We start from the raw sequence: 243,793 nt of genomic DNA on the forward strand, positions 1-243,793 counted from the left end.
CACAGCATAATGGATGTAATATAGCTAGCTGTTAGTACAGCCTTTGATATAGTGCCCCATCATATCTGACTTGAAAAATAAGTCTGTTTAGTTTGGATATGGGCATTCAAAATGGTCAGAAAGACTGTGTGAGGGTAGAGGCTAAATAAATATCCATGGGGGAACAGATGTCTGTCCAGCCTCAGCACAGCACTTGCTTCATTTTAAGCAAACGAGTGGTCTCCTTGGCTTCTTCAAATTAAGTACAAGTTTCAGTATTTTGCAGGATCATAGCCATAGGTGTTAAGTCCAGTTTTATTGAACACCTTTACTGGTGATCCAGAAGATGTGCTAAACAGCACATTAGTTACATTCACTGGTGATGTGAAATTAGGAAGTTCATTCTGCTTCTCTGCCAATGAAGTTTCATTGTTACTGTATTATAGGTACAACTAGTAGTTCTGACTATTCCTAAGGTTGTCTGACACTGCCCATTATGAGAACCTGTTTTCGGTTTCTTATAACTGCCAAATTTTGTCTGCTTGGGCTATTATTTTCCAAGCCTGGTGTCTGCCTCAGGCTGAATAGTTCTGGAAAATTTTAGTTAAATCAATGTTGCCATTTCTGAGAAAAAGGCAAGGGAAAACCACATTGTTTTGCCCTTACTAAAAAAATCTGGTGATCTTTCTTTGAGAAGCTCTGTTATCCCCTTGATTTGGAATGGGAATTTGAAATTTGGCAGAAGGATGGTCTTTATGTCAGGGACGTGCCCGTTCCCATCCCTGTGAAAATCTGCCCAACCTTGGACACGTTACATGCCTTTGAAAAATCAGTTTGTACATGCTCAGTAGAGACTTATTGGGCATTAGCAGTGAAATTCCCTGAATGTTTCATTCCCACTGGGCATGCTCCAGTGCCCAGGGCTGAGCAGAACTTTCCCTGTGTTTGTAGCTCTGGGCTGCAATGGCCTGGGCTGGGTACCTGAACTGAGAGCAAGAAGATGCTCTGTCCTGTACTCTCAATGATACCCCTGCTGAGCCTAGACAACAAGGAGAAAGAAGCTACCTGATCTGAACGCAGAGAACAAAACTGAACCTGCAGGGATGGGAGAGGAGAGGGAGTGAGGACAAAAGATTGGAACAAGGGTTGGGGTAGAGGAGGGAGGGTGAGAGACGGGGACAGGAAGCTAGCTGTGCAGGAGAAGGAAATAGGGACTTGGGGAGGTAGGATACTGAACATGGGAGCTGGGAGAAAGAGTAAGATGGGCTGGCCAAAGAGACTGTGACTGACAGCCAGGCGGAGACTGGGAATGGCTGGCCAAGGAGACTGGGGTTAAGAACGAGTGGATGGAGAAAAAGAAATGAGAGGGGAGATGGATATCACACGGAGCTGAACTGCGAGGGTAGAACTGGGAGTGGCTGGGCAAAGAGTCTGGGACAGGGATCCAGAGGGATACTGAGCTTGTATGAGGAGCAGAGGAAGGGATATTGGGACTGAGAGGCAATGGAGAGGAGGAATTTGGGTAGTGGAAGTGTGGGGTGACTGGAAGTCAGGGTGTGTGAGAGACACAGACAGATCAGATGAGCAGCCAGGAGGCGGGGAACTGAAATTGGCAGGACAAGGAGACTAGGGACAAAGAGCAAGGAGGAGGATTGTGAACGGTTGGGCAAGAAGACTGGGACTGGTAGTGCAGAGGGGTGAGCCTAGCATTTACAGAGTAAAGAGATTGGGACTGGGACGAGAGGCCTGATAAAAATGGGACTGGGCCAAAGAACCGAGGTTGGGACAAGAACAGGTCCGAGGAGTCAGATCAGATGGAGTCATACGTGGTAAGCAAGGACAGAAGAGTCTGTTCTCCTTGGAACACAGTCCGTTCCCCTGCCTGGAACGGAACCCTTTATTCCTTAGTCTCAACATTCCTTTGCTGTAAGTGAGTCTCTGTGAAACCTACTGGCAAAGTGTGTGTCCTATACCCCTCTAGTGCTTGTCCACAGAGATGGCAAAGGTTATGTTCACAGCATACACACAGAGAAATTAGAGAAAAACATAAAAGGTTGCAGTTGAACGTTATTTTATTTCTTAGAATTCAGAAAAATAACACACAAGAGCCCAAAACAGAGAAAGAGAAAGCAGGCTGCTCTCTAAGGCAGTCAGGCATGACTCACCCAGACTTACTCTGATTGCACGCTCTGCTTCCCATCCCCTCAGCTTGCCAGCAGAACCAGGAAACCCCTCTGCTTTTAAAGTTCCAACACAGTCCTCAATACTCTACAACAACCTACTATTCCTACCAGTCATTCCATTAGCTCAGAGGTCTGTGCGAAGGCTCTAAAATGTTCCTACCCCGCTGACTGTCAATATGATGCCACATAATGGAAGTTCTGTTTTTTCGGTTTGCTTTTTATTAAACTCTAGGAAAACACACACAGAGTTAGAACACGATTAAGGTTGAAAAGTCCAACCCTCAAAACTTAGGAAATACTAGTCATTTAGGGCCTGACCCTCTTCCCACTGAAGACAAGAAGGGTTTTGCCATTGACTTCTGCCAGAATAGGATCAGGCTCTTCCACCTGTTCAGCATAATTTGGTAGCATTTTCTACACCTGTACATGGCTGTACAGGTGGTAAGGCAGAGAGAATTCTGCTCCAGTCGAGTTACGCCATGGGTTAATGTGGCCCAGATTACTTGCTAAGGTTAGGGTGGTACCCTTCTATCATCGTACTTTGCAGTATATGTTTATTACGCTGACCCCTTTTAACTAAAGGGAACACGAGGAAAATGTAATATTAAGATCCAAGGTTTTCAGAATTTGCCGACATCTCAATAGAATCTATGCAAGTTTTTCGCCTGAAGCAATGTACTCCCGTAAGAGTAAATAAATATGTTGAAGATCTATGAATATTAATTGAACTCTAAACTTGCTATTTTCCCCACAGGGAAGATCGGTTTGCGTGGGTAATTACCCTCCATTTTCAGGAGGTTAGAACTTTGCTTTTTAAAGAATCAAGAGTGTGAATTGGTGTGAGATTGCCAGAAATGTAAAGAAGCCCATGAAGGAGTCAACGGGGAACTAGAAAGGTTAAGGGGAGGGTAAACAAAGTGGGGGAAGGCGCAGTGGAACTTGGTTTCTTTGCGGGAATGAATTTTGTTCAGAGGTTCCCAGGGGCGCTGCCTGATGATCCTGGAACAGAACCCGCCAGGCCTGGGCCCAAGATTCCAGCATCAACAGCGGGCACGTGTTTCCTCGCCCCTTTGCTAGCGCCGCAGAATGGCAGACCAGTTTCCTACTCTGGGAAGTACTGGGGACACCTGCGAGGGAAGATTTTGCTATTTTCGCTTGCCACAGGTAACACCTATAAGTGTCCTGGCGCGGGAGCTTCTTCCTGTTAAACAAAGGCAGTGGCTTGCAGTCCCCATCGCCCTTCCTTGCCGTGAGCTCGTGCAAAGGTGGCAGACCCCCCGGGATGGTGGCGGGAAGGTGTTAATGTCGCTCATTAATAGTGGCTCTCACCTCTGCCGGCATTCCCTATGGCTGTGCTCCTATGGCTTTCTCACTGATTCCTTCCGCCCGGCGCCCGCTGTAAGCTCGAGAGCGGGACGGGGGAAGGGAGTCACGGAGCTGGTCGCATGGGGCTGCAGGAGGAGCTATTTGGCTGGAACCTGTTTGTGAGGGTTGTAAACCGAGGAGGAACTAAGGGAAAAAAAAGGGGGGGGGGGTGAGAAAGCCTGGATTTGTGCTGGACATGGCCCACCTTGATTACCATGCACATTGTAGGGAGAGTGGTCACTTTGGATGAGCTATTACCAGCAAGAGAGTGAGTTTGTGGGTGGGGGGGGTGGGGGGGTGAGAAAGCCTGGATTTGTGCTGGACATGGCCCACCTTGATTATCATGCACATTGTGTAGAGAGTTGTCACGTTGGATGGGCTGTTACCAGCAGGAGAGTGAATTTGTGTGGGCGGGTGGAGGGTGAGAAAACCTGGATTTGTGCTGGAAATGGCCCAACTTGATGATCACTTTAGATAAGCTATTACCAGCAGGACAGTGGGGCGGGAGGAGGTATTGTTTCATATTCTCTGTGTGTATATAAAGTCTGCTGCAGTTTCCACGTATGCATCTGATGAAGTGAGCTGTAGCTCAGGAAAGCTCATGCTCAAATAAATTGGTTAGTCTCTAAGGTGCCACAAGTACTCCTTTTCTTTTTGCGAATACAGACTAACAAGGCTGTTACTCTGAAACCTGAGGAAGAAAAGTAATTGCAGACAGATTCCTGGGAGCAGCCTTTCCCCGGGCCAGTGTCAGGGCCAATACTGCCATCTGCTGGCCACTTCCCAACAGCGCCAGGCTTTGAAAATGACCAACCCAGGACAAAGAAACGTACCTCTAACTAGTCACTAATTCTAGTAACAGCGAGTTCCTGCAAACAACCGGAAGAGTTTTGGCTTCATAGAAACTTGCAGGTTTCTTACGTCCCTTGGCGGGAAGATCACAGCTTTAACAAACGAATAACTCCTCACCCCTGTGACTGCGGAAAGAAAGCGCTTGCAGTTGCAGGTTAAATCCTTCGAAGAAAGCTGAAGAGCACAAGCTAAGCAGTAGCAAGCCTTTCGGAACTGGTCTAAATAAGAAATGTATTCCATGCACAGGCTTATTTGTTATAAGCCAGTGTAGCACTGTCAAAAGAAAGGCATAGGTTCAAGGTCTATGAATATTAATTAAATATATATTTTTGTTAGTACAGTTAGCACAATGGGGTCATGGTCCATAACTAGGGCTCCTAGGCGCTGCATAATGTATTAATTATTAATTATTATTGCCGTTGTGCTAAGTACAGCTACAAAGTACACTTTGGTGTCAACTAAGTCAAACTAAATCCAGAGAAAATGTAAAGGGGAAATATCTAGATCCTACCAGACCGAGAGGAAAAAGCTCCTGATTCTGCTTGTTCTATGCATTTTATTACTATTAATTGTCCTCCTAGTATCTAAAGTATGTGATTAGTCTATTGTTCTGAAGTGGGAAGTCAGCGTTAGAGTTTACTTTTGGTCCATACAGGCGACCTCTATTGCCTGGTTCTCAAAACCAGTAAGCCCAAATGAACCCAAAAGTTGCATGACATTGAGAATATTTTCACCTCCAAGCCCTACAATACTTTAGCACGTCTGCAAAAAGTTCATAATTGTACATTGTTGGAGAAAGTAATAAATGTGCTAAAAGACACCGAGGAATAAAAGATGGAGAGAAAAGCTGAAGATGCACTCATTAATACTGCCCTGGCACAGGGAGACATATCGCCTGCTCCTCTCGAGGCAAACTCTGATCCTAGCTCACCTTTGATAACCCCATTCCGGATTTACACTGGTGTAACTGAAGGCCATCTCTTGTCACCAGTTTTTCAGTAGAAGTTCCCACGGCATTGACTATAATGGGGACTTCTGCTCGAAAATTCATGGCGTAATATGGCCATGCGATCACAATGTGCGACCCCCAATATTTAGAAGAAAGAACGTGAAGATTCGTGTGATCTCGGCGGAAGGGGGGGGGGGAACGAGAGGGCAAATGTGGGTAACCAGATTGAAAAGCTTGTCTGTAATGGGATAATGGTGCGACGTGGGACAGGATTGTGAGTTCTTGGTGTTTGAGGTGTTTTGCACGTAACAGACACGTGCTTGTAATCATCACACGGGGCTGTGGTGGTCATTTACAGGCGTACTCACAGATTGGTCTGAGTTGGACGATTGTTTCCGTACTAAGCCATAGCATTGTAGCTCGGAGGGAAAACGCTGCTTTAGTTTGTAGGTCTCCTCCAGTCCAGTAACTCGGATGCATCTCTTGTTAGCTCGTTTTATCGTTATTTCAGCACAAAGTCTGCCCGCTTCGTCGTGGTTTCCTCGTATTTACAAAGTGTGAGAAAGGGGGGGAACCCAGGTGGGGCCAGATAGACTGGAGAATGAAAGGAGGGCATGAGACGCCGGGTATGATATTATTAATCGTGACATGTGGTTACCGCAACGAGGAAGATGATCCCATTTCCTGCCTGGAAACCATGGGAAACAAAAAACTAGCTGATAAAAGAGAGCTGCTTTCGGTTCTGAATCACACCGATACCGACTGAAGTCAGCGAGAGTCTGTCATTGCATGAAGTCCTCTGTCAGTAATGGCCTTCAGAGCCGCCGACTCCCATTGACTTCAGCTGGCATTGGCTGCGACCTTTAAACAGCGTGAAATGTGTTTCTGGAAATTAGCAAATAATATAAGCATATGTTGCATTTCATACACTTGTTAGTAGAAACATTTCTTCTATTAGTGTAATCCCAGAGTCCTAAAGCAGTCGATGTGCTTTTAAAGTAGAGTCATTAGTTCTCCCCTATAGCTAATTGGGGCTGATTTTTAAAACCACAGCAAGAATGAATGTAAATTCCCTGTTTTAATCTTCAATTCTGTAAATTAAAAAACCCTAGATTGTAGGGGCTTTTAAACCCATAAAGCAATAATGCGTTGACAACTAGCAGCGAATATTATCAACAAAGCTAACTCCTGAGGCTGTTTTACGTATTTTATGGTAGTGAAATGTGACTTTATAAATAACTGAAGGCAACTTTTAGAGCATGTAAACCAACAGAGCTGCGGTATGCAAATATATCTCAGGTGGAGGATGATTTGGTGTGTCATCAGACGGCCACTCATAACAGTCTTGAAATGAAATTGTGGGAGAGGTATCTAAACAAGGCTAATGATATTTAGCCATCATATAGCTATTTTCCAACTGTGTGCAAACATGAGTTACTCCTGATAACCCCTGGCGGAAGGAGGTAAAATTGTCCAATTTTTACAAAGAGGGACTCTTAAGTGACTTGCCTATTTGCAGAACGAGTTAGTGATACTGGCAGGATTAGACCTCGAGAGGTTTGGTTTTGGCTTCTAGAGCTGCGAACTAACAACTAAACTACTTCGGCTCTAGAAAGTGTTATTTTCTAGAGTCCCATAATTAAAGGAAGGCTACGTTCCTTACAGAATTCGGAGTTCTGTCGCAAACAGTTTAAAGTTCCACAATGCACAGAGGGCGGGCGGAGGCAATGGGACAAGCAAAAGAAACGGGATTTAGCCCCAAGGCAAAGCTACAAGAGTTTACAGTGGGCTCTGACATCAAAGAACACTTGGATGACTAAGGGCGTTAACAACGAGGAGACCGCTGACAGATTTATTTGGGCATAAGCTTTTAGGGGTAAAAAACCCCACTTCTTCAGATGCATAGAGTGAAAACTACAGATGCAGGCATAAATATACTGACATATAAATATACTGTACCTCTCTTCTCTTCACGTGTCAGTATATTTATGCCCCTATCTGTAATTTTCACTTCATGCATCTGAAGAAGTGGGTTTTTTACCTATGAAAGCTTATGCCCAAATAAATCGGTTAGTCTTTAAGGTGCCACCGGCCTCCTCCTTGTTTTTGTGGATACAGACTAACAGGACTACCCCTCTGATAAGGGCGTTAGAGCGCTTACCATGGAAAGGGTCTCTGGGCTTGAGTCTCCTGTCTCTGCAACAGTATTTGCGGCTGTACTGTTGTCTGTTTGGTTTGTTCTCCTTTCTTTCCCTGCAATAACGCAGGCTGTGTATTACTTCGTGCCCTGTCTTTTGTACTTTGGTAAAGGAACGTTTGCCTTTGGATCTGGCTGTGCCACTCCTTTTGATCATATCCGCATCGCCCCTATCTCTTGTACTTTGCATTTTCTGTCTGCCTCCGGTCCTTTCCTTATCGATGTATTCCTCAGCATACGCTGGCTAGATAGTGCCTGCCCCCGGGTTCATTTTGTGCCTGACTTCTTAGCTGCTCAGGCTTCAGCTTCGGCTTGCAGCCGATACAAACATCCAGCTGTGAGAACTGCTCTAGATCAATACATGGAGCTCCCTTTAATAGCTGTCATTATCACACGTGAACTCAGGACGATATATGGCCCTTTGGCATTACATTTGATCGTAAAGCATTGGTTGGGTACAGCAATTTAGGTATCAATGACACTTCAGTAGGCCATAGAGAGCTCACTTCCTTTTCTATATCCCCCATTGACGTACGTGTGGATGGAGATATCTTTCAGCTCTTTGGTTCTTGTATCTGAGGCCTTGTCCTGCTCCACTCGAAGTCCGTAGCAAAACGCCCATCGATTTCCATAGGGCAGGATCTGGCTTCTAACCCACGGTTGAGATACTTGTTTCTAGCAATTAATTCAGGTAATCATCGATGCGTGGAAATAAGGTAGCCACAGCAAGGCGATTGTATGTTTATAAAGCAGAAGGGATAGTTTTGTCATTGTTTTCCCTTGTTTGCTTTATTTGTCCTGGAGTGGGATTTCTCAACTACCATTTGTGTGAAGACTGTTATTTCCCTCCTTCGGGTTTAAAGTGCTGAGATAACAGGCCGACGACACAAACCACGTTGATATAGAACATGCTCGCAGTTAGAGAAACGTGGCGTTTATTTAGCCAGGGAGAGGCTGGAAACTCGAGCAACAAAAGGGCGATGACTTATAGAAGTGTTGGGTGTCCGCCCTGCTCGGGAAGTGATTGCTCGAATTCGGATTCCAGCTACATGCGGCGAGCTTGGTGGTATCATTCCCATTTTCCTCGCTGGGAGTTACTGCTAGGGAAAATAGCACTGGGGAGGACCTAGGTGAAGGAAGTGGGGGCAGAAGGACGTCCCTCGGCCTATCCCTGCAAAAGTGAGCAGAGGGCGGCCTCCGGATTCAGACACAGGGCTTGGAGCTCTGGGGTTTATACCCTGTTCTGTTTCCTGAGCAATTCACCTAAACTCCTTGTGTCTCCTTTTCTCCACCCGGACCAGGGAGAGGTAATTGTGCTGCCATACCGCACAGGGGTGCTGTGAGGATACATTCATTAGTGCTTATCATGGGCTTTGAGAACCTTATCTGGTAGGTGCCATATAAGCAGAAATATTTATTTGCCACCTATCACCAGAATCCTAGAATCTTCAGAGTAAAAAATGGGGAGAAAAATTCTGTTAAAATAATAATCCAGCTCCCAGGGACAAATGAGGGAAGCTCATGCTGCAGCGTATCTGCCAGGGTTTTGTGTTGACTAGTTTCAAAAGTCACCTGAAATGAACAAAACAAAACAAACAAACAAAGCACGTGCCTTCTTGTACTCCTTTATGATGCATAGGGACCAGGAAGATCTGAAAGATTTTTTCCCCCAACTACAAATATTTTAAATTGGGGTGGAAAGGTTAGTACTTTTTTTTTTTTTTGCTTTGTTTTATTTGGCAAGTTGAGACTTCGAAGATTCCCTGACAACTAGTGACATGATGCTGTACCAAGAGTAGAGAAAGCCAGCGCTGAGTAATCAAGAAGGAAACAGATTTGTAGTCAGGCTGTTTAAAACTCCGGCTTTGTCTCCACATATTGGAATATAACGTTTAATTATGTTGTAGAAACGAATTCTTTTTTAAAGATTAAACGCCCCCACCCCTTCAGTGAAGAGGAGGTAGGTAACCATTTTCTGATTGCTCCAACAAGTCCTCCAGGAAACACAAGAAGAGCTGATATTCCTGATATTTCTAAGATAAAACCAAACAGAAAAACCAACTTCAAAAAGGACACCAGCCCAGCTGTTTTAACAATCATTTGCAGACCACAGTTAAATGTGGCAAAAAATGAGGCTCCCAGCGTTTTCCTTGGGAGACTATATTCAACAGATTCCACTAGAGCGAAGCTTTCCTAATTGCCACCCTACTTATAATTATTTCATTTCCTTCCCTGGCCTCTAGCAACGGGAACCCCACGGCTTTGCCAGCCCTGCAAGCAGAGACGCCCCAGCCTAGCTCCTGCAGAATGGAAAAATGCCAGCAAAACCACAGTAAAGGGCGCGTATTGCACCCATAGATCCGTTGTGTTTAATTTCCTTATTGATGGCCTTTCATAACTCAGTGGTCATCTTTCTTGCTCTGCCATTAATTATTCCTGGAAGCAAATAAATGTGCCCAGAGTCAAGACACTGACATGCCTCCCCCCGCCCCTGCAGCCAGTGTTCCTGAGGGAGAAAGAACTTGGGATCGTTCGCAGTAGGACAATGCCGACTTTTGAACCTCTAACCACTGAGCAAACAAACCTTGCGCTCTGCTCCACAATCCAAACACGGTTTATTGACAGCCGTTTCACAGCAACGCATAGCAACGGAGGCAGCAGCTCCAGCCGCCAGCTCCAGCCCGGCGGAGCAAGAGGATCAATGGCGTGCGGGCGCGGCCCCTGGCGCACCAGAGGGCAGCCGAAGGCTGCGCCCTTGGAGCCAGAGGGGGCAGAGTCGTTTCCCCCCCGCGCCCCGCCAGGGCTGGACACAGGCCTTCCAGGCCAGCCCGCACCCTGCTGCCAGAATGGGGCTGGGGCAGGGAGAGAAAGGCTGGCTTTGGTTTTAACTGGATCCTGCAGTTCCAGGCACAACTCTTGTCTGGCAGGGATGAAGAAGCGCTGCAGGCAGGAGTGGGGTTTTTTAGTGTTGGGGGTGAGACGGTCCTGATTGCTCAGGATGATCCAGCGTTGCCGGGCTGACCGGGTCCCAAGGCCTGCACCCGGGCCGGTTGGGAACACACAGGCCAGACTTTCCCCCTGCTTGTTTCTTTTAACAGCACAAAGAGAGAATCCTAGCAGACACATCTCCCCACTGACTCCCCTCTCCCAGCTCCAGGGTCTAGCGGCTAGGCCCGGGGGAGCTGGCCTTTGACAGGCTTCCGGGCGATGCCTTTTAGTGGGTATAAAAATGAGGCTTTCAGTGGATAGGACCAGCTCCCTATTCCAACCAGGCTGCCAGATCTTCAAATATCGCAGATGCTGCTCACAGCTTTACAAAAACCGCATCCTACCTAACAGCCACCCACACCTATTCTGTCACACACACGCTCATTCGCATACATCTGCAGGGGCGCATACTGTTAGCAGCCAGATTTCGGTGCACGCTGCCTTTCAAAATACACCAGGACACGAGATCTGCAACAGAGACAACAAACAAACAAACAAACAAAAACCCAAACCCAAACCTCTGCTCATCAGATTATATTGGAAGCAACTAACAAAAGAGACTCTGGCTTTAAAACCACTGCAGAGCCCGGGGGAAGCCCAATGTTGATTTCACATGCTTGGCACATGACGTCAGCTTCTCTGCCTTCGGGCATGAGCCTGCATGCAGCACTAGACTCCCCTCTTTGGAGGAACCTTAATTTCTAACACATCTTCAACCCCCCACTGCGTGGAATCACACCGCAGCTACACAAACACTTACACAGCCTCTCCGTTGTCAGCAGACGTCTGCCCTAGCCCTAATACGTAGTTAAAAACAAGGTCGGTAATAAAAGAGCCCCCCCTCATTTTATTAATAGCCTTTCTAAAATTACAAGTGGAAATCAGTGTATTTAAAACTGCACCAGCATGGAAAGGTTATAAATAAAAATAGCAGGAAGCATTTAATAGACTATTTCCCCCCTTGATTATTGCTGTTGACCAGATTCCCAGAAGGGATGATGGAGTAAAAATTGCACCATGAACAAGTCCTCACCAATGCTGTCTTTGGCCATAGTTTATTGGCCAACGATGTTGGGGATGGGGAGCCAGGAGCTCAAGCGTTACCATAGGCAATAACAGGTCTGAAATGTCGAATACATTTCACCCTCATAGCCACACTGTTAACTGGAAATCCCGGGCAAAGTATATTGCAAATGCCCCGCTGAGTACAGACTGGCTGGTTGTCCCTATCGGATGGCAGGTGCAATGAGTACATGCAGTTTCCGACCTGGTTGGAAAGACTTGGCGTGTGTGTGTTTCAAAGACTAATTTTCCAAATTTTGGATAAGGAGTTGAGTAAATACTACAATAAAACGACGAAAACCAAACTGAAGCTTGACCAGGGACTGCAGAGATTTTTCCCCCTGCTGTCATCAGTGTCCAGATCTGGCGAAAGAACCCATATTTTGGTCTTTCTCCCCCATTTAATAAAAAGATTGAAACCTGCCAACCCCCAAATGTCTGTGTTCCAGGCAGCTTTGTTGAAGAACCTTCTTACCGCTCAGAGGGTCCCCTGGGGTCTTTCTTTTCAATTTCCGCCCTATTATAAAGCTTGGATAAAGCCTGGAAAACCAGGAAGGCTCGTGTGTTTATGAAGCTGTTCGGTTAGGGAGAAAAGAAATCGCATAATTTAAACAACAGAACATGCCACTGGGTGCATTTCTTAACTCTCTCCTCCCAACCCCCGTGGGAACAATATCACACCCGCAGGGATCCTTACGCTTGCCAGTGTAGCTGGTTGCAGTTTCCACTGGAGAGCTCACCTCTTAATTTCTCCGCTAATAAACCCGGCGGGGTGACTATCGGCGCCAGATTGATGAGCTCTTTTACAGGTGGCTAACATTAAGCAATTCACTTCTGAACATTTAAGCAGTGTTGTTTTTGTTTTTGTTTTATCTTACCTTCCCCCCGCTGTAAGGCAAGATGGTCATTTTGAAGGTGTATGGTTAGGGAAGGCAAATGTGCTCTACATTTTGCTATTAAGATTCCTCACTAGCCCAGCCTGTGTAATGAAAACATGCACACCGATCCCGAGTTTGAGAACTTACAGGCTATTTCGGTTCAGCTCTCGGCTATATTGGTATTTTCTGCATTGCAAACGCCGGTGTAAAAATACAAAAGAGCATGAATATCCCCGCACAAGGAAACAGACACACTGTACACTTTGTACAAAAAGGAAATGGCTGGAGTGTGGTTGAGGAAGGTCAATGCGGCCATTGCAGTGCACAGAGGGGAAAAGCCTTGGCTCTGTCCATGTCTTTGGGTGACCAGGGACCTTTTCCACGATGGGTTCTGTGAATGTCGGGCTCCTGTTCACCAAGGAGGGCAGAAGCCCCCCCGCCCCCGACTCAGTCTCTGGCTGCGGTCACTGGGTCACTGATGGCGCTAAGACCCCAGCGGCTCCCAGGACGCCCCCAGCTGGGCCAGGACCCGTTGATCCCTGGAGGGAGGAGACCGGGCTCAGCGCTTGCGAGCCGCTGTGCACCGCGCCGGGCTGCGATTGCTGCAATTTCTTCTTGTTGATCTTTCTTTCTTTCGCTCGCCTGTTCTGGAACCAGATTTTTACCTGGCGGGGATACAAGAGCGAGAGAAAGGGATGGTCAAATCAGAGAGCGGAGCGGCTCCAGAATGACCAGGCGAGCGGGGCTGCGCAGCTGGAGAGGGCACCTCGGGGGGTTGCTCCGCCGTCAGCCCCGCCACCTCCGCCCGGCTGTGCCGCAACACGCAGGGAATAGCCCCGTGTAATGCCAGCCAGAGTCCCGCCGGGCGCATTCTCCTGCAGAGCCTTTCAGGGGGGAGTGGGGCCCGATCCCCAGCTCCTGACGCAGGCCACAGCCAAGCGCAGCGTCTCCGGAGTAAGGACTTTCTAAGGTGCGGCTGACACGGACATCTCGGCCGCCGCTCGGAGCACGCTGAGCGCCAACAGGCGCCCGGGTGGGCTGACCACCGCAGGCTCCTAGCTGTATGGGCCACTTGGGTGTTTGTCGGGTCGGAAAGCTCCCTGTCTGCCGGTCTGTGTCTCTGTCGCACACACCGGTATTGAAGGCGTGAGAGAAGTTGCAGACACGGCCACATACCCCATTACCTAGGAAAACACCCACGCTCCTGGCAAGAGCAGACAGCGCCTCGGTATGTATCGCCCTTCCTAGGCCTTCCCGGCCGATTGGGGCCAGCCATTCTGCGACTGTGCCCGCGGGGGGCCCGATCCCACCGGCCACGTTTGCGTTATCTCTGGGGCCAGCGGCGCCGTGACAAGGGGCGTGGGGAGGGGGACTAAAGAGCATTTGGGTACTTCAGAAATAAAGAGAAGGGAACGCTCAAAGGACAGACCTGTCTCTCCGACAATCCCAGCGTAGCGGCCAGTTCTGCTTTCCTCCTGATCGTTATATACCGGCTGTAATGAAACTCCTTCTCCAGCTCCAGCCGCTGGTGGTCCGTGTACACCACGCGGTACTTATCTTTTGTCCTGGTTTTAACTAGAGAGGAGAAATCCATGACAACTCATCAGGCACATTTAACGGCAAACCTTTCCCCCGATCCATTCTTTCCATCTCCTCCTCGCCTGATCTGGGACTGGAGTGGCGCTACTCCTCACCCAGGCCAACCCCTTCAATGGGCCAGGAGTCCAGGATCGGGACCCCTTTAATGATTGCATTTCCCTAAGCGTGGACTTAATAAAGAGCGTGGCCGGGCTCGAGAAAGAAGATGTGCAGAGAACCAATTTTTTCAGGCCGTGGGGAAATAATGCAAAAACTGCATGAATGTCATTTGGAACCAAACGCATGCACGACATTCCCCAGACTGGGGCAGCTCAGATGTCAATGATTTTGAAATGTACCTTAACTGTCCATTTCTCCAAGGAACATCGTTCTGAAATGCAGCTGTTCCCGTTCATCCCTTATGGTAATAACCCCTGATTAATGTAGACACGCGTTGTCTGGGGTTATTTGCTCACAGTGGAAGAACTCTTAAGAGTCTCACAAGTAAACTTGTTGGGCATTGCTCAGATTTCCCCCCTGATTTTTGAGGTCCCTCAGCAAACGATGGTAGCGCAGACAATCTGCGATTGGTGCGTTGAATCCGCACCTTTACTCGGATTCATTTATTTCTGAAGACGAGAACTGACAAGCCTAACACTAGAATGGAGGCAGAAAATATCAGTGCTCAAAATGCCAAGTTTGACGCATCTGGTTTTTTTATGCGGAGCATGTATGTACATTGCTAAATCAATTGATCTCCCTTGCTTCTGATTGTTTCTTGTTTAACTGGTTATATCCCCAGCTTTCTTGTTCATCAGAAAGATCTGAGGAGTGGGGAGGCTCTGCCTCTAGGTATGTAATGCCCGGCAGGCTGACTTTGTTCAGGTAAACTCTCTGCAAACTACAACAAAAGCGCCCTGCAAAGATACAAGTCTGATCAGAGAAAACTCCCCAGAGCCGCTGAATGGGGAACACAATCGCAAACAATGCCGGACAAGGAGATCTTATCAAAGAAAGACCTTCTCAATGCCTTAATAACAGCCCCATTCTGTTTGAATTACCACTACTGAGCAAATGGCGGCGGGCGCTTTCATCCCCTGGCTGAGCAGATTAACATAAACACTGGCTCCAAAGGCAGCATTTGAATGGAGACATCCCCCTCAAGTGACCAGCCACCCTTTCCAAAAGGAAAACGGTGGGAACAGGACGGAATTGTGGGAAAATCCGACAACTTCCATTCCTGGATGGCTGGCCACTGGGGAGGGTGCTCAGCGGCCTGCAGATTCCCTCACATTAAAGTTGGTCGTTTGCTTTTCCATGTAGTCCGCTGACTCGATGCCCTTTGGTTTGGGGGAAATGGTCAACCCCGATCGCCCCCCACGTTGTCTGGGGAAGCCGGGGGATGAGAGAGGAATGCCAGAATTCATTATTTACTGCGAAAGTTGCCACCCTCTTTCCGGCCAGTAAAAGGGACAATAGCGTGGAAGGTGTATATCAAAGCCAGATGTGTTTAAAGGCCCATGACAGATGAGGGTCTGCAGAGAACAGGAGCTCCTGGCTAGTCTCCAGGCACCCGGGGGACATTAACATCACAACTGAGAACGGCGCCTGGCCACCTCCTTGGCACCTTAGTGCAGGACATCACGGACCGTTCTCAGCTGACATTCAGCCCCATCTACCGCAGCTCCTCTCCAAGCCTCCTTTCCCCCAGGAGACGGGAGGAAGGGGGCAACTTTTAAAATCGGGCTTGAGACACCCGGCCCCACCCTTAACACCTTCCGATCCGCGCCCCTCTCCCGAAGGCGAGGAGGAAAAGACACACAGATCAGTTTCGCCTTCCCGGAGGAAACCTGCCCCCCAGGATAAGTTGCAGCCCCAGCTCGATGGGATGGGAATTCAGGAGCCAGCCCGAACCCTGACAATCCCAGGACTCAGAACCGCCTTCGCCCATTTCCCAGCGAGGGAGCAGCAGGTCGGTGTGAGGACCTAAAGCTCACCAAGACGTTAATAAAGGTATGCGCCCAATGACTCAGAAACGAATGCAAAGCGACACCGGCCAATGATTTATATGGCTGTAATTGGTTATAAAAATCTTTTAAGTGCCTATAACCAGGGCTACTCGGACTGAAGGCCTGGGAGGACCAGCAAGCACTCCATTGGGATGAAATTTAACTTAACTCGTCGGGAAATCGGTCAGCTTCCTCAGCAGAAACAGGCTCTCCCGGCCCCTGCCAAACTTGGCTTGTCTAGGAAAAGCCCTTTCCCCCCCACCCCCAAGACTGCCCCACTGCTCATCGATTCAAAAGACACCTTGAAATAGGGGTTCCAAAGCTCAGTGGGGTCGGGGCTGCCAACCCCCAGTGCGTTAACATCGTACGGCAACAACCCTCCCCGCGGCCCCCAGCAGGGCTCTGTCTTTGCTGCCTACGTTTTTCGTGTTAAGCTAATTTCTCACAAAAGGAAGGCAAAGGTCCACATTTCTCTCTGTACCTGCAGCTCGGGAACAAGAGTCCCAAGCCCCAAAGCGACTCTACTGGTTGTTACAAACTCTCCCCGCAAGGATCTAGAATTCAAGTGTCGTCCAGACTAAGACCAGTTATTTGACGAATTTTTCTACCCGCTTCAGTATTTTTTGTTCAATGTAAAACAACCGCAGGGAAAATAGATTTTTTTTTCCTTCTGAGGAAGAGCCTCATTTTTGAGCTGCTGCTTCCTTATTTTCTTTTTTAAAATAAATAAATGGGAAGCGAGGCTATTCCAATGAAACGTCTGGGCCCGCATCGCTGAGGCGGGCTCCAGAACGAGTGAGCTTCTTGGCATTATCCAGTGCCCCTGCAAATCACGTCCAGGCGTGTCTGCCACAAACATCTCTCGAGCAGCACCCAGGCTGCTCCGATCCTGAACGAGAGCCAGTGGCTCCAGACTGAAAGAGGACTCAGCAGGGGGTGGGGTGGCGGGGGGGGGGGGCTTTCCCTCCTGCTACTGGAAACTCTGGGCACTGGTTCCCACAGGGTTTTCCTGGAGGAGGTTCCCTGCGCTCCCCGAACCGAAAAGCAGTCCGGCTGAGAAACCACGAGCGAAACAACCGCCGGGTGTTAACCTTCGCAGCCCCCACCCGTGCAGCCCGAGCTGTGCGCCGCGCGGGTCAGTCCCCGGAGGGTTACGGTTTCCTGGGCGGCTCTGGGTCCCAGCAGGGCCCAGGCTGGTTACAAGGGTCCTCGAGCTCTGCTGCTTCCCAGACTGCCCTGGGCTGGGCTCCCAGGCCGAGCTCCGGTGCGCAGGGCCCCAGGCCTGCAGGGCTCAGCTGCAATGCGGGACCCCCCGAGCTGGGCTACGGTCCAGGGCCCTGGTGGGCAGCGTGCTCTGGGTCCCAGCGCTCTGCCCGGCTGCTCTCCCGGGCCTCAGTCCTTTGCTCGCCCAGGCCCCCGGCGCTCCGCCGCTTACCCTGGCCGCCCAGGGCGGGCTGTGTCGGCTTCCTCATCCACTCGCACAGATTCCGCCGCTGGCCGCCAGGGGAGAGCTGTTCTGCGGCCGGGGCGCCCGGGTTGAGCTGCTGCATGCCCCCGGAGGAGGCGTGGGGCGCCGGGCCCGGGGGGTGGTGGTGGTGGTGGTGGTGATAGTCAGCCGGGCTGTACGCCAGGGCCGCGGCGGGGGCGCCGCCGTTCAGCCCGTGCACCGCGCTGGCCGCCGCAGTGGCCGGGCCCCCCTGCCCGTAGCCGTTCCAGTCATCCCGCAGCGGAGCGCCGTAGGGAGAGGGCCACGAGGGGCCCGGGGACTGGGCGCTGTCCAGGTTCACCCCGGCCGCGGCCACATGGTATCCTCCGTAGTCCGGGTATTGCGGGGCGCTGACAAAGTTCTGCGCCGCCAGATTGAGCCCCCCCGAGTGGCGCACGGAGCTGGAGTACATGGGCACCTCCTTATCCAATAGGTAGCTCACGTACATGATGGCGAGAGCCGGGCAGCAGCTCTCCACATGCTGCTTGGGGCTCTGGAGCGGCTCTTCTCTTCCTTGGAGATGGGCTCCCCTTCTGGTGGGGGGGCCGGCGGGGGGCGGCTGTCCCCCTGGTTGCCTCTGCAGAGCCGTCTCTCTCCCACTAGCGATCCGAACCCATTGGCCGGCAGCACTTACATGATTAACGATTGTTTACAAGGCTCTATTAGTAATGGCCCAGACACACCAAAGGCAGGTGACGTGGAGAGGCGCTGGGTATATAGCTACTACCCCTAAAAGAAGATTTGCATTTAAAAAGATAAGGAGAGGGCAGCGACCTGATCACAGCTAAATATTCAAGCCTTTATTGTTTAAGAGCTTCCTCCTTCCATTGCAACCTGGTGCACTTTAACCTCCAATCACAGGTTCAAAGAACTAAAAGAAGAGACTTGCAAAAGAGAGAGAGAGAGAGAGAGAGAGTTCTGAGAGGCAGGGTGGGAATATGGGAATCGTGTATCATGGACTATCTATAGGCATCACGTTACAGAGCAGCCCGTGTTTAGGTTTTTGCTTTTGTTTTAAATGTTATAAAGGCAGCACGTATAAGGAGATATACAGGTAGAGACGTTTCGCTTTTTAGAGCTGTTAGTTTAGAATAACTTTTCCTTAGACTGCTGGATGAGGAACAGAGGAGAAGTGAAATCGACAAGACAAGGGTTATTTTAATGTATGTGTGTGTAAGTGTACAGAATTTTCAATCCAAAGGGAAGGCACTTGCGTCTCCTTCACTTCCTACCGACCAAGTAAAGTTTTGTTTCCCCTAAATTTTGATAAGTGGCTCCTTTTTCGTTTTGCTGAATCGTGTTTTAGTTCTACTTCATATATAACAATATTACTGCGTTGTGTAGACTTTCCTGAAAACGTTTTCAGAATCATAGAAACGGTGAATTTTCGGATACGCATGCCGAATAGCCTCAAGAAAGAGAGGTCGCATAAAATCAAGAGAATTGTCTTCACAAATATTAATCTAATTGCTCGATATTATTGTTGGGAAAGAAATATAATCAATGATGAACAGTGAAGACAAAAATAAGCCCGCTGCTGATCTGATAGAATGTATCTTTTAGCCCCTATTTGATAGTTTAGATTGAAGGGAGAGAAAATATTGTAGTCGAGGGAGAGTCTGATATGAAATACGACTTAAACGCAAACTTCAAGCTAAATCTTTGTTATTCCTATTTCAGTTATGACTCTAGAAAACCGGTGGATGAATTTAGTTTATTTCATCCCTTTTGATTAATTCCTTTTCCCTTTTGATTAATTCCTTTTGATCGATTGCAACTAAGTTCAAGCGAAGTAGTGCCTCGCAATGACACCATAGATGCAAGGATAAACATGAGAATGGTTTTGGTGATTTGCAGCGCTCACCAAATTATTTTTTCACCCGGTGAACTGACATTTTAAAGCGCCTTGCAAACCCGATCAAACTCCTCGCGCCTACTAAGCAGCTATGAACATGTTACTTAGCTATGAGAATTCTTCATTCTTCTCACAACACATCTCCTATACAATTCGCTCTTTGAAGAGGCGCCATCCATTCAGTGCTTTTATGCTTTAACTTGTCACCTTGAGCGGGAACAATGCAGAAAATGCTGAATATTTGCATCTCTTTATATACACAGCAACGAAGTCTTTTACTCACACAGATAACTGCATAAGATGGAAACTTTTCCTTTTCCACCCTGTTTCACAGAACTTTGACAACTCAGCACTGACCCTTCTCAAAATCCACTTCACAAGCCACCTTCAGTCATTCTGGGCGGCCCCAGGGGAGAATCAGTGATCGCGGCAGAAACATCTTATGATCAGAACCCGATATCACAGTGCTGAGAATTATGCGAATCATCGCTTGACATTTCATGTCATGTAGACCGCGCAGGGAAATTCCATTCGCATTTAATATTTCTAGTTCTTAAGGGCCGGATCCTGCGGCCCTCAGTAAGGCAAAACTCTCCTGGATTTCAGCAATGAAAACTGAAGGGTGGACCCCATTATTAGTTATAGAAATTATTTTTCCCAGGGCCAACTGTTCAGGACTAGCTAGATCAGAAAGGCTTGTCACTAAAGCCCTGGCAGTCTGTGGTGCATTGTAAAGTATCTGACGAAGAGGTTTGGATCATTTTAGCTCTCATATATTCCCCATGGAATTTCCTCCTTCGGCACGCAAAAGCGTTGTTCAACAACTGGATTCATTTGTAATCATTTTCTTTAATGAAGGAGTGACGCCAGTAGGGTGACCAGATGTCCCGATTTTATAGGGACAGTCCCAATATTTGGGGCTTTTTCTTACATATGCTCCTGTTACCCCCCACCCCCTGTCCCAATTTTTCACACTTGCTGTCTGGTCACCCAAGACGCCAGGGACCTGTGAACAGTGGAGTTCAGATGTGATGCACCCCTTGTTCGAGATCTTTTTTATGAGCTGGAATATATCCCCTTCACTAGCGAGCGAGCTTGGTGGACATATTTGGACTCTGTCCCCATGCAGTGTCTCTATGCATTTTCTGTAGCTAGCGCGGACACAGGCTGTACGTGGAAACCGTCCATATAACACAGTTTAAAATACTGCTGGCATTTTATATGCAGCAACATTGTACAGCTGTAATATGAACGTGCGGAGCACAAGAAATCCACTGGCTCGGGGGCTGATTTGTTTCCCTGGTGTCAGTTTGATGGCGCAGTGCCAACATGAAAGAGAGAAAAGGGGGTTGGAGAATTCTTTAAAAGCCCAGCGCTCCTAATGCCAAAGGCTTAAACACACCTCTGAAAAAGGCTGCATCCTTCAGCGTAATCTCCTGCCCCGATAAGCACTAACAAAGCACATCGAAGAGTATGCGAATTTGATGAAGCAATAAACCGAAAACAGGGTCATTAAACTGACAAAGCTCTGAACATATTGGATCCAAAACGCACAACAGCCCCTGGCCCTCGAGCTCTGCGGGAACGCACGCCGTCTCCACGGCGAGCAGATTTCATCCCCCAAAGCGCCGACAACACGCGCGTTCCTGGAGGACTGGTACTTTGGATCCAGTTTGTGCCTCGACTTTGGGGGACAGGGGCGGGTAGAACTGTGCTCAGCCAAAAGAGGGGAAGGCAGCGATCTCCACGCCGGCTCAGGAGGGATAGGGGAATAATACTCTCTGCCTTGCTATAAAGCGGGACAGGTAATACCAAGCCACTGAGGATGGGAGAGGGTGGAAAAACCTCGTGGCCTCCTCGAGGAAAACGCACACACCGTGACGTTTAAAATAAAGCCCAGGGTATGACTTTACTCAGTACAATCAAAGGTATGGACTAGTTATGAGGGATCAATGTGCTGAATCCAGCCAGCACCTGGGTTTAGGGGGCGAACAGCTGTTAGCCCGACAGGGCGAGCTAGGATACCTTTACAATTTCTTGCTCTTGGGGGAATTTCATAGTCAGGTTATTCAAAGGCATTTTGGTGTGGGTTTATTTTATCTTGCGTTTGACTCTCAGAATGAAATCCAGGGTGTAAAATCCAGAATAAAATCCTCGCTGAGCTATTCCTTTAATCCACACATCACCTCCAACAACAGCATTCAACAGCTCCAGAGGACTAGCCCGTCAATCGCAATCGTTAGGGACCCGTAAGCCACCAAGCTAGAGTCGTCTATTGTGTGAATGGGTCAAAAACGAGACAATGTATAGGGCGGAGGAACAGGAAGTGGGGGTACCCAGAACTCTTGCGAGAAGTAATTCACTGGCCAAGAACTGTAGTCAATGGTCGCATTGTAGCTATTTTGGGTTTATGGTTTTATTAATGGTTGCATTGCATCGGAATAGCTGCAAACGTGGTATTCAACCCTTGCCAAAGCAAGGGATTCCTTCTGAGGCTAGCAGCCCCCTTAACTTTGTGGGGGGCAACTTGCGTGAGTAGGGATTACGCGAACGAATAAGGGTTTGCAGGCTCAGATCCGTTCTCGTTAAACCCCCTGCATTTGCCAAGTCCTGCAGCAGGTTTGACCAAGGTACAAAGAAGTCATGTTAGTGCCTCAAGGTGACAGGGAGTCAGTGTCCCATCTTGTCTCAGGACCCGAGGTCTTCTCGGCTCACTGGATCATGTGGCCTCAGTCAGGCGCAAACGTGTTACTGATCTATTTTAACCACTTACCCCTCTTCCAGGAACTGGGGTTCTTAATGGAGATGCTGCATAGCGAATGGAGCCATAATAGCCCGATACCAAAAATGAAACCGGAGACAAAGGGACTGAAAAGATTTCTGTAGCTAAATTCGGTTACACAGCCTGGGCCAAATCCAGCCCTGGTGTAAATCAGTGCAGGGCTGAATGCGATCTCTCACTAGCACTCACGGGGACGCAATGGCACTGGGGGGAGCAGGCGACCCTCAGTCCTGTGTGGTGATCTCCCTCATCTCCCAGGACTCTCTGCAACATCTTTCAGGATCGGGCCCGCACCTGCTTCTTCCCCCCCCCCCCCGGTCACCCTTCTGCTTTTACCTTTGGCTCTTCCCTTACCCTGACGTGGACACCTTTCCAGTGGACAAGCGTTAAACAAACACACACGTGTCTCTCTAACACGAGCGAGTAAATTTGCAGCTGCCCAGCTCCTCTCAGCAAGTAGCGTTTCGGCGCTTCCTGCCTATTTGGTCCCGTCTGATGTTATTTGCTCGATCTCTGAAAACATCGAGGGGAGAAATAAAGGATCCCTGGCTGCCAGGGGCCGCCCAACCCCGGCCTCTCAGGTTAGCCTGCTCTGGGCTTTAATCAACATCATTCCAGGGCAGAAATGAAGCAGAATCCGCTGCGTGATCTTGCTGGAGTTGCCTGGGATGCCCCAGTCACCCGAGCCAGAATGAGAGCGCCCCACTGAAAACAAACCCCAGGTGTGCCGAGGGCCCCGCGGTTGCTATCTATGGGACATTCCGATTGGGAAGGTGCGGCATCAGAGCTACATAATCGGAGGGGTCGCTTGCACATCTCTTCTGATACCCCACCATTACAATGAATTGTATTTATTTTTGTTGGGAGGCAAATCAGGAACGGGTTTTAACACTCGTGTAATAGACCTACAGTTTGTATGCCTGCAAATTGGAAATAAATGCAATCGAGAACGAATCCCCCCACCCCTTTCCCCTGTGGGCTTCCCAAAGCAACACCATGGTACAACAAATAGACATGAAGGTGGGCAGGGGAATTCGTATGTATTTTAATACAAAGTTTTCCTTGTCAAATCCTGGCCATGTTGTTAATTGTATAAATAAGGTTATTTATTACTGGACCGCTCCTAGTTTGCTAGGCGATCTTGCTATATGCTTCAACACAAGACACTCGGGAGTACAACCAGAGACATGTCTTGGGGTCTTTACCGCAAATAACCTAAACTGTACCCCAGTGAGTACCATGATGTGGGATTTGTGTCGGCTTATAACTCCCAGTTATCAGTGCGCATTCTCCCTGTCTCTCTCTTTGCGCACATCACCATTGTGAGCAAGCTGCACAACCCACACACACCAATACACACATCACAAAGACCCTCCTTTCAAACTTTTCGCGCCCGTCAAAGAGACATTCCCGTTTGGTTTCAATGCCGCGTTCCCCAGGGACAAAATTGAAGCATTATTAATTAACGCCTGATTATTTATTACGATTCCCCCCCGCCCCCCCAGGCTGAGCAAGTCCCGAGTTTATTAATGACTAGATCGAGCGAGGTGCCGAGCTCCGAAGCCGCATCGCAGAACTCGGGGAGCCCAACGTGCTCAGGATCGGGCCCAAGTGCAAAGCCTTTTTCTCTTCGGAGCCTTTCACGTGCGAGGCTGGACAAACAGTTTGACCGAAAAGTTGCAAAACGCTGATTGCGGGTGGAACGAAATCCTCGTTTGCTTCTCTTGGTTGTGCCGCGTCTTCAGACTTCTTGCTATATTTCCTACTCAGGGCAAAGTTGATCCCACTGGAATCAACTGGAATTTCACCCTAAAGGTCTGTGGTTATAAGATGTGACAACTGATCTTTGCACGGCTCAGCCAAGGGGTTCAGATCAAAAATACAGGATTTGGTAAAAGTAAGAAGGATTCATTTAACCCGCAGCCTGACACCGGCGTGAACTGACTGGACCAACAAGCCGCTGTCTTCTCTCCTGCATTGATAAGTAAAACAAAATGTTATTAGCAAATCCTGCTCTGCGCCTCGGGCTAACGAGCACAGAATACAAAAGCAGACTTTGGCTCCGATTGTGTTCGGAAAATTAGATCTGTGTTCACGCTGGAGAACTAGCTGAACGGAGCCTGACATTACCAAATAGCTCTGCCCCGCAGGAGTCAAACAAACCACTTTCGCCAGGCTGAACTGCGGCTGTGGGGAGCCAGGGGGCTATGTTAGCGATGGAATAGCGGACGGTGTGGGAGGCTCGCCTTGCCTCTGTCCCCTGCAGTGCGCGGGACCAGGGCTTGCCACCTCCCCAGAGCTATTGGGAGTAGATCCCAGGGGCCTGCTCTGAAATTCTGGGCCAGATCCTGGGCTAATTCTTCAGCCCGCAGGGGGAATTTCCACTGATGAGCTGGGGTGTGATCTCGGCCAAGGGGAGACTGGTTGACGGAGGAAGGGCTGCAGCGCCGAGCCCCCTCACCTCAAGGGAGGATCCGGCTCTCGCCCCTCATTCTGGCGGAGGGGATGGAGGGGAAGCAGAATTGAGCTGCCTGCCAGAAGTGCAGCCGGGTCAGCCTTGGGCTTGGGGAGCTGCTCTGGTTGGGACTCCCACTCCCCAGCCCCTCCAAGCCAGGGGGTCGTCTCAAGACCCTCTCCTTACCTGCAACACCCCACTGCCGGTGCCTGTGATCCCTGGGTGTGAAACCCGGCAGGCTGCTCCCGGGTTAGCTAGTGATCTAGGCTGCTGGCCATTACCACGCGCTTCGATAGCTGGATTCCTGGGCTGTGGAATCATGTATTCATTGCCACGAATGGGACTGGTGGGGGCAGGGGACCCACCCCTGGGACTCTCTCGGAGATGCTCCGTTCTGCCCCCCCCTCCCCCGCCCCCTAGGCTTTGTTTGCAAGGTAAAAATAACTGTTTTAAAGCCCTCGGTGGTCAAGCCGGAGAAGAAAAGGAGGAACCGTGGGTTAGCCGGCCCTGTGGAATTTATGGCTCCCCCTCAAGCACAGACACGATAAGGAGTTAAAATAACATCTTGGAGCTTTTCAAGCTGGCTGCCCCCGGGGCTTTGATGTAGATTAAGTTGCAGAATAAGCCAATACTTTTATCCTTGGGTTTAGGGTTGTTTAAATACACGCCGCTAGGAGCGGAGCAGAAGGCGAGCGTTTGCTCGCAGTGGGCTCGGTTGCAAATGTGTGCACACGAAATACTTAATGAGAATGTGGCTGAGTTTCACTTCGCTAAAATCGCGCAGAGTGGCAGGCAGCATAAGCTCCGACATCAGCTTTTCATTGTCCTTACAGAGAAGTACATACGTCCCCGCTCCCCTTTTCTTCAGTCAGCCCAAATGCCAGTGTTTTGCTCGCTCGGCCCTACAGTAAAACTTGGGGTTACTTGAGATGCCCGCCGTCTCTGGAGGGAATTTGCCAGGCTATGCATTAAATAACTTCTCTTTCCACGGGGGTGGCCAAGGGGCCGCTTGCTCGGTGGAGATGAAAGGTGTGTTCTCTAGACTCTCTGTGAGTGCATAGGAAGCAAAAACATCAGTCACAGGGGTTGCTCCCAAATAAGAAGGCACTGCCCATGAATTTAGTCCTAAAGCCAGACTGTCGTCCCCTTTAATCAGCCCTCCACTGCACGTTTGGCTTAATAAGGCGTCGTGCTCTGCTCCAGTTTGCACCCTAAGTCGATCGACTTCAGTGGAATCCCTTCGGATTTACACCAGGATTCGGAGGCCCGCTCCCATTGAAATCATTGGCACAAACCCCACTGATTCCGCTGGTGCAGAGCCCGGCTCCAACCTGGCCGAAGCGGGCTCTTGCTCTGGGCTGAGAGTGTGGTCTGGTGAAACTGCCGGGAGCGGGTGAGAATGAAACGAGCGAACCTGCTCTTCCCTGTGGCAGTTTGAAGAAAGCCGGTCAGTTTCACACCCCGAAAGAGGGACTCGTGAAATGCAGGACAAGTTGGGCCCCCAAACAACTCTCTCTAGGGATTGCTAAAGCAATTCACGACAGCAGTGACTAGCCCCCAGGATCGCCCACCCGCCTGTCGTCCGCAGACCTGTGCCTACAGCCCAAGGCCCGCTGCCCAGACCGTCTTCACCTCCATGCAAAGGGCCACTCCACCCTCCTTCCGCGCCGGCTGCCCGGGGCCCGATCCGGCAGGACTGGGGTCAAAGGGAAGCCATGGCTTCCTATGTTAGCACAGCACCCAAGTCAGGGGACCCGAACCCCCGGACTCCGGGAACGACACAGTGTTCAGTATTACCATGGTGCTGTTCATCCCTATGGCACGGCTTTACAAAGGTGTCGAGAACGTTTTCACCCCCCTTTTGCCCATGGGGAAACCGAGGCACGGAGAGACGATATAACTCGTAGGGCATCGCTAGCGGTAGGGCTGACAGTACAGCTCCTAATGAAGCCCCACTCCGCGGCGAACGGGAAGTGCAGGGGCTCTCTGGTGACTGGCGCGCAGGGTACTTTTGCTAGTGGCTTTATATTGACTCCATTCCTCAGGAAAAAGTGAAATTCCAGCTCTAAAATGGTTTGTAAGCACCTAGAGCACTATCCTCTGCAAACTGCCAGGGTAGCCTTCTCTCGGACGAATTGAATCATTGTGACTCAATTAATTAACTGTTGTCTTTAGTATGCATTCGATGAAGTGAGCTGTAGCTCAGGAAAGCTTATGCTCAAATGAACTGGTTAGTCTCTAAGGTGCCACAAGTACTCCTTTTCTATTTTCTACACTGTCTTCCATAGCAAGAGACTTTGCAATGCCTTCTCTGCAACCGCATCTTGCTTGACAGCATCTCCCGCTATGTCCAGCTAAAGACCAGAGGTGCTGGAACTAGGGGTGTTGCAGCACCCCCCTGGCTTGAAGTGGTTACCATCATATACAGGGTTCATAGTCTGGTTCAATGGGGCCACTGTACAAATTGTTCCAGCATCCCTGCTAAAGACCCAATTCTACAACTCCTTACTCTAAGGGAAGGAATAAACCTACTCCCATGAGTATGGATTGTGGGCTTGAGTAAAGGTTTGTAGGACTGGGGCTTGTATAAGACCGTGATTTTATTTGTCATTTAAACACCATTGCACTGCCCAGGTACTGTACGAATAATAATTAGAACCACTATTAGTACCAGAAATTATTCCTATTAAGACAGTATCCTAATTCTTATGTGACTTTAATGGGAATAGGCTCAGGCTCACTAAGAATTATAGCAGTAGCTAACAGTGGATGCTATAGCCAAAGTAGTAACATGTTTAAATTACAACCTCTTGATTTAACTGGCTCATAATTATCCAGAATCATCTTCCAGGATGAAATTTTCCATGCTTCCTCTCTCCTCCCAAATCTTTCTTTCTTTCTTTCTTTCTTTCTTTCTTTCTTTCTTTCTTTCTTTCTTTCTTTCTTTGCTACATGAAGATAAAAATAAACAAAATCAAACCCTTCTTATGGGGCCCAAACCTGCTCTCACTGGAACCAAAGGAAACTTTCCCATTGACTTCAGTGGGAGCAGGGTCAGATCTCTGTTTCCTTTTCTAAACACGGGATTTCCAGGCAGTTCTGTCATCTGAGGTAATGTGCCCATCTAGGCAGGAGCACACCTGTGAGGTAGGTAAAGCAGTTATTTCTCCCTTTTACACATCTGGAGAACTGAGACAGAGACTCTTATCCAAGGCCCCAGAAAGAGTGAGGGGCACAACTAACCTTAGAATTCAGATGTATTGAATCCAAGGGGCCGGTTCTGTCTCTGGCCCATGCTGCCCCCTGGCTTGAAGTGGTTGCCATCATATACAGGGTTCATAGTCTGGTTCAATGGGGCCACTGTACAAATTGTTCCAGCATCCCTGCTAAAGACCCAATTCTACAACTCCTTACTCTAAGGGAAGGAATAAACCTACTCCCATGAGTATGGATTGCGGGCTTGAGTAAAGGTTTGTAGGACTGGGGCTTGTATAAGACCGTGATTTTATTTGTCATTTAAACACCATTGCACTGCCCAGGTACTGTACGAATAATAATTAGAACCACTATTAGTAACAGAAATTATTCCTATTAAGACAGTATCCTAATTCTTATGTGACTTTAATGGGAACAGGCTCAGGCTCACTAAGAATTATAGCAGTAGCTAACAGTGGATGCTATAGCCAAAGTAGTAACATGTTTAAATTACAACCTCTTGATTTAACTGGCTCATAATTATCCAGAATCATCTTCCAGGATGAAATTTTCCATGCTTCCTCTCTCCTCCCAAGTCTTTCTTTCTTTCTTTCTTTCTTTCTTTGCTACATGAAGATGAAAATAAACAAAATCAAACCCTTCTTATGGGGCCCAAACCTGCTCTCACTGGAACCAAAGGAAACTTTCCCATTGACTTCAGTGGGAGCAGGGTCAGACCTCTGTTTCCTTTTCTAAACACGGGATTTCCAGGCAGTTCTGTCATCTGAGGTAATGTGCCCATCTAGGCAGGAGCACACCTGTGAGGTAGGTAAAGCAGTTATTTCTCCCTTTTACACATCTGGAGAACTGAGACAGAGACTCTTATCCAAGGCCCCAGAAAGAGTGAGGGGCACAACTAACCTTAGAATTCAGATGTATTGAATCCAAGGGGCCGGTTCTGTCTCTGGCCCATGCTGCCCTCCTCAGGCTAAGTTGGCTGAACTCTACATTCAGACAAAGCAGGGCCTCAGCCCTCAGTAAAATATGGTTTTAGATCCCAGAGTATGACAATTTGAAAATGCCGTTTGGAGAGTCCTGGGCTCGATCCTGCACTTTGTGTGCATCTAACTCCAATAAGAGTTACTTATATCCTGTAAGGGGAGAGTAAGGCCCTGGCAAATCAAGTAAGAAAGAATTCCCAGCCCTTATTTAGCCTGTGGAAAAACTGGGAAAACAGATTTTGCAAGAGACGTGCTCAAGTTCTCACAGTGGCAGAGCAAAAAACCCCAGACCCAGGGAGTTCCAGTCCCCCAGTCCACTGTCCATACCACTGAGACAAGGCTGGTTCTATGCAGAAAACTCAGCTGAATAATCACAGAATCATAGAATATCAGGGTTGGAAGAGACCTCAGGAGATCATCTAGTTCAACCCCCTGCTCAAAGTAGGACCAATCCCCAACTAAATCATCCCAGCCAGGGCTTTGCCAAGCCTGACCTTAATAAACCTATAGAGCCAAATACTGTCCAGAGTTACCCTCGAGATAGGTATAAGTGGGACTGAGGGCAGAATTTGTCCCATATCAATTAATCATAGCAAAGAGAGTGAAGCAAATGGGCCATCTTGACTATCACTTTAAGTAGCCATGTTGAATTTGGACAAAAAGCCCCAAGGCAGAGCTATTTAAAATCGTTCTTTTTTCTTTTATTGCATTCAGTTACAGGATTTTAAAATGCTAATATTGATTATTGAGGCCAATGGACCTTACCTGGGTAGGGATAGGGGAGCAGGATGCCAGGTTTTTGTGAGGATTAACTGTTAAGTCTGTACAAAACTTTAGATATGCAAAATGCTGTATAAACCATATATACATGACTACAACTATACCGTTTTGCAGGGCTATCCCGGGACAGAAAAACTAAAAAAGTGATCTTAGGGCGCCACCTACTGTCCAACATTAAAACAATGCCTGGGGGGTGCCCTGGCTTTTCCTCTGCTTTAACGCTAGCATAGAATAAAAGCGTAACTGTAATTAACTGCGACTCCTCATGGACATTTCATGTCGTTTGACAGTATTTTAACATTCACAAGCTATGAATTTAGCCCATCATTTTAGGCTTGATGTAGATTCTGAAATGCCTTGCCTCTGGTATAGATGCCATGACTTTTTTCTTCATGGCTATGTCAAAAAGGGAGGTATATCCATTTGGGGGGTGAGTGGACCCTCTCTTGTGGATGATGATTTTACAACTGTCTACAAAAGTAGGCAAAAGTCTGGCTAATTTGACCAGGGTCACTTGGTACTGCCCCCTAGCAGAAAAATAAAAACAAATCAATTGGATCACAGCAGCACCTAGGAGCCTCAGTCATGAAGGTTGGGGGTAGTGTTGAGTGTATCTTGCACTTCAGTTTAGTTTGTTATCGTATTTTCTATTTTGTTCTCTGCTTCATAATGGTTTTTTAAACCTTGGGGGGAACATATGATGTTTTTTATGGTAGCAGATCCAATTAATTTTTAAGCCTTTGTTATCATTCTTTTGGCTGCGGCAGGATCACTGCTGTTCAAATGCTTTCTTAGTTTAATGGTTCTTCTAAAGTTTTCAGTGCGCTCTCTCTCATCTTTCTAGCAGGGACTTTCACTAGAACGATGGTTCCATATGCTTTATTGGTGTCCCATAATCCTCTGGGCAGCTCCACTGATCCTTATTTAAAGATATAAAGCCCATTCTGTATAAAACTTAGCCATTTCAGGTACTTATATGACCCTCTTCACATCAGTAGCCGAGAGCCTCACAATCCTTAATGTATTCATCCTCATAACAACCTTGTGATGTAGGGAAGTGATATCCTTATTTAACACATGGGGAACTGAGGCACAGAGGGGTTACAACCAACTAGCTCCAGGTCACACAGGAAAGCTGTGGAAGAGCAAGAAAGTGAACCGTGATCTCCTAAGTGCTAGGCTAGTGTCCTAATTATTGGACCAGTTTACCTCTCATCCCTGGCATTTTATTTTGTTTTCCCTTATTAAGGAGAAATTTCTTTGCCATTCTATTATCTTCTGAGGTGAAATGCAGGAAAAATGCACGAGAAACAAAATCATATATTACTCCCTCCTCATCCCAGAAGCCCCCAGAGGCATTAGGAATTATTCCACTAACATTTTAGCTGCACACAGTACCTGTCTCCGTATCAGATTTCAGTGTTTTGGCACTCATGTAATGAATCTTCTCTGGTCAATGCTGTGCACCTCCATGTCGCTGTATAACACCCAACATGTTTAACACCAAGGTTAACATTATTTTGAGAGAGAGAGAGAATTGTAAAACAGCCATTTAAAAGGGGCTATATTGTGGTTTTGCACAAGCCTGTGAATGGGCTGGCATTTTGCTGTGCTGAACCAGGAACATCCAGGGAAGGAATTCTGACTCTAAGAGCCATTATTCCCTTTCGAAGCCCCCTTACTCCAGCTCTGCTCCTCTCCAGCCATTCCTCACATCTGGAGGTGGGAATAGCAAATACACAACACCAACTTACTTCTGTGTGCCCAGATCTCAGATTCAGGTAGCCCAAGATTTGTAAGGGAGGTTCTAAATTGCCCTATTTTCAGTGGAGGACAGAATCTTACCCGGTATCTTTGTACACACACATGTGTGCTGTATGCTGCAGGCAACATGAATGGCATGCGCGACATGTACAGTTCATCCATAGAGCTCTAAAACTCAGAATGGTCAAAAACCCTGTCCAAATGGCCCCTCTCTCTGTGGAAGGCTCACAACCCTTTCTTTTCATCTGCTTTTAAGATGTGTGTTCAACCATGCTAAACAGTGCCGTCCCTTTTCTGAGTATTTTGAAATTATTCATATTTCCATATACTGGGTAAAAAAGCCCGTTTGAAAGACACCAAGCATGTTTGTTTTTTCCAGAAACAAAAGAAAAATATACTTGAAGAAATTTTATTGCTACATTTGCATTTCAAAGGTAGGATTTTATATCTGGTATACAACATTGCCATCTGATAATTCAGTAATAAATGTTAACCAAGATATGTAATGCATTATTGCTGTACAAGAACAGATTTATTAATCATTGTCAGGAGTTTGTTAGTAAATAGCAGCTTAATTTATGGGATACCATTTAATCAAAATAATGATACACCTACTGAAGTTACCAAAGAAAGTGCTGAATGTGGTTAGCAACTCCTGTAGGGCAGAAAGAGAAAAATGGTTAAAAAAGCATATTCTCCTCTTGATTCACTGGGAGTTATGCACACATCTCTGGTTAGCATTCCTAGAAGTTGCGCCAACACATCCCATATCATCAACAGGAAAATAATATATCTCCAAATCTATATGAAGAACAATCACCTCAGGAATTTTTTTCATAGCAAATCTGGAAAGGAGATAGAGAGGTATATTCTCATCTCAGTGTAGTGGGATTTGTACATGTAACTCTCATTAAAACTCCTGGGAGTTGAATGGTTGCTGAATCACAGAGATGAGATTATGCCCCTAAAATAGCCTCATTAAAAATGAAGTGTGTCCATCTGGCCGAGGTATAAGAACTCAAGCTGTACGTCTAACAGGAAATGTAAAGGAATGAAAAGATTCAAAATTAAATGATCCGAAATACTCAAAACCATATTAGGTTCTTGGCAATAACGACCAACATTTTCCAACACAGGTGCTTAAAGTTAGATCTTTAAATCAAGTGGCCTGATTGGCAAAGGTGCTGTGTACTCTCAATCCTCATTAACTTCAGTGGGAGCTGTGTGTGAGAAACACTGCTGAAAAACCAGAGCGCTAGGATTTAGATGCCTGACTTTAAAGCACGCAAGTTTGAAAATGCCTTAAGATTTTCATGTTTGCTTACAATGCAGCATATAGTAGTTTGAATGCAATGCCTTGATTAAACATAGCTTCCATAAAGCTGTTACTGGAAGGTTTTCAGTTGTAGATGCGTCAAAAAGTCATGGATCAAAAATACATACTGCTTCTGGCTTGTGGTAAATGCATTTTCTGGATTTAAAATGATGAATTTGAATAAAGGTTCCCTTCACGGTATGAGATGATGGAATTGCCTGTAAGAAATGCTAATATAGCAGCAGCTAATAATATGTTTACTTATAGTGGTGACATAAAACATTAATCATATACAGAGCTTATATGAATTTCTAGGTAAAGTCCAGAAACTGGATTATTTTTTGAACTGAGAATCTTCATCCTGGGATGGATCAGTGGATGGAAGGCATTCATTTTCCCTGCTCACAGGTGGTCTGGTTTTGGAATTGGAAGGGCGTGTAAAAATATTGCTCTCCATATTTTGATAGACCTATATATTAGGAAGGGAAAGTAAGTTATATAAGTTATTGGTTGCTCTAAACACAACAGAGTACATTAGCATCCGGTTTTCCCTCATAATACTGAATTTGCATATCTAAATTCAGTTTAACAATATTGGCAAAATAGCAAGTACTACGGTACTGAATACCAGCTGTAAAGTTGAATGCACTGCAGCCACAGTACAGGAGAGTAAAGCTTTGCTAAGCACTCTCTTGTAAAGTTAATAACCATCTAAGACCATATTTTTAAAACTAGTTGTCTACGTTGTGCCTGCCAAATGTGTGCAACTGCATTTATTAATTTACTGCAGTTACTAAGGGACTAGTTATAATAAAGCCACATGTGAATTTTGTGCATGAAAATGGATGCGTGCTCATGTTTGAGCAGATGCAGCTTAGCTGCCAGCATCTTGAACATTTTGCTCTCAATAACGTTAAATTGTTTGGGGGAAAAAACCCCATTTTCCAAACCATGAGGTCAAATTCAAATCCTGCGGAGAAAGTGATCTGACCCCCATCTGACAAACAGGTGCATTTAGCCCCAAATTCAGCAAAACACCGAAGCATGTACTTAAGGATGTCCTTAAGTCCTATTGACATGAGAAACTTGAAGAAAATCAATCTCTGGGTATGCAGAGATCTAGTAATACAATTAAATATTTCAAGGGGCTGTGCGTAAGAGCTGGGTTTGGGTATTCCCTTGCACAAACACATTGGCCTCTGTGACCATGATCCATTACATACCTTCCTGACTTTTGTTTTGGAGGTCAGGCAGAATAGATTCTCCATGACCGTTTAGCAGAGCTAGGCCTGGACTGGAGATCTGCCATGCCCCATATTAAAGGTTCAATCCCACAAGGTGCTGAGGACTTTGGCCTCAGTGCAGAAAACCACTTCAGCATGTGATTAATTTTAAGCACCTGAATAGTCCCATTGGCTTCAACAGGACTAGTTACATGCTTAAAGTTAAGCATGTGCTGATGTATTTTGCTGGATCAGAGCTAGAATGCTCAACTCCGGATTGAGTTGCAGGATTGATCCCTACTACATGCTTTCCCTTCAGATTTTCCAATGAGGCCATAGGAATAGGACAGAACTTGGCCTCATAGTTGTACACAATAAACAGGTCAAGCATACGCAGTGTTGTTGTAGCCATGTTGGCCCCAGGATATCAGAGAGAGAAGCTTGAAAGCTGGTCTCTCTCACCAACGGAAGCTGGTCTAATAAAATATATTTCCTCGCCCATCTTGTCTCATGGGCCAGGTGTACATTTATTTGATATTACTGGCTTTTCTTTACCTTTGACCCTGGCACCTGTGAAGACTGAGGCCAGATCTACTCTCACAGCACCTCCTGCATCTCTGGAGGGGTGAAGTCAGCCCACAAGTGGTCTTCCAAAAACCCCTGCTTTCAATGGAGGAGGACTGGGTCATGACTGACCTCTCACCCCGCATCCCCACTGCTCTGGTGGAAGGCAGAAGGGGGTTGCCCTTTGAATCACCTCCTCCTTAACTTCACCCAACACACAGAGGAGAGGATCCCTGCTGCAACCGTGCTAGTAGCACGCATTACCTTATAAGATGAGTGCACTGGTGATTCACATGGTGTGAACACTGAAAATGATTAGTGATTACATGTAATTCTCGAGGTTTAATCTCTAGTAATGGTCATTTATAACAGTGTTACCTATTGCACACAGTTTCCTAGCAATCAGTATCACACAGGTTATCTATAATTCTATTCAAGTTCTTATAGTACCCTCATCGCTGCAGAATCTGAGCACCTTCCAGAAGTGCCGTAAGTGACACGAGTAGCATTTGTCACATGTATAAGACAACAAACACATCAAGAAAATACTGGGGAAGCCACAACGCATTGAGGGCTTGCTCATAACAGCCAGAAAATATGCTAGATGGTCTGTAACAGTTTTGAACCTTGCTGCCATCTGAATTCAGCCTGTGAGAGCGCATCCAGGCTATTTTTCAGCAAAAATGTGGAATAGGAGAATAAACATTCAGCCCCTGTGGGAAATTCTTCCCCAGAAGGAAAAATATCTCAGCTGATAAAAGGTGTGAGGGCAAAAAATGTCTTTTTTAGTTCAACAGTGGATTTTTGTCTCTGGACTTCAATGCAACCCTCCTTCAAAAGCTCACGTGCAACATACAAACCCCAGCCCCTTTGTACAGTTCATCCCCATTTGGAAGCTGGCCCTCAGTGATGACAGTATGCGCACTCTACTGAGCATGCTCAGTGAGTCTACTGAGAACTACAAAAGGAGAAGGGACACTATTGGGTTAAATTAACGACTACTGTCAGCCTACTGCTCCAGGAAGGCTTAAGGCAGAAGCAGCAAGGTTAATTTATAATCAGTATAAAGCTTATCAAGGACATGTCATCCTTGAAATTTGTTTGGCCTGCTAAGTGCAGGAAGCCAGCTGGGAACCTATGGCTTTGAAAGGCGTTAGTTCATCTTTTCACTGGGATAACTTTTTTGGTAGGGAAAATAAGCTCCACTAGGATCCTCCATATTCCTATTTGTCAGCATCAGGATGACACATCTCCATCTAAGGAGGGTGGACTATTGCTCCATCCAGACCCTGTCAACATTAGTTCTACTGGCAGAGGGGGGTCATTTGAGAATGACATAAGGCTCTCCCTCCTCCAGGACTTTAAGCATGTTGCACCCACAACACTCCTAGCCCCTGACAGACCCTGCAATATGTCCCAACTCAGATCCCCACATAGAGCAGCCATCAGCATCACCAGTAGACCACAAAGCCAGCTGCATTAGCTTTTACAAAAGGGGAACTAGTTTCTGTGGGCACAGAGAGACAGTTAGTGACCTTCCTGCACTGAACTGGAGAAACAGGCAGGAAAGAGGAAGTCCCTATGCCCCAGGCGGGCACACAAAATGTCCCTGTGTCCCAGAGCAACACACAAAAAATTCTGCAAAACGGATTCCTCCTACATCTCAGCTCAGCCCTCTGTGAATGGCTCAGATAAAGGAAGAAACCAGCTCCATGACATGATGGGGTGTCCCTGGGGATCATTTCTAATTAAGTGGGTCAGCAATAGGAGCCATCATTTCCAAACACCTTATTATGGACGCTAAAGATACATTTAAAATTCAGAGCTGCAAAACAGAGCATTTTCTGTGTTTGCATGATTGCATACCGCTCCTTCTGCATCAGCCAGCTGCCGTGCTAAAAGGGAACGCAGCTGTGAAAAGGAAGGTCTTTTTCTAGCATCTAGAGCCCAGCAGGACTGCATTACAAAGTATCTGCAGGAACAAAAGAAGAAATATGTGACAGTTTCCAAAGAAAATGTATCAATGGTTAAATACTATGATAATTGACGTTACAGAAATGCCAAAGATCAACAGACTGTATTATGGAGTATCAGAAAGACATTGATAAAGAATTAAGGCTTGATTTATTTGTTCAGAAAGATAAATAAAAAGAATGAGAGTGCACACATTAAACTCTGTAGTTCACCCCTTGAAGTCAATGTCAAATCTCCTGGTGGACTTCACGGGGGCCAGGATTTCACCCTGGGTTGTTAGTTACTTATCATGTTACATATCACTTATCATGTGAGATCTTAGCAATGTTAACATGATTCAATAGGTCTACCCTCCACATTGGGAATAGCAGGAGAACATTTCCCCCCTAAGAAATGGTGGACAGTGCCTATGGGGCTGATCCTGCCCCCACTTTAAGTGAATGTCATAGTCATATAATCTCCATAGGGATCTTTACGGAGCATAACCGTGCAAAAGTCTTTGTGGAATTTATATGAAATCCACACAGAGTCTTCACAGGAGTCCATGAAGTGTTTATAATCTCTGCAGAAGTCCTTTGAGAATTTATAAGGTCAACATAAATCCTTGTGGGGCTTACAAGTTCCACAGAAATCCCTGCTGGGCTCATAAACATTGTAATGTATATATGCAACTTCCCAGGCATTACAATATCTACAGGCAGAGCCTGAAGACATTGCAATGCCCGTAGCTTTGCAATACGTGTACCTGGCCTCATGGATATCAACATGTCTACAGGCTTTTCCTGGTAAATGTCAAAAGGTCTGCAACGGGGTGCCCAGAGAAACCAAAATCCTTCCCTTTCTTTCTGCTCAATGTCTTGCAGCCCCTCTGCCTTCTCCCCTCTCTCCATTTTTGTCCCCTAGGACTCCTCCCCTTTGGCAGAGCACACAGACACAGGTATTTGCAGGGTGTAATCTCCATGGAATTTGAATATCCACACCAGACTCCATGTTGATTGTAATGCTCACACTGAGAAGCACAAGAGTTACAATGCCCCTGCATCTCCTGTCTCCTGCTCCCACCCAAACCCTTTTGTGTTATCACTCGCCTCTTCTAAAGGCACCAGCATCTCCCTGGAATTGAATTGGACACAGCTGGGTTCAGTAAAAAAAAAGAAGAGAAAGTTCATGAGATCTTTATTTAGTATCTAACATGGATTTTGTGTAACCCTTCATATAGAAAATAAACCCTCCTGCATGAATGGAGCTGAAGATGCTGAAATACCAACCCAAGGGAAGTTTTATGAGAATGTAAGGACCAAATGAAAACAGGTAGTAAACTGGTCTTTTCAAACAAGTGCAATGTTCACTGCTGATCATGATACTATAATAATTTCTGCTTCTGGACAAACGCTACATTAACAAATATCCTGCACCAGAGTTAGAGAAAGATGTGGTTTTGCCTGGAATACCTCTGTTAGGCAGGGTAGAGGGCAAAGGAGTGGAATAAATATAAATATAGCATTAAGAAAAATAACTACTTGATTAACAATTAATCCCCACCCTACACAGTACCTAGAACATACACTTACATTTCTTCTGTAGCATAAAATGGCTGGTCCATTTTAAATCCACTTTGAATGAGTTTGTAGAAGTTTGAATCAACCTGAATTCCAGGATAAGGATTCACACCTATGAAAAATATTGCGGAAATATTAGCATACAGGAGGCTAGGGAAAAGTGGTGCTCTTCTGTTGTGATATAGAACATACCGAGAGAGAATATTTCCCACAGTAATATTCCATAAGACCAGACATCACTCTTAATTGTGTATATCCTGTCAAATAAGCTTTCAGGAGCCATCCATTTGACTGGTAACCGAGCCTGTACAAAGAGATGGAAAAGGAGCTTGATTATTATTTTCTACACACAGTATGGCCGACTCCTTAGAGCGCTCACTGCCCACGTACAATCAAAGTCAGACTGTAGACAGAAAAATAAGAGACTCATTTTAAATAGCTGCTGCAAACAACTCATCGAGCTGTAGGTGAGGCTTCTGTATGACAGGTTCTAAGATTGTTTGCCTTCCATGGGCTACATTGTCAGAGTCCTTACTTTGCTATGCAGGAGATTAAGGCCCCCTCTTACTCCTCTTCTTGGTCTTGCTTACTGTGATGCTGGCCATGAAGAGGAGAGATGGGGCTACTCACTATGAGCAAGCTGAAAGATGGGGAGTGGAGAAGGCAGGAAGTGAGCTCTGGTTTGACAGACTACTCACTGACCTGAGTAGCCAGTGGGGCACACATATGGACTGGGGTGAAGTAACTTGCTCCAGCCCCAGAACAATGGGGAATCAGGAGGGGAGCTGTGAGTCTGTGACACAGTTTGTTCCCTGGCCTGCTCCTGGGCTAGTGCAGCTGTGTGCTGCCCCTCACTCAGGGCAGGTTGTAAGGTTACAATCTAGCTCCATATAAATAGAAAGCTGATCAACAAAGTCCAGTGAGTGGTTTGCTTGGCATCCTCCATGCCTGGTGTCACGGGGTCATCGGGTCAATGCTCTGGAACTACTCCACACGAAGCCAGTCAGGACTCTGGGGGAGCATGCCTCTTCTCTTTGAGCATATTGTCACCAGGGCAAGAAGCTTACACAGCTTCGACCTTCCAGGATCTGACCTCGGAGCATTCACCATCCCCTTTCTCCCCGTGTGCTTCCCGCAGCGAGTCTGCCCAGGTGGGGCTCCTAGGGAAGCCAGAAGGCCCTGCACCCCAACTCCGCAGTCAGCAGTGACTCTCAGCCACCATGTAGAACAGAATGGTTTATTAGTTGAAAGGAGCACAGTGTAGAACAGAACTTGCTATCAAAGAAATCAATGACTTTCAGCCAAGTCCATCTTGGGGAGTCCTGGGCCAGATGCCCTGTACTCCCCCTCTTCCATTCCTCCAAGCAGACTGCCCAGCTTCCAGTGATCCGACCTCTGACACCCCCGTTGCTCCTCCTCCTCTTTGTTCTGCTTCCCAGGCAAAAGGTGTCACCTGGTCACACACCCTCCTGGGTCTGAGGTTACGAAGGGCACTGCCATAGCATATGTGCAGACCGCTGAGCAGCCTCACCTGCCCTGAGGGCCTCTGCAAAAATCACACACCCAATTCCCACCACCGAAGCATTGGTGCAGTACACAGGGAAATGGAGGTACACACCGTATCAGTATAGGACAGTAAGACTCACATGCAACGTAACAAGATGACTAAAACCCCACTCATCACACCTGGCAAACCTCATCCAAGTCCTCCTTCTCACACAGATCAAAGGAATCACCCTGGGTGCCCCTACGAATTCTTAAGTGTGGCCTCAGAACTTTTGTTTTCTACCCTTACTCATCCCTGTCCCCAAAAGCCTCCCCAAGCCTTTACATTAGTCTAAAATAATACATTCATTAACAGAGCAGGCTCTAATTATCCCCCCCACTCCCCAAAAATTCCTACTTCGGAGCTCATGCTGAAATCAACGGTAACACAGCCTGAATTCTGTTCTAAGATCTTGCTTCCTTCACCCTTCTTCTCTAGTATATGAAACTGAATGGGTTTTATAAAGTGCTGGTTATGCCACAGTGACTTAGATACAGTGACTTCCCTGGAGCTATTCTGTTTCGCACCAGCCGAGGATCTGCCCCACAGTGTCATATTCTTAAATTAACTAAAAAGAAAAGGAGTACTTGTGGCACCTTAGAGACTAACCAATTTATTTGAGCATAAGCTTTCATGAGCTACAGCTCACTTCATCGGATGCATACTGTGGAAAGTATAGAAGATCTTTTTATACACACAAAGCATGAAAAAATGGATGTTTACCACTACAAAAGGTTTTCTCTCCCCCCACCCCACTCTTCTGCTGGTAATAGCTTATCTAAAGTGATCACTCTCCTTACAATGTGTATGATAATCAAGGTGGGCCATTTCCAGCACAAATCCAGGGTTTAACAAGAGCGTCTGGGGGGGGGAGGGGGAGGAAAAAACAAGGGGAAATAGGTTACCTTGCATAATGACTTAGCCACTCCCAGTCTCTATTCAAGCCTAAGTTAATTGTATCCAATTTGCAAATGAATTCCAATTCAGCAGTCTCTCGCTGGAGTCTGGTTTTGAAGTTTTTTTGTTGTAATATCGCAACATTTATGTCTGTAATCGCGTGACCAGAGAGATTGAAGTGTTCTCTGACTGGTTTATGAATGTTATAATTCTTGACATCTGATTTGTGTCCATTTATTCTTTTACGTAGAGACTGTCCAGTTTGACCAATGTACATGGCAGAGGGGCATTGCTGGCACATGAAGGCATATATCACATTGGTGGATGTGCAGGTGAACGAGCCTCTGATAGTGTGGCTGATGTTATTAGGCCCTGTGATGGTGTCCCCTGAATAGATATGTGGGCACAGTTGGCAACGGGCTTTGTTGCAGGGATAGGTTCCTGGGTTAGTGGTTCTGTTGTGTGGTATGTGGTTGTTGGTGAGTATTTGCTTCAGGTTGGGGGGCTGTCTGTAGGCAAGGACTGGCCTGTCTCCCAAGATTTGTGAGAGTGTTGGGTCATCCTTCAGGATAGGTTGTAGATCCTTAATAATGCGTTGGAGGGGTTTTAGTTGGGGGCTGAAGGTGATGGCTAGTGGCGTTCTGTTATTTTCTTTGTTAGGCCTGTCCTGTAGTAGGTGACTTCTGGGAACTCTTCTGGCTCTATCAATCTGTTTCTTCACTTCCGCAGGTGGGTATTGTAGTTGTAAGAATGCTTGATAGAGATCTTGTAGGTGTTTGTCTCTGTCTGAGGGATTAACCTATCCTGAAGGATGACCCAACACTCTCACAAATCTTGGGAGACAGGCCAGTCCTTGCCTACAGACAGCCCCCCAACCTGAAGCAAATACTCACCAGCAACCACATACCACACAACAGAACCACTAACCCAGGAACCTATCCTTGCAACAAAGCCCGTTGCCAACTGTGCCCACATATCTATTCAGGGGACACCATCACAGGGCCTAATAACATCAGCCACACTATCAGAGGCTCGTTCACCTGCACATCCACCAATGTGATATATGCCATCATGTGCCAGCAATGCCCCTCTGCCATGTACGTTGGTCAAACTGGACAGTCTCTACGTAAAAGAATAAATGGACACAAATCAGATGTCAAGAATTATAACATTCATAAACCAGTCAGAGAACACTTCAATCTCTCTGGTCACGCAATTACAGACATGAAAGTTGCGATATTACAACAAAAAAACTTCAAAACCAGACTCCAGCGAGAAACTGTTGAATTGGAATTCATTTGCAAACTGGATACAATTAACTTAGGCTTGAATAGAGACTGGGAGTGGCTAAGTCATTATGCAAGGTAACCTATTTCCCTTTGTTTTTTCCTACAAACCCACCCCCACAGACGCTCTTGTTAAACCCTGGATTTGTGCTGGAAATGGCCCACCTTGATTATCATACACATTGTAAGGAGAGTGATCACTTTAGATAAGCTATTACCAGCAGAAGAGTGGGGTGGGGGGAGAGAAAACCTTTTGTAGTGGTAAACATCCATTTTTTCATGCTTTGTGTGTATAAAAAGATCTTCTATACTTTCCACAGTATGCATCCGACGAAGTGAGCTGTAGCTCATGAAAGCTTATGCTCAAATAAATTGGTTAGTCTCTAAGGTGCCACAAGTACTCCTTTTCTTTTTGCGAATACAGACTAACACGGCTGTTACTCTGAAACCTTAAATTAACTAATGTTTAGATTACGATACAAACATTTGCAGGGTCCAGCCCAAATCTGAGTAGGCTAATACCAAATCTACTATCTTCATTTGCCAAGGCTAGAAAACTCTTTCAGTGACACAGTGAGGTTACACTCCTGTTCGTCCAGCTACATGTATAACTACCAGCTAGTACAACGATCCCGCTGTATATGCATTTATCAGCTCAGCAGTTCCGTATAGTTTTTACAATTATGTGAAAAACGTAAAGTAGGCGTGAGCTTACGTTGCCTCTGATGACGTAGTTAGAATCATTCATTATATCTCTAGCTAGGCCAAAGTCACATATTTTCACTACTTTTCCACAGGTCACTAATACATTTCTGGCAGCCAGGTCTCTGTGAATGCACTGTAAAAAAAGAACCGGTTAGTGCCGTGCATTGTTTTACAACAGATGGAAGTTGTTATTCATTGTTTTTGGCTTCATCTGCAAAATCTTGCACCTTTCCCTGCTCAAACAACTTTATCTGCATTCATGGAAAAGTGAAATAACTTGGTTTTGCAAGGCTAATATGTGTAGTGGAAGACAGGATGTCAGAACTAACGTCATAGTTACTAGCTGTTTATGGAATAATATTACTTGTTTATTATGAGGAATAGGAGAAGGCTGAGATTAGACTGAATGGCTTATTTGGATCTCTCCCTAGCAACTATCATTTCAGAGGGAAAAAAAACAACAGCAGAAATACAGTTTGCTTATACACTGGATAAACCTAAACCTTCAAAGGGCACCAGAATGCTAATACATAGCTTGAGCCACAGACATTTTCTGTTTGATAGCTAGAGCCCACCCCCCACTCCTCTTCACTTCTGCAAACAGAAGAAACTGTAGCCTATATATCTGGGCTGGGAGTGGGAGAGGGGACTGTGGTAAGGGGTGAGCATTGGAAACTAGCTATTCTCCACGGCATAATCCACTACTCCCCACAGACCCAATATGTAGTAGTGTGGATAGGTTCATTCTCTATGCTGCGGAGACACAGACACAACCTGAGGTTTGGTTTTATAGTCAGAAGTATAACATGGCAACATGGCTTCTATAGAAGTGGTCAGGCTGAAGTCTGCAAGGTGCCCTAGTGGCTGGGGAACAACGAGTAGGCTTAGGTCCTCACAACAAAGGTCTTTGTTGCTCCAGCAGATCTCCCAGGATATCTGTATGGTTCATCAAGAATTCATGGGTTTGAGAAGCTGAACCCCTGACCCCTTCCACTGATGCAAACTTTGCCCTGTGACAGGAGAATGAGGCATTTCCAATCTCCCTTAGGAAGGAGGACACAGCCCTTTAAACTCTACTTAATCTTATTGGAGATTAGTAGTGGATTAATGTACAGGCCTATGGGGCCCGTGCCCAGGGTCCCCAGGCAATTTGGGGCCCTCTGCAGGAGTGGGAGAACCTGTGTAGAAGTGGGGGTGCACCAGTGCCAGAACTGTGTCCCCGCCCCCTGCTCCTCCTCTTTCCCCATGTCCCCACCCTCTGGCCAGGCCAGAAGCCAGAGCCAGGTGGGAGGCTGGGGTGCCCAAGAGCGGCCCCTGGCCTGTGTCCCCACCCTCTGGGGTGCACTAATCAGGACTGGAGGAGGATCTGGGGCTCCCCACAGTGGCCCAAAGCTCCCTGGGCGGCTTTTACCATAGCCTGGCTCTGGCTTCTGGCCTAGCCAGGGGGTGGGGCCTCAGGGGGAAGAGGAGGAGCAGGGGTCAGGGCCCCATGATGAGGAGGCTCTGGGGGCAAATTTTCTTTGTGCCCAGGATCCAGTAAATCTTAATTCACCTCTACTGGAGATGGATCATGCCCAGAGTACAGGGGTGCTGGAACAATTTGTATAGTGGGGGGTGCTGAAAGCCACTGGACCAAACCATTAACCCTGCATATGATGGAAACCACTTCAAGCCAGGGGGTGCAGCAGGACCCCCAGCACCCCTAGTTCAAGCACCTATGCCAGAGTCTGCTATCTAGTTTCTTAGAGAGGAGAGATTGAACTGCAGTAAGTAGAGAGAGGGTGTGTTTAATGACAGAGAGCAACGTATTGCTATTCAGGACCTATTCTATATCCTGAGATCAAGGGGATTTCATTGAAAACACAGCAAAAGCATCAAACCTCATTCTTACAATGAAGATCCTCCTTGGAGTTTACTGAACTGGAGGTGGGGGCAGTACAAATGACAATTTAAACAGTTTATTTGCTTATATCCCTAAATCAGGCACTTTTGAACCAATGTTAAAAGGCAGAGGAAATTTGGAACTATAGTTCTAAATGATCTGTTGATGTAAATTGGTGCCTCTCCAGATTTCAGTGGAGCCACACTGGCCTACATCAGCACAGAACTAGGCCCACAGTTTGCTACCTCAAATTGAATTATATTTACTGAGGGTCCAGTTCTGCCATATTTATTCACACTGAGTAGTACCTTATTTCTCAAGTATTCCCATTGGTCATTGAATTTAAGTGATCATGCTCTCCTAGATGAGACCAACAGGTTTACTCAAGGATTAAGACTACTCCTTGTGAGATGAATTGGGCCCTAATTGTTTTTTTTCTTAAAATACAGAACTCAGAGATTCAAGAAATGATTTTCAATTGACTTTAATTTGGCCAAAAAGGAGAGGTGGCTGGGATTGCCTAATCTGAATTTGTAAATTAAGAGCTAAAGTGGAAGATTATAGTTGTGTATAGGTTGATTATACTGATTGCAAAAACAAAAGCAGATAGACACAGTGAGTGAGATCCTGCACTGGCCAAAGAAATATACACACTGAGCAAGTGGCAACACCCTTGCCTACCGCTGGCTGCCTGTGGGGAGTATCTTCTGTTATTCCTACAAGCATGCAGATGTAGTTACATTTAGACTTTGAATTCTAGGAGACATGTCATGGCTACCTCCACCCTCCTCCCATGGCTACCTCCGCCCTTCCCTCTTACTCCCATACAAGGCATGGCCAAACCTTGAGGGACAGAGAGGGTGGGTTGAGCACGTGTGTTTCGCGTTAGCACGGACAGGATACAGACTGATATTTCTGCACCTGCAATAGCACCTTGTGTCCTGGGAGAAGAGGGGCAGAGGGCAAGAAAATCTTGCATTGTCCTGAGGGAAGCAGAAGAAGGGAGAAGAAAGGCGTTGTGCAGTACAGTGCTAAAGAGACTGCAGGTGCGAAACCAGCAGTGTGCATCCAGCGCAAATCGCTGCAGGGTGGGCAAATATCTGTTCACCCCACCTTGTGAAATGGTGAACAAGCGGCAAAAGGGGCCATGGTGTGAGCAGAGAGTGAATGTTACAACTTCTTTTAATCAGATTCCAGACCCCAACCTCAAGTGCACAATTGCCATCTTGTTAATTAACAGTTAACTCCTCCAATCTCAGGCACCACTGGGAACGTGTCTTAAATTGGCGATATTGATGAATAGGATAGAGAACAGACCTAACACTTGTTTAGGGGCATATTTCTTTTCCTTCTGCGAATGCTCATCTTCCTCTCCATTTAACCAGAGCAAAGATTTAGCTCCTGGGGTGAGTGACAAACTACGTTCACACCTGCTTTTGCTCCATGTGGAATGATGCAGGACGGGCCCCAAAAGGGAGCTGTGAAGCCATAATTGTTCCTGGGAGAGGGAGGAGTGATTCTCGTTTCCATACTTTCCCTTGACTGATTAGCTTACATAGCTATATATTGCTACTGTATAGTGTAGGACTTATAATTTGCTACTTTAAGTAGGGCTAGATTGTGCCCTTAGACAACGTGCTCATGGAGGTGAATAAGGAGGAGTAAGAACTCCCTTTTATGCCCCTATATGGCCTTCTCTGACCTGGGGTCCAGATGCACAGGACCGTGGGTGCTGTATGTCAGCTATTGCCCTCCCAAAGCAGGTGGGCAGGGAGTAGGTGGAGAGTAGGCAGAGCCCTGGCTCTGCCCCATAACACACCAGCCATGCAGCTGAACCCCTAACACACAGCTGAGGATATTATAATCTGCTGCCAGTACAGATCAGCAGCAAATCAATACTCCTCCAGAGCAAGGGGGAAGCAAGGAGAAATTGTGCCTCAGGAGGGTATCTCTGGGTCACAACGTACTCCTGGGCTACCCCTGAGGAAGTGTCACATACTGTGGCACATTAGATACTGGGCCAATGGGGCCCGTGCCCAGGGGCCCTGGCCAACTAGGGGCCCCCTGAAAAATGGACGCTCCTGTGCCCCAACCCACTCGCCTCACTCCCCAGCAGAAGCGCCAGGCGGGCGGAGTGGGGCAAGCCCCCACTCCCCAGAAAGAGTGGTGGGAGGGAGGGCTGGGGGGACTGCAGGCAGAAGGAGTGCGGAGGGGCCCCCATTTGCTCTGGTCCAGGGCCCCACAAAACAGTAATCTGCCTCTAATCACACATGCATCAGCCCTGGCTCACACACAGTCAAGCCTTAAGGCATAATCTAGGAGTATTTTATTTTGGTTATTTAAAAACCTGTAATAAAGATATGGTTTAAACCTCTCACTTCACAGCTCTCTATCTCAGACAGCCTGCTGCTAATTTGATCTGTCTTTCTATTCTTTACACTCTAAACATTGTTCACAGGTTAAACATACCGATTTTGACTCAAGAAACTCCATTCCTTTGGCAACTTGATACGAGAAGCAGAGAAGATCCTCAAAGGTGAGCATATTGAAGTCCTCCTCTTCATACACTTCATACACCCTTCCATTGATATATTTAATTTCTTCTGTAAAACATAAGCAGACCTTGGGCTTGTGACTACCTGGGGACACTCGGGAAAGTGAAGATGAATTAACTGAAGGTGTGACGCTAAAGTGCAGGAGTTCAAGTGCAGTAAACCTCTGGGTGGACACATTCATTCAGAAGTAAAGTAAGGCAAAGTTTCTGTAGCTTAATCCCCTTCTCCATTTATCTCAATAAATCATTACAATTGGCTTGTCTGATACAGTATCAAGAAGCATAATCAGTGCATTGTGCACTTATTCTTCTCACACAGATTAGGGGAAAGAGTCACGTGTAGATGTCTTCAAAGTCCAGTACCACTTTTATTGCTATTATTTCTATAACTGCTAATAAATACATAAAATAATTGTAAGCAAAATCCTGAGATCCTTACTAAACATTGGCTTAGTCCTTATACTAGCAAATTCCTATTGACTTCGATAAGAGCAGATCAAGAGCTAAGGCTTCAGTCAAAACTACAGCTAAACTAATGCATGTAAAATACAATTTGTGACTTTACTTTTATTGTTACTGGCAAAATTATGAGCTCCTCTCTCTTTCTCACTCTCATGCACATATGCACACACACACTTACATTTACAGAGGTGATACTGGTGTGATAGATGTGCAGCTTATGTGATAAAATGCATTTTTCTTACATCTATTACCATCTTACCTGTTCTCTGCCAACTAGTCCATCTCTGCTGGAACTATAGGCCTTGTCTATAGGAGAAGGCTGCACTCGATTAAATTAAGTAATTTTTTAAACCAATTTAGTTAAGCCAGTGCAATACCCTGGGTGGACTCTCTTCATTTGGTTAAAGTATGGCTTACTTCTGATTAGTTTAAACTGATTCCTAATCAATTTAAAAATAAACTCAAATAAGAGTGGCAACCCAGTCTTTTGCAGCAGTTTATGTAATGTTCCTGCAGAAAAGAACCTGGGGATTACAGAGGACGAGAAGCTGGATATGAGTCAGCAGTGTGCCCTTGTTGCCAAGAAGGCTAATGGCATATAGGGCTGCTTTAATAGGAGCATTACCAGCAGATCAAGGGAAGTGATTATTCCCCTCTATTCTGCACTGGTGAGGTCACATTCAGAATATTGCGTCCAGTTTTAGTCCCCCCACTACAGAAGGGATGTGGACAAATTGGAGAGAGTCCAGCAGAGGGCAACGAAAATTATTAGGGGGCTGGGGCACATGACTTATGAGGAGAGGCTGAGGGAACTGGGGTTATTTAGTCTGCAGAAGAGAAGAGTGAGGGGGGATTTGATAGCAGCCTTCAACTACCTGAAGGGGGGTTCCAAAGAGGATGGAGCTAGGCTGTTCTCAGTGGTGGCAGATGACAGAACAAGGAGCAATGGTCTCAAGTTGCAGTGGGAGAGGTCTAGGTTGGATATTAGGAAACACTATTTCACTAGGAGGGTGGTGAAGCACTGCAATGGGTTACCTAGGGAGGTGGTGAAATCTCCATCCTTAGAGGTTTCTAAGGCCTGCCTTGACAAAGCCCTGGCTGGGATGATTTAGTTGGTGTTGGTCCTGCTTCGAGCAGGGGATTGGACAAGATGACCTCCTGAGGTCTCTTCCAACCCTGATATTCTATGATTCTAAGTCAGTTTTCACACCTTTAGTTAAACCTATGCAACTTTCTCACATTCATGAGGCCAAATTCCAATATTCCAAATCTCTGAAACAGGCCTTTAAAAAAAAATCAATCTGCCATAAAAATGTTTCCGTCTTTCCAACCATGTATGGAATTGCTGTTCCCACTCCAAAAATAAAGTAAAATAAAATAAAATAAAATAAAAATCTGTCCCTACATTTTTACTATAATCTAGATCTATTGATTTCTCTCTATTTATATACACATCTCTAATACAAGGAAAGCAACTTTGCTTTTTTACAATTGTTACTCAGAAGAAAATGCTTAATTTCTCACCTTCCTCTGAATATAATGTAATCCTGTTTGATCCAGAGGTCAAATCTGAGTCTTGCCTCAGTTGCATTCCTCCAAAGTCATTCATTCTACATAATGAAATATATGATCCATTTGTTAATGTAGTCCCCTGTCTGGAGTAGGGGGCATATTTAAAAAAATTGCATACTTCAAATAAAATAATAATCTAAATGTGAACTGCTTTGAAATGAAAAGGGCATCAGTTACTACCATTACAACCTTTGGCACGGAATCATTACTTATTGTACATCTAGCATGACCCTTTAAAATGCCAAAATCCACAGAAGGGGTTTCATGATGCTTGCAGTGCAATCAGAAGACCTGCAGCAGAAAGAGGACCATTTTTTAGCCAATTCCCAGTGGGTTTCTTCCTGCAGAGAACCAAAGATTGGCGTGTGATGAGCCTAGAACTCACTGGTGTTTTTTGTTCAAGGACACTCCTCAATTCACTCCTTAAGCGAGATTTGTTTTGTTTACATACTGGCCCCCATCCATAGCTCTTCAAAGGAATTACGTCAGTTTACAGCAGTTGAGGATCAGGCTCAACATTTCGCTTTGCAAAGCATTCCGGGACACGAGCTTGCAGGGTGTTGTATCAGTGCACACGCTTAACTGATAATAGGTTACTTATCATTCAAACTGTTACTGAACATTTTACCTGGGGTTTCGATCCAAGTGGAAATTGTGGTAAAAGCTGAAATTGTGCTGTTTGAAGATATCTGTCCACGTCCGGTGAAATATTTCTCTTTTGTTCCTTAAGTAGTTCAGCAGGTCACCATAGCAACAGTATTCAAAAATCAAGTAAACTGGTCCTGAGATAGTTTATAGAATGAATATCTATTACTGTCCAGGTACTGGATGTACTGAAGCAATCTTTCTGGGGGGAAGGAGCACCTCTATATCCCTGATGAAGCCCTAAGGAACCCACATTTTCTCCCAATGTATGGTCTATATTAAATGCCTGAACCTTCTACAGTTTCCATATAAATAATGGATACTGATGGATATGAGGCAAACATCTCAGAAAATTTGCCTGGCTGACATTGCCAGATGTGTATCATCAAAGGTGGACTGGGGAGCACTGAAGGGGAACAAAGATCGTTCCCAAAAATGTTACCAGAGGAGCACTAGCACTAGTGACTAAAGGCCAGATTTTTAAAGGTATGTAGGCACCTAGTGGGATTTTCAAAGGCACGTGGGCACCTAACACCCATTGAAATCAATGAGTTTTAGGCACCTCAGTTTTAGGCATCAATGAATTTTAGGCATCTTTAAAAATCTGTCCCTTAGTGTACAGGACTGGAAGGTGCCATCCATGAAGCTTATCATCCACACAAGGCGGAGTAGGCACAAAAGATAAGGTAGAGTCCATCTGTTTTTGGGAAATGACATAATGGATTTTGGGGGGATGGCAAAGAACCTGGTTTTCCCCTAAAGCCCAGACCCCTTCCTCTGAGAGTTTGAGAGACTTCCTGGGACTTTGGACATATACACTTCTCCCTCAAACTGCCTGCTGGAGAGAAAAGAGAAAAATCTGCAGCTTTTCATATTACTTTACCCACACGTTTGGGGCCCTGCTTAACAGTATTTTTTGTTTTGGCAACCTGAGTTACTGTTGTTTGATTTAAGCCGTTTTCATTCATAGTATTTTATTATTTTGTCCGTACACTCTAGTAATCAACTCTGTTCTAAGACAATCTAGAACCAAGGTGCCAACATATGTGGGCATACTCATTGGTGGGGCATTTAGAGTATATTTACACAGCACTTGGGAGCAAGCCTCTTGACCTGGGTTGACAGACTTGGGCTAGCAGGGCTTGCTCTCAAAATAGCTGTGTAGACAGTGCTTTGAAGTTGCAGCTCGGGCTGGACTCAGGCTCTGAATCCCCCCTATCCTCCCAGGCTCAGTCTCAAAGCTAATCGCAATGATCTATTTAACTGCCCTCCTTTTCTTTTCACGACGGAATTATTGTTCCTATGAGCTGGGGAAATTAAATTTCATTGTTATTATTATTATTTCTGCCTTAAAATACCACCCATGGCTCAAATCTTTCCTATTTTTCAGTGTGATGGATGTAACAAATCAATTACAAATACAAACACCAGGTAGAATCTTGGCCCTGCTCACACTATATAGCTTCCTTATCCTCTCTGTGTTCACTAGTACGACTATATTACTTAAATTGTAAGCTATCTGGAGGCAGGGATCATCTTTTGATTCTGTGTTTGTACAACAGCTAGCACAATGGGATCCTGGTCTATGACTGGAGCTCCTGGGCACCACCACAATACAAACAATAAAGAACAACAGTAAACCACAATCTCTGCCCTCTTATTTTTTCCATCCTCACTCTTTTCTTCTGTTCACTCCCCTCTTTACTTTTTCTTTCTCTTCCCTTCTCTGTTTCACTCACTCCTCATCCTTCATTCCACTCTCTTATTTTCATTTCATTTTTTTACCCCCTCCACTTTCTTTCCTTTCCTGTCAGTCCATCAGGCTACCTAGTCTTCTTTGCCTCTTAGTGTTGGTCTTCAAACAGTTTTTGTACCAATGTAACTATTTTGGTGATTTTCTACTGCAAAAAATAAATAGGTACAACCCCCCAGTGTGGACATAGTTATATTGATATAAAGGTGCCTTATGCCATATTTGCTTCTTCCCCTTTCCTCACAGGAATTAACTGTTCCAGTATAAACACATTCATCCCAGTATAACTGCATCCACAGGAGGTGGGCTGTGCTATTTTAATTATACCAACTGTACCGGTATAGTTAAAGTAGTACAATTTTTGCGTGTAGACAAGCCCTTAGATTCTCTTTCGTTTTACCCTCACTTTATTTTCTGCATCTGGGCCACTGCATAGCACAACACTGGAAATAACAAACTAACCATGGGATTTGGGATTTATCAGTGTTCACAGATGCTTCATATTGCTGCTAATGGCCGATTTTTGAGGTATTTGTATTCCATTCAGAAGTCTTCTTTACATTGATTTAGGTTAGTATATTTCAATGTGGTGTTTATTACCTGACGTGGTGCAAGCCCCTAATAGATTCACAATGTTTTCATGGCTTCCAATATGAGTCATCATTTTGAGCTCTGACATTAGAGCATCTTCTTCAGAAGGGTCAGATTTTTCTGTAAATACAACAGCAACACAAACTTAGAAAAATATTTACAGGCTAGACTTTGAAACCTAAAAAGTTTAGGTTCTGTGCGGCATAGAAAGCTTTCCTTTTAGATTAATTCCCATTGATATAAAGCTGTGACTGTGTAGAAAATTGTTCTAAAGAGTAATACTTTAAGATAAATAGATATTCTATCTGCTATCTATCACAGCTGGAACTCTCTCTCTCTCTCTCTCTCTGTGTTTGTGTTCTAGCTACAAGCTTTGTGAGATGATTTTGTGGTCTTGAAAAACAGATATTATGAAAGTGATAAAATAAAGAACGGTTGGCAGGTTCTGAGAAGTAGCCAGAATTTGCTTTAAATATGAGACAGGGAGACAGATATAGAACCAAATTCCTTTCTAAGTTTATATTGCTATAACATTGAAACACGTTCAGTAGGGGTACTTTGGATTTAAACAGTTGTAACTGTGAGCAGAATTTGGCCCATAATTTTTCCATATTGTCTCTCCTGATTCAAAACTGGATCATGCAATTTCGAGGAAACCATAGCTTACAACTTAAACTGATATGGAATTGTCTCAGTTACAATATAGAGAAGCAGTACAACTACTGACTCATAACTTATTTCTCATTTATGCAATTCCCTGCACTCAGATTGGGTGAGGGAGTCTGTGTCTATGATTTCTCATCCACCATAAAGTGTACCAATAATTGCATTCCGATTCCAATAATTGTTAGCCAATTAGTGTACAATCATTTCAATAATGACTTTATGTCTGTTTTTCAATAAATGTAGAATCATTATGCAAACTCACCTCACCTAACTCTAGATAATAAATAAAATTTAATTTATTAATTTAATTACTCTTAGTTGGAGAGAGAGGAACTAATAACTCCTCATTATGCAAGAGAAGGGGAGGTATTGGATGGGTAAGAAACTGAGGCAGACATGTCTGTTTTGAAGGCAGTAGTCCGTGGAGATGAGGGAACCATAGTAGCCAATCAGAGAGTAAGGGTGAGAAAATGGAAAGTATATTTCAGTGTAACAACAAAATGAAGGTGTTTTCTGTTCACTCAGTAAAAATGGTACCCTGTGCTGATAAACATCTCCTTTGCATCAGAGTTCATTTAGCCCAAAATAATGTCCCATTACCTCATGAACAGGAAGCACTCTCTCTATATCAATCAAATATAGAAAGAACTTTAAAAAAGTTACTAGAGCTAAAACTTTGCCCTACCACAGCATGAAGGGGGATGAATTGCATGGCAGAGCTGGTTTCTCCAGTGGGAGAGCCCTCCTAGAATTCAAAGGTGAGAAGCGCTCTCAGGACTGGCCTTGTGGGAAGCCCTCTCAGGGCTGACACTACCTGTCAGTTAAGCCCTGCCTTCTTTTCTGGATGGAGTACATGGTTCCACCTCTGAATGCCATATATGGCAGTTGGGGTACTGGGTGACCATATCACAGGAGGCAGGACCTCACTACATCCCACTGGTTTGATGGGGGCAAGTTCTTTACAGCTGTGGAACAGCTGAGAAACTAAATGGCCTGCAGAGCAGGGAAGACAAGACCCAGCTGGGTAATGCAGACTAAGACAGCATCTGTGAGTAGCAGGTCCAAAACAGAGCTGTTAACTAAGCTGCCTCCAAATCCCCAAGTCACCAGAGCTGGCCAGCCGCATTGGGAAGAGAAGGATGTAACCTATGAAAGGATGCTGCAGCAGGTATGCAACCTTTGCCATGTGGGAGGCCCAGGAGTCCTTCCCTGGAGGGTGAATGCCTCCCAGTGCCCCCCTGGAGTGGCAGAGTTCTACCCTTTCCCATACTATTGGTTGTGCCTTAGAGACACACTCTAGAACTTAGTTAATACATGGAATAAACTACAAAATGCAGCAATAAGAATATGCAAAAGGAATAATTTTTAGAGCTAAGTAAGTATTGAAGTATAGAAGGATTTAAGGGAATTGATTTAGAGGGGCTTCTGGCGCTGTTTCTACTTTAAAACACAAACAGTAAATCACTGCTTGTGAGAGTAGTATCTTTCTTTTGGTTTACTGTACCTTTTAGCATTTTGACTGCAACTTGGACTGAAACTCCAGTTTTACTAATTCCATAAGCCGTAGCATTCACCACTTTTCCAAAGGCACCAGAGCCAAGTGCCTGCCCTACAAGACACAATTAGTTAAGGTGATTTCTAGTTTAGTGCAATGCAAACTAATACGGTGATTTCATGGTTTACATAGCAGATTGCTCACCAAATTCCAGATTTTCCCTTGGAAACTCCCACTTGAGATCATATTCAAATTCACTGAAATCAATGTAGATGTACTCATTATCTGAAGGACCAACTATCTGTATCATTTGCATTTGGCTTTCATATCTAAATTGCTTCAGAAATGGAAAAATTGTATTAGTCCAACAGAGAAATAGATTTCCAAGAGAGGGGAGTGGAGAGCATTCATTTAAGTTTTTTGCTTTTACCTTTCTGTATTTATGAAAAATAAATATAAGCAAAACAGTTATAAATGGAAGGCAAAATCCAGTAGTTGCATAGAATGAAACATTATCTTGGAGGGAAAAAACAGCTCCTGTAATTTAAAAAGATACATGTTATTAAACAGTGAATCAGAACTGGAATGTAATGTCAAGTTACGAGGAACAGAGTGAAATCTGTCGTGTGTGTATTATCTCCACTATTTTCCATTCCCTTTTGGCCTGAGAATTGCCAATGGGAATTACAGGTGGTCAACATCTCTCAGGGAGCCAGATCATGCCCTTCAAACCTCGGTACATGAGTAAGATCCTCTGTATGTGGATCGACCAACTCCCATATGAAGCAGGGTTCAGTTGCCTCTGCAATAGAGGTGACCCAAGGTGCAAAGATGTATGCAGAGGGAGGGGCAGGGTCTAGGTGGCCCAGAACTGGGTGAGGGTGGAGCTGGGAGAATACACATTCTTCCCCCTTTCCACCACACAGCTTATCATGTCTGTGATGGGAAGATACTTTTAATGAGGCCCCAGGGACAGCTGCAGCCTGGGGAGTCCCTGGTAATGTCGCTATGCTGCCAGGTAGCAAAGAAAATGCTGGGGACTAGGAGCCAGAGTGAAGGCAAAAGATCTCCACATAGATGCACCTGATCTCCTTTGGATCCCTGGTCGGCACCATGATCCATTCCACATGGGACAGACTGACAGCCCAAAGTGGAATGAACTGGGAGGAAGCCCTAAGAGGATAGTCATAAATATTTCTTCCCCTGAGCCCCCTCTTGTTGATTCTACTGCAGGAAGAGGTGTTTAATGGAAGTACCCCCATTGACTTCAACTGTCTTTGGGTCAGGCCTCAATTGGCACTGTAAATGAGTTGTATTCTTAACAAAACAAGATGGGCAATACTTATAAACTGGATAAGTCTGAAACTTATTTTCATTCAAAAAGTGAATGTTATATGACTCTTTAACCCCTTGGGCATCATTGTTCAACCAGATGCCATCATGGCATGTTGCCCAGATCCCTGTGAATCTAAAGACAAGCAGCCAAACAAATAAGAAGTCATTCCAAGGTTCACTGCATAACCCCTGCCTCAATGCAGATATAATAGAGCCACCAGTTAACTGAGGACCAATTACACCAAACCTGCTTAGAGTATTGCTCTGCTATTGCCCAGTTAACAACATAATGCCAAAATGACCAGGTCTAAGTTTTTCATCATACAGATAAATACATCCTTGCCCATTCAAAAAATTAACACCAGCATACAGTGTGTGCCATCCATACAGTATACTCCAGTGTAAACTAGTTATGTTTGACACATGCTTACATAAATTCATTGTTCATTAAATTCAAAATATTAGACCTTAGAAGACTGAATTCATAATCCTTAAATGTATTCTACACATGTTCTCATAGACAGTCCAGCCTATGTACGCCACTAATCAGTGCAGATGTTATCACTACCAGGCTGGGTGTCACAAAGACAAATTAAAATGACTCAGTAACTAATGGTATTAAAATCGGAATTCCCTGCCTTTTCCTTGTTATATTTTTATGGTTTTAAGACACTCAAGGTGAAAGTATGTGACCTTCTCTCACAAAAGCAGGCTGACTCTGCTACCTTCTACTCTTTCTTCTATGTCTACTTCCTTTTTTACTATAGCTGCAAAATGTCTTCTGAAGGTCAAAATTGAGCAACTTTAATATCCTTTATGACACTATGTAGTGTGTATGTGAAATGGTACCAGGTAATATCTATCACTCATGGTCAATACATGTACTGAATTAAGACAATATCTTGTCTCTTCAAGTCAAAGGAAATCTTTATGTTCAAACTGAATAAATTAAAAATTTGCCCTCTTCCTAAATAACACTGCATGTTATTTTCTGTAGCTCAAATATTTTTCCTTATGCAATACCTCTGGGCTGTAAATCTTTAGTCTCAGAGAAGACATCTGAACAGAACATGACCTGATAGCCACATTGCTTCTTCTTTGAAATCATACATAAAAGGAGGATCTCATATATTTCCATAAGCAAAAGGGACTGCACATCAATTTGTAACTTAATTTCCCGGTATAGCTTACTCATAGGAATAAAAAGCAGGCCTCTAGATTCACAGGGCGTGATTCTGCAGCTGACTTTAATGGAGGAGTAGTCTGCTTTGGGACTGCTAGATTTGATCCCAAACGTTATATCACTGAACTTAAGAAAAAGATCATGCCAGAAGAGACACAAATTTTACCCACAATTCCACTCACAGCCTGTGTGGAATCCTATATTTTATTTGCAAAGAATGTTCAGATATGAACCAAAAATATAGACGATGACACAGTTTTCTCTTTGTAGTCTTTAATTAACTTGAGATGGCCTGCACTGTCTCAGTAGCGGTACAGTACCTTGTTGGTTAATGAATCTCTTTGCACAGGATGAGCCAACAGAATTGTTTGCACAGCACTCAACAGAAAAGCCTATCACTTTGTCCTGTATAACTAAAATGCTGCTGGAATGCCAGGACCCGAAGGTTTCCCTCTCATGTGTGTCACTCCAAATCCCTTCTGTGATTTCTTCTGTACAACTAAAAAGAAATGAGGTCCAGTTATGATTGTTACAACTTGCACAGGGTTTTGGGGAGGCCAAATCATGAGAGGTGGCTGATGTTCGTGCTAGAGAGGAGAGTATTGCTCGGCTTGATTTTCACTATATTATTATACATGATGATATATACAGCTACATACATTATACATGTGTACATTAGATAGCTAGCTAGCTAGCTAGCTAGATAGATAGATAAAGTCCAATGCATACTGCGAAGAGTTACAAAGTGATCTCACTAAACTGGGTGACTAGGCAACAAAATGGCAGATGAAATTCAATGTCAATCAATGCAAAGTAATGCACCTTGGAAAACATAATCCCAACTATACATATAAAATGATGGGTCTAAATTAGCTGTTACAACTCAAGAAAGAGATCTTGGAGTCATTGTGGATAGTTCCCTGAAAACATCCACTCAGTGTCCAGCGGCAGTCAAAAAAGCCAACAGAATGTTGGGAATCATAAGGAAAGGGATTGCTAATAAGACAGAAAATATCATATTGCCGCTATATAAATCCACAGTACGCCCACATCTTGAATACTGGGTGCAGATCTGGTCGCCCCATATCAAAAAAGATCTATTGGAACTAGAAAAGGTACAAAAAGGGCAACAAAAATGATTGGGGTATGGAACAACTTCCATATGAGGAGAGATTAATAAGAGTGTAGTAGTACATACACAACTTTCTTCCTGGGTATCTACCAGTCACTTTAACATCTGAGAGTTAGCAATTCTTGGATCGGCAGAGGGCTAGTCAGATCACAAAACAAAATTTATAATGGGACTTTGATGTTTTCCCTGGCAAATCCACTGCTCCTGATACTTTGATTCATTAGGATCACTAAATGCACCAAGGGAAGCTTATATGGAATCCAGTATTCATACTGGGACAATGTGCAATTAAATTAATGTCTAACTATTGCTATAGACACATCTGTGTTTATTTCAATATAAAGAGCTTCAGATACACATGCTTATGGGCCTGATGTTGCTTCTATTAAAATCGAGGAAAAACTCTAATTTAGTCTGATTCATCCCTGTACTAGACTATTATTTTACATGTAGCCAGTGGTGAGCTGGAGCCAGTTCACACCGGTTCACTAGAACCGGTTGTTAAATTTAGAAGCCCTTTTAGAACCGGTTGTTCAGTGAGGGACAAAAGTGGCGCCTTAGGCACTGACTCCATGGGTGCTCCAGGGCTGGAGAAGCCAAGGGGAAAATTTGGTGGGTGTAGAGCACCCACCTGCAGCTCCCCGCCCCACCCCTGGCCCCAGATCACCTCCGCTCCGCCTCCGCCTCCTCCCCTGAACGCGCCGCCCCGCTCTGCTTCTCCGCCCCCCCCCCAGGCTTCCCGTGAATCGGCTGTTCGTGCGGGAAGCTGGGGCGGGTTGAGAAGCAAGCAGCGGCTTCACACTCGGGCCCAGGGAGGCAGAGGCGGAGCGGAGGTGAGCTGGGGCAGGGGGTGCGAGGAGGGCTGCTCGCGCTGCAGCAGGTAACCCGGGGGGGGGCTGTGCAGGGGAATCGCTCCCTGCCCCAGCTCACCTCCGCCTCCTTGGGCCTGAGCGCGAAGCCGCCACCTGCTTCTCAGCCCTCCCCGGCTTCCTGCCGAACAGCTGATTCACGGGAAGCTGGTGGGGGGGGCAGAGAAGCAGAGCGGGGCGGTGTGTTTAGGGGCGGAGGTGGAGCGGAGGTGAGCTGGGGCCAGGCGCGGGGTGGGGAGCTGCCGGTGGGTGCTCTGCACCCACCAAATTTTCCCCGTGGGTGCTCCAGCCCCAGAGCGCCCACGGAATCAGCACCTACAGCGCCACTTTTGATGTGATCAGTAGGGGGAGCTACGCTCCCCCACCCCTAGGAGCCAGAGGGACCTGCCAGATGCTTCCTGGGAGCTGCCCCAGGTAAGCACAGCCGGGACTTCCCACCTCGCCCCCCGGCAGGTCCCTCTGGCTCTTAGGGGTGGGGTGGGTACCCACTACGGTGGCCCACAAGACCCTCCCGCCCGGTTCTGGGGGCAGTCAGGGGACAGGGGAGAGGGTGGATGGGGCAGGGGTCCTGGGGGGGGCATCAAGGAACACGGGCGGTTGGATGGGGCAGGAGTCCCGGGGTGGCTGGGGTGGGCCATGACCCCCTCGTGGGGTGAAGAGGGAACCGGTTGTTAAGATTTTGGCAGCTCATCACTGCATGTACCTCAAAGTTCATCTTACAGTATCCTAGTCACTGGCTAGTTTTTATTTAGGCAAAGAAACATCACAGATAAGATAATAGAAATTTTTAAAAAGGTCAGAAAATGTCTGTATTTACTTAGAAGAATCGGGTCCTAGACATTTCCTCCAGGTCCAAGATGGTGCAGGGTAACTATCACAGAAGCAAGAAATATCTTTTGATGTTGACTGTATTGTTACTTCAGGTCTCCCTGTAACAAACATAGCACAATACTTTAGTCAATAATACAGTTATGTCTATAGGGTTACAACCAGGGGGGCTGGAACAATTTGTATAGTGGGGCTGCTGAGAGCCACTGAACCAAACTCTAAACCCTGTATATGATGGAAACCACTTCAAGCCAGGCAGTCCAGCAGCGCCCCCAACGCCCCTACTTCCAACACCTATGGTTACACCACACCCAAAATGATTAAAATCCACTTCGGTATTTATAAAGCATCCCATCACCGGGGGCCACGTTTATCTCCACAGCACCCCTGTGAGGTAGGTGAGTACTGTTATTTCCTTTGTATGTATAACGGAATGGAGACAGAGGTGTTGAAGTAATTGACCCAAGGTCTCACAGTGAATCAGTGGTAGAGCCAGGATTAAAACTCAGAACTTCCTGACTGCCAACCCCAACACGATCATTCCTCCAAACTATGCTACACATGAAAAGGCAAATTCTGATTGCCTGGCTCCCAGTGAAGAGCATTTCTTTTGTTGACAATTAATGTAAAGCACTGACATGACATTACTAACACGTAGCAAAGCTGAGATGACTGAGAATGTTCAGCAAAAAATACTGGAAGCGGCACATAACTCATGACAGTGCAGCACTGACAGGTACTAAATGTTCATGGGTTTGTGATGGTCAGCGCTTGTTGGAAGTGTCACGGGATAAGTCCCTTCTTAATGCAGAGGGGGGCGGGGTAGGGGAGCCCAGGCCCTGTCACTCCACTGGGATCTGGCACCCAAGAGCACCTTAACACTGCCTTCCTTGGGCCACTTCTTACCCTTTACTCTACTGGCCAAGTTTTGCAGTCTGTAGCAAATAGGTATTGGAAAAATGGTACTAACTGCCCCTCCTGTCTGTCTGGGTGCAACCAGTAGGCACCCCTTTTTCAAGAATGGCTTTTGCAGCATCCTGTCTCAGGAGCTCCCTGCCTTGTTAGTCCCCTTCTAAGCTGTCTGACTTTCTTTTAAGCTCCACCTCCATCTGGAGCATGCTCTGCAGGTGAGGCTGGGCCGGGGCCATCTGGACCCAGAGTTGCTCTTTAACATCTTTAGTTCTAGGGCAGGGTTATATACCCCATCACAGGGTTCTGGGATGAATTTTGTGAACTCGTGAATTGCATAAAGAAGCCACAAGCGGGGCATCTAACAGCCAAGGCTGGCATTAAGGGCTATTCACACCCCCATAGTCCAAACTGCGAGGCAATGTCGACATATCAGAAGCACATGATAGCAGCTGCTACATAGAATCATAGAATATCAGGGTTGGAAGGGACCTCAGGAGGTCATCTAGTCCAACCCCCTGCTCAAAGCAGGACCAATCCCCAATTTTTGCCCCAGATCCCTAAATGGCCCCCTCAAGGATTGAACTCACAACCCTGGGTTTAGCAGGCCAATGATCAAACCACTGAGCTATCCCTCCCCCCATAATGGCGAGTGTGAAAAAATTCTGACAAGAGTTTATGTTATTTTACCCCTCCCACTTTTTTAAACCTTTCCCATTTTGGTTACCTCTATCATTGCAGTAATATTTTCAGGACAGGTAGCAAGTTTTCAGTATTTCACTGGGACTCAAACTATCTGAGGGTAGGTCTACACTGCAATCTGAGGTGCGTATGCAGCTCAAGTAGGCCTACCCATGCGAGCTTTGATCTAGCTAGCCTGACAAAAAATTGTAGTGAAGAGCCGGGGTCCGTGACACTGTGTCTTCATTGTTCTTTTTAGCCGCGCTGGCTAGCACAGGTATGCCCACCTGAGCTGTATTCACACCTCCAATTGCAATGTAGATGTACCCTTACTGTACTCCAAAATCTGCAATATGCAAGTAAAAAAAAAATCTCCCAAATAGGTGGTAGAAAGAAAAACAGGCTTGTTTATGAGATGCACAAATAAAAACAGTTACATGGGAGACATTAGGAAACAGAAGACATTAGCAAGCCGCCTTACTATTGGTTAAATCTCAAAATTCCCACTTACCCACCCTTTTTCCCCGCTTAAAAAAGTTTGCTTTTTTGTATTGTCTAATGTATTTGACATCTAGTTATAGTTCACTCTTACTATCTGAAAAATTCCTGATCTACAAGGTGATAAATTGTAACTTTTTTTTTTAGGAGGATGAAAGAGGGGTGGGAAAGAAACAACATATTGCGTGAATTCCTGGCCCCATTGAAGTTAATGGCAAAAATTCAACTGATTGATTTCAAAGGGGTCAGGATTTCTCACCCATAGATTTAATCAAACGTGTGCATTTTTTACTTACGTTTCACATACAACATCATTGTTTTATTCACATACGTATCATCATTTTCTGCATAGAATACATATTCCCCAGACTGATACTTATGATCACAGAACCTTGAAGAAATGCTGTTGAGAAAAGGAGGTAAAATGCTTAAGCACATTTACAGATTAAATGTAGTCAAGATTCAAATATTTTTTTAAAAATCAAGTTGTTAACAAAGAATCCAAAATAAAAATTTTCTGAATAAAGAAATGTAAAACCAGTCTCCAGACATAATTATATTCACTATGTGCTGTAATGAAAGGAAATGGGAGTGATTCCCAAATCTGTTCATTTGATTGTTTTATTTTTGTCTGGATTGTTGCCAGATTTGAGAGGGAACTTTTGCTGGTTCATCAGTGTTAGAAGAGTACTTAAGGGAGATGCTCCTTGCATATAATTACTGGAGCTCTAGGGCAGTGGTTCTCAACCAGGGGTCTGGGGCCCCCTGTGGGGCCGTGAGCAGGTTTCAGGGGATCTAGCAAGCAGGGCCAGTATTAGACTTGCTGGGGCCCAGGGCAGAAAGCTGAAGTCTCACTGCATGGGGGTGAAGCCTGGGGCCCTGGGCCCCACCACCTGGGGCTGAAGCAGAAGCCTGAGCAACTTAGCTTCATGGTGCCCCCTGTGGCATGGGGCCCTAGGCAACTGCCCTGCTTGCTACCCCTTAACGCCAGCCTTGGCTTTTAGATGCAGAAAATCAGTTATTGTGGCACAGGTGGGCCATGTAGTTTTTATAGCATGTTTGGGAGGCCTCAGAAAGGAAAAGGTTGAGAACCCCTGCTTTAGGGTACAGATGTCCTGACTTAAGGGAATAAGGTTTGTTGGCTAGAAGAGTTTCAATCAGTGAATAGGGGTAAAGAGGGCAGGCATATGAGGAAAATCTGCAACAGTCAGAAGAGAAGAAACAGCCAGAATCAGCAGGTAGGTGTACAGGAGAAAGAGACAGTCAGCCCTGAAAAAGAAACCTAGAGAGGGGGAAAAAACTAAGTAGCTTTTATTAGACAAGACACATAACACAGAGTTATGAAGCCAGCCCATCTATATGTGGTTCTAAAGCAAGAAAATTCACACTGAAGAGAAGTGTCATTTTGCCTGCTTACTGAGACCAAGATTTCCAGTAGTGATTATTGATTTTGAGTGCCTCAGTTGTAGAGTGCTCAACTGGGACACCTTCAAGACCTTATAGGTGGTAGAAAGAAAAACAGATTTGTTTATGAGATGTCTAGGTGCTCAGCACTTTCTAAAAATCAAGCCCTCTTTAGAGTGTCTCCAGTTGGGCACCCAAACATCGATGCATCAAGAATCACTAGTCACTGGAAAGAAAGAAGAAGAGCCTTTTAAGAGTCATTTCTTTGGTGTCCGCATATAAGTACAAGGAAAGGTAAGAGAACGAGATGTACATGAGAGCATTTGCCTTCATGGAATTGATTCACCCATAGTAAGGAAGTGAAAAGCAGCAGTGTGCTAAGCACAGAGATATGGTTTGTTTTATAAAGAGAGAACAGAAAATGGAAAGTCTGAAAGAACCTGTTGTTGCTCTTAGCACTTAGAGGAACTAAAGATGGTGCCAAATTTTTTATAGCTTGAAATTAAATGTTAAGGAGCAAAGTTCATAGTACAAATTTACTATAAAATGCAATAAGGAGGAACAACTTGAAAAGGAAATAACAGAAATCAAAAAAGGAAATAAAATCAATAAAAAGGATATGAAAGGAGCAAAGTAGAAGTGATGGGAGAGATGATTACTCAACCATAAACCAAAACATGCAAAGCTGAAAAAAGAAATCAAACAGGGTGCTATAGAAGGTGAGTGCATATTTATTTTTTAATATATTTACTTTTCTGTCCATTGAACCCATCTGCAAAATGGGTACAATAATAATACTTAACTACCTGCCTTCCTACAGGGGCATTGTGTTGGCTGAAATCTGTACAGTGCTTTGAAAATCTAAAGCACTAAGTATAACTATCTGGGACACTGTAAATGAAAACTTTTTAAAAACACATTTAAACAAAACTGATTCCCTGGGTTCTGTGCATGGAGCACCTGGGCAGCTATGTCCTGTAATTGATGAAGCTTGACTAGGACTCAGTTACAAGAATCTTGCCTGAGGTGACTACGGGGTGAACAAGCAAAGACAGGCCTGCAAAAGACAGAAAAGGGTGGGCTTTTCACAGAATTTGGAGATGGTGGTCACCACTCTGGATTATGATAGCAACATGCATTTCCATGCTGAAAAAGCAATCTAGAGTGACTTCTATATTCCTGAGATTAAGTGGTGACTTCACCCTCCTGTATATCGGAGTTACCCAAACCATCTCACAGTTCCTCAAAAATCCTATTTTTGGCCCTTTACTCTTATCTGGGTTGAACCAACTGTCTGTCCTCCAAACACAACAGTCTGCCAGACAATCCGACAGCTAGGAGACAGTCTGCAATAGCTGGAAAGTAAATAAGCTGAGTATCATCAGCATGTAAGTGGTATCTCTTGGACAAGGATGAGTAAATGCTCATGACTACCTTTAGCAAGCTCATCTCCAGAAATTATCTTAACCACTGATCAGATCAGATCAGAAGAACAGATCAGCCTACTCACACCAGGGACTGCAGATTAGTCACCAAGACCCAGTAAACAACTCTACCAAAGTCTGCTGACAAAATGAACGCTATCAACAAAAACAGATCTCTTGCCTCCATTGCCAGGACAAGATCATTTACCAGGCTGATCTGTGCTGTCTCTGCACCATATGAAGGTCTGACTCCAAATAACCAACCTGATTCAGATGAATAGCCAAGTCTGTTACAAAATAGGACCAAAAAGGCTTAAGACTAAAGTGAAGTGTAACAAAACGATAAAGAAAGCAAAGCTAAAAAGTGAAAGCAAGATTGCAACAGAGTTTTAAGCAAGAAATTAAATGTTTTAAGAATATGAGGAACAAGAAATCAGCACAGGAGCATTATGTCCTCAGACTTGGCAGAGGCCATGCATAGACAAGAGTAGTTAACATTGCTAAAACGTTAACTTTTTGCCTGACTTTTCACAAAGTTAGAGGTTAGACTGCTGTATGACTTTAGTTTGCAACATTGAAAGGAAACACAGAAGGAAATTAGATAATGATATCAAGAAATTACCCTGGAGAATGGATACATCGTTAGGCCTAGACAGAATCCATGCCAGAACTTTATTATAGGAAGTAGCAGAAAAAATAGTTAACAAATTTTTTTCAAAACCTCTTTTGTAACATGGGAAAAATCTGTGAATTGGACAGCTAGTAAAATGTCTGTAATGTAGACAAGACCTAAGGGATCTATTAATGGTCTAGGAAATTACATGCCAATAAGCTTGGCTTTAGCTGCCTGAAAGATACTGGGAACACGAGCTAAGAATGGAATAAGACTAAGGGAACACCTTAAAGGTTATAATTTAGTCATGGATGATTGGAATGGGTTCATAAAAAGAGAATTATGTCTAAGATCAAGAAACTGAGTTTTCCGTGGATATAACAAAATAATTGAAAGAGGTATGTTATGTGCATAATTTAGGAAAGGATTTGTTATAACACACAAGACTAATCAAATGGATAACACTAGATATTTACCCGAGTTGCTCTTGAAGACTCAAGTAATATTCCAGAACACTTTGGTAACACTGCTTTACCACTATATCGGTCTATTTATATTTAAAATATAACAGTTAACTTAAAAACAAAAACTACACTCTACACGTTAAAAGAAAAAAAATGAACAAATACTTCTGTTTAAGAGACAAAAAATAAAATAAGTATTTGTACAAATTATAACAGACAAATATTCAGAATAGTTAAGTACCTGTATCCATCCGCATTGTATCTTTGCTCACAAGGAAATGATTTTTGGGAAAAAATCCATATACATCTAATTGGTGGGTATGCTTTCAGTTTAATTTCAAAACAAAACTTTTCCAACAGATCAATCTCAAAATCTTCTCTTGAGTCAGTCACATTTATAAATCCCTTTTCTGTAAACAAAATATTAAAATTCTACTATAAAAGCTGCCATCTAATGAAGGAATTTTGAAAATGTGCACAATTTTATTCTCATTTATTATTGCAAATTATAAATGCATTGGTCATAAAATCACTCTGTTTATCTACAAAAAGATTAGGTGTGATACTGGGTGATAACATGCAGGTTTTGTCCTGATGTTCCACTCCAGTCTATGTGTAAATGCTCTGTCTTTGAATGAACCAATCTGATCGGCTTGGTTAATAAAAGACTCAAAGACCTTTAAAAATACAGGAACTCATCCATCTTTCTGCCTCGCACCTCATTTTGAATCAATTACAGTGATCATCCCATGTAAATTTCTTTCACTCAATTGCAAATACTTATTCCAAATGTTAATAACTTAAGATTTATAAAATATAAAGTAATACATCACTGCTAGTTTAAGCATCTCTTGATGGCTGCTGTCATTTCTTACCTGCAGAGGGTTGACTTTGAAAAGATAAAACAAAATATATATCTACTTCTTTGTTTGTTCATTAATACAGTATATATATAAAATGAAAAATAGAAAAGGAACCTTAAAATGTATTAAAATAATCAATTTTAAAAAAAAATCTACATCTCACAGGGCCTGCTCCAAAGTTCACAGAAATCAATGGAAGCCTTTCTAGTGACATCAGTGGGCTTAGGATCAGGTCCATAAAGATTAAAAAAAACCGTGAATTGTAGTAAATAGTGCTGGTTTGGGCTTTTCTTTTTAAATAGTTTTCTTCTGGCCAAATCCACATGCTCTGTAAAGCACAGTTTTCTCTAGATGAAGTCCTCATTTAGCAAATAATATGGTGGAAATTCCCACATAAACCATAAAAATGGACAATGCTTTAAAACAAGAAATGCTTCCTTTTGTGTGAATTCTCCAATTTTTGCGAGCTATACACATCTTGGCTGTACAAATGGGACCAATCTTTTCAGGTGGAAAGTCATTTAAAGTTATTTGTGAGCACCATTCAAAGAGATTGGGTCTAACGGCTAATTCCATACTGTCCACAAGTACCTTGAAATAAAGTGATGCCATTTCTCTACAAAAAGAAAAGGAGTACTTGTGGCACCTTAGAGACTAACCAATTTATTTGAGCATGAGCTTTCGTGAGCTACAGCTCACTTCATCGGATGCATACCGTGGAAACTGCAGCAGACTTTATATATACACAGAGAATATGAAACAATACCTCCTCCCACCCCACTGTCCTGCTGGTAATAGCTTATCTAAAGTGATCATCAGGTTAGGCCATTTCCAGCACAAATCCAGGTATTGTTTCATATTCTCTGTGTATATATAAAGTCTGCTGCAGTTTCCACGGTATGCATCCGATGAAGTGAGCTGTAGCTCACGAAAGCTCATGCTCAAATAAATTGGTTAGTCTCTAAGGTGCCACAAGTACTCCTTTTCTTTTTGCGAATACAGACTAACACGGCTGTTACTCTGAAACTTCTCTACAAAAGAACATAAACAAAACAGTTTTTCCTATTACAGCTGAAAGAAAGGAGTGCAAGAGTGAGTGATCTGATCTTCACAGCAGGTTTTGGATTTCTATTCAAAATGTATTAAGAGTAATTATATTATTTAGGGGCCGTGGGAATCAAGTTGAAACTCCTAAGTCTGAATCTGATTTTTTTCTTGTTTCTGTAATTATTTTTCCTTTGAACCTGGTATTCAGCAGCTAGAACCATTTATTTGAAAATAGCTCCTCTCTCCTGGTACAAAGACTGGATAATGCGCAGAATTCTTTATCCAATGCCAATAAAACAAAATGGCATCAGTGTCAGGTAAAATCCAGAAACTGGATGTGAGAATAACAGACATGAAGAACTCTGTGGCTGTGGTGAATGGCCTGGTTTCTGCTGTGTTTAAAAACCCCTCTACCACACTTGACAATCTGAGAATAAGGATAAAATTAAAAGTGAGATTAGCAGGCGTACTTGAAAAGGAGCAGAGAGATGGCAATTTATGCTGTTTGGCTGAAGTATTTTCTTCTTACAATAATACTGCACATATCTACTTTGAGACTACCAGGAAGGAAATCTATCCACCTCATTCGTTTACAAATTGAATCAGTCAGGGATGAGACTCTCCAGTGTGAAGAATGGGAACATTACATTTAAACAAGCTCCATAGTTTAAATTTGGGCTCCAAGGATGCAGTCTTTCTAGGCTATCCCCCAGCCTTGAAGAAGACGAAGAGAGACTTATCTCATCTGAAAGCAGCAGCTTCAGAAGCTGGGTTTGAATTTTGACTTCCTTTACTCAGAAACTTTGTGTACAACAAGGTGGCCAGTCTATTGTATTTAGTTACCATGATATAGGAAAATGTTCTGCTCAGTAAAAGACTGAAGCTGAATGTGAGCATTTCGGAAATTGAGAACTTCCATTTCAATGACTCCTTATTTCTCATCTCAGGATCATAGGCTTGTTTCATTTGTTATAGTATCTCCCTTTTGGGGGAAAGGATTGCTGATGATGGCATTTGGGATTAATTGCTAACTTTTGAAATTACTAATTTTGAAATGATTATGGTTTTTTCATCGGCCTGAAGGCATGCAAGCCTCGTTGGAAGCCACACAAACTGAACGGGCTGATGTGCCTTTGCTTTGCCTTGGATTTTCTTTTCTTTCTTTTTTTTTATTGTCAAGTTTTATGTGCAATTTTATATGATATTCCCCTATAATACCCTGAAGGTGGGAGTTAACTAGCCCAAGCAATAACCTAGCAGTTAGAGCTGGGCAAATGATGGATTTTTTTTTTTTGATTCACTGGCAATTTCAAAGAATAAGAAATAAAATAAATTTCAAATTGAACCATGAATAACATTTTTCAATAGTTTTGGTAAATTGAAATGGAAAAAAAAATTGTTTTAGGTCAAGCAACACATTTTTCCTTCCCAAACCAAAACATTCTGTTTCAATTTTAAGCATTTTTTTCTACATTTTAAATTAAAAAAAAAATAAAATTAAAGAAAATTTGAAAACAAGTCATTTCCAATAGGAAAATACACACATTTCATTTTGAAAACCTCAAACTGAAACATTTCAGGTTTTCCTGACTTTGATTTGATTTATTTATTTTACTTTTATTTTCGTTGCTTGAAACAATTTGACAGAATCAATAGGAACCCACAACATGTTTCAGTGTTGCCAAATCTGCATTTTTCTGCTGAAAAAAAGTTTTGGTCAAAAAAATATCATCCAGTTCTACTAGCAGCATCTAGCTACTACCGTAGGGTTTTCCATGGTGTCCATTACTGTAGTATCTAAGGGTATTTCTGCACTGCAAAGAAAAACCTGCAGCAGTGAGTTTCAGAGCTCAATTGATTTGGGCTTGTGGGCCTCAGGCTACGGGGCTAAAAATTGTCATGTAGACATTCCCACTTGGCTTGGATCCCATGCTCCAAGGCTTCCCCCCTCACCAGGTTTCAGAGCCCTGGGCTCCATCCCCAGTGGACATGTTTACACTGCTAGTTTTAGCCCTTTAGCCCAAGCCCTTCAAGCCCAAGTCAATTGAGCAGGGCTCTGAAACTCAGTGCTGAAGGTTTTTCTTTGCAGTGGAGACATGCCCTAAGCCCCCTTGGTCACTTTGGCCAGTTATATCATGGCTAGCTAGTCATAATCACATTGTAGTTAATTTAATAAGAAGAAAATTTGGATTTTACCTGAAAGTTAGTATTTGTTTTCTGTGACATAACTGGGGCATGTTTATTAAACTATAAAGAAGAAGGTTCAATTCTTTCCCAGATTTACTCTTTCACAAATCATTTTACCCACCATTTTACTCATAATTTTCATTCGGTAGTCAGTCCCTTCAAGCAGGGCTCTGTGAGGGAAAGCCGTCAACCTCATGCCTTGGTTAATGGGTTCTGTGAGAGAGTCCACCACTGTATGTTTGTAATAACTGGATTCCTGTGCATGTAGATTATACTTGGTACGGATTCGAGTAAACTAAGTTATGTAGTAGGGCAACTAGTATGTAAAATAAATGATAACTGGCTAGTGCTCTGGAGCAGGACGTAAGGGGATATGAGGGCTCCTGAGCTGGCTATCTGCATCATGAGTAGCAGTGTGGGAGGGAGAGCAGGCTCCACATACATGATATGTCCCTCCCTTGCATGGGGGAGCAAAAAGGGACAGGCAGTGGGTGGTAAAGGCCCAGCTCACTTTACTCCCTCCCCAAAGCAACAGGGACTCACTCTCTCTGGATCACAGTCTCGCCCTGGGCTTCTCCAGAGTGAGCACAACAATGCACTGCTCCTTACTGTGGACTCATGGGAAAGCCACCATTCATCCCAATAAAATGACCTGATGTTTGAAGAGCATCACTTAAAAGCACTTTATAATGTTTACGAACTATGGGCAAAATGTTGTATATTATGTATATTTGCTAGCACAAATTATTACATATTAAGCTACATATTTAACAAGAAAAACAGGAATAAAATATTGCATAAATACAATGTGACCAAGTTACTGTTGCTTTAGAAACCTTAACTTTTGCATATTCTGGCTTTTTAAATTTTAACTGGACAACCTGAATTTTAATTTAAAATTTATCTCCTGTATTTGTTAGAAGGTCAACAGCATAATTCCAAAGGATGGTTGGCCAAATGTACACAGAAAGCTTTATTTACAGGAAACTTTGGGTATCTAGAAACCCTCTGGATATGTCCAATATTTTACATCCCCAGCCTCCCTTTGAAATGGTTGCAGTTGCCATCTTGAATTATTTTGTTTCTGGAAATACTATTGCAAGGATGACAACACTGTGTAGGCTAGACTTCAAATTAATGTTATGGTGGTGTCACTCCCAGAAGTACTGGCCTTGAGAAGTAATGCAAATAACCTGGGAGCAGGTGTGATTGTGGGGTACCTGCAGGGATATGGATAAAATCTCCATTTTCAACTTTAACTTCAAGTAGAAACAGGATTTTTCATAATAACTGTAAACATACTGTATACACATGCAAGCAAACAACTGAATGACTAAAAGAAAAATATGGCACAAAGTTAACAACATGAATCTGAATTACCTAAGACTGTAACCAAAGTTGTTTTATTTGGATGTTCTGTGGAGGAACAGGTGTAATGTCCACTATCACTTCTTCCCATTGATGAGGCAAATGCATAGACAATCCGTACCATAGAGGAGTCTTCTTGATAGTCTGTTTCTTCAAACCAGTGCCCCTAGTTTTTAATAAAGTTTGTATTTAATATTGTGTGGCACTGTCCATTATGACTTATGTGAAAATAATTGTGTTCTATTACCTGCTGTAATTCTCTGTTTTCAAAATGCCATTTCAATCTGAAACTATAGATTTTATAAAAAGCTCTACATCTTATCAGAAATGGTTCCCCAACTTTAAGAAGGAGTTCTTGTGAAGATCCTCCAAGTTTTTCATTTAGATCTGCAAAATGAAAACACACCAGTGAAACAACAAATGAAATAATTTTCCCCAGAGTAAACGGTAATTTATTTCAACTTTTCCTTCCCTCCCACACCCCATTTTCACATTTGTAAGCATCCATAGTTTTTGCATCTATTATTGTATTTGTAATGATAACAGACTGTTTTTCCAGATTTATAACTAACATTCAAATGAATTATAATAGTCTAACATTTAAATAAATAAAACCAAATTCTGTCCTGACTTTCAAATCCAGCAATAAGCCGGTATTCACACAGGGTGCAATTCAGCACAGAATTAAGCCAATCAAAGTAAGTTTATTAAAAAACCCCTGAATATCAGTATTACAAAAAAAAATTAAAATGATTTTTTATTAAAAGTAGATGTTAAAGATTTGTGTGAAAAAATAGCAGTTACTGATGAAATGTAAAATAACACAACAATTTGTTTTTAAATGTACTATGAATAGGGCCCTACCAAATTCACAGCCATGACAAACACGTCATGGGCTGTGAAATCTGGTCTCCCCCTGTGAAATCTGTATAGTATAGGGTAAAAGCACACAAAAGACCAGATTTCACAGGAGAGACCAGCGTTTCTCAAACTGGGGGTCCTGACCCAAAAGGGAATTGCAAGGGGGTTGCAAGGTTATTTTAGGGGCCTGGGTAGAGGGTGGAGTCCCTCTTCAGGGAGGCTAGCCCCCAGCTCCACCCCTTCTGCCCCCGACCCCCCGCAGCTGGAGCCCCAAGACCCCCAAGACCCTCCCCCATGGCCGGAGCTACAAGCCACACCTCCACCTGCCTGGAAGAGCCCCGAGGTCCCCACTGCCCGGATGAGGCCCGAGTCCTTCCCCTTTCCCCGCTTGCCTGGAGAAGACCCGGGCAAGCCACAGCCACACATCCCCTCTCCTCCCCAGGCCCCAAGCCACCCAGGAAAAACCACAGCATCTCTTCCCAAAGAAGAACCTGTGCTTTCATTACGCCCCATGCAGGTTCCGGGATGGCTGAAGAGGAGGTATCTGCTACTTAGCTTCCTGGCTTCATCAGTAATCTCTCTGGTGTCCAGGAAGATTACTGATGAACCTGGGAAGCTGAATAGCACATACTGCCTCCTTAGCCACCCCAGAACCTGCATGGGGCATACTAAAGCAAAAACGTCACCCGCCAAACCTGCAATCGGGTGTCCGGCGGCAGCATCCCCTGGTCTATTATACCTGCTGCCCATCTTGAGGGAGGTTGTGGTATTGCCACCCTTACTTCTGTGCTGCTTTTAGAGCTGGGTGGCCAGAGAACAGTGACTGCTGGCCAGGTTCCCAGCTCTGAAGGCAGCGCCCTGCCAGCAGCGGCGTAGAAGTAAGGGTGGCAATACCAGACCATACCCTCCTTACTTCTGCATGGCTGCTGGCGGTGGCTCTGCCTTCAGAGCTGGGCTTCCTGCCAGCAGCCGCCGACCTCCAGCTGCCCAGCTCTGAAGGCAGAGCCACCACCAGCAGCCATGCAGAAGTAAGGAGGGTATGGTCTGGTATTGCCACCCTTACTTCTACGCCGCTGCCCAGCAGCAGCACAGAAGTAAAGGCAGCAGCACCGCAACCCCCCTGACAATAACCTTGCGACCCCCCAACTCCTTTTTGGGTCAGGACCCCTACAATTACAACACTGTGAAATCTGAGATTTAAATAGCTGGAATCATGAAATTTATTATTTTTAAAATCCCATGACCATGAAATTGACCAAAATGGACTGTGAATTTGCTAGGGCCCCAACTATAAATAAGCATTAGAATTTAGGAGATAAATATGAGACAGAAATATAGCAGCATTACATTAGTTTTGCCCAGTAATGTACCTCTAAACATATTTATTCCAATGGTGACAAATTTACAGCCCAGTCTTGCAAACCTTACTGAAGTGAATAGTGCAATTAACATCAATGGCAGGATTAGGCCCCTATTTAAATAAATCTTACAGTTATGTTACCTATTGTATACAGCTTGGTGCATTCTCTGCCCAGCTCATTAGTTGCGCAGCACTGTATGTCTGTTTGAAATAACGTATTTGCTGAAAATCCGCGTGGCACCTCCTGTACTCCATATACTTCCCCACTTCTTTTACTGTCTTTATGATTTGTACTGGTGCAACTGTAATTACACATACATTTATTTACTGAATCATTTGGTTAATCTCAAACAGATATCCAAGTCGTAAGAAAATGTGAACAATAGTAGGGAAACTGGCATATTCTGTAGTTGAATAAAAGGAACTAGAAAATGTGGAGATTATAAACCAAACACAAGGGCAATGGAACTAGGGAAATTATAAGCAGAATGAGCTGATATTACCTAAATACCCTATTCGTGCTTATACTGGTAGATGTAAACATTTGTAATTTTCTGAGTGAAATTCTGGCTCCTTTGAAGTTAATGGCAAAACTCAATGAGCCCAGGATTTCACCCTACATCTCTGGAACTGCACTGAACCCAGAATGTTGGACTATGAGCAGGGCCGGCCCACAACATTTTGGTACCTGAAGCAGGGAGCTTAAATGATGCCCCCTTGCCCCCTCGCTTGGACAAAACTTTGAAAGGTCTCAGTTTTGCCTTCTTCCTGTTCTACTCCTCTCATGGTACTGCTCTGCTACCTACCCCAATAAAGGAGAACTAACAACTTAAAATGCCTTGTTCAAAAATTTTAAGTAACATTTAACTTTCAAACACCTGAACAGCAAATGTAACTTTTCTTGTCTGCATAGTAAACTCTGGTTTCAGAGTAACAGCCGTGTTAGTCTGTATTCGCAAAAAGAAAAGGAGTACTTGTGGCACCTTAGAGACTAACCAGTTTATTTGAGCATGAGCTTTTGTGAGCTACAGCTCACTTCATCAGATACAGATATCTGATGAAGTGAGCTGTAGCTCACAAAAGCTCATGCTCAAATAAACTGGTTAGTCTCTAAGGTGCCACAAGTACTCCTTTTCTTTTTATAGTAAACTCTGGCATTTTTATCTGTTTGAATAATCAAAGTGGTGCTTTCCCTGCCTTCTTGATTGCAAAGATTTGAACTGCTTCCTGAAGGTCCACAGTCTGGGCCAGCTCATGCTCTATTGAGATGGTTGCAAGGCCAACCAGCCTCTCCTGTGTCATTGTGGAGCATAGATGTGTTTTTATTAACTTCAGCATGGAGAATCTGTGTTCTCCACTGGCAACTGTTCCAGGAAGTGTGAGAAGTATGCGCAGAGCAACAAAAGCATTTGGAAAGAGGGTGGTCATCTTATTTGTGCACATATATTCCAGAACAGCCTTTGGAGTTGATCCTGCTGAAATGTATCTTGAAAGGGCTTTCAGTTCATCACCTAATCACTCGCATCAATATAGCGCATGTCATCATGTGTCAACACTGTCTCTAGTGCCCTGCATTGCTGGTATGGGTCTTCAGGTATAGTGAGGAGTTTTGGAATATCATACAACATCCCAAATATACTGCTGTGTTCTTTGAGCTGCATGAAACGTTCTTCAACTGACTGTATTGCACAATCTAGCATCTGGTTAAAGAATTCAACTTTGAATTGTTGTTTGGGGTCTCTTATGGGATTATCCCGAGCCAAGTAATCAAAATGTCTTCTTCTTCGGTGACTCTTGTACTCTTGAATGGGTGGGAAAATAGCTTCAGTGTGAAGTTCCTCTGCCAACTTCTGTGCACTCTTCAGAACGTTTTGAAATCCCTCATCTGACCAGTAAGACTGTAGGTATGACTTTGCTTTGTCCAGTTGTTCCATTGCTCCAGATATATCAAGGTCAACACCTTGGAGTCTCTTGCTCACAACATTTATTTCAAACAGTATGCCATGCCAGAACACTAAGCCACAGAAATTTGAAGTTATCTATGTTTCTGGTGATTCCATTTCCCTCTGTCACTGTTCTCCCATGAACAGTTCCTGTCATAGCATTATCCTCCATAATGGCAACTATGGCATCATCTATCTTCCCAATTTGGTATTTGATAGGCTTCATCGCCTCCACTCGACTTTCCCATCATGTGGCACTCAGTGGTTTCAGTGTCAGAGAGGATATTCTCAGATGTTGCTTCAAAATTTGCCATCAATGAGTTGATGCAGAGAAAAATACATAGATGCTTTGAATTACATTAAAAAATTCAGCAGCCTCACTAGAAGCTGATGCTGCATCACTGACCACCAAGTTCAATGAATGAGAACTGAATGGGACAAAAAAAGCTCGAGGGTTTAACTCTCGTATCCGTGTCTGCACTCCTTTGTTCTTTCTTCTCATGTTGGCACTTGTATCTTAGCCCTGACCTCTCATGTCAGCTATCGCAATTCCCGTATCTTCCAGCTTTTTAAGAAGCACGTTTGTCATATCAGTTCCTGTAGTATCACCAATGTCAATAAATTCTAGAAAATGCTCTCTGACAGTCACCATTGCAGGGACATTTTCACGAGGTTCTGTTGTTGTTACAAAACCCACCATTAAAATCATTTGTTCCGTATGGATGATGTCAGGTGTGCAGTCCAAAATAACAGAGTAATATCTTGCTGACTTCAGATCTGCCACAATCTTGTTTGACTTTTGTTGCCAGTGATGGTATGATCTCATTTTGAATTGTTTTTCCAAGGTAGTGTTATGTGTACATTTCTTGGGTGGCGACTCTTCTTAGATGCTCCTGGAGTACAGCATCAAATTCAGCCATCAGCTCCACAATTTTAAGGAAGCTTCCATTGTTTGGCACATACAGCTGATCTGAAGTGCCACGCAGTGCTAGGTTTTGGGTAGCAAGCATTCTCACAATGGCAATGAGCCTTTTCAGAACATTTTGCCAGTAAAGAGATTCTGATGCAATCTTCTCTTGATGCTGATCATCTATGGTGGCCTTTAATCTTAGTCTCATCTCAAGCTCTTTCCACCCGTGGAATGCTCTCTGGTGATTTGCTGCCTTCTCATGACATACCAGATTTCTAGCCAGATTTTTCCAGTCCTTTGTTCCTGTAGAACTCAATGTGGCTGGAACATTAGACTCGAAGAGTTTGCAACAAAAACAGTATGCAGCATTCTGGGGCTTTGAGTACATAAGCCATGGCCTCTCGTCACCATTGAGGATTTCACGCCAGTAATGTGTTGAATGGAAACTTCTATTTTCATGGTCTTTGGGGAACATGAAGTTTTTCACTTGCTGTGGCCCATGCAGTACAAGGAAGTCCGTCAGGCTACTGCTCAAGTGGGCCCACAGTCCTGGATCATCTAGACTTAAGGAACTAAACTCAGCAGCAGCTGTTTCTTGTGCCTCCACCACACTCTTCTCTGATCTACACTTTTCTTCAGGAATGTGCATGGTTCCATCCATTTGAGATGGAGATATGGACACTGCAGTAGCTGCCAGGTCACCTGCACTCTGACTAACTGGAAGATCAGGCATCTCCTCACCACTCACATCCTCACTGGGGTTGGAAGGCTCACTGTGAACATTTGTGTCTATGTATCTCAGGAGAGCTCCTTCCTGCTTAGATAGAAAAGCTTCCTTTGCTTTCTTTCTTTTTCTGAATGCTGCCCCAGAGGGGCGTTTTCTTCTTTCGCTCATGACGGCTGTTATGTGCCAGCTATAGTGGCTCTCAACACTCAATTAAAGGAGAGAAATAAGCAGGCTGGTATGCGGGCCTGAGTGAGGGAAGATATCAGCACCTTAAGGGCCTAACTGGCTCCTACTACTTCAGTTGACTGCCTGTTCTTCTCAAGTGGGTTCAGGGAAGCAGCAGGAAACAGGAAGCTCCCTGAGAAGCTGGTGTTAATCAGTCCAGGCTCCTGCGGGTGCTAGAGAGGTACATAAGAGGCTCCTCCTCCTCCTCTCTCTCCCTGCAGCTCCTGCTGCTTTCTGTTATTCCCTCTCACCTTTTCTCCTGCCTGCCTGCCATGTCTCTTGTGCCCTCCTTCCTCCAGCACAGCACTCCACCCTCTCTGTGCATCTAGAGCAGAGAGAATACATATGCACCAACAGCAGACACAATTTTCTACACTCTGGGTCCTAGTGGCACGCCCCACAGTCTGGCATCTGAGGCGGCCTCCTCAGTTCGCCTCATGGTAAAGCCAGCCCTGACTATGAGCCTCCACGACTTGAGCTAGAAGACACAGTCCTGGTAGTCTGAAGGCTGCTGAAGACTCATAAATCCCTGTGTGGTTCAGGCACTCGAGAGGGAGAGAAATCCACACTATCACACGTGCACTCTGTATGAAAACATACTGAATGTTGAATTTACTTATGCATGACCTGATATGTTTCTTGGAACATATTCATGTTGCCAGTAGAACCATGTATCATACATAAAACTTAAAGCTACAAGGAAAGGCAAACTTAGATATAAAATTTCTAATTACACTCTTCCCACCTTCAACCCCCATTCATTCTCAAAATAGCTAGGTTTTAGCGAAATGGAAAATAGAGGGCTATGGGGTATAAATATATTTAACTCATTAGCTATGTCAAGTGAAAATGCTTAGATTTGGGCCAAAATTTTCCAACTAGGGTGCCTAAAGTTTCGAAAAGTATACATTGGCCCAATTTTCCAAGAATACACCGCAACTCATACAAAAATGTGAATTCACCTGTTGCACTCATATGCACTTAGTTTTTGCATGTAGTTTTTTAAGGACACTGTGTGCGTGTGAAATTTTATGGGAGCATCCACTACATTCTCTTTTGAAAATCTGACTCCACAATTCTCCTTCAGTTGTTCAGGTTCAATCACAGCAAAAATAAATACATCATGCTGTATAAAGCCTATTGGCTTAGGAAGACATCAAGACTTACACCTTAAAATTCAGTAAACAAAAAAAAAGGTAGCATTATATGCACGATACCTGTCATCAGGTGTTCTGCAAAATAACCATTCAATATCTGATTTAGGGTAGCTTTCGGATATGCAGTTTATAATGGTCAAGTTTTCACTTTTTATGAAATAGGGCTTCCTTGGTTTACCTATTAAAAGTAATGCAAATATTTTCAGACATGCTGCAATATTTTGGAAACATCATTACCCATCTTTCTAATGTGTAGGACACTTTGAACACTTGTGAACTGGGAGGCTATATGCTTTGTGTCTGAGTTATAGATTTATAAAACAAACCAGTCTGTCACTTTAAATAATCTTGACAGACTTCCTGACATAAGAATCCAACACTGATTTAGACATATATGTAAGCAGTAGCCAGTCAACTTTTCTTGTTAGGAGCAGAAAAATGACAGCAGGTGTCAGACTGAGATGGCTGATCAGTCCATATTACGCATAAACAAAGTACAAGAAGAAACCAGAAGGCAAAAAATCTACCCTCGGATACCTATACTTCCAACAACAGCAATAACTTCAATGAGAGCAATGCGCAGGCATTCAAGAACAAAATTTGGTCTTTGGATATTTGAGCTTTGCCACACCACATATTTAGGCTGTTAACAACATTAGGCCAAATTGTTTTGCTCAGTTCATAATATATTACGTCACTTTGTTTGTTATAATATTTTTCAAGTGGTTTTAATGCTTGAGGAAAGTAAAGAACTGTTTGTCTAAGGTCCTCGTTTGTATAAGCTCTTCAACCTTGACCTGGTAAACGTGTCACCTCCCTGACTTCAAGGAATTGCCTGTAGGAATCAGAGAGTAATCTGGGGCCTGATTTTCAGAGGTGTTGAACACCTTTAGCTTTCATTCACTTCATCTGGAGTTATGAGTCCTCGTACCTCTGAAAATCAGCTCCAAATAAATGAGTCTATTTTCCTGAAACCCTTGAAGAATCGACTGAGACTGCACGGAGGAGTGCCACTTCTCACCAACTCATTTCATATACACAGTGGAAAAGCAATAAATGATAATGACTTTCAGTCATTAATGACTTCACCACCATAAATCTGTAACCTAGAAGTGTAAAGTTCCATAAACCATTACCAATCCCCTGAGCCCACCAGCTTCCCAATTTGGACTATGCTTGAAAGTTTATTGCACCAAAACTGATACTGACTTCACTTAAAACTGAAAACACTGATTTTGTTTTAAATTCAACTGTGATTATGAAGTTAACTTTTCTGATGAGAAGACTGACTGTTGCTCCTGATTCGTACTTTAGGTATCTTAAAGGCAACGTGCAAAGGGAAAAATTGGGCTCATGCATTTTGTTGTTGTTCGCTTGTGTCTTTATAATCTGTACAGAAGGCCTGGATGGTTTTTTAGCTGCATGATTTTAATATTAGAAAGGTAGGTTCTGTTTAGCGTGGAAAACTCTGACGACTGGAGAACAAGTGAAATTACAACAAAAGTCTGACAACAAAACTAGGGAAGAATGGAGTTGATATTCCTGCTATTTCTATGACAAAAAAGCAAGCAGAAAAAAAATCTTAAAAACAACAGCAAAACCTGTTAGATCCTCTTTCTTGTAGAGAGAGCTGTTAGTGCCACCTATTATAAAGGTTGCCTGACACTACCGATTATAAGATCCTGTTGCTTGTAAGGCTATGTCTACACTACTGCCTATGCTGGCAAAGTGTATGTCACTCAGGGCTGGGAATATTCCACCCTTCTGAGCAACGTGAATTACGCAGACATAAACGCTAGTGCGCACAACGCTACGTTGGCGGGAGAGCTTTTTACGTCGATGGGAGAATTCTGCCCCAGGCTGATTTTTTTTATTTCAGCCCGAACAGTTTGGTCATTTCTAAGAACGAGGCCAGGGAACTCTACACTGGGGGTTTGTCCATTTTTGTTAAAAAGTGACTTTTTAAAAAAAAGCTTTAATGCCCCGACGCCTGGGAGCCTGGACTTGAAATTTGGTGGGTGTGCCAGGGGTCTGCCTTTTGCCACTCCTGTGAAAATCTACCTATATTTGGCCAAGTTATAATCCTATGAAAAATCCCAGTTCACACAAGCTGAGTGGAGACTACAGTTTACAGTTAAAATCTCTGAAGATTCTGTCTTCACTGAGCACACTTCAGCCTCTCACAGTTCCTTGCGAGTGCACATGGACCATCCTCACAGAGTGACTGAGCATGCTGCAGGCCAGGGTTACAGGGGTGAAGCCAGTCTTTCCCTATAATGGCTCCTGCCAGGGGCTGAGAGTACTGAAAATGAGAGCCGGGAACTTGTCTCTCTAGTTCTCTTAGTGACCCCTCTGCTGCACCCAGGAAACACAGAGTAGGAAAGAATCTGACCTGAATATAAAGGGGGCCAAGAGCCCACCCAGGGAGTAGGGAAAGGAGTAGATTGAGACAAGGAGCCTGGTGAGACTGGGGCAAGTCATTTAAACCAAACTTTTCACAGGTGGTCACTAAACTGTGTGTTTCTGGGTGCCCATCTGTTGGATCATATTAAAGAAGTTCTGTATTAAAATCACAAATGAGTTTGATTCCCCACAGTTTAAATTCCAGGGTATTACTAATTAAGAGGTCTCTTGGGTTTTGGTACTGTTTCTCTCCCTCTATGTGTGAAACTTGCAAGCTGCTAATTGTGTTAGTACATCCTAGGATAGAGTCCGTTCTCAAAGCAATTCTTTGTAACCACAACTACTCACACAGAGAGAGACTCAAAGCAATACTCTGTAACAACAGAAACAGCACCCAGAGACTCCCCGCCCTTTTGTTATATTCATCTCACTTTGTAAACAATTGTGATTAAAATAGAGATCGAGGATCTATGTGGATGGATGCTTGGTGTGGATAATAACTGAATGATCAGGGAGGTGCCAGCCTAAGAATCCAGTGTCCATCGGCTGAAGAAGGTGTCAAGTGGAAATAACCAGAGGACCCCCAGAGGGCAGACTGGAATCCACCCAACAGCCTCAAGAATGGGAGAACCAAAGAACGAGATAACATCTGGCAGCACGGAGCTATCAGGAATGTGCCATCTGCTGATTGATTCAGCAACAGCATGATGAAGCAATTCCCAAAGACTGGCATAGGAAGAAATTCCTACAAAAATGTATTCTAGAAAGTGAGAACTTTGGGGTCTGATTCTGCAAATCAACTTCCAGGAGCATCAGATGTGCATCTGACAAGGCCCTGATCCCTCCTCATGTCCAGGCCACCTGGCCAGTGGCTTGGCATGAGCAACTCTAAGGCTGGTAACTATGATAACAACCTTGCAGAACCTGTGTGTGTATGAATGAATGTGTGAATAAATATGAGATTGAATGGAATGTTATAGCTATAACTAACTGCTTACTATGATTCTTTCTGTATTCACAATAAATGTGCCTTTTCCCCTTTAATAAGATCCTGCTGGCTTTTATTTTTTTATTTTATTGGTATAACACATCTTGAGAGCCTGGGATCTGACTTGCAGAAGTGTGGAGCACTCACAGTTGCAAATGAAATCAGTGGGAGCTATATTTTGAACATGTAAAGCACCATGTAATGTTGAGAACCCTGAAAAATCAGGTTGTAAATTTCTCAAATTAGGCACCCAAAATTAGTGGATGCTTTTGATCTTGATCTTTCTGTGCCTCTGTTCCCCATCTGTGAAATGCGGATAATACTCCCCCAACTCACAGGGGTGTTGTGAAAATAAATTAACATTTGTTACTCACTCAGATACTATAGTGAAGACAGAAAAGCCCATGCGGAAATTAGTAATTCTATATTCAGAGCAGCATTTGAATAGTATAAATAAAGCCTGGGGCCACTTTTACAATGAGAATAACAAATACTGAATGGCTGTTCATTAAGTGAGCACTATCCATCTTGGGTACTGAATGAGGAAGGGGACCTACAGAAAAATAGGGGATCATGTAATTAAGGACTGTACCATAGTGCATTTGCACAGGGGGGGCAAATTAAGGTTATACAGGCAACTTTCAAACTGGCATTTCCTAACTTTTGAGTGCTTGATTTTGCAATCTTAATAATGTTCTTTTAATATAGTTTGTTTGTTTGGGGTTTGTGTGTGTGGGTGTGTGAGCGTGCGCATGTGCGTAATACATAACAAAGAATGAGAAATGAGCACAAGCCCCATTTAAAAATAATCTTTTGCATGTCATCTTTAACAACACGTAGTGACTCAGAACCGTTTTAACCTTCACAATGAACCAAGGGAAACAAGGCAGCCATACATGAAATAAGTGACAAGAAAAATAGCCCACAATACAAGAACTGAAAGAGAGGGAGGAGAGGCAATTGAGGAAGGGAGAAGTCTCATGGAGTGTAGAATTGACAGAATTTCACTGCTTAAAGAGGGTTTGGTCATATACAGGCTTCAGCCTCCCCCTTCTCACGCTATGGATAGACTGATTCCCTTGGTTTGACACATACTTACTTCTTATGAGAACTGTAAACATTATTGTGCAGTTATTGTTTTCACTATGCACTGCAAGGGTGTATTTTCCAGCTTGAGTTTCTTTTATTTTTGAAAAGGCCAGCGAAACAACATATCTGTAAAACAGAAAATACATTAGAGAACATTCATGTCAGATGGAGCAGCAGCTCTCAGCCAGGGGTCCAAGGCCCCCTGGGGGGCTTTGAGCAAGTTTCAGGGAGTCCGCCAAGTAGGGCTGGTATTAGATTCATTGGGGTCCAGGGCAGAAAGCCAAAGCCACACTGCCCTAAGCCCCGCCACCCAGGGCTAAAGCTGAAGCCTGAGCAGCTTAGCTTTGGGGGGCCCCTCTGGGACATGGGGCCCCGTGCAATTGCTTTGCTTGCTATCCCCTAATGCAGGCCCTGGCTTTTATAAGCAGAAAAACAACTATTGTGGCACAGGTGGGCTGTGGAGTTTTTATAGCATGTTGGGGTGGGGCTCAGAAAGGAAAAGGTTGAGAACCCCTGAAATAGAGGGGAGTGGGCTGAAGAATACACTGGCATTACGCTTAACCCATACAACCAGAATTCTAGGCTCATGGTACTTAACACACATGCAGTACATTCAATCTCCAAAGTGCTTTCATAGACAATGGCCCTGATTCATGTAATCATCCCTATTCAGGACTGCACTTAAGCACTCGTCCCAAGTGGGATTCAAAGTTCTGCTTAAGTACTGTCCTGAATAGGATAGACTAGTGTGTGCTCAAGTACTTTCCTGAATCGGGGCCCACGCAACAGGATTCCCATGGAGATTTCCTCACCAAGAGGCCATCCCATGGGTTTCACCCTGCAGGGGAATCATCTACACTAGGCCTCTGGTCCTACCCCAGCTATTCTCAACTCTCTGGGTGGAAGTATGGACTTGTGGCTAGAACACAGTCAAGAGAATTAGGGTGGTATTCTGGCTCTGATGATGATCTGCAGTGTAACCTTGGGCAAGGCATTGCATTAACCTTTTTATGCCTTGGTTTCTTTGACTTGAGCACTGTGATGCTTGAACTGATGAATGTTTGTAAAGTCTGTTGTGATCCTCAGATGTAACGTGCTATACAAATGCAAAGAATCACTATATTGTAAACTATAAAGCCAGAGTTCATTGCTTTCCTCGTGCATATTTGTATAAACAGCTATAATTAACATGCAGTTTAGTGATGATGATAATAATTAAGATAGATAGGTTTAGGAATATAACAAGTAATGTGAAAAGAAATGATAAATAAGCTCTCTCATATGGAAAATATCCCATTTGCATGCTCTAATGGAAGTATCCCATTTAGGTTTTTTGATTCAGTACAGCCCTTTACCTACCGGTTTTCTGAATCCAGTGAGGGTTTGCAGTCAGCTTGGTTCTCTTTGAAGACCCAAAGGCATGAAATGGTCTCTGAAATATTCATGATCACTTTTAATTCAATGTCTCCAAACACGTCAACTTCCACACTTTTTGCTGTTTCATAGACATTCTCTGTGCTTTGAGAACTCAAATCACAACCAAGATCTTCCGAAATACTAGGCATCTGCATTGCAATAAAACAGATTTCTATGTCTAATGGTGGTAACTGGGTTTTTCAGATCTAAACATTTAAAAGGACGCTCACCTATTAAAAAACACTTCACTCTATTAAAAATATGCCTACACCTATTGATAACACATACCTATGCATAGTAATTATAAACAAAAGTAATCTTAATACTATACTTTCATTCTTGTTTCCCTCTTCAATTTAGCTCTGATACCTAGTCCTCAAATATGTTTAATTCTGCCGAAAGAACAAATGCAGGAAGATCTGTGCTATACTAACAAGTTTTACTTTCTGGGCTGACAGCATAGTTAGTAGCAGTTCAATCAGTAATGTGCTACTTTCTCCTAATGATTAAGGCCATGTCTACACTACAAGCTTTGGTTGACACAAGTCACATTGGCATAAAGCTGCCAGAGCTTATCAGTCATGTGTGCGCACACTTGGATCCTTGTATAATGCTGGGCACGTTCACCAGGAGTGCTTGTGTTGATGCACAGTGCAGTGCGCCATGGGCAGGTACCCCAGTGTGCAAACTGCCACCAACCAGTGCACTCTTTTGGGGTATTTTGGCAATGCACGGTGGGGCAGAAATGAGTTGTGCAGGGCTAACTGCGAGCAAAGGGTCAACTTCCCAGCATGCAACTGTCTGTATCACATCATGTCATCTATAGCCCATAAGTTTTGTGTCTTTTTTTAAAAGTCCGATGAACCCGCATAACCCTCCTCGCTGTCCTTCATCTCTGATGGAAGCATGGAGCCTGCACAGCATTGCAGTATTGTCATAAGCATTGAAAGCACAAGATGCATGATCCTTCAGTATTTGCAGAGCCGTAAAAGGAACGGAATCAGCGTGGAACCTGACGATTTCTTGGAGGACACAGAGCGAGAGCCAATTCAAGGTTATTGGTGGTGTTCATGAAGCAGCTGTAGATTGTGGAATCTTGGGCTTCTGGGCCCAAGAAATGAGCACTGACTAGTGGGATCGCATTGTGATGCAGGTTTCGGATGATGAGCAGTGGCTGCAGAACTTCCGGATGTGCAAGGCTACGTTCCCAGACCTGTGTGCCAAGCTCGCCCCAGCCTTCCAGCGCATGAACACCTGAATGAGAGCTGCACTGACAGTGGAGAAGCAAGTGGTGATCATACTGTGGAAACTTGCAGTGCCAGATTGCTACTGGTCAGTGAGAAATCATTTTGAGTTGGAAAATCCACTATGGGGGCCATTGTCATGCAAGTGCGGAGGTTCATTCAATCTTCTACTGCTATGCAGGACTGTAACTCTTGACAATGTTCAAAACATAGTGGATGGATTTGTAGTAATGGGGTTTCCAAACTGTAATGGAGCAATAGGCAACACATATTTTTTGCACCAGACCACCTTGCCACAGAATACATCAACAGAAAGGGCTACTTTTCTATGGTTATGCAAGCACTGGTGGATCACCAAGGATGCTTCACTGACATCAGTGTTGGCTGGTCAGAGATGGTGCATGATGCTTGCATCTTTAAGAATACAGGACTATTTAGAAAGCTACAAGCAGAAACTTTCTTTCCCGACCAACAGATTACAACTGGCAATATTGAAATGCAAATAGTGATCTTGGGGAATCCAGCCTGCACCTCTGTCCCCTGGTACAATGGCCACCTTGACAGCACCAAAGAACAATTCAACTTCCAGCTCAGCAGGTGCAGAATGACAATTGAATGAGCTTTTGGTAGACCGAAGGGACACAGTGTTGTTTACTCACAAGATAGGATCTCAGGGAAAAAAACATCCCAATGGTTATAGCTGCCTGATGTGACCTGCATAATATTTATGAAGCAAAGGGGGAAAAGTTGCCACCAGAGTGGAGGGCAGAGGTGGAACAGCTGTCTGCTGAGTTTGAACAGAAAGACGCGAGGGCTATTAGAAGAGCTCAACGCGGAGCTATATAGATCAGGGCGGCTTTGAAAGACCAGTTTAACAGTGAGCCACAGTAATACATTGTGGTGTATTGTGCACTACCTGGCCCTTATGGTTTGGGGCCTGTTAAGAACTGTGTGGTGCTTGATGTACATCTGTGAATATAACACTGACAATGCACCCATTAATTTGACAGTACACTGATTAGTATACTGTGTTTATCACTGATCCTATGAGTTGGGTCACACTGTACAGTAACAAGGAAGTGGGTGCTTTCAGAACTGCTGGGTGCTCAGCAGCATACGTTGAGCACTAATAAAGATAAATTATTTTCCAGATAATATAATTTTATTCAGTAACAAAACCAGGGCAAAGCAAAATCTGTGCAATGTAAAAGCAAATACATTAAAAACTTAATAAAATAATGGAACAGAACTTAAAAAGGGAATGAACATTCATGTCCATTTTACCTACACATACAGCAACTGTGGCTTTCACAGGTCAGTGTATGTGAAGCGGTGGTTGTCCTTCATGTCCCGCTGGAAGGCATGCTAGGGGTAGGGCAGCAGCCCGTGAAGCCACATGGAAAGTTGAGGGGGCTGTAGGGAGGTGCTGTAATGGAGTTTTTCATGGGCTGTGAAGGGAGTCGAGCCTGTGATTTTTGAACCTGTAGGTCCACAAGAGCCTGCAGCATCTGTCTTTGCTGCTGGAGAAGCCCCATTATGTCCTGGTGCATCTCCCTCTCCTTTTCACGCTGGGACTCCTGGGCCTTTCTCCTGTCCACACTTTCCTTCCTCAGGCTGTCTGCCATGTTCACCCTCCAGGCCTTTTGCTCACAGTCTGATGCAGCATTGGCTTGCAGGATCTCACTGAACATGTCATCCCAAGTCCCCTTCTTTCTCCTTATCTGGCTCAGTCATTCTGCGGATGAGTGTGGGGAATTCCTCAAGGCCACAATGGCAGCAGCTGCAGATAAAAGAGGTACCACTGTCAGTACAGTCACAATGTAAATTGAAAGTTAAGATTCAGAACTCCCTTCCCTTGCTCCCCTAAAGCTTTAAACAAGACAGGCTTATTGACTTTTCTGCTTGGGATTGCTTGTGCACAGCACCACGCACAGCACCACCCAAGGTGACTGTGGTCCACCAAGGGTGAGGGAAATGAAGAGGGAATTGCTTGATTGAGTGAAACTATGAGTACAGGGCACTGGCACTGAATACTGCTGCCATTTTCCACAGGCGGTGGTGATTTTAGCTGATATCTCACCCCTGAGGGTAACAAAGGCACAGAGAGGACAGCTGCTGCCCATTTTCCGCTAGCCTGTGTATTGCAATGGTGCCTGCTGAGGTTATTGCTGACTGGTGTAGGAAAGTGTCCTATCGGGGAGGAAGAAATAAGGCTGCCATCCCTGGAAACCTTTGGCAGAGGGCTGCAGAGTACCTCCATGAAAGTTTCATCGAGATCTCTCAGGAGAATGCAAGGGACACCTCTCTGTTCCTAAACAAACTGCTCCACACGCACACACACCGCCCCCCGGCTTAACTCTGGAGGGGAATAAAAAGCAGATAACATGGTACCCATGAGTGGTGGGTATAGAGGCTTGGAAGAAATGCCGGTATAAGAAGCACCCCCTTTGGAGGTGCATCAGCCTGCCACCTTTGGAGTGCTGCTAGAAATTCCTGAGAACTGGAGGGCCACAGGCATCTGGACTGTGGCCCATCCTGCACTCTGCCCCGAGGCCCCGCTCCCACTCAGCCTCTTCCCCCATGGCCCCTCCCAAGCTGCGCCTCTTCCCCTCGAGGCCTCACCCACCCTCCGCCTCTTCCCACCCTTGCTTTGCCTCTCTCCCTGTCACTTGCCCTTAAGGCAAGAGAGGGCAAAAAGAAACAAGCAGCAGGCGGCTCTAGGAGGGGCCGGAGAGAAGTGAGCAGCAGGTAGGGGAAGGGGACCTCGAGGGAAGAGGCAGAGTGGGGGTGGGGCCCTGAGGGAAGAGGCGGAATGGGGGCAGGAAGAGGCCAAGCAGGAGCAGGGCCTCAGAGCAAAGCGAGGATGGAGTGTGAGCGGGGTCTCGGGGTGGAGTGGTGAGTGGGGCCAATCCCACCTCTAGGGAGCTTCTGGCACTTGTGCCCCCCTTCCCCAAATGTAAGAGTCACGCGCTGCCTCTCTCAGTTTGTACTGCTACCTCTCCTAGTACACGTAAATTCATGAAAAGTTGATAGCTGTGTCCTGTTAAGTTGTGGGTACCATCACCGTAATGGGAAATAAATGTACACACCTACCCGAGGATCTGCCTTTGCATCAGGCTTGCCCAAGCTCGACTGCTAGGACTGACTGGACTGCGGTACAGAGTCTCAAACAGGTCCTGGCTCGCAGCATAGCTGGACTCGCCGGTTGCACATCCCCCATACTCCTCTTCCTCCTCCACCTCCTCCTTGTCCTCACTGTTCATGCCAGGGGCCTGTGACTTGGGCTCCTTGGAAGTATTCATGGTGGTGTGTGGGACAGTAGTGGGGGTCTCTGCCAAGTACAGCATACAGCTCTTTGTAAAAGTGGTAGGTCTGTGTCTCGGCATCAGATTGACTGTTGGTCTCCCTGGACTTCTGATATGCCTGACACAGTTCCTTGGCTTTCACGTGGCACTGCTGCTGATCCCTGTCATACCCCTTCTCCAGCATCCCCTGTGCAATCTGCTCAGACCTGTCCATGTTTCTGTAGCTGTGCTTGCAAAGCCTCTTTTCCCCACAGGCCTAGGAGATCCAATATCTCCTGTCTACTCTAGGCAAGAGCACGTCTGACATGTGTAGCCAGCATGGCCAGCTGGGCAGTTGCGCACAACAATGAAGAGCTACTAGGTGTGCTTGCCATGCTGGACCACCAGGAGAAAGCATTTAAAAAAATTCACAGAGTTTTAAAGGGATGGGGGCCTTATGGTCTCCGTGACCCCGGGGCAGTAAAGTTCACAATTGTGGCTGGAGCGGTCAGCGTCGGGCAGTGTGGGAAAGCTACCGAGGACGGTTAGGATCCACACAGGTAACACAGTGTCTACATTCGTTCTGCGCCATCCTCAGTACATCAACCATGGCTCAGTGCTTCTGGAGAAGGTGGTGTTACTGCATTGCTGTAACGTGGCACTTACATCGGTGGGAGACAAATTGAAGTGTAGACACATGCACAACAACTAGGTCAACACAAGGTGGCTTACTTCGACCTTACTTTGTAGTGTAGCCCAGGGCTAAGATCACACATCACTCAAGCTTTCACTCCAGATTTCACCTACCTTTAGGTATTTCCATGGATAAAAGCACTGCACGACCATCCTTTTCCTTCAGGCCTCTACTGCAAACCCAAGGCAAGGAAATCTCTTAGCACCATGCTGTGTGTCATTCTGTATATTGCTGGAGTTCTGTTCCACGCTTTGTACCGTACCAAGGAACAGACTATACACTATGACCTTCCTTATCATGCATTTACTCACTTTTGTCTATCGGGAAAGGTGCCAGGGCTCAAGCAATTTTTTTACATTCATAACTGACGCAGCAAGCCCAGAGGTGCCGGGGCTACAAACTGCCAAGCCTGGAGGTGCTGGAGCTCAGTCTTGGCAAGCCCCAGCACAAATTAAGCCCTGACTAAAGGAGTACCTCAAATGGAAAAACAAATATTCTACACTGGTTCAGAAAGCCAGTGAAGAATAGTTGAGCCTTTAGGCTCAGCCTGAGTAAAAGGGTGGCATGTAACTACTCCATTCTAAGAGCATCCCTAAGATTTCTTTCTGCTTGGGGTGGGGTGGGGTGGAGTGTGTGTGAAAGTAAATAACTCACTGCAGCACATCGAAGGGTGCATGTTATGTCCTTCCATTGTGCCTGACCAATTATTGTTCCCAGTGAGGGATGGAGGGGAACAGGGGGCGAAGCCAAGTTTCCATCCAAATGCCTGTCCATCTCTTCCACTTCCCTGCCCATTTGCCAGTGGGGAGTAGCTAGAGAAACCTCCTTATTCTGCTCAGCAAAATAAAATGGCACAGTCTAGCCCTACAAGACTTGAATTTACTAAATGGGATTATCACATTAACAATTAGCTGACTGATATGGAAAAGTATGTGAGATAAGCAGCAGAACATGAATACCGATGGGATATTGTAGAAAGCACCATGTATACAGTTGAGAACATACAATTACAGAAATTGGATTACCATCCCAGAGAAACCCTTGGTAATCTTCATAAAAATGTATGCTATCTGATTTCCTTGTGGCAGGAGGAGGTGGACATTCTTCATGTTCTCGCATTCAGAAGGACATGTTGCTGCAATTTTGAGTGTTACGTTTTTGGTACCCAGCACTGGAAAATCATGGACCTTCTTGTTTGTGTACTTCTGGGTGTGGCAGAACTATCCATTTATTTGTCCAAGAATTAAAAGAGTGTATAGGATTGTCTCTGTAATTAAGTCTCTAAAAGAAATAATAGGTTTCAGTTGCACAGGGTCTGTTGTTGACCTTCAAGCCCTCCAATAACTCAGCACTGGAAGGGAAAATTGAGCTTTGATTCATACATCGACCTTTGATGCCGTAGTCCCTGTCCAAATTATTTGTCTTTCTAACTGTACACTTCCTTTTCTTTATACATTTCAAAATATACTCAGAGGTGAATAATTTAGGCCAAATTATGTGAGACAATCTCATAGTAATGATCAAAAGTTACATTTTAGATATTTATCTTATTTCTAGTTCAAAAATATTAAACTCAGCATGGATTTCAAAGCTTCTTTCTCTACTAATATTTTTCCTAATCTCGGATAAGGAATTTTTATTTTATTTTATTTTATTTTTTGTGGTTAGCTATTCATTCACTGTTAGCTTACCTCCGGAAATTCTGATGACTCCAGTGTTCTTGAATCGTTACTCTGCTGGTTGATTAACATGCACGTAATCTCCGATATATGTTGTCTTGTGGCAGAAGTGAAAGTCGTTGCTGTAATAGCAAGAACTGCAAAACCAAAATGGAAAACAAATACTGTCATCTACATGGGGATAATCGTGATTTTAATGAAAACAGGATGCAACAAAACCTACAGAGAGAGGCAAAAGTCCATGTACTTACCTGCACTTGCACAATCTGATTTTATACTTGCGAACTGGGTGGCTGCCTGACGCCCCCTATGGATCATGAGCCACATCTTCTAGTTCTCTTATGTGTCAGAATCTCTTAAAGGGTCGTGCTGTCTATGCCTCAGCAGCATCAGGTCAGAATCTCCCAGCTGCCAGCTAATGTTCCACCGTGCCTGTTGTCACCAAGATGCTTTGTCTGTCACCCAGGAACCCGGGGTGCTCCTGCTCAGAGCAGCAGCAAAGTGCAGCCCCATACATGTCCTCATCCCACTCCCAGCTCACCCATAGAATCCTGCCCAGCAATTCTCATTCTTGCTGCACTAGCCAGGGCAGTACTTAGCCCTACATAGAAAGTGAGGAATTCCTTACTCTTTATGACTTACATTTCTACTTATAATCTTAAAGATAGGATAAAATGATCATAAGCCACATTATGTCCCAGTCTGTGAGCAACCCCTGGGCAGCCATGCCAAGGCAGAGGGGAGAGCAAGAAGCTTCCCCTACTTACACAGCCTCTCCCAGTAGCTGTCCCTGTGCTCCCTGCATTCTGGGGAGTAAAGGGACCATTGCTTCTGCTTTTCCTGGGTTCCGGATGCTGGAAAGGGGGCAGGGAATGGCGAGAAGGAGGTAAGGCCCTGGTTTTCCCCTCCCCAACCTCACAGTGGCCCATAGAGTCTGGCAATGGCACTAAGGGTTAACATCCTGATTCATTCCAATGGATCGAGCAAATTATACTCTCCATGTGCCCAAGGAGTAGCATGGGAAAGATTCTGCTTGCTGTGAGGTATAATCTCTTTCGTGCTCTTGCTGGTGTGGTGTGGCTCCGCACTCGCCCCATGCCCGGTCATGGCTTTAAAAAACCACAATCTAGCCCTATAGGTGTAATACAGTAACCCAAGACCTAAGCATGCACAGAAACAAGAAAAAGAGAAGTAAAAATAAGGAACTAACTCAGAGGAGTGATCTGTGTGTGATTTTGATAAGCTCCTCAAGTCAGCCTTCAACTGTATAAATAAGAATGGGATCCCAAAATAACATCATAGAGCTGTTCTTTCAAAATACTTAAAAAGCTTCGGCCACATTGTTTACATTGATTCTTAAGGTGGTGGGACTTGAAGCAAGAGTCTAAAGATAAAGAAGGAAAAAATTAGGCTCGATATTAGGAAAATGCAGTCAGAGTAAGAATAACTGAGCAGCGAAACAGAAAATCAAGGCAGGTGATGGAGGCACCAAAATTGCAGATAGTCCAAGACAGATTAGATCAGTGGTTCTCAATCTTTCCAGACTATGTACCCCTTTCAGGAGCCTGATTTGCCTTGGATACCCCAATTTCACCTCACTTAAGAACTGTGCTTACAAAACCAGACATAAAAATACAGAAGTGTCACAGCACACTATTACTGAAAAATTGCTTCCTTTCTCATTTTTACCATAAAATTATAAATCGATTCAAATATAAACATTGTACTTACATTTCAGTGTTTAGTATACAGAGCAGTACAAACAAGTCATTGTCTGTATGAAATTTTAGTTTGTACTGACAGCAGTATTGCTTTTGAGGTATCCTGTTGTAAAACTAGGCAAATATCTTGAGGAGTTGATGTACCCCCGGGACAGTCCTGATATTTGGGGCTTTTTCTTATATAGTCACCTATGACCCCCCACCCTGTCCCGATTTTTCACACTTGCTGTCCGGTAACCCTACCTCTGCATACCCTGTGGGGTACACATATCTCTGAGAACCACTGGTTTAGATAAGGCATTAATGGGAATTTATAATTTTTTTCTCCTTTGTCATTTTCATTTACATGTTTATAAATTCTGTTTGGTCATGCTGGTAACCTCATGTGATAACCTATGTCCATCTATCTTGGAAATGTGATACCTGTACAACTTCCTCAGGTGCTTTGCTATTTCAGGATCTCTCATTGGCAGTTTCCACAAAATTCCTCTCTATCATCCTTGCTCTGCACTTGTTTTTTGCATGTTCTTTCTTTTCATTTCATATCAGGGATCCTCCTTACAGACCTAAAGCTGGATCCTCAACATAAACCAACATTGCTTCATTGACTTCAAGGGAGCTACACCAGTTTATACTAGCTGGGAATCTGACCCCAAATGCTCAACCCATCCATCCTTCTAATCACTTTCTTGGTTCAGCTGTTTAATCCAAACAATGGCCATTCACCTTCTAAGGTTGAGCCAAATTCATCCCTTGACTTTGAAGAGTTTGCTCACAGCAATAAACGCTGGTAGGGTATAGCCCCTTGAATAATAGCAAATATTTAGAGATTTAAGCAGGGCTGGCTTAATCTTTTGTGGACCCTGACACGCAGATCATGGCCCTGCCCCCTGCTTCACCCACACTCTGCCCTGCCTGCCACTCACATGGGGGTGGGGGTGGGGGTGGAGAACAGCAAGCAGAGGGAAGAGGAGACAGGGCAGAGAGGAGGGAGCAGTGAGTGGGGGCTCAGGGGGAAGAGTAGGAGCAAGGGTGGGGCCTTGGGAGGAAGAGACCGAGCTGAGGAGGGGCCTCAGGGTGGAGCTCAGGTGGAGTGGGGTGCTGCAGCCCCTTCTGCATGTGGGCTCAGACCCACGGTGCCGTTGGCACCATTTTAAACTGGATTTAAGCAATGGAGAAAATACTTTCAGCTGAGATTTACACAGAAATGGAGGTATACAATGGCCCGAATTCAAGCAGAGACAGAGGGAAACCAAATGCTAGATGAGCAGAGACAGACCAGGTCTGTGAAGTAGAATAGGCAGGAGCAAGTCCAAAAAGATTTAAAAAAAATAAGGAAGGCAATTTTGAACTGGATCTTGAAATCAATGGGGAGTAAATACAGTTGTTTTGAGATGAGAAGAAACATAGCTTATACATGTGAAAAGGCAGCCAACAGTTTTCTACAAAGTCTGGAACATGGAAAGAAAATGAAGGTGCTGAGGTGGAGACAAGGTAGGAAATAACGCTTGCAATCACATTTTCAACTTTCCTCCAACTCTCTTCTTCACTCCTAGTTTGCCTACACTGTTCGTAGTTTGGCATTGTGGTATCTGGCAACTACAATACTGGATAATGATCGCTTTCCGCTAGTCATTCACACTCCCAATATCCCAGAGTAGGAACTGTAGAGAGAGAAAACACTCATCTGGAACTTTGTGTAAAGAATCCTGAGTAAGGATAATCATACCTGGTAAAGCTGAATTGTAATGGTATAAAGAACAGAATGGAAATAAAACACTGTCCCAGAAACTATGCCTGTGTTATTTATTTATTCATTTCCATTCAAAACTGTGTAAGAATAAATGCAGAGGGTGAAATCCTAGTCTCATTGAAGTCCATGGTAAAACTTTCATTCATTTCAGTGCGGTCAAGATTTCACCCAACATTTAAATTGCAATCCTGCAATGTGGTTCTTAAAGTACATACCTGGGAAAATGCTGCTAAAAGTCAAGTACCAGGTAGCAAATTAAACTGCTAATATCCAGGGCAAAGACCTTGCTTTTTGGGGCAGATATTGAATTGAGAAGCTACTTTTCTGCTAGTTAAGCATTAAGCAGATTGTTGATCCACAAGAATTATATGTTAGATTTTATTTTCAAACCAGGAGTGGGTTTAGCTAAAGTGACAGAGGAAAAATTATTATATTCCCAGACAAAGTCATTCTGAAGTTTGCAAACTACACCAGTGTCATATCCAGGAAGAACAGCGATGAAACTCAAGCTTTCTAGAGAATGAAGGGGTAATAGCTTCATAGACTCATAGATCAGAAGGGAACACTGATCATTTAGTCTGATTTCCTGCACATTGCAGGCCACAGAACCTCACCCACCCACTCCTGAAATAGACCCCTAACCTCTGGCTGAGTTACTGAAGACCTCAAATCATGGTTTAAAGACTTCAAGTTACAGAGAATTCATCATTTACACTAATGTTCCTATTCAAAGTGAGAGAATCATAGAATCATAGAATATCAGGGTTGGAAGGGACCCCAGAAGGTCATCTAGTCCAACCCCCTGCTCGAAGCAGGACCAATTCCCAGTTAAATCATCCCAGCCAGGGCTTTGTCAAGCCTGACCTTAAAAACCTCTAAGGAAGGAGATTCTACCACCTCCCTAGGTAACGCATTCCAGTGTTTCACCACCCTCATAGTGAAAAAGTTTTTCCTAATATCCAATCTAAACCTCCCCCCCTGCAACTTGAGACCATTACTCCTCGTTCTGTCATCTGCTACCATTGAGAACAGTCTAGAGCCATCCTCTTTGGAACCCCCTTTCAGGTAGTTGAAAGCAGCTATCAAATCCCCCCTCATTCTTCTCTTCTGCAGACTAAACAATCCCAGCTCCCTCAGCCTCTCCTCATAAGTCATGTGTTCTAGACCCCTAATCATTTTTGTTGCCCTTCGCTGGACTCTCTCCAATTTATCCACATCCTTCTTGTAGTGTGGGGCCCAAAACTGGACACAGTACTCCAGATGAGGCCTCACCAATGTGAGAGGAATGCACCTTATGTTTATATGTAACTAAAACAGAGATTGTGGATTATAAAGTGACATCAGATCTTGCCCCTGAAACATAGGATTTGTTTTTTTCAGTGGTAGCAGAAAGAAGAATTTTATTGAGTTAGGTTTGACATATGTTTGCCAGAAGATGGTACTGCCTTGTAAATCTGAATGTTTGTACAGATTCTTGTCAATGAAATAATAATAATTAAGAAAGTGACAGCTATGATCTCACAGACGGTCATCTGGCACTTTGAATTCCAGGGTCTACGCACTATGCTACCTGACAAAAACTGAAATGTCATACACAGATAAAGCAGCCTTAAGTTTAATGTTAGGAATTACTTATTGAATGTGAGTTTCAGGAATAGCACACTGTTTCTGGTTCATTGACCATAAAATATTATTCAAGGTCTTAGGACACAAGACTTCTCTATTTTACTTTCTTTATCAGTTGCTAGCCTGCAGCGATTGTTTTTGCAGTTTTCAATATATTATAGGTGGTGGTGGTAGTGGTGACTCCTATATTTAAATTATCTAACATTTTCCATTATAAAGAATTCTTACCAGGAGCAGATGGTATTCACCCAAGAGTTCTGAAAGAACTCAGATATAAAATTGCAGAACTACTAACTGTGATATGTAAACTATCGCTCAAATCAGCGTCTGTACCAGATGACTGGAGGATAGCTAACATTATACCAATTTTTTAAAAAGGCTCCAGAGGCTATCCTGGCAATTACAGGCCAGTAAAACTAGCTTCAGTACTAGGCAAACTGGTTGAAACTGTAGTAAAGAACAGAAATATCAGATATATAGATGAACGTGATATGTTGGGGAGGAATCAACATGGCTTTTGTAAAGGGAAGTCATGCCTCACAAAACTATTAACATTCTTTGAGGGGGTCAACAAACATGTGGAGAAGGGTAATTCAGTGGATCTCTAGTGTACTTTCAGAAAGCCTTTGACAAGGTCCCTCACCAAATGCTCTTACGCAAAGTAAGCTGTCTTGAGATAAGAGGGAAGGTCCTCTTATGGATCAGTAACTGCTTGAAAGACAGGAAACAAAGGGTACGAATAAATGGTCAGTTTTCAGAATGGAGAGCGGTAAATAGTGGTGTCCCCTAGGTATCTGTACTGGGACCAATGCTGTTCAACATATTCATAAATGATCTGGGAAAAGGGGTAAATAGTGAGGTGGCAAAATTTGGAGAGGATACAAAATTTCTCAGAATAGTTAAGTACAAAGCAGATTGCAAGGAATTACAGAGAGAGCTGGCAAAACTGGATGACTGGGTAACAAAATGGCAGATGAAATTTATTGTTGATAAATGCAAAATAATGCACATTGGAAAACATAACCCCAACAATATATCTACAAAATGATGGAGTCTAAATTATCTGTTACCACTCAAGAAAAAGGTCTTGGAATCACTGTGGATAGTTCTCTGAAAATATCCACTCAATATGCAGCAGTGGCCAAAAAAGCTAACAGAATGTTAGGAACCATTAGGAAATGGATAGTTAATAAGACAGTAAAAATAGCTTAATGACACTATATAAATCCATAGTACACCCACACCTGGAATACTGCATGCAGTTCTGGTCAACACATCTCAGAAAGGTATCTTAGAATTGGAATAGGTACAGAGAAGGACAACAAAAATGATTAAGGGTATGGAACAGCTTCCATATAAAGAAGGATTAAAAAGACTGGGTCCGTTCAGTTTAGAAAAGAGATAACAAAAAGGGGATATAATAGAGATCTGTAAAATGATGAATGATGTGGAGAAAGTGAATAGGGAAGTGCTATTTACTCCTTTATATAACACAAGAACCAGGGGTCACCCAATGAAACTAATAAGAAGCAGATTTAAATCAAACACAAGGAAGTACTTCTTCACATAGTCAAACTGAGGAACTCGTTGTCAGGGGATGTTGTGAAGGCCAGAACTATAACTGGTTTAAAAAAAGAACTAGGTAAGTTCATGGAGGATAGGTCCATCAACGGCTATTAGCCAAGATGATCAGAGATGCAACCTCATGCTCGGGGTGTCCCTAGCATCTGACTATCAGAAGCTGGGAGTGGACAAGAGGGGATGGCTCAATCAATAATTGCCCTGATCTGTTCATTCCCTCTGAAGCATCTAACATTGGCCACTGTCTGAAGACAGGATACAGGCTAGATGGGCCATTGGTGACCTTTCTTTGAGAAGCTCTATAATTGTCATTGTTTGCAACAGGCTTTGATTGTCAGCAGGGGGAATGCCCTTGGGTTAACAAAGTGCCTTTTCTTTGTCCCATGAAATTCTATTTATCTTTTGCTGAGGCATAAACTGTTAAAAATTGCCCTTTCCCATCTCTTGCTTGTGTCCTTCAGGAAAAAACTGGAAGCTTGCCAAAATAATAACAGAACACACAAACATTCTAAAGTGCCAGGCTCACACCACTGCCAAAGCAGCAGCAGTCACTGGACTGGGGACACCTGGGAGCTGCCCAACCAGCTGTAGCAGGGGAGGAGGAGCAGATAAAAGAAAAGAAAAGAACCCTGTCGCAGATACACTATGGTGCAGTCATGACCACATAATATTTTTCCCACAGGACACTTGCCCCATTCAGCGCACAGGATGAATGCACCAGGGGGCTGAATTAAGGCTGCATGGGCCACCCTAGATGTGGCATTTTCTAACTTTTCAGTGCTTGACCTTGCAACCTAAGTAACATTTTAAAATGTAGTTTTGCTGTATGTAGATTAATATGGATCCTCTTAGTAATGCGGACACTCTTTCAAGGCTGCCTACATAAGCCTACCTATAGACTGGAATTACACTAAACATTCTTTCCAGCACAACCTGCACCCATAAAGAGTACAGAAGCAGAGAAGTTAGAGGAAGGTGGTTACAGGGAATTGTCAAAAAAAGTCTTTGGTCCAGTAACACACTTAATGGAAGTATACGTGGGAGGCAAAGACTCATGCAGCTTAGTTACACTCTAGTTACTTTGAAAACTAAAAGGTGTGCAGTGAAAATAGATGGGTGGGAAGTTTCAAACTTTTCCAGTAAAGACACAGTACTGGCAACCTCAAACATTCAAAAATCAGGAGTCAGGCTGGGGCTTTAAGAAAAATACCAAATATCCTATCAGAGTTGGCTATACTGATAACCCAATCATTCATAGATTCATAGATTCCAAGGCCAGAAGGGACTGTTGTACTACAGGTCAGACTAGATGATCACACAGACCATAGAACTTCCCCAAAATAATTTGTGCAGCCAATCTCATGATCTTTTGAGATCTGATTCATGAGTTTTGATCTCATGAGGTGGTCTGGCTCATTCTTTTTGATCTTTTGAGTTGGCAGTACTGATATGGTCTCCTATCGAATGGCCAGGTACTATTATTGGCTCTGTATTCTGAGCACAGGAAATGCTCCTCCTACTGTCTCTCGAGGTGCAAGCCACCCAGAGCGATGGTGAGGAAGGGTCCATTGCCCCCTTGTCTTAAACTCAAGCCAGTGTAGCTGCCCAGCTTCAGAGAGCAGTGCACATGATATCATTAATTGTTCAGTGCATATGCTTCCCCGGGGGCAATATACCTCTAACGCCCCCTCTCTCCACCGATGCATGGCCGTGCTTGTGTGTGGCTCCTTTGAATTTTCTTCTCAGATCCATTTAACTACCCATCTCTCTTGGTTCTTATACCACACCCATCAATGTAATGTTATTTAAATAGCTCCATTGTTCCAGAGGAATATATCTGTCTCCACGGATACCTTCATATTAGGATATTTTTTACATTACAGAATTATATTGTGTTTGAACATTATTGTAAATAATCAGGTTAGATGACATGAGTATGATGCTGCTGACCACAACTTTGCCGATCACTGTAGGCCAGGACAAATCATGTTTAGCACTGTAGTAGCCCCAGGGTTTAAATCATGATAATTAATCATGGTTAGTTGACATGACAGCGAGCATGATTATTTTTGGTGTACACTGACAAGTCTGTCATGGGCAACACCATGTCATTTAACTCAATTGATTATAATCATGTTCAAACATGATCAACTTTTGAAATGTAGACAAGTCCATAGAGTGAAGTAGTCCTTGAGGTAAATTGGAACAATCCCACGGAGAGCTTTGCAAAGGAGCACTGAAACTTTGAATCTGAATCAGGATTTAACAGGAAGTCAGTGAAAAGCGGAGCACATGCGGTAATATCATCTGAGGAGCCTATGCTACTGAATCAATAGGCTGCTGTGTCCTGAACAAAAACAGAATTAAACTCTGAAACCAAACAAAAAGATTGGCAGTTTCATTCCTCGAAACAGTGTATTGAAACTTCATTTATTTTCTTTCAACCAAAATAATTCTTTGCATTTGCTTAGGCTTTTTTTCAGTTGGGACCAGTCTCCACATAACACATATTATTTGGGACATTCATTCTAGACTAGGCAATATATTGTCAAGTCTTCTCAGTGCTCTTGGTGCCTCTCGCTATTTTAGCTCTGTGAGACCTTCCCCAGACACTTAGATTATACCTGAAACAAAATGCCCAGCTTCTAGAAAATGTATGGTCTATCTCCTAGCTCTTTGGCTATGCAAACTTCACTCTGCTTCATTTTACTTCCCTACTTTACCCTTTACTACTGGGACAAGCAAAGAAGAGGGAAAGCAAGGGAGTAGGGCTTGCTCAACTATATATGCAGAGCCATCCTCCATTTGCAGAGAAGATTAGCTCACAGTTTCTTTGGTGGTGAGGAGAGAGAGGCAGGTGGATGCACCCTATTACTGCTTCATTAAAGCAGCAGTCTGCATCCACAGCATTTTTGCTGAAGATCTTCCCCAATTCCTTGGGGTAATGGTGGAACTAGTGGCAGTACCCCCTCTTACCACTAGGTGGAGATCCTGCCCTGCTTCTTGGAGGTAATGAGGCAGAAGGAAGGCTTCCTTCCTCCATCTTCTTCCTGCACCAACCTATCCATTGAATTCTCAGCAGGATTTGGTCCATGCTGTTCAATGTGAGACTATTTCGCTGCAGTCACAGATCTGTACACGCAACAAGGTTCAGAACATAAAACAATAAATAACGAAAACAAGCTAGCATACATGTAATTCTGTACAGGAGGACTCCCAAGTCACAAATTTGATAGAACAAATGATGGTTCAGATTGTGAAGACAAGAAATGATAAAAGTCTTAGATAAGCATCTCACCTTCATGAACAGTACAAGTTAGGTCTGGTAAGGATGAACTCCCTTTTGAAGCTTCTGAAGTGCTGAGCTTGGAGTCTGAACAGATATAATTCAGCCCCCTTTCCTGAATGGGTGTCAAAATAAATCCAATAATGTGGTGTCCTTTTTATTTGGTAAAAACAATGAGGAGTCCTTGTGGCACCTTAGAGATTAACAAATTTATCTGGGCATAAGCTTTCATGGGCTAAAATCCACTTCATCATCAATTTACATCTTTGCACTCCTTTAGCATGCAAGTAAAACCTACTTGGACTGTCTTACACACTATGGGCTAAATTCAGCCCTAGAGAAAGCAGGCACAACAGTCATTGAAAGATACACCCACTTACTCTCAGGCTGACACATTGGGTAAAACCCTAGCCCCTTTGCAGTGAATGGGAGTTTTGCCCTCAGTTTTAGTGGGTCCAGGATTTCACCTATTACGTTTTTCCCCATGCTAACTTTGATCTCTTTCAATTAAGTTGTTTATGTAACATGCAAACTATTCCTTACACCCTATAATCAAATTCCCTTTCCATATTTCCTTTATGGGATTTGCTTCAGACAGAGCAATGTGTATTGAATATATATGCATTCCTTTGATGTCTTTGAATTTATGGGTAGTTTCACAGCTCACAACTAGTTTAACTAGTTCTCTCTCTAATTACAAGCTAAGGATTTGCATTCCATTTTTCTTAACAAAAATTACTTGTAAATGCTTTCTTAAGCCTCGTCTATGCAAAATTTATGCACCAAATTAACTAAATCACTGATTACACAAATAACTAAAAACTAGTTAAATAGGTGCACAAACTGTGTAGACATGCTCATCGACTATAAATTCTTCTGGGCAGCATCTTGAACAACAGGGCCTCTGGACACTACAATAATATAAATATTACATCACCAGAATATTGATTTAAAACCTGGAAACCAGACCCATTTCTAATTTTCTCTTTCACATTGGTGTTTTTGGTTAACAGCTCTATTTCAATCATCCTCTGGTTTTTATTTAAAGATATCAATCTTAAACTATTATCCCTTTTTGGAAGGATCCCCAAGGCTGAAAGAAAATTCCAGATTAGCACTATAATTTCTGAAGAAACAAAAAATGTTATTTTTGGAGCCAGGACAAATAAACTAAGTGCAGCAGCAATAAATATTCAGCAAGTGCATTCATCTTCTTGCCTATTCTGTTGGACTTTACTATCCCATTCTTGAAGAGGTACTACATCAGTCTGATAAACAAAGTAACAAATCTCTCTTGGCTGTTCTGATAATAAACATCTCCAGTTTGTCCAATCCATTGTGCCTTCATCTAGGCCTGAATCTAAAAGATCTCTCCTTAGGATACATGAAGGAGAAGCAACAGCTCCTGTCCAGCCTACTTCAGGAACACCATTTTCAGCCCTCCCCACAACACCTGCTCAGAGAAAATGACTGTCACACCTGTAACAAGTATATCAAAGCTCTGCTCACCAATCAGTTTTCAATCTTCCTAAAATTTCTTCTCATCCTCCATTGTGTATCATCAGCTAGTCAATAGCTGTGGGGGAAGAGGAATGTACTCCTTCACCTCCCCATCCTACAACATCACTTCTAACTCATTATCAGTCTCCTCTTCCTGATCACCATTTGCAAGAGTTTGGCCTCCACCTACTGAGCCTTACCTTTTCTTAGCACCCTGGGAATAGATTTCATCAATTTTTATTTCTCGTTTTTTACTTTTTACTGTTGTACCGTCCTTAGTTAGAAAAGGCTGGTTAATGGTCATGTATAAGCTTAATCATAGCCAGATTCATAGGGATTTTAGATAAGTGATCCCATTTTGGGATTTGCATTATATTCTTTTGTCAGTGGCACCCATTTTCTAAATTTTTTTGTTTCAATTGTACACCTGGCTTGGTGCCAGGACACCTGGATCCTTTGTCTGCTCTGCCATTGACTCACTGTGAATCCATGGGCAAGTCACTTTGCCTCTCTGTGCCTCAGTTTTCCTCTCTGGGACAATGAGAATAATGATGACACAAAGATCAATAGTGTTTCTCTTGTGATACCACTGCATATGCTGCTGAAACTCTTATTGGCTTTTTTTGCTGTCATCTTGCATTACAAATGTGTATCTAATTTGCTGTTTGTCACTCCTATTCCTGTTTCATCATTTATGCTGTCCAGGTTTCTTTTTCCCATTGAATGAATTTATGTGTTGGATTATTTTGTATCTATTAATTAGCTTTCCATTTTTCTGCCTCTCTTTCAAATATTTCCAGCTACATAGGATTTGCCATAGCTCTGGTAACAGTAGCTGATTTTCATGAGCGAATGTATACCTTTGTGATCAGCTCAGCCACTTCTTTCTTAAATTCTTTCAGAACTCTTGGACAAATACATAGATTCCTAGGCCAGAAGGGATTATTGTGCTCATCTAGTCTGACCTCTTGTATAACACGGGCCATAGAACTTCCCCACAATAATTCCTGGTGCAGATCTTTTAGCAAAACATCCAATCTGGATTTAAAACATTGCCTGTGATACAGAATCCACCCCGAGCCTTGGTCATTTGTTCCAATGGTTAATTACCCTCACTGTTAAAAATGTACACCTTATTTCCAATCTGATGTTCTTTTTATCCAAACTTTCATTTACCTTTCACCTTGCTAAGATACTTGTCCTTCAGTCCCTGTGATTCTGCATCTTAAATATTATGAAGTACATTTCTCAAACTACCATACTGTTATTTTCCTTGTGGGAGTTGAGTGCATATCATGCTCCTATTTAAAAAAATGGCAAAACTTCTCTTGACTACAGTGGGAGCATGTTGGACGCATGGGCCCCGATACTGCAATGAGCTCTGTGCAGGTAGACTCCTGTGCCCACATGAAGCCCTGTTGCTGTCAGTGCTCTTCCAGCAGCACTCTATGGCTTGACAACTATTTTCAATTCACTTTAATTTATAAACATTTGGACTGCTGAAAAGTTCCTTGTTTGGAAAGTAGGTTAAACGTGGCAGAAAGGGCCACCAACCAGTCCTGAAGTAGTTCAACATTTTGTCTCTTTCACCAACAAAAAATAGTCAAATAAAAGATATTACCTCACCCACCTTCTCTCTCTAATATCCTGGGACCGACACAGCTACAACAACACTGCAAACAAGAAATAGTAACTTGCCAGTTGGTGGAAGGATTTAAAGAGTGACTTTTTCTTCTTTAGACACTTACTCTCCATAACCCTATAACTGCTGCCATTCATATTCCATCCTCACAGGATTCCTTATTTTTGTCCCCCATATTAACCAGTGCCTTACTGCACCTTGATCCAGGGACCTAGAGTATTGTGTGTGTGTGTGTGCGTGCTGAAGTCCCAGATGGGACTGGGAGTTGGTAAATGGCTGTGACAGACATAAGCAAAAAAGGCCAACTAGCCAATCATCATGTGGCTTTGGACCATCAGTGTTCTTGTCTATATACAGTGATTTGCTTATGGAAATTGAACATGTGACCATTCCATGAAAACCATGCAATTTATTCAGTTAAAAACCAAAGTATGTTTATAAACCCACTGGCTTCACCTGATAATACGAGAATTTTTGCACTGTTTATTAAAAGGATATCAAAAATACCCTTCAGGTTTACACACTGAGGGCTCAGTCCTGTTACAAGAATAGCTCCACTGATGTTAATGGAGCTACTAACTTCTTGTGAGTATGAAGTACTCAGATGAGGAAGCGCTGCAGGGTCTGGGCCATAATAACTTGCCTCCAAAGAGAAAAGTTTCCATGAAATAGAGAAATGAAAACACAAGAATGTATATGTCACTGACAGCTACTGAAGAAATGATACTCTTTGTCACCCTAGTACCGTATACATTTCCCGTCTGAATTAAAACATAATTTCCACTACAGCTGGTTTCCTTGTGTTCTGGTTGTTGGGGGGAGGAGGAGCCTGTCGGCAAGTTAAGAAGAGCTATGCTAAAAAGTGTAAAAGAGGTAAAAATGAATCAATAAAATATTTAAAATAATAATAGGTTTTGTGCTAATGTACCACTGCATGCCATGTATGGTAATGAGCCAGATAACTGTGAAAAAAATTGCAACTATAAAATAATTTTATAAATGTAAAATTAAATGTGTTCACACCATAAAGGAACACACTGTAACCCAATCAGTATTTGTCCAAAACATACTTATATCTCATATATCACAAAAATCTTACTTACACAATTAAACCTATACTGTAAAAATAAGTGTAATTACTGTTCTACTTTACAACACATACAAATCAATTGGGGGGGGGGGTGTTTGCTTTTTTAAGCAGCGTGGTTTCCAAGGATGTACCCTAGAAAAGGCAACAGATATTTCTTTACTATCCTAGCTGGACCTGAACTGGGTGGAAGACATCCACACATTAGCTATCCTGTCTTTTTTAACCTTTTGGCTTCCATGAAGTGTGTCAGGAAGAAGAAGATTCTATCCTTCAAACATAATGTCCCTGTTAGATCTTAGGGTTACAGAGACCAACAGTCCCTAGTCCAGTATTTTGCATTGTGCTTCTCTTTTGATTCCTGTAGCACCTCTGTGGGAGGATATGTCAAGGAACTGAGGAACAGTGTTAAACACAAAGTGAATCAAAAGCTGGGTCTTCCTTGCCCACTCAGAAATACAAGAGATGTTCTTGGCTGTGGCCTAGTTTTGCTGAGTCCTGCTTTCCTCTTAATTTTGATCACTGCAACTGAAAAGTCCTTGATCTCTTCCATTGCTGTTTTGTGAGCCTGCAATTGGTTGTTAGTCTTCTTTGTTACCCTCTACAGCTCTTCCATTTTTTTTTTGTTCTGGAAATTCTTTTTCACAACCTGGCTCTCCCATTTAATTATCTCTGACATTAGCATTACTCTCATGTCCCTGGATTTTTGAGTGAACATTTCCACGAGGTGTTTGAGAGAGTTTTCTTAGTTACTGGTTGCTTCAACTTGGTAGAGCAAAATGGCAGCAAAGACAACAGTAACTGAGTGAATGGGTCTAAATGATACTGCTTTTGCTATTTTATATTCAGCTCTTTTGAAAGTTATATTCTGCATATACATACAGATCTCTACATACCCTAAATAAGAGTAGACTAGGATAGTTTATTAATCCTGTGCCTTGATTCAGCCCTGGATATACCATCTCCCTTTGGTAGTGGAAAGTCCACTCAGTGCACCAGTGCAAGGAACCTGCAATCTTTCCCATTGAGGTCTCCACTGTTGATGAGCACAGATCCAGAACATAAGGCCAGTGGCCAGGGACAGGAGCCTGTCGATGGTAGCTAGTTATATGCTGAATTAGTGCATCCCCTGACTATCTTCCAAATGTCTATCTGCTTGAAAGTTGGGCAAACTTTGGTACCCCAAAATGAAAATGCTAGGGTCCATCTTCAAAAGAAATACAGCATGGACAGACCAAGCTCGGTTTTATTCAGTTGCAAAAATCCAAATAATCCTTTTTACACTCAGGAATCTTCATCTCAGAAATAATATTTCTTAAATTTTTGATCCATAAAATATTTGATAATATATGACAAAGCAAAGATACATTGTGATCCTGTAGATCCCACTGTGTTTCACCATGTAAGCAGAGCATGTACTAGTCTTGTACAAAGAATTTGCTTGGCTTGCGTAAAGGTTTAACATGCTTCAGGAGAGAGTGTAGTCAGGATAAAACATGATTCTGCCTCTTGGATGTTCACTCATTTACCATTTCTGGCAGTGGCATGGGTCTGTGTCTGAACATGCTCTGGAGTGTTTTATCCGTTGGTTTATAAGAAGGTAGTCTTTGCGTTGCAGTGAGACTGACAAATTCTGGAGAAAACTAGGTCCCAAATAATTCTGTTATCTGTTTAAAAAATAGAAATGAAATCTCCAGTCTCAGACTTCTCTGGTAATCCCGTACAGAAATGTTACACACTTCAGTTTTGTTTTCTATAGATTTCATGATATGTATGTCAGTGTTATTGTCTTTTAGCTTTTGCAGAATCAGAGAAACTGCTGTCCCCTCTGGAGCTTTTTAGGGCCTGAATTTGCAGTTCTTACTCATGCAAAATGTCCATTAACATCATTGCAAGACTGGGAACTAAATCAGTAACTCATAACTTGATTCCTCTAATTTGTCTCGAAACTATGGGCAGCCCCGTGAAAAGCTGTCATGAAAAGTTAATGTAGCAAATATAAATGAAGCAAGACTGTTTCTTAAGGGTGAAATTCACTCTGGTGAGTCAAACCAACACAAATCCCTCTGCACCACATGCTCCTCACAACTGAGGCTGCATGGAGAGGTCTGCTACTAAAGCCATATGAGGTCTCATATGGCACCCATAGTGGTTGCAGAGAGATTTCTGTGCCAGGCCTATATAGGTTGCCATGAAAGGTGGCACTGGACACAGTTTCGGGTTCAGTGATTATGCATATCCACAAGTGACATAGAAGGCCAGTGATTCCATCCCATAAACTGCAGGGTGAGGTGGAGAGGGCAACTGCACAACAGCCCTATTCCCCCACCTCTCTGCACTTCACTTGCCTGGATTTGTGCAAATGAAGCTAATTTCACCCCAGATAATATTACCTTTAACCACATGTGTCTAATCTGGTTGCGATTGCCAAAAAAGCAGTAAGGGGAGGAGCTTTTATTTGTCATAAAACAAACAAGTTTTGGTTCATAATGCTCCCAGACTTCCTTTCCAAATTCTTGCTGCCTGGTTATTGCAGCAACGAACACACATAGGACACTCTTTGTTCAGAGATTTCTGCAACTGCAGATATATGAAGTAAAGATAGAGTGGGAGTCTTAACTTTATATTTTCCTTTTCATCTTAGTTTTAGAGAGTCTCTGCTGGGTAAATACAGCTGGGTAAATACAGTTTTATGATAACATTTTTATATCAGCCAGATAAAGTCTGTCAGACCTGGACCTGCTACGTTATTGGTTTTCAGTTCAAACTTCTGAGTAATAATGAAGAACCTTTACAAAGTCTTGGGAAATGGCTACTTCAATTTTAAGAATCTCATTATCATTCACTAACGTCATAATTCCTACTCTAAAAATGACATTTTTTTTAAAAAAACACCACATTTTTATATGTATGGAGATAACGATCCCCAGTGACAATCCTGCTGTACTTCTGAACCGACAAATCATATATCTGCACATTAATCATCTACACAATAGAGATAATGACAGGTTTCAGAGTAGTAGCCGTGTTAGTCTGTATTCGCAAAAAGAAAAGGAGTACTTGTGGCACCTTATAGACGAACAAATTTATTTGAGCATAAGCTTTCGTGAGCTACAGCTCACTTCATCAGATGCATTCAGAAAATACACTGAATGCATCCGACGAAGTGAGCTGTAGCTCACGAAAGCTTATGCTCAAATAAATTTGTTAGTCTCTTAAGGTGCCACAAGTACTCCTTTTCTTCACAGAGATAATAATACTCCCATTCTCTTACCCTTTGTCCATCTTGTTTTCAGGGCACAGAATGTCTCTCACTATCTGTTTGTACAGCACCTAACTCAATGGGGCCCTGATCCCAGTGGGGGTCTGTAGGTGTTACAGTAATACAGATAATAACAATTAATAGTAACACTGTGGTTAGTTTTTAAGGCGCTGTGTAAGACTAACAGCCCAGAATTGGATGCTATGCTAACTCTGATTCCCACAAAGATTACTGTACTTTGTTTACATCCTTTGCTTTTCTAGAAGAAAATGCACCAAAATCTAAGCCTGACAGGTTTTGCTTAGTGCTCATTTCATTAGAGTCATTTGCAGCAGAAGATCATAAAATAATCCTTTTCATTTCTATTGTGCCTTCCCTTGGCAGATCTCAAATAGGTTTACAAACATTAATGAACCATCCCTAATAACAGCTCTGGAAGGCAGGTAAGTTTTATTATCCACTTTTTACAGTTGGGGAAACAAAATCATGAAATGACTTTCCCAGTCATACTGCAGGGCTGTGGCAGAGCCAGAAAAAAAAGCACACCTTTCTCATGATTCACAATCCTGAATTTTGTAACAACTAGATCAAGCTCACCTCAAGCAAGGAAAGTTTAATTCAGAGACAAAGGAAAGTAGCTTGGAAGCATCTCACATACAGTAAATGTGGTCTCCACTTCTCCTAACATTAAAACATTTGGAATAATTTTTTAAAATGGGAAACCAAGTCTTTAAAAACTAAAAGCTTTGCAATAGCAATGAATCAGGCAGAAGTTGCTACATTTTAATATGATGTATTCTTCCATTTACACCCTAGAACAAAAATGCAAAACAACACAATTTACTCTAAAACACCACTAAGTAACCCACAAATGCAATATTAAGTCTTACTCTGCCATGGTATTCCATATAAGGTTTAGCTAAGAAATTGCCCCATATTGCTTAAAACAATCCAAATAAGTCAGTATTAGCATTCTTTACACTGGAAAACAACCACTTTGTCATTAAGTCTGAAATCTTTCCTTGTACATGAGATGAATTTGGGTGCACTGAGAGTAAAAGCTGAAAGATGGGGAAAGGGGAGATTGTGAAGGTGGAGAGGACAGGGAGAGAGAACAGTATTCAAGGAATAGAAGAAAGGAGGGAAAGAGAATGAGAGGGAGGTCAAAGGAGGTGGGCAGGAAAGAATGAGTGAAAGAGCCATGGAAGGGGAAAGAGAAGAGAAGCAGGAGGGGATAGACGGAGGGAGAGAGTGGCCATGCAGCAGTGAGAGAAAAAAAGGAGAAAGGAATCAGATAATAGTAAGGGAGGACTGGAGGAGGCTTTGTGCTGTGTGTGCCCTTACCAAGCAGCTGAAGAGGGCTGCCGCTGGAGCAGGTGCTGGGTTGGTGTGGTCTCATGGTTGCTGGTGCCGGAGACTCTCCTGCCTGACTGGAGCCTGCAGTCCCCAGGCCCAACTGAGTGAAACTGAGCGCAGCAGGTGGCTCTCTTAAGGGTGCGCGTCAGTGACCACAAACCTTTACACCATGAAACCACTTCTTCAAAAGCTGAGGGCCCAAGAACGTATACAACTGAGACCTGCACCCAAAGGAAATGGCTGTGAGAGGGGGAATAAAGGGCCTCTTTGAGGGACAGGGAGCCTCTTCCTTCTGTTGCAAGGATCATTGCAGAAGGAGCTGTATTATGTGAACCAGACTAGATATCTGTTAGCGCCACTGTATTTCTCTCTCTTGTGTTCCCTTAAACCTTAGCTCACAAGTGTTGATAAAAAATATACCAGGGCAGGTTGTACAGAGCTGACTTTTGGCCATTTAATTACAATCCAATTTTTGAAGCAAATGCAGTTTCTGCTGCTCAGTCTATGGCTGAAAGTCCGCGTAATTTGTTGGTATCTTTAGGGAGGTGCATCATTCAAGCTGTGATAACAATCCGAAAGAGGAAGATTCAAAGCAAAAATCCGAGCAAGATTCTAAATGTCTCATGGAAATACACAGCAACATATGTCATCACAAGAGGGAGAAAACTTTAAAACTGAGTGAGAGCAGCCCTCTCCCGATGATTAAGACTTTGTTCGTCAGAATCTATCAGCTGACCTGCTCAGTTTAAAACTCTTAATGAGAAGTTTCTGGTCTTGTGTTTCTGTCATAAATATAAAGGGAAGGGTAACCACCTTTCTGTATACAGTGCTATAAAATCCCTCCTGGCCAGAGGCAACGTCCTGTTACCTGTAAAGGGTTAAGAAGCTCAGCTAACCTGGCTGGCACCTGACCCAAAGGACCAATAAGGGAACAAGATACTTTCAAATCTTGGCAGGGGAGGAAGGCTTTTGTTTGTGCTCTTTGTTCATGTGTTTGTTCTCTCTTGGGACTGAGAGAGGTCAGACAGAAATCCATCTTCTCCAACCCATCCTAATCCAAGTCTCCAATATTGCAACCAGTATAGGTAAGCCAGGCAAGATGGATTAGTTTATCTTTTGTTTTATGTGAATTTTCCCTGTGTTAAGAGGGAGGTTTATTCCTGTTTTCTGTAACTTTAAGGTTTTGCCCAGAGGGGGATCCTCTGTGTTTGGAATCTGAATACCCTGTAATGTATTTTCCATCCTGATTTTACGGAGGTGATTCCTTTACCTTTTCTTTAATTAAAATTCTTCTTTTTAGAACCTGACTGATTTTTCATTGTTCTTAAGATCCAAGGGTTTGGGTCTGTGTTCGCCTGTACAAATTGGTGAGGATTATTATCAAGACTTCCCCAGGAAAGGGGGTGTAGAGCTGGGGGGGATATTTTGTGGGAAGACGTCTCCAAGTGGTCTCTTTCCCTGTTCTTTTTTAAAACGCTTGGTGGTGGCAGCATACTGTTCAAGGCCAAGGCAAAGTTTGTACTTTGGGGAAGTTTTTAACCTAAGCTGGTAAGAATAAGCTTAGGGGGTCTTTCATGCAGGTCCCCACATCTATACCCTAGAGTTCAGAGTGGGGAAGGAACCCTGACAGTTTCTAATAGCTGGAACAGGAGTAAAGCAGCAGTTTGTGTGGGTGGGTATAGGAAGCTATTAATTTCCACAGGAAAGCTCAAACTTAGCTACAGCAGCTGTGAGGACCTAGTGTGGCTTGCTTTACAGCTTGTTTGTCTAGACTACAAAAAAAGGTCACCTGACTTGCCCACTCTCACAGTGAGTTAGTGAGTCATTCTATATAAAAGTGGAGGGCCCTCACTGTTAGCCTATCCTGGTCCTCTGCTCTAGTCTCTAAATTACACCCCCATATCTTTCTTCACATACGCATTTGATGTTGTAGCTCAATTATTCCTGTAATTTTTCACATCCATTGGCAATGGCTGGAAAGGTGGAGTTTGGCTCATTAAAGCTGCTTGCCTCAGGTAGGGTGCCCATATCATCACTCATTGGAGTGAGAGGGGGTGGTGTAGTTCCAGAACTTCTCATTATTCTTCATTTTATTCTTCGTATTTTATTGATTATTTATGAAGCACTAACAATATGTTTGGCACTGTACAAGAAACAAAATACAGACAATCCCTGCCCCAAAGAGCTTGCAGTCTAAGCAAGACAGACTCAGTGTAGTTAGGATGCTCTATGAAACCCAGCAGAAGCAATGACTAGGATTTTTTGTTATTAATATTGGTTGAATAATTTCTTATGGGCATCATGGAAAATGAACCTTTAGGAAGGATTTAAATGAAAAGAGTGTAGTAGCTTGATGGACCAAATCTGGGAAGGCATTTTACACATTGAGGATTGCATAGAAAATGTCACAAAGACAATTGCAGAAGTGAATGAATAGAGCATTGAGGTTGATGTCACTGGCAAAGCAGAGCCAGCAATGTGATAAAAAGACTAGCTTGGAGATGTAGGCCAGGCCAGTTATGTTGGGTTTTGATGTTGAAATGAAAACAAGTTTAAACATGATGTGATGGGAAATGGGAAGCTGCAGAGATCTGAAGAGGAGTGAAGGAGATAATCAGATGAGTGTGAAAGAAAAAGTTCCCTAAAGCAGGAAAGAAAATATAGGATTCCTGGGAACTTAAAGAAGGTATTGCAAACTGAGGAACACCACTATGGATTATGACTAAGGCCACGAGTTTCTCACGGAGGTCACAGATTCCATGACTTTCCGTGACCTCTGTGATTTCTGCAGTGGCCAGTGCGCCTGGCTCAGGGGCAGCTCAGGAAGTCTTGGGCCACCGCGCCCTCGCGCCCAGCAGAGAGTTTGGGTGTGGGAAGGGGCTGAGGCTGGGGGTTGGGACACGGGACTGGGTGAGACGGGCTCTGGGCAGCGGTCCCCGGAAGTGGTGACATTCCCCTTGCTCAGCTGCTAGGCAGAGGCATGGCCAGGCAGCTCCGCATGCTACCTCTACCCAGAGCGCTAGCTTCGCAGCTCCCATTGGCCAGGAACCGTGGCCAATGGGAGGGGCAGAAGCGGTGCCTGCAGGTGTAGGCAGCGCGCAGCAAAGCTGCCTGGCCACGCCTCCGCCTAGCAGCTAAGCGTGGGGGATGTCGCCGCTTATGGGGAGCCCCCCCAGGTAAACACTGCCCAGAGCCTGCCTCACCCCATCCCATGCCCCACCCCCCTACCCCCTCCTACAGCCAAACTCTGCTGCTGCTGCGGGGAAGGCGCAGAGCCAGGTAAGGAGCCTCCAGTCCTGCCAATCCCACCCCCAGCACCAGCGGGGGTCCCGGGCCACGCACCACCGCCCGCACCTCTCAAGCAGCCGGGCCATCCTCCCCCAGCACCCACGGGGTCCCCAGGCAGCCCCCCCCCCCAAGTTTTATTCACTGGTATTTTTAGTACAAGACATGGACTAAAACGTAGCCCTAATTATGACAACAAACTTTTATGGTGTTCACCTCCTCTACCCCAACACATTCATAGAATCATAGAACTGTAGGACTAGAAGGGACCTCAATAGGTCATCTAGTCCGATCCCCTACACTGAGGCAGGACTAAGTATTATTTTCTAAACCATCCCAGACCTTCAAAGACAGAGATTCCACACTTTCCCTAAGACGGTAATTTGTTCCAGCGCTTAACTGCACTTACAGGTAGGGTGTTCTTCCTAAATTTTCCTTGGTGCAATTTAAGCCCATTGCTTCTTGTCCCACCCTCATTGGATAAGGAGAACAATTTATCATGCTCCTTTTTATAACAACCTTTCATGTATCTGAGTCTATCATCATTCCTCCCGCCTTTATTTGAAGACTATCATCATTCCTCCCACTCCTTTATTCTTCTCTAGACTAAACCACTCCAGTTTTTTCAATCTCTCCTCATAGGTAATGTTTTCTAGAACTTTAATCATATTTGTTGCTCTCCTCTGGACTTTCTCCAATTTGTCCACATCTTTCCTGAAGTGTGGTTCCCAGAACTGGACAGAATACTCCAATTGAGGCCTTATTAGTGCTGAGTAGAGTGGAAGGATTACTTCTCATGTCTTGCTTACAACACTTGTGCTAATACATCCCAGAATGATGTCCGTTCTTTCTGCAACTGTATTACGTTGTCGACTCACATTTAGTTTGTGATCCACTGTAACCCGCAGATCCTTTTCTGCAGTACTCCTTCCTAGGCAGTCATTTCCCATTTTGTATTTGTGCAATTGATTATTCCTTCCTAAGTAGAGTACTTTGCATTTGTCCTTATTGAATTTCTCCCGTATTTATTTCAGACAATTTCTTCAGTGAGTCAAGATCAATTTGAATTCTAATCTTGTCCTCCAAAGCAATTGCAACCCCTCCCAGCTTGGTATTGTCTGCAGACTTTATAAGTATACTCTCTAAGCCAGTGGTTTTAAACCTTTTTTCATTTGCGGACCCCTAAAAAACTTTGAATGGAGGTGTGGACCCCTTTGGAAACCTTAGACAATCTGCGGACCCTCAGGAATCCAACAGTTGAAAACCACTGTTTTGTGGGTAATGACAACCTTTTGCAGACTTTTAGACATAGTCTGCAGATCCCCAGGGGTCCGCGGACCACAGGTGAAAACCACTGCTCTAAGCCATTATCCAAATCATTCATGAAGCTATTCAGAGAACTGGACCCAGGACAGATACTGTGGGACCCCACTTGATATGTCCTTCCAATTTGACTGTGAACCACTGATAACTACTCTCTGTTTTCCAGCCACTTGTGTACTCATCATATAGAAGGTTTGTCGAGGCCAGGGGTTCTCACAACACATTTTTGGTGGCCGCTCTGACAATTTTTTCTTAAATACTTAATTAACTTTAGGAAAAACAAATAAATATGCACATATCCATGCCCAAATCATAGCAATTTATTTATGTAGGGGTTTTTTACAGATTCAATAATAAAAAGAATGTACAGTTGTCTTTAATCTTTATTGGATGTAAACAGAATAGAAACACAAATAAGGTGCTTTGCGCGTTTTGCTCTTCTTGGTTGATTTTTAAAAAAAATTTGCTAGCTAGTAAGTCTGCTACGGTGAAAAGTGATATTTGTTAATATCACTTTTCACAGCAGACTTACTCATCCCTGGCAAGCTGGGAGACAAATTAAACCCTGGATGGGAAAGTAGGTAAGGAGGGCCGGGGCAATGAGGGGCTGGAAGAGGTAGCGGGGGATGTGGGGGGTGAGTCTGGGACTGGATCCTGGGGTCCTGCTGCACAACTGAGGGATGGAAGATGCAGCAGGGACCAGGGATGATGTGGTGGGAATGAGCCCAGGGCCCAAAGCCCTGGGGCTGGGGGATGAAGCCCACTGTCGCATGGCCAGATCCTGCTGCCCACCACCCCAGGGCTGAAGCCCGAAATCCAAGCCCCACTGCCCCTAGGAAGGTGGGGAGCTCACAGTGGTCACCTGCTCCTACAGTGTTTGTGGCTCCAGAAGGGGGCAGGGACCAACCCCCACTGGTGGCTCCAGGGGAGAGGCCACTGCTTCCCCCCCACACCTCACAATCACCACCCAGGAGCCTGAGGCTGTAAGAAAAGTCTCTGGTGGCCACATGAGGCCACTGTGGCCGCATTTGAGAAATACTGGTCTAGGCTTTTACTCCAGTTTGCTTATGAGAAGGTCAAGTGAGACAGGATCAAGAACCTTACTGAAGTCAAGATACTTCACATCTACTGCTTCCCCACATCCAGAAGACTTGTTACCCTGTTGAAGAAGGATATTAGGTTGGTTTGACATGATTTGTTCTTGACAAATCCATGTTGACTGTTATCACCTTATTATATTCTATGTGCTTACACATTGATTATTTGTTCCATTGTCTTTCTGGGTACCAAAGTTAAACTGATTGATTACTGGGTTGTCCTGATTTCCTTTTTATAAGCAGGAGCTATATTTGTCCTTTTCCAGTCTTCTGGGACCTCTCCTGTCCTCCGCTATCTCTACCGTCTTACACAAATTCTCAAAGATAATTGCTAATGGCTCAGAGATCTCTTCAGCCAGGTCCCAGTGTATTTTGTCAGGCCCTACTGAGTTGAAGACATCTAACTCTTAACTTGTTCTTTCCCTATTTTAGCCTCAGATCGTACCCCATTTACACTGATGTTCACTATGTTAGTTATCCAGTCACTGCTAACTTTTTTGGTGTAAACTGATACAAAAACAGTGCTTTTAAAACTTCAGCCATTGCTGTGTTTTCTGTTATTGACTTTCCCCTCTCATTGACTAATGGGCCTAGTCTGTCCTTGGTTCTAATGTATTTCTAAAATGTTTTCTTGGTACCCTTTTTGTCCCTATTAGTTTAATTTCATTTTGTGTCTTGGCGTGTCTAATTTTGTCCCTACATGCTTGGGCAAGATGCAGAGGATTTTATTGGTTCCTCGCCTTTTTGTGGTTGGCTTATCAGTTTATGAAGAATCAGACTAAATGGCTGGTGATTCAGTTGCTTGTTTATCAGAAGTCTCAGTGTGTATGTTTATGAGTAAACCACATTCTGGAAGGTTTTTCTTTTGTCAGGTTAGTTCATATTTAATGACTAAAAATGAATAAATAAAAACCCAGTTCATTTGGCTTATGTACATGTAGATGTATTGAACAGGAGACAGAGGACTTCCATCCTAATATGTCCAATAGTAAAGCACTTTCCTGAGTGAACTAGTAAATGGTATCTGTTTTTTGAACACATACATGCTAGAACTAAAACTGGATTTTTCATTGGGAAAACTGATTTTGTTACCACATCACACAATCACTCTATTTCTTTTTTCAGAGTAACAGCCGTGTTAGTCTGTATTCGCAAAAAGAAAAGGAGTACTTGTGGCACCTTAGAGACTAACCAATTTATTTGAGCATGAGCTTTCGTGAGCTACAGCTCACTTCATCAGATACATACCGTGGAAACTGCAGCAGACTTTATATATACACAGAGAATATGAAACAATACCTCCTCCCACCCCACTGTCCTGCTGGTAATAGCTTATCTAAAGTAATCGTCAGGTTAGGCCATTTCCAGCACAAATCCAGGTTTTCTCACCCTCCACCCCCCCACACAAATTCACTCAATAGCTATTTCTTTTATATCAGAGTATGGCTTCTCTTCACTGCAACAGCTAACTGGAGTTAGCCTTTCTTGAGTGAGAGCAGCCAAACTGCAAAACAACACTCAAGATACACAGAATGACGTAGTTAGCAGCATAGAGTGGATTAGCAGCTGACAAGTTGTGCTATCTCAAAGTGTAACCTGAAGCTGCACCTCCATTGCATTACTAGCTTAAGCATCAGCTGCACTCGAGTGTCAAACCATACTCCCTTAGGGGACAATTCAGGCCTAGATGGAATAATTCTGGGGCCCTGTGAACTATGGAAAGTGTGGAGAAGGCACCTTCCTTAAACTAGGCAAAGTATGCGATACACAAGACAATCACCACCCTAGGAAACCCCCCCACGTGTCGTCTACGTCATACCCCCAAAACAAAGGTTCTCAACTGACGGGGGGAGGGGTGTGTGCTTTGGACTTTCGGGTCAGGCACAAGTCTTCTGATTGTTTAATGGTTATGACAGAAGTGGAGAGAGCCAAGTGCCAGGTCACAGTGACACTCATTCAGGTTTGGCCCAGCCACCCCATAATCATGATGTGAGGTGGCTGGGACAAATGTGATTGCCATTGTGATCTGGTGCGTGGGTTGCAGTGCTGCTTAGGTTTGGACCGGCTGCCCCTCTGTCATGACAAAGGGGCAACCGGACCAAATTTGAGTGAGTGGCTTTGCACTGGAGCATGGGGCCACACCACCACTCTGTTTTTCTTGTCTTTTCCCGAGGTGGTTAGGGGCCTCCTGGAGACAGGAGTCCTGTGCAAGTACACTTAGCACACATTTGTTAATCTGGGCCTGGGACAGCTTGCTCAAGTTTAAAGCATCACTTAACTCAAACTAAAGATATTTATGTGTGGACTGGAGATAGGTAAGGGGTAACACTCAAGCTAATATTTCAGTGAAGGGAAGCCCTTAGGGATAACCCCCATCCCCTCCAAAAACCCCATAGGAACCTGTTACAGCAGATTGTAACCAGTCATCTATCTAGTCCAGTATCCTGCCTGTGATGGTGGTCAGTATCAGATTCTTTAGAATATACAAGATTCCCTCTAACAGAATAACTAGTCCATAGCAGAAATTTCTCCCAAACTTCAGGCAATTAGTTGTTTATACCCTGAAGGAAGAGGGTATATACCTCTCATTACAAAAATAAATAAAAAGTTTGTTAAAATCCTGTCTAACATAAGTGTGGATGTTCTCATTATCCATATAAATGTCCAATCTTCTTTCAACCCTACAAAATTATTGAGCTTGATTGTACTTTGTAATGGTATAACCCCAGGTTAAACACACGTTGTGTAAAAAAATATTTCCTTTTACCGGTTAAAAAGGTTTTGTCATTCATTTTTAGTGTGTGTCCCTTGATATTGTGTTGTAAGAAAGAGTACAAATGAGTGCCTGATTTACTTTCTCCATACCATTAATTATATTGTAAATAATATATCTATCATGTCCCTTCTATCATGCACTGTTTCTGCTAAACTAAGCAGTCTTGATCTTTTCAACCCTCTCATTATTTTAGATGCCTGTATTTGGACACCCTTTGATTTGGTGATCTCTTTTTTGAGATCTGGGTCACCTGAGCTGAATACAGTAGTTAGGATTTTGAATCACAGATGTAGATGTATTCAGCCAGGTGGATACTGATGTAGTAATTTTGTACTTAACTAAAAAAAGATACCAAATGGCCTGTGTGCAAATGTTATCAGACTCTCTAATCAGACCTATCACCAAATCACACTCTTCCACTGCTTCAGTGAGATGTTGGGCGGCGAAGTCACCACATGAGCCTATAAGAGATTGATCCCTAAATGTCAATGCCATTTAGAGGTGACATTGGTAACAGAACGTAGCAATGTGAAATACCCAATCCAAAATATTTGCTAGAACATTTTAACAGGTTGGAGTCCTTTCCCAGCACTGAATAAAAGCTACACTGTCATTGTAGAGTCAAAATGACACTCCTCCTGGAGCCTGGCTTTAACAACAAAATTGTAAACCCAAAATAACACAACACAATCCCCAACCTGTGCCTTCTCCTTAATTTGGCAGGTCTGTCTAAGCTTTCTCCTTGGGTTCTTTCCCTTAGGTCCTGTCTGTCATAAACCCGAGCTAATCACATCTTTCTTATTATATTCAGGATAGAATCTAATTAATCACAACTGCCCCATAGAGTCGGTAGCAATTAAACTGCAACTCCCAGTCAGGTTCCAATACCTGCTAACAAGGTAGAGACACCTATCTACGGTCATGCAGTGGATAGTCATTTAAGGTAAAAGATGTTTGCACATCCTTCTGCAAACTCAAACCTTGTCACAGGAGCTCCATGTACTCAAAAAGCCATGGTGCAAAAACCCTTAGGGCCTGGAGAAAGCTATTTTCTCTAGTGATTCCAGCGTGAGTGAAATCTGTCAGAACCCACGAGGTCATATGCCTGACTCAGGATGTTATTTCCATTACTCATTCTCTGTGGTTCAATCATAAAGTTACAGCTCTGTTAGAAATTTGATGTCTTGCTGAAAGTACCCCATGGCGTAATGCTGTTCATAATGGTCTTCTATATACTCCTGAACAACAGGAGAATCTCCCTCAGTTGAGGGGAGCCTCATCTGTCCTGATCTGACTCACAGTGGTAGGCTGGTTTCCCCAAATAGATACGGAAATCCCACAGCTTCTGAGATGGGAATCTCTGCAAACTCCCTAGAACAGAGGTGGGCAAACTACAGCCCGCGGGACCGTCCTGCCCAGCCCCTGAGCTCCTGGCCTGGGAGGTTAACCCCTGGCCCCTCCCCTGCTGTTCTCCCTCCCCCGCAGCCATGCGGCGCAATGCTCTGGGCGGCGGGGCTGCAGAGCCCGGCCTGACCCGGTGCTCTGTGCTGCCCAGAGCAGTGTGGCACAGCTGCCTGTCCTGGTGCAGCCACGCTGCCAGACACCGGTGCTTCAGGCAGTGTGGTAAGGGGGCAGGGAGGGGGTTGGATAGAGGGCAGGGGAGTTCAGGGGGTGGTTAGGGGCGTGGGGTCCGGGGGCAGTGAGGGGACTGAGAGCAGGGGGTGGTGGATGGGGCAGAGGTCCCTGGGGGGCCGTCAGGGAACGGGGGTGGCTGGACGGGGCAGGAGTCCCGGGGGGGGGCCATCAGGGGGTGAGAAGTGTGGGGGTCAGATAGGAGGCAGGGGCTGGGCCATGCCTGGCTGTTTGCAGAGGTACAGCCTCCCCTAACTGGCCCTCCATACAATTTCAGAAACCCGATGTGGCCCTCAGGCCAAAAAGTTTGCCCGCCCCTGCCCTAGAAGCTGGTTAAAATGAATGACATCCCACTCCAATACAACTGGGTTAGCCAACTTGTACTGCTCCCCAACAGACAACTTTATCCTTCCATTTGGACATGGTCTAACATCCCCATGGATGTACACTATGTAGATTACCTTACCAGCGAGCGTGTGGTACTCTGGCACTACCTGGTGTTCTCAGACCAGGGACTGGTTGCAGTGGGAGCTGACCGAGATGTCATTGTTTGAATGAGGACTCTAGTGGACACCAGTGAGCTGCAAATCTCACAGAGCAGGTGTGTTTGTGGTTGCATTCCACAAAGGGACATTTGCAGGGACTATGACTAGAGCCCCATATAATAAGCAAATAATAGAACCCTGACTCCTTGGGTAGGATGGGTCTGGATCTTGCCCATCTTTCTGACCAACCTCTTCAACCAAGCAATTCATTTGCTCTCCCTTGGTTTGCAACCACCTGAAGAAGTCATATCAATAATGCTAATTGCTAGAACTGTGGTCTGAGGTTTCATTTTAAAACAGCTTTTAAAAAAGTTTTTGAAGTCTTTATATGATGAGGGAGTATTTTGATTTGTTTCAATGTGACATTTAAAATCCCACTCATTTTTGAAATTCTCTTTTCATACGAACTGTCAAAGCAGTTTGATGGCAGCCCCTGATTTTCTATTTTTTATAATAATGAGTCTAAGCAAGACAAAAACGAATCTTAATTCCATAGTAAATGTTTTTCTTACCAAAATAATATTCATGGCGCTTAAAAATATGGGGATTCTTCTGCTATATATATATATAATTGCAAGGATTGTGTCACAAACGGTGGAGACAGTCTGAATGAGGAAGATTTTAAAAAAATCTTGAGATTGCAAATGAATCATTGAAAACCCACATAACAAAATTCTCCATCCCTAGAATCTTTAAACACACCTTTAAAATGGCAGGTTTGCCGAGTCTCACTCATCCAAAGGGAGAATCCCTTATTTTGCATTAATTTTAAGTCAGTTTTCAAACATCTGTGAAGAAGGAATTTGTTTGTTTTTCAGCAGGGAATTTACGGTTATGCTTTTGGAAATCTTTTCTGAATCCTGTCATAAAACTCAAAATGAGGGTGTGTCCAAACCCCCACCTTTCGTCTACAAAGGAGAACACACATTGCAGAAACTGCCTCACAATATTATTTAGTATTTACACAATGTCATAGTTGTACATGGTGTTTTCAGGCAATTAAGAAATGACAGGTCCCTGGCAGAAGATTTTAATTTAAATAAGAGAAAACACAGCAAGGGTTGGCTGTAAGGAAATGGGGAAGAATGGGAGGGGGGTTACATCATCAGTGAAAGAACATGAGATATTCTCATTGTTATATACATATTGTATTAGTTCCTTTAAAAATAATATATTAGAATTTGAGGACAGTATCTACAAGACTAACAAAGGGCCGCTGGTTAAAATGGGGAGTTCTGATTAAAAACTGATATCATGACGCAATATGTGGTAGCCTACTGAGTTAGAACAGACAATAGTACAAGATGGATATAAATAACAATGAAAGACAAAGTGGGTGAGGTAGTATCTTTTATTGGACCAACGTGTTGGTGAGAGAGGCAAGATGCAGAGCTATGTGTGGCTCAAAAGCTTATCTCTCATCAACAGAAGTTGGTCCAATAAAAGATATTACTTCACCCTCCTGGTCTAATATCCTGGGATCAACATGGCTACACTGCACACAAATAATGTAATTTACATATACATTTAAAGTTATCATCAGGATATATTTTTCTTCACACCATATATTGTATAAAAATACCAAATATTTAGCCATACCTGCGTATCATGGAAAATTGAAAACCCTGGATTTTCTTGTTGAATTACTCTGCTATCATCATACTATGCCTCATTTTCTGTCACTTGGTAATAATTCTAAATTTAATGCTTTTACCATCTGTGCCATTTGAGGGGTCCAATCCTACACCCCTCACCTCATCCGCCTCATTTGAGGTCAATGGGAGTACTCACAAATTCATAATTTTAAAGCCGGAAGTGTGGCCAAGTCAGCCTCTCTCCTGTCTTGTCTGGTGGAATACAAGCAAAGAAAATTGGTGACATGGTACACTTTCTTTGAGTCTGCATAGTTTAAAAGAGGGTTTAGTTACAGAACACAGTAGAGATATCACAGAGAGTTTTTTCCCGTAAATGCATTTTGAATCAGTGCCATGTTTGACGGTGATGGGTGAAATCCTGGCCCCATTGAAGTAAATTGTAAAATTCCAGTGGCGTCAGCCGGGTATTTCCCATTTACTTCAACAATTTCACGTGTTATGTCAACAAACCATCAGACCGAAGCTGTGTCTTAAACCATTACTTAGCTAGCTACTAGTAAGCCTTTGCGGAAAGGTGGTGGAGCATGATAATCTAGTCTGACCTCCCAGATATCAACACAGGCCAGAGACTCACCCACAGGAGTGAGGGCTGCGGCACCCCTCCCTGACATGGCAAGCGCCCCCCTGGTTTGTTTGTTTGCCCTGCACGAGCACCCTGGGCCAGATCAATGGCTAGTCCTTCTCTCCTGCGCGGGGGGGGGGGGGGGGGCTTTGCAGCCCCCATGGAGGAGGCGTGAACACAGCCCTGCACAACCGCCAGCCTCTGAGCCAAGCCAGGCGCAGCTCCACGCTTGCGAGGGCCTTGGAGGCTTTCACATGGTTCCCCTCGCAGCTCGGGCTGCGGCCTCTTGGGCGGTGTTTCCAGCAGCCACGAGACGGCCGGGGGTGCCCGGGGGAGGGCCCGTGTCCCGGGGCTGCGGCTGCCACACGCGGGGAGATGGGTCCGGCGAGCGGCGCGGGCCCCTTCCCCACGCCCTGCGCGCGCGGGACCCTCTGCCCGGGTCCCCCAGCCCGTCGCTGGTCCCGGATTACCCAGAACGCCCTTCTCCCGCGCATGCGTGGCGGGGCGTCCGCTCAGGAAGAGGAAAATGGAATAAACAAGCCCCGGGCCGGGCCCATTGACGAGCCGCCTCCGCGTCTCCCCTCCGGCGGGCTGAGCCGCGCGGCCCCTTTAAGAGAAGCACAATCGCGCCCCCGGCTCCCCCCTTCTGGAGTCGGAGCCCCGGGTGACGGCGGCGGCGGCTCCCGCGGCCCCTCCCCATGGTGCTGAGGCTGGCGGCGTTGCCATGAACAGCGGCGGCCTCCCCTGCCCGTCCCCGGTGGCGGGGGCCCCGGCGGGGGTCGGGGCGGCGGGGGTCCCGGGCCCGGCCCCCGGCGCGGGGCTGAAGCTGAAGTTCTGCCGCTACTACGCCAAGGACAAGACCTGCTTCTACGGGGAGGAGTGCCAGTTCCTGCACGAGGAGCCCGGCGCCGCCCCCGCCTGCCCCGGGCCCCCGCCCGCCCTCGGGGGGCTCCCGCTAGGCCTGCCCGGCCCCAGCGCCCCCGCCGCCGGGCCCGGCTACCCGCACGGGGCAGCCCCCGGAGCGGCGGCGGCGGCGGGGCCTAAGAAGGCTGAGCTGGGGGGCAGCCACGGCGCCGGCGGCGGCGGCGGCGGAGGAGGAGGAGGAGGCGGCGGCGGCGGCGGCGGCGGGGGGCTGGATGGACCGCGGCTGGCGAGTGAGTGCGGGCGAGGGAAGGAGACGACGGCCCAGCCCCGGCAACAGGGCCGAGTCTCGGCTGGTGGGAACTGGCAGGGACAGGGCCGGGCAGCCCGTCCTGCCCCCGGGCGGCGGAGGGGGCTGGGGATGCTGGGAAAGGTGCCCTGCTTTCCCCCCCGCCCCCCACCGCGGGTACAGGGAGAGAAGGAGGATAGGGTGCTGTTTAGAGAGGCAGGAGATGGGGATACCAGGGAGGGTGCCCACCTCCACGCTGGGTAGAGCTGCAGGGAGGAGATGGAGATCTCAGGGATGGTATCCCCTGTGGATGTTGGTTAGGGAAGCAGGGAGGTGATGGGGGTTACCAGGAAGGGTCTCCTCCGTGGATGCTGGTTAGGTATGCAGTGGGTTTGGTGGGTGGCAGAGATGCGTGAATGCCCTTTGGGAAAGCACCTAGCATGCTGTGAGTAATACCAGAAGCAAATACTAAACTGTAACGGCGATGGCTGAGGCTGGTGGTTGGGGAGATTCAGTGCAAGTAGCTCGGCACTGTGTAAAAGGAAACTGGTTTAATTTGTTCAGAGATACTTTGAAATGACCTGCTGCTTTGAAGTGACCTGCTGTTTTTCATATCTTTTTCCTCTTTACACTATCCCCCCAAAACCACCAATTTGCTGGTCCATGTGTAGGTGCACAAAACTTCTAATCTCTTTTGATGGTGCCTCAATTCCCAGTTTTTCATACACCTCTACCTCGATATAACGTGACACGATATAATACGAATTCGGATATAACGCAGTAAAGCAGTGCTCGTGGGGAGGCGGGGCTGCGTGCTCCGGTGGATCAAAGCAAGTTCAATATAACGCGGTTTCACCTATAACGCGGTAAGTTTTTTTGGCTCCCGAGGACAGCGTTATATTGGGGTAGAGGTGTATCTGGAATCTGTTAAATTGTGTGGGTTTTTTTTTTTTCTTTTTTTACTAATTAACAGAAGCTTACTCAATTACTTTCTGGCTGACATCAGGGAGATCCAAAAGTGTGTAGGCAAAACAGGGAGCCTGAGTACACCAGCAGGTAAAGTGTTTTTGTATCAGAGTCAAAACAGGATATTCAAAACTTTCTGCTAAAGGTTCTGCTGGAAGAGAGATTAGCATGAAGAAGCTATTTGACTAGTAGCTTTGTAGGGTAGTCAAGATGGGACAGTTTTTAAATGAGATTATTTTGATGGGAATCTTAAATTTCTCAACTGATACACTCATAGTATAGCCCTTCATCCTCAGATGGCATTACTTTTTTTTTTTTTTTTTTAAAGTATTTCAGATTAAGTCCCCTTTCTCACTCCTCTTCCTCCTTCTCCTCAAACAAGTGAGAATTGCAAGTGTCTGGGTTCCATATTAAGCTGAGTTACTGTCAGTGATGCATTTGCTATACTTGAGCTTTATTAGCTGTGTGCTTGCGACTTGCAGAAAACTAGCTTTGTAAATGACTTGGTCTGTAGTTGCAGCAGCACTCAGCATAGCAAAATCTTCTTAGCTGTGGAGGCTTTTTAAAAAAGGTTGTCATGCCCTTTTAAATTAGTACACTACATTTGGTTGCATTATGGGTTTGTGGCATAAGCTTAATGTTTGTTTGCATGAAGTAACTTCTAACTATCTAATGTTTTTTCATGGTACTTTTCTGAAATTCAGATAGCGATGGACGGTATAGATATAGCTGACAGATGGCAAGTTTGTTCATGGTATTAGACCTCTCTACTAATGAACTTTGTTGCTTTTGTATCTCTAACAGTAAATTACAACAATTATAACAATAAATTATTACTATGGTGAGCCTGTTCCTTTGAGCAGTATCTCTAGGTAGTTAATGTGAGATTGACAAACATAGGAATGTAACACTGTCATGTGTACTTTTACAGGAGGAGAGGGTAGCACCATCTATGGTTAAGATTGCCCAACATTTTCCCGTATAAGACCCTGTTTCAGTTTCTTATAATTTTGCCAAACTTGAACTGGTGGAACTGAAATTTTTGAAGCCAGTTGTTAACTTAGTTTGAATTTTTTTTGGAAAGTTTTTCAGCAAAAATGGTTCAGCCATTTGTCAGAACAAAGTTGGGGGAAAAATACACTGTTTTTCCAATGTTCAGAAAATTCTTACGTCCTTTTGCTAAGAAGCACTTGTGCGGCCAGGCTTGGAGCCGGAGTTGAAATTTGGCAGGAGGGTTTCCTTTACGTCAGAGAGATGTCTCTTTTTTGCTGTTCCTGTGAGGGGGAAGAAACGCCAAGTTATAAGCCTTTAAAAATTTTGCTGTGCATATGTTCAGTATGGACTTGAGAATTTACCAGCTAAATTCTCTGAAGATTTTGTCTGTACTGAGCATGCTCTAGCTCAGGGCACGGGGACTGAGTAGGACTTTCCTGGTAGTTGCAACTCCCTGCTCCTGTGGCCCCAGACACAGGAATTGAGAGCTGGCAGACTTGTTTCTATGCCCTCATTGCTTCTCCTGCTGAGTCCCAGGCAATGTGGAGAAGGAAGCCACCTGGTTCAAATGCAGGAGCACAGAATGGGCAGTGCTAATTGAATGATCTGCTATTCAGTAGCTTATTTACTACACACACTAAAACTCTCCTCTGAATACAGAATTATTAATTTGCTAATGGGCATTTCTGCCTTGCTCATCCGTATAGTATCTGAAATCATAACAAATGTTTGTTTATTTTCGCAACACCCCTGTGAGGTGAGGGAGTATATCCCCATTTCACAGATGGGGAGCTGAGGTGTAGAGAGATCAAGGTCACAAGCATCCACTAATTTTGGGTGCCTAATTTGAGAAACCTAGGATCTGATTTTTCAGGTGGAAACTTCTCAAGTGCTTTATTTGTTCAAAATACAGTTCCCACTGATTTTAACTGCATCTGTTAGGTCCACACTACCCTCCTTCTGTCAGTGGTGTGCTGCCTCACCAGGAGCACCTCCACTGACTGAAGAGGAGCAGTGTTGGGGGGCTGAAAGCTCGGGCTCTCAGCCCCACACAGCTCCCCGCAGGGAACCCAGCTGCCTCCCGGGCTTCTCACCTCCCCATTCCCCTACGGGAGCAGGGAGCTAGGGGCAGCTGGGGTCTAGCTGCCCGGCTTTCTTGTCGGTTTCAAGGCTTCATGGAGCCCTGAAATTGAGAAGACAGCAAAGAGCCAATGTAAGTAACCCAGCATCTACACAGACACTGCGTCATCCTAACTACACCATCATAAGCCCTATACCTCTTGTGGAAGTGGCGTTATTATGTCGGTGTAGTAGGGCATTTACTTTGGTGGGACAAGGCTGTGGTGTGTACACTGACATATTTAGGTCGATGTAAGCTGTTTTATATCAACCTAACTGTGTAGTGTAGACCAGGCCTAGGTGTCCTTTTCCTTCTTAACCCTATTCTGGTCTTGTCCTCTCAATACTCCTTTTTCCTTGTCTTTATTCTTTATCAAGAAAATCCTTCCTTGAATTCTCTGTAGGACACTTCCGGTTAAAAAATAGAAGTAGAACAAAATTTAACTTGCCCACAACACTTGAGATAGTAGTGCTGCTCTAGGTCCCTCCATTGCAGCACTGGTTGATAATTCAGACTGTCTATGATCTGAAGGTGGGAAGGGGCATGGAGACCGGGATCACAACAGGTTGGCTTGATAGTCATAATGCTGCTGCTCTTACAGTCAGCAAACTACACGTTTTCAAGCTTACTGTGATGATAGTAGTAAGCAGCTGCTGCCACAGTAGACGCAACACTACAACAACACTGTAGGGACCATGCATACAGTCACTTTGAACAAACTAAGCCAGTTCAAGAAATTCTGTTCTCTTAGGTGAGACCTACAATTTAGGTTTTGTAATATTGGTTAGAGAAATTTGTTCATAATATCTGTTTTTTAAAAAAGGTATTGAAGACTTAAGCATCGCCATTGTTTTGAAACAACATACAGTAGTTAAGAGACTCAGAAAGACAAACTGACCAGAAAGCTAGCTCTTTAAAAAAACAAACAAAAAAAAACCCCCAAAAACAAAACTTGGAGTATAATATTCTAATGCAGTGGTTTTCAGACTGTGGTCTGTGGGCCCTGGGCATCTGCAGACTATGTCTAAGGTTTCCAGAGGACTCTATTTGAAATGTAGGGGTCAGCAAATTAAAAAAGGTTGAAAACCCACTATTCTAATGTATTGTAACAGAATGGAACATTATTTTAAATATGTAATTTTTACCTTTGAAACTATTTTTATATTGCATCTTACCTGCCATTATATTGCAGTGCACCATATTAAAATTAAGATTTCATTTTACCCAACACATTCTACATATTGTGTCTAATTTGTAGTAAACATAGTTTTTAGTGGAGAAATTCTGGGATGGGGGAGGAGGAATAATGAGTTAAGATTTTGCCATATTAGTGGATGCCAGTGGTGAGAGATCCAGGATGAGATGTCAGAGAGATGGGTAGAAATGCAGGATTGGATAGAGACTAGTAAGGAGTGCAGTGGTAGACTTGCGAAACATCAGTTTAGAGAATGGTAGCTTTAAAAACTGTGAGTGTATGACATTGTGCAAAGAAAAAAATGGAATGAAAGAAAGAGAAGACCAAAGATGGGGGCCAGTTCTGTAGTAATGTATGGCACTATAACTTGGTGTAATGGGATTAAAATTAAGAGGGAAAAATTTAGAATGATCAGGAGAAACATCTGGGCAGTGAGATGATCTGGCTTCCAAGGGAAGTGGTGGAAGCTCCATTTCCTTCAAGATACAAAAGTAGATCATGATGCTAGGGGTACATCTAGACTGCATTCTTAGCCTGGACTCTACTCAGTTTTGAGCCCAAACCTCTCTTCAGTGTACACACATCAGTCTGACTCAGGTCAACAAGCATGCAGGATCCAGTCTTAGGACCCTTGGTGGGGTGGGGGGGGGGTGCATCAGAGCCCAAATCCCACTGTGACTCAGGTTCAAACCTTGTCATTTTGCAGTCTGGATGCAGTTGAAGCTGCAGACCTGAGGTCAGAAGGACCTTGTATAGACCTGTTAGCAGGGATGTGAGACCCAGATCCAGCAATTGTAGGCTAAGGTTTACAGTGCAGTGTGGACACGCAACTGAGGGCTTGGAAACAGCATGTTACCAAGCCTGGGTCCCACAGACATGGGCTTAGCGTGCAGTATAGACATACCTTAGAAAAGTCTAGTCGAAAACCATCCTACGCTGCTGATAAGATAGGCTAGGCTGTGTGTATTTTAGTACAATCTGTAAGGAGTTAAAGGAGGACTAATTGCATTGCCTTTGTGTTGTGTGGCTGAATTTCTGAGTCATATTTCTGCTTTGTACTTTCACTGATTTCAGAAGAGTAAATCTTTTTAGTCACCTAGTTAAAGCAATCTGTTCCTCAGCATTCTTCGTTGAGAATTCAGTGTTGGAAATGAAATACAAACTTACAAGAATCAGGCCCTGGTCATGGATTGTACAAACTACAGTCGGGTTGGATGTTTTGAGTGCTTACATATCATAAATATGAACCAATTCTGTATGGTTAATGGGTGTCCCTCCTCACCATAAGGACAGGAAAATACCAATAGTAATCTTAAGTAGCAGAACATTTTTACTGTCTTCCCTCCGAAAAGAAAAAAAAAATATTAGCCTTTAGATACTCTCACTTCAGAATTTTGTATATTCTTAATAGTCCTCTGTTACTTTCTTTTCATCAGAATTTTGATGCAGAATATCATGAAGAGACAGTGTTTGGAAAGCACTTGAAGAGAACATATTTTGAAGGTGTGAGGATTGAAAGTAATTGCTGTGGAGTGAGTGTTATCACCATTTTAGTGTTGAGGTGTTGCTGGTTTTGTAAAAATAAAAAGGAAGAAATTACATGTGCTCCAAAGAGTTTGCAGTCTAGATTAGACATATCTATGGTATGCACATTTTGCAATATTGAACAGGAAGATTAGCTCTCCTATTAGTAGTAGTGGTAGGGTATAGTTTGCTTATTTTATGTGTTTCTGTTTTTTCCCTTTTTGTTTGTAAATAAATTCCTGATCACTAAGTTGGAGTGTTTGTAATAAAGGCAATTAGTTTTAGTCTTGACTTGAGAAATGCTATATTAAAAACAGGCATAGAAGGGATATCAGAGTTAAAAGCTTGAAACAGTGCTGGTGACAATACATAGAATCACTTGCTACATAATATAAAGCACATAACTTGTACTTTGAGATCCATTAAACAGTGCACAAATGTTGATTTTTAACTCAGGTTTATGATTGTTGTTTTTAGATAGAAGAAATGTCACTACAAAATAAAGTAGGTTAAATGTAAGCCCTACAAATATAATATTTTAATGAAGCTAAAAGCAGTTTTCCTAAGTTTTAAATGACATGTCTCACACACAGATTTTGTGTCTGCTGCAAAAATAGATCTGGTTTTTTTACACTGCAATAGCTATCTCTGTAAGATTCAAGAGGAGACAAGCCACTGTAGTTTTTATCTCACAGTAGCTAGTTGAGTTGAACCCTTGGGGCAGAGTGGGGGAAGAGGGTTAATTTTGACTAGCCTACATTGAAGTTAAAATCTACCTGTTCCTTATCTCCAACAGGATTTTGAATCTAGATAGCCATCTCATTGTAAAAACACACCTTTTATTACAGACATAGCTATAATTTAGGATTTTAAGCAGTGATGGCAACACACAAGGTTCAATCTGGGTATTACTTTTTCAGAAGTCTGTGATATGCTGTGCTGAAAAAATTAGGAACAAAGATAATATTCCATGTTTGAATAACAGAGATGTTTAACTCTTATTTAATGCTGATACGTAGTAAACACTTGAGAAAGGTTGTCCTAGTTAAAGATTAATGATTAATGATTTATTGATTTGATTAATCTGTAAGAAAACTCTCTCTCTAAATATGAGACCTCGAGCAAAGCCAGGGAAGACCAAATTTTACATTTCTGTTATTTTTAAGATATAAAAAACAAGCAGAAAAATCTTCTCCCAAACATTTGTCAGACCACATTTACACCACATAAAGAAGCATAATAAGGGCACAAACCCAACTCTTTAGGCTTACCTATCAGATCCCATTTTAAGCATTGTTTCATAGTTATGCAGCTCATGAAAAGCAGAGCTTTCTGTTAAGCAGGTGTACTTGGAACTGCTCTTAACTTCTTTCAGTAATCCTGGAGTAAGAGAGAGGGAAATTTGACCATATTGCCTGTTAGTGTTTATATTAGACTTGCCCTTCATTTTCCAACATTGCATGTGATTTAGCCAGCTGAAAGTCACTCACTGACTCTTCTCAAAGTTTGGTATGTCTAGGCATTTATACAAGGCTCATCACTCCAGTTTCCAAACACCTAAGTTGTGACTAAATCCTTCGTAACTGAAAATATTGGTATTACTCTTTTTAAAATAAAAAAGCTTTTACTGTCCTTTGTTCTCCTGTTGTGCATGCAGTCAAGAATCTCTGTTTCCTGCTGTGGCAGTGGAAGAAGTATACTAGAGGAGACTTTTATTCTTTATTTCAGTTATCAAGCTCAACTGCTGTGCTATCATAAGCAAGAAATTGCTTGATGGTTTTCTTTTTAAAAGTAGAAAAATGTGTTCTATGATTCTTTCTAAACTTGCCTTCCTTCTCTTGTTTCCAGCATTGCCAAAAGTAAAAATATGTTTTGGATCCTCCAAGCCACTTAAAAATATGTTCTGTTTTATTAGGGCTGGCCAGCGATTTTAAAAAAAAAAAAAAAAAAAAACCTCAGTTAATCACACTGTTAAACAATAATAGAATACCATTTATTTAAATGGTTTTGGATGTTTTCTACATTTTCACATGTACGTTGAAATCAATGTACAACACAGAATACAAAGTGTACAGTGCTCGCTTTATATTTATTTTTATTACAAGTATTTGCACTGTAAAAAAACAAAATAAATAGTATTTTTCAATTCACCTAATACAATTACTGTAGTTCAATCTCGTTATCATGAAAGTTGAACTTACAAATGTAGAATTATGTACAAAACAACTGCATTCAAAAATAAAACAATGTAAAATTGTAGCGTCTCCGAGTCCACTCAGTCCTACTTTTTGTTCCGCCAATTGCTCAGACAAACAAGTTTGTTTACATTTGCAGGCGAGAATGCTGCCCATTTCTTGTTTACAGTGTCACCTGAAAGTGAGAACAAGTGTTCTCATGGCACTGTTGTAGCTGGCTTTGCAAGATATTTACATGCTGGATGTGCTAAAGATTCATACGTCCGCTCATGCTTCAGCCACCATTCCAAGGGACATGCTTTCATGCTGATGATGGGTTCTGCTTGATAACAATCCAAAGCAGTGTGGACTGACGCATGTTCATTTTCATGATCTGAGTCAGATGGCACCAGCAGAAGGTGAATTTTTTTTTTTTGGTGGTTCGGGTTCTGTAGTTTCTGCATTGGAGTGTTGTTCTTTTAAGACTTCTGAAAGCATGCTCCACACCTTGTCCATCTCAGATTTTGGAAGGCACTTCAGATTCTTAAACCTTGGGTCGAGTGCTGTAGCTATCTTTAGAAATCTCACGTTGGTACCTTCTTTCCATTTTGTGAAATCTGCAGTGAAAGTATTCTTAAAATGAACATGTGCCGAGTCATCATCCGAGACTGCTATAACATGAAATATATGGCGGAATGTGGGTAAAACAGAGCAGGGGACGTACAATTCTTCCCCAGAGAGTTCAGTCACAAATTTAATTAACACATTTTTTTTAATGAGCAACAGCATAGAAGCATATCCTCTGGAATGGTGACTGAAGCATGAAGGGGCATACGAATGTTTGCATATCTGGCGTGTAAATACCTTGCAATTTCGGCTACAAAAGTGCCTTCCAAATGCCTGTTCTCACTTTCTGGTGACATTGTAAATAACAAGAAGGCAGCATTATCTCCTGTACATGTAAACAAACTTGTTTGTTTTAAGGAGTGGCTGAACAAGAAGTAGCACTGAGGGGCCTTGTAGGCTCTGAAGTTTTACATTGTTTTGTTTTTGAGTGCAGTTAAGTAACTAAAAAAGTCTACATTTGTAAGTTGCACTTTCAGGACAGAGATTGTACTACAGATTGTATGAGGTGAATTGAAAAATCTGATTTTTTATCATTTTTACAGTGCAAATATTTGATTTCAGTTACAACACAATACAGTACATATGAAAATGTAGAAAAACATCAGAAATATTTAATACATTTTAATTGGTATTCTGTTTAATAGTGCGATTAAAACTGATTAATCATGATTGATTTTTTTAATCACAACTAATTTTTTTGACTTAATTGTGTGAGTTAACTGCGATTAATTGAGAGCCCTATTTTTTATATCTGTTGTTTGCATTAAATGTTTCCTTCCTTTTTTATGCTAAAATCTTAGTTTGCTCATCATTCTCAATTTCTGCTGATTTTGAATGAAAGAGAAACGCAGTCTGCTATTCCCCTACTTGTCTCATCCATCTTTGCTACTCAAACTAGTCTAGCTAATTCTTTCACTGTTGTGGGGAAATCACTAGGTCTCTCAGGGTAAGATCATCTTGAGACTGTTTAACCTCACTTTCCTGAAGCATAAATAGTGCTAACACAAGACAAATGGATGTATTTCTCCTGTAAGACAACTTTATCCAATTTCAGAACTTTCCCACCACCCTAAAACAGTAAACAATCTAAACTAATTAAAAAGTATACTTTTGGGAACTAGAACAGTACTGGAAATGCTATTTTAATGGTACTGAAAGCTGAAGAATTTGAAAGTATACTTATGAATTTTAGTTATACAGAAAAGATCAAGATGGGCAATTTGAATGCAGAAGCTAATGTAGTTCAATAAATGTGTGTCAATAAAAATTCAAAGTGGCAACTCTAAAATCTGTTCAAAGGTGTGTCCCAGGCCTGTTACGCATGCATCTCAGACACCTACTTTCCCATTACTCAACACTCTTTATCCTTGGTGAAATCCAGGTGCTTCCAGCGCAAGAGCTTTCTTTAGGCTGGCCGTGATACACAGTTACAAAAGTGATTTTAACAGTTGTGGCCTTCCTCAGAGGGGGAAAAAAATCTGTAGCTTGTCTGAATAATTAGTTATCAGAAAAAAGTCAAAGAGGAGAAAAAGCTGTTAACAGAGATTTGTGGTCTTCCAGATAATAGACCAAGTGACAACTGCCTCATCTATTTAGGTGATTATCAAGCACCCATTGCTGTAGAAACTGTTTCCCCAAAAAATAATCTTATAGAAGACATGGTCAGACAAAGTGGTCTCTGTTTCTCTTGGCTTCTAGAAAGGTGTCTGGAAACTTTTTTCCCTCTTCTTTTAGTGTATGTCTATGTGAGCTGCATCTTGTCCCTTTCTATCTTTCTTTTCTTAGTCATTGCTGTTGATGTGGGAAGGCTATGTTAAAGAAATGAATCCCGGGTTTTATTCTGAAGGCAGGGAAGCCAGGGTTCATTTTTCACCTCTGGAATATAATTCCATAGCCTCAAGCCATTATCTTGAGAACTCTTGTCCTCTACTCTAATGAGTTTAACCCTGGAGGTCATTCATTGAATCATTCCTGTGGAACATGACTGTTAAGTTGTTCTACTAACTAATTTGGTACAGTGCAGTGGAAGGGCGTATGGATGAGGACTGCCACCTTGAAATCAGCATGTTTCTTTGTGGGGAGCCAATGTAGTGAGCAGAGCACCCCAGTCGTGTGCTCTCAGTGGCTGGTGATGCGTGGGACGTGGGTTATTGTGCTTTGGTCCTGTTAGGATCTTTTAAAGGTCAGTGTAATTTCTTTAGTACAATCAGGTGCAGTCACCTAGCAAGGAAGTTATGAAGTCATGAACAGTCGGCCAGATCATTACTCTACAAAAGAGGCTTGTTCTTCTTCTAGGTACAGATACGAGAATATTTTGGAGCAGCTACAGCTCTTTTGAGTGTCCAGAAACACCAAGGGGTCTAGGAAATCACCCAGACTACAGAATCACATGGCATTTTGAGGTAGACTCTCACTGAGAGATGCTGTGGTGGACAGCTCTTCAAAATGTTTTCATGATGCAATTTTTAGCCCTGCAGCCCAAGGCCACAGCTGGCCCAGGTCAGCTGACTCAGGCTTGGGCTGCAGGGCTAAAAATTACTGTGTAGACATTTGGGCTCAGGCAGGAGCCTGAGCTCTGGGACCCTCCACCCTCATAGGGTCCCAGAACTCAGGTTCCAGTTCCAGCCCAATCACTCCAGTGATTTTTCTGCCCAAGCCTTGCAAGCCCAAGTCAGCTGATGAGTTTATACAGTGTATCTTGGAATGGCAACTGTTCTTGAAACTTTGGAAGTTGCTAATGGCCTTCACCAGTCAGGAAGGATATGGATTTAACTTGTATAGTGTAGCATAAAGCTGCAGCAGTACCTCAGTTTCCAATACTGACTGAAATTCAAGCAGAGACGACCCCTGATTCCAGGGCAGCAGACACCTCAGTGCAAACCTAAGCAATTCTGAATGAAAAATAACATGAAAACAACTAATTGTCACTAAACAGAGCCCCAAATTTCCATCTTGAAAAAACTATCCGGTGAATGTTTGTACATCTGGGTATAGTGCTTAGATTATCCACAAATACAAAGTTTGTTTTTAAATCAGAAGATGCAGATATTGCTGATTATGCACTAACCCAAATTTAGGTGAGTAAATTTAAGAATACAGTTTAGACATTAGCAACCAAGTATGCAGATACATCACTCATGAAAAGTTACACAGAGTTGATTGTGGAAAGCACATATACCAATAAGTGAAGATTGTCTCTCAGTAATTGAGAATTTAGGGTAGGTTGTCCATTTGGAAAATACAATCCATGAGGAGAGTATTTCAGTTACTTTCCCCACAGTGCTTCTTATCGGCACTCCAGCTCATCCTTCCTGGTATTGCAGATGTCGGTGATATGTTCTGTGTAGATGTCCCTTGACCATCTGATGGCCTCTGACACCATGAGTTGCTGCATCAGCCAAGCGTAGCGTTGACCAATTCTGCAGTCCGGCAACATTTGCTTGTTACTGGGGTCCCATGCGCCCAGGGCTCTGATGATCAGTGTGTCTCTCTGAATCTGGTAACCCTTAGCTCTCAAGGTGTCAGCCAGAGGGGCGTATTTCTCCACCTTTCGAGCTGACCCTTCCTAGTCCAAGTTGGATCCTGACTAACAAGGTGTGGCAACAGTATTTGATAGCTCTGCAGTTTTCAGTGTTCTAGTTACAGTAGGTCCACAGAGTGGAATAGTCTTGTTCCAGTATTCTGAATTCACACTTCCCACCTAAACAGCTATGGGCGAGTGAGGTAAGAACATGGCCAAACTGCAGATGGAGGAGGAGTAGTTCTGGGGCCTCATAAGAGTTCCCTCTTGGCTGTTCTTCTGGAGTTGTGGAAGAAGACCTAGAATGTGCTGCAGATACAGATATGGCTCTGCCTCCCTGTTCCTTTAGTCCTTAAATTTAAGATTCAAAACTGACTTGAAAATTTGTCATTTTTAATGACCACATATAGTTGGGGTCTCTAACATCTGTAATACAGCTCTCCTGAAAAACGCTTAAGTAGCAGGCTAAATGCTAATGTCATGTCGGGATTAGTTTAATTAAGGGTATGTCTTCACTGCAAAGTTATCTTGCGATAGCTCAATTGTTCCCCTTAACTTGTTCCCTCTGTTCACACACAACCTGACATTCAAATGCAGTGATGTCATTAACTTAAGTTGGCTGGCTCAAATGGGGATATAGGCTGAAGTGTGAGTGAGCGCAACTTGTCAGTTGCTAACTGGATGTGGTTAGTGCTGCTGCTAGTCTAATGCTGCCTTTGTTTCTTCTGAAAAAGTTTTCCTGCTATCTATCTGTTCTAGTCTGGAAGCAGGGAAGTTACCAACCAGTTCATGCAGCCTGCTTTGGCATTCAAAACCCTACATTCACATGTGGGTGTGAATACCAGCAACTGCAATCCTTCAGCTTGGTACAGAGATCCATTTGATTCTGTTTGACAGTGGTGACTAAGACGACTTGGTAGCATGCTACCAACTGGCTGGAGGCTGATACCAAGGTTCAAGTAGCACTGTTGTGGTACAGATCTTTCCTCCGAGTTGGATCTGTGCCTTATATTCACACATTTATGCTTTATGGAGGGTTTCTTTACTGAAACATACTTTCCATAGAACCATAAAACCTTGATTCTTTGATGTTTGATTAGTGTGTTTTAGCTCTTCATGAAATTACTATATTTTTTTATTCTTAAAAATCTTTGTTGCACTGTAGTGGCAAATTTATATAGGTACAGTTGAAGTATTTTATTATAAGCCCTTGTTTCTAGACACTGAACTTTCTTAAAATATGCCTTGGGAATTAAATCTTTCATGCTTGTTCTTAGCCTAGAAGAACTTTTTGGCAACTTTGAATAAAATTGTCTAACCACTTTTGAAAAACAAGATAATGAAAAGTTTAAGGAAATGTAGAATGTCTATGCTGTAAGATGTTGTTTGAGTTCTTCCCCACACATCATTTTAAGTTGTTAACTTGCTGTGAATGTTGCCATCAAGAGGAATGAATACATTGTTTAAAAAATAGTTGTTTGAGAAATAAATTATTGAACACGTTGAGAACTTCTTACTATGTATGCAAGATCATTACTTTCTTTTCTTTTTTTAAAAAAACTTCCTTTCCTGATGCTCCAACCACATTACTTCCTATTCTGATACCATTACTTGTTCCTTCCTCTTTCCACATTTTTTGCGCTCCTCCTCCCTGCGTTCAAAGCTATGCACAGCTCTGCCCTGCCTACCTCTCTGCTATAATTTCATATTGTGCACACACGCCTTATTTACCATCCTCAGTCTAACTGCTCCTTTCATTATATGTACCAATATGTTTTCTTTGTTGCTTCTCCTAGGAATGCAAGTCTAAATATAGACATATATTTTATTGGCAAGAAACAGGTAGACTTGCTAAACTAAAATCATCTGAAACATTTTTCCTTTTTCTTTTAGTTCCTGGAATAGATGGCGGTGGTTTAGCTGATGCTAGTCTCACAGATTCCTACTTTAGTACCAGCTTCATTGGTGTTAATGGATTTGGAAGTCCTGCTGAAGCAAAATATCCCGTGATGCAGGTAATATTAGCAGTGAACTGTATCAATTTGCACTAGGTCTGACAGCCATTGTTGTGCCAAGAACTGAAAACAGTTAAGTGGCAGGAGCAACAGAAAACTAACTTGCCTTTCTACAACTGTTTTTCTACCTGTTAGAGTACATTTGGCTTTCCCAGTTCATCTAACAGGGTGGAAACAGAACAACCTTGTTCATTCCTTCGTGTTGTAATTATCTTTATTAGCAGTTTTGTTTTACTTATGTTCCTTTAGTTTTTCACTTTATAGTATTGTATATTGTGATAGACCCAGGCCAATTGGGTACAGCAGAGTAGTAGAAGGCACATATACTGGCCACTGAATAAACAGTTTTCTGTTCCCTGACTGACCAGAGCAGGGGCTGCTCCAGGCTAGGGTGGACACCTGACTCCAATTAACCTGCAAAGAGTCAGGTAAGGCCATTAAGCTAATGTGAACACCTGACTCTAATTAAGGCCCTTTTGATACTATAAAAGGGCTCACTCCGATTAGGCCGAGGAGAGGAAGTGTGACTGAAGGGCTGGGTAATGAAGACATCCTCATGCCACTGGAAAGGGAGCCCTAAGGTAAGGGTGAAGGAGAGAGAAGCAGGAAAGCTGTGCGGAAGTGGCCCAGGGAAATGTAGCAACTCTGGCAGTGAAAGGTTGGCTGCCAACAGCTGCTGCCATTAGGGTCCCTGGGCCGGAACCCAGAGAAGAGGGTGGGCCCAGGTTCCCCCCAACCCACCACTACAGAAACACCTCCTGGGAGGGGAAGACAGGCCCCTGTCAGGACAGGAGACTAAACTGTTCTGGAATAAGCCCATAGGGACAACAGAGACTTTGGGAGTTCTCACCAACCTCCTTGCTGGCTTATGAGGAAAAGGGCTCAGTAGACTGTAACCCTGGCCCTAGAGAGAGAAGGGCTATGTGGAGTGAGCCTCTGAGGCTAACATAAACTGCCTGGAAGCACGGGACCCCTGGGGACAAAATCAGAGCTCTGCCACAACATATATAATATTATATTACAGTGGAGTCGCATCATACGTGCATTTAACTTACGTGAATTCAACTATATGTGCTTGGCCAAAAAAAAAGAAAAATAACAATAACTCGCGGCGGTGGAGTACTGTACAGGAGTCGACGGGAGAGCGCTCGGGGGTTGATGCATCCTGTCTAGACTAGACGCAATAAATTGACCCTTGCTGGATCGATCGCTGCCTGCCGATCCAGTGAGCATCTTGCCACGCTGAGTGAGATTCTAGTGTTTAAAGATGCGTATTTTTCGTACAACATGGCCCCTAAATGCAAGCCAACTACTTCATCTGGTGCTCAGCCAAAGAAACAGCGATCTGCTCCAAAGTTGGAGGAAAAACTGGCTGTGTTGGACTTATTGAGAGATGGTATGTCGGTCTCCAACGTGGCGCATAAATATGGCCACAACAAATCTAGCATCCATGCCATCAAGATTCGGGAGAGAAATTTGTCAAGCCGTGGCATCAAGTGCTCCAATAACTGCTAAGGTGAGCCAGGTGCATGATAAGACTTTAGTGAAGACTGAAAAGGCATTAAACTTATGGCTGGAAGACATGAACCGTAAACGGGTGCCTATCGATGGTAACATGTTGCAAGAAAAGACTCTTAGCCTCTACACGCTGTTTATACCTCCCACCGAAGACGGACAGCCTTCTGATGAGAAGGAATTCAAAGCCAGCCAAGGTTGGCTTAACAGTTTTAGGAACCACTTCAACCTCAAAAATGTGCAGACTACTGGTGAAGCTGCATCTGCCAATGAAGAGACAGCAAAAGCCTACCCCTAACAATTAAAGAAAATCATAGAAGAAAAAGGCTATCTTCGGAACAAGTTTTTAATGCTGATGAGACTGGGCTCTTCTGGAAAAGAAATGCACAACTGCACTTACACTTCGAAATCAGAAAGATAAGCCTCTGGCTTCTAAGCAGCTAAAGACACTGTGACTGTGTTGTTATGTGGCAGTGCGGCTGGGCATTCAGTAAAGCTGGGCTTGCTCTACAGGGCTGCAAATCCCCATGTTCTAAAAGGCAAGAACAAAAATCTCCTGCCTGTGTTCTGGCAATCAAATAAAAAGGCTTGGTTGACATCAGCATTATTTCTGGATTGGTTCCACAAGTGTTTCATTCCGGTGGTCAAGCGGTACCTCGAAGAGAAAGGACTTGACTTTAAAGTGTTGCTGATCATAGACAATGCTCCTGGCCATCCTGAGGCACTCCAGTTTGCGCATAACGACATTGAAGTAGTCTTTCTCCCTTTTTTATTCTTTCATTCTTCCATCTCTCTCTCTCTCTCTTTTTGACTATACGCGATTTTCACCTTACGTGCTGACTTTAGAACCTAGCCCCCGTGTAAGATGCGACTCCACTGTATATTAAATCCTCTTGTGACTTATGGTCAAAATATACTGCAATCTTAACTTTAACTGTCCAGGTTTCTTTTTAGGGCCCCCCCTTATTTGTTTCTATCACATTTGAATTGGTATGACTAACTTTTTTCAGCCTTTTTACTCAAAACTATAAAATATTTTTAATTGAAATACATTTTAATGTCCTTAAGCCTTTGAAATGGTGTGAACTGTTAAAGTAACAGTATACTAATAGCTTGACTTATGTAAACTCTCAGGTAAACATCTATCACACTCTATCTATGTGCATTGCCCACAGAATATAAACTAATTAAGTGACCTCCATTTGCTATGTAATTTTTTGGAATAGATTTTATTTTATAGCAAATATAGGTGTCCATTATATGTTAATGTATACAATATAACAGTCATACAATACAGTCTGTTGGAAAGGGCTGCTCATCTTACTTTGAAGCATAAATATACGGATCTGCTAGTAAATGCAGTAATAACCTCATAAAGTAAAGCACTCTAACCCCCAATCCATCCTCTCTTTAAAAACCTGAGGGAAGATGGTCTGTCTATGGGCTTGGAAGGCTGATAAATCCAGATTTTGGGTGACCAGGAGCAGCGAGTGCTTTCTCATGAAGAAAGCCCTGACAGCAGCTTTTTCTTATTTTATATCAAGGGAACTCCAGTTCATAAGGCTCCTTTGAGGTCTGGTATGATGCATATAAAAATAACCAGCAAAGGGTGGGAAAAAATTAGGTGTTCCCTTTCTTCCTTCTTTTTCATGTATGATATGAAAAAGGCTATATCACTTATTTTAAATGGGGTTGGAGGATGCATAACTTGCTGTGTCTAATTTTTTTATTACTGGCAGCCATGCATGAGATGAAAATTGCCCATCTTGACCTCAGATCTCAAGGTGAGTTGGTAGGACTGGAAATTAGAAAATCATTTTCCTATCTCTGAAGAAATTTGAGCTAGATAGCATTGAGTTAAACATGGAACTATGCAACATACCCATTAAAGTTTTGCATTTTTTGGACTCTGATCTTTAACAGCAACATCTTCCTTGTAGAATACACAACCTTTGTTATAATTTCATACTTCTTTCAGAAACATAGCACTTCATGCACTTAACCTGGCTGCCCAGGCAAATGCTGAATATTTGGTAATGTTACTAAGGTTGTAATTCAGGTTTTGTGGGTTACTGTGCGAAAAATTAATGTGTTGTGTGTAGTGTTTTCTTATCTGTTGAAGGCAGAAGAAAGTTCCTTGTGAAGATGGGGAGTCTTGTTGCTGAAAACATGCTCTGTGGACATTAAGCTTACTGTTAAGAAGTGTCCTATAAGTTGACATTTTCTTGGTTTTAGGGTTTGATTTGGAAGATGTTGTACTTAATCAATAAAATGAAGTTTCTGTCTGTAAAGTATGTCTCTGGAATATATGAACACAAATACACAAAAATTATAGGTGGAGCTACCAGCCCCACCTATTAAGGTTGCCTGACACATCTCATTATAAGAGTGCATTTTCAGTTGCTTATAACTTTGCCAAATTTTAATTATTTGGGCTGCAATTTTCCATGCTGATTGTCTGCCTCAGAATGATTTTTCTTTTAAAAAGGTTGCCCAGAAAATTTCATTTGTTTCCAAGAACAAGGGTAGGAATATATTCTTGTAACCTTTTCTTTTAACAACTTTACTGCCCTTGTGCTTTGGAGCAGGGACTCGAAATTTGGTAGGCTGGTGGCCATTGTGTCAAGGATATACTTCTTGCTGTCCCTGTGAAAATCTGCCTAAATTGGAGCAAGTTATAAGACTTTGAAAATCGCAGTTTGCACATGCTCAGTGTAGACTTCTTAGATTTTAGTAGCTAAATTTCCTGAAGATTCCATCCACATTGGGCATGCTCTGGCCCAAGGCAGTGTGGGGCTTTCCCTGCATTTGCTGCTCTGGGCTGCTATAAACTCTGCTGGGTCCAGGTTGGGTAGAAGAACTGAGAACTCCCTCCTGTGCTCTGAACCCCCGCCCTCTGCTAGGCCCAAGCAGCATGGAGGAGGAAGCTGCCTGATTTATGTACAGAGGGGACAAGAGCTGGACATGTGGGGATAGACTGAGTAGATGGACATGGAGGCTGTGACTGAAGGCTGATAGAGAAACTGGAGGCATGGCAAGAAGGTGAGGTGAGGCCAATCTGACGAGGAACTGGAGTATGGGAGGAGAACTGGGACTGGCTAGGCAAAGAGACTAGGGCAACAGGATGATGACACTGAGATTGGACAAGAAGTTTGGGGAGTGAGATTGGGAACATGGACTGCGGCACCAGCGACTGGAGGCCAGGGGAACTGGGAATGGCTGAATAAGATGACTGGGATTAGGACTTGCTGGGCAAGGAGGTGGATGAAAAGCCTGAGGAGTGGAGACTGGGAAGAGGAGCTGGTTGAAGAAGACCACAGGCTTGGGAAAAGGACAAATTTCAGGGGGTGGAGCAGAAGAGTCTGTGCTCACTAGAGCATGCTTTCTTTTAGAACCTGGAATGGAACCCAAGACTACTAAATCTTACCATTCTTCTGCTGTCTGTGAAGCTCACTGGCAGTGTCCCATAACCCTTTAGTGCTGGTGCACATAGAAGATGACTGCCTACTACTGCTGTCAGTTACTCTGTTAGCTCAAGGCTGTGTGGTGTATCTAAAGGTTCCACCCCTTCCGGTGAGCCATGCGAGACTGAGAATGATGAAACATGATGGAATTTGGTTTTTTTTCTGTTGGTTCTTTTTACAACCTAGGTAATTACTCACACACACATCTGTTAAAAGAACATTATTAAGGGGGCAAACATCAAGCACTCAATGGTAAGGAAATACCAGAATTAAGGTTGCCTGTGCCTTAATTTAGTTCCTTTGTGCGTATGTATTGTGATACTGTTTTCAATTACCTGGTCACAGGGTCCCCGTCTCCTTCAGTGTGCAGAATAAGCATCTGTTCAATATTTTGTTTACTCATTCATGTTCAATGTGTGGCCCCCAGGCCTTATTTACCACACACCCATTCAAACCTTCCTCTGAAAACAATCATTTGCTCATGGGCTTTTCTGTGGAGCTTATCACTATAGCATTGGAGTGCTTCAGAAGTATTAATAAAATGTATTTACACAACACTCCTGTGGGTATTGATCCCCATTTTACAAGTGGCGAACTGAGACAGAGATTAATGTCAAAAGGAGTCCACTAATTTTGGGTGCCCAACTTGAGAAACCTACTACCGGATTTTTCAGCATACTTCTCATTATATAGCACTTCATGTTCAAAGCACACTTCCCACTGACTTCAGTTACAGCTGAGAGCGCTCAGCATTTCTGCAAATCAGACACCAGGGTCCTAAGTCAGAAAAATGGAAACTCCCATTTAGTGACCACCTTTGAAAAGTTTGGTTTAAGTAACTTAACTACCTTATATGGGAACTCTGTTGTAGAGGCAGTGATAGAAACCTATGCTCCATAGTAGCATTCAGTCTTTTACACCATGAGACTATTCTTTCTTTTCCTGCAGTCTGCTGCCTCATTCATGATACACCTTTCCAACTGAAACGGTTACTACAGACAGCAGCCTCCTTCACTACACAGCCCTGATTCATCCCTACAGCAGGCCTGTCTTGTACACTGAATGGGGAAAGGGTCCTGTGGAAAAACTAGTTTGTGATCTTGTAATTAAAGACTGTATCATAATGCATACACTCCAGAGGGGCACATTAAGATTGTACAGACAACCTACATTTTTCTTTGAGTTCTTGCACACATCCATTCCACTTAGATATGCACATGCCAGTGCACTGAAGCCAGAGAACTTTTCCCCATAGCAGTATCCATTGGGGCAGTGCATGTGCGCTCTGCACACTTGTGGTACTAGCCAAGGCTATGAAGGGTCAGAGCAGCCCTGACACCCCTTGCTCCACTCCAGTTCTGTATCATATCCTATGGTCGGTAGTCAGCGTGTGTGAGCTGCTCACCTTTTTTTTTTCGTTCTCTCTTTAGGAAAAGTTTTCCAGAGGTTTTTTTTAATTGTAAATAGTTACTTTTCTATAGTTTTAATGGTACTCATTTGCAAAAGATGACTTGGTTTTTGTCTTATTGTTCTTTGAGCTTTTCTGTATGGGGACCATGCCTAAATTCCCATGGGTTAAGTGTTGTTCTGGCTGTAACTAATCTGTCAGTCAGCGAGCCTAACTCCTTCAGTTTAAGGTGTGTGGGAGAAGAAAATGTGAGATATAAGCCCCCTCTCTGTAGGGGGGTTAAGATCAGGACTGAGAAGTTGAGGGAAGTTCAGTGTCAAGATATCCTGGTGTAAGCAGCTTTGTGCTCAGTTTTGGAACCCAGGTGTTCAGTATGCAGGAATTTGGACTGTACTCCATCTTAGAACATTCTACCAGGCTTGGCAGCATCCCCGTGCTGAAGAGATTCAGAGAGATGACACTCTTCTCTGTCTCATATCATGTAAACAGCAGCAGAAGTCTAGCACTTTGACCTCTTCCAGCCAGAAAAAGCCCTCTTCATCTTCAAGTCTTCCAACAGACTTTCACAAGAAGACCACTACCAGGTTAGAGCTAAGCCAGGTCCCACTAGGAACTCCCCCATATCACATTCTGGCGATTTAGAGTTGTCAGCTCTGGCACCTTATGTGGTACCATCCAACGTAGGCCTTGGATTTATTGTACACCTGCAATACCTCAATAGATACATAAAGAGTTTTGTATGGTTACCTTAGCATCTATTGTCCCTAGACCCAAAAGACTAGTTCACTGCTCTCAGCTTAAAGGATTCCTTCTTCTATGTGGGTGTTTACCAGAGCCACAGGAGCTTCTTAAAAGTCATAGCAGATGGTATTACAAGCTTATGGTCCTCCCATTGAGTCTGCACAAAGTGCATGGCAGTAGTTGCAGAATATCTCATGAAGGTAGAGGTCCCGGTGTACCCATATCTGGGTGAATGGTTGTTTTGAGATCTGTCCAGACAGCAAATAATAGTGGCCATTGAGAAGATCTGGTCCCTCTTTCAGTCACTGGAACTGTTGATCAACAAGGACAAATCAGTTTCCCCCTCTCCCGAGAATCAAATTCATAGGAACAGTTCTCAACTCAACCACAGCAATCACATATTACCTCAAGCTAGGATTTCAGGTGATATGGGACCTATACAAAGACTTCAGGCATATTCTTGTACAACAGTGAGGAATTGCTTGAAACTTCTAGGTCACATGACAGCTTGTTCTTACAAGAATCAGTATCCAGACTTTACCTCACAGTCATGTGGCGTGTCTATCTACTATCCTTCTCATCATCTGCTGGGCATGCTGACTCAGATATCCACAAGTGTTTTGTCGTCCCTGGACTGGTGGATGGACTCTGCCAATGTATGCAACAGTGTTTCTTTTGCCCCAACTCTGCCCTCTGTGACCGTGGTCATGGATGATTTTCAGACTCAAGTTCTCTCCCTCACATGAATGGTTGAGAGCTTCAAGCTATCCACTTGGCTGGTGAAGTGTTTCTTCCCCATATCAAAGGTAGTTCTGCTCAGGTGCTCATGGACAATACAGCTGTGATGTTCCATCTAAACAAGCCTGGATGTGCCATGTATGACCCTGTTTGCCAAGAGGCGATAAACCTTTGGTCTTTCTGCATCAGGAATGAGATTACTCTCAAAGCATCTCACTTTCCTGGGTCTCAGAACTGTCTGGTTTCTCAGACTGAACATGGCAAAGTCTATTTTTCAGATCTGCAGAATGCCAGAAATAAACCTATTCGCCACCTGATGGAATAGGAAGAATCCCCAGTTCTGTTCAAGGTCAGGTCACAGCCTGGGATGTGTGTCAGATGCATTTCTACTATCCTGGAAGGGGAAACTTCATTACATTTTTTTCTCCTATCACTATGGTGTCAAGAGTTGTGAGCAGACTCAGACAGGATGCCACCACCAGTCTCGCCCAGCTAGCATTGGTTCTTAGACCTCTTGAGCCTTTCTATTCAAAATTCCATACCTCTCTCTCAGGCTCGGACATAGTGTCACAGAACCATGGTCAGATGCTGCATCCCAACCCTCTCAGCCTACATCTGACTGCTTGGATGTTCAGTGGGTAGCTCCCCAGGATGTGGTCTGTTAAGTTGGAGTGCAAAATGTTCTTTTTAAATAGCAAAAAACCCTCCACCAGATAGAGAACCTCTGCTGTTTTTTTTTTTTTTTAGGTAAGTATGTTTGGTCCCAGCAGAATGATACCTCTTTCACAGGCTCCTATTCATATTATCCTGGATTACTGGCTTCACCTAAAGAAAAAAGGATTCTGTCAATTAACTGCCAGAGGAACCTTCAGGGATCTCCATGCCCTCTCCTCCTGTGGAGGAAAGATCCGTTTTTCCAATCCTATGACTGTTAAGTTCTTGAAAGGTTTGGACAGGCTCTTCCCAAGTATTAGGAACCCAGCAATATGATGGGATCTGAATTTGGTTCTTTCAGTTTTAATGGAGTCCCTTCTTGAAACTATAGCTGTGTCCTCATTTTCTCCTGTCTCTCTAGCATTCCTGGTGGCTGTTACTTTGGCCAAGAGGGTAGTAAAACTTCAGGCTTTGGTGGCTGACCATCCTTTATATGGTGTTTTATAAAAGAGAAAGTGAGTTTGTATCCACACCCCAAAATTTTCACTTAACTGGTGTCGGAACTTCATCTAAATCAGACTCTGTGCTCACCAATCTTTTTTCAAAACCTTTTCCACCAAAAAAAAATAGGAGAAATCCATACTTTGGGGGGGCATAAGCCTTTTATTGGGACAAGGACAAAAGAGTTTAGAATTTCTCTTCAGTAATTTGTCTCCTTGCTGACAGGATGAAGGGGCAGCCTTTCACTTCGAAGAGGATTTCTTCCTGCATCTCCTCCTATATTTATCTATGCTACAATATTGCTAAGGTTCCCCAATCTCAGTGAATTCTAGCCCATTCTACAAGAGCACAAACATTGGCTGCTTTCTTGGCTTGCATTCCCATCAGTGAGATTTGCAGGGCTGCAACTTGGTCATCTGTTTAGACCTTCACCACTCATTATGCTCTCTCCAATGCCTCAAGAAATGACGTTAGATTTGGGAGAATGGTGTTGTAGGCCTTGTTTAGGTAGACTCCAACACTCTTCTCTCATCTGGAACTGCTTGTGAGCCATCTAAAGTGGAATGGACATCTGCAAGAACTCAAAGGAAAACACAGTTACCTAAGTGTTTGGTAAATGTGCAAAGTCTCAAAGAACATGTCCATTTCATGACTACCCCTCCTTCCCCTCTACATTGGTGTCACAGCAAATTCTAACTTCTGGTGTGAAGGAAACGAGGGGCATTGGTACTACTCTGCTCCTTTGCACTCTAAGCCGGCAGCATGCCTGTTCAGAGGGTGTATGTGCTGCCCTGATGTGTACTGGTATGGGAAAAAGTTTTCCTGCTTTGGCGCACTAGCGTGCACACACACCTAAAATGGAATGGACATGTGCAACACATCTCAAAGAACAAGAGTTACCAGACAGGTATGTAACTTTTTTTCTTGCATTTCCTAACTTTTGACGACTTGACTTTAAGATTGCAATGTTATTTTAATGGTGTGTGTGTGTGTATAACATATATATAAAAATGTATTGTGGGGCATGAAGAGGGAAGGCAGGAGAGAACTGGTTAATAAGGATAAAGGAAGCCAAAGTATAGGAGAGGCCTGCTTCCAGGATAAAGGGGTAGTTGACTGGCTGAGCTCTTGCAGAACTCATTTTAATACTGCTGAGATTTGATTTAATTGTGTATATATTGTATGTTAGGGCACAGAGAGCCTTGGATAGGCATCTTTATTAATTTAAGTCTAGATAAATAGATAAAAAGTAAATAAAGGATAGAGAGGAAGGGAGGGTAGAATGGTAAATACCATAGAAAGCAGTGATCTTCCAGGAAACACCATCCTAGCCACTATGGATGTAGAAGCTCTCTACGCCAACATTCCATACAAAGATGGACTATAAGCCATCAGGAATAATATCCCCAATAATGTCACAGCAAACGTGGTGGCTGAACTTTGTGACATTGTCCTCACCCACAACTATTTCAGATTTGGGGACAATTTATACCTTCAAGTCAGCGGGACTGCATGGCCCCACAGTATGCCAACGTTTTTATGACCGACTTAGAACAACACTTCTTCAGCTCTCGTCCCCTAACGCCCCTACTCTGCTTGTGCTACATTGATGACATCTTCATCATCTGGACACATGTGAAGGAGGCCTTTGAGGAATTCCACCAGAATTTTAACAATTTCCACCCCACCATCAACCTCAGCCCAGACCAGTCCACACAGGAGATTCACTTCCTAGACACTACAGTGCTAATAAGCGATGGTCACATAAACGCCACCCTATACTGGAAACCTACTGACTACTATACGTACCTACATGCCTCCACTTTCATCCAGACCACATCACACGATCCATTGTTTACAGCCAAGCTCTAAGATACAACCGTATTTGCTCCAGTCCCTTAGAGAGAGACAAACACATACAGGATCTCTATCAAGCATTCGTAAAACGACAGTACCCACCTGGTGAAGTGAAGAAACAGATTGACAGAGCCAGAAAGGTACCCAGAAGTCACCTACTACAAGACAGGCCCAACAAAGAAAATAACAGAACGCCACTAGCTGTCACCTACAGCCCCCAACTAAAACTTCTCCAGCACATCATCAAGGATCTACTACCTATCCTGAAGGACAATCCCTCACTATCGCAGACCTTGGGAGACAGGACAGTCCTCACTTAAAGACGGCCCCCCCCAAACCTGACGCAAATACTCACCAGCAACTACACACAACACAACAAAAACACTAACCCAGAAACAACCCTGCAACAAATCCCAGTGGCAACTCTGTATGCATATCTATTCAAGGCACACCATCATTGGACCTAACCACATCAGCCACACTATCAGTGGCTCGTTAACCTGCACATCTACCAATGTGATATATACCATCATGTGCCAGCAATGCCCCTCTGCCATGTACATTGGCCAAACCAGACAGTCTCTACGCAAAAGAATAAATGGACACAAATCTGACATCAGGAACTATAACATTCAAAAACCAGTAGGAAAACACTTCCATTTCCCTGGTCACTCAATAACAGACTTAAAAGTGGTAATTCTTCCACTCAAAAAACTTCAAAAACCGACTCCAACGAGAAACTGCAGAACTGGAATTAATTTGCAAACTGGACACCGTCAAATTAGGCCTGAATAAAGACTGGGAGTGGGTGGGTTATTACAAAAACTAATTTCCCCATACTAATTTTTCCCTACTGTTACTCACTCCTTCTTGTCAACTGTTTGAAATAGGCCACCCGTATTACCACGACAAAAGTGATTTTTCCTCCCTTGGTAGTCTACTGTTAATTGAATTGTCTCGTTAGCGCTGACCCCCCACTTGATAAGGCAACTCCCATCTTTTCATGTACTGTGTATATATACCTACTAGTGTATTTTCCATTCCATGCATCTGATGAAGTGGGTTCTAGCCCACGAAAGCTCATGCCCAAATAAATGTGTTAGTCTCTGAGGTGCCACAAGGACTCCTTGTTTTTGCTGATACAGACTAACACGGCTACCGCTCTGAAATAGAAAGCAGTGAGGGTGAGGCTAGTAGAAAGATCCAGTGAGGGAAGAGTAAGGAGAGGATTGGGACAAACAGTTAGTAGAGGGGAAAGAATGTCACAGTGAAAATCTGAGGAATGGGAGTCCAAAGACCTCAGCAGTATCCTGAGGCTGCAAGGGTGTGCTGTGGCTCCTGTTTCCAGTTTTTCCTCATTCATCCCGCTCTACAGATTGGCTGCTTGCCCTTTCATCAGCACCTGACTCTGTGCCGCCTTTCACACTGCCTTCCCTTTAGATGAGATGTAAGTAGGGGCAGAGTTGTGCTGTTCCTTGACAGTGAAGAAACAGTAAAAGTATACTAATTTTCTGAATGATACTTACATTTCCCTTTTGTAATTTAATTGCTGTATATTCAGATAACCACACTGACTATTCTGAAAAACTTTCTTCAGTGTATAAAAGATTAACGGTTAAGATTAGATTAACGGTTAGATTAGATTAATGGTTAAGACTTTAAAAAAAATTTAAATCTGTATTTATGTAAATGAGTATCCTGACTTTCAAAAATGAGAGCCCTGTAGCTTCCATTAGAGGTAGTGCTCAGAGCAAGTTGGAAGATAGTAAGAACACCATTGGCAGGTCTATGCTACTGCTTTCATAAGGAATTTTTCAGAAAAAGCTCAGTGTAGACAAGACCCTGGATGTTGCATGTGATGATGGCTCTTGCTCTGACAACAGTTTTCCATTTAGATTTGAACAGAGGCAACATACTCATATCACTTAAGCAAAAAGAATAGCCATTAGTTTTGGGGTTGACTTTGAACTAGTTCTTTGTGACACATCCGGGACCATAGCAACGGAATATTGTGTATTGAAGCAGCCAGCAATGGATTAGGGATATGTATGGAACTGAGCCACCTCCATGTGGCATTGGGGAAGGGATTTTGTTTTTTGTTTGACTTTGGTTTCGACAGAGTTGTCTGCGTGCGTGAGCTTCTTTGTGGTGAGGATCATGAGATGTATAGGAGTCTGAAGCTGTTGTATGTGTATACAGTGCTGCAAATTCAAACCTCTCCCAGGCTAACTGCCTAAATCTAATTTGACAAGAATTGTTCAGTTTTTCAATATTTTCTCTAATGCTCCCCTGTTTGTAGAGTCTCAGCATGTGTGTGTTTGGGTAAGTTTTCTATAAGTGAGTTTTCTGATAAAAGGAACCGAAGAGAGTGACCAAGTAGCCCAACTCTTAATCCAGAAACAGTTTAGTCTTTAACAAAGACCATGTGCATGTCCATGCACAATACCAAGTCCAAGCAATAGTGCATGTCCAGAGTGTTTAAACCAAGGCTACTAAGTCATGGACTTAAATCACTTGTAAAAAGACCGTGCTCATTGATAGATGTGAGCAACAAAGCATAGCTTTTTCAGGCAGTGAAATTCTGATTTGTCATTTTTATGCTTTAATAAATACACCTTTATAGTAATAAATTACCTTTATAGTTTCACAGAGTTTAAGGCCACAAGAGACTATTAGATCATCCAGTCTGGCCTCTTTCTTGTATACTACAAGGCATTACATTTTACTTGGTCATTCCTGTATTAGAGCTCAATAACTGCTATGTTTGACTAAATACAGCATTAATAGATTTATTAATGTTTGGATTTTATTATTAGAAAAAACTGTGCAAAACCACTACAGAAAGCATGTTAATATATTCTTAAAAATAGTAAAACTATTAGCTTTGATTCATAAAGCAAGATAGGTTTAGTGTCTAGCTTTTCTGAGGTAGGTTAGTGGAAAGTGCAAATCACTTTGTATTAACTGGATACCTATTCAACTCCAGTTGTCTTCTCAGACTTCTGGAAACATCTGTTGTGGCCACACTCAGATGCTGATTGTAGTCACTTCTCTACTAACATGACATCATTTCATAGACCTAGTTAATTCCATTTTAATAACTTGTTTATCCTTACAATAAGTGAAATATAAGCTTGTATTTATTATAACAACTCCCATTCTGATGGATCTCAGCGCTATTTCCAAACTAAAAAATAAACGCTGAGATTGTTCAGCCAGCACTGAAATATGGGAGGAGGCATCTACATCAGCATCTATGTACAAAGTCTTTTTTTTTTTTTTAAAGTGGAAAAATAACATCTCAATCAAACTTATAGGTGGAAATTTAGATCTGAAGAATACAATTTATGCAAGTTGAAAGTTGGGCACCATAACAGAGTTAATACTTAAACACTTCCAAAAGCTCTGCTACAGAAGACAAGATGTTGCTACTTCACGGGTATTGATGCTTCAGTCTCTTTCCACAGTCATTTTTAGGGCTGGAGATAAGCCATTCTAAAGTACATTTTTGCTCAGATACACTGTTCCCTGATTGAAATACACCAGACCCTCACTAGAACGCACGTCTATATAGCGCGAAGTCACATATAACACGGTCGCGGCCATGGATCCCAAATTTAATTACTTTAAGTGCAATTCATTTTAACGCGGTCCCGCGCATGGATCCCAATCCGGTGTTCTAGCAAGGGTCCGGTATAATAGAAGTTACTACCCTGCCACTTAGATGCACTTTTATGAAGTAGTAAATTTGATTTGTAAAAAGTAGCCACTCCTTCAGTAGTAGAGGGTAACGTTTAAATTTGATAAATTAATTTTGCTCCATTGTCATCCTTGTTTTACCGCCTATCTTGTTCACCTTGGGTTTTTGTCTGCAAATCTGCTTTTTGCCTTTGTATGCCACTTCCTCAACTCCACCATGGCTGAATACTCATCTATGCTCTCCCCTTTCTCCTGGGTCTGAGAACAGAGTGACATTCTAGCCAGTCCCAGAAAATGGATCACTGGGCAACTACCCAGTATCTTAGCAGCCTAATCCAGACTGTAGTTAAGTAATAACTCTGTAAAAGTGTTTTGGGATATAGTTTGTGTGAAAGAGAATATAAAACAGTCACTGACTTGTGAGTCGAGGAAGTAGGAAAGCTAATCTTCCTGTTACATTGGTGAACAAAAAACAGACAGTGGATGAATATGACCTGTTGAAGCAAATTTGTTAGGCCTGGTGAATTACAAAGGCCTGGTCAGTTCTTCCAAACGTCACAAACTGAATATATTGAAACTTGGAGTCAAATATTTTGCCTGCTTAATACTATGTAATAAAATAGGCACTGGTGCATGCACTAACAGCCCCCCTAGCTGCTCCCCTCCCTTCAGTTTCCCCTTATAACTAGAGGGGTGTTAACAGACCACTTTACCTTGAATGGTCCCTTGAAATATGTGTTAACTACTTACGGTAAATAATCTGTTCCACCTTGTATTTAGCTGCGATACTCTGGCCATGTCTACACTACAAATTACTTGGGTATAATTTGCGTTGTTCAGGGCTGTGAATAATACACACCCCATGAGCGACATAAGTTATAATGACCTGAGCGCCAGTGTGGACAGAGCTCTGTCAGTGGGAGAGCTTCTGCCGACATAGCTACCTCCTCTCGCAGAGGCAGGAGTTATTAAGCCAGTGGGAGATCTCTCTCCCGTCATCTTAGAGTGTATTCGTGAGAAGTGCTACAATGGCACAGTTGCATTGGTGCCGCTGTAGCATAGACATAGCCTCTGAGTCCCTTTCCCAGACCTGAAGAAGAGCTCTGTGTAAGCTCAAAAGCTTGTCTCTCTCTCAAACAGAAGCTGGATCAATAAAAGGTATTACCTCACCCACCTTGTCTCTCTGTTATCCTGGGACCAACTTGGGTACAGCAACATTGCACATGTGAATCCTACTCTGACACTTTCAAAGACATGAATTGTATAAAGCATCAGCATCTTGAACTGACTTTTTTTGTGGGAGGAGGATCAATTTATTTCCATGACAAACTTAGTAAGCAATGGTTCTTGAGCGAGGCAGTCAAAATTTTAAAATGTAAATTAAAAAAAAAATTCTAAAAGCTTTTTTTTTAATTAAACTTTTATCCATCCCAGCAAGTGCTGTGGGATGTAGATTTGACTGAGGCCTGGTCTGCATTAGTGGGGGAGGAAATCAATCTAAGTTATGCAAGTTCAGCTACGTGAATAACACAGCTGAAGTCGACATACATATATCAACTTACCTTGGTGTCTTCACCGTAGTGAGTTGACTGCTGCCGCTCCTTCGTCGACTCTGCCTGCGCCTCTCGCGGTGGTGGAGTACAGGAGTCGACGGGAGAGCGCTTGGGGATCGATTTATTGCGTCCAGACTAGATGCGATAAATCGACCCCTGCGGGATCGATCACCGCCTGCCAATCTGGCGTGTAGTGTAGACATACCCTTTATGTGACTTTATTATGATCTTGATGTTTGAGGCTTTTTAAGGGAGTAATTCTAGGACATGCAACTAGATACACATAACTAAATGGCTATCTTCTGGCACAGATTGACCAAATTAATTGGCGTAAAATGTAAAAGCAAAATGCACTTTCTAAGGACCTTAGTCTGTTTCAGATACAAGCTTGAAGGACCTCTTTTACACTGAGCTTATGAGGATTTTTGCTGGGTTAAGTAGGAAGGTATGGGGAAAGATAACTGGTTAAGCTGGAACTTGGACATTACTTAAAAAGTGGTGGTGGAACCTCTTGCCTTGTTTCTACCAGCAGGATTTGTAGCCAGACTCTGAGAAATAGAGACTGATGGGATAGTCATTGCCAAGATCACGTTTCTTTCCTCGTTTGGAGATCAGTACCAATTGCTCTCCCCCAACCCCCCCAAGTTTCTGTGCTCTCTCTAGTGTTCCATGATGCAACAAAAATAATAGTTTCAGCAAAGATTTTATTTCTGTTTTCTTTAGCATGATGGGATGCTTGACATGTGTCATCTGACCTGTTCTGGCTTTTTTCCTGATTCCTTTGCCTGCATGCTCACACAGAGGGTACAGATGATATCTTGCATTCCATTAATGAGTTTCAGCAAAGCCAGGGTGCACCTCATGTGGCTTATACAGGTGGACGCTTAATCAGTCAGCCCTGAGGCATACCACTGGCCCAATTCTATTAGGAGAGAGGAATCTAAAGGAGATGCCAGAGTGGCAATTGATCCAGAAATTCAACCATCAGTGGGGCTCATCTTTTATGCACTTTCTTAAGAAAGTCAGTATGGTTTTGTTATTTACCAAAAGACCGGTGTGGCTGTTGTGTTCCGTTCCTACCCAATGCCAAGAACTAAGATGCTGAAACTAACCAGTTGAACCAGTTCCGATGAAGTGAGCTGTAGCTCACGAAAGCTTATGCTCAAATAAATTGGTTAGTCTCTAAGGTGCCACAAGTACTCCTTTTCTTTTTGCGAATACAGACTAACACGGCTGTTACTCTGAAACCAGTTGAACTAGGTTGCAGAAAAGGATTCCCCAAGCCAAGGGGTGGTACCAGGTATCACATTGCATAGACTATCAAACAAAAATCTGTCTCTTTCTACAGCATTTGGCTTTTGCATTCTATATCATTAGATATTATAAATACCACTGCTGCTCTTCAGAGGCAGGTAACTAAAGTACTTTATGGTGGAAGGAATTGTACTTTAGACACCAGAATTATATACACTAGCTTAGGCAGAATTACAAGGATAATCTAATACAGGAACAGGAGATATTTCTCAACTTGTTAAAAGCAGTTTTGAGTGAAGCTGAAAAGTGTTAAGTAAGAATGTCTGAAGTGTTACATTACTGGTCAGATGTACTCTATCTGTGTTCTTGTAATGTTGTTGCTCTTGAGGTGGAGGTAGAAGGACAGGTGTCATGTTATGTTCTCTGTATTTGGGAAACAGGTTAACTTAGTCCCAAACCTGCAAAGTGTGCCTGATATTGTGGTGATAAATACATTTTATAAATTCATTGCGGGCGTTAGTCTGTGGAAAGGAGTTGGCTTTCACTGATTAATAACCCTTTATTGTGAGTTGGACTTCAGCTCTTCAGCAATATGACACACCCACAGAATCAAAACCATTACCAGCAGCTTGTTTGTTTAAAGGTCTTGAAAGAGGTGGTGACACTGGTAGACCAGGTGCCAGCTCGTGCTTTAATTGAATTCTGGCAAATACATAGCTGAAGTCAGCCTGGTTCACCTGTGTATTAATATTAATAATAGGTATTAGAATTCTAAGAATGTGTTAAGAGGTTAGACTGTGTTTGAATGCTTATGAGTTGCTGCACGCATTACTCTCACTTATAACATCTGTATCCCATATTGTGAGGTAATATTTAAGTAGGTGTCTCGTAAGCCTCTTCCATTGTGTAAATCACCAGACAGGAGAGAGATTTTAACTAGTGCAGAATGCTGGTCTCCAACAGAAGGTGTTATGTCCTGTCTGACAAAGAAGGCCCATTGACACCAGATGGACAAGAGTAGAACATTAAAGAGGACAAAAGACTACTGTTTACTCTTCTCTCTCCTACCTCCACCCCCCAATAAAGATGAGTCTTGCAAGTGAATTCCTCCCATCAGCTGAGTTTGCAGCTCAAAGGAGAAGGGGGGAAGGGAATAAAAGCCCCTAACTAGGAGGAACTGTATCTCATTTGCTGCTTGGACTCTGGGGGCAAGGTTTCTAGGCATAAGCAAGGGATCCCCAACTGCTTAGCCTGGGTTAGCCCTAAAGGACAGATAGAGCTTGCTTATTATAGAAGCTTCTATTACCTTTTGAAACTTAAGACTGTAACTTATTTGTGTGTGTGTGTGTGTATGTATATATATATGTATATGCTTTAACCTTGTAAGTGATTCTCTTGCTTTCTCTTCCTATTTAATAAATCTTTAGGTAGTTGGTTGTAGGATTGATTACTAGCCTTGTCTTTGGTGTGAGATCTAAAGTGCAGTTGACCCTGGTGTGAGTGACTGGTCTGTTGGGATGGGGAATAACCTGAATATTGCGGTGTTTCATGATGTAAGGGACTGTCTATGACAAAGGCAGGCTTATCTGTGTGGCAAGACAGAGAGGGGACTGGATGTGACGTCATGTTAAGGCGGTTATAGTGCCTGAGGTGTTTACACTTGATATTTGGTTGGTGAAATCTAAGTATTGAAGTCACAACCAATTTGGGGTTGTGCCTCTTCCCTGAGGTGATACACTCATACTCTTGAACCACTGCAGGGCAGCTTGACAGAGGTTATGTGGGTATGTGTGTGGAGATTCATAGGGATGGAGTAGGGGAAGGGGTAGTAACATAATAGGTCCCATGACAACAGAATGTTTGATGCTGGAGCATCCCAACAGAATGCAGTACGTGGAATTGAGTGAGATTAGCATGGCAACTAACTGAGTTCACTGAGAGGGTCACATCTAAAGTTGCTATCTGGTAATATGCCTCAATGGTTTTACTAAGTACTCTATAATTTAGTGTTTATTTTGTTATTTCTTTGTATGGCATCATATGCATAAGTTAGTTTTAAAAGCTTGTCTTACAATAGAACTTCCGAGTTATGAGCACCAGAGTTACGAACTGACCAGTCAGCCACACACCACATTTGGAACCGGATGTACACGGTCAGGCAGCAGCAGAGTACTGTCTTTCTTTCTCCTCTTCTCCTCCCTTTCCTCCCCCCCCGCCAAAAAAAATAAAGCAAATACAGTACAGTACCGTGTTAAATATAAACTACTAAAAAAATAAAGGGAAAGCACCATTTTTCTTCTTCATACTAAAGTTTCAAAGTTGTATTAAATCAATGTTCAGCTGTAAACTTTTGAAAGAACAACTCTAACATTTTGTTCAGTTACGAGCATTTCAGTTCAGTTACGAACATTACCAACAACCTCCATTCCTGAGGTGTTCGTAACTCTGAGGTCCTACTGTACTTATTTTACAAAACCTGTTTCCATTCTTCTTTACTATAACTGAAGCATTTGTATGTTTTTGCTGAAGTGAGTGTTAAAGTTCTGCAGGGACTTCTAATTTCAGTTGCTTTATGGAAAGTGGTGAGAATCTTTTCGCATTGCAGATGTATATTTGTAATAACAGTACAGGGAGGAGGCAGCTCTCAAACTGCCATTTGTCATCTTCCCTTCGTTTTAGGCCCCACCCTGAAAATATTGACCTATGTGGCCAAAGAGCTGAGTTGGGGTGAAGTTCTTGCTTAGCAAGATTCCTGCCTTTACTGCATAGGAGCGGGGCTCAGCCTGATAATGATTGAAAAAGTTGAAGAGAACCACTGCTGCCCTTTAAACATGTTGCACAGCCACAGGAAAATCATATAGTTTTCCTGAAAGCCCCACTATGCTTGGTAATTCTTTGGGTTCCATCATTCAAAAGATGCCACCAAATGCTATACTAATTTGACAGTTCTCCACAGGGGAAGAGTCTCATATGATGATAGTGGCAAATAATGGGGAGAGGAGGAGGAGGAGTCCTGGGAGTGCAGCATTAAGGAATCTTCAAGTAATAAAAGCCACGGCTTTCTCTAACATTTTGAGAAACTATAGGAAAAAGGAGGAGAACCTTAGATACAGTAGGGCCTCCTAATCTATAAGTAGTTGGTGTAGATAATGCTGTTTTTCATACACACTTGTTTTGTGTGTTGTGGTTTTCATTAGAATTGTTTTCTCTCATTTGCTCAACATTTTTTGTTAACTACCAATCAGAATCTGTGTAGAGCAATTTATTAAATTGGAAATAAACACCTATCCTCTTCTTATCCTGAGACAATGGCCATCAGGATGTTAATCTTCTAATTAGTATTAATAAAGTCTTAAGATTAGCTCGTATGTCTTCAGCCTTAATAGCTTCATTTTATGCGTGCAATTTTTGTTTTTCACTTTTTGCAGAGGATGACAAATAGCAGCAGTTCTCCTAGTCTCCTCAATGACAGTGCCAAGCAGTATGCAGGCCATGGTAAGAACTTTTAAAGAAATATGTTTAAAGGTATGTTCAAAAGCTATCTTTATGGGAAAAAAATAGTTTCAAGGGAGTTAGTCCTCCCTTTAATCTGATTTAGAGGTGATAGAATATTTTTTTATTACTGTGTATTCCAAACCAAATTACTAGTGAACTTTCTAACTCTCAGCTTGCCTTTCATTTAAAGGGAAAAACTTAGAAATTTTTCTTACTGCTCAGTCATATCAAGCAAAATACTTATTTGAATGTCTACTATAAAGCCCTGTTAGTTAACTTTAGAAACTGTTTATATAGCATCAATACAATAATCCCTTTTAAATGCCTCTTACTAAAAAGTGTTTGAAATAGTTGTTTGAAATGAAATTACATATGTAATTTTTTTACCTTTAAATTTTAGATGCACATATTCACACATTTTTGTCTGTTTTATTTACAAATTGAACTAAGTTTATCGTTTCATGTTTTTCATATTTTTTTTCCCACAGCCAAGGTATAATAGGCTATTTGGTATGAAACTCCTGGTAACAGAGGACAGGAACTTGGCACTAACAGAATCTAATGAATTTTGGATCTTGAGTTCTGTGGCATATGCCAAATAACTTGGAGCTTGGAATTTAAAATTTCTACACAGCATGTTTTAAGTAATACCTTGCCCCTTTCACACTTTCTTCTTTCATATTACTTGGGAACATTCCATCCATCCATACAAAAAATGACTATATTTTATAGGCCTATCTTTGTGTTATGAAGCTGCTAATGCATTTTCTACTTAAAAATCATTATTAGTTATGTCAACGTCTGGAAGATCCCAAGGTGTTTGAAATGCTGTCAGTTAAGGAAAATATTTTTACTTTTAACTTGAGCAAATTTAGTGTTTAACTCCAGTGAGAGAATACTGAACCTCACAATATTCTTTTTAGTTACTTCTTAGAATATAACAACACTTTAGATTTCTTCAGATGATCTGCTTAGTCCTGTATCAATATTTAACTTCTTTAAGAAGTGGCTCCCACTTCCGATTGGCAAAAACATACATTTAAAGTATGGCCCTCCTCTAAAAGGGGCTACAAAAGTGGTGTTGTGGAGCTCCGTGTTTGTGTTAGATGCCACAGCAAATTCACTTGTCCGTTTACAAGTAAAATAACAAAAAAAACCCTATCTTAATGATTAGTCATAAGAACAGCCACACTGGGTCAGACCAACAGTCCATCTTACCCAGTATCCTGTCTTTTGACAGTGGCCAATGCCAGGTGCCCCAGAGGGAATGAACAGAACAGGGAATCATCAAGTGATCCATCCCCTGTTGCTCATTCCCAGCTTCTGACAAACAGAGGCTAGGGATACCATCCCTGCTCATCCTGGCTAATAGCCATTGAAGGACCTATCCTTCATGAATTTATCTAGTTTTTTTGAACCATGTTATAGTCTTGGCCTTCACAACATCCTCTGGCAAGGAGTTCCACAGGTTTACTGTGCGTTGTGTGAAAAAATACTTCCTTTTGTTTGTTTTAAACCTGCTGCCTATTAATTTCACTTGGTGACCCCTAGCTCTTGTGTTATGAGAAGGAGAAGTAACAGTACCTTATTTACTTTCTCCACACCAGTCATGATTTTACAGACCTCAATCATATCCCCCCTTAGTAGTCTCTTTTCCAAGCTGAAAAGTCCCAGTCTTGTTAATCTCTCCTCATATGGAAGATGTTCCATACCCCTAATTATTTTTGTTGCCCTTTTTCTGAACCTTTTTCAATTCCAGTATATCTCTTTTGAGATGGGACAACCATATCTGCATGCAGTATTCAAGATGTCAGCGTACCATGGATTTATATGGGCGTACTATGGACTTATCGTGCAAATGCAACCTTAGATTTGAAAGTCAGGTGGCTGTTTCCTCCTTGTGCTTCATTTCTAGTAATAATTATTTTACAGAGCAGGTTTTGTCCTGAATTATACTTCTACACTCCGATTGAAAATAGTTAATTGTTCAAGACGATGGAGTTTTGCTGGTGTAAATGAGATTTAAGTTTTGGCTGTAAAATATCCACCATTGAGGGCAATACACGAAGAGGGGAAAAAACAGACTGACTTTTGGTTTTCTAGACTGGCTGTGTAAACTGAACAGACGCTTTAAGAAATTGAGAGAGAACTTTTTGAGGCACACTTTAGAATAGAACTGCACTTTGAAGGCATACTGACCATGGTCAAAGAGATTCGGGTTTACAGAAAACATTTTTAAACATTAGTGTGTTAGCAGATGGCATCCACTGGGCAATTAGGAGACATCCATATTTTTAATCTGTGAATTAATCTGGAGTTTCCTGTTTAAATAGTGACTGTGGTGATTGAGATCCAGATTATGATACTTATGATCTGGAGGCAAAGTGTAGGGACAGGGAGAAATAATAATTTATTTGTAAAATCTTCATCTTGACTGCCTCTAGGTCCTGATTAAATTTCTAAATAAAAAGTTGGCAAAACAGACAACAACCATAATGTTTGCAGAATTAAGTGGTATGGAGTACAGCACATAATTATTTAAACTGGCAATGGGTAACTTTTTAAATTCTTCTTTTAATTGTGTACCCATGCACAGTCTAATGAACTGCTATGCTTTTAGCAGTTCTGACTTTAAAATTAGCTTTAATTCTGAATGGATAAACCTTTTTTCGCCTTTTTCCAGTGACATTTAAAATTATTTGAACTTTTTTTCAAAATAGTTTGTGCTGATAATATATAGTAGTAACGATGTTTCTAACATTCTTTTACAGACCCACTGACTTCACCAGCTTCATCCTTGTTTAATGACTTTGCTGCCCTCAGTTTATCTCAAAGGAGAAAGGTAGGCAACACCTAAACTCTAGAAGGTGGCATATCTGTAACTGACAAAAGAAGAATGGAGGGTAGGACAGAGGGAACCCAAGAAATTAGATTGTTTTAAATGGGTATGACTCTTTTGGTGTCACATTTGTTCTTTTCTATTTCATTACATAAAGAAGTTAGATGATATCTTTAAGATGTGCTATTGCAGACCAGCCTGTTGCTGCTAATATGAAATATTCCAGGCACATATTTCAGACTGCATTTATAAGAATACTTTGAACATGAGTGTCAAGGACCTGCCCCTTGAACTCTAAAATAAACTGTTTTTATGATGCTGAGAACAGAGGCTTGCAGGTGTTCATCTTGGGCCTTCACAGCCTCAGGTTCTGTGATAAGATCTTCAAATGGAGGATGGGTCCTGAACCTCAGTGATTCTTGCAGAATTCATTAGTTTGAAAAAATGTAAACATCTAGAAGATCAGAAAGTTTTTTTCTGTAAACCAGGGTTACACCAGAGTTCCATCTGTTCTGTGTAATCTGCAGCTGTTTGTTAGAAAGGCAACCCAACTTGTCCCAAATAGTAGTCAAAATGTACTTTCACTGACCAATTTCACATCTTTTTCCTAATATCAAGCCACCTACATGAGCATTAATTTCCCCCAAGTGAGTGGTACACTGTCTTGCAAGCACGCTACTTCAGCATGCTTGTGCTTTCTCCTGTAGCTCTAACCATGTACTGAAAGTTGTGGGTTCTTTGCATAGTTCCTGCAGGTAAGGACTGAAATGAAAGCTACCATAATTGGCCCACCAAATAAGTGTTCCTTGAAATAAAATGTTGTTACAGATTGTCTATTTCCTAATATTGGATATAGTTTGGCATTATGAATTGTCCCTGTTCCTTAATGCCAGCTGTCACGCTCTGACAGCTTGCTTTAAATGCTGCATATAATCTTACACTTTTCACTACTTGCTGAAAGTGGTGAGAATGAAAATATACACACATCAATAAAAATTAAATATGTAGAAGGATCATATCATCATGTATAGGTATACTATAAGGCCAACTAGCTACGGTGCTATATGTTGTTTAATTGACCTACCTATAATTAATCTCATTTGTCCAGGCTGGTAATGTAATGTTTCAAATACAAAGCAAAACCTGAAATTGGTATAAATTCCTAGCTTGTTCCTGTTTTTCCATGAATAATCAAAGCTCTAAACCCATAGTCACAAAAATGGTATCTTTGACAGAAAGAGTGGCTTATGCAAACTGACTCATAATTCACTTTTACAACTAATTTAGCACTTCTGTTAATTGGAATACAAACTGGAAACCTCTGAAATGTTGCTAATTGAGTATACATTGTAGCTGCTACTTCTTAATGTCGATTCATGAAGAAGAAGGTTATCCACTGACTTCAGTCTGCAGAGAATTCAAATGCAGATGGCTATGGATTTGTTTTCTAAATACTGTTAATATTCTGAAATGCATATTTTTGTATTATTGGGGTTTGTGTAGCTTGCAGTTCATGTCAACAGGTCACCTGTAAGGTGAATTGCAGAGCTTTTGACAGTTTGAAATATATTGATTTGGGATATTAAATGGTTTGTATAGACCTGAGTTCATATGCACTTACAATTTGAACATAGCTATTTGAAAAAATCTCTTTACTTGCCAAGAACCCAAGTTGAGGGTTTTGTTTTTGTCCTGAAAGCGCTTGAAAACAGTTGTCTAAAACCAGCATTTCCTGCATTATCACTGACTTGGAAGACAAATATAACACCCTGAATAGGGTCTTGGTAAGTGAGTAAAGGAGAAATTGCTTTTCAGGTATTTTGTTTAAAAGTTAGCAATTTGGAATCTTAAAATACTCAACTATTTAAAAAAGCTTTGCATCTTACCTCTCCGAAGGAGGGATGTTTGAGTAGTATTGAATTCATAAAGTTTTCTGTAAAAGATTTATTAAATAGCTGACTTCGACAAGGAAATTCAGAGTTTATTCCGTCTGAAAAAAATCTTATTGTGCCTAGATATTGCTGATCATATGATCCTATCAGAGTCCTCAGAACAGTGGGTGATCCTATACTACTTATGAGCTGCAATACTTGGTTACAACAAAGTAAGTTAAGGATGGACTTGGTAACCTTAACTATGAATTTCCTTGCTTTTTGTGTAGGCAGACAGTGTTTGGAAATATAGGTTTGTGTGCTTGGGGCTATTTGAGGTGCTTATAATATTTAGGGCGTTAAAAACATTACATGTTTTTAAACATCTTGTAATCAGTCAGCTACAGATTGGCTTTAAAAAAATTAACCCAACTTCTTAATTTTACATGAACATTCTAAAAATTACCTTCAAATGGCCTTTGATAAATGCATTCTTGGAACTGTAAAATCTTTCCTTTCACCCATCAAATAATTATTAGAATGCTGCACTACAATTTTAAGTTACAGTAAATCTAAGAATACAAATTTAAGAAATTTTACAGGATACTGAAAAGGAAAAATTCATATGAGCTGAACACTTCTGTGGGTGCAGTCTATGTGGTGGTTCTGACAACCCTAAACCTCTCTAAATGTCATAACCCTAAATGCAATTAGGTAGCTACTTGAAAATTTCTTATGGCAATTTTTCTCTTACAAACTACGTACACAAATAATAAATTTGTGGTGCATGATAACAAGAGCCGGGATATTCAATATTAGATTAACACTCTGTCCTTAACTTAATGCTGTTGTACCTTTTTTGTCATCTTCCAAAATGCATAATACCAGTTGCTAAGGATGGAGTGTCATCCTGAACTTGGATTCCTTGGAGTTTAACATTTTGTCTCAACATTAATATATTGAAATACTTTCTTTTTAGAAAGATTATATTTTAAATTAGCATAAATTATTATTTCTCTCAGCCTGGAAAAGCTCTTTGGATTAATTCTGGTTCCTTTGGTAATTGGTTTTGATAGCTCATAAAATATGTATGGTATAATTGATTGTAATCACCGATGCTAAGGGGATGGCACTTTTATCGGTTTAAAGAAAAACGCATAGTGACATTTTTATGTAAACTGGTTCTGAGACTGTTACCACCAATCCAGACTTATGGTTACCACTTACCTTCACCAGTCAGCCTGGAAGGTCCACAAATACCATTCTTTGCTTTTTTATTTATTTGTTCATACCTTCAAACCCACTGGAACTGAACTGTCCTCAATGGTTCCCAATAATTTTCTTGGTTTTATTTCCACTTTTGAATGGCTCTTTATCTGAGTCAGAACTAGAGAAGATCTCTATGGGTACATCTACATTGTGCTAAAAGATCTGTGGCATGGCTGCCGCTGGCTCGGGTCAGCTGACTTGGGCTTGAGGGGCTATAAAATTGCAAGGTAGGTGTTCAGACTTGGGCTGGAGCCCAGGCTATGAGACCCTAGAAGGGGGTTGGGTCTCGGAGCCCGGGCCCCAGCCCAAGCTCAGATGTCTACATTGTGATTTATAGCCCCAGAGCTTGAACCCCGCAAGCTCGAGTCAGTTGACCTGAGCTCTGAGACTCAGTACTGTGGGTTATTTTTATTGCTGTGTAGATATACCCTGCGGAAGTGATAATTGTTCATGTGATGACAGCTGTTGGTACAGTGGTTGGAATGAGGGAACCATCCTGCGATTCCGTTTGGCCATGCTATTGGGATGTTTCTGTGCTGCTTGTACTAGTCTCTCTACATATACCACAAGCTGTATAACAAGAGTTCTAGTCCTTCAGAATCTCTCTTCACTGGCCCTGGATGACTAGAAGTTAGGAACAAAAGATTTTCTCCAAATTGGACTGAACAGTGGAAGATATTGGAGAGGTTATCTGGATTGAGATTCATCAGAAACAAACTACTTATTCAAATTTGGTGCATCTTCGTGCTTAGCTAGTCTATTAGAGTATTCTTTACATGAAGAGGTGAACTTTGCCTAAACCATTCCAAATTTCCTCTGGAATATTTGTGTCTCCCAGAACAAGACCTAATTTCCACTTTAGTCCTGCTCATGCCATGTTTCTACAGTTGCTGACAGCAGTAGTGTATTTTGGCACCTTCTGTTCTTACTGTGTTCTGTACAGCTTTCCACTAGTATGTGTACCCTGCCTTGAAACCATTAGTGACTCAGTCTCGCAGGGTGCTGAACACTCTGGCTCCAACCCAGCAAAACACTTAGTCACATGCTTAACTTGAAGCAGTGACTTCAGTCGTATTTAAATGGGACTAAGGACTTATCATGTGGTTAAAGATAATACATACCAACATCCTCTGCTGAATTGGGGCCAGCACCTTGAGGCATTGAGTTGTTCCGTAGCAAGCACTCACCTGGGAATTCTCTTTATCTTTTTTCAGCTAAAAAAAATAAACTCCTCTCATTTTGTTCTTTGTCATGTAAACTCATTTCTTAAACTGTAAAACTTAGTTGACTGATATGAAATTAAATAGAATTCCATACAAAGTCTATTAAGCACTCAAAAGTGAAGTTTCAACAAGCAACCTTTGCTCTGCTATCTTGTGCATATGTATTACAGTAGTCTTTGAGATCACATACTATACGTAAAGTAGCATTTCTTCTATAATTCAATTTTTTTCATATTTACCTTAGTTAACTGTCATCATGGATCTGTTCCTTCTCTGTGTTGTTCCAGTTTTATGCATGTGTTCTTTTTTGAATCCACTTATACTTTTGGCCAACACCACATCCCACGGCAATGAGTTCCAAGCTTAGTGGTGAGTTGTTTCCTCTTGTTTGTATTAAGCCTACTACCTATTACTTTTATCGGGTGACCCTAGGTTTTTATGTTGTGTGAAAGGGTAAATAACGCTTTTCTATTCACTTTTTTCCTCACCATTCAGGATTTTATGGACCTCTGTTACTTCACCCCCACAGTTTCTTTTCTGAGCTGAGCAGCTCTAAACTTTAGTCTTTCCTTGTATGGAAGCTGTTCCATTCCCTTAGTCATCTTTGTTGCTCTTCCCTGAACCTTTTCCAGTTCCACTATATCCTTTTTGAGACAGGGCAACCACAGCTAGACACAGAATTGATTCTGTGGGTGCACCACGCATTCATAAGTGGCATTATGACATTTTCTGTATTATTTCTTTACCTTCCGTAATAATTCCTGTCATATTGTTAGCCTTTTTGACTGCTGTTGCGCGTTGAATGGAAGTTTTCAGAGAATTATCCACAGTGATTCCAAGATCGTTTTTGGTTGGTAATAGCTAATTTAGAACCCCTCGGATATCTTAACTCAGGTTAAGATAATATTAAGAATGTATTATGTTCCCAACAAACTATCAAGAATTAATGAAAATTGGTTTCCTCTTTTGCTGGGAAAAATGCAATGAAAAGGACACACTATTATGTATGTAGTGTAATGCACTGAAACATCTTCCTTTTGGCCACTACTAAAACAAGCCATAATTCTTCAATTTACAGCATATAGACATGGGGGACTATGTGCTTGTCACCGTTATAGGACTAGCTGCACCTCTGTTCCCATTCTTGTCTGAGTCTCCCCATCTTCCCCCCAGGTATAAGGGCTCTTGTCCTTCCCTGTCTTGGAATGGAATTTTGCAGTGCTTCCACTCTTAGATTGGGATACCCATGTATTCAACCAAGTATTACCATGCAAAGTTCACAGACCTGTGACCAGTGAGATTGACCAACTTCTTTAAATCCAAATATTTTATTCAGCGGTAGGAACAAAACTTTAGAGATAAAGATTTCAAAACCGCCTACATGCATATTTAATCTCCTCTAATCTTGTGCTTCTCTGCAAGCTAAGTAAGATGTTTCTCTCTTGAGTTACAGGTAGGTAGGCCACTCATCTGGTTTTAAATTGAACAGAGACAAAACCGGACATGGTTTTGTTCAGTATCTGACAGGGGAATGCTGTTTTGAAGAGCACACTATGCAACTCTTCTGGCCCGATCTCGCACACATGGTGCATGCGAGATCACACTGGTGGTTGCAGGGCAGCGTCCTCCCGTGCACCCCGCATGCCGACAGGGGCGGGCTCACTCCATTCCCACAACTACTGGAATGTCCAGTATTCTGAGAATGTGAGTGGCCACCCTAATTACAGTAAAAGAACAGAACCAACTTGCATTCTTGTAAAGGCAAGGTGGATGAGATAATACCTTCTATTCGACCAACTTCTGTTGGTGAAAGAAACAGGCTTTTGAGCTACGCAGAGCACTTCTTCAGCATTCTTGTAGAAAGTCAACTCTCCTTCCCTCTGTGTCTCTGGCCCCAATTACCACATTGCTCAGTGTTCTTTGGTACGGGGATGTGGTGTGATGTCTTCCCCAAGTCAGTCAGCAAGTCTGAACCAGAAGGAGAGAAAAGTCACTCTAGGAGAATATTCCCATCCATGTTCCATTGTTCAGACAGTGAAATCCATTCAGCCTTAATGGTTTGCAGTCACTGGTCTTATGACTGTATGTAACCACGTGGGAGTGTGTTGAAACTGTCTGCTCCCCTTTGACATTCTAACACACCATCTCAGAAATCCAGTACATAAACCACATTTAGGGGTAGATCAGTACTCATTACCAAGCAACCCCACATTTGTGTCATCACTCATTGTAATTTTCAGGATTGTGGCTACAGAGAAGACTTCAGATCATTACTGGACTAAACTTTTCTTTCAAACATGAAGTTTACATTGTGCAATTATACCATACTTTTGCAATAATAAAATGTTGTTATTAAACAGTTACGCAATCACTTGCTTGTTTCTATAAAGAAGGTTATTGCACAAATGTGGAAACAAGATTATCCTCCAACAAAGAGTTAGAATAAAGTTTTTCTTTACTGTGGAGAAACTGACTTATTTACTACAAGGCGTGTATCAAGACTGCTGTGCTATTTGGTCTCCTTTTTACAGTTTTATGGAACTCTGTTATCCAGTTTTCAGTTGTTCAGTAGAGTTCCACAGAATTGATATTTACTAATTAACAGACCTGACTTGATATTTTCTTTCTTTTTGTGTAAGTGTGGTGTGTTCTTAAATACTTTTTTTTATTCAGGTTTAATTTGATTTATGGGTAGGTGGGCACCCTACATTATTTCATGAAGCTAAACTATTTCAAAATTACATTTACTTATAGAAAGTTTCAGAAACTGATGACGTGTATAAGTTCATCAAGATAAAATGCTTATTCCTCTAACTATATGAAAGAACAAACTTCTAGCTCTCATCTTAACTAGTAATTTAAAAAATATCTTATTGCTTGTTTTGTTATTTATACCTAAATAAAGTCAGTATATCTTATGACTGGAGTAACTTTAATAACTTAGTCTTTCTGTGAGACATACCTTAGGAAAAGGATAATTTAATAGGTTTGTCCGCACTCATCAGCTACATATCTTTGCTACCAGGCACACAGTCTTCTATAGCTACAATTCAAGGGCTGAGGTAATTAAATCTCAAAGCAACTTTGCTGTACATCTAGATGGCTATTGTGTATTTGCAAGATTTCTCTTATACCTACGTTAGGTCTAATACATATGTAGTGTGCTGTGTAAGAATGACTTGCTATGAACTCTTCATATGTCTGTAATGGAACATGAAGAGGGAAAGATCTTGTAGCTTTCCATACATGATATAAGATACTACACTTGTATTTAAAATGACAGGAAGAATGTCATCATTGAGGAAGAGCTACTGTATAGAGATGCATGAACACGGGGCGTAGTAAAGGTTGCATATGAATCCTTAACCTTATTATTCCCTGCATTTTGAGTGCTTCATTATGCATTTTTAACTTTTTCAAAATTTTTATATATAATATTCCAGGGTTTTTAAAACGAAAACCCAAATTTCACTTTCCTAGACGTCTAAAGTCTACTTTCTTATTAAAAAAACCATATAATTGTATGTGTAAATTCCGTTATCTGGAATTGTTTGGTTACACACCGCCATAATGCTGTGTTCTGTGCACTATAAGACATCATAAAAGAGGCCCTTAAACTTAAGAAATTTACAGCTTAGTAATGCACTTTTTGCCTCCCTCAGCTATGGAGTTCCCAAGGTACGTTTCTAAGCATGGTTCTTTGGTTCAAATCTTAAGCCTTGTCTACACTTAGAAGTTTTGCTCATGCAGCTCTGCCAGCAAGACCAGCAAAAAAGTACTTTTTTGCCAGTATCACTGCATCTACAGTAAGGCTTTTGCCAGCATAGCTATGTAAAAAAATACAAATAAAAAATCAAACCTCTAACTGATATAACTGTGCTGTTAAACTTTTGAGCATAGACTGACCTAAGAGTGCATCAGCTTTCTCTTACTCCTTGGGAGTTTGTAAGGTCTGCAGGGACTCTTACACTGTGCAGCCACCAGCCAACACTTGCCTGCGCTGTGTTCCTGTGTTGTGAATTGAAACAAAATGCAGAATGTCCTCTTTCAGCAGCATGCACTGTTCACATTTGTAACTCAGATCAAAACCCGTTTTCATGCAGTACTCCAAAGCACATCCCTCGAATGACTGTTATTTCTGTACCAAACTGAAAGTATCAGTAATTTTTTATAATACAAGAACTGTTTTTCACTTGCCTTCAAATAACTCAACCATTTTTTGATCACTTTCCCAAGTCATTTTCAGCCAGTGAAAGTTTCATCTTAAAAGGTGAAAATTTAAGAATGTTATGAGCAAATGAAAATAGGAGTTAGCATTGAAACTTGTATGCAGTCTTAATCCTAGTGACAACATAGTAAATGTCAGCATGCTCCACCTCTGTAACAGATGAGCTCTGAACTGTGTGCTGAAGGTTAAGCGATTCTTCTTCTGGTTTCCCATTGAGGGCAGTTAATTCTAGAGCCTAAGGCCCATTGCTGAAAACCACTGTTTCCAGCCCTCAGAAGTTCAAATATAGGGACAATAGGCAAGAGTGCTTGATTGATTTGAATGGTGTTCGTGGAACATGAAGGGAGAGAGAGAGCTCTTAGAACTAGGATCCAAACCACATTGGCTTTTATGGATCCATATCAGCAACTTGAATTTCACCTGAAAGAGATTGGGAAACAGTGCTGTACCCAGGATGTTCCGGGCCCAGTTAAGACTCAAATATGGGCATCCTTGCCTCCCACCGTCACCTCTCCCCCCAACCCTAAAATCACCGTTACATACTCTTACAAAGTCTTCTCTAAAGCAATCTTATTAACTCATCCTAGTCTGTCCACCTTGCTTCTGAGTTCTCTCTAGAAATAATTGCCAGATTGCATACCCTTTCCTGCCCCATAGGTGTTCTTAGTGATTTAATTTTAGCTTGCTGAAATTCCTTTGATTAGTTGCCACAGGTAAAAGAAGACAGCAAGATATATGCAATGCTATTTCTGTTATGGATATTCTTATCTAAAGATCTTTTTAGAATGTAACTAAGTAGTTCAGTGGGTGCTTTTGTTTCTAAGTCATCCTTGAAGATTTGCTTGCAAAAACTGGCAGAGAGCTCAGTTTCATTGTCAAAACTCTCAGGGTTTAAAACCACAAGGGTAGCTGCTTGCTAAGTTTTGAGTGTGGCTCTTCAAGTTGTCACTGCTGAGACTTTTCAGTTGCTCCTCTTTTAAAAGAAAGCAAACTTTTTCCCACTTCGTACTTATGCAGCCTGTAAAACAGCAACTGTAAAACATCCAGTTGTGTTAATACTGTCTAAAATGGAGTTGAAAACCTTGCATTCAAAACTTTCAAGATCTAATGACCTTTCTTTTCATCCTTTGCAAGTTCATCTGGCATTACTTTCCCCTTTGAGATAGTTTCTCTTTGACCTGTGTGGATAATCCTAATGTTTCAGACTGTGAATCAACAGCTTCCTTACATGCAACAAACCCAGGAGACTATAATTCTGTTAAAGCATCTTGCAGGCCACCAAGTAAACCATTACCCGTTTTAATGTCAAGATCTGAATTCTGCAATTTTTTGCTCACAGCATTAATTTTTGACCAGATGTTTTTGCTGAGATGCAGAATACTAAGAAAACAAAAACCTCTGTGTAATGTTTATTTGCAATCTATCAACGTCTAAGTACTGGCATAAGATTGTTTGAAGCTTTGATCTTGTCTAACACATTGCCTCTACCCATGCTGATCATCTTGTGTACTTTGACATTTTAATGTTATGCTAATATGCTTTTTCTACATATCCCAACCACTGGTAGAAATGGAAAACAGAGTATACAATCTTTGAACAATTCCAAAAAAAAATAAAACAACTTGGAACAATCATTGCAGCTGCTTCTCCAATAAGATTCAGTGAATGGGTAGCATGTAGGACGAAAGACTCGTTTTGATTTGCCCACTGAATTCAGTTTTGAACAGCATTGTGTGCTACAGCCATTAGCTCTGTTCTCGTTGCTTTGTCCCCTTCAATCAGCTGGATCTAAATAGGTTTTTTTAGCTCTTCTAAATAACTTCCATAATATCCTCCCTAGTTTTGGTGTGGATGTCAATTAAATCTATAACATTCGCAATAACCTTTTGCTCTGTCTTTCAAAACCTCTGCATACATAAACACCTGAGACATTTGTTCCATCAGGAGAGGTCTGAAATGCAATAAAACATAATAGAGACGTAATCAGGTTTATTAACCTTGTAAAAAATAGCCTGCCATACTTTTCTTATGATCCTACTAAAATTCATTTTGAATTCAGTTTCCGTATGACACCTTTGTGGCACAAGCTTTAATAGCTTTCACACGGTCTTGCAACACACTATCCATACCTTGCAAGCAATTCCAGTAAATGTAAAAAATTACCATTACAAGAAATTGTCTAATTTCTCGCTTGAACCTCTCAAAGCTTAACATCTCTCACCTAAATACAGCAGAATATCCAAGAGATGAGAGTATTGTGCCACATGCCCTTCTGCATCTTGTAGCAGGTTTACATACCTTTTTCAATTGTGCAGTCCTTTTCCAGCTGTTCTGCAAGTTCCATCCAGCAAGTGATTTGCCTCTGTATATTCCTTCAGATGTTCATGTTGGCATTCTCACTTGCTATAAGGAAAAGTTTGGGTGCACAGTTTTATGGTTCATAAAGGAAGATGAGGAATTTAGCTGAAAAAGCAAACAAGTAAAATGGAACAAGGAGGCAAGCATCTAACTGTACATTAATGAAGATCACTGGCAATTAACATTAGGAGTATTAGCAAAGACTCACCATTTTAATAGTTGCCTTGTTTTAAATTAACAGGATTGTTTTCTGCAAAAAAATAGTGAACAGAATCTGTCACTTGTGGCTAAGTAGCCAGATCTACCTTGTCAGAGTCCAAATTCTTCCCCACGCTTTCAATAATCGAACCAGTTTCAGCATCCACATCCATAACTATTGCACTAACAAACAGGCAACTTTCTGTCCCAGACTCAAACTCTAGGGCTCAACTATTCAATGCCAAGCTCTGTGCCAGAATCAGATGTTCCAGCACTCAATGAGCCTGAGAAATCCAAATCAACATCCTCACTAGCTAAGGAAGGTCCAAAAGTGCAAGTAGCAGAAACATCCGATGATTGTTCACCAGGAACATGGCCAAACTTTTCACTTTTCAAGAAACTATGTAGACCACTTGCACTTTTCTGATCTTTTTCAAAGGCCTGCTGCAGCTTGCACTTTTGAGCACCATTTTTGTGCTTGTAGGTATTCATGGTGGAAATCACTGTTGACCATAAGAATTCACCCACCAAGCTCTTCGTGAATGAATTGCTAGCACTGGAATGACTGAGTGTGTGAAAGGTCTAGCTAATATTTCTGTGAAGCTCTGAGAAATCGGGTCAAAGGTCATATGTCTGTGAAACTCAGGACTAAAACAGATGAAACTAAGCCAGAGCTCAGGAATGCAGATATAAGGTCAGTTGAGAGCAAGTGATGGAAGCAGTTGTAGAAAAGGCTAGGGCACCATGACAGAAGAGAAGAGTGAGAAGTTTAAAAAAAAAAAAGTGGGGGGGCTGAGGCACCTTTATGGTACCAGGTCTGATCCTCTGGAACTGATCCTTTGCACGCCTCTGCTAGGGAAGACATCCCCTTAATAGTTGGCATGCAGGACAAAGGATGGTTCATTCTATAGCAACTCTACTACTAAGTAGTGTTCAATTATAGCTCCATGTGGAACATATTAGTTACTGGTAATGTTCATTTGAAGTGTGTACTTGTAGTCCAGATAACAAATCATGGTTTACTGAATGAAAATAACATAGTGTTTATGGCTGTCCTGAAGAGAGGAGGAAGGAGGTGTTTTATGGATTGTGGGATAATGAGTTGTTCAGAGCGCTTTTGTGTACTCTAGCAGGTTATGGGTTGTCACATCGTGTTTAATGGTCAGTTTTTAGGAGGCAACACAGGAAAAGCTAGTTCTGTCCCAGTAGACTAACAGCATGGCTCAGTATCTTCAAATTCTTCTTTGGTAGCTCTCCACCACTAATCTCTGCCTAATCTCTGTTGAGGCATAATCTGTTCCCATTCTAGTGTATGTATAAAAATAACCCTTCAAAAATATCTATGTAAAACAAAAATACATATTTGAACTACTTTCCTTGAAATACAATGCTGTCCCAAAATCTGTATTCTCTACCCACTGATAACTGTTGTGTACTGCATCTTCTCTACCCACCAGAGTCAAATGTTTCTATGACTGATTTAGACTGTAAGATCCTTGGAACAGGAAGTGTATTACATCTCTAAAATGCTGTGTGCTCATCAATGGTATAATAAATGCATTTCAGAAAATGAGTAAATTCTTTCCACACACAAATAAATGTTACGCTTGGATTTTCCAAAATTACCTATGGAATACGTTTCACAATGGTAGCCGTGATAGTCTGTATCAGCAAAAAAAAATGTGGAGTACTTGTGGCACATTAGAGACAAACAAATTTATTTGGGCATAAGTCAGCGGCACTGCTATGGGTACCCGCATGACCTCACAGTATGCCAACATTTTTATGGCTGACTTAGAACAACGCTTCCTCAGCTCTCGTTCCCTAATGCCCCTACTTTACTTGTGCTACATTGATGACATCTTCATCATCTGCACCCATGGAAAAGAAGCCCTTGAGAAATTCCACCATGATTTCAACAATTTCCATCCCACCATCAACCTCAGCCTGGACCAGTCCACACAAAAGATCCACTTCCTAGACATTACAGTGCTAATAAGCGATGGTCACATAAACACCACCCTATACCGGAAACCTACTGACCGCTATACTTACCTACATGCCTCCAGCTTTCATCCAGACCACATCACACCATCCATTGTGTACAGCCAAGCTCTAAGATACAACCACATTTGCTCCAACCCCTCAGACAGAGACAAACACCTACAAGATCTCTATCAAGTGTTCTTACAACTAAAGAACAATACCCACCTGCTGAAGTGAAGAAACAGATTGACAGAGCCAGAAGAATACCCAGAAATCACCTACTCCAGACAGGCCCAATAAAGAAAGTAACAGAATGCTACTAACCATCACCTTCAGCCCCAAACTAAAACCTCTCTAGTGCAACATCAAGGATCTACAACCTATCCTGAAGGATGATCCCTCACTCACATATCTTGGGAGACAGGCCAGTCCTCGCTTACAGACAGCCACCCTCTCCTCCCCAACCTGAAGCAAAAACTCACCAACAGCCACACACCACACAACAAAAACACTAACCCAGGAACCTATCCTTGCAACAAAGCCCGTTGCCGACTCTGTCCACATATCTATTCAAGGGACACTATCATAGGGCCTAATCACATCAGCCACACCCTCAGAGGCTCATTCCCCTGCACATCTACCAAAGTGATATATACCATCATGTGCCAGCAATGCCTCTCTGCCATGTACATTGGCCAAACCGGACAGTCTCTACGTAAAAGAATAAATGGACACAAATTAGACGTCAAGAATTATAACATTCAAAAACCAGTCAGAGAACGCTTCAATCTCTCTGGTCACTCGATTACAGACCTAAAAGTCTCAATATTACAACAAAAAAGCTTCAAAAACAGACTCCAGCGAGAGACTGCTGAATTGGAATTAATTTGCAAATTGGACACCATTAACTTAGACTTGAATAAAGACTGGGAGTGGATGAGTCATTACACAAAGTAAAAACTACTTCCCCATGCTAATTTCAAATGCAACAAGCAGTCCATCTAGCAGAATAAAATGGACAAGTTAATAGACTTGCTAGAGTTCTCTGGAACTCTATATTGGATGAATGGGGAGCAAGTAACAGGCTGGCATCAGGAAACATTTCTAGAGCACATGGTGATTCAAGATTGCTCATCTGTCAGAGTGTTTTGGTGTGAAGACGTTTCTTAGAACTTTCTGATGCTTCTCAAGATTGTTTACCAAGTCAGTATTTAAATGTCAGTTGTCTTCCTAAAATGTACAGACATACAGATGTCAAAGTTTACAAAAAGTCTTGCTGAGCAGTTCTTTACCTGATGGAGTCTTTCTTTCAGACAGTCGTCTTTATATTCATCCAAGGGACTTGCCCTTGCATCAAGCAGCTCTTGAGCTGTATTGGGCAGGTTAAATCATACTTCATAGGATGTCATAGCTTCAGAGAAGACATTATCAAGGTGACTTGTTTTCCTAGAAGCTTATGAGTGGCTGCTTTGTCCTTGCCTTTGATCCAAGACATAATCTGCTACCTGTGGTAGCAAACAAAATTACAGAGAGCAAGAATATGGCAATCTTGGTTTTCCTGTCCTGACTACTCAGTAGATTTACTAACCTTATCAGCTCTCCCTACAGAACTTCCTTTCTTCCAGTTTCCTATAGACTCGGCTGTACATCCTGACCTGGATGTGCTTTCATTGATGGAATAGTTTGAGGGTGAACTTGGGATATTTAGATGTGAGTTACTCAAAACTTGTATCCAGTCTTTTTATTAAAATGTTGACAGGGCTTTTATGTCTGTCTTACATTGCAGAAGTTCGGGTTCTTGGGTAAAAAAAAATTTTGAGTGACTCAAGCATGTCTGTATGGCATGGCAAGCCAGAGTGAATTTACCACACATCATCTTGCTGCATGCTGACTCTGTGGACACTGCTAAACTGCAGTGAATGTCTAAGGTCTAGTCCACTGTCCAGGACTTCTACTGTGCTGTTGAAGTGCCTATATGGTGAATTATTGCACAGCAAGCTGGTGCGCTGTAGATTCAGACCCTGGCTTGCCATGCAGTAACTCACCATGTAGACAAGCTCTAAGTCAGTTTTGAAAATTGGATATAGGCCGGTGGTTCTCAAACTTTTGTGTTGGTGACCCCTTTCACATAGCAAGTCTCTGAGTGTGACCCTCCTTATAAATTAAAAACGCTATATATATATATATAATTTAACCAACACATATATATATAATTTAACACCATTATAAATGCTGGATGCAAAGCAGGGTTTGGGGTGGAGGCTGACAGCTTGTGACTCCTCAGAATAACCTCGTGACCCCCTGAGGGGTCCCGACCCCCAGTTTGAGAACCCCTGATGTAGGCTGTTAAATCACTTGGGCGCTTTTGAAAATCTTATCTCTAGTGCAAGATCTAAGTTTTATTACATGCAGATGTCTTTTAATTCCTGAGCCTTGGTAGGAACGCTATGAATTAGGGGGATCTTATCAGTCCAGACTGGATTCTATATTGCTTGTAGCATACAACTGGCCTGTGCTGTGTGTGTGTGTGTGTGTGTGTGTGTGTTTTTGGTTGTGACCCCTCATAAAACCTGGATTCAGTTTCAGTGTAGTTCTCTGGAATCTGAATCTAGTTGTAAAGGAAACAGCCTTCCTCTGGTTTAACTGCTTGGCTCAGTTTCTCTTTTGTTTTAGTTTTCCTTTTCAGAATATTTATATTTATAGATCACCTTTCATTTTGAAGGATCCATAAGCCTTTCATAAATATATGTGAGCTTCAACACTGAGGAGAGTGGATGGTTGGGACATAGTACTTGATATAGCAGTGAAGGCCGAGGTGCTAGTTTGGTCAAGGACATTGAGACAAACCCATCATGAAAAATACAGTAAAATTTTCAATATTTATGCAGAGAAAAGACATATTTTGTCTCACCCAAAAGATCCTGTATTGAGTATACCTTACCAGAAATTCAGACACATTGCTCTTTCCAGTCTCCCAAATGGACAACTGATCATTAACATTACTGTAATGCACTCATACTCAAAATGTGGGGAGACTGTTGTCCTGTCATCACACAGTTTATATATTTCCATTTAGAGACATTGCAGAAGCCACTTACTCTCCTTTTGTACATCAAGGATTCAAATTACTTGATCTTTAAGCAGCTTTATATCTTTATAACTTGAAGGTCAAAGTTGGGATCCTTCATCTTCTACTCTTAGTTAACTTGAACTATTTTTCTCAGAAGCAAGAATGTGAGGAGGCCAAATGCTGGAATTATTATTCAAGCAAAATGCCAACTGGATTCTGTAGGTATTTAGACTGGCTAACAGTGTGACTCATAGGTTGTCAGGTGAACCCCCCCCATAAACAGAGGCTCCTTTTGCAGCCTTCTGTGATAGTCTGGTTAAACTCATCTTACAGTGTTGGTGGCTTTGCATGAACAGGGGGAATCTCCTTCAATGAAGTTCTCATTTTGTCTAGCAAGGAACAATCTTTACTATGCATGTCCAGTTGTAAGCCGTTCAGTTTCCTAGAGAGACTAGTTACGTAGGTTTCTGCATGAAGGGGAGTAAGTTTTTAGTTTATCTCCATCTATACAGGATCACAGTAAAACCTCCCTACATTTGCCAGTTGATACCTATTTCAGTAGATACCCCAAAAGGAAGACTTTTTATGAATAAGGATGAACTCTCTCCATGGTTTTTAAGAGTTCATATTACAAGTATAGAAGGAAGTAACAAAGGGAACCCAGGAGAGTTGATCCATATCCGTGCCGTATCTCCTATCCGTGAAGTCATTACACGGGACCATGTATAACAGACATGCTGCTCTGATTCCAGACAGTTTCATATTTCTTCGTGTAACAAGTATTCAGAACGATTTGGGTATTTTAATGTAGAATGACTCTTGCTACAAGCTTGCTTTAGAGAGGAGACTATTGAAAAGTTTACATCCTTCATTCTGTGTGGGTAAAATATTCTCAAATAGATTAGCTGCTCTTTCCCTCCCTTTCATTGTCATGATTTTACCATAGCAGAACATCCTTTGATCATTTTGGAAGTTTAAAGCAGGTTCTTATCAAAATCCTAGACTTCTAACATTCTTCACATTCAGGCGACAACCTATTACCCAAACTAGAAGTCTTCTGAAAGCTGTTTTAGAACTGTTCAGTGACCAGTGTGAGATTTAAGTAATTGGTGGTCTCAATCCAGATCCTAGTGGCCAAGCAGCGCATTAAGACCCGTACTCATAGGTGTGGAAATTTATTCCCCAACTGATTGGTAGCAGCAGTAAAGAAGCCATGTTCTAAGTAAGTCCAAACTCTGAACTGTGTCCCTGCTGGAATTTGCTCTCTAGGCTAGGATACATTGATATGACATCATGGGGAAGTTTGCAGTGCCCTTGTGCTTTGCCTGTTTTTTTGGGTAAAGGGTTTCAGTTTCCAGAGCTCTTTTCATAAAAATTCAATGAAATGCTTTAAAGTCCATCTACTGGTTTTCATAATCAGGGTACTAGGGTTGTCTGTATTGTTGAGTCACAACCACCTTTTGCATGTTTGCTTTTTTAAAAAACGCATGGTTTGCTTTCTTGAGTGACTGGAGTCCATTTCACATATTCTTCCATTATTGTATTTCACGTCTGTCTTCATCTAGGAAGATAGTTGGAATTAGTCTTCTGAATATTAATTTGGACAGGTGGAAGACCTTTTGTCTAGTTCCATGAGTTCTGTTGTAAATGGCTTCAAAATTGTCTTATGTTTTGAAATTTCCTTTAAGGCCCCATTCTTTTTTTCTTTCAAGAAAGAGCTGTGGCAGCCTTGAACGTAAATATTTGTTTTGCCTTTGAATGTTTTTTCATTAAGCTGATTTCCTGTTGCTTGATGGATGCCTTTGACCCTTCCCAAGGAAAGTGTCGGAGTTCAGTATCATGATGTGGTTGAAGGTATGTGCTAGAGGAATATAGGTTGGAAGGTACCATGGGTCTCTGTCTAAAACCTCTGCACTTGTTCTGCCACAACAGTGTCTGCTTTGTGGGATAAAAACAGGGAAGTGTCAATGGAAGAGTTTTGCAAAACATAATTTTTCATTTTTATGAAATTCACCAAACTGTATGCACAGACTTCAGTGGCTGACTTCTGTTGCAATGGTTTGCTTACAAATACTCTACCTCTGCCTTAGTTGTTTTCCTTTCCTTTCCAAGGAATTGTTAGTTAGAGCCTCATAGTCGGGATTGAAGGGAAACAGTCTCAGATAAATTTTACTTGCAAATTGTTTCCTATTCCACCAATCCAGAGATCATCCTGAGATGTTCTACCTATTTTAGCTTAGTTCTAGACTGAGGGATGTTAGGAGTGGCCTGGTTTCTCTCCTTCTTTTTCGTAGCCAAGGAAGTATCGACTGGGGATGCTGGAGGAGAGGATAGTTCCGGTGGGATCAAAGGCACGAAAATCAAAGAACGCTATTGGCTGTCTGGCTGACAGGTGTAAAACAGGAGTACCCATCAATATGGTTTGGTGGAACAGAGTCACAGAAAACAATTTTCAGGTAAAATTACTTTTTACTAGTCACTTTTCAGTATCTTGGATGCTTTATTTTACATTTTTAAAAAAATGTTAGAAACAGTTACTCAAAGCAGGGGTTGAAATTGGGCCAGAAGCTCAAACAATAAAATAAGTGTAGTTGCCCCCAGGACAAGTGCTCTCTGGCATTTTATTGTCTGTCCCCGCTCCCATTCAGAGGTTTGGTTTTGTTTGTTTGTTTACTGTTCTAATTTGTGGAGGAGATAACAGACTTGCATTCTTTCTAACCTATTAAAATAAGACACCATGCTTTACATTTCTGAGTGAGGTACGTTTCTGATGGAAAGAGTTTAGTTATATCCATCGCAAACATCTAATATTGTAGGCTTTTTTGCATTGAATATTAAAGTAGAAAAGTTTAAATGCACAAAAATCAGAAAACTTCACAATTTAACTTTGCTATTTGAACCTTCTAAATTTCCTGGCTGTTTTGTGCATTTAAATTGTCAAATTCAACATTGTATTAATAGTTCCTCCTCTTCTTCTTCCCCCCCATCCCCCCGAATTACCATCAACTCAGTTTTTAAGAGAGGAGAGATTGTGCAGTGTTGAAGGTTATGATTGTATAAACTTGATAAAGTTAGAACTGAAAAGAGGTACTTAGAATGGAATGATCGTATTAACCTTAACTATTGTGTTGTAACTAGAGTTACCACCTGGTTGGTATTTGACCAGCCTGGCTTTTTTTATGAATTTGCCAGTAAAATAATTTAACCTGACAGTTTTTTTAATGTAGAACTAAAGATTTCCATTATTATCACAATACACTAGGATATCTAATGTTAAAAGTTTGTGTCCAGCTAAAAATGCTGCAGTGTTCCCACTTACACAGTTTAAGTAAGAAAATGATGTTATCATTATCTTATCTGTGTGTTACCTCGCTAGATACTCAAGTTGCTCTTGAAGAGGCCAGTGTTACTGAGTTGCCTTGTGGTTGTGGAGGGGGAGGGGTGCCATTTTTTTGTATTTCAGAAGTGGTAACCCTAGGTGTAATTCCTATTGCTTAAAACTTCCGTAACACTTGCGATTAATGTTTGCTCTGAGAACAGTCTTCTACCTCACAGTGGTGTTGAGGTATTATTTTCCTGTTTGAGTTAGAAAGGTAAAGGTTAAATGACTTGCTTAAGGCATGCAGTGAATCAGTGGTAGAGGTGGAATTAGAACTCTGAAGCTCTCAGGCTTTTGTTCAATATATCACTCTGTTTTGTGACTCGTAGGGGCACAAACCGCACATAATTCACTAGGGGCCACCTGCTAGGTGAGAGGAAGAGGAGGAATGGCAGAATTCCCATCCCCAAATTCCCATCCCCATCAACAGGGAAAGGCAAGGAAGGAGTTGCCCGCTCTTTCTCCCTCCTGCTCCTGCAGTTGCCACCTCTTCTCCTTTTCCATTGTAATTTAGTTTGGGATTTTCATCTGGTCCATTTGCCCAGCTCTAGAGTAAGAAAGCTAAAAATGCTATGGGGGAGGCAGTGGACTAGAAACCTAAATATTCAGGCCTCCTCCTTGCCACCCTTCTCTTCTAAATTTTTCCCTCCTGAATTGTAAAGGAGTGAGGTTCTTTGGTCCTAGTAGTGCCCCCAGGTCTTTGAGTTTAAATTGGCAATAGGCTGGGACTGCATTGTGGGTCAAGGGGCTTGGAAGGGCAGAGGAACAGTATCCCATAAATCCAAGTTCCTTACTACACATAGCCAGGGCCAGTGCAACAGTCGGTTATTAATGTGGCACATAAGATGTGAGGCTGTGTATTCTACAGTGTGCTTTCCTGCTTGAAGATACTTTCTTTGAGAGAGAGAAAGAGCGAGAGCACTCTTTGTGGATGACGAAGGGAAGACTATTCCAGGTGTAGAGGGCAGAATACATGAATCAGAGCAGGAAGATGAGACAAAAGGAGTTGTATGGTGAAAAGCATAGGGAAGGAAAGAGAAAAATGGAGAGATGAGCAGAGACTGTAGGTGAGAGCAAAATTGTATAGGGCCTTCTAGGTGGAGAATGAAAAGCTGAATTTCAGCTTTGGTTGAATTCTATAACAAGATTGTTCCTTATATATGTTGAAGTTCTAGTGAGTTTTTGTGAGGGTGACTTTGAAAGTACAGATATTAAACTTTTCTGTTTTAACACAAGGGGGAGAAGAGAAAATTATTCTTAAAAAAATAGAAACTAACTGTTAAATCACAAATAGGTAATAGTAATTGGGCAAGTTTGGTTCCTGAAATTACCTTTAAATTAACATGTTGAAACTGAGGTTTCAAGTTGACTGTGTCCTAATTCAGCATGTCCATAATCCACAAATAAGGTTGATGCCTTACCAACATTTTGAAGATATGTAGTTCAAAAATAGCTTTTCTGGTCTGAAAATAGTGTAGGATGATTAAACAGTAGTGACTAGGGAGGGCATTTAGTGGTTACTGGAGGTGTTGAAAGCCTGTGCTGAAGCTAAAGTTCTTATCTTAGCCTCTTAACTCCCTGGAAGAACTCAGCCTCAAGTCATAATTGCTAATATAATTTATGAAAATATAATATACTGTTAAGGTGACTTGTACATTCAAATGGACATAGGGGTTTATTTGCAGGTTTTTCTTAGCTGTTGAAGATCTATAACTAATACAAACCAGGATTCCAGCTTAACATTCCAATAACTTTTCATTTTGGTATTCTTAAAGTTCACATACTCATTTGAATGTACATCCATTGAAATACCTGATTCGGATTGTGGAAACAGGATTAAATTTATTTGAAAGGTGCAACATAAGTGCTATCTTTAATATGTTGCTATGGTCAGAAAAGCAGCTGAAAGAGGACAGAAACTATTTAATATGGTCATGAATACACAAGGGTCAGATCAATTTTATGTTAGTGGCAGTAAGCTTATGCTACTTCTTACAGCTGTAAGCATTGCACAGTCAACACTGTTGTGCAGAAAGTGAGCTGGATTCTATTCAATTTTGTGCTTCAAAAGGTTACTAAATTCCTTTTCAGGACTAAATTCTACCCTCAGTTACAAAACATCCATGGCTACTTCAGTTCTGTCCCTTGTGTGTATGCAGAAAGTAGGGTGTATTATTACATGATCACACAACACGCATGCAGTGATATGAAATACTGTGTAAAATGGTAAGAAAAGGTTCAGTTTAAACATACAGCTCAACATACCTGTAACTGTTTTTTTGGGGGGAGGAGCAATACTATAATTCATGGTAAGAGTGATCTGCAGAAGAAATGGGTAGAGTCCATTTAATTTAGGAGAGATGTGTTGTTTGTTTCTGTTAAACAGCCTAAACAGGCATTCTGCACAAATGGGGTGGTGGGGAGAGGTTTGTTTTTAATGTCCCTTGCAACCTCCAGTCTCAGGCTGGCTGCTCTGATGTTCGAGTGTTTAATTCTCAGATGTCATAATTATCAAAAAACTCAAATGGAATAGCAAGCACCTGCATAGGGACTTGGGTAAGTGAGGTTCATTATTGGGTACACCTGTCTGTTTTTAAAGATTACTTGGAATATAAAAATCATTTTGAAAAGCATGCCATAAAGGGAGATAACTGCCTCGAATAGCATGGGTACAGTGTAATGGAGTTCTTTCCGAACAGTGACCTTAAAGGATTATTCAGTTTGGGATGTTTGAACAGATCAGCATGAATTTGGAGGTGGTGGGTAGGAATAGTAGTAATAATAATAAAAAAGATCAAAAAGGCTTTACTTCAGATTTTTAACAAGGTAAGTACATTTGACCGCATACTTCTGAAATAAATGGAATCTATATCTGCTTTGATCTGATAGGATTTGTGCATGGAGCTAATATAGCCATGCAGTACACCAGCCACAGCCTTTTAAAGGCACAACCCATATTTCTACAGCTGTTTTTACTATGCATACAGGAGACAAATTTGTTAAAGTATTTCTTTTGAACAATGTAGTTTTTTACTACCTGCTGCAATAGATTTGATTTAAATTAAATGTTGTCTCCCTTCTGGCCTGGTGCAGTAGGCTGTAACTGACTTCTTGGTGCAGAAAGTGAGGTGGTAGCACCAGAATGTTCTCATGTTCACACCCCACCATGCTATATTTATCAGTCTGCTAGGGGGGAAATCTACAGTGTTCATTAACGACAACATATGTGTACATTTTACATTCAGTTAAGTTTCTGTTGAACACTGTTTCTATGTCCCCACTTTAGACTTTTGAAACTGGCCTTTGTCATAGAAAATCTGACACACACAAAATCCTCATTTATTGTCTGAACTATTTTACAGCTAGTCAGAATAAAGCATTAGAAAATACACAGTTGGGAACTATTCTGCACTAGCAGGGGGATGGACAATATGAAAGGAATGGTCTTGAGGATAAGACATTGGCCAGGAGCTCTGGATTCAGTTTTCTGCTCTGCTACCTATTGGACAAATCACTTAAATGGTGGTGTTGGCTTACTTTTAGTGCTTGATTGAAATTTCAGAACTACAGCCAGTACTTCATGGGTTTTTTTTTTTTTTTAAAGTCACACTGTTCCATTACTTTATCCATACTCTTTGAGCAGCAGACATCCCTTGTAGATGATCATAATGGTCCCTTCAGGCCTTAAAGTCTGAGTCTGTTAGGTTCTCTAAATATATTCAGTAAATGGCTTTGTGAATCTTTTCTTCTACCTTCCTGTCACTGTTCAAGGAAACTGCATCTGCATGCCCTCTACCCCTGCTTCCCCCTCCTCCCTGGTCCATTAAGGGCACCCACTGTAGACTCCTGGCTCCTCAGCCATCACCTCTCCTGTGCAGAGACTCACTTCTGTTTCCCTCCTGACCCAGGGGATCTTTTCAGGGATTGGTTCTTGGCCATACATTATTTAATACTTTTATCAATGCCTGGAAGAAAACACAAAATCATCACTGATAACATTTGCGGATCACACAAAAATTGGTGGAGTGGTAAATAATGAGGAAGAGTTCACTGTTTCAGAGTGATCTGGATTGCTTGGTAAGCTGGGCATAAGCAAATATGTGTTTTAATACAGCTAAATGGAAAAGTATACATCTAGGAACAAAGAATATAGGCCTTGCTTATGAAGTGGGGGACTATATCCTGGGAAGTAGTTACTCTGAAAAAGATTTGGTGGTGGAGGTGGATAAGCAGCTGAAAATGAGCTCCCAGTGTGACTCTGTGGCCGAAAGAGCTAATGTGATCCTATGATATAAACAGTAGAATCTTGAGTAGGAGAAGAGACGTTATTTTACCTTTTTTCAGCACTGGTGCAACTTTTGGTTTAGTACTGTGTCCAGTTCTGGTGCCCAAAATTGAAGAAGGATGTTGAGAAACTGGAGAAAGTTCAGAGAAGAGTCACGATAATGAGTAAAGGATTAGAAAACATGCCTTATAATGTTAGACTTTCGTTTAACAAAGAGAAGGTTAAGGGATGACTTGATTTACAGTCTGTAGGTATCTACATGGAAAACAAATATTTAATAGTGGGCTCTTCCGTCTAGCAGAGAAAGGTATAACAGAACCCAGTGGCTGGAAGTTGAAGCTAAACAAATTCAGACTAGAAATAGGCATACATTTTTAACGGTGAGAGTAATTAACTGCTGGAATAATTTATGAAGGGTCATGGTGGCTTCTCCATCACTGGCAATTTTTAAATCAAGATTGGATGCTTTTCTAAAAGAATTATTATTATTATTATTTATTTATTTTTTATTCTAAAAGATTGGATGCTTTTTTAGGAATTATTCTGGGGTAGTCTTATGGCCTGTACTATACAGGAGGACAGACTAGATGATCACAGTGTTCCCTTTTGGCCTTAGAATCTCTGAAGCAAGCACATTTATTCTTAAGGTGAAAGCATAAGAGAAAATATACTAAAAACAAGAAAAGAAGCTACACACATGCTAAAAAGCTTACCCCCAACTCGAGCACAAGGGTCTGGTAGGTGTCAGTCCTTCAAACCCTTTTTTGCAAGGATTGTGACTCCTTCTTGGACAGCAGGTCCTATCTGCTTGCTGGATCAGAAAGAAGGCCCTGGGGTAGTTTAAAATCAAGCTGTTTTATCCAAAAGGCCTTCCTTTGTCTTTTGGTTTGTGGATAATCCAGTTTGACCTAATATGTGAGCTGCCCCAGAGGTGATACCTCTCTGAGGCAGGGCTACAACCTGACTGGTTTGCCTTAATCAGCATCCACTATTTTTAGTTCCTGGGGGAGCTGTGGTAGCCCTCGCCCTGGGAGTACAACACAATCCTACATATAAACCCTTTGTTTAAAACAATGGACCCCAAATATACTTGAACTTAATTCAGTAAGGTTTCCCAAGGATATGTAGGAAATTGCCGTTGTCACGCTGCTCTTTCTTGCTTCTAGGTTACTCTTACTCTGATTGACTAGCAATTTTAGCCCCAATTTTTGAGTTTGTTTAATCTGAGGCAAAGCGTTACTGAAATAATATGCTTTGCAAACCACTGCCTTAATCTTGTGGATGCAAGATAGCATCTTTAATTACCTTCTTCTTTACAGCATTGTCCTCTCTTCTGATTATAGGTTTTGTTTTGTTTTTTAATGATTATCAAAAAAACCTAGGTGTTTAGAAGCTGGTAAAATTCCTTGTGCTACTATTTCTAAATTTAAAAACTTTGAACTTGCAAGAGAGAAGCTAGCAGTAAAGAGCTCCCCCTTCTCCCAACAGGTTTCTTAATGTGCTGGTGGTGTGGATAAGTAGCTGAACATGAGCTCTGTGTGCCTCTGCTTACACAACTCTTATAAGAAATTCAGAACCTATTAAAATTTTTCAAAAAAGTATCTCAGAAATGTGGTTAGGAATACCTCTTTCTTTCTGAACATGTTAACGCCAAATACATGTTGGATACTCACAATCTAAAGGATGTTATTCAATCTAACTTCTGTCAGAAAACTCGGTAAAGTTCCACTCAGAAAACAGTAAAAATGACTTTGTGAGTTTCTGTATTGTGTGTTAGAGATTTTCATGTCAAATATGTTGAATTGCTGATCCTGCACCCTCTACCAGGATTCAGAGGGTCAAACTGGGTTCTTTGTGGTTTTGCACATGACCACAAAAAAAAGGACACTGCTTTCTGTGGAGTATCATAAGTGTAACAGATTGGAATGAAGTAAATTTTCTTTGTGTCTAAGAAAGTAAGTCTCCCCTCACTTTCAGTTAGGAAAAGACTTAAACGAAAGTGCAACAAGCCTGTCTAAACCAAAATAAATGTTCTCTGCCTTTTTCAGCAGTTTAAATGGTTATAAAAATCACACCTTAAATTAAACCATTGCAATTTCCACATGTAGTCAAGGGTGAAGTGTCCCTTCAGAGTGGAATCATTCTTATTTCAGTATAGTGTGTTAAACTAATCCACATAAAACTGTAGTGATGCACTTGTTTTCTTTCTGACTATTTAAAGCAATCCCATCCCCTTTTGGGCTGAAAACTCTTGACTTGGGCTTATTATTGACTCAGACTTAATCAAAAGTTTCTTAAAATTTAATTTGGTGTTTTGAGTTGCCAGAGTTTGACAAGGATGTTTTTTCAGGTATAAGAACCTTCTTGGGTACTTACTTAGAGCATTAATAACTGATTTCTTAATCTTTCATTCAAAATTAGCATATACCTGGTAGTTAGCATTGAGTACATTTTGTGAAGTTTGGAAAAGAACACTGAAATGAATAGCAAGCATAGACAAGTAACAGTGATATGTCACTTTCTTGACCATTTTGAATGTGCAGCTTGTCTATTTTAAACATGTAGTCATATATCTAAAAGCCAGAAAATGAAATAAAATTTCATTGATTTCAAGTGATTACAAATTAAAGATGCACATGTAACAAGGAACTCGGACGCAGAAAAATCACACTAATATAATGTGGCACTATAGCTGAGAGCTTACACATTCAGGAAATTTGTCTGTTCTTAAAAGCTTTTGTCAACTTGTGTGTAACATGGCAGTTAAGCAAGCTCTGGGAACTAAACGTCCGATTTCCTGATCATGATATATTAAATTATTAAAAAATATTGCTTGTTTGTGACTGTATAGAACGTTTTACTGTTATAAACCATTATAATCAGAATTTTAACCTACTTGTTTTTCTGATCAATGGGTATGGAGCCAAGTGGGTTAGAAATTGGAAGCATGTTTAAATCCTCAAATCTCTTCTTTGACCAGCATAGAAGAGGCAGGTGAGTGAGTGAGTGACTAAAAAGGCCAATAGGATATTGCTATTCATCAAGCGATATAATGTCAAATCAAGGGTATTTTTTTTGCAGTTTCATTATAAAGTACTATTTAGATTATATATGGAGAATAGCATCCAGATGCAGCCACCTAATTTGGATAAACTGAAGTATTCATAGAGTGACAAAAGTGGGAACATTCGGAGTAGAATTTCATTTTAAAATGTTTGAACCTACTGGTTGCTGTTATACAGACCAGAACTTGGGTACCTAAATTTGTGTAATATATTTAGGAATTTACAGTGGTATGATTTTATAGACAGTAGAATGGGCTTCCATTTGAGCTGAGGGAGTTAAGTATTAATCACTTGTGGGTTTTTGGAAGTTGCCCACTTTTTAGGAGGCAGTAGGGAATTTTTGCTGATCAGAGTTTCTTGGATGCATTTTTGGTTTTGACTGCATTTTGTTTTTGTTCATTGAAGGACAGGTGTTTTAATTTCACAAAATGTTTTGACATGGTAGAATTTTCATCACAGTATTGTAGACATGAAGGGTTCATGATCTGCTTGTAACTGTAAACTATTTTTCTATGGACTTTGTCATTCTTTGAGATGATGCAATTTAATTTGATTCTACAAGCTTTTCACCTGTTTTCAGACACTGTTTGAATGATGTTGCTTGATGAATTTACAGTAGTAGTATTGTATTTGAAAACTATTTTTCCCCTCAGTGCATCCTCTTTCTCTTCACTTTCTGCAGTCTCTTCATCTAACTGACTACATGCATGTTTGCCTGATCTTACTTCAGGCTGTTAAAGACCATATTTCATTCTACAGTTATTCCTCTACCTAAAACGTTCAGGTGTCTGTCTAGAACTTTCCCTTTGCGTTTAAATGCATTTAAAATTGCCGGTTATAATTAACTTTCATTTTATTTTCCTGTCTTGGTTTAGATTTTATTGATTTTTTTTCGTTACCCAGACTTTACAACTCCTTTAGCATTGTAGATGAACACCTTTGTACCCTTATGAGTCCAGGTATTTTAATTCTCCTGTCTGCACTTTTGGTTGTGACTAAAATAGGACAGTTCTCTATTGACTGTGCTTCATATTTAATATTCACACATATGCACAAATTGACTCCTACCTAAAACAGATTATTTTTTGGTATGAATTTATCTTGGTCATAGGGCTGGAATGTAGGAATGCAACAGAGCTCCATTCCAAATCCGTTGCTGGCTGTTGGACTATTTTTTGTGATTTTAAATTTTTGAGTATTATCTATCTTGTTGCAGTGTCCAGATTTAGCCTTCCTTTCTAGTAGTTTCAAATATTATATTCCACAGTGTGGCTGAAGTGTCTAACTGGAGGCTCATTTCTTTTAATTTATTTGTAATACCAGAAGCATTTAAAACAATGTTTTCAATGATTTTCTTCAGCGTCCATCTTTGTTGTCATGTCTTCCGTCTAATGTGTGTGAAATGAACAAATGATTTTCTTTGGGACTTGGTTTTCTCACTTTTGTGGAAAAGTGTACAACTTAGTAACTTAACTAATCTAAATTATAAAACTCGTAATCTTTTATTTCAACTGCCTAAAGTATGGTCCATACCTCATTTAATTGCTGTGAGGGTGTGGGTTTTTTAGTTTTGTTTTTTGTCAACCATTACCTTGTCAACAGCCTGCTGTCCATTCAAAGTTCTGCTGCTAACGTATTCTTTCTGATTTTTTTCACTCTTTTTACCTCTTTTATTCAGGCAATTGTAGCAGTTCCCTTTGAATTTGAGAATGTATACTTAAATTTGCCAACTAACACTTAATGATCTTCAGGTTATACACCTCTGCTTGTAGAATTTTGTTCATTTTTATTTTTATTTTCTACTCTTAACTTCACATGTTTTCTGTCCACTTAAGTTTATTTTAGATGGATATCCTGTAGTGTACTTTATGCCCATCTAGAACCAGTTTATATTTTTTCTCCTATGAAAAACATACTTTTTTAAAATGCAAGTTCAAAACCAATAATTTTAATTGTTTTAAAGAAAGTGTTCAAATGCCTTGCTTACTTCAGGGTGTTCAACTGTTGCCTGTTGTAGGGGACAATCTTGGTTCGAGCGATCATGAGCTAATTCAGTTCACACTGAATGGAAGGATTAACAAAAATAAATCTGCAACTAGGGTTTTTGATTTCAAAAGGGCTGACTTTCAAAAATTAAGGAAATTAGTTAGGGAAGTGGATTGGACTGAAGAATTTATGGATCTAAAGGCAGAGGAAGCCTGGGATTACTTTAAATCAAAGCTGCAGAAGCTATCGGAAGCCTGCATCCCAAGAAAGGGGAAAAAATTCATAGGCAGGAGTTGTAGACCACGCTGGACGAGCAAGCATCTCAGAGAGGTTATTAAGGAAAAGCAGAAAGCATACAGGGAGTGGAAGATGAGAGGGGTCAGCAAGGAAAGCTACCTTATTGAAGTCAGAACATTTAGGGATAAAGTGAGACAGGCTTAAAGTCAAGTAGAGCTGGACCTTGCAAAAGGAATTAAAACCAATAGTAAAAGGTTCTATAGCCCTATAAATAAGAAGAAAACAAAGAAAGAAGAAGTGGGACCGCTAAACACTGAGGATGGAGTGGAGGTCAAGGATAATCTAGGCATGGCCCAATATCTAAACAAATACTTTGCCTCAGCCTTTAATAAGGCTAAAGAGGATCTTGGGGATAATGGTAGCATGACAAATGGGAATGAGGATATGGAGGTAGATATTACCATATCTGAGGTAGAAGCGAAACTTGAACAGCTTAATGGGACTAAATCAGGGGCCCCAGATAATCTTCATCCAAGAATATCAAAGGAATTGGCACATGAAATTGCAAGGCCATTAACAAGAATTTTTAATGAATCTGTAAACTCAGGGGTTGTACCGTATGATTGGAGAATTGCTAACATAGTTCCTATTTTTAAGAAAGGAAAAAAATGTGATCCGGGTAATTATAGGCCTGTTAGTTTGACATCTGTAGTATGTAAGGTTGTGGAAAAAATTTTGAAGGAGAAAGTAGTTAAGGACATTGAGGTCGATGGTAAATGGGACAGAATGCAACATGGTTTTACAAAAGGTAGATCATGCCAAGCCAACCTGATCTCCTTCTTTGAGAAAGCAGCAGAATTTTTAGACAAAGGAAACGCAGTGGATCTAATTTACCTAGATTTCAGTAAGGCGTTTGATACCGTGCCACATGGGGAATTATAAGTTAAACTGGAAAAGATGGGGATCAATATGAAAATTGAAAGGTGGATAAGGAATTGGTTAATAGGGAGACTACAGCGGGTCCTACTAAAAGGTGAACTGTCAGGCTGGAGGGAGGTTACCAGGGGAGTTCCTCAGCGATCGGTTTTGGGACCAATCTTATTTAATCTTTTTATTACTGACCTCAGCACAAGAAGTGGGAGTGTTCTAATAAAGTTTGCTGATGGTACAAAGCTGGGAGGTATTGCCAATTTAGAGAAGGACCGGGAAATCATACAGAAAGATTTGGATGACCTTGTAAACTGGAGTAATTGTAATAGGATGAAATTTAATAGTGAGAAGTGTAAGGTTATGCATTTAGGGATTAATAACAAGAATTTTAGTTATAAGCTGGGGATGCATCAATTAGAAGTAACGGAGGAGGAGAAGGACCTCGGAGTATTGGTTGATCATAGGATGACTATGAGCCACCAATGTGATATGGCCGTGAAAAAAAGCTAATGCAGTCTTGGGATGCATCAGACAAGGTATTTCCAGAAGAGATAAGGAGGTTTTAGTACCATTATACAAGGCACTGGTGAGACCTCACCTGGAATAGTGTGTGCAGTTCTGGTCTCCTATGTTTAAGAAGGATGAATTCAAACTGGAACAGGTACAGAGAAGGGCTACTAGGATGATTTGTGGAATGGAAAACCTGTCTTATGAAAGGAGACTCAAGGAGCTTGGCTTGTTTAGCCTAACTAAAAGAAGGTTGAGGGGAGATATGATTGCTCTCTATAAATATACCAGAGGGATAAATACCGGAGAGGGAGAGGAATTATTTAAGCTCAGTACCAGTGTGGACATAAGAACAAATGGATATAAGCTGGTCATTGGGAAGTTTAGACCTGTAATTAGACAAAGGTTTCTAACCATCAGAGGAGTGAAGTTTTGGAATAGCCTTCCAAGGGAAGCAGTGGGGGCAAAAGACCTATTTGGCTTTAAGATTAAACTCGATAAGTTTATAGAGGAGATGGTATGATGGGATAACGTGATTTTTGGTAATTTATTGATCTTTAACTATTCATGGTAAATAGGCCTAATAGCCTGTGATGGGATGGGATTTGAGTTACTACAGAAAATTCTTTCCTGGGTATCTGGCTGGTGAATCTTGCCCATATGCTCAGGGTTTAGCTGATCGCCATATTTGGGGTCGGGAAGGAATTTTCCTCCAGGGCAGATTGGAAGAGGCCCTGGAGGTTTTTCGCCTTCCTCTGTAGCATGAGGCAGAGGTCACTTGCTGGAGGATTCTCTGCTCCTTGAAGTCTTTAAACCACGATTTGAGGACTTCAGTAGCTCAGACATAGGTAAGAGGTTTTTCGCACGAGTGGGTGGGTGAGATTCTGTGGCCTGCGTTGTGCAGGAGGTCGGACTAGATGATCATAATGGTCCCTTCTGACCTTAGTATCTATGAATCTATATTGTCTATGGTGTAGCAACTAGCAGTTTGTTAAAGGTGCTATGTAAATAACTTAGTCTATGTCTACACTGGAGACCTTACAGCTGTTGCTGTAAGATCTCTTGTGTAGCTGCTCTGTGCCAACGGGAGAGATCTTTCCTGTCAACATAATTAAACCACACCTGAGAGGTGGTCGCTATGTTGGCGGGAAAAGCTCTCCCTCTGGCATAGTGCTGTGCACGCTACCACTTATGTCAGCAAAACTTGTGGCCCTCAGCAGTGTGGTTTTTTTACACCCTTGAGTGATATAAGTTTTGCCAACATAAGTGGTAGTGTAGACATGGCCTAAATCAGAAGGGAGCTGTACTTCCCCAAAAAAGAAACACACAAACCTGTTTGAAACAGAGAAAGAAATGACCTTTCTTTAGTAGAAGTGGTTTTTACAACTTAAATTTGAAACTCTTTCTCAGTTCTGAGGTACTTTCAGCAGTCTAGTTCCCTAAAATACTTCAGTGTAGTGCCAATCTGTGCAGCGATGTTAGGGCTTTCCCATTACAAAGTCTGTTCTCAAAAGGTCCATAATACTAAAATATAAGAGATTTTTGAGAAATCTTTTGCAAAGATGTTCTATAAATTCGTAACTCAGATGTTCATAAGGCTAGCACAATAATGCTACTTAAGATGTAAGGTAGAAGGTAACTTTAAAATCTGTTTATGCAATGTAGTTTTCTATATCTATTCAGACAAGCTGTATGCAAATCTTTAAAATGTCCCCTACCCTCTGATATACTTGCTTAGAAAGTTTTTTGAGCTTAATAGGCATTATCTATATTTTCACACTTGAAATAAACATTAACTTACTGTATTTGATTTTTAAACAGACACCAAATCCTACTGCAAGTGAGTTTATTCCAAAAGGTGGATCAACTTCCAGGCTGAATAATGTGTCTCAGTCAAGTATGTCTGCCTTCTCTCAAGCCTTGTTCTCTCACCCTTCCATGGGAAGTCCTGCTACTGCTGGACTAGCTCCAGGTAAGTTGGGAATAATGATTTGTAGTATAGCTATTTATATTTAATCGACATGTCAAATTTAACCCCATTTAAAACTAGGAGTAAAGTTTTCAGTGTATAGTATATTCCTGGTTTAGCTCTTAATTTAAAATCCTTAGTGCCAATAATAGTACAATATCTTGAAATAACTTTCCTACTAATTTACTACTACAGTACACCCTCTCTATAATGCCCTTCATAATAACAAACCTTCAGATATAATGAACCTGGTCCCTGGATCCCACCTTGAGCCCCACCACTGCGACGGGGCTGGAGGAGTTATTGCCTCCCCTTCCCCCCCACTGTGGGTCTCTTTTGTTATAGCTTGGGTGTACTGTATACAATAAATGCTTTTTATTTCTAGGATAGGTATTGTGGATGTAATAATACATTGACATTTAAGCCTTGTCTACACTAAAGGGAAAAGTAAATCTGACTCCCCTTACTCTTCTTGATATGGTGGAGTATAGGAGTCAACGGGAGAGCAATCGGCAGTCGATTTAGCAGGTCTTCCCTAGACCCGCTAAATTGACGGCCAATGCAGCGATCACTGCAAAGTCGATCCTCTGGTAAGTGTAGACAAGCCCTAAGATTAAAGCTAAAGATTTAAGAAAATTCTTACTTTCTTTAGTGTTAGAAAATAAGATTTAAAATCACTTGGCTTTTTAAAAATTAATTCTACTGATACCGTTCGTCCTATTGTGTAATCTCAGTTTGCAACCCATAGTTAGGGTTCTGTTTCCAATTATTTTCAGTTTTAAAAACTCCTATAAAAATGTGTTCCATGCAAATTGTGGAATTCAAAGGTGTTCTGGAAATAAAAACAGTTAGAAAATTTCAAGTAATTTGCACATTAGTTTTCCAAAGTTTGATAAAGCAAAGATATATTTTACTAGTTTCTAATTTTTGATAAAAAGCACATATGGGAATACTTGGACAATTTGAATATATACAAATCAGCAAGTCTGGATAACATACATCCCAGGTCTTTAAGGGAATTTGCTAATGTACATTCTTGAACTGACCATTGCTTTTGACAAGTCATAGAGAACTAGGGAGGTACTAGAGCAGAGGTGGGCAAACTATGGCCTGGGGACCACATCCAGCCCTCCAGACATTTTAATCCGGCCCTCGAGCTCCCGCCGGGAAGTGGGGTCTGGGGCTTGCTCCCCTCTGGCACTCCAGCCAGGGAGTGGGATCAGGGTCTTGCCCCACTCCGCACGGCTCCTGGAAGCAGTGGCATGTCCTCCCTCCAGTCCCTATACATAGGGGTAGCCAGGGAGCTCCATATGCTGACCCCACCCCAGACACCGCCCCCGCAGCTCCCATTGGCCCGGGAACCGCAGCCAGTGGGAGCTGCAGGGGCGGCGCCTGCTCACAGGGCAGCGCACAGAGCTGCCTGGCTGTGCCTCCATGTAGGAGCCAGAGGAGGACATGCCACTGATTCTGGGAGCTGCTGGAGGTAAGCATCGCCCGGAGCCCGCCCCCCTGCCCCAGTCCTGATTCCCCCTCCCGCCCTCTGAACCCCTTGGTCCCAGCCCGGAGCACCCTCCTGCACCCCCAACCGCACCCCAGAGCCCGCACCCCCAGCTGGAGCCCTCCTGCACCCCAACCCCCAATTTTGTGAGCATTCATGGTCCGCCATGCAATTTCCATAACCAGATGTGGTGCTCTGGCCAAAAAGTTTGCCCACCCCTGTACTAGAGGAATCAAAAAGAGCAATTGCTGTACATAATGCTCAGTCTTGACAGTTGCTGTCTGGCAAAACTAACTTCATTCCTTAGTAAAATAATGGAAGAACTGTCTGTAACTATTTAGAAGAGAACAGAAAAATAAACACTAAATAGCATAGCTTTGCAAAGAACAAATCATGTTGAGAAAATTGTTATTTTTGTTGATCAAATTAACAGAAGTGACGGATGACATAATGCAATAATTATATGTGAACTTTAGTAAGGTATAAAGTGCCATGCAGTCTGACTGGAAAACTGTCTTTTTGGTATGCATATGAACATTGTCATCTGGATTGAAAATTACCTGAAAGATTTAGTTGTACATAAAGATTTGTCTACACTAGGAAATTAGGTCGAATTTATAGAAGTTGGTTTTGTAGAAAGCGTTTTTATACAGTCGATTGTGTGTGTCCCCATGCAAATGCTCTAAGTGTATGTAGTTGGCGGAGTGCGTCCAAAGTACTGAGGCAACCGTCAACTTCCGGAGCATTGCACCGTGGGTAGCTATCCCATAGTTCCCGCAGTCTCCACTGCCCATTTGAATTCTGGGTAGAAGTCCCAATGCCTGATGGGGCTAAAACATTGTCACAGGTGGTTCTGGGTACATATCGTCAGGCCCCCCTTCCCTCCCTCCGTGAAAGCAATGGCAGACAATCGTTTTGCGCCTTTTTTCCTGGGTTACCTGTGCAGATGCCATACCCTGGCAAGCATGGAGCCCGCTCAGCTAACCATCACCATATGTCTCCTGGGTGCTGGCAGGCGCAGTACTGCATTGCTACACAGCAGCAGCTTATTGCCTTTTGGCAGCAGACAGTGCAGTATGCCTGGTAGCCGTCGTCGACGTATTCCTGGGTGCTCTTTTAACCGACCTCGATGAGGTCGGGGCGCCTGGGTAAACATGGGAGTGACTCAGCCAGGTCATTACCCTTTTGAGTTTCATCTCATGGCAATTCAGTCCTACCGGCAGTCCTACTGCACCGTCTTTTAATGAGCAGCCAGGAGATGATGATGGCTAGCAGTCATACTGCACTGTCTTCCGCTGAGCACCCAGGAGATGATGATGGCTAGCGGACGTACTGCACAGTCTGCTGCCAGCAAGATGCATAAAGGTAGATGAAGTGGATCAAACCAAAAAATAGACCAGATTTGTTTTTGTATTCATTTTCTCCTCCCTCCCTCCGTGAAATCAACGGCCTGCTAAACCCAGTTTTGAGCTCTATCCTTGAGGTTTTGAGTTCTATCCTTGAGGGGGCCATTCTGTTTCTCGCAAAGCCACCCCCTTTGTTGATTTTAATTCTCTGTAAGCCAACCCTGTAAGACATGTTGTCAGTCGCCCCTCCCTCCGTCAGAGCAACGGCAAACAATCGTTTTGTGCCTTTTTCCCTGGATTGCCAGAGTAAGAGCAGACGCCATAGTACAGCAAGCATGGAGCCCGTTCAGCTCACCGCACCAGTTATGACCATTGTAAACACCTCGCGCATTATCGTGCAGTTCATGCAGAATCAGCACCTGAAAAACCAGGCAAGGAGGCGACGGAAGGGCGGTGATGAGGACATGAACACACTTTTCTCTAAAACCGCGTTCCCCCTGCAGTTTGGAGATCATGGTGTTAATGGGGCAGGGTCATGCCTTGGAACACCGATTCTGGGCCTGGGAAACAAGCACAGAGTGGTGGGACCGCATAGTGTTGCAGGTCTGGGATGATTCCCAGTGGCTCCAAAACTTTTGCATGCATAAGGGCACTTTTATGGACCTTTGTGACTTGCTTTCCCCTGCCCTGAAGCTCAAGAATACCAAGATGAGAGCAGCCCTCACAGTTCACAAGCAAGTGGCAATAGCCTTGTGGAAGCTTGCAATGCCAGACAGCTACCACTCAGTCGGGAATCAATTTGGAGTGGGCAAATCTACTCCGGGGGTTGCTGTGATGCAAGTAGCCAATGCAATCATTGAGCTGCTTCTATCAAAGGTAGTGACTCTGGGAAATGTGCATGTCATACTAGTGGCTTTGCTGCAATGGGATTCCCAAACTATGGTGGGGCTATAGACGGAACACATATCCCTATCTTGGGACCGGACCACCAGAGTAGCCAGTACATAAACTGCAAGGGGTACTTTTCAATGGTGCTGCAAGCAATATTGGATCACAAGGGACGTTTCACCAACATCAGCATGGGATGGCTGGGAAAGGTCCATGACGCTCGTGTCTTCAGGAACTCTGGTCTGTTTAAATGGCTGCAGGAAGGGATTTACTTCCCAGACCAGAAAATAACTGTTGGGGATGTTGAAATGCCTATAGTTATCCTTGGGGACCCAGCCTACCCCTTAATGCCCTGGCTCATGAAGCCATACACAGGCATCCTGGACAGTAGTAAGGAGCTGTTCAACTATAGTCTGAGCAAGTGCAGAATGGTGGTAGTGTGTGCATTTGGATGTTTAAAGGATCGCTGGCGCAGTTTACTGACTCGCTCAGACCTCCGCGAAATCAATATTCCCATTGTTATTCCTGCTGGCTGTGTGCTCCACAATCTCTGTGAGAGTAGGGGGGAGACTTTTATGACAGGGTGGGAGGTTGATGCAAATCGCCTGGCCGCTGAATACGCGCATCCAGACACCAGGGCAGTTAGAAGAACACAGCAGGAAGCGCTGCGCATCAGAGAAGCTTTGAAAACCAGTTTCATGATTGGCCAGGGTACTGTGTGACACTTCTGTTTGTTTCTCCTTGATGAAAACCCGTCCCCTTGGTTGCCTCTAAATTCCCTGTAAGCCACCTGCCCTCCCCCTTCGATCACAGCTTGCTTGCAAAGGAAATAGTCACTATCATTTAAAAAACATGTATTCTTTATCAATTGATTATAAAAATAGGGAGATAACTCACAAGGTAGCCCAGGTGGGGTGTGGGAGGAGGGAAGGAAAAAGCTACTTGTTGAATGACAGCCTTCTGTTGCTTGGGCTGTCCACTGGGGTGAAGTGGTCAGGTGCCCGGAGTGCCCCCCCTCCCCCCCCCCCGCATTCTTGGGCATCTGGGTGAGGAGGCTATGGAACTTGGGGAGGAGAGAGGGCGGTTAAGCAGGGGCTGCAGCGGCAGTCTGTGATCCTCCTGCCGTTCATGAACCTCCACCAGATGCCAGAGCATGTCCGTTTGATTCCACAGTAGCCCCAGCGGTGCCTCATGCCTCCTCTGATCTTCCTGCCGCCACCTCTCCTCACGTTCATCGGCCACTGTCCTGTACTCTGCCATTGTGTCCCTCCACACAGCTCTGTCAGTGCCGGACGACTGCATGAGCTCAGAGAACATTTCATCGCGTGTGCTTTTTTTTTCGACGCCTTATCTGAGATAGCCTTTGGGACGGAGGACGGCGGCTTGAAACACTTGCAGCTGCTGGAGGAAAAAAAGGGAGTGAAGTATTTAAAAAGATACATTTTACAGAGCAATGGCTATACTCTTTCACAGTGAACAACACTATTCACATTACATAGCACATGTGATTTTGGTACAAGGTCACATTTTGCATCTTATATTGAGTGCCTGTGGCTTTGGTGTTAGAGGTCACGCACGCAGGGCCGGGCAACAGAATTCGGCGCGCAGGCGGCCAGGGTAAGCCATAGTCTTTTGGCTTCTGCAACCTTCATAACAGCAGCACCCTCCTTTCCCATACCAAGCAAAGCCCGTTGAGTTGGCCATTTAGTGCTGCGGTTTTCCTGTTAAAGTGCAGCAGCAGAAACCAAACTAACCCACTCCCCCCATCCAATTCTCTGGGATGATGGCTTTTCCCCTCCCCCCACCGCCTGGCTGGTATCAGGGAAGATCCCTCAGGCATGGCGGAGAGTACCCCATCATCGGTCTCCCATCATCGGAGTCCACGGGCAGGGGTGGGGTAGTGGTGGCGCCCCGGCGCCTCCCCTTCCCCCCAAATTGCATGCAGCTCAGCATAGAGGCAGCATGTCTGGGGCTCTGTCCTGGAGCGTCCATTTGATTCTTTGGTTTTCTGGTATGCTTGTCTGAGCTCCTTAAGTTTCACGCGGCACTGTGTTGCGTCCCTGATGTAGCCTCTGTCCCTCATGGCCTCTGAGATTTTTTGAAATGTTTTGGCATTTCGTCTTTTGGCGCATAGTCCAGCGATCAGATCCAGTACCTCCCATTCGGTCCATGCTGGAGCTCTTTTTCGATTCTGGGACTGCATGGTTACCTGTGCTGATGAGCTTTGCATGGTCACCTGTGCTGATGAGCTTGCCTGGCCACACAGGACATGAGATTCAAAAGTTCCCAGGGCTTTTCCTGTACACCCAGCCAGTGCATCCGAGTTCAGAGTGCTGTCCAGAGCAGTCACAATGGTGCACTGTGGGATAGCTCCCGGAGGCCAATACCTTCAAATTGCGTCCACACTAACCCTAATTCGAAACGGCGATGTCAATTTCAGCACTAATCCCCTTGTTGGGGAGAAGTACAGAAATCGGTTTTAAGAGCCTTTTATGTTGAAAAAATGGCTTCGTTGTGTGGACGGGTGCAGGGTTAATTCGGTTTTAATGCTGCTAAATCCGACATAAACTCGTAGTGTAGACCAGCAAGATACAATAAACGATCATCTGCTTTGGGAACTGTCTAGTGGGGTGCTATAGGATCCTTCATGGTCCTCCTTTAACATCTCTTTTAGTAATATTTGAAGGGGGAAGCACCAGCATTGAGGGCAGAGAAATTAGAAATATGAGTAGAACATGAACACAGATTATGCCTAAATCTCGGAAAGAGATTCCATAATAAATACTTAGCAGATACCAGTGCTGAAGAAGATCTAGTCCAAGGTTTTAAAATATGAACCTAACATTAGACGTCTAGCCTCCTTATTGAGATTTCTAAGTGGCATGATGCTTCAAAAGTACTTATCTGTCAACAACTCCTATTGTCCATTCAAGGGGAGGTGCTTGGTGCTCCTCACCTCTGAAAATTTGGTCACTTTTGTAAGCGCCTGAATAAGAGTATAGAAGCTTGACTTTAGGTTCCTATTTTTGAAAATCTTGGTCTTAGGTCATTACTGAACAGCAAGTTACAGAAAATGAACTCTGTTGTGAAATTGATAAAATAAGCAATGATTTCTGAGTAGCACACTTAGAAACAAGTTACAAACTAAGTTGCTAATGGTCTCTTTATGCCCTGTTGGGGCTTCATTTAAAATGTTGCAAACTGTTCCCTGGCATGTCATATAAGAAATATGCTCACAAATTGGAGGGAACTCAGAAAAAAGCAACAAAAGTTAAATATGTATGGGCTGGCTTTTTTAAATCAGGGAATGTTTGTTTTTTAATGTATAGCTTAGCTGAAAAGCAACTAAGTTGTATATGTGTTGTCTGGGGGAAGAGAATATAACTTTCAAAAGGTATGTGAAGGATTTAAATGTTGAAGAATTCATTAGGATCATTCAGTGAGGTGGGATTAGGAGCAAAAGTGTTCCAGGTGGGATGAGGAAATGAACTAGCAGTGATTGCTGTTAAACTTTGAAAGAGAAGTCTCCATTGTTTGAATCGCTGAACACTAAAGTGGATAAAGCATTCTGTAGGGAACAGTCCTGCATTTGCTCATCCCTTGAGGATGGAAAAAGACGACCAAATAGATTCTTCTCTTTTTTTAAAATTTTTGATTCTGAGATTTCCCTTGCTTTAAGAAATGTAAAACAAAAACCTATTTTATATATGACATTTGAAAGAATTTGTTCCCAAAATGGTATAAATGTCCCTTGAAATCTGCATTTATTTACTCAGTCTTTATCAACACTGGATGAAGAAAACCTCTGCAACTGATTTTTAAGCAAAACCATTGAGAATGTAGTGACAGCCAAAATCAAACAGGTCACATTTGTCAATTCCTGGCTGCTTCACAACTTCTGTACTGGTGTGCGCCATGGAGACAAGACTAATAGAGCTTCAAGGTTACCTACTCGTGACAATGGATGCAGGCTACATCTTAGCACCTACACTACTTGATCTCTGCAGCTTTCAACATAGGCAGTGGTGAGCTGGAGCCGGTTCGCACCAGTTCACTAGAACCGGTTGTTAAATGTAGAAGCCCTTTTAGAACCGGTTGTCCCATGAGGATACCAGTTGTCCCGGTTCTAAAAGGGCTTCTAAATTTAACAACCGGCCAAAAGTGGCATCTTTAGGCTCTGACTCCGTGGGTGTTCCGGGGCTGGAGCACCCACGGGGAAAATTTGGTAGGTGCAGAGCACCCACCGGCAGTACCCCGCCCTGCCCTGTGCTCGGCCTCAACTCACCTCTGCTCCGCTTCCTCCCCTGAACGTGCCGCCCTGTTCTGCCCTCCCCCCACCCCCCCCCCCCCAGCTTCCCGCGAATCAGCTGTTGTCATGGGAAGCCTGGGAGGGCTGAGAAGCAAGCGGCGGCTTCGCGCTCAGGCCCAGGGAGGGGGAGCGGAGGTGAGCTGGGGTGGCGGGGCGTGAGGAGGGCAGCCCACGCCGCAGCAGGTAACCCGTGGGGGGGGGAGGCGCAGGGGAACCACTCCTCATGGGCAGGAGTCCTGGGGAGCAGGGGTGGGCCACGACGCCCTCGCGGGGTGAGGAGGGAACCAGTTAAGATTTTGACAGCTCATCACTGAACATAGGTGCTGAAATGTAGTGCCACAAAATGCATGTAGCTGGAGAAAACTGCTGAACTGCAATGGTTCCAGTTATTCCTCCCCAGTGGGACCTAGAAAATGATGATGAGCAGCTGCTGTTCTTCATAAACTCTCCCCTGCAGAGTTCCACAAGTAAATATCCTGGACCAGCCTTCTTTTCAGTGTCTACATGAGGCGACTTAGAGTTGGTAATATGCCACAGACCCCGTTGCCTCCAGTGTGTTCATGACACTCGGCTGTATAGCTCATTTCCGGAGGCAACCAATGCCATCACAAAGATGTCAGAGATCAGTAGCTGGGTGGAGAACAGCTGGTTCAAACTCATTCTGGACAAGACCAAAATTATGCTGGTCAGAAAGGGGAAGTGCTTTGAATTAGCCAGGATGTTATCCTCCCCTTCACTGAAGGCTTTTTTCAATTCATCAAAGTGGTGCAATGTCTCATAGCCTTGTTCTGACTCTTCACTAAGCCTAGATGAACCACATAGCATCAGTTGTGAAAATCTTCTTTCACTTCTAGCTTGCTTAAAATAATGTTGCTCAGACAAGAATCTGGCCAGTGATTGATGCATTTGTCATCTCCAGTCTAAATTTCTGCAACTTCCTCTTTCTGGGGCTGAAGGTGAAAACAATGTAGAGGCTTCCAGCTCAAGCAGAATGTAGCAGCCTGCCTTTCAATGAGCCAGGCCTCTGCAAATACCTCACCCCATGCTCCAGTTCCTCCACTGTTTTCCAATCTGGTTTTGTTGACAGTTCAAGACCCGTGATCTTCAAAGCCATCAAATGGGTAAGAACCAGGACCTTGAACTGACAACAGAACCATGTTCAGTGCTAGTAGGGGGAACGCAGAGGTGATGTGCTCGCAGTAGCCTGTTCTGTTGAAACTGTCTCTCCATCCTTGACCTACCAAGACAACTGAACACCTCTGAGGAAATGAAATGTACAGAGCCCAAGATTAAGGGTATGTTTATACTGCACTCAGGAGAGGTGATTCCAGCTTGCATAGGTGTACCTGAGTTAGGCTTTGATCAAGTAACAATAGCAGTGTATCTGCAGGGGCATTGGTACAGGCTTGCCTCCTGAGTACAACCGTGCCTAGGACCCTGGGTACATAACTCATGCAGCTAGCCCATGCTGCCATCCATGGTGCAGCAGCTATTCTGCTGTTTTGTCTATCTGGATCAGAGGTATGGCCCACAGGCCACATCCGGCCTGCGGGACCATCCTACCCAGCCCCTGAGCTCCTGGCCCGGGACGTTAGCCCCCAGCCCCTCCTCCGCTGTTCCCCCTCCTCCCGCAGCCTCAGCTCACTGCTCCACTGGCACAATGCTCTGGGTGGCAGAGCAGCAAGCTCCTTGGGCAGCGCAGCTGCAGAGCCCGGCCTAACCCGGTGCTCTGTGCTGCCTGGCTGCCTGTCCTGGTGCAGCTGTGACGCCAGCCACAGGTGCTCCAGGCAGCATGGTAAGGAGGCAGGGAGCAGGGGGTTGGACAGAGGGGCAGGGGAGTTCGCAGGGCGGGACGGATAGGGGGCGGGACGGTCAGGGGGCAGGGGTGTGGGTAGGGGGCGGGATGGGCAGGGAGCAGGGTGATTGAATGGGGGCAGTCAGGAAGGAGGAGGGGGTTGTATGGGCAGCAGGGGGCCATCAGGGAACAGGGAGGGGTGGATGGGGCAGGAGTCCCCAGGGGACAGGGGGGCTGTCAGGGAGCGAGAAGTGAGGGGGAGGAGTGGGGAGTTGGATAGGGAGCGGGGGGTTGGGCCATGCCTCGCTGTTTGGGGAGGCACAGCCTCCCCTAACCGGCCCTCCATACAATTTCAGAAACCCAATGTGGCCCTCAGGTCAAAAAGTTTGCCTTCCCTGATCTAGATAAAAGCTAGCTTGGTTATGTCCACATAAGTTGCAGTGTGGGACAGCAGGAGAAAGTGTTCTCTGTTGAAGGGGTTTGACTGTGGGCTGAGCTCTGAAAGGAGGTCAGATTAATCTCTCTTGACCACCTGTAAGGTATGATGCCACACCCTACAGTTTGAGAGCTTTCCGAACATACCAGAAGGGTACAGGTGAGGGAGAAGAAAAGAAAGAATAAAATTATTTATATTCCAAGCAAAACCATCTCATAGCAGGAAAGGAAGAGCAGAAGACTATAAATGCACTAGGTTCCTAGTACATGCAGATCTAATTACCTTGCACGCATTTAGCTACTGTGGTAATGGGCACTGTGGGAAAACTCTCTAAGATAAAAAGAAATGTCTGCTGCAACAGCTTTAAATACAGAAAAAACCTTTTGCAAATTATTTTATTTTAAAACTTCTATAACATTCAGTAATTTAGAATATCTGTGAAGCTTTTAACAATTTTATATTTATACAGTGTTTTTGTTTGATCTCTGGAAAAAGAAGGTGAATGCCTCAATTGCTGGACACATCACTAATGTTTTTCTTTAGCTTTAGGCTGTGGTTATGGTGAGTGCCAGTGTAAATTTGTGGACGAGAGGAAAAAAATTGGTGGAAAAATCTTTTTGTGGTGCTTTAAAACAATTGCACCACTTTTTAAAAGATCACGTGTTGTAGACTAGCTAAACTGCATCTGCATTATTAAGTAGTACTAATTAAAGGCTAGATTGTACAAGCATTGACTGACAAACTTCCATTGACTTCAGGGAGTTTTAGTGCCAGGTCTCAAATGAAGAATACATTAAAACCAACATTTTTTTGTCCCAGTGTATCCATATGAATTCTCAAAGTCAAAAGGCACTTTGCTTTTAATGAAAATATTTAAATGCGAACAATAGAGCTTTAAAGCACTCATCCCATGAATTATGTGAGCCTGGAGTGAATTGTAATACAAAAGGAAGATAAAATCAATATTTCATTGCCTGCTCTTTTTTTTTACTGTTGTGGTATAAAATTAGTCTTTCTATTTTAAAAAAAAAAGTAGCTTTGTGACAAGAATATGAATGAAGAAAATGTCTCTTAATTTGAACTACTGTAACTTGGGTAGCAATTCTTTGAAACTTGTACAACTACTAATATGAGATTCAATTAAGCAAGCCAGTAAAGGCACGCTTTTCATGGCTCTAGCGTGCAAAGTTAACATTGTGCTCCACTGTCTTTTAATAAAAAGAAAAGGAGTACTTGTGGCACCTTAGAGACTAACAAATTTATTTGAGCATGAGCTTTCGTGAGCTACAGCTCACTTTAGCGGATGCATTCAGTGGTGCCACAAGTACTCCTTTTCTTTTTCCGAATACAAACTAACACGGCTGCTACTCTGAAACCTGTCTTTTAATACTAAGCAGTTGTGGGTGTAGGAGTTAATACTTGCAGAATTCCAGCTTTTTAATCAAGTACTTTGTATAAAAGTCAATGTTAAATTTTATGGTTACAATATTTAAATATTGTCGTAGCCTTTTTTAGATTACTATCAACAATTCAGCAATTTGTGAATATGCTTAAGTGTGCTGGCTTTTCTTTGTTCAATCCTGTCACTTCCCTTTTCTTCATTTACCACGAAACTTGGAAAATGTAAAACAATGTAAGAAGTGAAAGTTTGACAGTAACAGGCACTTTTTGATTTCATGTGTGAATATTAACTCCTACCTCATCAAGTGATGTATAGCTTCTACTTCCACTCCAGTTCACAAATCCATAAGGAACCTGTGTGGGTACTGTACTTATAAATACCGGGAAAGAGATTTAGCAGCTGAAAATAAGGGGGAGTGTTAGTAGCATGTGACCAGTCAGCTCTTTTGCAGACTTCCAGTGGTCCACTGATCAGTTTGCAAATAGTTACATTAGTCAATACATTCTGAAATCTGTGTCTCTCACCAAGAAGTATAGGTTAGCAAAGCATACATGGATCATATTTCAAATGTGACTGATAATGAAGCCAGATAAGCTCTTTCTCACTTATGGTTTACTTCACCAGGAGACCTGACTGATGCATTTGAGTATAGTGTGCGAGAGGATGAGAGGCTGATGATGGGCAGAGATGAAAATTGGAAGCTCTCTCCCCAGCTTTCTCCATTATCAGATAAGATCTGTTTCTCCCACTGAGGATGGGGAAAAAAACAGCTTGATAGCAGCTTCTTCAAAGCTTGTATCTTGGTGCTCCTACCAGTTAATCACTCACAGGGCTCAGACCTTTAAACTCTCCAATAGAGGAGATGGAAATGGCTTTACTATTTTCTTACTATGGTTGGTGGCAGGTTTGTGTAAAGATCAAGGGTAGAATACAGCATTTATGAAACCTTTAGAGATTGTGCACCCCCCTAATCACATGGATGAGCGCTTACCCTGTAAATAGGTGTGATGAAGCCAGTGGTTCTAGTTATGGGAACAGAGGCTCCACAGTCTGTCTTGTTGCTTATTCAGTGCCTTTATTGTTGTTGTTAGTGTCAGTCAATGGGAAGATATGCTAACTGATTTCTATAATTCATTGTTTTTTCCTCTATCCTCTTTTCTGTTTCTTTTCTTACCTCCACATTTCCTTTCTTGCAGCACCTCCTGGTGTCTGCTTTTCCCAGCAAGCTTTATTTCTACCCTCTTTTCCATGTCACTAATTGTTGACATTAGTGTCTTAATTTAGTTAAAAACTGGTGGTTTTTTTTGTTTTTTTTTTCATCAGTTAACATCAGTTAAGTTAGTGATGGCCAGGGGAGTTCACACCCTTGAGTCCTAGGTTCAGACAGTCTGCATACTCACATTGGCAGCACTGCATCAGTTGCATTGCTTACATTGGGAATTTCTTTGCTACCCTGAAGGCTGGAAACATTTTTTTTTATAAATGAAAGTTTAAATGATGTAAAATTTGAATTTGCAATGCAAGCCTTAAATCCATCAAATGTGCTATATATTTGACACTCCTAGCCTAATGGAATCATCCACAGAACCAAAAGCAAGTTGCAAGTCTCTTGCAACAAACAGGTCTGCTGTTCCAGCAGGATAAAAAGAAACTCTGATTTAAAAAAAAACCCTTCCTATCTCCAATCGTTTTACTCAACATGTGCATTGGCAAAATAGACTACTATTACATTAAGGGGGCTTGATATGATAGAGTTTCCGTGTTTCCAGGCTGGATAGTCTGACCTCCAATTTATTCCTTCAAGCTGTCAGAAGTTCTTCAAAAGATACCCAAACTCCTGAAACCTAAATGCAGGGCTGAACTTCATGCGCATTTGAAATTTTGACTAATAAGCATAATACAGTATACAAAATTGTATAATGATATTATTCCCTTTCTCTTGTTTCCCTTCCCTCCTCTTTTTTGCTTTGCTAAACAAACATAACTTTCTAAACATTAGATGTATTTATTTGACTACTGCAAATGGAAATATATCTTGTTAACATTTAAAAATGGATGAAACTATACCTATAACCATAGCTGGGTGGTACATGGCTTTATTGGCCCCAGGAGAATGGTTTTGAGAAACTTGCAACAGATGTTCATAGCATACTTTAAACACAGACCCTAGACTATATTTGTACCCAAACCAGCAAGGTATACAGTACAATATAACTTTTTTTCCTGTTTACAGATATTCTATATTAAACTTCACCACATAAAGCAGTCTTAGACATTATTTCATTAAGTGGTGGCTGCTGCTTTTTCCAATCTATAATTTAATTCAATTAGTTCTTTTTCAGTAAACTCTTTGAAGCAATTACTTTGGTATAGTTTTGGATCACTCAGTAATAAATGCTTTTAATTAATACATAATCGTCAAACATTTTATGGCATAAAATAACTGAAATAGGATAGAAGAGACACACTCTAATCTTTCCTTGGTTTAAAGAATTGTGTAGTGGAATTCATAAAATTCATTTTTATTTTGTAGGCCATTATTTTATTGGCTTTCCTTCCATATTTGACTTGGTATATTGTTTCCTATTAAATCATTATCTCCTCTCCACGTTAAAGTGGGAGAAAATACAGAATCTTCGTATCTGCTCTCTTGTTAAAATTAGTTTTTAATATAATATGCCGTAATTGTTTAACCACTAGAGCGATTGAATAGTGGTTAAACAAACAATTACGGCATATCATATTAAAAGACTAATTTTAACAAGAGAGCAGATATGAAGGCTCTGTATTTTCTATATATCTATATATAAAGGATGCAAAGACAATGAACTGGTAGACTTTACCTCAGCAGTGGAGGAAAAATGCATAAGAAAATGTATTAAAGATAAATATGTTTTGGAATTTGGGAAAGTTGCAAGATTGTTTCAGGGTTTTTGTGAAAGATAAGAGAAATGTCAATCTTTCTCTGAGGAAATCTTCCAATTTTGTTGACAGAAAGAAATAGACCTAACTTATTATGCATGTCTTTTGAGCTATCTAAAAATTCTTTGCTAGAATCAAAGCTAGAGTGCAAATTGAGCAAATAACTTTAATAGTACCATCAGAATATACTTGTTTCAGATGAAATTTTAGCCATTTTCAAAACCAAGAAAGTTTACATTATTCCACAGCGTAACATCTCTTTTAATTTTTTTATCAAAGTCACCAAAAATTACATTTATATCCATTAATATATTTGGTAGCTATACAGAATTGAGACGTTAGCTGCATTTTACATGGTAGAATCTATATTCACTTTTGTAGCTAGTCATATTGATTGGTAAATATAGGTGGTACTATGGTACAGTTTTGCAGAGAGGATATTTAAGTCTGGAAAGGCTAACTTTAGACATATTAGAAAATGTTAAAGTTGTTTCCGATGGGGAAAACTGCGTGCCTAAAGTGAGAAATATTAAAAGGAACACTATAATACCAGCCTGTCTTGTATCTAACCTTCTCACCCAGATGTGTATGTTCTATCTGTAACCCAGGGGGTTTTCTTACAAATGAGGTACTTGGGGCCAATAAAATAAACTCCTGAAATTATTTTTGTAGGCTGACACTCACTCCTATGCTGTCTGAAAATGCTATACTATCTGAAAATGTCAAACTAATCTTGGATGAATTTTTTTAGATTCCTAATGAATTTAAGGATATTTGGGAACAGGGAATATTCATATCTTAGATCTCTGTCTGCAATATTCTTGAATGAGAAGTTGCTCAATAACTAAAGTATGAATGTAACGTAGGGTGCCCCTGTCTATTCCAGTTGCAGCACTAAAGTGCTCATCAGCCCTGAGATTCTAAAGTTGTTTATAGGACTTGGACATTAGGGTGCGGTTGAGGGCTTTGGCTGGGGGTGCAGGCTATGGGGTGGGGCCGGGGATGAGGGGTTTCGGTTGAAGGAGGGGGCTCTGAGCTGGAACTGAGTGGGGTGGAGTGTAGGAGGGGGTGCGGGCTCCAGCTGGGGGTGTGGGCTCTGGGGTGGGACCAGGGAGGAGGGCTTTGTGGTGTGGGAGGTGACTCCGGGCTGGGGCAGGGGGTTGGGGTATGGGAGGAGGTGCAGGGTCCTGGTGGCCGCTTACTGCGGCTCTCAGGAAGTGACCACCAGGTCCCTGCAGCCCCTAGGTGCATGGATGGACAGATAGGCTCCGTGCATCATGCCTGCAGGTGCCACCACCACAGCTGCCATTGGCAGGGAGCCTGCCTTAGCTCCAGGCCCCTGCTGTGCCGCCAACTGGAGCCACCAGGGTCCCTTTTCAACCAGGAATTCTGGTCAAAAACCAGATGCCTGGCAAGTTTGGCAACCCTGTTGGATATCCAGTTACCATGGATTTTAATGCGTATTGGACATTCAGGTCCCTTGGCAGCTTTGAAAATGTCAGCCCAAATCTATACTAGTTCTCAATCTGGAAAGAGTTACCATATCGATATTTATTAGATTAATTTTCCAATCAACAAGAGATCACTTTTTATTTGGTCACCTTAGGAAAAGGAATAACTTTTCTTTAGGGACTTATTCGTCATAGTATGTAGTTCATAAGCAGTCTGTGAATTATCAGAAATATAAATTTCTTAGTACTGCTTTAAATTGAAAAACTTTCCTGATTGTTTACTTGACTACCTTGTGTAAAAATTAGTGTTAATATATATTGACACATTTTCATTCCCTATATTATCTGCACACAACTAAACCAGTTCTGCCCCTACAAGCATGCCAATAACTTGGTTATTTCTTTGTCTTTGCAAGTCTCCTCTGCTCTCAGTCCCATCTCCCTCTTGACATATTGTATTCCATGTGCCATCTTAATTCCTCCTCCTACATCTAGGCCACATGTTCTCCAGTCCCCCAGCACAACTGTCCTGGTCTCCTTTTAAAAGAAGCAAAGATTCTGGCTGTTGTGTGTCTGTCCTCTTCCTGGGAAAAATGTGTCTTCTCCAGCTGTACTGCTACTTTGTCCCCTTAATGCTTCATAAAGAAATAGTGGTGCTTATGCCTTTCTGCTCCCTGCCTTCCTGCAGAGGGAACTTGCAGCTTCCTGGCCCTTCTCACCTATCAAAATTTCATTTCACCTTGAGCAAGTCGATGAGGTAGATTTTGTTTCAAGCTTTGAGTTAGTCTTTACATTTCCACAAAGCAAAAATTTGTTGAAGAAAATTTCCTTGTCTTCTTAAGGAATGTCACTGTCTGCAGGATCTTCTCCTCTTCACTCCCCTAAAATTACTCCTCACACATCTCCTGCTCCTAGAAGAAGAAGTCATACTCCAAACCCAGCAAATTATATGGTGCCTACTAGTGCCTCTACTCCTGTTACTAATGCTGTCTCCCAGCCTCCATCTACTGGCCAGGTGATTCAGAAGGAAACTGTGGGTGGAACAACGTATTTCTACACTGATACAACTCCAGCCCCTCTCACAGGAATGGTATGTTTGTTTTGATACCCTCATAACATTTTTGACCATATCTGAGCTTTTTCATAAAATGAAGATGTTTGAGAGATGTTTAATCTTGCTACTAATTTGTATTCTATTGCAACTTGGCACAGAAGCTGTTACTTGGACACTTTCTCTTGCCAAATCTTAATTTTGAGTGGTATTATTCAAGTGATATGAGAGCGCTATGGGGCAGTTTTTTTCCTTTGCTGTTTCTGACTGTTCTATTTCTGCACTCCTGTGCTGAATCTGTTACGTTCTGCACCACCCCCCCAAAAAGGGCGTATTGGGACTCATGAAAAATTGAAACTAGGAGTAGGTTACTGAGTTATCATGCAGATACTAAAATGCTGTGATGATGGGGGAGAGGGTAGTCACATAAGACCCTAAATAGTTGCATAATGTGGGTAATATTCAAAGGCAAACTGGAACTTACAATTTTGTGCAGAATTCTAGTAAATGGTTGACTAGAGAGGAAGTGTTCCGATGACCACTCAGAATTATGCTTCTTTGTTTTACTGAGTCTGGTATGTTATATGTACACAAGACTTCTTGATGAAATTTCCATTAATTTAAAAGTTGTAACTAAGCAGAGGAATTGTAAGGAAAGAAAGTAGGAAAAATTCATGGATAATTAAAAGGGTACTGTCAACTCAAAAATCACATTGTCTGAATAGTTTAATAGTGTTAAATTTACAAGTAACACCTAAGATTATTATAACTGAAAGAGATATGAGAAAACATATCTGTATTTTGCTTGTTTCCATTTGTGTGGGCTTTTTCACACAACAGCAAGAAGAAAACATTTTTTAAAAAATTGTTAAACTCCAAGAATAATAATCTTTCATTTCTGCAAAATAAAGAGAAACTTGCATTTACGGATGGGAAAGAAGGACAGTTAGTGTTAGATGATTTAAAAATCATCTAAAGTTGCATTGGTTGTGAATGTCACATTAGAAAATTATAGAGAATGCAAGAAGTACATTCATAGCACATGTTCCATTTTGAGGATTTTGTTAAGTCAGCGGGTCAAAAAGTGCTCAGAATAAACACATATCAAAATCAGATAGATTTTTCCAAATTCTAAAGGAAACAAGTCTTAAATAATCTTTTATTTTTTCCCTTTTAGGTATTTCCAAACTATCACATTTACCCTCCTACTGCACCTCATGTTGCTTATATGCAGCCAAAAGCAAATGCACCTTCCTTCTTCATGGCAGATGAACTCAGACAGGTAGGCTGTCATAGTGTTGAAGTAGAAATGATTCAAATATCTTAATATATTCTTAAAGAAAATTGGGCAACCACAAACAACAAAAGGGAAATAAGCACATTAAAACCACGGAGACAGTTATCTTCATTCCAGACTTAAAAATGTAATCATGTTACAGAAATAGAGGTACCACAGAAAACAAAATTACAAGTACTTATAACTGTAATACCTTCTGCATGCCATATGTTTTTATCAAGAAAGTTTACTTGAAGAGAAATGTATTATTGTAAATCTTTTAGAATTTCTGTACATGCTAAACATTTTGTGAGGCACTGGGGTTTTATTTTAAATTTGATTAGAATACAGCTAACTGAAATTTTATTTATTAACTGAAAGTTTATTTCACTAGGAGGGTGGTGAAGCACTGGAATGGGTTACGTTGGGAGGTGGTGGAATCTCCATCCTTAAAGGTTTTTAAGGCCTGGTTTGACAAAGCCTTGGCTGGGATGATTTAGTTGGTGTTGGTCCTGCTTTGAGCAGGGGATTGGACTAGATGACCTCCTGAGGTCTCTTCTAACCCGAATATTCTGTGATTCTATTCTATGATTTTATGAAATGGAAGTATAATCAAGAAAATGTTGATTTTATGTGGATTTATTTATATACAGAGTATGTAGTTCTATTTCTTTAGTATATTTAAATGTATTATGAAGTTGGCTGTAAAGTTAACTGCCTCAGCATTTTCAGCATACCTGTTAGCCTTCTGGGGCAGGATACTGAGCACCCCTGGAGTTGCTCTGACTTGTTATGGTGTCTCTTGGTATTATGCCCCTGCTTTTTTCATGCTCCTTTTACAGCTCGTTTCTTCCACACGACACTTCTTTTTTTAAAAAAAGAAAAAAAAGTCTCCATTGTAACCTCCTTCTGATGAGAAGCAGTAGTCCTGAGGCAGCCTCCCTTTTGTGCAGGTTCTACCTGTGGGGAGAGTCCATAGATTCAAGCCCTAATTTTTCCAAGCTGGTGATGTGAGTTCTCCTAAAAAGTCAACTAGCTATTCTACTATGGAAACCTGGCCCTTCCTAGGTATTATGCTGTAAATTTAGCAAAGATGATAAACTAAATTATGTTCTGTACTGTAAGGCTACATAATTTGTTCCTCAGGAGCTGATCAACCGACATTTAATAACAATGGCTCAGATTGATCAAGCAGATATCCCTGGTAAGTAACTAGAAAGTTAGTCATAATTGTCTGTGATTATTCTAAGCTAAGTCTTGTTTGCTCTCACAACCGCATAGCACTACTAACTTTGTTAAAAATAAATTTATATTAACAGCATGTTTTGACAAAACTGTTCCTGAATTTAATTTTTTATGAAGTGTATGACTTGGTCTGATTATACTAGAGCTGTTAATAACAGATGTCATTGTTTTAATACTTTGCCCCTTCAAAGTACTTTACAAACATGAGGTCTCTACTGTTCACTGTTTCTTCTGCATATTTTCTTTTCTTTATTTTAAAATTCTTTAGCTGACTGTCTGTTTTTCTGTTTAACACCATACATCTGTGCTTAAAAAGTAAGCAGTTCTTAACTTCATTGAGCAGATTTCCCTTTTAGATCCTGTCCGCAATCCACGTTGTAACTGATTTTTGTATCCAGTAAGTGGCATGGTTGGCTCTAAGCATGGTTTGTTTTCACACATTCTATTGGGTGACTACAGCAGCTAAGGCCTACTTTTTCAAAAGTGAATATGGATGCAGATCATCAGGAGAAGGACTTTTAAACCCATCAACTTGACTATGTTTCTAGCCTTCAGCTTTGGGGACTGTGGGTATGTCTACACTTAAAATGCTACAGCGGCACACCTGCAACACTTCAGTTTAGACACTACCTATGCTAACGGGAGGGGTTCTTCAGCAGTCCTTTCCTTGTTATTAAAATATCCTGACAGGCATTGGATGAAGGAATATTTAGGGTGCCACTTCACTACCAAGAAATAGGGGAACTGTTCTAGAAGCTTATCTGTATAAAATCAGACCAAGGAATTATTTTAATGAGGAAAAACAAGTAAAATTCCACAGGTTTAGTAATAAGCATTTATTGTGATACTTTAGAGGAACTTTTTGTACTTTTGAGAAATTCTTCCTAAATAAAGGCATTCAAACAACATCCACAGTATTTGTTACTGCTCAAAGGTATTTGCTTTTTAATGAGAACTTTCTCCCTAGCATCCCCTCCCCCAGCGTCTGCTTGATACTAATGGTCCTCAGTGCTTGCGAAGTCCATCAACCTGTTGTCTTGTCCTTTTTTTGCTGCGTGTATAAATATAGGATTGACTTCACTAAATGATTTAAACAAGGGAAGATGAGTTGAGGGAGTAAAACCTTGTTTAAACTCAGTGCCTTTACTAGTTAGGCCTTATCTGCATGGAGACTTAGTTCACAGCAAGCCAGGGTGTAAATCTAGAGCATATTAGCCTGCCCCACGCTAACTGCATGTTTGGACCTTGCTACTGCACTCTAAAGTTTCATAGTGCATTTTGACATATGCCATTTGAAACAAGTGTATGTCAAAGCTCACTTCAGAACTTTTAGTGCACAGTAGAAGGGTCCACATGGCCACTTAGTGCTCAGCAGGCTCGTATGCTAAATGTTCACACCCTGGCTTGCCACTCACTAAGTCTCCATGTAGACAAGCCTTGGTAAATGTGGGTTTATGTTTAGAAGACTTTGTTTTTACAAGACACTCTCGACTGGTAAGATAGATTGTGTTTTAAAATGCTAGTTAACATGATTTTAGACAGATTTTGCACCTAGCGTAGATTGGGGAAGTTGTGTTTAAAAATGCAGTTGCTCATCATGGTCAGTCTTTTGGAGAACCTATTGTTGACCGCAGTCAGCTAACATGGTTTTTATGCAGTTTGCCCTGTCTAGGTGCAAAGTTGGGACTAAAATACAAGTGTTAGCACTTTAAATGATGCACTATAAAACACAGTCTAGCTTCCTAGTCTGGACTGTCCTCTTAGATGTCTTATTATCTGTCCTGTTCCCCTCACTCTCCAAATAAAATAGTGTATTCATTCTGAACACTGACAGTGTCTGTCTTTGCTGTTCTCTGCTGCTGTCATAACGGAAGTCAAGAGTTGACTCGGGGCTTCATATTCACAAGGCTTGTGTGGTATTGGGGATTATCCGTGTCCCTTCATATCTTCATCCTCAGTAGCTGCAAGAAAGAGTAAATTTTCGAGGCAGACCAAAAGATAACAATTTGTTGGGCAGCTACCAATGTACTGCTCCCCACTATTTATGGATGAATTGGTTTAATGTTAGAATGACGCTGATACTTCATGGCACACAGGGCTTTTACTTCTCTTGTTTACTTTTAGTATGGCAAGATTATTTTTCAGAAAGCAGATATATCTGTTATCCAAAAATATCTCACAAGAAACCATATTTGTGCCAAAGATAGAATTATGAATTTTAACTTTTTTTGTTGCATGTATCTCAGACACAACACAAAGTATTGTTTGACATCTTAATAGTCAAATTTTCTTTACTACTGTAATATTGATTTTACAAATGCAATTAGTGTCTAATATATTTCTATAAACTGCTTTAGCAGTCCCTACAGAAGTTGACAGCTACCACAGCCTTTTCCCTTTAGAACCACTGCCACCACCCAATCGGATACAGAAAACAAGCAACTTTGGGTACATTACATCATGCTACAAAGCTGTAAATAGCAAAGATGATCTGCCATATTGCCTTCGGAGGATACATGGTGAGGGAAATCATAAGTTGTCATCTTTTTAAACGTCAATGCTACCTATATTTAAGCCTAAAACATTTGCACTTCTATAATACTACGCATAAATCTTAAATTGGCTTTGAAATGAATCATTCTGTTGGAATAAGAGAGCAAAGTTTGGCCTAGATAACAGTCCATAGTGTTGGAAATGAGCAAGCAAAGTTTTATATTGGTGTGCCTCTGTTGGTGGCAGCTCAGTACTTTCAGAACAGATACCAACGTTTTTTTAAACAAATCTAATGGAGCCTAAAATCACTGAATAAATGTAATTTAAACTGTCTGGGTTTTTATTCTCTTCTCAGGTTTCCGTCTTGTTAACACAAAGTGCATGGTATTGGTTGACATGTGGAAAAAAATTCAACACTCAAATATTGTAACTCTGCGTGAAGTGTTTACCACTAAAGCATTTGGAGAACATTGTAAGTTTCCAGGAATTAAACTGTTGAGGTAATTTTGAGGGTATTAGGGCAGTGCTTCTCACCTTTTTGGGTTGAGGACCCATTTATAAACTTTGGCCTGTCATGACACAGAGATCTCCCAAGACGCAATGACATCCCCCCTTCCACTGGTGGGAGTGGGAATTCAGAGCTAAGATTCCAGATGCTCCACAATGGAATTGGAGGAGTGGCAGTGAGCTGACACCGCCAAAAAACAGCCCCTCCAAGCCTATGGTATCAGAGGACACAGGGTGGGAGGGGGATTTGGGGACTTGGGGGTGTAGTGAAGAAGGGGTTGCGGGTTCGGAGGTGCTGGAGAAGGAGTTGGAGGGGCAGAGGGGTGTGGGTGCAATGGTGGACTGAGTGAGGATATGAGCATAGTGGGGCCCGGGGACACATTCCCCACACATGGCCCTTGTGGGGCAGAGGGTAAAAGGGTGGAGTGGGGATTTGTCATCTTTGGGATAAAGTGGCAATCTGTGGGAAGGAGTTGGGGGCACAAGGGGCTGGTGGTGCAGTCGGGGAAGTGCTGGGTAGCTGGTGGCCCTGGTGGGTGATATGATGGGGGTATTCGTCTGGTTGTGGAAGGAGGGGTATATCAGGCAGCCCAGGATGGGGAATGGAAGACAGGCAATACACCTTCCAGTGGGGAGGGGGAGTACATCAAGTGGCCAGTAGTTACCAGAGAATGTGACCCCTACCGCTCCCTCACAGCTACTGTCTCGCAGAGCTGCCTGGGCTCAGCTGTCTACTCCGGGCATTAAGATTTCTGGACCTACAGCACCTCTTAGGTTTGGCCTGTCTCCCCTAGTGAGGGGCCAGCCGGGACAAATTTGTGCGAGTGGCATTGTGACCTGGCGCACGGAATCGCAGCTATCACACATTCAAATTTGGCCTTGCTGGCCCCCCATCGTCATGAGGGAGGGGCAACTAGGGCAAACTTGAGCAACTCTGTGCACCAGATCACAACATTCGGAGTGTGGAGCTGAGTTCAGCCAGCCCCACAACCTTTTGATGCATTCTGGCAACCCGCTTTTGGGTCGTGAGCTATGGGCTGAGAAACCCTGTATTAGAGTTAATAATTGTTGTCACTTAACGCATCTTTTTATTTTTAAGCTCTTGTGTTTGCATACGATTTTCATGCTGGAGGAGAGACTATGATGAGCAGACACTTTAATGACCCTAGTGCTGATGGCTATTTCACTAAAAGGAAATGGGGTAAGGAAAATGCATTCAACTCACTTTAGAAATTATTTCAGATATCTGAGGTGTAAAGTTAGTTGGGCAGAGAAATAGGTAAGTTCAGCTTAATAATTTTTCAGTTAGTCAGATATTAGGTATATTGTAAGTACCACAGGACAATGGTCTTTACCTCCCTTTTCCTAGTTTATTTGTAAAGTTCCTAGCACCCTGTAGGTGTTATATGAAAATAAATGCATGGGAAGTATTTTAAATAATAGACTGAACCAGTTGAGCAATGATTATTTTCCTAATTTCATACAACTTCTGACTTTACATCAGCAAAAATGGAAGAAAATGCACAAGAAACTTGAGTAAGGAGGCTACAACAGACATGCCAAACCTGCAAAAAAATACGCAGAAATTGGGCTTGTTTTTGGCCTAATTGGCTTGTGAGTTGCTTGTTAGCTAGTTTTTGGCTTGTAGCTTGCTGCTTGTTGCCCCTTTTTTTTTTTTTTTTTTTTTTTTTAAATCGGCTCCTGGCAAGTAGGGGCCGGGGGGGGAGAGAGTCAGGGGTGCACAGCAGGCCACCACAGTCCCAGACTGCACGCCAGGGGGGATCTAGTTACGTAGAATGTTGGGGTTCTTAGGGATTGGCTTGTTTTGGCCTTGTTTTTGAAATGGGATTAGCTTGGTTTTTGGCTTATTATGAAAGTTGGGTGCTGCTTTACTGCGTGAAAGTTGGCAACTGTAGGCTACAACAACTTTTTGGCAGTATGGTCTACGAGATTGTACATGTGACTGGGAATCAGCTCTCCTGAGCTCTAATCCCAGCTCTATTATTGGGTGGCATTTGGCAAGTTATTTACCAGTGGGATTTTCAAAGCACAAATAACAGGTGCTTAACTACCATCTACAGTCATTGTGCAATTTGTGTCTTTGAAAATCTCCCCCTAAGTCTCTGTAATTTGAGAGGTCCCCCTTGGTAAAATGGGGATTCTTACTTGCTCACAAAGGTGTTATGAAGGCTAATTAGGTAATAACATTTGTATGGTGCTTTGAAAAGGTAAAGCTAGAGTTAGTAAGAACAGGAAACAAATTTAAAATCTCTGCACATTTAATATTCCTAGATATATTTTTTCCTTCATACTGTATCTACAGATCCACGTTCTGAGAACTGCAAGCCATGCCATAGAATCTGTTACTTTTTAGAAAAGAAATCAGTGGTTAGGGATTTTATAGCTCAAAGTGGCCACTAATTGGCTCTGAAAGCAATTCTGTAAATAGACCCACAGACTCTTCCCAAGCCTGCTCTTCTTACATCTGCCTGTTGAAACTGGAACCACTAGTTTTGGACTTGTTAGTTTATTTTAAATGTTTCTATTTAAATTCGACTTAGTTGTTTAAATCAGGACCTAGTGGATCTTCAGTGTATGAAAGTTGCAAGCCTTTAAAAGATGCAATTCAAAATGATCACCAAATAGTCCCCATTATCTTTTCATATAGTTCTCAGGTATGAAATTAAAACTTGATTTGCAGAATCATCATGACTGATGGTGATGTGCCAAAGGGAAAACTCCTCTTGATTTTCGGATTCCATGATAAGTTTCCAGGCCTAGCAGTTAAGAAAAAGAGCAGTCCTAAACCAAATGAACTTAATATGGAATTAGTGAGAGAGAATAAACATGGAACTACTGCTATTTTAGTCACTTTTCAGAGTAGGACTGAATTTCTGAATGTCTCCCACATGTATTTTTTCTATTAACATTTCAATCTATCTTTCTTATGTTTTCTTTCCATCATCTACTTCTCTCGGAGTATTGTACACCATAGATAAGACATAGCTATGAGTGATACTCTTGAAACAAGAAGGGGGCTCTGTTTCTTTTTTTTAAACAGAAACTAGGTGTTCTGTACAATTAAGTAGAATATTGTTATAACAAAACTAAAGTTGTTTTTCAGGAAGGTATTTAAAGTAATTCCACCACAGCTAGAGCAGCTTTCAGTACCTGCAGCATCTAGTCCTTACTATTGAACTCTGCAGAACAGCCGCTTCAAACTCTGTTCCAGCTTTTGCATGGTGTTGTTTAGATGAGGCTAGTCAGATGGCCATTTTTGCCAGGGCATTCCTTCAGATATTTCTTCTGGTCCATCTTTGAGTTACCTACTGCTCTCTAGTCTACAAGAGTGGGCATCAATGAGCAAATTGAGAGAGAAAATAAGATTGTGTGCCTATAATTTGAATTCCCAGGCTTGACTACCTTCACAGATTCCTTGCCCACCCCTCATTAGAGTTTCTTGGCTGTCTGCCTGCCTGGAAGAGACTCCCAAGAGAAGCAGGGGGTATATGGAAGACGAGATTTCCTTTCTATAAATTCCCAAAGAGCACGCTGCAGTATGAGGCCCTGAATGGTGCTATTACTTTTAAAGGTTTAGAATCCCTACAGAGTGACATACAACTTGGTGTGAATCTGTGGAAATAGTGAATTAAGAGAATTTGGTTTCAGGTATGCAACCTTATTTGTCTCGGTCTTATCAGTTAGCAAAGCTAGTTTTTGACAGTTAAATGAAAAGAATTGTGGTTACATAGCTGTTTCACATGTCACTTTCTGGTGTCAGTGTGGTCAGTCTTTTTTTATTTTGCTATGTCATCTGCAAATACTGTTCCAGAATTTTTTGGAAGGGATGTGGTATAAAGCTTTCTCATTACAGGTGGGGGGGGGCCCTAACAACGATGGTTTATTTTTGTACTGAACACCTGTACTTTATTTCCTAATTTTTTAAAAAAAATTTCCCTGTACTGTCTTCTATTCCATAAAATATCTTCTGTTTCTGGTAGTATACTGTGATAATCCAGTGTTGTTTTTGATGTATTTTACAATGTGGATAAGATTTAAGGATGAAGCATGTACGTTTTTCAACAGACAAAGCATTCTGTTTGTTTAGAATCCATTTATTTGTACAATTCCAGTTTCTTTGAATCTTGCTGCTTGTTTTGTCTATCAATTTTTATTCCCAAGAAGGGAATTTGTCATCTTTCCATGAGATAGTTATTGTTCTGGAGTTTCTGGTAGAGCATTTTTTCTTTTTTTATTAGCATGATATTACTTAAAGTATTGAAATATTACAAGACATGACAATGTGTCACATCTCTTTTTACACCAGCTGAAACTCCTCTTACTGTAGAAACCTGGCCTCAAAAGTACCTTAAACTGTTACTCTGCCTGAATGAATTATAATCAATTAATAGAAATTAAGTATCAGATTGTTATAAAAAAACTACACAAAAATTGTACATATTTTAAATAATTTGCTAAAGTAAACACCAGCAATATTAGAAATAATTTTTTTTGGCAGCATTGGATGGCATTTCTTTAAAATTGATTTCCTAGATCAATATACTACTTTAGTTTGGGGGTGGGGGAGGGGGACTCCGAAGACAAGCAAGCCTCTATATACATCTTCCAATCAATGCATTAAAAAGTTCTGTGTTATCCATGCTTATTAACAAACCCCTCAAAGGCTCTGAACATTAGTTTTCAGTGCTACAGATTACTTTTCTGAATACAGCCGTTTTTCAGCAAAGACACACAAGCCCCTTTTTGACGTATAGGCAGGAATCTGTTTACGCCATAAGAACATAATTTGGAACTGAATCCATCTTTTCCATCCCTGCCTCAGAATCGTTCTCCAGAATATAGTCTACTTTAAACTGTTTCTAGTCCTCACAACTGAGGACCTTGAAAACGTGAACATTATAAGTTGATGTGAATATAGCCTTTCTGTATCAACAAACAGGCAGAAACTAATAGCTCTGAGAGGTATAAACTGCACCTTTATCGCAATAGCAAGTTGATACTGAAATCTAAAGAAAGCACTTTAAATGGAAACTAACTATTTCACTGCTGCTGATTGTTTAGCAGAAATATCTAGCTGACTAGATTGTTTCGCGATCCAAAACTGCCTTTGTGACTGTCCAGGAGTTAGAAGTCCCAACTCTCTCCTGAAACCTCCGTATCCCTAACAACTTTTGTGAAATGCAGTTATTCATTAACAGTACAAAAATTCTGCAGTATATTGATTATTGACAGTGTAAAAATAACTGAATTCAATAACCAGTTGCAGAGGGTCTACTGTATTCATTGTACTTTCATATTGGATTTGTTGAAAAACTCACTTTTTTTAAAATTTAAATGAAACTGCTGCAGAAAATCCATACCACAGTACTATGGAATGTAGGCGCAGCTTGTGGGGGAGGGACGGGGGAGGGAAGGGAGAAGAATGGGTGCAACAGGCAGGGCCGGCTCCAGGCACCAGCTTTCCAAGCAGGTGCTTGGGGTGGCATTGAGAATGGGGCTGCAGTCCGTGTCCCGCAGCGGCAATTCGGCGGCAGCTCCACCGCGGAGGCTTTTGGGCAGCAGCTCCGCCACTCTTCCGGGCGCGGCGGCAATTCGGCAGCGACTGCTTGGGGCAGCAAAATTGGTAGAGCCGCCTCTGGCAACAGGGCCTTTGTATATAGGCAGAAGGTGCATCATCCTCACAGTAAGGGAGAACTTGGTTTTTATTGTCCCTGTTCAAGCTGTGAATTGTAGTACCTCTCTCAAACAACTAGTTAAATAAGATCAAGGAGCATCTATTGACAAAGAGTAAGCATTGAATTTAAAAAGAGCATAATCTTGGCAGGCTAGAACATGATCCGGTGACTTCTGATTGTCTGAAGTTTTTCTCTAATCCAAAATCAATTTAGCTCACGTTTCATTAGCATGCATCCAAGACAATGTTCCTGAGTCACAGCTACATTTACTTGCATGTGGGGGAACCTTCTGGCAGTGGGACCACTTCCGTTGTCTGATGGGGAGCATATTGCTCTTGAGCAAGGGTTTACTTTAAAGTTTGTTCCACTGACATCCTCATAGCGCAGAATTATAAAACTAGGAGGATGGGCTTTTACTTATAACAAGAAATGGCTCGCTTATGTAAGAATTGTCATCCTGAAAATATTTCTAATCTCTTCAGTCATTCATGACGTGCTGAAGTCTTTTAGGTCGTGGCCTTGTGAAAGATGACAGTGGAATTATGTTGCAGAATACCAGGAATAGGTTAATTCTTTTCTTCTGGTGTTTGCTCTGTAGAGAGGGGATGTAATCCAAAATTTTGCCTGCTACAGTTGTTGATTCTAGTCTTTTGTGTTTTACTGCAGGATGTAGTGACATAGGCACATCTTTTCATTACCGGGTGTTGGACCTCTGTGGAACTCCCTGCCCTTGGTATAAAGCTTTTCTGTTTGCGTCCATTCGGTTTGATCATTTTTTGGAATTTTTTTGACCTGCTCCTCATGAGTTTTATCCCACTATTATCAACTTTCTGGAAAAGTGCTTAGCTCTGTTTACTCAAGTGATCACCACTTAGGTCACCTGGGCTGGCCTAGCTCAGATGTGAGTGACCGCACTGCAAAGCCATAATCGGGTGCATCTACTCAACATCATACAGACTGGGGTTGCACTCTGTCATGCTTTCTGGAGTGGTTAACAACTGTGCATGCCAGCCTCAGGGCAGACTGTCAAAAAGGCACCCCAAACTGGTGGTATATTCTATAATTAGATTTCACCAAACAGGTAACAAATATGAACTCCTGAATCACTGTAACAGTCTTACCATGGAGTTCCAGACAGTTCCCTTGGGCATTTCGATCTATCTTGCCATCTAAGCAAGCAGAACTTAGTGATAAATGGTCACTTGCACCAAAAATCATAAAATATTCAGGTTGCCCCCAGTCCCAAGAGACCAGTCACTTACCCCGGATCAATTTGTACTTTAGATCTCACACCAAAGGCAATGCTGGTAGCCAATCCTATAGTAAACTAACTAAGGATTTATTAACGAGGAAAAAGAAGAGTTATATACAGGTTAAAGCAGGCAACATACAAGCACAAAAGAGTCAGTCTGTGGTTCCAAAAGGTGACAGAGATGGAGTAATCCACCCACTGAATGTCTTTTTAGACTAACCCAGGTTAACCCTGAGAATCTCTACTTTTTGTTTCTTTGCTCCAGCCCTGGTAAGAGTCCAAACAGCATAAGAGAGATTCAGTTTCTCCTTGTCAAGGATTTTAATCCTCTCCACACCATAGTCCAAACTGATGGGATGAGTTCATGTGTAGGTCTCCCCTTCCTGGAAGGAGTTAGGAATGCATCAACAGGGACTCTTTCTTTCAGTGCTACCCAATATCTCATTTGCCTTCTGTGGGCCATCTTGTATACAGAACAAGCCCTTTACTTTAATTAGTTACTTTAACAAGCCCTTTAATTAGTGCTTCTTTTCCCGTTTGGTGAATTACACAATTACAGAGGTTTACAATTCAAAGTAACTTTTCACTGTGGGCCAGTGGTGAGCAAACTTTTCCAGTTGTGCTCCCCCCATCCCCGTACCATTAACGTTGTCTGTCCATGACCCCCTCCACTACTACACAGTCAAGGCTTCTTCAGCGGCAGCGCTTGGACTGAAGGCAGAACTGGGGATGGAACTGTGGTTGGGAAAGGAGCTGGGGCTAGAGGTGAAGCTGGGCTGGGGGCGGAGAAGGAATGAGGCCAGAACTGGGCTGGGGTTCGGGGTGGAATGAGGTTGGGGGCGGATCTGACATGCAGGCGGAGCAGGCCTGGAGGCTGAATGGGGTTGAAGGCAGAGCTGGTCTGGGACCAGAGCAGAGCTGGAAGTGTGTCGCTCTATCCCTCCCCACATGGAGGCTGGCCTGGGCCCTGTCACACTCTTCTCCAACTGTTCCTCCACTCCCCCAGGGGGTGTGCACCCCACAGTTTGGGGACCACTGCCATGAGCTCTAGAGATTATAAGTGAGATCAATATATGCAGCATCCAACAAGCATTTTATAAAAGTCTAAACACATTCTGATCAACTTAACATCTAAAATATATTTTGATAATGCTAACACACAGGTAAGCAAGACTGGTTTCCAGCTATGCATTTGTAAGTGTTTAGTGAGGCTTGGGGCCTTGGCATGAGCTGGGACCTAGTCTGCCAGCGTGTCACATTCGTGTGAGTTGCTAGGACTTCTGGAGACACATCCCATCATTCTTAGCACTGCAGAAAGCTAAACTGCTCTGATTCTTTTGCAGTGCATTGTGGGACAACGTGTCCGTCTTTCTCTGCACATGGAGGGAATTGTGGGAAAGCATTGGAAGACTGTCAGCACTTGAGTGGGCTAGTCTGTGTCATGACAGCAAAGTGGGCAGGTTACCAGCCCAAGTGAAAGCAGCATTCTGTCTTTATCTTATAGCCCCAGAAAAGCCAGCTAGCATGGGTTGAAAGCACCTCCAAACTTGGGTCAGAGGTTTTTGTGGTGTAGGAGGCTGGGCTAGAAACACTCATACGAGACCAGATTAACTCGGCAGTGGAAATGTAGACTGTCTGTCCTGTAGCTTGAGCATTCTGGTGCAGGGACTGTCTTCCTTAGTGCATGCGTTTACAGTTCAAATTCAACAAGATTCTGATCCTCGATTGTGTTACTACCGTAATACTACTAATGAGGGCTAATTAATACTACTAATGAGGGAATATGCCAGGAGTCTGAGTGTTTCAACTGATTTGCATTGCATTCATTTATATTAATGTTTTGTTTGTCGTAGCTATGAATCTTTATTTCTCACAGTATTCTAAGGGTATGTCTTCACTACCTGCCGGATCGGCAGGCAGCGATCGATCCAGCGGGGATCGATTTATTGCGTCTAGTCTAGATGCAATAAATCGATCCCTGAGCGCTCTCCTGTCGACTTCTGTACTCCAGCGCCGCGAGAGGCACAGACAGAGTTGATGGGGTAGCGGCAGCAGTCGACTCACGGTGGTGAAGACACCACGGTAAGTCGATCTAAGTACGTCGACTTCAACTATGTTATTCATGTAGCTGAAGTTGCGTAACTTAGTTCGATTTCTCCCCCCACCCCAGCGTAGACCAGGGCTAACATAGACTAAAACTAAATACTCAATAACATTTTGTGCTATTTTCTCTGTAGTCTGTCTTATTGGGGAAGGAGAGATGATTGCTGTAAACAGTCTGAGTGATCAGTTTAACATTGAGAGTTTGTCTTGAGCTACTTTAGATCTGTCTGACACCCTGCTCTCCCCTTCCCCCCCCCCCCCCAAAAAAAGTGCATATCAGATCAGTAACTGCTTAAGTCGCTAACTGGCACAGAAAACTCCAGCTTTCTAGTGCAGAAATAAAGTTTGGTATTTTAGTTGAGTAATCACTCCTTGATCCTTTTTACCTTCTCAGCATATGTTGAGCGCTCTTTCATTAGTGTTTTCTGTATCAAAAGGCAAATATTGCTCCCACTGTGATACTTAGATTGTAAGCCCCTTGAGGCAGGGACTGTTTTGTTTCTGTACAGAGCCTCACACAATGGATTTCTGGCCTATGTCTACGGCTACTAAGTGCTACTGTGATGCAAATAATTGCAGTTTTCCAAGAAGATAAACATTTGGCTGTGCTTTTCCTTTGCGTATAACAAAAATTACATTTGATTCTAGTGTTTGTTTATTAAACAGATGTAATAGTCGCTGTCTTAAAGGGACCCTTTAAGACAGTGACTATTACATCTGTTTAATAAACAAACACTAGAATCAAATGTAATTTTTGTTATATGCAAAGGAAAAGCACAGCCAAATGCATATGCATATCGCATCTGCTGCAGTTCACCGTATCTAAAGGAGTATATAATGAAATAAAGTGCAGGTGTGAGTGACAGAGCCTTGCCCAATAAGGCAACAAACGTCCTGTCACCCTGACATGAAACAGTGATCGATATGAATGATGAAGAGGGGATATTTTAAAAATGTGTGCAAAGCGAGACTACTGGTGTAAAGTTTGTGGAGGATTATTCACATACTGATTCATCAGCAGGGCAATAAAGCTAAAATTAAATCATTGGGAGCCTCCATGTGGTGTGCCAGAGTTCTGTGGGTTAGAAGAGGAAGTGTCTTGTCCTTCAAAATCTGAACCAAAGGAACCTTCACCACCAAGAGTGAACTAAAGATAAAGATGTTAACAGAAATGAAAGCAAGACACATTCCTCTCCTCTCTCTCTGGCCTTCCCACAACCCCCCAAACAGTAACATTTCATCTGGAATCATCTATAGCAATGTGCTTTACTTTTCAACAGTGGCTGTTAACTACAGTCTTGAGCAATTTCCCAGAAATGTTGACGCATTCCTGGGGAAAACCAACAAATTGACATTTTATATGGAAAAGGATGAAGATACTTGTAAATTTCTCAGCATTGAGGCACATATGTAAGAGCACTGTTGAATCAGGGCCTTACTAAGAGGAGCCACAGTGATGACCCTGATAGTCCCAAAACAAACGCCAATGAAACGTCTGAAAAGAGCAAACTTGATTTCCTAGTCAAATTTAGTTCTAGTACTCCTTTTCTGGAAGCGTTGTTTCCACCGTAGCCGCACACACAGCTACATCTTTTAGTTGCAGAGTGTCTTCAGTATTAACAACCCGCCCCTCTGATTTTTTTTTTTTTTTTGTAGTCTCCCTATTTCTAGTCATTATTTTAGGTCAGTCATTAAAATCAACCACTAAGATCTGCACTCTGTGTATTTTGCTGTTCTAGAAGCATGGCTTTTGGGCTATGATTTGGAAATGGATTGAAATCAGTTTGCTTTTCCATGGCCCACTGAACTGTAGTAATGACTGAATTACTAGTGATTTGAGTCACAATGAAAGAAATGATCTGGGGTAATAAGGCTCAGCATTCCAATTCTGTTGAACCATACAATCTTTCATTCTTATTTCCCGAATGAAATTTGAAATGAGCTTGTTTGTTTATCTTGTCTGTACACTCTGGGATTGGGGGAGGGGTTAATTTATACTCCTTTCTATTCTTTATATGGCATAAAATGGTACCAGTTGCAGATAAGCAGTAGTTATTGTGTTATATGCCTTTTGTTTTGGAACGTTTTTGGTTTCTGCTTTTTGAGTATCGTGCTGCATCAGCAATCAGACTGCAGCAGTCAGTTTTTTAAACCTATTGCCTTTTCGCACTGAATTGTCATCCTAACTTTTAAAATGACTTAATTCTCATGAATTTGAATCAAAAGTTACAATACTTATTGGAGGAGATGTCACCGGTTTGAAGATCTATTTTGACCATTCAAAATTATCCATTTAAAAGGGTGGTGGCGCTTTTTAAGTAAGCGCGCGCGTCTGTGCCACAGCCAAGGAGTGGGGTGCCCGCCTGCTGTACGCGTGCTTGTACTAGCCTGCCAAAAAGGGTAGTGGAGCTGCTGTAGCCTGGGCGACGGCAGCATGCCTCGCCGCTCCAGGTACGTACCCACAGGGTTACCGTGGATTTGTACTCTGGGCAGCTACAGTGCTGCCCCTGCCCATTCTACAGCCCCTACACCCCTCCTGTTAGCAGGCTAGCTCAGATGTGAGCTAGAAGGAGCGTGTATGCAAGCTGGGAGTCACACTTCTGGTTCATAGTGTAGACGTAGCCTTAAAGTAGAATGAAAGTGAGGTACGTTGGTCAATTCTTCATTTCAAAATACGTTAACTTAAATATTACATACGATCCTTGAAGTTAAAGTTGGCTGCGTTTTGTTTGTTCATTGATACTATAATATTTTGCTTTTAGGTCAGCATGATGGTCCCCTGCCCCGGCAGCATGCTGGGTTACTGCCAGAGTCTCTTATTTGGGCATATATTGTGCAGCTCAGCTCTGCGTTGAGGACCATTCATACAGCAGGATTAGCATGTCGAGTTATGGATCCAACAAAGATTCTAGTAACGGGCAAAACAAGGTAATGGAAAACAGCCTTTTCAAATTAGATTGTTGACTATTAAGATCTGTGTGCAACTATAGCTTTTAATTACATTCCTCTGCCAGATATGGGGAAACAACCTAATAATTTGACTAAAATGTTTTATGTTGGCCCAAGACTAATGAAGTGATAAAAGTTTGATGCTCGAAATCAAGTTTTACTAAACTAAGTTTAGAAGAATTTACATCTTGCGTGCTGCTTACTGGATGTTTTCAGAAGGCATGTTTGTGGATCTAACCATTTAAGTTCTTATCTAGAAAGCTTTCAGCTGCAGCATATGTTTTAATAAAAAAAAAAATTCTTAGTAAGCTAATTGGCAGCAGGAGAGCTTAGATGACTTTTTTGAAATCTTACCCTGTATTTTTATATGATAAATGTCAGAAAAAGACTAATCAACAGAGATAAAATCTTACCAAATCTCTTCCCTATTTCCTGTTTGTTTCAAAGGTTACGAGTGAATTGTGTTGGAGTCTTTGATGTTTTAACATTCGATAACAGTCAGAATAATCCACTGGCACTAATGGCTCAGTTTCAGGTAGGATGATAGTGCCATGCTTGCTTTATAATAGGTTGATTTCTGTTAGATAATATGTACCAGGAAAAACTTAATTCCATTTGAAACATTAATTTTCATTAAGGCCTAGACATTTTACATTTTTAGGCTTCAGTGTATATATATTTTAACTATCTTTGGTATTGGCATATCTTTTCCTCCTAAAGCTGTCTAAATTTATTTGTGATTTGTATATATGAGCTGTCATTTTGTTACTGTTGAAACTTCTGAAATAAGATAGCTCTTATATATTGACAACAAGCAAAGCATAGGGCAGCTTACTTTGCAAAACCACAAAAATCAGAATTGGTTGGAAATGAGATTCCTTTTTAAAAGAAGGAAAAATCTTTTAAATTTAGTATGAAAACTTGAGTGAATACTGGGAAACAAATTTAGGATGTGATGTGCGCATGAAGCTGCTACAGAATTGGGCTCGTGTCGTTTATGGTTTTAATAGAAAATGAGATCAAAGAACAGTTAATGGTTTAGTTGTACTTTTGTTTCTGCTTTCCATTTTCATGCTGTTATAGCCAGAATAGTTCAGAAGTAAATGTGTATCTAAGAGCAAGATAGCTTAACAAATTTTTTTTTAAATTTGTACTTGCACTCACTCGCCTCTTCTTTCCCCTCCCCCGTCCTTAAATGGGCTCACTGTGGGATGACTTCTCTTCCCATTTCCAACAGTTATACACTCCACATACTTCCTGCATTAGGAAGACTCCCTTTAGAGTCAATGAGTGCTATGCCATAATTCTCTGGAGGGTTACTTTCCCTAACTCCCCCTTGGGGCTGACTACTGTCTTCAGAGCATTTTCATCTCCTGACAGCTTTGGGAGTGTAAGACCACAGTAGGAAATTGGACTTAATTTGTTTTCATTAAACAAGCTTAGTCAGTGAGAGAATTGCTTATTTATACATACATAGTAATAAATGGGAAGTTTGAATAAGCTGGTTTCTGCCTGGCTAAAGCTCAAGACTTCTCAGAAATGTAGCAGCTTTCTGTTCATGTTAGAGTAAACCGCTCTCAATTTACTTTACCAGTGTACATTAACTTGTTTCTTATTTCTTCTTAGCTGGATATCTCTTGTTGTATGTTCTTTGTAATCAGCAGAAAAGAAATGGCTAATAAAATTGATTATCTATTCAGCCCTTTTTATTCTGATTATAGCTTTTCTTCCAAAAAACCTTGTCTGGTGGACCTGCAACACATAACATTGCTTTCAACTTATGACTAATTGCCCAGTAACCTGAGGATGCTAGTAGGCAAGAGTTGCCTGACTGGCATTTCTTTTAGACCCTTGTGGACAATGCAGGGAGATGTGACCGAGATGTAACCAGAATTGTTCTATTTGTCACCAGTTCATTCACTCTGCTGGGGTGGGATGTGGAAGGGGGTGGATAGAGAGAAGACACCTCCTTCTTCTAAAGCTTCTGATCTCCACAAGAAAGGATCTTTCCCTTCTCGAGATAGAATTCTGCCCTGGCACTCTTCGTTTGTTAAAATTTAAATTGCAAATAGAAATAGGCAGTTGAATGTTAAGTGTTAATAAAGATGCATATAATTCCTACCAGTTGTTACTAATACAGACTTCTGTTTTGTGCACACTAAACATATCTTGAAAAATTCTATTGATAGTGTGGGCTTTAAAAGCATTTAGTTTAGATACTCATTTAAAAAAAAAAATAAAATAACTATTGCAAGTACTTTTAAAAAGTGCCATAGTAAAGTTATGTTTGTTTTTTCTATTAGCAAGCAGATCTGATCTCACTAGGAAAAGTTGTGTTGGCGTTGGCTTGCAATTCTTTGTCGGGAATTCAGAGAGAAAATTTGCAGAAAGCTATGGAACTGGTGACAATCAACTATTCCTCTGATCTGAAGAATCTGATTTTGTAAGTTCATAGTATGGATTGAAGCATATTTTTGTTGCCGCTTTTTAAGTTGAAGGAAATTTGTTAGTAGCAAAACACAAATGCAAGATAATATATAGCCGAAGGTACCAATGAATAGTTCATATTTTCAGACACAAATAAGAGTTAAATTCTGTACAGTGTCTAAGATCATTTCAAATTAAAAGAACAGCATTAAAAAGTGGTACTGAATTGTCGTCTTAGTAGGTTAAAAGGGCCAACAAAATACATTATTACCCTTGCTATTCAGAGACAACTTTTATATATTTTCTACAGTATATGTAGTAAATATGAACTCCCATATTCCCTCAGTAAGTGGTGTTTAAGGTGTTCTGACCAAAATATCATAAAATCTTCTTTCAAGAGTCAGAGAAATAGCATATGAATAATTGGATTTGCATTAAGATCTTAACTTTTGTGTTCTACCTCTTTATACAAACTATAGGCACACTTTAGTTCCTGAAACTGTCCGTTTTTTTATTAATAGGGTTGCTGCCTTTCTGACCAGAGAGATAGGATTTGTTTTTTTGTGTTCATAAATGTAGTCACTGTTTTCCTCACCCACCCCTACAGTCAGAGAGAGAGAAATGGGAGTATTTGTCCCCTGCTCCTCATTTGAAAAAACATCACTTGAAAATTTACAATCTGCATATATCTCCTACTTTTAATCCTGCCCTTTCTGGCATTGATCTACTTCTGCACTGCCATGTGAGTACTCTTTAGCATACTGAGTGCTTTCTCTCAATGATTGACTGGAAACACAGCATATAGGTAAGTTACAAAGAACATTTTCTCTGCTACTTCAGTACTGCTGCTTGACATTTATATAAGAAGACATAGTGGCAGCTTCAGAGCCAGATGCATGTTTAGTGCTCAAAATAGCATTTGAAGCAGAAAATAGGATCTGGTTAAAACAATATGGTGGCATCTCTCTTTAAATGTGATGTGTTCAATTACTCTGTTTGGTTTTTTTGGTAGGTATTTGCTGACTGACCAAAATAGGCTTCGCAGTGTAAACGATATCATGCCTATGATTGGTGCACGATTCTATACGCAACTGGATGCTGCTCAAATGAGAAATGATGTTATAGAGGAAGACCTTGCAAAGGTAAATCATTCAGTGGTAAAAGGTTGAACATAAGTATCCTACGGGGGGTAGATCTACAATTTATAAAGTTGAACCCTGTTCTTGTTGAGCTCTAGGTGAGTTTTGTCATTGACTTTTTGAGAACTAGAATTTAGTGCTAAATAAGAAATTCTAATAATATTGAAATAAATACCTCAATTACTGATGTCTTTGGGGACAGCCCAAGCATTTGACTGACCTGGGTGCTGGTTGTATAGTCTTAACAAGTCAAAGCTTGAGGTCTCCCTAACTGATTGTAAACCTAAAAGCCTGGTGGCCAGTTCTCTGAGAGGTGGTCAGTGCATGATGATGGCATTTTAATGTGGGTTTTAGTGGAAGCACCATCATTCTACGGAACCAACAGGCTTAGGAGAAGCTAAAAGACATTCTATGTGCATTGAACTCCTTACCTTATAGAATGAAGATTGCTTTTCTGATTGAGTAGATATGATCTGCAGTACATCAAAACACTTTCAGTAGTTTGTATTAGAAATAGGCACAAACAAATACTACCTTTGTTTGATTCCTCAGATTCCATTACTCTTCTCCTTACCCCATATTAACTCCTGTTCAAACAAATGAAAAATAGAGCTATCCGCTGTCACCCTCGCATCAACTAAATCAGTCGCTCATACTGTTCAAATTCAGTCAAGACATGTATTGCTAAGTAGATCTTCTGGAAGTTATATAGCTTCCAGAAGAAGTGTACTTTCCTGTTACTATATAATACTGCTATAGAGAGGGTTTGACTCTTCCTACTTTGACTACAAATCCCCAACAAGATTCAGACCAAGATGCATGGTAGGAGGCTTTCGCTGCTTCCCTCTCATGTGACAAAACATGGAATAACTCAAATCTTCAGTCAAAGTGCCATAGTAAAGTTATGTTTGTTTTTTCTATTAGCAAGCAGATTTGATCTCACTAGGAAAAGTTGTGTTGGCGTTGGCTTGCAATTCTTTGTCGGGAATTCAGAGAGAAAATTTGCAGAAAGCTATGGAACTGGTGACAATCAACTATTCCTCTGATCTGAAGAATATTAAGGTTTTAAGGGCTTAAATCATGCCTTTATGTCCTGTTTCCCTTAATCCCATTGCCCATACTGACGTTTTAAAAGGTGACCATATAGCCTAGTGGAAAGAGCACTGAACCAGGAAATCTGGGTTCTGTTCCTGGCTCTGTCACTGGCCTTCTGGGTGCTTCCCTCTTTGTGCTTTGGTTTCCTCATCTGTAAAATGGGGATAATAAAACTGACTACCTGTGTAAAGCATTTTGAGATCTACAGATAAAAGTTGCTATGTAGTCGTTAAGCATTATTATTTTTTTAATGTATATATTCTGCATGCAAAACCTTGTAGCTGGACAAAGTAGGAGGCTGCACTGCCACTCCATAATCTGAAATTAATACAGTTACAGGAGCAATACAAACTGCTCCACAGTATTCCAGGAGACTGAGGAGTATAAATCTTGTTGTCCCTTTTCTTCTTGTCTTTCAAATCAAGCTGTCACACTAATGTATTACAGGATGACTTCATTTGCCAAATTTAGGACCCAGTTCTGCCAACGTTACTCATGTTGAGTAGTAAATTACTTCAGGAGTAATCCTACTGAAATCAGTGGCACTGTGTGTGGAGTAAGCTGCTATGCCACATGAGTGTGGATGGCAGTAACTAGGTCTTGAGATGCTTTATAATGGTACATTATGAGAATCTTTTTTCCTTCTGGAAGCCTGATTTGAACAGCCTCTATTTAAACAAAATATGCATGTATTCAGAATGTGTTGTAAACTAGGATACAGGCAGAACAATTTTTTTCTCTCAGACTTGACGTGGAGATGGAAAGCAGTGTGTGAAATGGATTATCAGCTGTCTGTGTCATTAAAAAAAAAAACCCCAAATTGCAGAGGTTCTATACTTTGTGTTGATTTTGTTGCTGTCTTTGTTTGGGATGGTGTCAGGATTTTAGCTCCTTTAGTTATACGCATTTGTTTATAGCTTTCCTTTTGAACAGATGTGCTTTGTGTCTAAAGTGGTCTTGGATCTGATACTTATTATGCATTTGGATTGCAATCTGATTTACCAGTATTAGCAAACGCCGTTTACTAATGGTGGCCGGCAAAAACAAAAAAAGTGAGAAGAAAACAAAACAATCCAAATTGAATGTCCAGGTAACCAAGATAAGAGGGGCATGAAGCAACTAGGAAATTTAGCATTTTCCTCTTCTGTGGTCCTGATGTCTAGACCCTGCTCCTGCTCCATCTTAAAACCCAATATACTTTTTTAAAGTATCCACCCTCTGGTATCCTAAACAAATGGGGTAGCTGGAGTCTGCACTGGTGTTCCATGAGGCAATGAAGCTGATAGTCTAGCCCTTTCTGGGGCAGAAACATGGCCTGGGTGCTGGCCAGACTGGAGATTTGCAAAGGAAGAAAATGAAGCACAAAGATCAATAACGCTGACTTTGGGTATGCAGTGCAATGTATTGATGAATCTATTTCTAGAAAATGTAAACCGTCTTCATCAAAATTAATCTGATGGGTCTTTGCAATTTTGTTACACAAGATCAGTTTTGCTGCATTGAGGCTTTTGTGTGCACCCGTGTCTAAGTTTTGTGTTTCTTCCCAACTTTGAACTAATCATACATTTCTTGTGTTATAGGAGGTGCAGAATGGAAGGTTGTTTAGGCTTCTAGCAAAATTGGGAACAATCAATGAGAGGCCAGAGTAAGAGATGCAATGCTTTTTTTCATAGTACAATATATAAAATCCAGTTTATAATTCAAGATTTCTACCCTCACAGATATGATCTGAATAATCCTATCTCCAGTTATGCCTCTGAAGAAGTAAGAAGTAAAGACACCTTGAGGCAATGAGTTAGGCTATTTTAATCAGAATTTTAACTTAAAGAAAAGAAAAATATTCCTATCTGAACATATATATTTGTGTTTCTTTACCATATATTTAGCATATATATTGTATTTGAGGTTTATTATGCTTGAGAGCACATATACAAGGCTATGGCTTACCTCAATATGTAATTATAGTAAAGTGTTTCAGAAGAGTTTGAATGGGGCAGAGTTTTGTGCCGATTGTCTGTCTGCTGCTAATATGAAACAATGTACTTTTCACTGGCCTATTTTCAAAATCACTTAAATAGACTGTTAGGTAACTGCAGATTTGAGTTACAATATAACTAGTTTTTAGCATTAGTCTGGTAACTTTGATGGTTTTCCTCCCAATCCCTTTCCTGCAAGCTTTTAGTAAACATTTAACTTCAGGTACTTTAGCTGAGGAACTATGGATAAAGCTTCTTATATCTTTGTGATAGGAAGAAAACACTACTACTTGGTAGTAGGTTATCTAAGCTCCGCTACATAATGAGACAGTATTTATCTTGAAGAGTTAATGAGCAAATATCTTTTTAACTCCTTGATTGTTAATGTGAAGCTTTGTTTTGCACCAGATTTCAGAAAGACCCAACTTGGTCAGAAACTGGAGACCGATATCTACTGAAGCTCTTTCGGGATCATCTTTTCCATCAGGTGACAGAAGCGGGCACTCCTTGGATTGACCTCAGTCACATTATCTCATGTCTTAACAAGGTAACCTGTATCTGTGTTCTTTCTTTAAAGAATGATTTGGTGAAGCTTTCATTCATGTGACATTCCATGGTTGAAAGAAAATGGATGCGTCACTGACAGACTAATTCTGTTGATTTAGTTGATATTTTTCTAATCTGTGTGAGAACAGATTATCCAGTAAATTAGCATGTAACCTTTCATGGATATTTTAATTAGAAGTACTGCTATGTTAATGTTAAAACTGGGAATTCATTAGAGTGGTGTACAGTGGCCCCTTTTTGTCATGCTAAAGGATAACCGAGAGGGACCCTAAAAGTCCTGTAATCAGCCCCTAGGGTATGATTCTCCTGGCACAGGTACAGTGGAAGACCTCAATAAGGCTGTCTTCTGAAGATGCCCTCACACACCCTGCTGTTGGGGGTTTGCCAGGGCAGGGCTGGGGGTGACAGGGTTGTATCTGGAGGGGTACCACAGCATGCAGTGCTGCATGGATTCCAGGCAGCTTTGTGGCACATAGGGGCACCCCAGGGAGATTTCTGTAACATAGACACAATGGCTTGTCTAAATTGTGCCAGAGTCCTTTCCAGCCCCCAGAGCAGCTCAGCAGTAGTAGGGTGCATAATTGGTTTAAAGAGGCCACTTGCAGTATTCTAAGATTTTAGTTGCGTCATTGGCAAAACTTTAGTTGAGCACTCTCATGAATGGCAGCAGAGGCATATCTTTCTGTCCCACTCCGTAAACGAAATAAAAAAGTAACTGACTTACTTTTTCCCTGCAGCTTGTACTTCAACTTTGCAGATGTTTTACCAAACTTTAGCAATCCAAAACCACCTTTCTTTTCCAGAGAAGCTTGACCATACTCAGATCCTTAGATACTAGCAACTACTAATTAACTTCAGCCAAAACTTCTCCCTAAATTATTGGTGGCTCTTAATCTGGCCACTGGATTATTTCCTTAATCTCCTTTTACTTTTAATTTTGTTTTGTCAGTCTCTTTAAATCCTGATTTAAAGGGATTTATGAGGCTAAATAAAGGAGATTGGGGGAGTGTGTGCTAATGGCCAGGTGAAAATTAAAGGCATGTATGCTGATGCTCAAACAGGAGGTGAAGAGCTACAGCAATTTTGGGGGGGATGTAATTCTGTAAGTCAGGGGAAAGAATATATTGCAGAATATTGTGTGCTAGAAACTTTTGTGGCTTATGCTCAAAACAAATGGTTAGTTCTAGGGTTGTGGACCCATAATGCAAAGAATCACTATCTAGGGCTGAAGGACCTCAATATCTTGGCAGTAAAGGCACTCTAAAAAAAGCATTCTTAAACTTCAGAAAGCAGCATGTTGGAAAACGGATCCTAGTAAAATGGGGTATCTGGCTTTCATACTTTGCTCTTGAAATGTCATTGTTAGATTCAGACTTATTCAAGTATCATAAGGGGAAGGAACTTCTATATCCGAGTGCGACATTTCTGTGCACCTATTTACCTAAGGACCAGCGGAAGAAAGCCACATGTAGTCAGGTACATGGTCAATAGCATGGCTTTGTTTGTTATTGATCTGCAGTGTTTCAAATCCAGTAGGATACCTCAGATTACGCGTATACAGCACTTGAACAATAGATAGAAGATCTTACATTGCACTTATAGTTGGTACTCTTTGTCTTCAAACTGGTTTCTTTTTTTGAAAATTAATCCTAATAACACCCTAGGAGAAGTGTTGCGGGGTGGTGGAGGCAGTATTATACCCATTTTACAGAAATAGAAAACAAATCAGACTCTCTGCATTAGTTTGCCTGAAGCCTCACACAACAGTGAGGCTAGAATTCGGGAGCTTCTAGCTTTTATTGCTGTGAGTTCAGATCAGTATGCTGCACCTCTTTCTACAAGATGTTTTCTATCTTAGTGTTGCTCCTGAGAACACCCAGTTAAAAAAGAACTCGGTGGCTAACCTAGTTCTCCTTTTCCTCTATTCAATCAGGCATAACAGTACATTTATCTGTTTCCATAGCACTCATTACCATATTATCTAAAAATCTACTAGTACCCCCATCATCCCCTGGGGTATGTTTCCAAAGTGTTGCTCTATATACCGTAATACAGACAGTGAAGCCTGTGTTTGGACAAGGGTTTGCGGTATAAAACAAATGTTGAAGATCCCTTAAACTATTTTCAAAAGAAAGCAGCACCCATTGTACTTAGCAAAGAATCTGCAAGTTACAAATTAATGAACACCTTTTGCAGTGTAGAAATTGTGTACTCTTTGTAAAATATGAAGTTCCCCTAGAGATTTCTACACCACTTGCTGGTAGAAATATCATAAAATATTAGTGACACAAGCTGTGTGGAAGCCAGTTGAGAATGCATGTTAGTTTATTTCCATGTTGCTTCAATGCTAGTTTAATTGGTAGAAGAAAAACTTGAGATGTTGGTTGGAAAAAAAAAAAGTTTTGACAGCCTGTATTAACTGTCTGTTAGAGATCAAGATTAGATAATGTCTGCATTCTAGACTGAGAAAAAGGATACTGCCTAACAAAACTTGAGCTAGTTAATTTTGTTCCCACCTTCACTGGCCACTAGCCAGTTTGAATTCGGAAGTTAAAGTTTCAGCTATTACAGAGCACAGGACTAGGCAGCCAAAATTGCTCAGATGCTGATACTTCCTGTAGTTTTGTTTAAAATGGCCGAAGATCCATCCCTCCTAACTGGTCCATTTGATGAACATGTCCCGTAACTTGCACAGAAATTCAGTGATGTGGCTCAGGCCTATATAGAGATTATCCCTCCCTAGCTTGCTTGGTTGTTTTAAGGGGGAGTGGTATTTCAGAAGGGTTGGACCAAGTTCCCATCTTCTTCTGCAATGTTTTTTTAACTTGTGGTTCTTGACCATTAATCTGATGCAGGGTCAGATTTGAGTTGACTAATCACAGGTTTGAAAATGTTTAACAGGCTGTATATGTTGAAAGAGAAAAACCTTGCCCTTTCTGTGAATCACACTCTCACAAGCTTGCTAAAAACCTCATAGGTTTTGTGTTTAAGAAAATGATTGTACTGCCATTTGTCACATTTTATCTTTTGCATTCTTGTTACAGTTAGATGCTGGTGTGCCAGAAAAAATAAGCCTCATTTCCAGAGACGAGAAGAGTGTCCTTGTGGTAACTTACAGCGATTTAAAACGCTGCTTTGAAAATACTTTTCAAGAACTAATTGCAGCCGCAAATGGTCAGTTGTAGTATTTGCTGAAAGCATGCAGGACATTGCTGAGGAACTTAACCAATAGCAAATTGCACTACAGCTGAATTGTTGTTGTCATCTCATTTCACATTTGGGAAACAAACAGGAGATGAGCAAAGCTGCTTGCACTTCAGTCAGGTACACTGTTACTTGAAGGGAAGAATGTTTCATTTATCCTAGAGCTATGGCTGCCATTGGAGGCTTTATCTGTGAAGAATTTATTTTAGATTAAGGAACACATCAGGTGCATGATGTTCCTGCTTTTATTTTTTCCACTTGTATATGCACTAATTTTAATTTTTTTAAGACTTTTCTGATCTCTGATGTTTTGCCACATTGTATACTTATTAAGGGAAACTCTTTGCAAGGACATTTCTGGGATACATTTTTGTCACTGAGGATATTGCTCAATTTATTCATTTTGATATTATTTGCACCCAGAATAGCATAAAGGACCAGGGAAATAATTTCATAGAAATTGTGCTCTATAAATGAGAGTTTAGTTTGTAATCTCTGTAAAAGTGTGTTGTATGCGAGCTCTGTATGCCACCCACTGTTAGTTAACAAACCAACCAGACGATGCATATTTAAAAAAAAAAAAAAAAAAATCAAGTATCAGTGAATTGACATGTATAAAATCCCCTCTCATTTAAGCCTTGTCTAAGCAACGTGACAAAATAGCAACCTTTGAAACACCTATAATTTAAGGGGCATATCAAATTTGCTCTAAACACAACCAACGCCTTTAAAAACTGTTTGTATGTTTTCCTGCTAGTCAGCTGCATTTACATTTATGCAATTTTTTTAACAGAATTTTTTTAAAGAAATTGTGTTAAATGCCTGAAGTTTCAGGAGTGTATTACTTTAGGTTATTTACAGTATAATTTTTGTATAAAGTTCTGTTCTTTGAACCACAGCTTTATTATGGTACTCTACACTGGATACAGAAACAAAGACACTGTTAAGAAGATTAACTAAACACAGCAGTTGTCTGGCATCAAGAGCTTTTGAAGTTTTACAACCTGAATCTGGAGGGATAATGATCTGCTGTGCCTTTGCAGTCACTGCTTAGCCCAAAGTAATATTACTTTTGATAATACTCAACACATGAATATTCCTGAAGTAATTCAGTCTGGAATTTTCCTCCTCAATTAACTTTCTAATATTTGGACATGCAGTTGTGTCTCCAAACTTGGGTATTCCTGGGATTTATAGTAAAAGATAAACAGCTACACTTTGATATTGAAGACTGCCAAATATGTAGGAATTTCCTTTCGTAAAGCAGTAGTGAAGACTGTATCTATCCTTTCCCAGCACTGAATATTTTAATAGCACTGGGTGCTCACCATGAAGAAAATGTGGAAACTCAAAAGGTCAGGACAGACTCTAAGCACTTGCAGCTGATGTTACTGACATCAATTTTAATAATTCTCAATATTTGTAGTTTTCAGAGAAGTTTTTAATATTTCTCTGCTCACTTTTATAAGCTTTAAAATGATTCTCCGCCTTGAGACTTGCATCAAGAAAAGCAACTCTCTTCACATCGGAAGCTCTGAAGACTAGGGACCGTGCTTTACATATTTTAGAAAATGTGGTTGAGTCCGCATTTGGTAGCATCAGTTGTTGAGTTTAAAAATCAATTATTGTTGCATTTGATCTGAATGAATTTTAAAAGGAACATAACGTTTAATATTCAAAGGATAACAATTGCCACAATATTGTTCTTTTTAATGTAAAAGGAACGGGAACTTTGAGAAGTGAACATGCAAAACAGTCTTTTATCATTAGCTCATGTATTTGAGGAAGAGCAGCTGTCTTTTATATGTTTTTTGACAAATCATATTGTAATTCTTTTGTACAAAAAAGAAGTACTTGTATTCTAGAAGAAATATGAAATGCTTAATTTATAAGCGGGCTGAGGTTTTTTCCGGTATTGTTTTCTTTGAAAATGAAAGGGGATCATCTGTTCAGTTGTGGGGTTTGGGAACCTTTGGAAAATTTAATTTGTGGACCAATATTTTGTGAAAGTTAAGGCAGGGGTAAAATAGGGCTTGAATTCTCATCCTTCCTAGACCAGCAAACCATCCTCTGTGAGACAAGTCTAGAATGCAAACTTGCATGTATTTACATAATTCAGTTTGCTTCAGCCCCTAGTAACCTCAGGACTTGGTTTAAAAAAAAAAGGAGACAGCTATTAAGTTTTCATAAGTAACTAATGTCAGCCAGAAAACATTTGGTGTCAGGTAATACATAAAACAAATAATTGTTGAGCTTTGTTTTCTATTTATTTCATTTGGTCCATATTTGGGAATGATTTGAACAGTCTGAAGTTCTGCTTGGGTGTTTTTGGGGAGAGCCCTTCTACCGCATTTTAATTCCATTAAGAAGGTTGTCCTAAAGTTATAATCTCTCTTCCATTCCGAAGAAGAGCTGTATGTGTATATTTTTTAAAAAAAACAAAAACCACCCAGGACATACCCTTCCATGTGGGAAATTATTGTGATCTTCCTATCTTTACAGCTAAAAGCACAGAAAGGGCAACCTTTGAAATCATGTGATGTTGGTCATTTTAATTTTTGTACCTGTTTTAAATTCTGTCTGTGTATTTACTACACTGTAAAAGTTTTTTTGGGGGTACCTATGTTTTGGTTTTTTTGGTTTGTCCCCTGTTTCAGTAATTCAGATGTCAACAGCTTCCCCTAAAAAGCACCAGTATGTTAAGTTCTGTCATGATCCCAATATATGTTATCCATCTTTAATCCTGTTTTCATTCTTCATGTGTACAGCAGTATTTTTAATAAAGAATACCAGAAATAACGTAGCCTTCTTTTGAGCATGCTAAGTGCTGTAGTTGGGTAGTGCTTTTCACATATTAAGTATTGGAAGTATATTGCATTCCATCATATCCCTTTTGTATTTCAGTCTGTAAATGACTCCAGCACAGGGTTGTAACAATCATGACTTGCAAACTGCGTTTAATGTTTATCACTTACAGTAACTCACATGGCCTACGATTTCTAGATACTGTGCTAGACATAGTAATGTGCATTTCCTTAACTTCCAAGTCAAAGTAGTAGCTCCTTTTTGCTTGTATTAAATCAGGTCCACATTACTAGATTAGCCCTAATTCTGAGAAACTGTATTAAAAATACCTTTACATCCATGTTTATTGAGCTCTCTTGTCCAATGACACATATGTATGTTAGCTTCTCTGAAAATTACACATGGGATAACTGACCTCTTTGATGCCCAGAATTATTTGTTCTGTATTGTTAACCAGCAAAAGTGACTTACTGGTGGGGTAAAGTCCTCTGTACCCACACCCGCCCATGCCACATGTTTATGTAATTGTAAAGTCATGAAAATTTTGTAAAATACATGTGAAATTGTCAATATCTTTGTTTTTTTCCTTGCATAAACTTACTCTGGACTGTTGGTCCCTTAAATTGCATTATTGCTTTAGAAAGTTTATTTTGCATATATGACTAAAATAAAACTGCAGCAAGCTTGCTTGGTGCACTCTCCTCAAAAGCTCAGAAGGTAGGAAGCAGTTTTCTATATGGTAAACTTTATAATTTACATTTAAGAAAAGAACTGTGTTGAAAGACCACATACTGCTATAGGAGTACACCCATGTCTTGTCTGTTCCAGAATGCACATAGCAACACTGGTCAATACCTTGCAGAATCCAGTCATGCAAGACATTTTTGGTAAAACTGGAGTAATACTTAGATATATTTGTTATGCACCCATCCAAAAGTGTCCCCTGGTGACAATTTGAAGTGCGCTTTCAGTCTGAACCTGGATGATTTGTTTTTGAAAAACTTTATTTTTCATTTCAGAGTAGCAGCCGTGTTAGTCTGTATCCGTAAAAAGAAAAGGAGTACTTGTGGCACCTTAGAGACTAACCAATTTAAGTGAGCTGTAGCTCACGGAAACTTATGCTCTAATAAATTTGTTAGTCTCTACAGTGCCACAAGTCCTCCTTTTTATTTTTTGTAACAACCAGAGCATGAATTTTTAAGTAACGTGAAACAAAACCTAAAATCAGCTCTTTGACTGACTACCATAATGCCGCAGTGCACCTTCTTGGGCATATCTCATGTCTGAACTCCAAGGAAAGGTGGCAAATGTGTGGAATGTTTTTCTAGCATACTTGAAAAATGAATGGTCAGTAAGCAATCTTCAGAATTACTCTGTCCATACTTGAGTTTGAATTAGCGGAATTGCTGTAGAAATGAGCAACGTTCATTTGAGAACCTGTTGTAGGTAGCCACAAATGCTTCAATAATTTTGCCACTGCTAGCCTATGTTAGTTATTATATTAGTATTCTACTTTAAATCCTTAATGCACAGTAGTAGGTACAAGACTTTTTATCCTCCAGATGTAGCCTCACCAGTGCCGAATAGAGGAGAATAATCACTTCCCTCAGTCTGCTGGCAGTGCTCCTACTCATGCAGCCTAAAATGCCGTTAGCATTCTTGGCAACAAGAGCACACTGCTGACTCATATCCAGCGTCTCATCCACTGTAATCCCCAGGTCCTTTTCTGCAGAACTGCTGCTTAGCTAGTTGGGCCCCAGCCTGTAGCAGCACATGGGATTCTTCCATCCTAAGTGCAGGACTCTGCACTTATCCTTATTGAACCTCATCAGATTTCTTTTGGCCCAATCCTCCAATTTGTCTAGCTCACTCTGGAC

At 42.2% G+C, this 243,793-nt stretch overlaps 3 protein-coding genes across 5 annotated transcripts; 1 reads left to right on the top strand and 2 right to left on the bottom strand.

Annotated features, from left to right (window-relative positions):
• Positions 1 to 12,917: 12,917 nt before the first annotated feature.
• CDX2 (caudal type homeobox 2) lies at positions 12,918 to 17,974 on the bottom strand. Its single transcript, XM_077806279.1, has 3 exons — positions 17,476 to 17,974; positions 13,883 to 14,028; positions 12,918 to 13,118 (listed from the first exon to the last, which is right to left on the bottom strand). Exons 1-3 carry the CDS (start codon positions 17,972 to 17,974, stop codon positions 12,918 to 12,920), a joined length of 846 nt encoding a protein of 281 aa, XP_077662405.1.
• Positions 17,975 to 31,812: 13,838 nt separating this feature from the next.
• On the bottom strand, positions 31,813 to 109,732 carry FLT3 (fms related receptor tyrosine kinase 3). 3 transcript variants are annotated; one of them, XM_077809839.1, is made up of 24 exons: positions 109,635 to 109,732; positions 90,845 to 90,969; positions 83,875 to 84,080; positions 82,526 to 82,641; positions 78,096 to 78,213; positions 73,215 to 73,375; positions 71,100 to 71,239; positions 70,865 to 71,018; positions 65,629 to 65,797; positions 61,779 to 61,885; positions 59,384 to 59,495; positions 56,886 to 57,064; positions 54,478 to 54,584; positions 54,252 to 54,384; positions 54,057 to 54,161; positions 51,896 to 52,006; positions 49,526 to 49,679; positions 48,850 to 48,935; positions 46,779 to 46,912; positions 42,438 to 42,560; positions 38,186 to 38,297; positions 38,006 to 38,105; positions 36,327 to 36,432; positions 31,813 to 33,142 (listed from the first exon to the last, which is right to left on the bottom strand). In XM_077809839.1, exons 1-24 carry the CDS (start codon positions 109,687 to 109,689, stop codon positions 33,008 to 33,010), a joined length of 3,048 nt encoding a protein of 1,015 aa, XP_077665965.1. In that variant the 5' UTR covers positions 109,690 to 109,732; the 3' UTR covers positions 31,813 to 33,007. The 3 variants fall into 3 exon arrangements, with proteins under 3 accessions (XP_077665965.1, XP_077665974.1, XP_077665984.1); XM_077809848.1 differs by lacking the exon at positions 109,635 to 109,732 and adding an exon at positions 102,309 to 102,411; XM_077809858.1 differs by lacking the exon at positions 109,635 to 109,732 and adding an exon at positions 89,267 to 89,325 and having other exon boundaries at positions 90,845 to 90,911.
• A 13,315-nt stretch (positions 109,733 to 123,047) lies between these two features.
• PAN3 (poly(A) specific ribonuclease subunit PAN3) lies at positions 123,048 to 242,559 on the top strand. Its single transcript, XM_077809871.1, has 19 exons — positions 123,048 to 123,675; positions 137,684 to 137,805; positions 158,618 to 158,684; positions 161,456 to 161,526; positions 180,021 to 180,182; positions 193,937 to 194,087; positions 210,974 to 211,221; positions 212,360 to 212,464; positions 213,605 to 213,662; positions 216,061 to 216,222; positions 216,552 to 216,668; positions 217,803 to 217,904; positions 228,517 to 228,682; positions 229,151 to 229,238; positions 231,007 to 231,146; positions 232,143 to 232,272; positions 234,945 to 235,009; positions 235,749 to 235,887; positions 238,952 to 242,559. The coding sequence occupies exons 1-19, from the start codon at positions 123,246 to 123,248 to the stop codon at positions 239,090 to 239,092; spliced, it is 2,664 nt and encodes an 887-aa protein (XP_077665997.1). The 5' UTR covers positions 123,048 to 123,245; the 3' UTR covers positions 239,093 to 242,559.
• The last annotated feature ends 1,234 nt before the right edge of the window (positions 242,560 to 243,793 follow it).

Source organism: Eretmochelys imbricata, chromosome 1 (assembly GCF_965152235.1).
Source record: "Eretmochelys imbricata isolate rEreImb1 chromosome 1, rEreImb1.hap1, whole genome shotgun sequence".
Classification (NCBI taxonomy): domain Eukaryota; kingdom Metazoa; phylum Chordata; order Testudines; family Cheloniidae; genus Eretmochelys; species Eretmochelys imbricata.

Coding starts and splice junctions, on each gene's coding strand:
- CDX2 (XM_077806279.1), bottom strand. CDS start 17,974: ATGTACGTGAGCTACCTATTGGATAAGGAGGTGCCCATGTACTCCAGC. Junction 14,029..17,475: donor GCCCGCCCTGGGCGGCCAGG/GTAAGCGGCGGA, acceptor TCTCCTCTCTAG/TTAAAACCAGGACAAAAGAT. Junction 13,119..13,882: donor TGGGATTGTCGGAGAGACAG/GTCTGTCCTTTG, acceptor TATCCCCGCCAG/GTAAAAATCTGGTTCCAGAA.
- FLT3 (XM_077809839.1), bottom strand. CDS start 109,689: ATGAGACCACACCAACCCAGCACCTGCTCCAGCGGCAGCCCTCTTCAG. Junction 78,214..82,525: donor GTTTACAGTTCTCATAAGAA/GTAAGTATGTGT, acceptor TACTTTTAATAG/GTAAACCAAGGAAGCCCTAT. Junction 36,433..38,005: donor TTTTATGCTACAGAAGAAAT/GTAAGTGTATGT, acceptor TTGTTCCTGCAG/ATACTTTGTAATGCAGTCCT.
- PAN3 (XM_077809871.1), top strand. CDS start 123,246: ATGAACAGCGGCGGCCTCCCCTGCCCGTCCCCGGTGGCGGGGGCCCCG. Junction 137,806..158,617: donor CAAAATATCCCGTGATGCAG/GTAATATTAGCA, acceptor CACTTTTTGCAG/AGGATGACAAATAGCAGCAG. Junction 228,683..229,150: donor CTAGTAACGGGCAAAACAAG/GTAATGGAAAAC, acceptor TTTGTTTCAAAG/GTTACGAGTGAATTGTGTTG.